Here is a 288,358-nt window from a genome sequence, read left to right as displayed (position 1 = left end):
ACTAGCTTTGGATTCCAGTACTGATGTCCAGGCACTTAGTGTTTAGGGGAAGACTATCAGAGAACTTCTGTGGGTAGCTAGCTCGCATTTTTCATTTTAAATCAGTGATCAATCCCTCTTCATATAGGAAAGGGTCTGGGTCCAGAGGGCATCACTGAGAATTCCAGGTTCTCATGTCTTGGAGCAAAGAAATGGATGGGAAGCATGTCGATAGTGGTAGAAAGGAAGTTTGTTAAGAAAGAAAAAGGTACTCCTGAGATTGGAAGTAAGCCAGAGAGCTTGGAAAAGAGGAAGGAAGGGAGGGATTGAAATACTTAAGATAATTACAAGGCTTAAAAAAAAAAAATCAAAACAGCGCCAGGCGGTGGTGGCACACGCCTTTAATCCCAGCACTCGGGAGGCAGAGGCAGGCGGATCTCTGTGAGTTTGAGGCCAGCCTGGGCTACAGAGTGAGTTCCAGGAAAGGTGCAAAGCTACACAGGGAAACCCTGTCTCAAAAAAACAAAAACAAAAAACAAAAAAAAGAAAAAAATCAAAACAATACAAAAAAGCACACACACACACACACACACACACACACACACACACACACACAGAATCTGTTATGTGTTGGCCAACTGCTCCTTGGCATGCAGCCTGCCCTGGACTGTGGTTCATGCACCCAGTGCCATTTCACTGCAGAAAACTGATTCTCCCTTTCCCAGCAGGTATCAACTGCAAACAACTTCGTGGTTAGGGGTAGGACTTTGTGTCCATTTCCCCTACAGGGAGTTGGGGGAGGGGAAAATATAATCAGAATATGCTGTATGAAAAAAAAATTAAATAAAAAACGATAATCTCAGGTGACATTCAAACATTGGACTGAGGGAAGGATGATAAAAATTCTCAAGTAGCAAAAAATTTTCTCTCCATCTCAGAGACAAATGTGTCAGGCAGGTCATTTTTATTCAGCTTTGCAATTCCAAGAACCCAGAGTGGATGTGATATCAGCTGAGGAGCTGCAGTATTTATATAATATCCAGTAATGTCTTTTTCTCTCTTTGTTTACTCTTGCTCCCTCCCCCACACAATAAAGAAAAATACTTCATCTAGAAATGCCAAGGAATCAGTCATGTATCTAGAGGGCAGTTTGGTTGCTTGGCATGAAGCTGTGAATATTTGAATTGTATGAGACATGGTTCCCGCCAGGTGGACTGTTCTTGTTGTCTACGCAGCTGTCTACCCCTCCCCAGGTTGTTTGTGGGAAACATGAAGTATGGGAGTCCTTGGCACACAGAGAAAACCAACAACATTGTTTAGATAGGAAGGTCTCCAGTGCCTCAGATATGAAGCATTTTGCCAAGTGGAAATGGTCCTAAGCCTAGAGCTGAATTTCTTTTGCAGGTGTTCCAGCACACATTCGTGAGAGGAGAACTCACCCAGGGAAGGGCCTGGACATGAATGTGTGGGATGGGAAGAAGCTGGGGTGAAGGCTGCTCCTTCCTCATTTCAGGGACCTGCAGCGTTTCTGACAGAGTGAGGGGCGGCAAGATGTGAGCGCTCACTACCATCAGTCTTCGCTTCCTGCTAATGTTTAGTGTGACCTCAGGTGTCATCAGCTGGAAGCGGTTCCCCAAAGCTGCCCTAAGAATGAGTTTGTCTGAGCTAGAGAGTGCAATGGCTAGATGAGACCGGATGGAACAATTCAGCGGGCTGAATTATACATCAGGGGCTTAAGTAGCAAAACCTTATTGCCACACAGGTCTTCTCATAAAGCCACCAGGGTCAGGCACTGCGGAGATAGCTCAGTGGGTAAAACACTTGCAGCTCAAGCACCCATGGTGTGTGGGGGGAGCAGCTTGCCATCCCAGTGCTGTGGAGGCAGAGATAGGAGAATCTTCAGGGCTGTGCTAGCCCACTTGTGAGATCCCCATTCGGCGAGAGCCTCTGCCTCAAACTAAGATGGATGGAGAAGCAACCGAGGAGGTACCTGGTGTTGATCTCTACCACCCCACAGCCACCTCTCCACCACGGAGTGCGTTGGGCTCCACCCTAAAGACCTTGTTTTGTTGACTCAGTCACCTCTTTAAAGGCTCTGTCTCCTAAATAAAAACATGTCATCGGTGGTGCACATTGAAATGGTTGCCGTGTTCATTTCTGTGTGGTCCTTGTCATCTGTGTGAAGTGACGGGAGAAATGCCTGACCAGTGCATCGCTTAATTGCATGCTTGAGCACCAGGGGCTGTGCAACTAGCACCACTTTCTTCAATCATATGACCTAGGAGGGGATGCTGACTCCCTCCCAACACCTGAACTGTAAATAGAAAGGGGACACCCCCCAAGGCTGTTGTCTAGTGGAGAAAGCCCTGGACAGTGGTGTATAGCGGTCAGGATCCCAGGGGCCAAGCGAGCCAAATCTGACTGTTCCCACTTTGAAAAGGGACCCTGGCAGAGAAGGACAGCTGTACCTGCTCCATGAGCATTGCTGCGTCTGAAGCAGTTTAAGTGAGGCCTGGGACACAGCTGGGATGGTGGTGGAAGCTGGGAGTTGTGGGAGTCTCTTGTCTGGTTCTGCTGCAGCCGTTGTATCACTCAAGAGGAGGAGACAGAGGGCATGGGTAAAGAGGTCCAGGGGGTAGCTTTCCTCGGGGTGTGCAGCTTTCCCAGTGCCACTCTCAAACAATTTCCTTCCACCTGCCTGACACCGATGGATGGCTGAGGAGCTCAGGACTCCAGCCTGTTTCTGAAAGATGGTTTGCTTGTTTCTAAACAAACCCAAGAATGATCACCAAGTAACCGCTCTCGTTCTTTGGGCTCAGTGCCCCAGAAGGCAGCACCTTCTGTAAGAAAACTGTGTCGGAAGGTTGTAGAATCTTCAGGAGGTGGAGACTCTCTGGAGGAAGTAGGTCACAGAGGATGGGCCTGAGGTCTTCTAACCAGCCCCATTTCCTGTCTGCTCTCTGCTTCTTGACTGCAGACTCAATATGACCAGCCTCTCCCCCCAGACCCCCGCTTCCCTGCCTTCCCCCACATATCCCTTTGAAAAATATTTATTTTTAAAGTGTGCGTGTGTATGTGTGTGTGTGTGTGTGTGTGTGTGTGTGTGTGTGTGTGTTTGCATATTGTATAAGTTTCCGCTGGGATGAAACATTCAGGGAATCTCCTTAAACAGGAAGGCCAACAACTCAAAACAGCTTCAGGAAGTCCCTGAAATTGATCAGACTCACTAGGCCCCTCCCTGACAGAGTAAGCAATAAAAGCAGAGAGTCTCTCACAGACCAAAAGAGCTAAGCTGCAAAGGACATTCAAGACCAGACAAACTGACTGGAAGAAGCAGAAAGAAACCAGCCTAGCTGCCTGGAAGGTTTAGAATAAAGTCACATGGAAAGGACACTCTCCAATCTGTTGAAGTGCCCACAGGCTGTGCAGTGTGCTCTAGGTTTCCTAACTTTTATGAGCTGTCATTCATCCTGGGATGGGCCTTGGTGATACAGCTGTCTGTGAGTCATCTCTGGTCCTGTAAGTAGCCCCCTCACCCATGTTTCTGTTAGTAACCTCAAAACTCATTGGTTCACCAAATTGGGCATTGGTGTGTTGTGGGTTCCTTATCTGGGGTGAGTAGATGTATATGCAGTGGAAAAGGAAAAGTCTTGCCACACAACAGTACACATGAGTGCGGGTGCCAGTGGAGACCAGAAGATAGCACCAGATCCTCTGGAGCTAGAGTGACAAGTGGTTGTGAGTCGCCCGACATGGGAGATGGGAACTGAACTCAGGTCCTCTGCAGTTCATGCTCTTCACTGCCGATCTCTTCAGTTCCATTTCCCTCTTACATTATGAGCCAAGTAGTGTACTTCCTCAAGTTGCTTCTGTTGGGCATTTTACCACAGCAATGAGCAACATAATAGTGTAGGTTCATTTACTCCAGGGATGTCAGCCCTTGGTGTGCACCAGAATTCCAAAGGAAACTTTAAATGCTGTGGACTTGCCTGAGACATACCTTGGAAGATTTCATTCACATCCAGGTGATTCTCAGATTCAGCTAGGTTTAAGAATGCGGTACCAGGGGCTGGCAAGGTGGCTCAGAATGTAAAATGCCTGCCACTAAGACTGATGATGACCTGAGTTTCATTCCTGGGATCTACATGATGGAAGGAAAGAACCAACTTTCACTAAGTTGTCCCCTGATCTCTCCTTATATGTACTGTGACACACACACACTAAAATGAAAAAAAAAATATTGTTATTTTTAAAGGAACACATTAGATCCCCAGTCTGAATTTCACTTTTAGTGATTATTGTCTCTTCTAAAGCTTATGTCTCCATAGAAACAGCAGAAAATAAGTCACTATTTGATTGAGGCTCTGATGACTCATTTGTGATTTATTTCTCATTTATTTTGGGTTAGGTTTACCATACTCATTTCCATAGTGAAAGTAATCGGGACTAGAAAGTTTGATACTCCCTCGGGACTATTTACTGAGTACCTACTGTGTGCCAGATACTGTGGTAGATGCAGGGGATACACAACCCTACTCTCATGGAACCTACATCCCAGTCTAGGAGATGGATGATTAGAGCTGCTATGAGTCCCTGGATCATTAACCCCTGTTATTTTTAGCACACCCTTTCACCCAAAGAACCTTCAGATTTGGGTGATAAATTATAGTTTATCCTACGGACCAAAAATATGATCAAATAGAGGGTGAGTTAGGCAATCAATAAAACAACCCAAGCATTGTCTTCTAAGAATAACACAATGTATAAATGTGTACCTCTGACATCTTAGCCATCAAAACACAGCCCTTGTCTTGTTTGAGAGTGGCTGTTAGAACAATGGACTTTTGGGTGGCAATGATGGAAGCAGGTATACTACGATCTAGTTGTCACAGTAATCTAAAGTTGGAAGCTTGGAGGTGGTGAATGGCAAGGAGGTGCTGCTGGCCATGCAGAGACCTGACGTAGTGTTCCAAGAAATGGGGACAGTAAGTAAAAAGTCTAAGATGGAAGGAAACCTTTGTGTCTGAGGGAGAAATGACTGTTACCATGTCCAGTGTCCAGTGAGTCCCTGGTGGATGGATGGAGATGAAATCTACGAAGTGGGTAGGTGGGCTGTATTAGCCAGGGTCCTCTACAGGAACAGAACTTGAGTGAATGTGAGATTGTGTGGGCCGCAGCACATAGCTGGAGGTCAGAAGACAACTCCCAGGAGATGGTTCTTTCTTGCCGCTTCCTGGGATCCAGGAATTGAACTTAGGTTGTCAGGTCTGCGCAAATGCCTCTCCCAGTGCTATCTCCACCCCTGCCCGGGTGGTGGTTTGGATGTGGGAAGATATGCCCAAGGTCACTCTGTAAATAGCCAGGTTGGTCCTTGAATGCCGGGTTGACTCCAAACACCAAGTGTCGCCATCGTGGGTCACAGTTGGCAGTTTGCTCCATCTCACATGACCAGGAAAATGGCAGCCACTTGACACCGTTGGCCTCTAAAAATGGTACTATTCCCAAACCTTGAAGTTCACGAATCACTGGTTTTATTTCTGATTATACATGCTGAGCTGGTGCTCCTGCCAGAGGCTCGGTTACACATTTAACTGTGGCTTCTTGTGGTTTTCTTTGTGCTGGGGACAAGGCTGTCATTTGCCTGTGGTTTTGTGGACTGCTGTGGATGGGATCACAGACTTTTTTTTTTAATGCAGCAACTGAGACTCCTCTAAGACAGAGAGAGCCCTTTCAACAACACCCGGTGGGGGCAACCAGCAGGTGTGCACCTAGGTCCATAATGTTTGGGTTGCTAGGAAACCAAGCAACAGCGAAAAGGGCTGTTTGAGGTCACAGGAGGCCCAGTTTGTGTTAATGGCATAAATTGAAATCATGCTCTAGTGCAGTGATTCTTAACCTTCCCAATGCTGCGACCCTTTAATACAGACCCTCGTGCTGACCCAAACCATAAAATTATTTTCGTTGCTACTTCATAGCTGTAATTTCACTACTGTTAGGAATCATAATATGAATTTCTGATATGCAGGATATCTGACTGGTGACCCTGTGGAGGTGGAGACCCACATGTTGAGAATCACTGCTTTAGTGTTTACTCAGGTAGGATCGGTTTTCAGCAGAGCAGACACTTCATGTCCTCTCCACAGAGCATATCTAAAGAGCATATCTGCTCAGTGAAAGGAGGTGCTAGCAGCTGTGTGTGTGTGTGTGTGTGTGTGTGTGTGTGTGTGTGTCTGTTTGTCTCTGTGCAAGAAATGTTAGTGGGTGGGAATGCCCAACAGCATTCAAAGAATGTTGTCTCTACGGCCTCTCTTTCCATCATGGCTGTGTTTTATGAGACCAAACCTGGGCCTTGAGGGTGTTTTCAGACTCTGTCCTGCATCACTGGGTAGCCTTGTGGAACTGCAATACCTCGAACACACTGACTTTGAAATCTAGATGGGGAACCTGGCAAGCCGTTTCAACAAAGCTGTGTGTGTGTGTGTGTGTGTGTGTGTGTGTGTGTGTGTAGTGTTCTGATGTGTGTGTTAATTTGAGACCCAAAGGGAAATGATGGTCTGTCTCTCAAACTCAGGCTTCCTGCAATTGATGTCTCCTTGGGCGTCAGCTTTACACGATAAGGCAGTGCACCCCAAACGCCCAGCCTATGTCAGGGAGGCTGAATTGACAGGCCTCTTCTAGGGAAACCCTCAGTTCTGTGGCCTATGGTTTGTTACCAGGTCATCACAACTAGGAGAGGTGCTCGAGGAGAAGGATTCCTAAGGAAGCATGAGATGACTGTTTTCTTGTGATCTTTCATATCTGAGCACGATATCTGAATCACAGCACTTTTATTGTGATTCAGAACCTTCTCAGAAAAGAGGAAGCTGGGGCCAGGGTGCCAGGGCCCATCTTTCTGGTTGCTCAGGGTACCAACTGAATTGTGCTCATGGTTACTTTGCGTATGTAAGAGCAAGAATTGAAAGACTCCTCACCCCTAAACCCTTCCTGACAGCCCACCAGTCACAGAAAACCCAGATCCTGAGGGAGATGCCCTCCCGAGCCCAGGGAGTAGCAGAAGTGACTGAAATGTCCAGGACCCAAGGCACTGCTTCCAGAGACAGCTCCTTCTCTGCCACCCAGACGCACTGTCCTTTGCCCTTGGGGACACAGTCTTTAAGGCCAGTTTATAGATAGGATGGGTTTATAAGCTTTCTTGATGACCCACCCTAATTCTTTTTTGTTTTGTTTTGTTTTTTGAGACAGGGTTTCTCTGTGTAATTTTTGGTGCCTGTCCTGGATCTCACTCTAAACCAGGCTGGCCTCGAACTCACAGAGATCCACCTAGCTCTGCCTCCCAAGTGCTGGGGGTTAAAAGCGTATGCCACCACTGCCCAGCTTCCCACCCTAATTGTTAAAACAAGCCAGAGGAATGAGAAATGACTCACCCCTCCCAGACCATCAGGGACTGTTTGCCCCACCTTCAAACTCAGGCGGAATGCTGGAATTTTAGAAATGATACTGGAGGAGCTGGGGATGTGACTCAGTTAGTTGGTAGAGTGCTTTCCTAGCATGGGTGAAGCCCTGGGTTTGATCCCCGGCATGGCATAGATTGAGCATAGTGACACATGCCTGTAATCCCAGTACTTGGGAGATAGAGGCAGGAGGATCAGAAGTTCAAGGCCATCCTCAGCTACAGAGCAAGTTAGAGGTCAGGCTAGGATACATGAGACTGTCTTAGGGAGGAGGAGAAGAAGAAGGAGGAAGAAGAGAAAGAAAAGAAGGAGAAGGCTAGAAGGAGATGGAGGAAGAGACAGAAGAGGGAATGGAGGAGGAGGGGTGTGATGGAGGAAGAGAACATGAGAAAAGAGGCCTCAGTAAGATGACTCTAGTTGCATTATGAGCTAAGCAGAGGTAAGTAGGTTGGTCTTTAGCATGAGGCTGGAGGGGAAGTTCCGGCTCATCGGTCACTAACTGAGGCTTATTACTCAGCCGATGCCTCAGTGTTGGCATCTGTGAAGTGGATAGGAACACCTGCTTCTCAAGACGACTCCAGAATTGATGCCCAGAGCCACCTTGCACACAACCGACAGTCTAAGATGGGAACTGATATGATGTAATTATAACATTGTCTGTTCGACTCTTGGGAGATTCTGTTAAAGAAGCGCAGACCCAAACCAAGTGAAACCTTTGGGCCCTGATGTTTGACACCCACACTCATTCAAAGAGCTCACAAATGTCCACTGAGCAGTCGCTCAGCTCTGGGCCTTTTCTAGGTCCAAGTGGGAGGAGATCAAGGTCAAGCGCAATCCTGTTGCAGATGCTCACACACTTGCACTGGAGTTGATGGAGGCAGGCAGATGAGGTCTCTCCTGCAGGATTAGACCTGTAGAGGGGCAAAAGCCCTTTAGTGAGCAAATTGTAGCCAGGCCATCCTCTGCCATAGGACTCCAAACCTTAGGAGAAGGGAGGCTGCTGCCTGTAAACCCTGTGCATGGATCTTAGTCTCTTCTCTATTAATTTGACATAGAGTATTTACTTTCACTGGAGGGCTGCATGGGCAGGAGACAGACACAGAAGCATCTAGGCAGCTTTTCTTTTGAACTGTCACAAGACCCATCTTTTCTGTTGACAATCTGGCAGATGTTTCCTCTCACCAGCCTGATGAGTCATGCCCAGAAGCAATGGATTGAGTAGAAAAACAAACACATAAATGAGCAGAAGGAAGAAACACCAACAATTTTATCTCCTTTGAAGGTGTCTCCTTTATGTCCTCTAGGGTGCCTTGTCCTTAGTGTAAACAAAGATCCCGTGAGGTCTTCTTCACGAACCCACTTCCTAAGAGGCAGAAACTGGGCACAGATGTTAGCAGGCTATCAATGACAGAGCAGGAGGCAGGTTCTGGAAGGCTAGGAGCCTGGCTGGTGACCTTAGGAACGACTGACAGGGTGGCCATTGTGGTCCTGTCTGTGGTTTTCTGGTCACTGCTCAGATCTGTACTATGCTGAAATGTCCAGTTGTCTTGGTTCTGCTTTCTGATAGAATTCCTAGCCACTCCTCCATGACCGTGCATGCGCTGGCAAGATGGTTAGTCATTCCGGGGTCTTACGCCCTATGTAATCCGTGCACTGCGTGGTCATGTAATTTGCATGCAGCGTGATCACATAATCTATGTGCGCGCGTGACATAGCTATGTAAGCCCATATGTGCATGTGCGGGTGAATCCATAAAAGCGGTTCCCCGCATATCCCTCCCCTGTCTTTCTGCCCAGTCTTTCAATAGGTCTATGCACATCTCTCCTGTCCCGCTCCCCCTAATAAACTCTTATGGTGGGTTTTGTTGTGCCTCCTGACTTTCTCACGTGGTAAAAAGCACCGCTTAATAACTGACACTTTCAGGACTGAAGAGCTGGTCCAGCTGGGACCGGTTTTAAGGGGGATGACTGCAGGCCGTCATATTCGAGTGGTAACAAGGAGAACCAGGAGAAAGGACACTGAGAAGCAACTTGTGTCCACTCGGGAGAGAGCCTTCTTTGGCTTTACTCCGGGGGAGTGGCAGGCTTTCCACTGCCCTTGCTAGAGGATTCTTCCTATTCTCTCTCAGACAAACCCCCAGCCCACGCAGAAGAGAATGGTGAGCCAACACTTCAGTGTTCTGGATCCAGCACAGTCACTTGAAGTGGGGTTGGCTCTTGCCAAACTGGTCCTCTTCATACTTCTTGGAGACCGCTTTCCTTGAGCTTGTGGGAAGAAGAGGAAATAGGACCTGGCTTCTACTTTGGTCTCCCCTTCCAGAGGGATAAAGGACATGGAAGTTCCTCCACTCAGAAGGTTCCTGAAGAAAAGTCTGTAGGCCTGAGTTTGAGACCTTGCTCTGCCTGTTGTCGATCTCAAGCTAACCTACAGCTGTGACACATCAGTGTTCTCATTTTTTTTTTTTTCAAGCTGAGGACCGAACCCAGGGCCTTGCACTTGCTAGGCAAGTGCTCTACCACTGAGCTAAATCCCCAACCCCTGTGTTCTCACTCTTAAGTGAGCCTTGTTACCCTGACCTGTTCCTAATATGAGACTCCAGGAGAGCCATGGAGGCTGAGCAAGCAAGATGCCAGTCAGGGCTGCCTCCCTTTGCATCTTGGGTCTCATTCTATGAATGAACAGAGTAAAACCTCCGCTGTGTCTGTCTTCCCACAGTGACAGTGCCACAGTTTGAGCCGGGGTTGAGCCTGTCGCATCTGAGCGCCCCCAGCTGGGCGGGGCATTCTTCTGTGACTTAGGCCATATTCATGCAGTAACAATCTTGGTCTCTCTACATCTCCCCCATGACAATCTCTACTCACAGCATCTGGCACTGGTGGTAACCCTTCAGAGTGGTCCCTCAGGGCCTCAAGGTGGCACACAATGGTTGAGGAGCTCCCTCTCTCCTCATAGTGTACATTCTGAGAGTCACTGTGGTGGACACTCACCGCCTCTCCCTCCTTCCGACCCGCACTGGGAGAAGTCTTAGGCTGTCTCAGCTGTGACTTGATGTTCTGCTCAAATGTGTGACTAATCCCAAGGGTGACACATGGCTTTCCTTCCTCTTCTTCTTAAAATGACTCATCTGGATAAAGAGGAAAACAATTCCAAGTCTGTAAGAGTTGGAAGTTCTCCTTCTTCCCCAGAGAAGCCAAGTGAGGGAGAGGGGTTGCCACCCACATGCAGGGTTTGATGGAACCTGTGCAGGTCGCATGCCCTGGGGTGTCTCTTGAATCCCACTGCCGAGGCTTATCATGGCCAGAGTGGGAGGAAGAGGCTAGAACTGTCATAAAACCAGTAGCTTGTGACACCCAGTTGAAGCTATTGTCTTTACAAAAAGATTTTTTTTTATGTTTAATTATGCCTACATCTATGTGTGGTATGTGCACACGAGGGTAGGTGCCTGCAGAGGTCAGAAGCACCTGGTCCCCGTGGAGCTGGAGTTACAAGCAGTTGTGAGCTTGGGATGTGGGGGAGGGGAAGAGCAGCAAGGGCTCATAACCCAGCATCCAACCCCCCGAAACTGTAGTCTTGTTTCTACAACAGGGGTACTGATATGGATGGTTCCTGAGGTAGTTTTGGTTCAAGGTAGTTTAGTTAAATTTCTGTAACTCTAAGAGAAGGAGACATATAAATTTTACCAATGAATTTCTGATCCTCTTATGTCTTATATCTAATAAGATCAATGTACAAATCTTAAGAAATGCTTATTTATTTGTTTGTTTTTTTGTGACAGGGTTTCTCTGTGTAACAGCCTTGGCTGTCCTAGAACTTGCTCTGTAGACCAGGCTGGCCTTGAACTTACAGAGATCTGCCTCCAGAGTGCTTGGATTAAAGGCATGGGCCACCATTACCTGGCATTAAGGAACTTTTAAAAAGCACCCCGTTTGGGCACCCCGGCAGGGGGATCAGGATCTGTCCCTGGTGCATGGACAGGCTTTTTGGAGCCCAGTGTCTAGGGTGTAACACCTTGCACAGCCTTGGTGCAGGGGGTAGGGGCTTGGACTTGCCTCAGCTGAGTGTGCCAGGCTCTGCTGACTCCCTATGGGAGACCTTGATTTGGAAAATGTGGGGATGGGGGATGGGTTGGGGGGAAGGCTGGGGGAGTGGGAAGAAGGAAGAGGGAATCTGTGGTTGGTATGTAAAGTGAATAGAAAATTTCTTAATAAAAACAAAAGCACCCCATTCTATACTTCTACTTGATACTCCTAATCCAACTCAGTCCCATTTTGACAACCCAACCACAATCGTATAACTGTTACCGGGAAACTGAGTACTGGTACTATCTACATGGTATTATGAACTTTTCATATAGGCAGAGAAGTTGGAAGAAGAACTTCATACTCAAGAGAAAACCAATGCATGGGAAATGTATTAAATGCCAAGCACTAAGAATCAAGTCACAAGACCCCTCGAGGAACGAACGGAAGCATTTGCCTTGTGAGAATGGGAAAGCTGACTCAGAACGGGCCTCTCGAGGACGGAGGCATTGCGCCTCTGTTAAGAGAAATTACATTGGATTACATGCTTGCATGAAAATGGCCTTCTATTACCCAGACTGAGGAGGGGAGGGAGGGACTGTGGGAGGAAGAAAGAGAGAAAGAGAAAGAGGAGAGGGAGAGAGAGGAAATGATTCCAGGCAGAGGGGTCATGTGAGCAAAGGCCCGAGGCCTCGAGTCCCCTGGCTTTTGTAAGAAACACATCCCAGTGAAGCTTCAGCCGAGTGAGGCCAAGGCTGATCAGAATGTTGGCTGAGAGAAGTTTGCGTCAGAATAAGGAGGACCTCGAAGAAAAGCTGACACAGACATACGATAGGGGAGCTGTTAATATGAGTCAACTATTTTCAAGCGGAATTGATGTGAATGAATGTGGAAGCGAAGGGGCAGAGAGGAAGACAGGTCACCTCTAAGAGTTAGTGGCAGGACCAAGCTTAAGAGGCGTGCACCAAGGCCAGAGGGCTTCAGCATCTACCTGGGGGTCCACTGATCTGTCATACCTGATACAGCCAATCCTGGCAGTGGAGAAAGCCGTGTAAATACGTCTATTTACAGGTGTGGAAAGTGAGGCTGACTGGTTAGCCGGCTAATCCTAGGTCATCTAAGAATGAGCCCCTTGGCCATGTATGTTGTCTGTCAATGGGAAGCAGAGAAAGGCACATCTACACCATCACTCACCTTGTCCCAGCCCTCTCCAGGCTGAATGACGGAGTCCCCCAGGAGCCTGTCACATGTTCTCTACCCATCTTCCCATCGCCGCTCGGTCCCTGCTCATCAGAACCTCGAATACAGCCAGGATGTGTTCTTCAAAGTCAACCCGAGCCACGGTTGCTGAAACTCCTTTGTGAGTCACTGTTGCTCTTACAACACAGGTGCACTTCCTCAGTGTCCTTCAAGACTCTGTTGGTGTCTCTGATGATGACCTTGTGCCGGGCAGATCGGAGGGACTCCCGAGACCTGCTCTTCTGGCCATTTTTCACAGAGCAAAGGGAGGGAAGGAAAGTCCATCTGGGTTTGACATCTCAGACACCCATGGCATTAATGACATGACACTCTGGTACATGGGACCATCTACCCACCCTCTTTGTATCCTGTCTTTGTTTGACTGAGGACTTGGCTAGATCAGACTGGCTTGTGGGAATGTCTATGAGTAGTTATCATGATTATTGATGGATACAGAAGGACCCAGCCCACTGTGGAGTGTACTCTTCCTAGGCAAGTGCTTCTGAGTTATACAGGAAAGCTGGCTAAGCATAAGCCTGTGAATGACCCAGCAAGCAATGGTCCTCCATGGTTCCTGCCTTGAGTTCCTGTCCCAGTTTCCCTCAATGACAGAATGTGACCTGAAGTATAAGCCAATGAAACCTTCCTTCTCCATGTTCCTTTTGGTCAGAGTGCTTTATTCCAGCAACAGAAAGGAAACTAGAACACCATGGCTATTGAGAACATGATCTACCAAAGCTCCCAGACCTGGAGTTAGTATCTGAGACTCTGATGCCTGTCCGCGCGCACACACACACACACACACACACACACACACACACACACACACACCTGTGCCAATCAGCCTAGGCATTTCACCTCACTTGGTCTCTGGGCCCTGTAGAACCAGTGTCCTTGGGAACTAGAGGCGGAGAGGACAGATGCAGCCAGAAACAGGTCCCTGGTTGCTTGTTTGAGAATCCTAGGAGGGACTGTTTCATCAAGGGACAGGATAAGCATCCATGGGAAGGTATGTCTGGGGAGTTATATGATTTCTTCATTAAGAAGCTCTAGATTTTACAGCACCCCAATGTAAGGGGTAAATGCAGCTGCGGGCTCATGGCGCCTTCTGTATCAGTTTCCTGCCGAGTCAAACAAGGTCAAGCAGGCACAAACCGGAGTCTGGCACTTTCTAATGATTTTAGTGAGTAGCAGACATTGTTACTATTAGTCCCTGGTGATAGTTTCATGGGAGGTGACCGCCTGGTTCGTAATGACAGTTCTGGAATAGGGAGATGAGGATTACATGCCAACTCTGCCCCTTCAGTCTCCGTGTCCTTTACTGAGTCTCTCTGTAGAACAGAACACCCCGGAGTCCTTGGTGAGGACTCAGTGAGGGGCTGGATGTAAATTGGGTAGAGCAGAGGCACAGTCATTGCTCCCATGGGGCTGATTTATGGCCTCAAGATCACTCCCTGGGCATTGGACACAGCCTGGCAGGTACTCGCTTGTGATTTTAAGGTACTTACTTACCCTTGAGTGTCTTAATCTCACGGCTATAAAATGGAAGTGATATTGTTACCCGATTCATAAATTCTTGGAACTGAATAATGACAGATGTTACCCCATGTTAGGTGATGTACTGCTGTTCATTTACTGATGGTGGATTGATAGCTCAGGGCAGGTATCTGGAGCCTGTCTTGGGGACAAATCCTCACCTCAGTAGAGTGACTTTCTCAGCCTATGGATCTGCCTTCCTATCACTATGGCCCCCTTCTTATCTCAGAAAGTGCTTGCTACTGGCCATGTCTGTGTCAGTGGTAACCTGGTCCCCACAGGTCATTGGTGCAGACTGAGTGGCCCCAGCTCTGAGCTAGTGGATGGACTTTCCTGAGAGTGAATTCAGGGGCACATCTTGTGTTGAAAGCTCTCTTGATCCTTCATCAGTCCCTTTGCCTCAGGGCTCACTGTACAAAAGGAGCTGACAGGAAGTGGACTGAGGGATCGGGTCATGGGGCTTAAGCATTGGCTTGGGCTCTAAGCTGGGTGCTTCCTTGAATGACCTGCATCCAGAGATCAGCCTGAAGCCTGAGCAAGTTCTTCCTAGGGGTTCAGGCCCTCTGTGTGTTCCAGTGAATAGATTGCCATTAGAAATAAGGGGTAGTGTCAAATTCATCACGGTATAATCCTGATGGACCACTTGAGGCATCCACTATGTGTGACTGGCAGTCCTAATTCATAGGAGGTGAACACCATTTCCATCTCCACTGTGTCGGTAAGACATGGTGGATCTGGACTCGGCTCCCAGTCAAACTGCTTCTCTGTTTTGGCTGGGCCTCCAGAAGCAGCTCCCAAGACTTTACTGTGCAGTCTACTCTTCGTTGTGATGGGTGCACTCATGATAGAAGACTTCTAGCCACCCTTCCTGGTTCTACGGCTTTCATCAGCAGTGGTTACCCATGACAGGAGAAAGTTCTCGATCTCTTCTTCCTACCCTTTGCCCCAAGGAAGAAAGAAACGGCATAAGAAGTGAGATCTCCCTCAGGCTCACTTATTATGGGAACTACCCAGGAGTCAACATGATCAGCAAAAGTCTTAACAGTTTCCAACGAGTCCAGAAGTCCAAAGGAGCCACCTCAGTTAGAAGTTAACGCCCTCTGGCCCATCGTTTACCTGGAACCTGAGGTATGTAGGACCCTGTCTGTAAATGTCACTGGGATGAACCTATGCACATTTGTTTAATATGCCCTCCAGGTTAGTTTAATAATCAAATTTTGGATCTTTCATTTGGATTATAATGATATGACATGTGAACAGGAAAATACAATTTGAGACCATTAATCAATTTGAATTCATTCTGCCAACATTATTAGTCACCGTCTCTGTCAGTCAGAGCCCTGGAATTTCTTATTAGTTTGATGAATGTTTAATTGTTTTTGAAATGTAGGATGGGGATTTTTTTTTATTATTATTTTTAATCAGCCAAAGGGTAAGTGCCACCACTCAGAGCTCAGTACCAGCCAGCAGCTGTCACTATTTCTAGGCCTGGACAAGCAACAGAAAAGAACACGTCCTGGAGTTGATAGAGTGAGGTGTCAGAAGAGGCCTTTGCACAGTCTCCATTGGGTCTCCGTCAACCCACCGCCACCCGTACCGGGAGATGCCTATGCCTCACTGTTGGTGAAGACCAACCAGAAGCTGGGGGGTAAGGGGCTACTAGTGGTGGGACAACAGAGGGCAGCCTGAAAGGGCCCAGGGCAGGGTGGAGTGTCATGGGGGGCAGTAGAAGATCCCCAGGACATCCACACTGCTCCCCACACTGACACTGGTTGTTGGGGCCTAATGAGTATCACAAACTGTCTCTACCCCAGGGAGCTGTCTGCCTGGAGCAAACTGGCCAAAAGACCACTCCACATCCTTCTTCCATGGCTCTCGGGATGCTGTTGGCAATAGCTTTGGAACGGAACTTTCCTCCCTGCTGTTGGGTCATGGTCACACAGCCTTCCTTCCATGGGGTAGGGCTTTTCACTGAAAAATATTTTGTGACCAGACTGGGCAGCACTTTTGTTTTCCCATTGCAGACTTCGAATCTGGTGATCTTGTTGCAAGGTAGATGTCCCAGCTTTGGTTCCAGTGTTCACGACTGTCCGGGTCCCAAGTTCAAGCACCCACACCTAAGTTATTTATGTTCTGCTTTACCATACTTTCATTCCTCATGCCAGGAAGTCTTGGAGGTGTTTGGACCACTGAATTCAATGAGAATGCATCAGAGATGGAGTAGTGTGCGAAAATCATCTCTACCGCTGTTCTCCAAAGGAGTGCTTGCTTTGCCAGGGTGTTGACTGACCGAGACTAGACAGATTGTCTCCTGACTTTTCTCTAGTAGAGAATCACGGGGTCTGAGACACACCCCCATTTTCTTTCATGCAGATTATGCCTGTGAACATGGCTTTGAAGGAGTTGGGGTCGCTATTAGCATAAACACAGCACATTTCTTTCAGGTCCTATCTTGTTCAAATGCTTTGCTCACATGAAAGGCCATCTGCTTTCCTTGATACTCACCAACTTTCTCCACTCTAGGAGGACAGGGCTGTAAACATTTGCTTTGCTCACTGTCATGACGCCAACAGCTGGAACAGTGCAGACACATCATAGCCACCCGATAAACTCTGAATAACTTTGTGAGTTATCTCCCCTACTCGCCATGAGGACTCAGGAGTGGACTCACAAATGGGGGAACTGAGACTGTGTATACTTTTGAAGATAGTCTAATTTATGGACCACCATCTGAGGTTCAGATGAAGGAAGTGGGCCTAAAGACAATCATCTCACTGGGAGCATTTCTTTTACTATTCTTGTTTTTAAAATTTCCATTCAAGTATATAATATATTCTTAGCGTATTTCTTCCCTAGCTTCCCTTCCCTCACCCTGCCCCTCACTGTGAGTTATCTTTGTAACCTAGACAGTTCACTGATAATTTCATACCACGTGTTTCTACATGATTTTATGTGTCTATTATAAAATCTAGGAACCACAAGTGAAAGAAAACAGCATATCTGTTCTTCTGAGACTGGCTTAGTCTGCTTAATATGATTAATTATTTCTAATTGCATCCATTTCCCTTCAAGCCTGATTTATGGCTGAAAAAAATTGCCATTGTGTATATAAGCCATAAGCCATAATTTTGGAAAAAATCTAATTATCAGGTTTTTAATTTAAAAAATTTAATTGAAATATCATTTCATCATTTCCTCCTTTTTTTCTTCCCTCCTACCTCTCTCGTGTTTTTCCTTCATGGCCTCCTCTTCCTTAACCATCTCTGTTACATATACATATAAGTAAATAAACATAAATACTACCTGCTGAGTGCACTCACTCTTGCCTGCACATGTGTGTTTCTAGGATTGACCACTTGGTATGGGAGAACCAATCAGGGCCTCCTCTCCAGGAAAGACTAATTCTCCTTCCCTTAGTGGTTCATTGCTTGAAGCTCTTCATCTAGGTTGGAATGCCAGCTGATGCTGGACTCATTCAGGTTGTACATAGGAAGCCATCATAGTCCACAGTTTTTGTCCTTTCTTCTCGTTGAACACTCAGGTTGGTTCCATAGCAGCTGGTCTGAATAGAGCTACAGTAAACATCAGTGCGCAAGTGTCTTTGGGATGTGTTGACTTGGAGTAAATATCTAGCAGCAGCACACTGGAGGTATGGTAGATTTATGTTGAGACACCAGGAGCATTTCTTGAGCTCAGTTCTGGTTCCTGGAGGCAGTTCCATGACCTCCCTCCATGAACCTGATCCCCCACACTGAATTATTTGTTCTTCTTATTCCACTAGCATTGTTTGGAGAATTTTACCCATGGAGCTGTTAAGGAGGAAGCACCAGTTGGCCAGGTCTTTATGTAAATGTTATCTTGCTTCCTCCTTATGTAACCATAACCTGCTTCTCACCACATGCAAGAGCTGAACACAGGCCAAGTCAAAGCTGTCCATCTTGTTTCTGTCCATCTCTTCCTGAGCCCATGCATATGCACAGCTCTCTAACAGAGAACCTCGTCCTCTCTGCTTCTCTGGTGACTAGCCAGCAGCTGTTATACAGCAGGTGCCTGATAAGTGTCAGCTGAGTTGATTTCATTCCATCAACTCTTCCATATCTCAGGGTCCATCTTGAGTCCTAAAGGCTCTCACATCTGACTTCAGGCCTTTTTCTTAGGTGTTCATTGTGCCTGGTGAGCAGCCAGAAGTGGGATGAGTGTAACTGTGGGCTCTACTACTGATAGCTAGGCACAGATGATGATTAATTTGGCAATTATTTATTTTGGTCTCAGGAAGCCTTTTTGTCGTTCTTTAGTCCTTGATTGATGGGGTGGCTCTCAATAGCATGTGGGTACATTTTATGCTTCCCTGGTGAGTCCCACAAAGACCCACTACATCAATTAAGTTGAGGGGCTTGAGAGGAGCCAGGATGAGAATTTGTCATTTGTGTGGCAGACAAAGCCACCTGAGTCATGGGGCTGCAGGCCAGACAGGCTTCTGTCCCACAGTTCCCAAGACTGAGTGCTGAGGGAAGTCCTGGCACATGGTATGTGGACCCTATGTAGATGCTTTCTCTAAGAAACCTGGAGAGGCAGCACCTCTGTGTCCCTAACTTAAATGCCAGGGATGAAGTGTAAAGTGTAGTAGGAATGTGGAGAAAATACTCTGGAAGCCAGAAGGAAACATGCTAATTGTAGGGAGGGTTCAAAGGTGGTGGCTTTGGGATCACAAAAGATTTTCTGGAAGATGACATTTTGAATCTGGGGGATGGCAATATTGGATGTGCCGAGAGGGTGAGAAAAGCATCTGGACCTCAAGCATATCCTGAGCAGCTAAGAGGGGCAGAAATTATGCACTAAGTTCCTCCTGGCTAGACAAAAGGGACGGGGTCAGAAACATGTAGCAGGCAGTGAGATCTTTAGGATGGATCCCAGAAGTCCACTTTCTAGCCTTTGAGTACTTGGGTGTAGTAGCAGAGATTCTTAGCTTTGGAGTCTGACCTTAGGGATTTGAACTTGGATTCATTAGCTGACTAACCCTGAGCAGCTGCCCCAGTGGACACCAGAGCACATCCAACACCTTTTCTCTGACTCTGTCAGGAAACTACAACGAAGACTCAACAAACTCCCATAATGCTCTTTTTACAGTGTGTGGAAATAATCAGTACACGAGAACAGATAAGAACTCTTCTGTTATTCTAGTTACTGTTACACAGTGGCATCCATGAAAGGTGACCTTGAGATGTGTAGGAAAGGAAAGCAGATGGCACCAGAATCTACTTTGGAAATACCTAGGTCATGACTTCCCTTATGAGCATATTTTATTAATGATGAGCCGTTGATACTGACAGACACTTTTCTTGGTGCTTACAAGGTATGACAGCATTCATCTATAGTCAACCATGTGGTACATTGTGTATTGTGTGTATTGGAGTAGAGTTGAGCTGATTGTTATAATTGATTAGAGACTTTAGGTAGGAAGAACAGCTCAACTCTAACCATACTTTAGCTTTATTTTATTTTATTTTATTTTTTTGAGACAGGGTCTCATGTATCCCAGGCTGTCCTCAAACTCTCCATGAAGCTGAGGATGACCTTGAACACCTTGACTCCACCTCTAGAATCATGGGATTACAGGTGTGAAATTCCTTAGGTTATATGATGCTGAGAACTGAATCCAGGGCTTTGTGCTTGTAGGCAAGCACTCTAATAGCTAGGCTACATTCCCAGTCCCCAACACATTTTCAAAAGACTTAGTGGGGTTGTGGATAAAGCTCAGTGGTATAATACTTGCCTAGCACCACCAAGACCCTAGGTTTGATCCTCAGACCCTTATCTAGCAATGCCTAGGCATTAAATACTAAATTAAGAACTAGAATACACAGATCAGTAATCCATGGTCCTCTTCATCAACCATCTCAACTGGAGCCACTGACATGAAAATAACCACAAATGTAGCAACTTCAGCAAAAAAAATATACATAAGGTTCTGAATTTAGGGAACTAATTAACTAGCTCTGGACCAAGTCCACTGCTCCCTGAGACAGCACACCTTTTAAAAGAATTTTTTAAAAGTCATGAGTGATCCTTTCATTATTAAAACGATAAATCCCAAACTGAAATTATGGCACAACACACACGTACCAAACCGAAATTATGGCACAACACACACGTAAACATTACAAAGCAAGACCCCAAAGTCATGCTGTGTTTGAAGTCACTCTGGACCAATTCTGTGAACTTTGAAGACACTTGGGAGGGATGGTGTGGACAGCTGACCAGCCATGAGAAGCTCTGTGCTGAGAACATAGTGTTGGATAACCAACGGATGTGCTCTTCCCTGGAGAAGACTGATTCTTCCTATCTCCTCATACCTTAGTTCTTTGTGTAAGGTTGAGTGTGGCCTTACCCCTCACCCCTGATCATATTAGCCTGTCTATTGTTGTTCTTGTTTGGATAATGCTTAGGAAGCCATGTTGGTAAGACTTTTGTGGGTGTTTCTTCTGCCGTTCCTAGAAGACACAATCTCACAAGCAAACTCCCAGGTCCTCTGGCTCTTACAGTCTCTTCACACACTCTTCCTCAGTGATCTCTGAACCTTTGGTATGGGATTTGTTTCTAGATTTATCCATTTGTCCACTGGGCTCCACAACTCTGCATTTTAGTTGGCTATGGTTTCCTGTGATGGTCTTTGTGTATCTGTTGCAAAGGACGTTTCCTTAGTGAGCAGTGAGGACTACACTTATCTGTGGGTAAGGAGAAATATTTAGAAGGTATTTAGGGATTATGTTGGTTTAGTAAACATATACAGATAAGTAACTTTATACAGATTGAGCAAATTGTATTTATGTATTTAGGAATATACATGCATACATATAAATATATATACACATTCGTACGTGTGTGTATATACACACATATACATGTATGTAACAATTAATGAAAAAAGAGGTCGTGAATCTGAAATAGACCATGGAGGGGCATGTGGGGGGGGTGTTGAAGGGAGAAAGGGGAAGGGAGAAATGTGTAATTATTATCCCCCCAAATAAGAGAAATAGCAACAACAAAGACTGTGTGCTTCCAGACATAGTAAGTTGTCACCAAGGAAGGGAAGGGACCGACTTCTGGTCACTGTCTTGTCTGCTTCCTCTCAGTGTGCCACAACGTGCACAGCAGTGCACATGGCAACGTCTCATTTGACACTCAACGGTGGCCGGCCGAGTGAAAACCATTATCTCCGTGGATAGACAAGGTCACAGAGCTAGAGAAGCAAGCGACTTTCCCAAGGTCACAGAGGTAGTGAGAGGCAGAGCCGGGGCAGGGACACTGGGTGTCAGTTTCCACAACATCTCAGCTGTGGCGGTCCAGGCTCTCTAACTTCGTGCTCATTAAGTTGACAAGGAACGATTTTTAATCTCCCTAATGCAGATGCATTGCACCCTGGTAAAGAAAGCCTGTTTCCTCTGAGATGAGTCATTGATCACTCTCCATGCATGGGGAGGGATAGTGGAGGTGTAAATATTTCTCTGCTGCTGCAGGGAGTGCTGGAAGGCTTTCTTGGACCACTTGTTTCCCTCTGTTTCCTGTGTCTGCCTGCCCTAAACCCAGGGTTTTTCTTTAATCCCACAGTGTACAAGGCATCCTTCCTCCACTCAGCCCTGGGGTAGGGCTTCAGCTCATCACCTCACAGTCAGCATTGGAAGGGTGTCTGGCCCAGCGCTGTGCAAAGGCTGACTCACCCAGTGCTGAACAGCCCAGTTCTTCATCTCCAAGAGCAACATAAGCAAGGGCGGACTCAGAAAACATTAAGTGTGGTAGGAGTACACAGTTTCAGCGTCTCATGTGATGTGCTTTCCAGTGCTCTCACACTGGTAGCCAGGTACTCACTGTCTTCACCCTCATGACCCATGACTGTGTTGGTTATCCTCTCCCAGAGAGACTATTTCTGTTTAATTAAGAAAGGGCAACAACGAACCAAAGAAACCATTTCACCCCAGTCTAGTGGGTTTATTGGGGTGACTTACAGAAGCCTGGGTGACTTGATCAGCTCCATCCCCATAAAGCCGAGCCCAGCATGGGTGAACACTCACAAAAGCTGCACCGGAGGAGTCCCCGAAACTTGCAGCCAGCCAGCCACTCTGCCAGAGTCTTGTGTCCCCCAGCAACTGTTTCTGTACCTCAGGACAGAGCATCATGATTTTTACACATCTTTTTCTTGTTGTTGTTTTTTTTTCTTTTTCCCCGAGACAGGGTTTCCCTGTGTAGCTTTGCGCCTTTCCTGGAACTCACTCTGTAGCCCAGGCTGGCCTTGAACTCACAGAGATCTGCCTGCCTCTGCCTCCTGAGTGCTGGAATTAAAGGTGTGCGCCACCACCGCCACCTGGCGATTTTTACACATCTTACAACTTCCTGCTGAACTTCTGAGAGTCTCCTTCCTCCCCTGAGAGGGAATATTTAGATCCTGAAGGAAACCACACACAACGAGGCTCTATCATGCAAATTCTTGGCCTGGTTTTTTGGAAGATGGAGTGAATCTGAGTGTCTATGTGACTTATCCAAAGTCACACAGATAACATGTATTAAAATTACTAACTGAATGTGGTCAGTCCGGCTCTAGTGGTCAACACAGTTACCTACACATACCACATGACCCTCATGGTGTTGGGTGGAACCACAGGAATTCTTCAGAGTCATGACTTTAGAGGTTGGTGAGGTACCACACTAGTTTGGATGTGTCTACACAAGCTGGGAACTGACTGAATGCTTCTTGGAAGGGGAAAGTCCGCATGAGTGTGGACATTCCTCCTTGGAATGTGGGAGTGAGATGAGCTGGTGTCAGGAGGAAGGAAAGTGCTCTCCACTCTGGTGGAGAAATGAAGATACCATGTGCCTGCTGTAGTCAAGATGTTCAGGTGTCAAAATGGTCAGGTGGACGGACACCCTGGTAGCTTTTCATCAAAGGCCGAGGACACCGAGACACAGGGCAGCGCAAATTTGATTTCCTGTAGATCTGAAGCCTGTTCCCTTAGGCTCACCGGCATCTCTGATGTCATGGTGTGACCTTAACATCAGGAGAGTTAGAGGAAAAGCACCAGCCCACATGTGAGCTCTTTTCTTCACACATAGGTTAGGATCCCTGACATTACATCCTTTTGTTTCCTGAGTTGTGACCTGAGGCTGCATGCACCCAACACCTTTGCTGGTCAGTGTAAATAATCTGACAGGAAGATGGAGGGGAGGATTCTGCTAAATTAGCACCTTCTGGCCCTTTGGCTGAGGACCCTCCAAATCTGCCAACCTTGACCCACCTTCTGTCAAACACATGACTTTGAGGTTTTCTGAACTATTCCCAACCTTACGATGTACGGGCAACTGACTGTAGGCTGCATGTAAAGAATGGTTCTGGATCTTTTTAAACAAGAAAGACTCACAGGTCACACTTAAATATTAGGACCCAATGGCTTGTCCTGTATTCTCAAATCATGCAACCATCCTCCCTATTCAGTTCTGAAGGAAGGACGATTTGGGAAAACCAAGGCCCCAGGATGAGATGGAAATGAAGTGAGTGGGAAAGCCAAGGGCCTTTCACCATCAGATTTCCAAACAGGGAGGACAGGACCCAAGAGACCAGGTATCTACAGGAATGTCCAGCTGTCACCACTGTGTCTCCCTGGCCCCCTTTTTAGAGCTCACAGCATACAGCGCAGCAGACACACTTGAGAGAAGAAACAGGTTCTGGTCCAGAGGTGCTGAGACGTGTCCAGACTCACAGACAGCTGATTGCTGCAGCTCCGCCTGGCCTCCAGCCCAAGCACTCCTCACTGGCCACACCCTCTCTAGAGCAGAGATGTCTGTGGATGCCATCTTAGGTGAGGCAGACACACGTGTTAGCCAGACTTTCAATGGTAAGGAGGCTATTTCCCTTTGAAACGTTCCTCCAGCATGGGCCAGTCCAATCTTAAGCTTGACTCCTTGAGTTCTGCTATTTACCAGTCACGTGATCATGAGCACATTATTGGATGTCTCTGAGGTTGGATTTGTCTCACCTGTAAAGCTGAAACAATCATACTTAATGCATGTGAAGACAGGGTCAGATGACATATGCTTTGTGCTACGGAAACTGCCCAGCATCGGGCTAATCGAGGCTGTTTGGATTTTTTCTTTACTGGTACTGGATTCTTTAGATGTGGTCACAGAGCTGCGTGGGCTGCCCTGAGCTATGGGGACCTTCACTCACTTATCTATTCAGCAAATATTTATCAAATGCAAATGACAGGAGGGACAGATAAGCTGGGGAAGAATTTGGATCAAGTCCTTTGCTTCCTGGAGTTCATATATTCATATGGGGAAGACAAACTGTGACAAGGAATAAATCATCTTAAGCCGTGATAAGCACTATGAGAGAATTAAACCTGGTAGGGGGATAAGAATGATACAGATGGTGGCTTTTTTTTTTTTTTTTTAAATTGAGTGGCATTCAGTAAAACTAGATAAGACCCCACGTTTTTCTGTGTTTTCTTACTTGGAATTCTTCCTGTAAAATTCTGGAGAATGTGTTCGTGTAGACTGAGCATCTCACAGAGAGGTTGGAAGGACCATAAAGTTCCGTCCTCCACTCTGCCACTTTTCTAACGTAACACTTTATTTCGATGGCTACAGAACTCGGGGGTAGTGAGCTAATGGAGCGTGCACACATGGGCCAATCCGGCTCAGGCTGCATTGATTGCTCTGTCCATATTCACCGACATCATCTTCTCTTGCATTCCAGTGAGCACTGAACTCCACCAGCTGGGACCAGTTCCTGAGTCATCACTTTTTGCCCCTCTGGGTTTTGTGAGTGCTCAGCTCTGAACCAAATCCCAGCCTAGTCCTTCTGAGTATGATTGGCAGGAGGCACAAGGGGTGAGACTTCAGAGATCCCCTTTAATTTAGAAATTATTGGGCATGTCAGAAATTTGTAATGGGATGATGATGATGATGTGTGTGTGTGTGTGGGGGGGGGGGGTGATGTAGCTCAGTGGCAGAGCACTTGATTTGCGTGGGCAGGGACCTCCCAGCACCAGGAAAACAACAACAACAACAAAAAAAACAAAGCAGCATACCAAATAAAAACACCCCCCACCCCGAGATGGAAGCACAAACCTACTGTTCACTGCTTTCCCATGTAATTACGTAAATCTGTCTAACAGATCTCTGCTTGGCCGGCAGATGAGAGCCCTCCATCTCCCATCCGTGGGCTGTCTTCCCATCAGAGCTCAGCTCAGTGGCATCCAGCCCTGTCTGAATCGAGCAGATTAAACAGCCATACCTACATGTCTGTCCTCTGTGTGCTGTGGGACTTCACCACCGGGCTGCATCTCAGGCCCAAGGGCTCTTTAGATGCTTTGGTTTTCTAGTTAGTTGATTTGTTTTTAACTCAAGAGTGGCCAAATGCCGGGACAGTCTTAAACAGTAGGGAGGGAGAGGAAGGTTAAAACCATGTTTGCGTCTTACCTGGATGAGGCCATCACTGTCTATCTTCCTGCAATATTCCTGTCATTTCTTCCTAAATGAAAGTTTATTCAAAGTAATAAAACCCACTATAGACAGGTAGGTGTCTAAGTGTGTTACACACATTAACTCCCTTTATCATAAAATAACAGTGTGAGGAAGATACCTTAGCTCATTATCTGCAAGATTTTTACAGCAGAGCAAACTGACATGTGGAAAAGCTAAGCAATTTGCCCAAGATCACACCACCAACAAACAGCAAAACTGGAATTTCAACCCAGGCACTTTGGCCCTGAAGTCCATGCTCTTAAATTTAGGCTTAGTGTTTCTCCCTGTTCTGAAGAGGAAACAGGCGGTGAGGGTTTTTGTTGACTGAATCCTGACTAGGTGCCAAACACTGCTGGGTCACCTCATTGAAGGGTGGAAATGGGACATTATCCCAGTTTTATAATTATTGTGAAACTATAACTCAGAGATTAAGTAACTTGCCTGCGGGCAAAGATGGCCAGTGGCAGAGCTGTGTGATTGCAGCTCAGAGGTCTGGTTGTAAAGTCAATATATGCCCTTTTCTTTGCACCAAAAAATGGCTGATAAAAACACCCCAGAGTTAGAATCCCAGCCTCCCTTCTAGAAGCAGTATGGATGTTTCGAAAGACTACATTACAGTCTCTGTAAATTTGCTGGCTTAGAGAAGCAGCTTCTCCTCCTGGCCTGTGAGTCCCTCCATTACATCAGGTCACGTGACAGATAGAGTTGAGCCCTCCCTGACTCTCATCCTCCCTGTCTGCAAAGTGAGGAGGACACTAATCATGATTTTAGCCTTGCAAAGCTACTGTAAACATCTGATGCTGTATTCATGGGAAGGGTTTGAAGAATAAAATCCTGTGAAGGAAATCCATAAAGCATGGTGCCTGAAGATCAAACCCTGGGGAACCAAGGACAAAAATCTGGCAGAACCCAACGCTGCAGAAGTTTTGAGCGATTTCTCTGCAGGTGTGTCCTTGACACCCTTCTGCTTCAAAGTCATGCTCTCCAGGTCCGTTTTCCCCTCCACTGGCCCTTCTGTTCTGGAGACCATCTGCTGATTCATCCATCTATCCATCCACCCATTTAGGTTTTCACTGTGTGTTAAACATGTATGTTATCCTGGTTTCTGGCTAAAATCAATACCCCCAATAATGGCCTCTAGTGGGAAAGGCACACACAGCTCTTCAATATGTGTATTTGTGCGTGCACACATATACATATATTTGGTATGTTATTAAGTGCTTAAAAACCACTAGAGAAAATACTGTATATATATTCTCTTATTTGATTTTACAGAAACCAAAGAATAAAGGGATTATCCTTTCATTTTATTGAGGAGAAAACAGACTTGCAAGAGTTAATATCGTGATTAAAGCCATGTGAGGAGAATGCAGGGGGCCAGGGTCCATTCTCGATTATGACTCCAATGCCAACACTTCACCCTCTGATTGTACTAAACCATACAAATATAATCACTGCAAACTTTTACCGTTTTTTCTACCAAATCTCATGTGCTTGTCAATAATAAGAGGGTTGTCAAATGGCTGCCTGAGCCTGGTTGAGGGAGACACTTTGGGAATTGATATGAACTAAGATGAAAAAATTGGCCTGAAACAAAAATCCACCCCACAGCATGGATAAGCAAAGTTTGGAAAGTAGCATTAGAAACTGTTTACAAGTCAATGGCTGACAAATCCAATCTTCTAAAGGAACCCAGAACCTTCCTTTTGCTTGACTATGGCCAATCCATTCTCTACCAGATGTAGCTCTATGAAGGAAGTGTGAATGGCATGCCTAAGGGGTGCCACATGGAGGCTGGGCCTTGTGCAGTGGCTGGAGGTGGTGAAGAAGTCCATGCAAATCTGTTGCTTCTACTGCTGCCGCTGGGCCTGAGGTTGCCCCGGGGAAGTGTGGGTCGATGCCGAGAAGAAGAGGTAGTTGTGGAACAGAGGAAGAGTAAGGATGATGTGGGCCCTCCAAAGATGAGTTAGAACTACATGGGCAGACTGGAGATGGCACCTTTCTCTCGTCACCTCCAGCTGTGAGGGGCCTCACTGTAAGGCTATTGCTGCAGGGCTGTGCAGGCATTTCTTCCAAGACTCACATGCAGAGGGTGGGGCTTAGTGGGAAGTCATTATATCATGGGAGGTATGTCCTTGTTTCTTAGAAATTCATTATCTTAATTTGTTGTCTCCACCCTCACTTTGCTTAGCTTTCTCACTGTGTGTGTGTGTGTGTGTGTGTGTGTGTGTGTGTGTGTATGTGCTTTTTTGTGCGTATACTTTGCTATTGTTGCTGAAGGTAGGCCATGGTATGTCAAGGGACAGAGACTGGAGTGAAAGATGCCGATGTCTAGGAATGGACGCATGTCTTCTGTCAGCCTGTCGATGTGGAGCGTAGGGCCAATCTGGCGGGTCACTGAGGTGATTTAGGGATTTTGGTGCCGTCAGCCCTACAGGTTTCCACACGCTCTGCTTCCTCCACAGCAGCCACCCTTGCTCAATATTCAGGGAAGGGCTAAGTGCTGAACAGATTTTCTTGGATCGCTGCTGCAGGGAGAGCACCTCCACCACAGAGGATGCTTCTCTGCATGCCTTTGCCTCTGTCCTACACCTGATCCCTGTTGCTTGTTGGAGCCAGGCTCTGGGAAGGGACCTCTTGGTTCTCCCACTTCAGCCTGTCCTCAGCAGACCCTGAGTACCCAAGCCTTCCTGCATTCCTGATGCTCCCCACCTTGGCAGCCAGCCTGCCTCACCCTTCTGAGCGTCAGGTTCCCTGATTGGTTAAGTTGAGACTCATGCTCTCTGGTAACAGAGAGGATGGAAAGCCCTACTTTAGGAAACCCCCCAAATAAGCCTTACTATAATAGGTTTAGATGCTCTGAATGCAGCGTATGTACTTGGTATGACCTCGTTTTATTTATTGTCCAAAGCAAGCCTGTGGGAGCAGGGCTAGGACCATCCCTACCTTATAGGGGGAAACTGAGGCTTAGAAACTAGGAACAACTTTTCTAATGTCACACAGGAAGTGAAAGAGCCCTGTTCTCAATCATCACTTTTACTGATCATGTAGCTATTGTTGTTATTAAGCTGATATGATTCTCATATCCCTCAAAAAAGTGGAAAATTGTGGACATAGCTTTATACTGATAATTGCTGTTTTACTCCCAATTTCTTATAAAACAAGCCCAGCTTAAAGTTAAAACAAGAAAACTCGCTAAGGGGTGAATTGGGAACATTATAATTTGTGCAGAGACTGGTTACACGGCTCTCTTTGTGGGGGGAACCTTTCTGTACCCTTTCTATAGATTTGATTCGGTCTTCAGGGTCACAGGGAAGGCTGTCCTGGTGACTCTTGAGGCTCAGGCAGCTGCTGACGTTGATTGTGTTTACCTATTTTCACTGTGGTGAAATTGTATCAATTTCAACCTGACAGCAGACCTGGAACAGTCTCTTCCCTAGGTTCATTTCAGACTCTTTAAGATCTTTTTTGAAACATCACTGTGGGCTCTGCCACCACTCTGCCAGCCCCATGGGGACACTTTAGATTGATACGCCAGGAACCTTGTGTCCTGATGCAAATCTCATCCCCCTCCTGCTTTCCCCAGCTCTCTGAATTTTGATGATTCTTAAGAGCCACTAATCAGTCATGAGGGTTGAGGGATAAAGGCTGTTACATGCCTGAAGAGCTCAGGGCAAGAGAAAATAATTATTTATCGAGTTACTCTGTTCCCAAACCACCTTTTGAAATTTTGTTTCTATGAACTTCCGTAATTAGCTTTGAAAGAAATAAGTCATCTTGAAATGAAAAAGTAATGAAGTCTTGAAGGGTTATAAATAGTCACTGCATGGCTGCCCTAGACTATTGCTGCTTATGTGCCTAGTGGTAGACGATAGGAGGAATTAATTGGGAAGAGAGAAAAACAACCCCACAGGAAGGAAGCTGTTTTCTGAAAACTCTGTCTTGGAAAACCTTGTATGTGCCTGAGGGTACTGTGGGAACCTGGATCAGGGGTGGGGGGCTCTTCCCCTGTTTTCCCAATCGAGGTTAGCATGAGATGTAGGGCCAGTGTTGGGTGGATGGATGCTCACTTTTTCCCAAGTATGATCTCAGCCCACCCCAGTTCTTCACTAGGAGTCTTAGTGGAGTCGTGGTAACAGGAAGCTGAGGCTGCTCTTACTTCTTTTGAGAGACCGGTTATGGTTTGAAGTCATCCAGATTTTTATTTAATTTTGTTTTCACAACAGTAGGACTTATTTTTCTTCCCATTTAACTTATTATTTTCCAGGTTAACATCAGCATAGGGATACAAGAGTGGGACCATTGTCACCTCAGCACAAGTCAGTGATGCCAACCTGCCTGGTAGCTTGTGTCCTCATCACACAAATAATTCCTGTGTCACTTAAGAGAGTCCTATCGAAGCTTTAAAATGTATGAATTTCTCCTCAAATGAGGGTAGCTGAGCATTTTTCTTTCATATCTATATCTATATCTATATCTAATCTATATCTATATCTATATCTATATCTATATCTATATCTATATCTATATATATATATATATCTGAAATGTGCAGTTACAATCTCATCAAAAATAACATTTTTGCCTCCAAAGGAAAAAGAATACTATGAATTTCATTAAATCTTGACCTTTGACCTCTTTGTGGCATTTCAAAATGTGATGAAATGGAGAGCACGAGGCCATAAAATACCTCCTTCTGATGCACAGTAAACACAGCAATTGTGGAGAAGAGCCATTGTGGTGTGGTGTGACCTATGGCTGCACTGGCTGGCTGTGGTGTGGTGTGATTTATGGCTGCACTGGCTGGCTGTGGTGTGGTGTGATTTATGGCTGCACTGGCTGGCTGTGGTGTGGTGTGAGTCCTGGCTGCACTTGCTGGCTGTGGTGTGGTGTGAGTCCTGGCTGCACTTGCTGGCTGTGGTGTGGTGTGATTCATGGCTGCACTGGCTGGCTGTGGTGTGGTGTGACCTATGGCTGCACTGGCTGGCTGTAGTGTGGTGTGAGCCATACTGCACTGGCTGGCTGTGGTGTGGTGTGATTCATGGCTGCACTAGCTAGCGTTCTCAGGGAACAGTAGTCGTACATTAAGAAAATGACTGGCACACTGTGGTTACCCAGTCTCCAGTATTTGGCAGACAGCCTCTCAGACGTGAAGTGAAGCTATTACTTCAAGGAAGCTTACTGACAGTGTCTGTTGTAATGACAAAACTGCAATTTCCAGTGGAAATTACAACCTAGAAGCTGTTATCTGTCACTTGCTGGTGGCCATGTCAGAGCAGCAGCAGGTGGCACTTGAACATGGGAGTTTGGCCCACCAGAATACAAGGCACCGATTGGTGAATCTTGAATGGACAAGGCCCTGAGGGCTTAGGCTCCAAAATGTCTCTTGCTACTGCTGTGCCTTTACATGTTTGCTGCTGCCATTTTTCTCTGGTATCTGGCCTGGTGTGAATGAGCGTGGTGGGGAGATCTCCACTGCCTTTAATGTAGTGTGATTATCTCACAGAAATATTCCATTCTCCTGGGCATTTTTACCTGTGGACTATTATGAAGATGACTTCCTCTTAAGCTGTACTGTTGAAAGTGTTGCCCCATCCCCTGATAAAGCAGGAGCTGCAGAGGATAGAAAATAAGAACAAGGAAGTATCCCACATCTAGGACTTATGAGTTTCTTTTTTTTTTAATTTTAAGATTTACTTATTCTTTATGTACACGGGGGTTTTGTCTGTATGTATGTCTGAGGGTGCCAGATCCCCTGGAACTGGAGTTATAGACAGTTGTGAACTGCCACAAAGCTTTAAACAATTGACTTCATGTAACTGAAAAAAAAAAAGAATTCAATGGTTAGTTAAGATAATTGGACAGGCTTCTGAAATACAAAAAGTAGATCAAGTAAGCTGCTTTTCTGGCAATTCTAAAAACGACTGCCTGTGTAAACGGTTCTGGCTGGAAGGTTTCTGAGCTATGAGAAGTCTAAAAGATAAATGTTTAACTGTATGTGGATTCTTGGGGGTAATTTTTCACCCGTAATACACAAATGTTTAATTATGTAAGGGATATGGAAGAATGTTATTTTTTAGTTGTATTCATTGTAATCATTGACTTAAAAATAGAATGCAACCATATTGTAATTTTTATGTTGCTTAAAGATCCTGCTGGGGTATATACACTGTAAGGGAAAAAATAAAGATGCAGTTAAAGGGAAACACCAGGAAAGATGTAGAAGAAAGACATCAGGAGACAATGGAGAAGGAAGTCACCAGGAAAGAGAGAGAAGGGAAGCATCAGGGTGGAAGACAGAACAGGGAAATAACAGAGTAGAACAAGCAACAGAAAGAATAATGAAATGAGGAAGTCTACGTGTTTTCTTGCTGACTCTGCATCTTGTTCACAGTCTCACTGAGCTGCAGAAGGTTGGACCCTCTGCAGTCACTGAGCCTGGACAGCCTCCAGATAGGAGCACTTTCCTGAGATTGATGGGAGTATTTACAAACGCGAGAATCTTTGCCTCCTAAAAGAATTTTCAATCTTTCAATAATTGAACTTAATTCATATAGTAAATGGTAGATATTTGAAGCTAATGTGTATTAATCCCAAAGGAGTTTCACTGGGCTGTTTCCATTCATTCCTATAACAGACTTTGACCACACCCATCCTTCTATTACACTTTCTTACCTCATTGTCCTGTTCCCTTCCCTTCCCACATCCCTAGTAGGCCCCCTTTTAATTTCATAACCAATTTCCCCCATCTCAACTTCCACATATGAGGAAAGCTTGAGATTGCTTATCTTTGTGTTCCAGACATTTTTCTACAAAGGAAAAAAAATCATTTTATTCTTCTGTATAGATGAGTAAAACTCAACTCTCTTTCTCTCTCTGTTGGTCTATCTACACATACATGTATGACACACACAGATTCTGTCTGTCTGTCTGTCTGTCTCTCTCTGTTGGTCTATCTACACATATATGTATGACACACACAGACACACAGACTCTCTCTCTCTCTCTCTCTCTCTCACACACACACACACACACACACACACACACACACACACACACACACACACACACACACACCACCCCACATCACATTGTCTTTAACCATTTCTATATTGATGGGAGTCTGGTCAGGTTCTGTAACTAGCGGCATAGGCAATGAGTGTGGACATGGAAGTATCTCTATAGTAAGTTGCTTTGATTATTTGGGGTAGGTACCCAGAAGTGGAGTCTATGACTGAGTCATATAGAAGTTCTAAAAAAACAATGTGACTGTCTTCATCACCGTGTGAACTGTTGCTAACATAGGGAGGACCTGCAGAACTAAATGAATGAGAATTTCCCGAGTGATCACTAATATGATGGCACAGCAATCTACCTGTAGTAAAAGATTCATCAGCAATGTGAAATGAATCAACAGCCCACAGTGTAACAGAGATTGTGAAGTTCATTCTCTGAGTCTGAACAGTGTTAGATTCCATGCTAATGTTTCAGAAGCTACTACTTGTCCATCCAGTTAGATGCAGTATCAAAGAAGATCTATATGTCTCTGGAAAGGCTATTATTAATGTCCACCCTTTGCAAACTATGTATCTGAGTAAGGCAGGTTTTCCCTCACATACTCCAGAAACATACACAAGAAGCTAGCTGTCTTCTGTTGAACCCACATTTCAGAAATTTGCAAAAGGCATAAAGTAATGCTCCTCTTCTTACCTAGATGTTCTGTACAATTAAGTGCATGTGTATTTTCAGTTTCCATTGTTGCTTTAGATGAATTAAATTACATTTTGATTATTTTTTAGTTTTCATTTCTGGTATGGGTCAATATCAATAAATATATCTATGTTGTTGAAAGGACTGCAAGATCTTCACGAATTTTTAAAAATATCCCGAGACCAAAATTTTGTGGACCAAGAAAATTAAACCATCCCTGAGTGGTCTGCCAAGCAGTACTTTATTACGTTTTTGAAGGGACATTCTGTATTGTCCTTTGTTATATTTTCAAAATTTTGGTACATTTTAATGCTTTTACTTTTTAATTTTATATTACTATTATTTTGGGCTTTTGAGACAGAGTCTTTCTGTATAGTTTCATCTGTCCTCGAGCTTGCTATGTTGACCAGGCCTTGAACTCACAGAGATTTGCCCACCTCTGCTGTCTCCTGAGTGTTAGGACTAAAGGTGTGTGCCACCACACCTGGAAATGCTTTTACTTTTATTAAATATCATGGACAAGTGTTGGTTATCTATTGAATGAATCATGTTTTGCTAAAATTGGATCTTCATGAATTAAAAGTAACAAACTCAATTGAGAAATCTAAGTGTTAGGATAGGCTTGCGCATAGGACTATGTACTCAGGTACTGAGGCAGGAAGATGTCTTGAGCTCAGTTGAGGAACTTAAGGAGACCCCCAACTCTTGAAGGAAGAGAGGACAAAGTAAAAAAAAAAACAGAATAAAAACACAATATAACACCTCTGCTAATACTGAGCTTGCACCCTCCTGGGTCTTAGGGAAACTGGGCCGGGGATTTTTCAGCTCTGCACTTACTGTTCAATCACATGAAAGTTAATTAACCTCTCCAACTCCCATTCTCTGAACCTGTAGTACTTACCTCTCCAGGTAGAAGTCAGAACTCAAGAGTGAGTGGATAGGATGCCCGCTTCAGAATGGCGGGGGCATTAATAAAGTTGTCATCACTGCATGTACACAGCCTAACCCTTACATTAGCTTCCCGCTGCTGCTGGAACACAGTACCACAAGGGTGGGAGCTCCAGAGCAGCAGGATTTTCTTTTCTTTCTTTTTAAAAAAATCTTCCTTTCATTCACTTTTTTTTAAATTACAGTTTTGGTGGCCAGAGGGCCTGAGATGTTGCTCACAGTTAACATTGATGTGTTGTCAGGACTGGGTTCCTTTTGGTGGCTCCAGGAGAGAACTTCTTCCTTCACACGCCACACTTCTGCTAGCTGCTGGCCTTCCTCAGCTGTGGCCACATCCCCCAATCCCTGCTTCAGCCACCACACTGATTACTTTTCTGACCAATATCTCCACCTCCTCTCCCTCCTCCTCCCTCTCCTGTCCCTTCTCCCCTTCTCCTGTTCCTCCTCCTTACGAGAACACTATGATTATACTCCCAGCCATGCAGTTAATTCAGAATAGTTTATCACCTCAAGAACCTTGATTTTTCTCATGCCTGCAAAGTTTTTGTGCCTTCTCAGGCTCCAGGTTTCAGGCATGGATGCCTTTGGGAGAGTTATTAAATTACTCTTCATTTTATCTTCCCATAAGAGGAGACAATATTTACAGAGAAGGTATCAGGGTTGATCAAGCGCGAGGAAAGACAGGCTCCTCACTCAGCTCCCACCAGCCCATAGTTTGGAACTACAGAGGCCTCTGACCTGGGCAGGGTCTTTTCTTCTGTAGATTTGTAACAAAATTGCCACTGTATACAAGTACAGCATTCTCTGTACTCAAGACATTGTTATCTCTGATTCTACACAGTATTCATGAATTATGTGATATGGCTTCTTGCTCTTCTAGTGACTAGGTATTGATAATAATAGTTCTGTTTCTGTAGTTTTTGAAGGCATCAAAGCCCTTAGTGGAAAGACTAATTATTAATAATGGTTGAGTTCACAAACAGATCCATAACATATGACCAGACGGGCCACAGCTTTGCCTCCCTGTTGCATTCCCACAACTACACATCATGGCTCCAGATGAGCCAACATTTGATACTCTGCTCTTCCGAGAGTTCCAAGTGCATCTTTCTTGCCACTGTGGCCTATTTGATTCCATCATGCTAACTTTCAAGCTCACTCCTAGACTGGGTATGTAACATGGCTCCACAAAGACTTTGACTTTGAGGGGGCTGTCTGCTGAGCTCTGGCAGGATGGACCAGAAATAGCCCTTGGAAGAATAAAAAAGCAAAGAGAGTTTTGTATGTACTAAATGAAATGCTGCTCTGGCTTTGAGGGTAAGTGAAATGCTGCTCTGGCTTTGAGGGTAAGTGAAATGCTGCTCTGGCTTTGAGGCTAAATGAAATGCTGCTCTGACTTTGAGACAGGGTCTCCCCCATTCAGTGAAAGCTTTCAGGAAATGCCTTCACAGGCCTGTCCAGAGGCGTGCCTTTACCTGATTCCTCATCAAGGTGACAGTTGAGATTAACCATTACCTTACTATTCTCCAAACTAAACTTCTCAAGAAAGAATGTCATCTACAGTGGGTTTAATGGTGGCCTCCAAAATCATAGACCACATCCCCATCCTCAGAACCAGAGAATATTACCTTAATGACAATGGAGCGGATGTTTGTGTGTATATATATGTATATGTATAGTGACAGACGTGAATGAATTAAGGGTCCCAGGATACTATGATTATCCAGGTGGATCCAAAATGCCTCCACAAATGTTCTTACATGAGGGAGAGAATGTGAGACAGAAAAGCAGAGGACAGAGAAATATGGAAAAGATGGACATCAAGTCAGAGGCATGGATTTGAGTTAATGATGCTACAAACCAAGGGATGCCAAGGAGTGTCAACAGTTAAGAACCATCCTTCTAGGAGCCTTTGGAGGAAGAGAGGCCATACTGACATTTGACTTTAGACTTCTGGCCTCTGGGACTGTCAAAGAAAAAAATCACAGCGGGAAGCCATCCAGTCGTTAACAATGTTACATCCAGGGAATAAATTTGCCTTTGATGGGTTGAGATGGGCATAGCAGCCACTTGTTAATAATAACATAACAACTGCTGTAATAAAAGCTGGTACTTACGGAACATGCACTCTGTGCTAAGCGTCACACTAATCCGTTATCTTAACCAACCGCATGGAAACTTCATTAGACTGGCATTGCCGTAGGGGAGGGAGCTGAGGCTTCGAGCCTGGGCTGTACAGCCAGTGATGGGAGGAACTGAGCTGAGACCCTAGGTATTTATGATTCTTCCCACATCAAAGTTCCATGATAAGGTGCTGGGATCAGATGTAATAACCTTTTCCCTGCTGGAGGCTCAGTTTCCCTTCAATCGTATACATCCGCTAAGGTCTATAAACTAAATTCTGGTAGCTAACACAAGGTCAAAGGAAGGGCCAAGGAGAAGTCACTTCTACACTAAGCTTAATTTATGCACTGCAGCAGGCAACTGGAAGCTTCAACAGATTTCAGAGCTTTGATTCTATGACACCAATTGCACCAGGCCTGGGCTCCAGGGGAGGTGAAGTGTTTGCAAGTAAGTTCAAAGGATGAAGAGATGAAGGACTTGTGTTAGATGTGGAAGAAACAGGTTGACAGACAACCTTTTATTATCATTATCATTATCATCATTATTATTATTGGCTTTTTGAGACGGAGTTTCTCTGTGTAGCCCTGGCCATCCTGGAACTTGCTCTGCAAACCAGGCTGCCCTCAAACTCACAGAGATCTACCTGCGTCTGCCTCCTGAGTGTCAACCTTTAGTTCTTATTCTGAGTATCGAAAGAGCAGTCAATGACAGCCACTGTTTCCTGTAGACCGTGGCTTACTGATAAGGGACAAAATGACAGAAGTGTTGGGCCAACACTTGCTGAGTGTTTTCTACATGCTGGGTGTCTCACACAAGGTATTTAAAATAACCTTGGAACGGGATTTTATTTCTTGGTCTTTTCTTTAGAGCTCCTAGAAGTTGCTCAGTCATTGTACCCACCAAATGGGGCTGGTAAAATGACGAAACCGAGGGACCATAGCTAGTGCTTTTTCTAAACCAAACACAACAAGCTAACACCGCTGTTAAACGACAATATGACCTTCAAGTATATCAAAAGGATGTGTTGAAACTATCTGAATGAAACACAATCTGTACAACTGGGTGTGTAAATCTAAGAAATATTTTTCTGTGTTATTTTAAGTAGGTGAAGAGCTCCAAGCCACTGGGCGGTGGTGGTGCATGCCTATAATCCCAGCACTCGGGAGGCAGGGGCAGGTGGCTCTGTGAGTTCGAGGCCAGCCTGGTCTACAGAGCTAGTCCAGAACAGGCTCCAAAGCCACAGAGAAACCCTGTCTCGAACCCCGTCCCCCCCAAAAAAAAAGAGCTCCAAGCCTAATATTAGCAAAGTAACATTCGTTCATGTATTGGAGGGTTAACTGGCAGAGGGAGAACAGCACATGTTTCTGCAGAGACCCTCCTCAGGGAGTAGCCAACCCCAGTCAAACACATGAGTTTTCAGTGAGTTTGTTGATAACTCCACATGCTTGTGGCAGAAGGGTCATACGGAAGTAGAGGCCTGCAGTGGGCAGGAAGGCCTTAGTGGAGAATAATGGGGAGTAACAATACGGCTGTCTAGATGCTCACAGACACTCTTGCACAACCCCCACCCCTGCCCGTCCTGTGGCTTTTAGCGCAGTCAAGTTCACAGTGTGGGTTCTAAGTTGAGGCTCATCCGCTAGATGGTTCTTACAAGGCTGGGGAGAAGGGGAGCTGGAAACCAATAGTAAGTATTTGCGAACCTCTACAGCAAGATGCAATGACTGTGGCAGTTTTCATTACAGTGTATGAAATAGCAGTTGCAGCAGACTGGAGATGAAAGTGTCCGTGACAGACAGTTTGAGAAGATCACATTAGCATCAGAATGAGCATTAGGATGCAGGTCATCCATGCAGCCTACAGACCTTTAACCTGTGCTCTGTGATGTGGGTTCCATTTAGACCTCTTCAGGGTCCCAGATTCATCTTAACTGTACCTGTAAACTGTTCAGTATTGTGTTGATGTATCTATTTTCTACATTTTCTTAGGAAACAAACGCAGTCAAGTCAGGCCCCAGATGGTCTAGTCCTGACATTTCCCTCCAGCCTCCTCTTCCTATTTTTCTTCTGCAACTCCGTCTTGCCTGGAATGTTTGTGATGCTAAAATGCCTCTTGTCTTTGCCCGGTGCACTCTTTCGTTGGCCTTCAAGCCTCAGCTCAAGTGCCATTTCCTGTTGAAGGCTTCCATCCCCCATACTGTTCTCATAGCACTTCACACACATGGCTTTGGTGGGAGCACCATGTATCCACTCTCATCCTGGGTACCTGACCTGAAAGCATCATGCTTTAAGACTCAACGGCTTCAAGGCTTGCCTGCGCTGCATGCCCACACCATAGTTTGCTACTTCCTCCGCGGCATTTTTCTCGTTATACATTGACCATATGCAATGCATTTGTAACACCAAATTACTGATCACCCTGCTAAGGCTGGGAGTGTAGTTCAGCTGACACAGTGCTTGCCTAGCATGTCTGAAGCCCTGTGTTTGATCCCCAGCACCATATTAAAACTAAGCAGAGTGGTAACCACAATGCTAGGGAGGTAGAAACAGGATGATCAGAAGTTCATGGTCACCTTTGGCAGCATATCAAGTTCGAAACTAGCTCCTGTGCTAGGCACTGGAGAAGGCCAGGACCTAAAACACCAAATGAGCCCACATTTCAAAGAAAGAGATTAAAACTAACCAACCAACAGATGATCATTCCAGGTGGTGGTGAACACCGGGAAGGAAAGAGATCAGAGATGTGGGGGGAAGCCTGCATGGACTGGAGAGAGCTGATGAAGTGGACCGATCAAGGATGCCACATGTGCTTGAAGGGCGAGAAGCCAGACATTGTAAAAACAGGGACAACTGTGTCCTTGGCAGAGGAAGGGCAAGAGAGCCAAGGCTCAGGTAGGAGCCCGTAAGCCTGTTTCAGAGGTGGTCAGTAGGCTGAAGAACAAGAGCTGGATAAATAAGAGTGAATGGAAATAAAGCCGGAGAGGGAGACCCAAGGCAGGGGGGGATTTTGTAGGCCATTGCAACATGAGTTTTAATTTTAAACACAGTGGGAATGTACAGGAAGATTTAAGCAAAGGAGCAATACAGTCTGGCTTATATGCTCCCAACACCATTCTGGTCAATAGGATGGGGCAAAACTGAAGCACCATGTGAGAGGTCATGACAGTGCCCCAGGTGAGAGTGGACTGGGCTGGGGGTGTGTGTGGCAGCACCAGAGGAGAGAAAGGCAAGTGTTTGGGTTATGTTCTAGAACTTTCGCAGAAGTGGGGATGACTTGAAAGACATTGATCCTGTAATATGCAATAACATGTACACCACATGATATTGTACCATGTTGAGATGTTGGGGTTCTTCTCAACTTTCAATCTGAGGTTTATCAAATGGTCCATATAAAAAATGTCTTCTCCAGTGGGCAATCTCCACTAGGAAATAGCGCAGTCTGTTCCTGGGCCAGCAAGAGTAGAGGCACTGGAAACTTTATCTCCAGACAAATTTTGATTCAGCACAGTCCCTTGGTCAGAGAAGGCCAATGCTGGACAGTCTTGGTAGAAGCAGATCCTGATTATAAATGCAAGATAACCCCCCATGTCCAATTCCAGATTCTGCTACTTGTATAGCATTTTCTCTCAAGAGAAACACATCCCATCCTGGAGCGGGGGGGGGGGGGGGGGGGGGGGAGGGGGGTTAAGACTCAGGAAACAAGCTTCATATGTTTCAGGAAGCTCCTGGAACTTAGGTTCACAAGGTCCCTCCTCAAGGTTATATAAGCAGTAAGGACTTCTGCAGAAGGAATCTCTCTTATCTGCCTATCTGCCTGCAAGTCATGTGGAGAGCTCCATGGTTGCAGCTTTCATGAGTCATCACCCATGCTGGGGTGAGTTTTTCAGTAACCGCTTTTGAGTCACCCATGTTCCTATAAGTAACCCTTTACCCACACTCCTGTAAGTAACCTCAGCAAATACATTGGTTTTTCAAATTGGAATCCGGGAGACTAACTGCTTCTGTCTGTCACTGGTGCCTTGTCTGGTCTGAGTAGATATGTATTCGTATCTCTTGAGGAAAAATGAGCACATTTTATCCTTATATTCTGTTGGCTGCTGCGCTAACAGGAAACCCTATGGCACTTTACTGTTCTATACTTCTTGGACCAAACAGAGCCCCACAGAAGACAAAGTAGCAGGTCTCTGCATAGAAAGGGCATGCAGCCAGGGGCCCCACTTCTCTGCTCCTGTGTTCCACCCAGTGTTCCGGAACTTCTTGGAGTCTAGGGAAGTCTAGATTTGAATGAGCAGGGCTCCAGAGCTGACACAATGAACTTTCCTGGTCCGCATTCCACGCCACTGTGATGGATTCACTCACTAACGAGCAGGCCTTCCTCAGGGGAACCTGGGTCCCACTCACACTCTGCCTCCCTGGGCTTCATTTGTCCACAGCTCTAGCAGTAGCGACTTCAAAACCGTCCGCCACTCCAGAAGGTCAGGCTTTACTGTTTAAATTGGAGCAGGCTCAGCTGATGATACTTAGAAAGGACAGCATGACAGATGCCGATTTTACCTCCTAAATCGGTGTTTATAAGAGCTTATCTTATCAGAATTCATTAGCATCACATTCAGCGCAGAGGACGTGTGAAGAATGCTGATGAATGCTGATCACCTCACATATATCACACACCCTTTAGTATCTAGTTCTGGACGAGAAGGGGACAGAGATAAGTGAGATATGGTAAGTGCCTGGGAAAAGGTCAGGTATTTAATTGACAAGTCATTAGTTGAGGCAGACCTAGAGAAAAGCAATATGATATAGGGAGTAGATAGTGGAACCTCAAAAAACTAATGTGAATAAAAGACCATCAAACTTCATATATCACATAGTAGAGGGAGACAGATTTCAGCTTTGGAGTCAAGTGGACTGGCTATATCATCCACTAGTGTGCTCATCTTGGAAAAGGCAGCATAACTTCTCTATGCCTCAGTTTCCCCATCTGTGACCCAGAGAATCATATGTTATCACCAGAACCTTCCAGTGAAAAATAAATGAGATGAAGTGTCCAGTAACATAATATATAATGGATGCTCAAAGTACTAGAAAATATTAATATAGGATCTTAGTGTATGTATTGCTTTTCTATAATTTCTTCCCCACTTTTGATGAAAATACTATTCTCTGGAGTATCCCTAGGAAGCAGGAAGTTCTGGTTTATCTGTGCTTAAATATGGTAGAGAAATATATTATGCACTGTGTTGGAAATGGCTAACTAGCTAAGATACTGAACTTGAGAAAGAATATTATGATTTTAACAAAGTAACAGAAGGAAAACAGCTTATTAGAACATGACATGCAGGAGAATCAGGCTGCACACAGGAGAATCAGGCTGCACACAGGAGAATCAGGATGTACACAGGAGAATCAGGATGCACACAGGAGAATCAGGATGTACACAGGAGAATCAGGATGCACACGGGAGAATCAGGATGCACACAGGAGAATCAGGATGTACACAGGAGAATCAGGCTGCACACGGGAGAATCAGGATGCACACAGGAGAATCAGGATGTACACAGGAGAATCAGGCTGCAATAGGAGAATCAGAATGTACACAGGAGAATCAGGCTGCACACAGGAGAATCAGGATGCACATGGGAGAATCAGGATATACACAGGAGAATCAGGCTGCAATAGGAGAATCAGGATGCACACAGGAGAATCAGGATGCACACGGGAGAATTAGGATGTACACAGGAGAATCAGGCTGAAATGTGCATTTTTTTTAAACAGTTGGAAGGATCTTTAGAAAGCAGCTAATTTATTCTCTGGTTAGTACAGTTGAGGCTGCTGAAACTGCAGGTTGAGTAACTATCCTGAGACTTCTCTCAGAACCCAAAGAAACAGAGCAGGGGCTGTATCTGAGTCCAGAGTCTCTATGTCCTTCTGTTTCCTGTTGTTTGTTTCCTGGGACAGCAATGGCAGTACGCCAGTCAGAAACACTGGCCTGGAAAACCAGACAGTTACATTTCTGAGATAGAGGGTTTTAAGTGTGGAAAAGCATTGATCATAGTCTATAAGGAATATTATGTAGCAACCAAAGTCCATATGTGCTAGGAACCAAAGAAGAAAGTAAGAAGTGTGGTCAGTGGTCTTGATTCAGTGTGCCGTGAACTGATGCTGATTGGTCAGTTGGGTGGTGGACTGGAACCTGTGTTGAAGGCAGTCCATAGGAAACAAAGGTCAGACACTAGCAATTTCATGTTACAACTGAGAGAAAAATTGAAATTTCGGAAGTACAGATGTTGGGGTACAGTTAATATTTGAAAGGGAACTATTTCTTAAGCATTCTCCAGGTGAGCCAAAGAGAACCCTTCTACTAAGTCTTGACCTACATGGCAAAGAGAGAATCAGATCCTCTGAAAACTGCTTGAGTACCATTTGTAAAGAGTCAGGGCAGAGATAGGTGGTCCTGAAATAGACTGCTCTTCCTGAAGCCTTTGAGGATTTGGGTGGCCTGGATCCTGAGTGTCACTTAACCCCTGGAGGAGATGGATGTGGCCACCAGAGTCTACTCCTTTGTAAGGATGGTGGCCTCCAGGATGTCTTTGATGGTGATTCATGGATCATAGAGGTCCAAGGGTCCAACAGATAGACCGATAACTAAGAAGTTGCTTTGATTTTTTTTTCATAGAAGGTCTCTTTATACAGCCCTGGCTGTCCTGGAACTGGCCATGTAGAATAGGTTGGCCTCAAACTCCCAGAGATCTGCCTGCCTCTACCTCCCAAGTGCTAGGATTAAAGAAAGACATATGCCACCACACCTGGCTACTAGGAAACTGTTTGATTTGTGAAACTGAAATAAAAGTCTACTTTCCAAGGAGACATGCATACTTTAAGTCATTCCCACAGCAGAGAACAAACAGCTCCCAGAGCTTGAGAACCCCCAGTTCTTTGGCTAAATAGGAGCTTAGGTGCCCCAGGAAGAGCCTGTGATACCGTCATAAATATGTAAGAGAACCTTGCTTCTCTTTCTACAGTTGTTCGCAGAGGTCAGCTTATTCTGAGAGGGAAAATTTCACCCCAGGTTTTAGGGCTTTGACATTGCCTTTGAGGTTGTCAGCAATTCCCCAGGGGCAAAACACACTACTGTGGGCCAACCAATTCCATTTTTACTGAAGGTTGACTCCCTGTGGCTCCCACTTACCCTCCATTATTTCCTTAGCACTGTAGTATATAATGGAATAGATGGGCTCAGCCCCCTGGAGAACCCCATCTGAGGATTCAGAACACAAGGATGTTATTGGAGGAAAAACCAAATGGAAGCTCCCAGAGCTGAAGAGTCCATCAAAAGCAGAAACACACTCCGGTGTGTGTGTGTGTGTGTGTGTGTGTGTGTGTGTGTGTGTGTGTGTGTGATACAAGGATTTGTGGCATTATCAGAGACTGAAAATACACAAAGGATGGTTATACTTCTATCACCGTTTCAGCACAGACTATCACAAGTTTAATCAGGAAAAGGTTCCTATTGCACTGATTTGATTTACTTACTGAAACAGATCAGCACAGACTCTGGTCTCACAGGGCAGCTAATTATTGGGAAAATGCATGTTAATCTACCCCAGTGAATAGACTGATCACAAAGCAGTTTGCTTTGACCGACAAGACACAACTGGCTGTCCACCCTCACCGCGGCATGAAAAAGTTATGTCCGATGCTCTTCCTCTGCCAGGACTTAGCACATCAGAGACTTGACCATCTTATCTCACCATCTCAAGGGATTTAGTTTTGGTTGGATAGTCTGGAGAGTAGAGGAATCTACACACTTGTGCCTTGATAAGCAGCATCAGAGGGTCCTGACACCTAAGGCAAGTTCTCGAGTGTCAGTGGGAGATCCCTTTCCAAACGATACCTTAGTCTACAATAATCTGCTTACACAGCAAGAGCCTGTATGACCCAAGCTTCTCCTATGGCCCGGGGACAAACCAAAGGCTGTTGTTTGCCTAAAACACATGGCTTAAGCTGAAGCCTGTGTGTCCCTGGTATGATTGTCCTACCAGATTTGGTGTTGTTTCTAAGAGCTTTCTAGCATTAGTTGACTACATGGGAGTGTGTAGGAACTGGTTAGAAGAGCTGACAGCCAGAGCTGCTTAAGCCATGCTGGGCCATCTTTTCTAAGTATCATCTAATCTGGGTGGACTTTTAGACCACCAGATGAATAAATTTGGGGCTCAAACATCATAATCCAAAGCCACTTTCTCTATTGGTGTTAACTTGCCTTCAGTATTCCTAGCAAAGAGAAGAAGCCATTTTGGTGTGTTGGTTAGGAGCTCATATTTACAGCAAGAGGGATTCAAGTTCAAATCAGGATAGGGCACTATATTAGATCTCTATTGGCACCATAATAAGCTACTAACCAATTTGGCTTAAGACAATACAAATCTATTATTATTATCATTGTTATTGTTATTAACACTCTATAGCTTAACAGTACATAATTGATCTCATTGGGCTGGACTCCAAGTGTTGGCAGGGCAGTGTTCCTTGTGGAGACTGCAGGGGAGCTTCATTTTTGGCCTCACCAGCTTCAAGATGCTGTCCACTGTGCAAACTGACACCACGACCACTCCATGGTGTGGTTAAGGGATGGTTTTTATTGTAGATCTAGGGAGAATACATCCAGAGACATCTGGAAGAGTCCAGAGAAGAGAGAGAAAGCAGTGGACTGAAGGTGGCCAGCAGACTGGGCCTGGCCAGGAGAGACGGAGGGGATGCTGGTGGTCGGAGATAAAGATGGAGAAAGGGACAAGAGAACAAACACAGAGAGAGTGTAGCTGAAGCAGCAGGGCTATGAGGAGAAATGAGTTGCTGGTGGGAGGGAATTTCCTCCTGTGCTGGAGGAAATTTGGGGATGTGAGGAGAAGAGCTGAGAAGCTACAGGATGCCAGCATGGACTCTGGAGTATGTAGCAGGTACTTGTGATACTGAGGGACTCTGGAGGCCAGCATGTGCTTTGGTGTCTAATAGACACCTCAGATGGCCATGTGTCCCTCTGCCAGTGACAAGGGAAATGGCTCCTTTGGTAGAGGGGACCAGCTTCACAAGGTCCTTGGGAATGCTGGCTTTTGTCTTAACAGTCCAAACTTGGAAAAATGGAGTTTCCTTTGTACCTGACACCCACTTCTCTGGCATCACAGCCCTTTCTCACCATCAAAGGCAGCATCACTGCATCTACTGGACTGTTCCTTCACATCTACAGCTCCCTCTTCTTCCTGTAAGGACACTGTGGCTTACCCTGGATGCACTAAGACTGTCTGGAACATTCTCCTGATTATGTGGTCAGGTGATTAGCAGCTTTCTTCCTCTCTGCAATATTCTCCTTTGCCACAGAATCGAACACAGGTTCATAGGTTCTAGGGACTTGGATCATCTGAGGTTGGCATTATCTTGCTTATCACGTGCACCAAATAGGTGTCTTACTTTAGGCAAATTGCTTAACTCCCTAATCCTTAAGCACTTCTTTTGTAAAGTAGGAACAAGAGAGGTCAGCTCATGAAGTGAGACAGGAATTACTTGAAGCAGATAGACCTCCCACATTTAGCTCAGTATCTGACACATACTGAACAATTCCTCTAGTGTTCTCTCTTTATTCTTATAAACAAGCAATTACCGATGCAGAACTCCCACACTTGTGCTCTAGACCGTGGTGCCCTTAAATGATGCTTCCAGACACCCCAGCCAGCAACAGAGGCAGCAAAGCCTCAAGAGTCTGGTTTCTATACCTCTGCCTGCCTTAAGCTGGCTGACACATGCCCTCCTCGTGATAGACGCCTCAATTACCACTGTCAAGGATTTGGGCACTTGGCAGAGACTGTCCTGGGAAGGAAGGGCTTTTGTTGTCTTAAGGACAAACGACTCAGTGGACATGAGCCTGGCAAACAGTTCCTGCTTCTATGAATGGCCACAACATCCCAAAGAAACCAGTCAGTCAATGCCAACTCTGGCTTGAGACACAAACAAGCATACAGTGTGACATGTACTGTTTCAGGTACCCTCACCTTCTTGGAGTCTGTTGCTTTGACTTTAGCTACTGGGAGTATCACACTGTCTCCTGGGACAACTGAGGGCAAATGCCTGTATCATGGAGACGTAGCTCGTCTTGGCCTGACACCCTGATTTCTGTTCCCGAATCCCTCTCTTAGGCTACACTTTTGCCGTAGGCTTCTCAGCTAACAGAATGGCTTCATGGGCGTGAGGTGGACCATTTGGGGTTCACTTCCTCCTCTAACTAGCCTCCTCTTCTGGTCCAGACTCATCACAGAGCAGGCCCTGCCACACTCGTAGGCAGGGACCTCCTTCTCCTAGGCTTCCCGTCACTCCTGCTAATTTGGACCTTTGCTGTTTGTCCTTACGCAGCTGTCTGTCCTTGGTTCTGGTTTCTCTTAATCCTTGGGCAGAAGTGGGATAGCAAAAAGAAAGGATAAAGGCATTGATAGATGTCTGTTTCTAAAGTCCTCTGGGGCTGATCTTTCCATCTCCCGAGAAAGCACTGGTAAGTCACTCTGGTGTCTTCCAGTGTGATAAGGGAGCCTCTGGCATTCCATAGGTGGGGGACAGTCCTCCTGATAACTGCCACCAGAGCCGTCCCATTGAAAATGCCAATAGCTTCCACTGAAGGACACTGTTCTAACTGGATCATCAGTCTTTGCATAGAGGTACACATTTGATGATCCTTGGAAAACAAAAAACAGGCAGGTTATCTTTTATGTGCTTTTGCTATTTTGAGTGTATGTGGTGTATATGTGTGTATGTATAGTATGTGTAGTATATACTTGTTCAGTATAAGAGCTGAACACCTTTCAACAAGATGTCTAACCTCACTGAGTCTTATTTGCTTCTGTAAAGTAGGAGTGATTACCACCCCACGCCCCATTCACTGAGTAATGAAGGTATCAGGGGTTTTCCACAGTGCTTGTCTCACAGTAACTGCTAATAAACAGTAGCTATTATTAGTGGTGATGATGAGTCTCTAGTGCCTGGCCATGATGGAGATCCTGGAGGGGACTTAAAATCTCTCATTCCTCACCCTCTCTCATTTACTATGAAAATATGAGACTATGTGTCATTTTAAACCCAACTAGTATGCTGCAGGTCACAGGGGGGGTGTCACAGGAAAGGCCCAGTCCTAAAGCTTTATCCCATCATGCCTGCTTGCCGGGAAAGAGGACCAGAGTGCTGACTGGATTATCCTGGGATTGGCTGGAGTGGAATGGCCCACAAGGGTCTCATCTCGTTCAGCTGAGAAGGCCAGTCTTAAACTTTGGCCTGCGTCAGAGCGACCTGGAAGGCAGGTGAGGATCTGTGTTATTGGGCTCACTATAGCATTTCTGCTTCAGGTGTATGGGATAGGGCATTTGCAACATTCTCCTGAGGCTCCGAGGACCCAATAAGAGTGGAAACACACCTGGTCAACATTCACGCATGGGATGGCATGGGAGAAAATACTGATGCTGTCAGCCTGAGGGATGTATTTTGAGAACCATTGAGATGGAGAAATGAGAAGGATATAACTGGACCTATCTGGATCCTGCTAGTGAATCTCCTTTTAAAGAGAGTGTTTGTTATTTCCGTCCTATAAGTGCTTTGTGGCCTTTGCGGCTGAACCTTACTGCTAAGTGTTATGAGTCGAAGATGGCTGGAAGATACACTCAGCAACAGTTCCAGCTTTGTTGAGGAAGCAGACACTGATCCACGGCCGTCACCTTCCACCCTCTCAGGATCAGGCAGAGTCACTTCGTAGTTCTGCTCAAATACCTTCCAAGGAAGTCAAGGCTACAGCACTTGCTGACATTCTGGGGTAACTTGACCCTAATCTCAAGTTGACACTTGGAAGAATAGACCTGTCTCCCATGGTGGCTACTGGCAGGACAAAGTGGCCTTTGCTTATCGTGTGAAGGGCCAGGCACTGCTAAGGTCCAGGCCTCCAGCAGTGTGGCCACTGACAGGTCCTCAGTTCCCTCTGGGTGACAGTCTTCCTTGTACAGCATTTGACAGCCGCCTGTCAGCTCAGCATCAGATTACAATGCTGTTATGATTTTCCATGCCTTTGTGACCTCTGGTCCCAGGCTGATCACAGGCTAGCTTGTCATTTCTGGGTCTTCCCCATCGAGATAACAGAGACTATCTGGCTAGCACACCCCTCCCTGATCTACCCACCCTTTGGGCCTGTGAGCTAATCAGCTTTGAAGAGCTGTGGTGTTTTTCCATAAACCTCTTCTGTGCCTCATTGTCCATATTAATGCACTTTGGAGACAGCTGAAGAAGAGCTGTGTGATGTGCCAGTCATGCCAGGGACGAGGGAGATTTCTATCCGTATGAAGCAGAGCTGTGGGAGAAAATACCCTCTAACTTAAGGCAGACCCCCTGGAATCCTGCACAGGCAGAGGGCTGCACATCTGGCAGGATTCTGTTCTGTACAACCACAGATAAGCTGCTCTCATTTTTCTTAAGAGCTGCAGATTGGTGCCAAAAAATGGGGCCAGAGTCTGCAAGGACTAAACAGCATAGGGGACAAATAAGTTTGAGTTCGTGTCAATTGCTATGGATCAGGGCAGCTACGTGAAGTTCCAGGCTCAAAAGCACACTTTGAAGTCAGGGAAAGTAAACCAGGCCTGATCTTGGAATTGTGTCTGTTGGGCATAGGCTGGCAGAGTGGCCTTTGGTGGCCACTGTCATGTCACTTGCTTCTGTTTACAGTCTGGGAAATTCAGTCCTGGTGAAACAAAAGGCCCTTGTCAGCTGAAACAACCCGTTGGTAGTAAATGTAAGAACAGAACTCAGATGATCCAACATTGTTACTTCAATACATTTCCAACCTCTTCGGAAGAGAAGCTGTGGAAGCTGATGAGTTCAAATCCCCAAATCCATTGTTACCTGCTGTGAGGTTTTGGGCACCCCTTAGAATTTTTGTGGTTCAGTTTCCTTACATGTAAAATGGAATGGAAACATCCTTGGCATTGTTGGGAGGTTGCATGTGGTCATGGCATGTGGCTCAATATCTTTCCTATTCCCGACAGCAAATCCTGTGGGTTATTTGGATGGCCAGTTTTGGAGGCACTTTGAATATCACAGAGGTGATTTGGCTGTACAGATCTGTTTTCTTTCCCTAGGAGTTAAAGGTTTGGCATTAGATGACCTTCAAGGTTTCTCCAGCTCTAAAGTTTTGTCTGTTTGTTTGCATGGCTAGGAATAAAACCCAGGGCCTTGTGCAGGCAATGAAAGTGCTCAGTCACTAAGCTACATTCCCAGGCCTCAGCTCAAAAATTTCTGTGATTGCAAATGACTCCCGGGACCCTTCTTTAGTTGCTTCTATGAGCAAGTACTTTGGAAATTAGCCCTGGAAGGACTTCTGGAGTCCAACCAAGGTCATTCCAGGTATAATGCATTCTGATCTCCATGTAGTAATTCATAGCATGAGACACCAGTGCACCGCTGTTGCATGGTGGGATAGATTTTTTTAACCTTTCAAGGGCAGGCACTGACCAGAGTCACCACTGTGTCCCAGCACCCTGTAGAGGGCCTCCCATGTGAAGGTGGTGGACTCTACTCCCAAGGTTTGAGGGAAGATGTCCAGGGTTTATCCACAGCTCAGAGAATTAAATTTTGCAGGGGGTGCACAACTGGGTTAGCTTGTGAGTCTGAGGCTCTGGCTCTGCCACTTCCTCTGGTGGCCACTTGACTTCTAGGCATTAAATGGAGACACAGTGAAATGACCCTCTGTCCTTGAGGCGGTAGCCAAATGGACAAGCAGGAAAGGCTGCCATCTATCTGGTGGGGCTGGACTGAACTGGAACACATCAGCGTGAATAGCTCTGTCTCCTCTGAAAGCTGTTCCAGGCACAGGTTAACGAGAACATTCTGCCCCTAGGAGGGAGGGAGGAGTTGGGGTAGGCAGGACCCGGGAGCGTGACATATGAGAGATTTATAAATAGGAACGTGGAAACTTGGGGGAGAAGCCAAGCAAGGCAAAGGAGAATGGGGAAGTCTCAGAGAGACCATTCTGAGATGCAAACAGCTAAGGAAAGAGAAGCCAGATTTCTTGGAGGGTCATTATGTAACCGCTTCTCCAGATTAGGCTGGGAGAGTCAGACAGATGGAATCTACAGAGAGAAGCGTCAAGACGAGGGAGACAAGCTTTGCTGCCCACTTTGGTTCAGTCTCTATCCAGCCAGCATGCTAACGCCATGCCCCTCATGCACCTGACTCTGGACTAAGTGTTGGGGACACAACCATAATTAAGGCTCCGTCTCTCTAACCAGGGAGGAAGCCACACATTGCTCACAGTATTATGCACCATATCACAAGCTGTTTTGTATTGTATCATGCTTTTCCCCCCACATGAATGCACACCATTTCTCCACCCAAGACAACTTCCATTCCTCCTTGAGAACTTATCATCCTTCTTTTGGATGTATTGTTTTCCATCCAAATTCCACTCTGGATATGAAATGTCTGTTTCCCTAATGGGCCATCTCCAAAGGCACAGCCATTGAAGTGTCTCCTTGGGATTCCTCCACGGGAGCTCATGAAGGAAAGACCGTTTTTTTGACTCAGAAAGACAGGCAGTTGAGAGGGATGAGTGGCAGCTAGTGAGAGGAAGAACACACAGACACACACACACACACACACACACACATACACACACACATACACACATGCACACACACATACACACACACACACACACACACACACATACACACACACATACACACACACACATACACACACACATACACACACACACGCACACACACACACACACACACATACACACACACATACACACACACACATACACACACATACACACACACATACACACACATACACACACACACACACACACACTCACACACACACACGCACATGCACACACACACACACACACACACACACACACACTCCATTGAGAGCTACAGAGTCCCTATTGTCCACCTCTGCTCTCTCCTGGTGTGCCTGGACTCCCATGCTGTCCTCTTCCAGGGTATAAAGGGGATGAAACTTGCGTTGAATTCCTACTGTGGGTGTGGGTCAAACAGTATTCTGGGCACCTTGCATGTAACTCGACTTCATTCTCAAAATAACCTGTGAGGCAGGGTCGGGAAGCACCTTTTCTACGTAAAAAGTGAGTGAAGGTGCATACACTGCTTAAGGTCACAGAGCTAGCAAGTGACACACGCTGTCACTGAGGTATAGAGACCATTGAGAGAGAGGTCATCCTAGCCTTCAAGTTGGGCCTTGGATACACAAAATGTAAAAACACAAAGAAATATTTTCTTCTTCTTCTTCTTTTTTTTTTTATCTTAGAGACTTTAATTTATTCAGCTTGAAAGCTTAGTTGAATCAAAAAATGAGGGAAAGTAAGCTGTGAGATTGCTTTTCCTGATTCTAAATGTAGCTTAAACATATTTCTTTTTTAAAAAAATATTTTAACAAAATAAAATACAGTAAGATAAAACGAAAACCATCATACCAAAGTTGGCTAAGGCAAACCAACAAAAAAATAAATAAGAAAGCCCCAAGAGAAGGTACGAGAATCAGAAACCCACTCGTTCATACTTGGAAGTCCCATAAAAGTACCCAACTGATGGCTATATGTATGTATGCAGAGGACCTGGTGCGGACTCACACAGGCCCTGTGACTGTGGCTTCAGTCTCTGTGAATTCATATGAGCTTTTCTCAGTTGTTTTAGGGGAACTTGTTCTCCTGGTGTCCTCTATCTCCTGTATTCCCCACCCTTTCTGCCTTCTCTTCTGAAGTTCCCTGAGCTCCAGGGGGAGGGATTTAATGGAGACATCTCATTTAGAATTGTGTGTCCCAAGATCTCTCTCTTCATGTAATATGTGGCTGTAGATCTCTGTATTTGTTTCCATCTGCTGCAGGAGGAAGACTTTCTGGTCATGACTGAATAAGGCACCAATATATAAGTGTAGCAAACTATTATTTGGAGTCATTTTATTGTTACTTTTTTTTTTTTTTTTGACTAGTAGTATTTGGTTTTACCCTATATCTCTGGGCTATCTGGTCTCTGGTTCTTGGTCACCAAGCAATGTCAGGTCTGGGTTCCATCTCACGGAGTAGGCCATAAATGAAATCAGAAATAGGTTGGTTGCTCCCATAAGGTTTGTGCCACCATTGCCCTAGCATGGTTTGCGGGCACGACAGATTGTAGACCAGAGGCTTAACACAAAGAAATATCAAGTTAGGGCAACAGCCTTAAGGAAGGAGGGAGAGGAGGGGACTGACCTGAGCTAAAAGCTGATGGACAAGAAAGTAGGGCATGTCTGAGTGGCAGGTGGAGAGCACCGAGACTTTTTCATTCGTGCTAGAAACAGGGGGAAAGGTCAGGAAGAGGCTGTGGTACAATGGTTGACAATGAAGTTGGGGTACAGGAGACCACAAATGACAGAGGGACTGGACAGAAATGTCAGAGTTGTGCCCCATAGGACTCCAGGGACCGATGAGGTAGGGAAAGAATCAAAGGAGGATTATTGGCTTTGAGAAGCGATGACAGGCATCCCCACAGCTGGACTGACTGGTGGGACAAGGAGCCTGTGTGGCAGAGGAAGAAGAAATGGAAATGGACTGACAGATTTCTGTTTAGGGGATGGTCTCCTGTGGTGCAATCTTTCCAGTTTTATTTAGAAAAAGAAGGCCGTGGGTACAGGAGCCTCAGCAAACAGCTCTTGCTAATTAGAACTTGAAAGTATTGCTCCATTTTCATAATAATCAGATTCCTTTCAGTGGCTGTGAGATTTGCAGGGACAGGAAAAATTCTCTCTACTACCGGCTTTCCATCTGTGGTAGTCTGTGGGCAAAGTTCCTTTCAAACAGATCCAATTTGTATAGGGGACTATACTATAAATTAGATACAATATACTAATTCGGTACACAAATATGTCAAACATCTTGGATATGTGAACAGAGTGATGCAAGAGGAGAGGAATGGGTAAATTTGACAGACTGAGGCACAAACCCTGAGAAACTGAATGCTTACTGCTGAGAAATGCTGCTTTTTGCTATCCTTGGCCTCCCAAACTGGTTTATCAAGAAGATAATGATGTTTGTTGGGGTAAGCTTTCACTGCCTGAAGAGGGAAAGAGGCCACTAATCTGTAGTTCTCTGGCAGTCTGGAAACAGAGAGGAGAATCTGCGGCAGTGAGAGGGATTACCTACCCACAGTGCACCTCTGCAGAGACTCTGGGGAGCCCCAGTCTAGCCAGCACGCCTGCACTGGCGTGTTGTGTTTATTTCCTTTCTGGGAGGAGGCAGAATAGGTTAGTGATGTGTTCTGCTCTGGAATTTATTATGGGTAAAATTGCAGGTCTAGCCGGGTGGTGGTGGCACACGCCTTTAATCCCGGCACTCCAGAGGCAGAGCCAGGCGGATCTCTGTGAGTTCGAGGCCAGCCTGGTCTACAGAGCGAGATCCAGGAAAGACACCACCAAAACTACACAGAGAAACCCTGTCTCAAAAAACGAAACCAAACCAAACAAAAAATTGCAGGTCTCTATGTCCAAGTATTGAAGAATGGGAGTCAGGGACCCTCCTAATTTGTATTGAGCGACAGTCATGGTCTCTTGCTGGAACCTTTGCTGTTGTTCAGGAAGACAGGCGATCCTGCAGAACCTAAGTTTTGCTAGAAGAACTGAGTATGCAGGCTCCCCTGTAAACACAGCCTCAGAAAAGTGGAGCAGCCAGCCATGGCCTATAGCCTTTTAGTTAGGTTATAAAAGCTTGAGGTTAATACAAACCCTTTGCTGGCTTTTTTTTTTTTTTTTTTTTTTTTTTTTTTTTTTTTGTGACATTAGCTCACATTTATGAAAAGCACTTAGAATAGGGCCCAAGGCATATGGAGCATTACGTAAATGCTAATTTCTTACTGTTCCTTTTTTAAAAAATTATTATTCTTTTTGTCCTCACCCTGGGAGGCAGACAAGGCAGGCAGTGGTCGAAGTTAGTTATTTTATGGATAATGGAAAGAAACTAGGGAGATTAACTTGCTTAATGCATGCAGAAAAACCAATAGCAGAGGCCGGCGTCAGCCAGATATTGTAACACCTGTTCTCACGCATGACTTGGCTTGGCACCTAATAACCCTGCTGCTCGCACAGACAAGGACAGTGTTCATGACCAAAGCTCTTTGTGTGTGGGCTGGGAGGGGTTGGTGAGTAGGGTCTCAAGGATGCCTTGAAGTTTTGATCCTCCTGCCTTCTCTGCCTGAGCACTAGGACTTTAGGAGTGCACCATCATGCTTAATTTATACAGTGCTCAGGGCTGAACCCAGGGCTCTTTGCACATGCAAACACTCCACCAACTGAGCTACACTCTCAGCCCCAATAAAGCTATTTACCTTGAGCGAGAAGTGGGTCTGAATCCTGATCCAAGCATTGGCTGGAGCTGGTTTTAAAAGGGGCACTTTGTAGTATATGTTACAGGAGCACATTTGCACTACGTTCCATGGGAAGGAGTCTGTACGTAGGCACAAGCAATGATTTGTTTGTTATGAGTTACATTAAACTAAATGTTCTCCAGAGGGCAGCTCAGGAGGAAAGCAAGATTCAGTGGCCTTGGTGTATGGGAGTCCTACTCCTGCTACAATAACAGTAATAGTAATAATAATAATAATAATAATAATAATAATAATAATAATAAACAATAAGGGAAGGAGGAATCTCAGAGACAAAACTTGGACAGATACACATACCTTTTCTCCCAAAAGCTGTTAGCTCGTAAAAGTCAATATTCCATAGACCTTCTCCATCTCAAAATGCTTATGTACATGTCTGTTTGCCCAACCCCTAGGTATTTCTGAGACTTGACTCACACCTGCCCTTTCATACCAGTTGTGAATTAGTGTCAGATCATGAAGTTGGCCTCCCACCAATGGGATGAGACACAGTTACCACCCATGTTACAATAAAAACTAAATACACCCTGCCTGCTAGCTCAATTCCAGTAGTGGCATACCCTTTTTGTAAAAGGAAATCGCCTTTCCAAGTTAATTTCACTTTGTTTGTGCATTCCTGTTTTTTTTTTTTAATTTTATTTATTTTCATTTTATGTACATTGGTGTTTTGCCTGCATTTCTGTGGGGAGGGGGTGTCAGAACACCTGGAACTGGAGTTACAGACAGTTGTGAGCTGCCCTGTGGGTGCTGGGAATTGAACCTGATCCTCTGGAAGAGCAGTCAGTGCTTTTATCTATTGAGCCATCTCTCCAGCCCCTTGTGCCTTTTTTTTTGACACCAAGAGCATCCTTTCCAACAAGAAGGACTACATTTTGAATTGTTATGCTGCATTTGTTGCCTGGGAGGCCTTTTGGACCACTGTCTAATTTTTCATCATAAGAACGCACAGCACTTTGTGTAACCAAAGTGTTATTCTTGGAAATCATTTTGTTTCAGCATCTTAAATGTTCTTTTAGTCAAATAATTGAAAATATTTTTACTAGGACACACTGAATTAGAATTGCTGGGTCAAAAACTGTATAATTGCTTTCTGAAGCTATATGGTATTTGTAAACAAATTATTTTTTGTTTACCTCTTAGTGAAAACTTGTACAAATTTCTTGGCATCAAGGATCATTTTTTAAAAGTTTAGTTTATGTGTATGTGAATGTTTGCCTGCATGTCTGTATGTATGTGTGGGTGCCTGTAGAGGCCACAAGACAGCTTTGGATCCCCTGGAACTGGGGTTCTGAAGGTTGTAAGCTGCCTTGTGGATGCCAGGATCTGAAGCCAGGTCCTCAGCAAGAGCAGTAGGTGATCTTAGTTTCTGAGCCATCTCTCCAGCTCCCATCATTTTCATCCATGCACACACATTATTTTATTTCTAAAAAGTTTAAGAATAAATTGTAGAAACCATGCTCTCTTACCCCACACCTTTCAGCATATACTTTCTAAGACAAAGACAATTCTCTTACAGAATCACTGCATGTTATTAATCTGTGGAAATTAAAATGAAGTTATTTATATGCTTTTGTATTTATCTTCTATCAAGTGTCATCTATCTGTCTATCATCTATCTAGTCTGTCACCTATCATATTTTCACAAATTCCATTCACACTTCCTTAATAGAAAGAATAAAATCTTGGGCCATTTGTTGAGTTCAGTTGTCTCATGTCAGATTCCTTGTATTTTTAATGTGCTATTTTTGAAACAGAGTTTCTCTGTGTATCCCTGGCTATCCTGGAACTTGCTCTGTAGACCAGGTTGGCCTTGAAATCAAAGATCCACCTGCCTCTGCCTCCCGAGTGCTGACCTTAAAGGCATGTGCCACCACCACCACTCCTTGAATATTGAATAGCCCTAGTCTTTTGCCATTCATGACATTGACATTTTTGAAGAGTATGGGTCATTTAGCATAATGCCTCATTGTGAAATTGGTTTGGCTGGCATTTCCCCATGATTAGATTCAGGTTATAGATTTCTGGCAGAAATACAATAGAAGTACTTTGTGTTCTCTCTGGTGAATGAGCTTGTGAGGTACATCATGTCTCTCTGTGTTTCTGTGATGCTAACCTTGGTCAAGGTAGACCACTCTGCCTATTAGAAAGTACATTTCCCTTTGTAATTCATATTTTTCCCCCAGTGGGGAACTCTTTGAGACTATATCAGAACCCTGTTATTTTTTTTTTTTTGAGCTGAGGATCGAACCCAGGGCCTTGCACTTGCTAAGCAAGCGCTCTACCACTGAGCTAAATCCCCAACCTCTATCAGAACCTTCTTACTCATCATTTTTTATTTTTTATTTTTTGCTCACTAGGTTTAACATTCAAATCAGTAGATGTTTAGGGCAGTTATGAGAGTTGCAGATGGTAGTTTTATAGTTCCAGCATTCATTAGTTGATTTTGCAATTTAAGAATTATTTTTTTCTGCTCAATTTTTTTGTATCAGCACATTAGTGCCATGTCTGTCACTCAGTATTGTGATGCCCACACTGTCCCAGATTTGGCCAGCGCTAACACCTTCAAGCTGGCTTCTGGGTCCCTTGTTCTTTGAGGATTTTCTTACTTTCTGGATCATTGGGTTGTAAGCTGACAACACAGCTACATGATGGGAGTATCAGAGAAGCCACAGCTCTCCTCAGTCTCTTCTTGGCCTTTTCATTTCTTCCCAATTCCCCCTCATCTTCATCCCAAGGCAGGGTGTTTTAGAACATTTGAACGAAGTGTCCACGATGGGGCTTAAGTCTTCTGAATTTCCCATCAGTGGGCCTTCATCCAGCTCTCTGGATCAGGCAGACCCCTGGATCCACAGAGCAGGGAGCTTCTCTAGCTCTCACACCCTCTGCTGGACTTTCAAGGCCTACCCTTTGCTTTGCTGTGAGTCTCCTTCCTATGAGAGTATCACATCCCTCAGACAAATGTGTGTGGGCAGGGAACTGGTAAGCAGCCACCCTGTACAAGATGGCCCTCGCCACACAGAACATCCTAGCTCTAAAAGTCAATACTGTTAGTGTTGAGAAGTTCTTCTTTCTACTGATTTTTGGCCAAACTCTACATTTTCCCATTAAAATGTGGAGCGAGAGAAGTGGGAAGATGGCATGAATCAACCCTAGACAATCCTCTAGGGCCATACACCAGGGAGTGAATACCCAAGGACATCCTTTTTCCACTTGATAACCTCCCACAGGCACACTTAAGTAAATGCTCAAGGACAGACAGCTACCTAAAGCAGCATTTAGGGGTCAGTTTCCTGGGGTACAGAATGAGCAAAAGAAGCAGGCCAGCGAATTAGAAGGAAGACATGGGTTATCCAGTACCCCCTTCTCTCTTCACCATCAAGGACAATCCTGTTGGTGAACTGATAGCCTCATTCATTTCTTTATCAGTTGCTTGGCTTAAAAGTTACCTTTTCTTAGAAGCCTTCCCCATATCCTTGGCCTGAGTTTCCCTCTCTTTAACCCTTCCTTCATTTAGCATTCCTGTGAATTAGTGCTCACACATCAGCCATCTTCATGAGGGTCCTGAGCAATTGTTGAGCAGGGCTGACCATTACTCAGCTGGTATCTCCAGGGTTTGGTACAGGAGGCTGCCCTGCAGTGCTCAGAATCTGCTCAGAAAACAAGTCTATGGGGCTGTGTCACTGAACTGAATTGCTGAAGACCTTCCTTGAATTGCAGTAGCCAGTCAGTGGCAAGTGGGTTGGGCCATGTTCTTGGCTTAGAGAACACAGGCATTTAGGTATTATAAGATGTAATGGAGAGATCGTGAGAATGACTGTAGCCGACCTTGATAATTCTTTATTTATCTATCTATCTATCTATCTATCTATCTATCTATCTATCTATCTATCTATCTATTTACTATGTATACAGAAGAGGGTACCAGATCTCATTACAGATGGTTGTGAGCCACCATGTGGTTGCTGGGAATTGGATTTAGGACCTCTGGAGGAGCAGTCGGTGCTCTTAACCTCTGAGCCATCTCCCCAGCCCTGACCTTGATAAATCTTGACAGAGGGTCTTAAAGTTCTTGTTGGGAGTTAGCAGGCTGCCCTCACAGTTCTAGCATGTGCATGTGAAAGATGTACTGAGTCATGGTCTTTGGAGCTAAGCTATCTTCAGTCCTGGCTTTGACACGGTTAGCCATGTGATCTGGGGCAAGGGCGGAATGGTCTTCCTTTAACCAATGAGCAAAATGGGGCCACAAAGCAATCTTTTAGGGTTGCTATAAATACTTTCTGAACTCAGCCTTCATGCCTTTGTCCTCAGCATCATTCCTGCCCAACCCCCACCCCCCCACACACACACGACTGGGGGAGGGGGAGGGTGTGGTGGAGGAGGGAGAGAGAGAGTGTCTTAGTGTTTCTGTTGCTGTGAAGAGACATCATGACCACGCAACTCTTATAAAGGAAAACATTTAATTGGTTGGCTTACAGTTTCAAGGTTTAGTCCATTATCATCATGGTGAGACTTGATGACATGCAGGCAGACATGATGCTGGAGAAGGAGCTGAGCGTGGAGAAGGAGCTTGATCCACAGGCAGCAGGAAGTGATCTGAGACACTGGGTGTAGCTTGAGCATAGGAGACCCTAAAACCCACCACAATAGCAACACACATGCTCCAACAAGACCACACCTCCTAATAATGTTATTCCCATGTACTTATGGGGGCCAAATATGTTCAAACTACCACAGAGAGGGGGTGGGGAACCAGAATTCAGAAATCTGTATATTCTGTTCCATCCCCACTGACATCACCTTAGTGAAGCCTGCCATCCTTACACCCCTTCCAAGGAACCATGATTGCTTCCCTTCCTTCAGTTCATCTCCCACACAGTACCCAGGCGACCCTTTGAAAATGCAAATCAGATCAGGTTCAGTTTTCTCCTTTTAAGGAGAGCGTCTCTACAGAGTAAAGCTCCAACTTTTGATCTGCCTTGGTCTCTAGGTCCTGGGTGATTTGACCCTGAATGTTTGGTATTTGTGTGAATCACCTCCCTTCTCTTCTATGCTCTGGGTCCCCATACACAGCCACATGCAATTCCTCAATCCCGTTCGCCTTTTGCATAGACTGTTTCCACTGCCTGGACTGCTTCCTTCTGCCGTCTGCATAACTCTAACTCCAGAACGTTTCTCAGGATTCTGATTGGATACTCCCCATTGTGAGATTTTCCATAGCCTTGCTTTTTTTTTCTCCTTGCACTCGATTTTGGGCACCTTCTATTTTATCTGCTTACTGCTTTCTGTCCTCTGATGATGGACTATGAACCCTAGGAAGATAGCCCCTGCCCTATCATGGCATACACAGGGCTGTGTTTCTGCTGAGATCAGTTCATATGGTTTGGGTGGGATATCAGAGAATGATGGACTGTTAGTGTCATGTGACCTGTTGACTTGGCTTCAGAGACTCTTGCGGCCCCCAACTTTAGGGAGTGAAGAAGAGAAATGATGAGTAAGAAGAGAAGAAACAAGAGAGAAAATTACAGCCACATTAACCATCAGGGGTTCCTGTACTCCAGCCTTGGCAGTCTACTGCTGCATTCAATGAAGTGTTCCTGGTCCAGTCATCCTTAGGCCACCAGGCACTGTCCTGTAGCAGGCAGAGGGTTTACCAAATGGAGACGGGGTAGCACAGGGTTAGTGGGAGAGTATGGAGCTCAGCTGGCATTAACAAAAGCAGAGTTTTGATGATCTGTGTACAATGGAACCTGTATCAGCTCTAGATGGCAAGTAGATGCAGACAACAGTTTCCGTGGAAACCACAGATTGAGGTAGATGAAGAATGTTGTGTCTAGGAGTCCTTTGTCTGGAACTATCACTAGGCTGGACATCCAGATTGCCTCTTTGAAGTCAACATGATTTAGAGCTCTCATGTGAGAGACATTTCAGTCTTCCTGGTCTTGTTTCAGACGGTTGTTCTTGAGTCTCTCAGTAAGTGGGAAAGCAGCCTTCATGAAGGGTGTGTGTGGTCCTATGACTCACCTCAGCCTCCTGCCCCGAGAGTCTGCAGTCCTCCATGCCGGCCATCTGTCTTATTTACTTGTCTGAATGGCATGATGAAGGGCCAGGAAAACTTTTGCTTTCTCTGAATTTAAGATGAAGTTTCATTTTCTTGGGGTTCATGAGTGTTCTACCCGTCTGTGATTTCTGTAACAAGCCACCTCAAAATGGATGCCTGAAGAAGGGGAAATGGAGAGTTTTACAGTTCTAGAAGCCAGGATCCAAAACCTGCTGAGGGTTCTGAGGAAGGGTCTAGGTCTGACTCTCTTTTAGCTTTTGCTTACTGCCCATGGCTCTTGATGTTGCTTGGCTTGTAGACACATTACTTAGGTTGGCCATCACCATCATCATCACCTTCACCACCATCAACATCATAGTCATCATCATCACCATCACCATCATCACCATCATAGTCATCATCATAACCATCATCATCACCATCATCACCATCATAGTCATCATCATCACCATCACCATCACCACCATCATAGTCATCACCATCATCATCATCACCATCACCATCACCACCATCATCATCTTTTTTTTTTTTTTTTTTTTTTTTTTTTTTTTGAGATGGGGTCTGGTGACATTCAGGCTGGCCTGGCACTCACTCTGTAGTCAGGTCCAACTTGACTTTCTGACCTTTCTGCTTCTGCATCCTGAGTGTGTGTGTGTGGGGGGGGGAGGATTTAGGCATTTTTTCTCATGCTGGTTTTTGCTGTGGTGGGGATTGAACCCAGAGCTTTGTGCCTGCTAGGCAAGCGCCTTGCCACTGAGCTCAGTCTGCAGCCCCTTGGTCTCTCTATCTTGACATGCTCTTTCTGTGCTTGTCTCTTTATATGAAGGTATTCCTGTAAGGACATGGTTCTTTTGAACTAATGACACACACTGTTCCAGGATGGACTCAGATCAGTTTAGCCAATTATACCTCTAACGATTGTATTGCCAAGTAAGAGCAAGTGACTTCAGGCAGGTTAGGACCTCAACCTGCCTTTTATGGGAGTCACGATTCAACAATGATGAACAGAACAAATTTGTCCCTAAGCTCTAGCCATATGAGGACAAATTTGAGGGTATCAGGGCCTCCATGCTACCCAGATTGGGAGGGAGACTTGTTTGGGAGCATCTCAGGAGTGTATTGGGATCTATTTCAACATTGTCTTCATGTGACTTTGCATGGTAAACTATACGGCACAGAGCACAAGCCTACTGCACTCAGGAAGTCCTGGGTCTGCAAGATGATGCTTAAACTGCCAGATCTGGATTTGTTTGATGCAAAAATTAGAATCCCAAGTGACAGCTATTCCCTAAAGAATGCGCCCAAAGCAGCAGCAGCAGCAGCTCTAACGATGGGAAGGAGTCAACCTGGAGGAATGGGTGTGCGGAGCTGAGGAGTTGACGGTTTGGTTTTGGCTGGTGTGGAAGCAAGAGCAGAGTGCTGGATCCATCATCCACCGCAGCTGTGTTCATTAAGCACCGTGCTCAGGGTGCACAACACATCAGCCCTGTCGGCCTTTCTTCTCATCTGTGGAGTGGAGCTGATGTCTCCTACACCATTGACTGGCGTGAGAATTAAAGTAGAAACTGGGCCTAAGGGAACGAGGAAAGCACGATCAATGAAAAATGAACAGTGACCAGAGAAGACACGGGCCCGACCTCCAAGAAGGAAGCTATGAAGGGAAGACAGCCCTCCTGTCATCGATTCTCTTCAGGATGGAGTCTCTATCACGTAGGAGTACACACAGGAGTAGGTGCTCAATGGCTCATGAACAAGTGGAGGAGACATTGAGGCCGGTTTCAAGGTGCTGCCAATCTTGTCTAGATCAGGAGCTGGTCTTAGTGTGGACCCAGGTACCGAGTGGGGCAGTCCAGACCCCCAGCTTGCTCTAGGCATGCTAAGTCCAGCCCCCACCACATGATGTCACACTGCAGCATCTTTCTTTACAGCATTTGGTTGGAAAGAAAGGGGACAAGAGCCAACCTGTCCCAATCACCACTAGGTACCTTCTGTTCTAGAGAACTTAGCAGTTTGTGAAGGGCTGTGTTAAATACCATGCACAGATGACCACATTTCAGCTTGGGGGCAAACCCTTGAGGGTTAAGCCAACTCTGACACAAGCAAATCCAGAACACTAGGCTGTTCAGTGAAGTCACTTAGCAGCTTAACCTACCTTCCTTTTGTAGACATGATGATGATGGTGGCTACCACAGTGCCCAGCTCGTCAATGACATGAGCCTTCTGAAGAACCAAATATTCACAGTGCCAGCAGCCAAGAGACCTTCAGATGTTTTTCCTTTTGGGGGGGGGGGGTGGGGAGATATCCAGTGTGACCCTAGCTTTGAAAGAGACACCTCCAGTACTACAGTACCACACACATGGTCATTTTTTAACATTATTCCTAAGCCACTTTGAATGGCGCAGTAACCTGTGCTGATGAAGAGAAATGATGCCACACTGTAAACAACACTAGGCATCAGCTTTTGGCTCATCCTGATCTCGGGCTTTGGGAACGATCAAATGCCCAAAACCGTTTGCCCCCCTTTTCTTTCCAACTCCCACATGCTCTCCAGTGTGCAGCCTAGGAAAGGATAGGAGGCGAGGAAGAGGAAGGCTCACGCTGTGATAAGAGCAGCTGAAAGTCTTTCTATGATCTCACTTTAGATTTCATCATAGAACTTCTTCCTGGATAATTACAGCTTGTTTTCTGCCTTTCCCCCGCCCCACACCATAATCCAAGCTCCTGAACAGCAATTTGTTTGGTTTGCTGCTGAGTCTTTGGCACCCTGCACAGTGCCTGGCACTCGGGAGCACATGGTAAGAAATGGAATTGAGCGAATGACTGATGGACTACTGTGGTTGTTTAAATCTTGACAGCACCAAGGCTTAATAGCCATGCTTCTAGATTCTCTCCTGGAATTTCTTTTCAGAAGGTTTGGCTTAGGGCCCAAGAAGGGCATCTAAAAATCTCCATACATCTGGAAGGATCCATAAGAAATGAGTCACTTTGGTTGGGGGGGGGGGAGTTGGCAATTAGTGACCACAAATGAGATGGGGACTTTTAACAGAGTACCACTTTTCATGGTTTTTATTGTGAGTGGGGCATTACATGCCCATAAAGGAAGTGCAATTTAAATTGAATATTAAAAAAATTAAAGCTCAGTAATTCTGATATGAGCCAGGGTTGAAATCATCCCTGGAGACCATTTATTTCAAAAGAGTCTAAGTCTTAGGCAATCTCCTGGCTTCACAGTGGTCTTGGGATGGCTTCTTATTTAGCCAGTGGAGGGAAGGAGGTCTTCTGAGACACTTGGATGTGGGGTTTTCTGCTCTTCTTGGGCCAATAGGAACTGGTTTTGTCTGGGTCATTGAAGAGTGATGAGTTCCTCCCAGGCGGTAGTGCCAGCACACTAGGCTAGAATTGTTCCGCCATGGTGTCTTTCCATCCATGTTGTTATGCTCTGGACTGTGTGGACAGAAACAGCCACATGCTCATTGATGTTTCACAAGTGCATACGCATGTACCTCGTGTTGGAAAGCAGACCAAGGGGGCCCACACAGCTGAAGGTATTCAGGTTAGAGCTTGGTTCCAGTTTCATTATGGGACTTGAAAGCTACCAAGTCTTTTCTGTCCTCTAAAGCCATTGGAAAAGAGTCTGACCTTTGCAAAGCTCCATAGATGCCCGGCGCTTCCATAGCCCATGTGATGACCCAGGGTAAGGGCAGGGTGGGTAGTGTGCTGTTCCATCATGTATCTTAGTATTTTGTCTGGCTGGGCTCAGATCCTGGCCTTACTACCTGTTGTGTGAACCGAGTAAACTCAGACCTCTGACCTCTCACAGCCTCATCTTCTTAAACAGAAAAATGGTGATTGTAACAGTATATACCATTTAGGAATGCAAAAATATCATTGATAAAGTATTTGCTCTTTTCTTACGGGTAATATTTACAACAAACAAACAAACATATTTATACACCATGGTTTGAATCTTCTCCATCTCCCCCCCCCCAAAAAAAAACAAAAAAAAACCAAAAAACTAGGGCTGGTGAGATGACTCAGTGGTTAAAGGTGCATGCCTTCAAGCCTGACAACCCCAGTTCAATCCCTGGGACCCACATGGTGGAAGGAAAAAACTGACTTGTACAAGCTGTCCTTTGATCTCTACTCATGTGATACAGCCAGGGCATGCTCTCTCTCACACACAAATACATAAAATGTAAGAAGAAAAGAAAATGCATGTTAAAAATCTTAATCCTCACTGTGGGTGTTGAGAGCACAAAGACTTCATCTAACCACAGTGTTTGGAGGTAGGACCTCTGGGGAGGGAAGTTAGGAGGAGACGTGAGCCAGGCCATTCTGTCTTGGTGTGTGATGCCCCCTGCCACCTTGGCATGTGATGCCACCTTGAGTCCCATAGAATCTTTATCTGACCTTGAATTTTCCTTCCTTCAGAACCATGAGCCAAATGAACCTTCCTTCTTTATAAATGGATAAATGTGTTATCAATGTATAAATATTAATATGTCAATTGCAGTGGTGGGGAATGCAGTATGATGCCATATCAAAATTCTTGATGAAATCTGTTAGATTTCCTGAAGCCCCTTGAAGAAGAATCCAGGGGGACAACAGGATTAAGCCAGGCAGTGTGAGGAAGGTTTTGAACCCTCTAAATTATACCTTCCTGAAGTCCTTCTCATCCTGGGATCACCCCTCTTTCAGCCCCTAAAGCCTTCCTTCTGAGTACCTGTCTATACTCTATTTCCACCTCCAGATCCCATCTCCCTCCTACAGCCAGGTTCTAGCCATGAAAGCGCAGTCCAAGAACCAGACAAGGATCCAGAACTATCCGCTGGCCACTGATCTAGCCCCCAGTGTAAAGCTCTCCCTGGGAACTGGTGGGTTTGAGAGTGTGGTGAAGCCGAACACCTCTCTTCTGGAAATGACCGTTCCAGGGCTGGGCAGCTTCAGGACCCACAAGCCACAGGGGGAGCAGCTAAGTGGCTGGCCTTGCCAAAGCAGGAAGCAGGAACTCTCTCCATAACCGGACACCTGATGTGGTCAGCAAATGGTGCTAATGTCTGGAAACCCTCGCTGTCCACTGTGATAGCAACATGAAGAGCTGATGGAGGTCATCATCATGTGATCACATTTTCTCCAGGGTGGCACTGAAGGCTTGTGAACAGTGGAGCAGAGTTAGGATTTGAAACAGCCGGAAGCTGCTGTGTGTAAGGCTGCTGCAGACGCCAGCATTACAGCATTTGGAAACATGTGCTGCTTTTGTTACACCCAAACACAATGGAAGAACTCTCCTGTCAGGACTCAGTCCTTTAGTTCACGTTTAAAATTACAAATGCAAAGCTGTCCCTTTTTATGAAAATCGGACAAATCACAATTCATGAAAGTTTGTGTTTTTCAAAGCTGAGGGAGTAGTACCTGTGATAGCTCATGGTTTATGCATCTCAGGGGATGCGACTGGCCCTCAGTGTCTGTGACACAGCATATTCTGATGAAATCTAAGGACTCCAGATGTCATAGCCTGGAGAAAACAGTGCACACCAAAGACACGGGGCCCTAGCTATCCTGAGATGTCCCCTGTCTACAGCACAGGTATCCCCTTTACTCCAAAGTCTAGGTAGCTGAAGTTAATAAAATAGAAGGTAGTATACATCAGTCAGCAAGGTGAGACACAGCAGCAGAGTGAAATGGTCACTATAAAGGTCGGATTTAAGGGGTTGGCTGTCTGGAGAGACTCTGACTTAAGGACTGGAGTAAAATATGCTTTGGAGATGAATGCAAATCAGTAGTATTGTTGTGACCTTGCCAGTAGTCATGAAGAAAATGTCCAAAGCCAAGGGTTATAGATAAGAGGGAGGATAAAGTGCTGGGAAGAATTCTCTCTCTCTCTCTCTCTCTCTCTCTCTCTCTCTCTCTCTCTCTCTCTCTCTCTCTCCCTCCCTCCCTCTCATCATCATGCACTCACCCTACATGACTGTCCCTAGGACCCAACTGCAATGCGAGCTAATTATAATTTCCTAGTGACTAATTATAGCAAGGAACGGAAGACCGGAGTGAAAACAGACCAGAGCTCTGTGTGAGTGTGCATGTCTGTGCCTGTTTGCACGTGCAGGTGCACTTGATTTTGTGTTTAAGGATATTAGTTAGAGGGCAACTATAATAGTGCTTTTGTAATCACTGTGGTGACCGGTATCCATTCTTGATGACTTAGAGACACTTTGTTAGTAAAAAGCCCCCATGAATCCAGAAAAATGAGAAGGCTTTGTGAATAGTCGCAGAACCGTGGTAGCAGAGAGACCTGAGACATGCTCACCTCCTGCCCCACCTCTGCCTGTGTCTGTCAGACCTGGCACTCCAAGCCCCCGTCACTGTCACATGGAGTGAAGTCCCACCACATCTCTAGCTCACCTAAGGTGCTCCTCCCAGCCTTTGCTGTCTTCCTTCTTCCTCTGTGACACTCTGGACCATAATAAAGTCAATCACTTCACAATGATGACTCTTACAAGTAACCACACAAAGGTAATTTTTGAAAATGATACACTAGACTATCAACTGGAAAAAAAATCCCACTGTTATTGAAGGTACGGATTGCTGCTAGTATTGCATAACATTTCAGGATCTCTGGGAAGCAGCTGGCTTAATTTTTAGAAGCTTTAATATACCTTCCCTTTATAGTAGCTGTGTATGTCTGGAAACTGAGCCTAAAGAAATAAGCAGACGACAGAGCCTGGGGGAGATGGCTCAGTGGGTAAAGGTGTTTGTGTGCGAGCAGGCAGATCTCAGTGTGACTTCCCAGAACCCACAGAAAACTGCACATGGTCATGTGTCTGTAATCCCATTGTTTGCTCAGCAAGATGGGAACCAGAGACGGGAGGCTCCCTGGAAGCTCATGGCTTAGGCAGCCTGGTATAGGCAGGTCAAAAAACAGTCTCAGACAAGGGCGAGGGAATGTGAGGCTTGACATCTGAAGTTGCCTTCTAAGCTCTACTCATGTGTTCACACACAGATTACACAAAGACTATAGCAGGGATGGTGTTAGTTACTTAGCGGTGGTCTTACCCTGCGAGGAACACGTCCCGAACACGACAAATCCACAGAAGAGCTGTTTATTAATATAGGATAGAAAGAGAATGTGACAGGCCTGTGTGAAGCACACACGTGAGTGAGGAGACAAGACAGAGAGGAGAGAGACCTGTGCAAAATGGCACCGGCTTTTTAAAGAGTGGGCCGCGCATGCGTACAGGACCGAATGTGGCTACTCCACGCATGCGCGTAGGTTACATGGCCATGCTTGCTTTACGCAACCATGTAAAGCCACGGAGTCCTAGCCACACAAGATGTTCTGACCTGGAAATGGCTATTTTGAACCAGAAATAATTAGGTGGTCCGCCGGGCAAGCGCAACCGTGTGGACATGTTGTGATTTCCTATCATTCCAGACTCATTTCTTCTTAAACAAAGAAAAAAATGTGGGTGGGTGGGTGTGGGGCACTGTTTCTCTCAAAGACTGCTTCAGGCTGAATGGTGGGCATCAGTTAGCACTTGTGGGAAATGGGGAAGCTGGCTCCTGAAGTCCTGGGATGAAGTCCTGCAGCTGTGTTCATCCTTCATGGTGTGGCTGGTCCTGGGATGAAGTTCTGTCATGCCTTGTTCTGCAGCTGTCCTTCATGGTGTGGCTGGGAACCTTCTGTCTGACAGGACACTGGTGACATAAAAAGCTTAGAGAAAAGACTCATTATTATTTTGTTTTTGGAGTTGACATTTATCTGAGGTAGATCTGGCCTGTCTGGATGGAGACATGTTAAAAAGGTGGCTGTGATGTTATAGTACTCTGCTTAATTTTTATCTGAGACAAGCCTTATTTAGGGTAGTTTATTTAAGGCACCTGTTTGTTTTGTTAATTTAGCATTTAGGAAACACAGGTGATCAGTTGCTGAGTATTGAACAGTGATAGATTGTTATATCCTTACCGCCTGGATATTTTGATGGTCCCTTTTGCCTCCGGCCCTGTGTGGCCCTAGTTGGGAAAGGAAGGGGTGATACCTTATTCCTCTGGAATTGGTGACAAGGCAGTGGATCCTGGTGTCCTCTGGAGCTTGAGAGTGCAAAAGAACTTATTTTTTTTTTCAAATTAGGGACAAGGCAAAGATCACGGCCCTGTCTGTATGCACATGAGAAACACAGGCGGTAACTTTAAAGTGAGACAATGAGCTCTTATCTTAGTTGGAAATCTTTCTCATTAAGTAACTCTGAAGGTACAATTAAATCTGGTGAGGTAAGGCTGTCCTCTGTTCCCGACAATAGAAAGAAGGAGTGACATCCTAAAACTCCCAGGACTGAGTCAATGGCTCTGGTGTCCAAAAGAAAGAAACTGATCACTTCCCTGCTGAGTTCTGGGTTCCCTGCTGTGTCTATAGCCAAGCCTAGGTTTGCTGGAGGTCTTAGCATGATGTACCCATGCATCTTGGTGCCTGGGGGCAGTCAGCTGACTGGTTGTCTTTCTAGGCGGCACCTTTAACAAGCCTATTGATGGGCAGGGCATTTGCTAGCCTGTGTCCTGAATTTTTTCCTGACGATTGGTGGCTTAGGGACAGCTTTTGGAAGATCTGCCAGTAGACAGACTGTAAACCAATCCTTTTGGAAGACTTGCCTGAGGCTATAGGCTGATTTTTTTGGCCCAGGAGCCATCTGATTATTGTAAACTTAATTGTTTAGATCTCAGCTGCTTTTAGACCTGTCTGTGCTTCTCAAGGCAGTTTGAGAATGAGTGGGTGGAATTAAGGTGAGTTAGGGCGAATCTCAGAAACCGCCCAAGCCCGCACATTTGAGCCAGCCCACCGCCGGCACGGAAGTCAGACAGAAAAGGTTACATGTGGCAGATGTCGAAGTGGGAAAGGAAAGAAAGGGTTCAGAGCTTAGGAAAAGCTTGGAGATGAAGAAACTCTTATTTTCCTGTTTGCTGGCTGAAGTACCTGCCACACTGTTATGCAGTCAGGTTTACGGGTACCGCAAAGCTGTTAAGCGGCCAGATCTACTGGTACCTGCCCCATCCGCCAGTGTAAGTGGGTGGTATCCGCCCTCTGTCCCATGGCTGTAGTTGAGCGAAAAAAATAAAAAATGAAAAAAACAAACGAACAAACAAACTGGGATCAGACTTCAACTCAGGCTTCCTGAGAATGAAGTAAGCCCTCAAGGGATGGGAAGAGCTGCGACTATGTTGCCATTGGTCCACCTGGTAGACCCCAGACGCCATTTTTGCTCCTTCTCGTTGGGAGCAAAAATGTGCCTGCCATTGCCAGCACAGCCTGAGGACAACCCCTGGGATTGTCCATCGCAAACATATAGCTCAGATTTCAGCCATTAGAACAGGAGACTCACTGTGAAAAATTGTGGCAGTATCAATAGTGGAAAGCTGCACTTCTCGTGGCTGGCCTCCACCCGCGGTGGCCAGCTGGAGGTGCGTGCTGGTTGGCGGAAGAATCACAAGCCATGGTTACCTTTCTAGAGCTTTATTGAGAGAGAGATAGGGACAGAGAATCTTCCGGTTTAGGCATAGCTAGCAGCACATGAGCAGGAGAGAATGAAGAGACAGTTAAACATTGAGAGAAAGAAAGCTAAGATAAAGAGCAACTCTTTCCATTTGCCTGTTCGCTGGCCAGAATTAGATAACTCCCATAAAAGATTGGGATTTTTTGTTATTTTTTTAAAGCATACTTGGGCCATCTCTCAGTACAGAGAAGGATAAGCTTAGGAATCTTTAAGCAAGAAGACAGCCTAAGGGAGAGGAAGGACTGATCGGGTTGGAAGCCTTATTTCCCATGTCTGCAGTGGAGAGGCAGAAAAAAAAAAAAACAAACATGATCCAGATCCAAGACCTCCCGGAGGCCGGACGGATCTCGGGCACAAGCTGCCTTATCAGCTTGTCAGCTGATAAACAGGGGTGGGGGGGGGGGGGGGGGGGGGGCGCTGTGTGAAGCAAGGACTCTCCGGGAGCCCTTAAACGTCCAGCTGCCCCATCGGGCGTGAAGAATGTGCCGGCTTCCTTCACACAGCCCCAGGATGCACCTGATGGTGGTGGTCCTATCACAAAAAATATCTCAAACTGCAGACAGGGGAGGTGGCTGGAAATTTGGGCCTGCGATAGGGGCCGACCATAGCCAGTGAAGACCGTGGTCGGGGGTTCCCCAGGTTTCAAGAATAACCAGTGAGGCGCCGGACGCTCAACGGTCGTTCTCACGGATTCAGGAAACCGTTTACGCTAGCCGAAAAGGGGAAAACTCACCAATCAGAGGAGCGGTGTTGCATGCGGATTTGTGCGACCAGGCTAATGGACAATGATCTGTCGCGAACGGAGCAGAGCTCCCATCCCCGGTTCCTGAGTTTCCCGGTGCAGGGCCTTGGATTGGCTCCTCTGCACTGGAAAAGGAGACTGTGATAAATATTGAGCTACTTAGCAAGCTAATTCCATGTATTCATCAGAGAAATCTGTAGGAAGGTACTGGGAGGCTTTTGTTTTATCCTCACTATCTACACAGGCATTCCAGCAAGCCAGAGCACTTTTCACACCATGACTGCCCTCTCCAAGGCCAAGCTTCACAGCATAAATTGTAAAAGCAAGGGGGGAGCCTGGAGCCACACCCTCCAGTTCTGTTCAGTTGCCCAACAACCCCCCAAGGACAGTGACAGAAAAAGTCGAGGAGATTTTTGTTGCTCGAATCTTAAAATGGTCTTATTAATAAAAAAAACAAAGAAAACAAAAGAAAAACAAACAAACAAACAAAACAAACCTGGAGCCGGATGTTGTAAATGCTGAAACAGAGAGACAAGGAACAAGCCATTGCCACATCTCACCTCGCCAACTCCACGAATCCTCTGACTGAATGCCTCTGAGTCCTCAGCCGAAAGCTCTCCACCTGAAACGCTTTAGTTCCTGTCTCCTCACACCTTATATACCTTTCTCTGCCCAGTCATAGCACTTCTTTCTTAGTGCTGGGATTAAAGGTGTGTGCCACCACTGCCTGGCATCTATGTTTAATCTAGTGACTTTTTTTTTTTTTCCCCCAAGACAGAGTTTCTCTGTGTAGCTTTGCACCTTTCCTGGATCTCGCTCTGTAGCCCAGGCTGGCCTCAGACTCACAGAGATCCACCTGCCTCTGCCTCCCGAGTGCTGGGATTAAAGGCGTGCACCACTGTCTGGTCTCTATGTTTAATCTAGTGACTTGTTTTATCTCTGATCTTCAGGCAGATTTTAATAGGGCACACAATATATCACCACAAGATTTCGTTCCCATTTTATACTTGAGGATGCTGAAACCCCCAGAACGTGAAGGAGTTCCCTGTAACCTTGTGGCTAGTACAGTGTCTGTGCTGCTCAACTGCTTGATTCAGTACACTCCAGAGACACCTCCATTATTGCTACTAGTCTTATTCAGAGTTATTTAGGGGGGAGGGGGAAAGTCCTCAGTACTGGCCACAAGGTGGGGCTGGAGAAAGGCCTTCCATGTATCCATAGCTCCCTGGCAGCATAAACAGAGGGCCCCTTCACATTCGCAGAGTTCTTCTCCACTAGAAGGGACTGCTGTCAGCCATCCATCATCAGTCCTCTACCCTTGCTATGTATTTACCACTGGGCTCACTCATCTATGGCCTTTGCAAATGGGGCCCTAGGTATTCTCTTGTGTTAGAGATGGCTATGCATCCATCTATCGAGAGACAGGCAGAAGGAGGTGGTGCCTCTTGAACTTGTAGAAGCTCTTGTTTCTAGGCTGTCTGGGTCCAAGAGACTAGCTGCCAATTGAATACAGAAGGTTATCATGTTGGGCGGAAAGAGAGCTGGTCCAGACTGAGCCAGGAGGAAATCATACTCCCTTCAGGGAGAGACTGACTATGTTGGTAATTCCTGCTAAACTTACAGGTGTAACTCCTTGCCAAACAAGAATCTTAATTCTTTTTAAGCTCATTCACCTAAGAGCTAAAGATAGACACCTATGAGAGATAACTCCATTAAAAAGGTTTTTATTTCAGTGGATACAATAAAACTCTTCATTAAAATTAAACAGTATATTCCCAACATACTAAATTAGAAATGTCATATCTTAGAAGTCATAACTCAAACTCTGACAATCAAATAGCCAAACTGAGCATCAGTGTTTTTTATTAGAATTACCAGAAATAAATGTCACAAAGTATTAAAAATTTGGAAGGTTCTGATCCCCACAGTGACAAATACTAATCATTAGGCCAATTCCTAATTAAAACACACAAAACATCACACTGAAGGTCCTACTACTCAATGCACCATGTTTAGCCTTCAGCAAATCGCTGTGAGATGTGTCAAAAGTCAAGAAAAAAGCAGCCTGATGAGATGAACATTAGAACCAGACTCAGCTATGGTTCAGATGCTGGACCAATCAGGCCAACAGCTGAAGGGTAAGGATGAGTAATGCTGTGGATGCTGATGGGAGAGTAAAGCAGCACAGGAGAATTAACAGATGTTGTAGATAAGACGACTTGATCAGGAATGAAAGGGGTACATGGGAAGGAGGGAAGGGAAGGGAGAAATTATGTAAGTATGCTGTAATTTCAAAAAAAAAAAGAGAAAAAATGAAATGTAAGAAAACTCCACTCTAATAGAAATGAAGAGTTGCTTTGATGGACTCATCTGTAGATTGGACATGGTGTGGGGCAAAAAAATCAGTGAAGATGGGTCAATTAAAACTTTCAAGCTTAAATACAATAAGGAAAAATGAGAAACTAAAGAACAGAGCAGAACAGATAATTAGGATTAAATCGTTAGAAAATCAGAATTAGACAATCGAACAGTAGGAATAACTGAACCAGTGATAGCAGGGTTTTCCAGTGCTGCTGACAGACACCAAATCTCAGCTCCAGGAAGTTTCGAGAACAGCAAGCTGAGTAGAGCATGACAGCTTCATGTAGCTTATCACCCTCAAGCTACAGAGAATTAGAGACCAAAAGACATCTTTGGGCCAATCCTGAGGATATAAAAATATACCTTGTATATAAAGTATTAGGAAATAAATATTAAAATATTTACATAAATAAAAATTGCAGCAAAGTTCCCTTCAGAACCCTTGCAGACCAGAAAAGAACAGAGTTATACACTGAAAGTGCTATAAGACAAACCCCCACCAATGCAGAATCCTTACCCAGCAGAAGAGTTTGGGGGTGCAGAGAGTTTCTCAGCAAATCAAACAAAAATTTATGAAATTCAATAAAACTTTCCTACATGAAACACTAAAACAGATTTTACAAAAAGTTGAAAAGATGATGGGTCACTAACTAAAAAGGAAGAGCACCAGAAAAAGAAAAAGTAAAGGTAAAAGGAAATAATTACTGGCATTTAAATTTTAGTCTTAGTTATGTGGATATGTGTATGTCTGTGTGTGGGTATGTGCACTTGAGTGCAGTGCTGGAGGAGGCCAGAAGAGGGCACTGGATCCCGCAGAGCTGCAGTTACAGGTAGTTGTGAGGCACCTGATGTAAGTCCTGGGAACCAAGTTTGAGTCCTCTTGGAAGAGCAGTACATGCTCTTTTTTTTTTTTTTTAAACCACTAAGGCATCTCTCAAGCTCCTCCAAAGAAAGCATTTTATTTTCCTTATTTTTAATTTATCTCAAAATAACTGCTTGTTTAAAGAAGTAACAGCAATAGTATATAGGACGATTATAGTATATGGATAAGAGAAATGAATAACAACTGTATAATGAGGAATGGGGAAATAAAATGGAAAAAAAAATCCTTTATAATAAGTTATCTGTGCGGGGCCAGTGAGGTGACTCAGTAGGTAAAGTCCTTGGCACACAAGCCTCAGAGCCCGAATTCAATCCCAAAAACCCACGTAAAGTGGAAGGAGAGCATCGACCTCACGGAGCTGTCTTCTGACCTCTGCGCATGTGTGGTGGCACAAACATACCCCTCCACACAAGTTTAACATTTTTAAAGGGTGCCTATAATACCTAGGAGGTGACAGAGTGTAAGCTGAAAGGGGAGGCAGAGAATAGGCTCACTTTGAAAACTGTGGGGTCATTGTAAATGTTGAACAATAGACCGGCACAAAGTGAGAGCTGAGCAGCATCTCCCTTGCATCTCACAGCACTGCTTCTGGAGGGCAGCCATTGTTAGGGATCCCCTGCGCATCTGCAGCCAGGTTGGAGCAGGCTCACTGCACGCATATTTTTCTGTGCCTTACTTTTCTTCATTCAACGTTTTTAGGGACATTCTTCTCTGCATACTTAGTAGAAGGATTTAGGGACACCAAGTCATGCTGGGAAATCTCACCGCAGTAATGGATGATACAGCCAGAGAGAAAGAGCTCACGGGCAACACATCCACCAGGAGTGGGGTTACACTTGGCTTCAGAGCTTTCAGACTTGGTGAGGCTGTGAGTGAAGGAGGCTGGGGTTGGAGAGATGTTCCTAAACACTTGCGTTAGGACATTAATTCACCTCTCTTACCTCATTGAGCTGGCATTCTTCTCTCAAACCACAAAGGCTTTGTGATGCCCTTTGTGTGTGGCTCTGGACTTAGAGTTAGAGGCAGTACAGAACTCCTCCACAGGAGTTCCCCGAGGGAGCTCTAATATTGTTGGTGGTCTGAGTCCCTGGACAGAACGTGGGATCAACGGAGGATAGAAAGTCTCTCACTAGCAAAGCGAGGAGCAGTGATCACCCTTGGAGCTCAGTGACAGGGACTGGGGGGGTGGGGGGGCTGAAGTTGAACTAACAACCAAAAAAGTGGGTGTCTTGGGCAAATAAAGGAGTCACCCAAGCCCTTAGGAGTGGTTGTACAGAAACATCTGCTCTGTGGGGCCCTCTGATGTCCTAAAGCCACCTCCGGTTTTAGAGAGGTGTTGTTTTCCATGGGCGTCAGCCAAATTACAACGGGGTTGACAACAGCTGTGCTTCCATGACGTTTCCAGGAACAAAACAAAACGTTCAGCTCTCAGTGCAGGGAAACCTCAACGCCCCCGACGTCACAGAGGGGTAGGAGATGCGCATACCACACGTACAAGGCATATATGCAAACACAGTCTGGGTAATTAGTAGTTTCAGGTTTCCTGGAAAGCACATGCTTTTCGATTTAGTGGGTTGACAGGAAGTAGTCTAAATCATTCTTTGCCAAGCCAAGGGGTGGTAGAACAGAATTAGCCAGCTAATTCTGTTTTTTTCCAAAGAACTGGTATAAACAGATTTTCAGGGGGCATTTCCAAACCAACTTTCAATTTGTGTTTTAGACTTTTCACAGGATCTGCATAACAGTTGTGTTCACTTTTGGGAAAGTAAAGGAATCCTAACCCCACAATGGACTCTCTTGTTTTAATTTTCACATTGGAACATCACCAAACCAACCCTGGGATATTTTTGAAGAGTCATTGGTCCTACAGCCTGTGGTTTTAGGTGTGACATCATTAAAAATGTTGAATAATGAACAAGAGTTGGGTTTTGGGAAATCTAAATGGGTTGACTGCAGAGCATCTGTAGGAAAGAATTCTAATGCCTTTTTGAACAGGGGTCTGCTGGGACTTCCTGTAGTGTCCTCTCCCCTGCCAGGTGGGAAAAGAGAGGGAATGATAGTGTGATACGGCAGCAATTTATTGAACACCTAAAGGATGCCACACACTTGAGATTGGCCATTCTGTCTTCTGTGGTTTTAGAGGAGGCCTTTTGTGACTAGGTTTTACTAAGGTACTTGTGTGCTGGCTATTGGAAGAGGCCCCCACAAGCATGGTATAACCATAATGAAGAAGAGCTTGCCCTGTGTGTGGCTCTCCTTACCTGGTTTGAAATCTAAAAAGCTGAGACTAAACTAATTACAGAGAATGGGTCTGCTCCCTTTTAGCCTCTTCCCCAGTGGAATGTTTTTTTGTGCAGCCTTACACTCACTGATGCGGTTCAGGGAGCACAGTCATGGGCTAAGCAAGGACTGGCCTTCCCTTTCCCTTCCCCCAGCTCTCCTACTGTGACTCTGATCCAGCTGACCTAACAGGGTGGTAGGGGCTGTAGATCAGAAGGCACACAGAGTGAGAAGACCAGCGTCTCCAGCGTCTGTTCAGCAAACACACCTGAGCTCAGAGGGGGATGACTTAATTTAGAGTCTCATTTTTAATCTTGGTTTTGGTTTCACTGTTTGTTGGATTGACACATAATAGATGCATTTATTCATGGGATGCGGCATGATTTTTGACTACACACATGCATTATAATGGTCAAAGCAGGTCAGAGCAGTTAGCATATTAATCACCTTTAATATGTTATGGTTTGGATGTGAAATGTCTCCCACCGCTTAATGTGTTTGAACATTTGGTCCTTGGCTAGTGGACCTGTTTTTTGAGGTTGTAGACCTTTTGGGAAGTAGGGCCTATCCATGGAAGAGGAAGAAATGGAACAATGGGCATAAAAGGTTGGGAGAGATCTCATCTCTCTGAGCTCCACTAATGCCAACATGAGCAACAGGACACATGGCTCTACTGTCCCCTTTTAAGACATGTAGTCCAGACGGCTTCCCTCTCCCCCACACTCCAAACTGAAATGTTATTGTACTAAAATGCAAATTGGGCTAAAATTAATGTAACTTCACTCCCCCACAGGCACCTAACCCAATTCTTGAAGCAAACGAATTTGCATGATTTTATTCTAAGAGGAAATAATCTTTCAACTAAAAAAAACCAAAAACCAAAAAAACCCAAAAACCCTGAGCCTCCTAAGTACATGTTCCTGCCCTTCTCTATCGTCTGTGAGCTGAGTAGCAGTTCAGCAGTTCTGCATTGTGAAGTTTGCTCTTATTTCAATGTGGTAGACATTGAAATAATTTCAGCAAAAGAAAAGGCAGATACAACAGTGTGGGCTAAGGCAGAGGAGCTGGGGCAAGCCAGAGGAAATAGGAACCCCTTTACAGATGACAACACCCCACTGCCTCCTCATCCACTGTTCAAAATGATATTTTAAAGTAGTATAACCATACAGGCTGAACTCACACATCCCAAGACATCACAATCTTTTTTCTTTTCTCTTCTCTTCTCTTCTCTTCTCTTCTCTTCTCTTCTCTTCTCTTCTCTTCTCTTCTCTTCTTTTCTTTCTTTCTCTCTCTCTTTCTTTCTTTCTTCCTTCCTTCCTTCCTTCCTTCCTTCCTTCCTTTCTTTCTTTCTTTTTTTTTTTTTACAGTTATCAGAGTTTTACTAAACTGACAGGTAAACAGATGGAGTGTTACAGTCACCATCTAGTCTTTACTTCTTGGATGGGAGAGAAACTGATGCTGTGCAGAAATCTTCCTTCCATATATGTTAAAGATAATTATCTGATTACAGAAAGTTTTTTTAAACAAATTTTTATTTTATATTGGTAAAGGATTTTATTTTTACAGTGTGGTTTTTCCCAACGTGATATTTTTATTAATTATTTGGGGATGGCTCAGGTGCCTGTCCCTTAATAACTGAACTTTTCCATGTGGAAATGAGATGAGTAACACACTGGACTCTGATGTTGCCATGATTATTTTGTTCGTTCATTTTGTGTGCAGCTGGTCTGTGTTGGGACTGTGTGACGCTGGGGACATGGTTATGACAGTATGATGGTGTTCCAGCCAAATTGACCAAGGACCAAGGACCTGTGTTCTCTAGGCTTGGTATTTATTTGACCTTCATGTGTCACTAGGCCACCATGTCACCATGACCTCTTTCATTGTTCCTTAAACTTCATGGAGACGGGGGCCAGTTGTCCCTGTGACTGTCTATGTGTGAAGAATGTGCTTTCTAGTTTTTCCTTCCTGGATCACATGTATCCAGTTGCAAGGGCTGCATGCTTCCCTGTTGAGTTTCCTGGGGGCTGCAGCAGGTTCTCTTGTGGACTTGCATGGGAATGATTCTCTAAGAACGATGCCTATGCCCACGTTTCCTCTCCAACTTATTACTTCAGTTTTTCCGGACCTGAATGCTGAGATCATTGGCCTAACCTTCTGTAATCTGGAATTTGGAAGAGAGGAGCAGAGGGCAAGGCTCACTCACATGGTGAACTGACTATGAAGGTCCTGAACCTCCCTAAGCCACACAGTGGCTGTTCAGTAAAATATACCTTGCCCTCCTCCTCCTCCTCTCACCTCTCTCCTCTTTCTACTCTGCTTTCTCTACCTTTCTCCTCCCTCTCCTTCTTCCTTCTCTTCCTTTTCCATAGTCTCCGTCTTCCTCTCTCTCTCCTCTCCATCCTCCTTCTCCTTTTCTTCTCATAGTCTCATGTAGTCCAGGTCTCCCTAGAGCAGTGGTTCTTCTGTGCATGGTGACCCCTTTGGCAAACCTCTATCTCCAAAAGACATTTACATTATGATTTATAACAGTAGCAAAACTATAGTTAGGAAGTAGCAACAAAATAATTTTATGGTTGGGGGTCACCACACTATGAGGAACTGTATTATAGGGTCACAGCATTAAGAAGGTTGAGAACCACTGCCCTAGAGCTTGCTGTGTAGGCAAAGCTAACCTTGGACTCATGGACCTTCTCACTTCTACCTTCCAAGTTCTGGGATTGTACCATGTCAAACATAGCTGTCCTGTTAGTGAGATTATTTATAATATTTCCAATACTGAGGTCAGAGAGGTTCAAAATCTATTCCAAGACCAGGAGAGCTAAGACTCAGGCCCTGCTCAATCAGTGTGCAAAGCCCCTGATCTTTGCATTGCCCCTGAGGCTTGTTGGATGATGACGTAATGATAGTGTTGATGGCAGTACTGAAGACAGGAATCAAGCCCATGGGCACGGTGTTGAGTGAAAGACCACAAAGGAGCATGGAATGTATGGATCGAGTTTTCAAACCAATAAAACTTAACTGTGGTGATAGATGTTAGATTAGTCATCTTTGACAAGGGAGTACAGGGAGATGGAAAGAGGTGTGAAGAGAAGTTTCTGGGGGTGCTGATAATGTTCAGAACCTTCTCTTCAGTGCTAGTTATACAGGTATATTTGGATTATAAAACTCCAGCAAGCTGTGTGCTTGAAAGTTGTGCACATTGGCCAGACCTGATGATACAGGAATGTACTCACAGCTCTTCGGTAGTTAAAGCAGGAGGTGTGCAAGTTCAGTGTGTGGACAGCTCAGTAAGACTGTCTCAAAACAACAAGGAAAAAGGGGCCAGGGATACAGTTCAGAAGTGGTAGCACTTGCCTAACATGTATGATGCCCTCAGTTCAATTCCTGGCAAAAAAGATTTGTGTTTGTGAATGTTATTATATTATACATCAATTCAAAATTACTTAGTCAGGAAAGACAAATATAAATAAAGGAAATGAATTTAGAGTAAATACTATCATATCCTCTCCCTCTAGAGTAAATTATTGTTTTAATACATGAAAACCATTGTATTATATAGTTGCAGGACAGGAGCCAATTTTTATCTCACTGTCTTCATTCAATAGCAATCACAGTTTTTTAGTATCATGCAATCATCAACTAAATGGCTTGATAACCCATCCTCATATTTTCAATGACTCACTTTATGTTCTTTTCCTCAGAAACCAGGCAAAAGTCCCTATAAGGACCCTGAGCACTGTAGGAATCATAGCTAATGTTACTGTTAATTGTTGATGCTTTGTACATTGATGAGATCTTAGTGTTGTATGCACATGAAGAAAGCTGTTGTGATTTGAATAAGAAATATTCCCCACAGACTCATTTATTTTAACTCTTGTCCCCCAGCTTCTGGCAATATTTGGGGAGGTTATGGAACCTTAGGACACTGGTTCTCAACCCTCCTAGTGCTGTGACCCTTTAATACAGCTCCTCATGTTGTGGTGAGCCCAACCATAAAGTTATTTTCGTTGCTACTTCATAACTGTAATTTTGCTACTGCTATGAATCATAATGCAAATGTTTTGGGAGATAGAGGTTTGCCAAAAGGGTTATGACCCACAGGTTGAGAATCACTCCTTTAGGAGGTGGAGCCTTGCTGGAGGAAGGGAGGGGGAGGTTTATAGCCTGGACCCATTTCCTGTTCTCTCTCTGTCTCTTTGTCTCTCTCTGTCTCTGTCTCTCTCTTTCCTGACTGCCAGACCAGCCTCATGCCCCTGCTGCTCTGCCTTCCCTGTCATATTAGACTGCATGTTCTCTGGACCTGTGAGCCAAATTAAACCTTTCTCTCCTCTGACTTGCTTTTTGTCAGGGTATTCTGTTCCAGCAACAGAAATGCAACTAACACGCAGGCCACACAGCACACATCATATGTGAGAGATGAATAAAGTTTCACCAAACATACTGCACAATCAGGGTCAAGGAAGAGGCTATCTGCAGATCCCAGTAACCCCTCTTCATGTCCCTTATCAAGCACTGCACGCTCCTTCTCCCCATAGGCAACCACCAGAGATGTGTTCAAGTTGGAAGAACTTTCCATTAGGACTAAATCTCCTGATAAAGGTGGTTTATCATTGGAGGAATTCTTCCCCAGGGAGACACAGTTGTGAGCAATGTTATTGTTTGTTTCACATTCTTCTCCCAGAATCCAGGTACATAATTAAAAGGTCACTTTTCTTGAAGTCACAACCCTCTTTTGGGATAAACACAGGATTATCATGTGAAGGAGGTGTGTAGAGACTGCTGCTACTCTTTCATTAGTCTGATGGACTTCACTGTGAACGCACTAGTTCACAGTGTGCTGTCTGGTGATGATGAATTTGATTTATTTGGCAGACAGGCTGTCTGAGTCACCTGTTTTTTTCTTCTTGTGGGCTTTGATCAGTTGTGTTTTCAGAACATTGTATGGTTGATTGTTGTGGGATATTCAAGTATGTCAAATGTGTTGCTCTGATTGGTTAAAATAAAACACTGATTGGACAGTAGCCAGGCAGGAAGTATAGGTGGGACAAGCAGAGAAGAGAATTCTGGGAAGTGGAAGGTAAAGGAGAGAGAGATACTGCCAGCCTCTGCTATGACAAGTGAGATGTAAGGTACTGGTAAGCCATGAGCCATGTGGCAACTTACAGACTAACAGAAATAGGTTAATTTAAGATATAAGAACTAGATAGCAAGAAGCCTGCCATGGCCATACAGTTTGTAAGCAATATAAGTTTTTTACTTGGTTGGGTCTGAGCGTCTATGGGCCTGATGGGTGAGAGAGATTTGTCCTGACTGTGGGCCAGGCAGGAAAACTCTAGCAATAAATGGCGCCCAACATGGGGCACGAACCACGATCCTGAGATTAAGAGTCCCTGTGTATTTCATTGCTTTTCCTCTTGCCACATGTCAAGTTTGAAACACACCTGCTATTTTCTGACAGGTTTATGCCCTTTTTGTCATTCAACTAAAGGATTTTCTAATTTAGCTATGAACAAATGGATTTAGAAGCATGTTGTTTTTTGCCCAATACTCGTGGAATTAAAAAAAAGGCTTATCACTAATTCCAATTTTTCCAAGAGCATTTTCTGTAAGATTTAGATCTTTCAATACATATTTGGACTTACTTTATTGTTATTTCTTGAACATTTTCAAAGAACATGTAGTCTGCTACTGTCAGTTGGGTTTGAGGTATATGAACATCAATTAGTTCAAATTGGCTTGACAGTGCTAAATTCTTCTCTTAGCTGCTGAAAGAAGATTGTTAAAATATCTAACTATGAATGTCACCTTCTACTCATTTTGGACAATATTTCCTCACAAATATTATATATATATGCTTATTATGCTTTCTTGGTTAATTAACCCTCTTGTCAGTATTTAGGATATGTGCATGTGTGTGTGTGCTCGTGTGCATGTGTGCGTGTACCCACGTACTCATGCAGAGAACAGAGGCGGACATCAAGTGTTGTGTTATCATTCTCCATCTTATTTCCAGGGCTGGTAGTGAGTAAACCCTGCTGATCCCTGTCCCTGTTTGCTCCAGAGGTGACAGGATCATGTGCAATCCACACCCAATTTTCTTATGTGGACTAAAGTTTGGGGCTCAAGTACACATGCTTGTGCAGCAAGTACTCTTAACCCTTGAGCTGTCTCTCCACTCCTACTCTGAGCATTTGATGTTTAGAAATGGCCCACTTTATCTCTAGAAATGCTATGTATTTTGGTACTTTGACTTACAATCATACCAGTTCTTCTATTCTGATGTTTCCTATAGTTCTATAGTTCTGCTTTCAACACACACATTTGTAGAGAAAACATAATTGGACTTTTGGTTTGTTTAAAATACAATTTGACATCTCTGTCTTTTGATTGGAGTATGTAGTCTATGTAATTTAATATAATTATATGTAGAGCTGAGTTTAAGTCTATTATTTTGCTATTTCTTTTTTCTTTTTGTTTTTTCAAGACAGGGTTTCTCTGTTTAACAGCCTTGGCTATCCTGGAACTCACTTGTAGACCAGGCTGGCCTCGAACTCACTGAGATCCACCTGCCTCTGCCTATATTTTGCTATTTATATTCCATCTGTCACATTTGTTTTTGGTCTCTTTGGGTCTTTCCAAAACTAAGCTAAAGGCAGGCCAACTGAGTCAAATCAGGACTTTTTTTTTTTTTTTTTTTTACATTTTATCAGGATTTTCTTTTGTTATTTAGCAGGACGGTTGGTCCAACACAGTCCAGTCAACAACCACTGAGAATAAAACTTACCATTGTCACAGAAAAAGACCAATCCACACATGGCATGCCTGCAGCTCCCCCACGAAACCCAGTCAGAGTAACTCACCGTTATACAGCATGGCTAAGTTCCTGGCTCACCCTAAGACTCGAGCTCTTTTATTGGTCTGAAAGTCAGAAATATTTTTTCCTTTATGTGTTTGGGAGTGCATTGCAAGAATGAACCCTATAAACACTGAAGTGGGGAGGCTGAGTCTCATCTTGCCCAGAATGCCCTTGAAATCTCCATTACTCTGGTTCCCACTTACAAGTGCTGGGATTACAGGTCAGTACCAGCACATCAGCTAGGGCTTAAATAGTTTTCTTCTGATATTATTTATATTATATTATTCTGATATTAACTCTGTGGGATAAATCTCCTTCCTCAGTCATTCTGTAAGAAGGCTTCTGAATCCATCAACCATTTTTATTAACAAAGAGTTCAACTGGTCTGGTTTAATCACAACGTGTAATCAACAACAAACTTAATTCAGCTCTGCCTCGCTCTCTTTAAACATCATCTGTTAGTACTTTAATTTAGTTTAGCATAATATAAATTTACAAAAGCCCCCGTGACGTTTTAAGGATAGGATCTGAATCATCACCTGCCATCCAGGCTCATCAGCTTGTCTTATTTATGTTGTTGTTGTTGTTTCAGAGTTGGAAGGAGAGGTATGTGGTGAGTTATTTATTGATCTTAAATCCAGTTGGCTTTGGGAACATGTGGAAATATAGAAGCAAATTAAGTTTTATGCATCTGCAACCAACTGTTTATCACTCTGTAGACTGAAATTCTGACTCACTTTTAGTTGAAAAGAGAGAATATAATTCAAAAAAGTATCTAATGGGAACTAAACCTAGAAGGAGGTACAGGAAGCAAGACGCTGGTGGGGAGGGCAGAAGAAGAAGGTGAGAGACTTTGGGAGACCAGATTGACAGGAAAAGTCACAGGGGCTGGAGTTTAGGAGAGCTGGTTTGAACCTCAGGATTTCACTCTGCTGGGAGCTTGTGGACAGGTTTTACCTACCAGTCAGAGGTGCCACAAGAAAAGAGCAGAAAAGGGAATGAGTCTGAGTGAGGCCATGGCCAGGGGAGGTAGGTGGGAGATCTCTTTCCCAGGTGACTTGGGGTGTGGAAAGTGGCAGCTGTCCCATGCTGCCTTTAAATGGACTCTCGGGCCACTGTACACCTGCAGCCTTCTGTCTTGGTATTTCTAAAATGAAGAAATTAAAACCAACCATCTAAGCCCCAAATTTCAAGATTTTGGAAGGGATTTTTAAGGTTTAACTTGGCATTAGGCATTTAAAAATTCCTTTGATGTTGATACAGGATGGTCTGCTGCATGTGTGTATGCCAGTGCACATTTCTCTGGGGAAATGTTCCTTCATGCTTTGTTGCATTCTATGACACTCTAAGACTGAAAAAAATTATCAAGAGAGAGTGAATAATTAATTTAATCATAGTAACAAATGTGATTATGTTAATTTAACAGCATCTTATTTGATCTTTCTGTGTGTTACATGAACATATGGAAGAGTAAGACGTAGTCTGTGCCTTTGAAAAATGGACAAATCAGTCAACTGTAAGCCTAAGGGAAGTTGAGTCTCTCGGGATGGGTTGAATTGAGTCAACATGGGATCCTGGTTATAGTTCTGGCAGTACCTGTGTGACACTCACCCCCAGTTTCTTCAACTCCCAAACAGAAGACACACTAAGTAAATGTATCTTCTTAGTGCTTGGGATGGTTCATTCAAATCACACACAGCTGTGTTGGATATGAGAGAGCCATCCATGAATGATCTTAGTCTGCCCCTGTGGAACATATAGACTAGTTGGTATTTGTGACTGTTAATCTTGTGGGTCAACATGACAGGATGGAGAGACGCCTGGGAGATTAGTAAAACACATCCCTGTGTGTGTGTGTGTGTGTGTGTGTGTGTGTGTGTGTGTGTGTGTGTGTGAAGTTTCAGATTGTGAGGCTCTGACACATGAATGATTCATCCACTGAGGAGTCAACATTGGAGAGACTATTGGGAGCTGATGGACCTGATGCAGTTGACGGAGTTGCTAACTCACTGTTGGAGTGAGACTCGCTAGAGAAAGCAGGTCACTGAGGGCACGTCCTTGGTGGTCTAATTGCCTTGTTCTCTTCCTGCTGCTACTTCATTCCACTTCTTGGCCACCATGAAGTGAGCTACTCTACTCAGGGAGGCCCACAATGATGAATGGAAACCTCTTAATTGTCTCCTCTTGATTTGTTTCGTCTAGAATTGATGATAACAGGGAGGAAACATGATAAGCTATAGGACTGATGTTTTTCCCATGGTAAATGTGCTATGGTGGAATTGGAAAGTGAACAACACTGTCTTAGCTAGGGTTTCTATCACTGTGACTGAAAACAAGGTGAGGAGGAAAAGGCTTACTCTGTTTACACTTCCATACCACAGTTCATCTTTGAAGGCAGTCAGGGAAGGAGCTTGGAGACAGGAGCTGATGCATAAGTCATGGAGGAGTGCTGCTTATTGGCTTGTTTCTCAAGGCTTGCTCAGCCTGACTTCTTATAGCACCCAGGATCAAAAGCCTGGTGGTGGGTGAAGCATGGCCCACAGTGAGATGGGTCCTCCCATATCAATTATCAACCAAGAAATTGCACCACACACTTGCCCACAGGCCAAAATTGTGGGACATTTTCTCAGTTGAGAGTCTACCTTCCCAAATGACTAGCTTGTGTCAAGTTGACATAAAAACTAGCCAGCACAGACACATACAATTATTCATCTCTGATGGGAGCCTGAATAAATGGAAATGGCTTTACTCTCTCCTCCTCTCCTTTATAGATGGATGGACCCAGGGAATCAGGAAGCATCTAGACAGCCCAGGTGTGCACAGTACTTTATGAATATTGAACAACTATAGAAAATGCAACTATGAGATTTCTCTGAAGGAGGTCTGTGTGTGCATTCTGTGAATTGCTCCCTGGGAGATGGAGATGCTTATGTCAGTATCCTGGAGGCAGCTGCTTGGAAATGAAAAGAAGTGAGACATCCACTCTGACTTCTGACTCGAGATAATGGCTTGAGTGTGGGATAAAATGACATAATTTCAAAACACATAGAAATATAGCTACATCGCTCATGTATACCAGCATTCTAAAGTAAGACAGGACATCTCTATAGGCCAAAGTTGAACAGCAACAACAAAAAGATCTCAAGAAGAATGGTGATCCATTAGCATTGTGTGTGAGTTGGAGGCATGTGGATGAATTTCGTTAATATTCCAAAAGAATGAGTAAAAATGCATTGATTGGGGTGTAAGATCCGTGATTACAAAGAAGGGACAAGCAGTTCATCTTTCTAGTGATGCAGCACTTTGGAGACTGAACACAGGCAGAGCAGTGGCCTTTGTGGTTAAAAATGAAAAGGTAGGGAAGATGGAAGAATGAATTGACAAGCACCAGAGAAGAACCAGAAGATGCAATGTATTGCTAAGGCGACAACAGGGTAAAATTAGGGACCTGAAAGGTGACATCTGAAGATTTATTGCCTGAGAAATTCCTGGGAATCTACTAGGACATGAGCATTCAGAACTTGCCCCTCCCATCCCTCAAATCTACCACCAGAATCAAGAACAAACAACATGAGACTGAATGAAACCCGGATACTCACAATGCTGCTATGGAGCAGTAAGTTAACCGAATAGCACAACGGTTAATCTTCGTTGTTAACTCACTGCACTTAAAATCACCTAGGAGACACACCTCTGTACATGCCTTTGAGAGCATTTCCAGGGAGTTTTAACTGATACTGGAGGACACAAACTGTATGTGTCCATCCCTTGAGCTGGAGTCCTGGATTGAACACAAATGGAGAAAGTGAGTAGGGCATCAGCATTTGTCTCTATGCTTTCCGACTGCAGTTGCAATGTGAGCATGTGCCCCATGTCCCTGCTGCTAGGACTTCCCACTGTGATGGATTTCACACTGCAATCATGAGCCGAATAAATGTCAATGTTAGGTACTTTGTCACGGCAATGAGAAAATAACTCATGTAGATCGTAAAACTTAGCAAAATCCACAGAGGAAAATCAGACTGCCTCCAATAAGGTAGACACTGTGGCATCAACTTTTCATGAAAAAAAAATGCAATGTGTGGTACCTGGGGATGATGGAGGGCTGGCCTCAAAGTGCTATGGACATGTACCTTTGACCTTAAAATTCCAGATCTAGTCAAGCTTGTGTCTAAGAAGCTCTCTAGGTGACGCTGGGACACTGAGTTTGGAGATCTCTGGGCTACATCATTCTTTGGCTGGGCATTGCAGAGAGTACTTTTGTGTTCTGAATTCTGGAGCTTTCTTTGCTCCTGCAAATGACTGGAGCGTGGCTCAGCTGCACCTGCCTGCAAGAGAGTGGTTTTTGGATGAATGCTTATTTTGTAGTTGAGTTGCTTTCTCCAGAGGCACCAAAGACAAAATGATCAATCCTTCAACAGTAACTTCTGTTGAGTCTTTGGCTGGTACTTCCTGGTGTGTAGAGCACTCCCTCCCGCACGTACTAGTCTTTGTTTTGTGGTATTGAAGAGTGAACCTATGGCCTCCCACGTACCAGGTAAGTGCTCTGCAGCCCCGTGCTCACTGTGTTTGACTGAAGCTTTATGAACACACACTGAGACTCAGAGGGAAAAAATGCCACTGGCTTCAGCTTTTGGGTCTAGAACGGGAGTCTTTGGAACACTTAGAACTGTACATCCAAGGAGTAGCCACATTGAGGCACCAAGTCCACTACAGTAGATTCTCCCAGGTCCTGCAAGTAATAGAACAATTATGTCCACAGTTTGCTCCAAATTTGTGACATAATACTTCAATTGAGGCAAAGAATTAAATCATAACTACAATGCAGTGAAGGTATTTTTTTTTGAGGGGGGGGGAATAGGATAATATAACCCAGATTTGGAGAAAGTCTATATGAAATACCAGCAATTGGTTGTGACAGAGAAGGGACAAGCCGAATAGACACTTCTAAAAGATGTTGCTGTTACCACTGGGTAATCTGTGTAAAGGTAACAGGCATTCCGAAAACATTTCTTATTCTCCTTATGAATTTTTTCTGTACTTGTTAATAAATATAACATTGCTTCTCACTCTACCTGTGGCATAGGAAAACGATCAAAGGATCACATTTCAAAAGTGGTTTAATTATTTAAATTTGTGATCCATTTTATTATCACTATTAGTCAAATATAGCCATTCCTTTTTATGATTACTATGAAAGAGATGTTTATCGAAGAAAGTTTGGAAAGTGTAGAGGACATGAAATTACTAGTAGGCCACACACTTCGGTGCTTGCTGTTAACGTTGTGGTATACTTGCCCCTGCTTCATCCCTTTTCCGTGTCCCGCCCTGTAAGCACCCCAGCTGTTACGCATTTACAGTGCTGCTGAAGCCCTGAGTGTGTGTGTGTGTGTGTGTGTGTGTGTGTGTGTGTGCATGCGCACTAGCGCGTGCACGCACGTGTGTGTATGTAAGCCTTCTGTCCTCTCCTGTAAGCTGTCTCTGTCTTTACAGGAGACACATTGCCGAGACTTGGGGCTGATGGTGGCCACTTCACTGTGTTCTGTCAGAGACTTTCTGGTTTTAACACTGCGCATTCTCCATCTCAGGCAGCCTGGGACAATGGGCTTAATCCTGTCTCCTCTTGCTGCCCACAACAGAGAAGGACAAAGGTCCTGTTTGTCTTTAGGAACCCCAGTTCCCACACTCTGAGAGGAATTTCCTCTGTCTCCCATCTCTACATGAGCTCTTCTGTTTCTTCCTAGTCCTCACATATACCATCCTGCTTGGTTCCTTCTCTGGAAACTTTAAGTCAGGGTCGAATTGGACAGTATCCTTACATTGAGTTTAGTCTCTTTTCATATTTCAGTGAGGGTTTTGTTTTCCGCTCTCTACTTTTACCCACTCTGCCGTTATGGCCAATAGCACCTGGTACCACAGGACCCAGAACAATTCCATCCTGGTTGCCTTACCAGCAGATTTATCTTCAGAGCAGAGAGCAAAGAGTTTGCTTTGTTCCCAAGGCAACCAGCCAGGTCCAGAGGGGGGAAGCTCTCCCACTCAGGATGGTGTGGGTTGAGAGATAGGTACTGAAGGCAGCAGAGGACAAGCCAACGTGTGAAAGAAATAAGAACCACCACCCAGCATGCCTCTCTGTGGTGCAGACAGCCACCTCACACCTAGAGTCCCTGTTCACACCAGTCTGGACTATTCACCATGCCTCTCTGCAGTGCAGACATCAATCTCATACCTAGAGTGTCTGTTCACACCATCCTGGACCATTCAGCATGCCTCTCTGTGGTGCAGACATCAATCTCACACCCAGAGTATTTGTTCACACTTAGCCTGGTGGGAGGAAGGTGATTGGAGGGAAGGAGCATCAACTTTGAAGCCCCAAAGCTCAAGGTTCAAGTTTTGCCTCAGCCATTCACTGAATAAACTTTGTGATCTCTAAGTTAGGAATTCTGCGTTTTCACAGGGCTAAGAAGAATGTATTATACCAAGTAGCAATACACACTGGAAGACTATGCGAGGCTTTCAATAATAGCTACTTGTGTTATTTTCCAGATGAAATAATTTTCGATCTCAGAAGAAATGTAAATGTTTGAACCTAGATTAAGTTGGGCCTCAGGGATGTCAGCGGCTTGAACTGCATCACCATGTTGGACACCTTAGTTCTGGTCCTCAGAATGTGACTATATTTGAATATAGGGTCTTTAGAGAAGTTGCCCAGCTACCGTGGGCTAATCCACTCTGACTGCTGCTCTTATACAAAGAGGAAAGTGGAAAGATATACACAGACAGAAGATCACACCAGCACCCACCACAGCCCAGACCTGATTATTAGCTCCTGAGGATGCTGTATTATATGACCTGGAGACTGTGAACACAGAGCTAGCTGAAAGCCTTTGTTTGCACATGGAGCCCTGGCCATTTCCAAGTCACTGGGCCTCCAGGGGTAGCTAAGCCTCCTTTGTCCTAAAAAATCAATTTTCTGAAAGCTAATTTAGTAAAAAGCCATTCTCCAAATGACCACACTGAATTATTGAGAAGCTGAGATGAGTTTCAGTTTCGTTCTTGTGCCTGTCTTAGCTCATGGGTCTGTGTACGGCAGGCTATACATGGGGACTTCAGGGGTGTGTGTGTGTGTGTGTGTGTGTGTGTGTGTGTGTGTGTGTGTGTGTATGTTTCTTAAATGGGGGCTCTACAGTCTATGTTTTTCTGGACTGCTGTTCTGTCTCCCACTACTAAATCTGACTAATTCTTCTTCCTTGCTCTGTCCTTCTTCTGCCATTTTGACAAAAACTGGCATTTTTTCCTTAAAAGCATTCTGTCTGTCAACTGTACATCTACAGACATGCATTTGCCAATCTGTAGCTGTTAGGGTCATGGTTAGCTGCAAGCCACAGGAAACCCCACTAACAGCTGGGGGTCTGAGGAGGGCAGTCCAAGCTAGGGCTTTGTCACCTTGCGACATGCTCTTATCAGCCTTGATTTTATACTCATGCTGAGAAGTGGCTGCTGTACCTCCAATCATCACATCAACATTTCAACTAGGATTCAGGGAGAAAGACAAAGGGTTATTTATTTTATCAGAAAAACTATAAGGGCTCAAACTTCACACCTTGCAGAGTTCTGAATCTGTCCTTAGCAGCTGGCCACTGGCCACATTGCTACTCCACACAGCTACTCACATACCTGTTGCTGCCTGTGTCAGAGGGGAAATTATGGTGGGTAAACCATCCTTGGCCCGATTCAAGGTTTTATATAAAGCTAAAGCTTTTTTCCTGGGTGAGGAAATAAAGGTTTTTCAGAGGCTAAACTTCTATAGATAAGATGGGGGTCGTGAACAGGACATTGTGACTGCAGCCCCATTTTTTACTCATCAGTTGATCTGATCTGTAGAAATACAGTATGAAGGAATAAGCTATAGACCATAGAAAGCATGAAATCTAGAGTGTTCTGGAGCACAGGAGGGATGTGAGCAAGTTGTGTTGGGGCCAGAAGTAAGATCAAAAAGGAAGCCCCAGTGGGTAAAAGATCACAGAGCAGCCATGTACCTTCTGTAATGCCTCTCCCCTTTTCTGTACCATCCCCCCATCTTCCATGAGGGAAGCATACTCACACAGCCATGATGGCTTGCCACCCTGGACCCAGAATCCAGACTGATATCTCTGAAACTGTGGGCCAAGGAATCTTTTCTCTTTTACATTGTTCTGTTGTGATGTTGTTGCCTTCATTTAAAAGTAACTAATATGTGTCTATGATGCCAACATCTCAGACAAACTTGAAACATTCAAAGGTGAAGGCCAGTTATGAATGGGATTCTAACTGCTGTACTTGCTCACAGTACAGAGGATCGCAACACATGAGGTCTCATGGCTTCCAACCCCACCTGTGAGAGGAGCAGAGCAGGTATCTCCACAGTGTGTTATCTGGTGCTCTATTGGTTCAAGTGAAGAGACTCCAATCTGGTACTGAAAGAAAATGACTCCACATCTGTCAGGCCAGAGTGTGGTAGTTTGAATGTATTTGGCCCCCATAATCTCACAGTGGGTGGCACTATTAGGAGGCATGACTTTGTTGAAGTGTGTATGGCCTTGTTAAAGGAAGTTGGTTTTGAGGTTTCTTATGTTCAGAATACTGCCCAGTGAGTCAGTCAACTTCCTGTTGCCTGCAAGATGTAGGACACTCTGCTATTTCTCCAGCACCATGCCTGTCTGCACGCCACCATGCTTCCTTACCATGAGGGACTGAGCCTCTGAAACTGTAAGCGAGCCTCCTCAATGAAATGTTTTCTTTACGAGAATTGTCATGGTCATGGCGTCTCTTCACAGCAATAAAAACCCAAAGTAAGACACAGAGAGCACACTAGTTTGGACTCGACACAGCTGCACACAACCACCATCCCTGACAACTCTGTTTTTAGAAAGGCGGGTGCTTGGTAATTTTGCTTCCATGACAAAAGATTCAGAGACCACATATCTAGAAATGTCTTGGTGGCTTCCCAGTCAAGAGGGATTGCTGTCCCTCTGTCTTTCCATCCTTCCATACTGCAGGCTCGTTTCTACAGCTGGGGTAGAAACCCTCATGACCCAAGGAAGCAGCAGGGGCCTCAGTCATTTCGTCCACAGTTCAGGTGGGTTAAAAGATGACAAGGCATGAGAAGTCTGTCAGCTGAGGGAGCACTAAAGAGATTGCCTGAAAGTCTTTTCCACAGTGTCTGCTTCCACAGCCTTGGCTACCCCGATAGAAAGAAGGAATAGGTCCTCTTGGCTCAGTACACTGTGCTCCCAGACACCTGGGGTTCTGCTCCTGAAGGAGGAAGAAGAGATGTTTGTGCATCACTACTATTTCCAGACTGGCTGCATGCCTTCCTCTTTGCCTGTTTCTTCCCATGCCTCATTTCTACCAATGCCTACCTATGAGGCACTCAACAAATGCCTGCACCCAGGGTTTTTATTTTATTTTTTTTCTGTACCAAGAATAACAGGAATTGAGGAGAGAGTGCTCCAGGACAGTGAAGAATTGCAAAGAAGAGTTTAAAAGTTCTGGGGTCACATGCATGAGAGAGTCACTCTACTATGTTCAACCTGTGGATGCAGCCGTCAGGCAAAAAACAAGAGGCTTGCAAGTTACAAATGCATGCTGTTGGATAAAGGGTACTTAAAATACTCCGGGAACCAGAATGAGCCCCTGACTCATGATTGGAACTTAAAATTAAACACAAGAATTTTCCAGTAGAGGCAGCCCTGTTTGCCAGAAGTGAGTGGTTAAATAGCTTGAGCCGTTTCTTGGTATACAAAATAGGATTGTAGGAGAATTTTGGCAAAAACGTGTGCACTGCTCTGTCATTTGTGACCATGGTCATTTGAGACTGGTGTGTGATTTCTATAGTAACTGAGCAATATGTGAAACACCCCCCCCCCCGGAGAAATAGAAGACACTGTGCTAATGAAACCTTAGTCTCCACCTCTCTCCTTAGTCACCACGGAGACTCACTGTTCCATAGTGAGGCCGCGGTCCCCATTGTCTATGTAGTAAGAACACATCCTTCAGAACTGTTGTTGAGTTAGCTGCTGAAGGCCACACTGTGAAAAAGCACCTGTGCCCAAGTTCCCATGCTACTCTCTCCGTTTGCAAAGTCCATTTTCTTTCCTCTCAAAGACCCACGGACTGTGAGGCTTCAGAAAAACAGAGTGCTTTTCTCAACTGCTCATCATGAACCCGGTGTGCAGAGACCCATCTCTCTCTTGATTGCAAAGGAGCCACTGCTGAGATGGAAGGCATTTACAGCTCCTGGAGTGGCTGTGCTGGATCTGGGTAGCAGAGGGGCGGGAGGCCGGGCAGAGTCCCATCTGCTCAGCTCCTGAGGATTTGAATCAGGCAGGGAGATGAGATGGCTCCACTTTTTTTTTTTTTAAGCTAATTGCACTTGAGTCTGAAGAGAGAGGGAAACATCTCATTCCAGAAAGAAAAATGTCTGTGGCAGCGAGCTCCACTGTCCTGTTTAGTTAGTTTGTTTTTTAATCACTTTAACAGAAACTAGACTCATTTGGGGAAAATGTTACCACCAGATTGGCCTGTGAGCAGCCTTGTGGGGGCTTTTTCTTGATTAACAACTGATGTGGGCAGACCCAGGCCACTGTGGGTGGTGCCACCCCTAGGCAGGTGTTCCTGAGTGTGTAAGAAAGCAGGCTAAGCACATCATGAGGATCAAGCAAGCTGGTGTTCCTTCAGGGCTTCTGCTTCAGTTTCTGCCTCCAGATGCCTGACCTGAGTTCCTGTCCTCCGAGATAGAATGTAACCTGAAGATTGTAAGCTGAAAAAAAAAACAAAACAAAACAAACAAAGAAACAAACAAAAAAAACCCCTTTCATCCTCAAGTTTTTCCTTTTGGTGATAGTGTTTTATCACAGCAATAGAAACCCTAACTAAGACAACCATCCTGCTCCATTTCACACACAGAACCACCCAGCTGGCATCCAGATCTCTGCTGAAATGATTTCCTCACGGCAATAAATTACAGTGTCAGGTGACAGTGGGCGTGGCCGATGATGTGATGCCTCCCTCTACCCCAAACAGCCCAGGTCCTACGCTCCAGTTCCTGGACTGTGTGGCTTCACATGACAAAGGGTCTTTGTGTCTGTAGATGTGATTAGCAGAGACCCTGGAATAAGAAGGTTGTCCTGGATTACGTGTGTGACGTCACCTAAGGCCATAAAGCCAGAACTTTCCAGCAGTGGATGGCAGAGATCTGAGAACAGGAGAAAGGGACAGAGAGATGCCCTCTATACAGGAGCCAGGGAGGGGCCACAAGCCAAGGCATGTCAGACACTCCCAGAGCTTCCAGAAAGAGCTCTTAGGGTTCAGCTTCCCGGCATCCATGCTGGGTACATCTGCGTTGTCTCCTCAGCCGAGGTCACTGAGGTTTGTTTCTGCAGTGACAGACAGCAACAAGTGAAGAGTGTTAATGGGTTGAAAGCTTTGTTAGCTTCTCTGTCAAAACTCAGTCTTCTTTCCTCAGTCCCCATGTGTAAGCAGACTCTGCACCCCAAATCCATCCTTAGAAATCCTACCAGGCATACTGGCTGTCTTCTTCCTAGGCCTGGCTTCATGCCAGCACTGTTGGATGCTCACAGCCTCTCTCCCTCTTCACAGTGATTTTTACCCACTAGGCATTGGCTGCCGACTATTAGAGGGAGAGATTAAGGCTCAGAAATATGAAGGGACCAGTAGAAATGGAGGCGTTAGGATTCCAACCTCCATGCCCTCCTTTCCAGGGCCTCTAGGATGAGTTTACCAGCCCCTCTGGAATCAGGCTTATGGTCTCATCCCACAGTCCTGACCCAACACAGCTTCTGATGTGCAGGCTGCTGCCCTGGGTCACAGGGCAGTCAACAAGGCAACACCAGATCCTACGTTCTCCCTCGGAGCACTCGAATCTTAGAGATCCAATCTCTGTGGTTTATTGCTCACCTCTGCTACTGCTACCAAGTGAAGTCAGGCTCCTAGGGAAGAACTACAGTGGCTGCCATCTGTTCTCCATATACACTGTAAGACTTATCACATTTCTCTGTCGGTTACTCTTCGAATGCAGACGAGAGCCTGTAGCAGATACCTGTTTTACCGACCTTGAAGTACTAGCCCCTGGGGCGTGGCCTCCGGGCTACCCTTAAGACCTGAGATGCTCATAGGTTGCCTTCTTTGCTCCCTTGTGGGCTTGTATGTGGTCTGGCTCAAGCAGCGGGAGCAGCGTGGGACAGGACCTCAGCCTTCCAGAACCCTGCGGCGATTCGCCTCTTCTGTTTAGTGAGTTGTCTTTTCCGATTTATCTTAATAAATTCCTTATAACCCCCTCAGATTAAGCAGACTCCCTTGGATTTCTCGCTATAAGAACCCATAAGGATGTGGCCCCAACTTGATGCTGCAGCCCCACCTTAGACCCTCTGCCCCTCACTCTCACCTTAGGCTCCTTCATTCTCCTCCACGGCCGGCCTCACGTACTCCTTCCACAGGACCTTTGCATGTGCTGTCTTCCGTCTGGAATGCTCTTTTTTCCTGATCACATCCTCCTTGGCTACTGCTTCCCTGGCATGTCTACCTGGTGTCTGGGTGGAGGTCCCTCTGCGAGGCTCTGTCTCTGTCCTCAATACTTTGCCCTTGTTTAGTACGTCCATCCGTAACTTGGAAGATATGATTATTTGGTTTGTCTCCTTTCCATGCCCCATGTGTTTGCCCAGGGACTTTATTTGTGTACATTGGAGTCCCCAATGCTGTCATGCAGCTAGCATGAGGACAAGACTCAGTAATTATCTGCTGAGTGAAGGAAGTCAGGTGGCCCCCACTGTGAGGTGGACCTTACTATGTCTATTTGTCATGGATTACTGGAGTTGTTAGGGTCAAAACCCGGGCCCTGGCAGCTTTAACTAGCTAAGGTTGGCCATCCACCCTCAACCTGCCAATTAAAGTGATATGTAATAGTGGAAAGTAGAGGAAGGAGTCTTACTCAACATGATCATGTTGGGGAGAAGAACAAATAAAAATGTCTAGTAACTTCACATCTGGTTTCACAGTCTTGACAGAGGTTTAACCAGAGAGCAAGAGGTGTGCGTGACTCACAGTCCCAGCCAGTGTACGGTCCTGCCTTCCACCATTGCCAGCTCTCTTCCACAAGGTGGTCTGACAAGCTATCAGAACCGTGTCTCCTCTCTCTCTCTCTCTCTCTCTCTCTCTCTCTCTCTCTCTCTCTCTCTCTTCTTTGAGATAGGGTTTCTCTGTATAGCTTTGAAACCTGTCCTGGAACTCACTCTGTAGCCCAGGTTGGCCTCGAACTCACAGAGATCCGTCTGTCTCTGCCTCCCGAGTGCTGGGCCACCACCACCTGGCCCATGTTGTTTCTTGCTGGGAAGCAAGATCTCCCTCTGGCTGGCACCAGGCTTCCATTTCCCCCCATAGCCCCAACTGGAGATTCCTGGAAAAATTCTAGCTCTTTGGGGACCATTGTTTTAATAGTCAGAGATCACACGTATCTCTTTTTTTCTCTAGACTGAGGAGTTGGATTCTTTGGGTCAGTGGTGCACATCTGTAATCCCAGTCCTTGGGGAGCAGAGACAGGCAGATCTCCAGAGCTCATTCACTGGTTAGCCATCCTAATGTAATTGGTGAGCTTTGGGTTTAGAAAGAGACCTTGTTTCAAAAAATAAAAATGGAAACAGATAGTGTAAAACATCAGAGACCTACCTTTAGCATTTGTGATACACACATACACACCTGCATGGACATGATCACACACACACACACACACACACACACACACACACACACATACTCTCCAAACACACCAATTTTAAAAAGTAAACGAAATGTTTTCTCTCTGCCCAGGGTGTCTATGACAGAAGAGAAGAACAAAGGACCAAATGGTTCCAGGGTGTGATGCCATATTAGCTATCCAATGTCTGTGATTGTTACTGGGACTAATTTTGTCTTGCATTACTTGGGGTGGGGAAAGAATTGAAATGTTGTTTAAAAAGATAAAAAGCATTCTGAAATGTATTTAAGCCATAAGAAAACAACAAAGGTGAGGACTCATGACAACTTGGGAAATGGGTATTCTTTTTTTAAAAACTGCTTATCTTTAGGACCAGGACTGCATAATTAGGCAGAACATTATTTTGTTTAATTTTTCTTTGCAGGACAGGCCATATGTGATATCCTATGTATAGAACACCAGCCATGGCTGATGCCAAAATTATCCTTGCTTACCAACTCCATCTCACACATTTCTAAAATGTTTCTAAGGCTCCTGCCACCAGGCTTTTTAGCATCTGGACATCTTTTGATCTCAAGGGGAAGTTGATGGACTCTGTTTCACTTAGAAGGATTTCCAGATAATTTTCTTGTCTGCTTTTATTAGCTATTTCAACAATTTTCATTGTTTTGTCAAGAGTTTACCTTCCAGAATTCACCAGAAAACACCTGCCCTTCCATACAAATTTATCTAAAAATATTAGTCCTCTTTCCAACCACACTAGAAATGTATGCATTTTTTAAAGCTTCATTTGGGAAACACATTTTTTGTTCACTGCCTTTTTTGGAAGAATCACTATCTGAAGATAAAACAATAATTTGGGGGGAGCTTTTGGAGTGCAAATCCTGGGGTAATCTGACCATGCACACTTCTTTACACTGTATCTCCACTACCCAGTTTATGGGAGACAATAATTGTTTTTAAATGAATAGAGTTAAGTTTATGTTTATTAATTTTTTTACATTAAAATACTACATGTTTATTACAGAAGTTTTGGGAGAAATAGAAAAATAAGAAGGCAAAGAAAAGCTTATACTGCTTAGATAACTACTGTTCATGTTGGTATATTTCTCTATCATTTTCCATCATTGTAAATATATATTTATTTTTACAGCATGCTGTACATAATTTTCTAATACATATACAAATACTTACTTATAATGAATTTAATACATATGCCTCATCAAACATTCTGATCTTCTCATTAAGGATGGATTACATTACTGCACAGTGAGAATGAGCCACCACTGATGTAGCCAATCTCACTAGGAAACATTGCCAAAGCAGAAGCTTCCATTTCTCAGCATTTCAGGAAAATGTGATGGTACGGTTGCCAGAGACAGAGAATCCACATCCAGAACTGAGCAAACAGTGCTTAAGTATAAAAATCACAGAGCCTATAAATCAATAGTGGGATGCTTGTCCAGGTGTGCCAGGCTTTGGGTTCCAATATGAGCACTGTAAGTTTGTATTTTTTAATATTTCTGTTTTTGATGGATCATAGAAATCCTAGAATGATTTTCTGTGTAGACATAAGCACCTTTGCCTTTAGAAAAGGTACAACTATGCAATGGTATTAAAATATACATGAGAAGCCAAGCATGGGGGGTATGCCTGTAATCCTAACATTTAGGGAATGGAAGCAGGGAGATCAGGAATCAAAGGTATTCTTGGCTATATGGGAAGTTTGAGATCCAAATGGACTATACCAGACCCCATCTCACAAAACAAAACAAACAAACAAACAAAAACAGATAAAATAAAATCTGTGGTCTTGATGCTTCTAGGGTCAAGAAGGGAACCCCAACTTAGTTTCCCCATTACGACCCTAAATGACCTTTGGTGACAGGAAGAAGAAAAATTTATGGGGCCAAAAGTCCTGCAAGGGGATTGAAGTCAAACATCCCATTTCCTCACTGTGTCTGAGAAAAGAGGGGCCTCAATTCAACCCCCACTGTAGAGAGCATGGGATGCAGGGACTATGCTTTGGCGAGCAGAAGTTTCCTTTCAAGACACACTGGTGCATTTGTCAAGTGAATAAGCCGTTGTTTCTGAGACTGCTGTTTACATTCTGTACTTGTGACTCACATTAGAACCCGGCTTTCCTGCTGGTCGGGTAAGGGATGAGCAGAAGCAGTGCTGGCCATTCATATCACAGTCAAATGACCCGTGGGGACGCAACACTGGGTGGGAGGCTGTCTATCTAGCAAATGAGAATGCCCACTGGGTGGCAGGGAGCCTGCCCTGACCCCCCACATACACAGAGTTATAGCTCATATGTCTTATGACAAATTGTGAACACTCCATTTGGAAATTGCCACAGAGCAAATTAAAGTCAATTTCTCGTTGCTCACTACTGCTACTGCCCATGTTCAGTTGACTTTCAGGGTAACCTGGCTGCATTGTTTCTTTCTAGGGGAACTTCAACAATAAAGTATTTTAGATCATCTATACACGTCGAACCGATTTGACAGCCTGAAAGTGAATGTGTCCTGTGAAGATTAAACCAAGTGATATTTAGGACATGTTAAACAGCTAGTAATTTGCTAACTACTTCCAGTCTATTTACTAATACAATGCTTCTAATAAAATCATAGACTCAGAGTTTAATCTTTTTGAAGAGAATCTATTCCACCAAGAAAAGTTTCACTGAGGTCCATGTGAGGTCACTGTTGATTAGCCTGGAGTGAAAGAGTCCTTGCTGCAGGTTACTCATGGGCAATAATAAGATCTGGGACTTAGGAGTTTGAAGGATGGTAGCAGAGATTGGCTCAGAGAGAGATTGCCAGAGTGCGGTCTTCCTGGAGAAAACCTGATTTGTGCTGAGACCCAGGGATGGTTATTGGGTCCTTTGAGTCCATTCCTTTAGCAATCACCATAGCACCCCCACAGCACATGATATTAGAGGTTCACACACGAAACAGAGGAGAACATTCTCAAAAAGAGGTCTGTGTTCTCCACTTAGGAGCTTCCCACGACAATCCTCCGGCTGATGGCTCCTGGCAGGGTGTAGATGAAGAGGACCAGGAAGATGATGAGGATGATCAGAATGAAGGCGATGATGATGTACTTCTTGTAGTTCTTCCAGATGAGGTGGTACAGGCACTTGAAGGGGCTCACGAACCACGAGAAGGAGGTGTCTGGGCGGCTAGGAAAGAAATGAGGGAGAAGGGTCATGTTCAATATCCAGGATCCCCAAACATGCAGGAAGCACTTCTAATACTGTCTTTCTGGGGACCCATAGGTAACATCTAAGAATAGGGGTGAAAGGCCATTCTGCCTGAAGCAACAGGAGTAGAACAGTTTACCAAGTGGTCTGTAACGACTCCTTTCTGGTGTCAAAGGTTACTCTGAATAGAACCAGAACCCTGTAAGAACCCAGCCGGAAGCCCATACCCTCCGTCCCTCCATCTGTCCCTCTATGACCAGCTCAAGCACACCTTCTGCATGAAATATGTGCTGACGACCTTGGTCCGTCAGGAATCCTGCTCTCTCCGAATTCCTGCCTCACCTCGACTGCCCCTTTCTGACTACAGCACGTTTGTCCTCTGTACTCATTGCTCTGTTATGAGTCTCCATGCTAAATAAATGGAAAGCTTCTGGGAGGCAGAGCTTTGGTCTTATATTTCTTTTGTGCCCTCCAAAGTATTTTTATATTGAAAAAGCTTTTTCATACCAATAGTATGATCACAGTTTTGCCTCCCCAACTTCTCCCAGATCCTCCCCACCTCCCCATCCACCTAACTCCATGCCTTTTCTTTCTCTATTTAGAAAACAAAAAAGTAAACCAGAATAAAAACAGAGAGAGAAATAAATAAATGAAGAAAGAAAGAAAGAAAGAAAGAAGGAAGGAAGGAAGGAAGGAAGGAAGGAAGGAAGGAAGGAAGGAAGGGAGAAAGAAAGAAAGACGGGCACACACAGAAAGACAGACAGACAGACATAAAATCCATAAAAACACAAAACTAGAAACTGTAATATACAACAAAAGACCAGTAAGACAAAAAAAATGTCCAAACAAAGCATTATGGAACAAAAAATCTATAAACATCCATTGAGGTTGTTTTGAGTTAGTCATCTACTACCCTTAAGTGTGGCTTTATACCCAGTGAGACTCCATTGGAGAAAACGACTTTTTCTTCTGCAAGAAGCCATCAATTGTAGATAGCGTCTTAGTTTGGGATGGGAGCACATGTCCACTGCCCCCTCTCAGCACTGGAACCCCATTTTACTTGAACTTGTGCAGACCCTGTGTATCCTGTCATAGTCTCTGTGAGCAAAGTTTGTTTGAATGGATGCTTTAATAAACAGCTTTGAGCTAATGAGTAACTAAGTACCCATTATGCTTCTAACATTATAAGAGGTGGAACATGGGTAGAGAAAATACCATGCACCCTGGGTCTGGGGAGAGATAGGGCAAACATAACTCCAAAAGTCATTTCTATACATATTTCATGTACATTCCATTTTTAATGACTATGTAACCAAGAATCAAGTGCAATCAGGCACCATTATTTCCCTAATAATGGTGATTCTGTGGATTTAGTTTTTAAAGTAAAGGTGTATCAAAAAGAGAATGTTTTCATCATGTCAAAAAAAAAAAGAAAGAAACAAAAATGGCAAAATGAAGTTGATTATCTGACCGTGGGGTGGTGACCAAATTGATGATGGGCACAAGTTAATATGGAATATTGTGCTGAATAGCACAACTAGGACAATGAAGCAAAACTTTACAACAAAGTGTGAAAGGGTTAAGTCAGTCCTGTAAGTTTGGCTAGAGACTGCAAAAGCAATTCACATGCATATAACATGGGTGAAGCGCTTCCAAGAAGGCTGGTGAGGCACACTACAGGTACACATTATTGCTCCATCTGCAGACAGTCGGAGATCTTCAAGGCATTTCTTCAGTTATAAAAACAATCAACTACACAGGTTGGATGGCACTAACCTCCTGACCCCTGACTCCTGACTTCTCTGTGAGGTAACAGGAATGCCAGGACCTCAGAAACCCCTGGGGGCTGCAGAGGCCCTGCCCTTGCCCCAGGTTCCCAACTACAGCCCAGCCATACTCACTTGGGCTTGGCCAAGGGCTCAGGCTCCTTTCGGGCTTTCCCAACTGGGTTTTTCTCAGCTTCTTCTGCTGTGACCAAGTGGAACTCAGCTTCAACCTTGCCCTGCATCAGACAGAAATGTCAGTCCCTAATCACACAGACCTGTTGGGGGAAAACCCAACTCTCTAAATATGCCATCATCTCAGAGATTACTAGGAAATATTTTGAGTAGTCTGTTGGTTTCTTTTGAGAAGGATCAATTTTTTTTTGGGGGGGGGGTCCTGAGAGAAACCATCTTGTGGGGAATCAAAAAATCCCCAGGATGGGGCTGGAGAGAGGGCTCAGTGGGTAGAGAGCTTGTGAAAATGTGAAGACTTGAGTTCAGATCCTTATCACCCACATAGAAGCCTGAGGTGACCACATATATAACTCCAATAGTGAGGAGGCAGAGGCAAGTGACGGGGGAGTTCCGGGGCACTGGACAGCCAATCTAGCTGAAACAGTGAGTTTCAGGCTGAGTGAAGAGACCTTGTCTAAGGTAGAAAGTAATGGATGCAGATACTCCAACATCAACTTCTGGTTGCTACACATGCATACCTGGGCACACACACCTGTGCACACATATGCACACACCTGCATTAGCCATAAGAGGTCTATAATGATGCTACTGCTGAGTTTTGTATGTGGAAAGGGTTCCACATGGGCAAATAGGCACAGATATCCACTCTGGCATCATTAATATGGGAATAAATAAGACTAATGATAGACACTGAGTAGTCATTAGAAAGGGACTAAGGACTTGAGGGGCAGGCCTCTTTATGTCAACTACTTTCTTTTCCGTCAGTTCTCAAGAAGAAACTGGTGGCTGTGACCCTGAATTTTCAGGATAGCTTCTCTGTCACCCATCATTTATTGTGTGTGTGTGTGTGTGTGTGTGTGTGTGTGTGTGTGTGTTCACTAATGATATCAGAACTAACCTTTTATTTAAGAGATACCTCTGCCTTCTCTATGGCAAACAGTCCCTCTGATTTGTAAGCTGTGAGTGCCAAGTAATTCTTTCAAGCACCATGCCAAAGTTATGGGCAGTGATATAACTCCTGGACTGGCAAACTACAGTGCAGAAACCAAATCATTTTTTTTTTGTTGTTGTTCAATCATTCATTCACTACATGACAGGCCCTCTGTAAGCCAGCAAATGCTGGTCCAGGCTCTGCGGACTCTGATTTGCTGAAACACCTGTTCTTAATGGAAGAGATTTTTTTCTCCTCCTCCCTCCTTAGGTCTCCTGGGCTGAGATCCAAGGTGATGTGACAGGGAGGGGGCAGCAGAGCTGGCATGGGACTAAAGCATCATAGAAGCATTTTAACAAATGCAATCACTGTCACAGCTTCAACCTTTGGGTCACCTGTGAAATAGACATGTGGTTATGTCTATTATGACTGTGTGGTTGATTTCCTATTCCACTCAACCATGTCCTGTGATTTAGAAATGTCTCTTAAATACATGAATATGTGTAGTCTCTCATTCCCATTGAGAAATTATGGCAGTCAATGACCTACCTGTGAAATGCTCAGAAAATATTTTAAAACTGTAAGAAGTAAGTAATATATAGTATCTGTAGTTTACAGTTACTCTTCCACACAATTATCAGCATATAATAATAAGACTGAATGATTCAAATTGCAGTTATACATCTTATCTCTGGCTCATATATCTATTAGCTCTTGGTCTGTCTCAAAATCAAGCAAGGTAGCTAGCTATTCTTTTTGTAGATGGAAAACTGAGGCCAGAGATCAGTGTTTCTAAGGATATACACACAATAAGCCATCCAACTAGAATTTGAATCCAGGTCTGGAAGACACAAAGGTTCCTGATATTTCCATGGTAACAAACTGTCTGGAAACTTATCCATTGATTTGTTGGATATTGGATAAGAAGGTTTAAAATGTTCTTCTCAGATGATTCCATAATGCCTTCATGATACCACCTAATGGCGAGTGTCTCCTTGAGTCTTGATGTCCCCATCTGTCAGCTGCTCTAGAATGAGCTGACTGTAACATCTAGGTTGTGCTAATGACATGTTAGAGCTCCAGGGAGCTCCTTAAGACTAGGTGATTGGAAGAAAGCTAAGAAAGCAGTTTTAAATTCATGGCAAAGGGAGTAGTCTCACTACATAAGCAGAGCTTTCTTCCAGGGCTCTTTCATAGGTGGCCGAAACTGCTGAGCAGTGATCTGCTCTAAGAATTTCATTCAGGTGCTCTACTTTGGTAGAGAGTCAGCTTGAGATGTGCTAGCCAATTACCAAGTTCTGGAATTCTTAGAACAGGGTAGAAATTAACAGGGAACACTCAGGATGATATAGAAGCAAAGCAGCTCTTTATACTCTACTGCTTGATAATAATAAGCTCAGTTACAAGGCTGGGTAGCCTGAACGGTGCTTCATATGCTGATGAGCCATTTCAAGTACCCAGCAAAGAAGACAGCATTCCCATGTCGCAGCCAAAGAAACCGAGGCCTGGAGATGCTTGCTAATCTCTGTTATGAAATTATCGTGTGAATCCTGAGGTCCACTTACACCAAAGCTCATTATTTTGCTACTTTATATGTTCCAATGACTCCTTGCTGAGGAAAACAGAGTACCTGGAACAAAGTTCCTGGCAGGAGGAAGGGAGGGAGGGAAGGAGAGAGAGAGAGAGAGAGAAAGAGAGAGAGAGACAGAGAGAGACAGAGAGAGACAGAGAGAGATAGAGGGAGAGAAACAGAGAGAGAGACAGAGGCAGAGAATAATATGGCTGTCTGAATAAGTAGAGATGTGAGGTAGACTTATATTATAAATTATCAATTCAAATCTTGATGCTGCCAATCATTCTTTGTTTAAAATGCTGGACAACCCAAAGCAGCATTAAATGTCCTAGGATTCAAAAATGTTATTTGTATTTAGTGTGCGTGTGTGTGTGTGTGTGTGTGTGTGTGTGTGTGTGTGTGAGAGAGAGAGAGAGAGAGAGAGAGAGAGAGAGAGAGAGAGAGAGAGTTACAGAACCTCAGCATAGAAGTCGTCAGTTGTAATTATGAAGATGTGACTGTCCAATGCTGATAAACACTGCTCCTCATTGCCTATCTCTGTACCCAGAGGGCTTCACTTCCCACTCTATCATCAGTATTCAGCCTCACACCAAACAGAGGTCTTAGGCTAATAATATCCTCCAAATGTAATTTAAAATCAGGGCTAGAAGGAAAAAAATCCCACACAGACAGTTTGAGAGACTACCCATTAACCTCATGACATCTGTGGATGGGGAAAATTGATAAGGAAAGGTCTGTGAAGAGAGTGTGGATGTTCTCTACCATAGTTACTGTTTATGAACTGCAAATTTCAACACCCCAGGAATGGCTATCAGGTAAGCGGAGAAAAGACTGATAGACACACCTTTTTCATCAATAATTAATTATTATTGCTCATTAAAATGCGACCTCACTGGTATTAAAAGAGTCATCTGCAAAAAAAATTCATGATGGAGTGTACATTGGTAAAATAATTTAAGGAGAAAAATATACATGGAGAGTTGTGGTTTGAATCTATGGGCCCATGTTTTCATGCTTGTCCCCTAGCTGGTTATGTTATTTTTCAGGGACTGTGGAAGCTTCAGAAGGTGAGATCCAGATGATTGAAAGAAGGTCACTAGGGATGGGTCTTTGAAAGTTGCATGAGGCTCCATTGGCCTCATTCTCAACTTTCTGGCCCACTGTGAAGGGAATGGCCTTTGCCACACACTTTCGCCTCCATGTCTTCCCTGAAGATGGACTGAAACCTTCTGAAACTGTGAGGCAAATCCTTCCTCCTCATACTGTTTGTCACAGCCATGTCAAAGGATCTGATTCATCTAGATGTCCATACATGTGTGTCCATTGTATATACCCGTGTTCTCAACCTAGGGACTTCATTTCTGAGTATCTGACTAACATAATGATTCGGAACTTAGAAAAGGCTTTTGTGCTAAGCACGGCCATTCTTGAACCATCAAGTTGTCCGGTGTGCTTTAACTGGGTGTCTCAGACTCACTCTTCCTGGATTATTTTGGTGACAGGTCTGAGGTCACTGCTTTTGGCAGAAAATGATATCTAGAAAATGCAATTCATGCACTAAAAGTTTTATTTGCTACCGGGTGATTTTGACCCTAGGTTCTTCCAGAGGGTACAGTTAGACACGTGTTTCCCAAAAATTCTATTATTAGCCGGTAGTGACACAGTTGAGGATAAGTCAAGGAGGACAAGTTTCATAATGATTCTTACAATAACCCTTGATTCTAATTATTTGGTAATTAGCAGATATGATTAAATATTTATTCCACCATTTTGGGGGCAGGAAAGTAGAGTGATCATATTTCTGCCTTATGAAGGAAAGCTCTTAGATGGATGCTGAGAGAGAGGGAGAGAGACAGAGAGACAGAGAGAGAAAGAGAGAGAGAGAGACAGAGACAGAGAGACAGAGAGACAGAGAGACAGAGAGAACAAGATCTTTGGTGGTTATAAAAACAGTAGGTAAAAGGTGGTAGCAGCAGAGAGAGCTCAAAATGCCAGTGTTGTCCGATCAGTGACCTGCTCATAGACAGGGGAAAACTTTGCATAGCTTTGCAAGGGAGAGATCTTACACCTGCCAACCTAACCAGCCTAGCAACCCAGCATCACCTACAGCAGGACCATTGGTTCTTTAGGAAGTAAACAGTACCCTGTATCAAATAGACTGACTTCAAATTCTCAAATAGAACATGGTAACTTTTGTACCTAACCTCACCCAGAGAAAATATAGGAAATAGAGATTAAGATAAGCAACACCATGAGAAAGCAACCAGAAAATTCAGGCCTAGTCTTATCAATAGTCAATGTCACAGATTCGGGGGTAGGGTGAGGGTAGAGGGTGTCTGTGCTAAAATTAAACAAGACAAAAGATAAAGAGCCACCAAGAGCAACACATGGACCAGGATTGGATTTTTCATGAAAAAAAGAAACAGCTATAAAACACACTTGGGGGGCGCAGATCAGTAATGGCAGAATATAGGTAGAAAAAATAATATAGTGTGGATATCTGTTTACATTAGGCTATCACTATTGAGAATATGACTTCCTTTCTGAGGTACTGGGTATTGACCCTCATGCAAGTTGGGGAAGTACTCTGTCCCTGAGCTACACTTCCAGCTCTGACTCAACAGTTACTAACTCTTTAATGCGATGGTAACACTGTAGGGGGATGTCCATGTTCTCAAGAGATAGACTAAGTACTTAGGGTTGGTGTGTCTTAAATGTTTCAGTTAAGAAGTCTGTGTCTCACATTCATACACTCACCATATAGAGCCAAAAACAAATATGGCAACACAGTGGTGTCAAATCCTGGTAGTGTATGTGGGGCTGATCACTGTTCCCCATTCTTTCAATTTGTCCGCTAATGTAAGACTTTAAAATAAATGGCGGTTGGAGAAGAACACGTGCTTCAGCTGGCATTTGCAAGTTGAGAGTATAAAGAGTTAATACTATAGGCAACACGGTGAACAGAAATGCTCATTGCAACACAGAGAAAAACGAGACCAAAATGCAGTTGGAAATATGAGTGATAAATGCTATCAGAGTCTGTACAAAAAGCGCCATGGTTAATCTTGTTGACTTGGAGGGATTTAGAACCACCTAAGAGCTGCGCTCCTGGGAATGTCTATGAGAGGGTGTTTCCAAGGAGGTTTAATTGGGAGAGAAGCTTTCCTCTGGCTCTGGGTGGCTCCCCACCATGGGCTGGAGTCCTGTGCTGAATGAGGGAGGGGAGAAGTCGAGCAGCAGACTCCCCTCTCTGCTTCATGACTGTGGATGCCGTGTGACCGGCTACGGCCACTGTGCCTTCTGTGCTACACTGAGCGGCGTACCTCAGACCCTCAGTGAAATAAAGCTTTCTCTCCTTAAACTGCTTGCCAGGTATTCTGGTTCAGTGAAAGGTGACTCAGATGCACAGAAACCATGGGCATACTGGTGCCTGAGCCACAGTTTTCATGAGATGATATGCACGTGAGGGTGTGTGAGTTCTCTCCACCCATTGGGCTTTTCCTGTGAACATATACTACACACATTCAACCTTACAGCCTTTATGTACAAACACTCCCCCTCTGGTCTTAGAGAATGGGAATCTGCCCATGCAGCCTCCTCAGCCAAGCTGGGAACTCAGAGAATCCAGGAATTCACCCTCCTCATCACTGAACCCTTAGCTCTTAGCTGCTGTCGGCTGATCTCTCAACCTGAATGAAGTACAACCGCCTCCTTTTTAACTTAGGGCTTGACCACCCTGGGACCTAACATAGGGTGTATGTTAATTTGTGGGATTTGCCTGGAGAAGAAACTCTCTGACCTCCATATCTTAAAGGAGTGATTTATTTAAAGATGGTCTTTTCCCCTTAGTTGATATTTTATTGTGATAGTCTTTATATATTTTGCAGTTAATATATTATCCTTTAGCATGATTTCAACGTTCTTGGCCATATCCATTTATGTCCATGCACAGTTAGAGTTACTAGGGGTTAATTTTCAGAGCCACCAGATGTAAATTTATCTATCTATCTATCTATCTATCTATCTATCATCTATCTATGTTTTTCCAAGATAGGGTTTCTCTGTGTAACAGCCCTGGCTATCCTGGAACTCACTTTGTAGCCCAGGCTGGCCTTGAATCCACAGAGATCTGCCTGCCTCTGCCTCCCGAGTGTTGGGATTAAAGGTGTGCATAACCATGTGCCCCTTCCCTCCTCCCCTCAGGATTTAAATTTACTAAAGTCTGGGAAAAGCTGTCAGCTTTACAAAATTATACAACTGAAACCTATAAGTTCACTTTGCTTCATATACTTAGCAATAATTACTATTTATTTGTTTTGAATTTTTTTATTCTTTCTCATACATTACACCCCAACTTCAGACACCCCCCCACTCCTCCCAGGTTCTCCCTGCCGCCTCCCCTTTCCCCGAGATTTACTCCTCCTTCATTTCCCTTTAAAAAAAAGATCATGCTTTCCAGGGATATTCACTGAACGTGGCCTAACAAGTCTCCGTAAGACTGGGCACAAGCTCTCATATCAAGGCTGAAAGAGGGAGCCCAGTAGGAGGAAAAAAGTCCCAAGTGCAGGCCAAAGAGTCAGAGACAGCCCCACTCCCACTAGTGGGAGTCCTGCAAGAACACCAAGCTACACAACCACAACATTATGCAGAGGACCTAGCTCAGACCCGTAGAGGGTCCGTGTTTGCTGCTTCAGTCTCTGTGAGCCCCTGTGAGCCCTGCTTGGCTTTCAGGAGGACTATTTGGTGCAAGAAGTATATAATACAGGGTGCAATGTGTGCATATGCCCTTCTGCTCCGCCAAGGGCACCCACCCTGAGCCCTCCCTGCAGCCAGTTTGCTCAGACGCCAAGGACGGCGCACTGCACACAAGGAGCTGTGTGAACCCAAGTGTCTAAATTATACAGCTTGAGCTACTGATAAGCAGCTTTAAAAATAAGTCTGGCAGATGTTGGAGACTGTAAACAAATCCCGTCACCCCTGTCAGTGACCGGGCACAAAAAACATCAAACATTCCCCACATTTTGTGGGTGATAAATACATACATACATATACATATACATATACATATACATATACATATACATATACATATACATATACATACACATATACATACACATATATACATATACATATACATACATACATATATATACATATATATATATACTTTTGAGATGGGGTGCAATGGGGGAGTCCTTGCTGTAACTCAAAGTAGCCTGCAACTTACAATGTAGTCTATGTCAGTTTCAAATTCAGAGCAGTCCTCCTGCCTCAGCTTCTCAAGTGCTGGGAGAACAGGTCGAGCCATCATTCCCAACTCTATGAGTAATATCAAATCACAAGACCCAAGCAGAGGTGGAATTTGAGAGTGAGCCACAAAAACATTCCTCAGGCATCTAGTTCAGCACTTGCACCTTATAGACTTGGAAGTTGAGACTCAAGAGATAGAAGAAGGTGACCTGAGGGGGTTGCTCTGGGATAATCCAACTTCCTGTTACTCTAGGAGAAAAGCGCTGGGTGGCCTGCCTTCCTGGATATGTGCGTTGATTGGTTACAGAGCAAAGAGGACAAGCGATGGTCTACTTCCTTCTGCAATCACTGCAGGACTTTCAGGACCGACCCGACTCAGCAGGAATTCATAAGGACGTCTTTCACAAGCTCCCTTTAGGATGCGTAGAGATTTTAAAAAGACTTAATTCTTTCTGTTGATGACAAGGGAAGAAGACCAGGCATAGAACTGTAAGCCTAGAGGGACAGGAGTTCAGGGCCTGCCTGGGCCACATAGAGAGACCCTGTCAACAACAAACAAACCATATAAACCCATAAACAGGATTCCCTCTCTTCCTTTCTCTTAGAGTGATTTACTTTGGAAGAGCTATAATAACAAGCACTTTCTCTTCTCTTTGAAATGTATATAAATGCCTTTGAAAACTAGGTAGGCTTTATCCTTTAAAATATCCAGGCTTGTCTTGGTCAGGAGCTTAGGAACCACTCCTTTTTTGCAATGCAAACATCAAGAAAGTTAGCATCCTAGCCTGGGACTGCATACAGGCAAGTCCAGCTCCCTCGGAAGTTAAAGGACAGGGAAGCCAGCATGGACTATTTAGGGAGACTGGAGACTTTGTGTGTATATAAATAAAACAGAGAAAGAGGAGTGGGGGGGCGGGTATAAATAAATCTGCTGCTACTTCTGAGGGGAGGTGGCCCAACTCTGGCATTTACCTCATTCCAAGTCACAAAACGTCTCTTGTCATGAAAATGTACCAGTATCTCCCCAGCCCCAACCCCACTCATCACAACAAAACAGTTCTCTGACTCAGTTGGTCATTCCAACCACTGGATTGATCTAGAATGAATTTGGACTAGTTATCATTTACCTGGAAACTATGTATGGAGTGGGTTGTAACTGCTTGGCCCTGTAACAAGGGTGGGGTGGGGAGTGTTTCTGTCTTTGTAACCTCTTACTTGTAACACGTCACATCCCCGGTTAACTATTACTTAGCATGTTGGCTAGTTTTATGTCAACTTGATACAAGCTAGAGGCATTTTGAAAAAGGGATCATGAACTGAGAAAATACACCCCCACCAAGACTGGCCTGTGGGCAAGCCTATGGTACATTTTCTTACTGATTACTGATGTGGAAGGACCCAGTTCACTGGGTGGTGCCAGTTCCTGGGCTGAATGTTGTAAGAAAGCAGGCTGAACAAGCCGGTAAGCAGCAGTCCTTCATGACTCTGCTCCAGTTCCTGCCTCCAGGTTCCCGCCCTGAGTTCCTGCCATGGCTTCTCTCAGTGATGGATTTATAAGCCAGAAGGTGAAATAAACCCTTTCCTCCCAAAGTTCTTTTGGTCATGGTGTTTTTTTGTTTGTTTGTTTATTTGTTTGTTTTGCTGTTTTTTTTCCCCCATAGCAATAGAAACCCTATCTAAGACAGTGACCAAACTTTTCATCTCTATTTTCTTTGTAGATAGGTTTTATAGTTCAGGAATAGGTTTTCTTTTACAGATATCATCTTCCAGGGAGAAGATGGCTAACAATTGCAAGACTAGGTTGGGTAAGACCAGGGTTTATGTCCCTCCATTTGCATGGGTTTCTTCCAGAAAGGGAAATGTACAATAGTTAAAACCAAGACATTTAGGAGTGGACTGCTTGGGCTTAAACCATGTCCTTCCTTGATCTGCCATGTTGGAGCTATGTGATGACCACACTATGCCTATCTTCCTTATCTACAAAATAATAAACTAGGGATTGATTTTATATATATATATATATATATATGTGTGTGTGTGTGTGTGTGTGTGTGTGTGTGTGTGTGTGTGTGTATAATATATATCATGGGGCTTTAGCAGATGAATGAATTCATAACCATTAATTGCTGAGTGCTGTGGGAAACACTGAGGCCCACACAAGCGACACCAAACAGAGACTAATGACCCAGAGCTCCATCATTTGTCAGTTTCATCACTTGTACGTGACAGAGACTCCAAGACAGGCAGACCATGGAAAAAGGAGCATGGTCAGAGAGAAGTTCTTGTGGTTAAAGTGTGCTGGCCTGGGGAAAGAAGAAGCAGAACCTGGCACCCTTGACCAAATATGACCATTTGAGGCTGGTCTCTGCAGAGGCTGGGGTTTGGTTTTCAGAGACTGGTGCTGCAGAGGTCGGAGAGCAGAGGTTGAGACTCAGGCTCCCACAGTGGCATGTGGGACAGTGACATCCCACCACTGTCAGTTTGCGCTTTCAGCCTTCACAACCTGCCGGGCTCAGTCAACTGCTGATAGCAATGCTGGTCATTGCCGCAGACAGCTCACACTCCACTGTGTCAGCTGGAAGTGAGAGGCTGCTCTTGTGGGGCCCCCAAAAAACTTGACCACACAGCTGCCATGGCAGGATTAGAGGCCCAGACACATTTTCTGGCAGGCAACACCTGGACCCAGAAAAAGCCATAAGCTGACCCCCACCCAGGGGGACCTGGTATTTCAAACATTCCCTATACCCCTAGACAAATGTCAGCCAATCAGGGTCTTGAACCCTGGAAATCCCCTCATCCCAACCTCTGCTGTGATAAAAACCCCACCCTGCCTGGGCTCTGGGCTCTGGGCTCTCTCACTGCTGTGACGGACAGAGAGCCCAAGCTATGAGCTTGAAAATAAAGACTCTTTGCTTTTACGTATGGGATTCGGTCTCTGTGGTGGTCTTTTGGGGGGTCCCCGTGATCTGGGCATAACACTTTTCTAGTTTGTCTTCCCAAGAGACAGCAAGCCCTTTGGGACTGGAGTCTGCTTCCTACTCAACAGTTAGGGATACCCCTAGGAGAGCCCTGTCTGGAGGACCTTCCCTGTGACTACTGAGATAAAATGAATAGGTGATAGAGCAGCTAGGTGACCTATACTCAAGATAGAAACCTCACAGCAAACAGAAATGAGCCACATTTAATTAATAGCTCCTAGACTTAATAAATAGCCTTGATGATTGCCGAAGTCCATTATCTTAGTTCACCAGAAGTATTGTTGATAAGTGCTTTAGCATAATGAAAATGGCTATATTTCCCCCTCTAGTTTCTTGACCCATTAGGAGAGGACATCGTTGTTTATAGACACAGATATGTAGCTCTTTATGATGGCAGAAAGAGGAAGAAGTGGGGGATGGTGAGAACACTTATTACCATGCCATGACGCACAGATTCTGACATGCATTGAATACCGAGAATATTCCAGACACAGATTCTGTGCCCTTCCAGTGTCACCACAGCTTCATGAGGTGCTCATGATCATCTCTGTTTTTGCAGGTACAGATGCTGAGCCTGGGGGATGAAGTTGCCCGAGATCGCACTGTGGGTTAATAATGGAGCCAGACTCTGCACAGGAGTCGGCCGTGAACCTCCTGCTTGAAGCTCTGGCAGCCGGTTAGCAGGCAATCCTCTTCCCTCCGCTCTCTGTCAACCACCGACGTATTTTGGTGAATTGCCTCTTCTGTACATTTATAGAGAAAGAATCAGGTACCATTTGGTACCTCTGTTCCTGACTCTTTCCCCTTGTCATGATGTTTTTAAGGTCAGTTTGTGCTCATTACCCCACTTCTCTCCATGGCTGGATAATAATTTTCAGTTGGGTATGTGCATCATTTTTTATTTATTCACTCAGTAATCATGGACGTCAGGTGTTTCTACTTTTAGGCCATTATGACTAACGCTGTCAAAAACCTTCACAATTCCATTTTTAAAAGATGGCTGGGACCCTCTCTGCTGCTAAATCTAATGGACACATCTAAATAATGTACCAGGCGCAGGCTCCACAGACCAGGCCCCACTGCCATCTTTTCAGGCTTGAGGCTGGCTGGAACATATAAGAATGGCCTCACCTGGATCTTGCTGTTGAAAGTGCAAGGATGCTGGACCTCCTGATATACTGAATAAGGATCTTCCATTTAACAGCTTCCTAGGGAATTCTTACATACATTAAACCTCCTTAATAGGGCTCAGAGAGACTCAATGGTTGATCTTAAGTTCCATATGCAAATTCCTGACTTGAGAGCATGTATTTAGATTTGTAAAGCAATTCTCTTTCTGTGGGATTGTGGTGGTTTTGAATGAGAAATGTCCTCTATAGGCTCTGGCATTGGAGCACTTGGTCTCCAGTAGGTGGCGCTGTTTAGGGAGGTGGTCCAGCCATGCTGGAGGAAGTATGTCACTGGGGGCGGGCTTTGAGAGTGTATAGGCTTGCTTCACTTCCAGTGCACGCTCTATTTCATGTCTGTGGTCGAAGGTGTGGTCTCTTAGCTTCCTGCACCAGCTGCCATGCCTACCACTTGCTTCCATGCCTACCCCACCATGGTCGACCCCTATCCCTCTGGAACTGTAAGCCAAAACTAAACTCTTTATTCCTTGAATTTCTTTCAGTCACAGTGTTTTAACCTAGCAACAGAACAGTAACTGAGATGAGGAAAATCCCAGCGGTCCTTCTTAAAGAATTTCCTCTCTTGCCTTCTGAGGTAGCCCATGTTCTCATCTTCTTCCTCCATTGCTGCCTTCCCCTCCTTAGCCTCTTTGCCTGGGATTGATCCTCTCAAACCACCGTCTTAACTCCTCGCCCTACACCCAGAACCATTCAGCTCTCAGTAAGTCCCCCAGGGACCCGGAAGACTGAGGATGGCTGGTGCCTCAGTTTCCCCACCAATATCATTAGGTCACAGAGCAATAAACTAAGAATGGAAGAGAGGAGAAAGGTTGCAGAAACGTAGTAAGAGTAGATACTAGGGCATCTGACCGGCAGCGTTCAGGGGCTTCCTCACCTCATACCCACTCAATCCAGAGCAGAGAAAGGCTAATAGGAGGGAGTCCTGCTGCCTGCCTCAGTACCTTTGTACAACCTACTGACTTACACAGGCCCTCTGTCCCTACAGAGGAGCAATGGGGTGGGGGTGGAGGAAAGGGGGGCTCAAAGAATGTGAAAAAGAAACACCCTGCCCAATAGCTCTAAAAGATCAGGAACTCCAGTCACAGGTGGTCCAATATGGAGCAACATAGATCACCCTGGCAATGCAGAAGAAAGAGAAAATGTCCCTACCAGCTATCACCCTCTTCAGGAAGTTGGGAAAGGATGGGCTGTCATTAAAATTGGGTCCCAGGTTTGGAGGTTAAGGAATGAGAGAATTACACTCAACTTGTGCATTAGCCACGATTTTATGTCTAATTTCAAGAAATGTTTAAAATTTTCATGCCAGAGGCATGAGTTCAGGTGAAATAAGGGAAAATCACCCCAATGGAGACAGCTTATAAACCAAGTAGGCTGAAATACGAAAGGATTATTAATGCATTTATAATGCTTTAGAAAGTCTAGTTCTTGGCAGGACCTGTGCTTCGAGGGCTCTAAAGAGCTACTTCAAAGCACTTAACCTGAAGCTCACAAAACGACTCACTGAGAGAGCATGATGTCCCCTGATGCAACGCCCCCACCCCCAGCCCACCTCCTACAGCTGCCACTCACTGTGAGCTCTTTGCTCTTGGCAAAAGGCCACCAGCCACGCACGCGCTTTTGCTGGAATATGGAGATCTTGTTCTCCTCGCTTGCATTTTCAAACTTGGACAGATCACAGGCTTTTGCAGATTTGGCTGCCCGAGGGAAGCTGTTAAGATTCATTTCCAGGGAGCCTGTGAAGAGATGCCCCTAACAGTTATGGTGGGCTTTTCAGTCACTGTGGGTCAGCGGAGACTCCTATACTTGCTGGCCAGTCCCTCTGTCAGCGTTATATTGCATGTGAAATGTGCTGGCTATGTGTGCAGGTATACATGGGATGGAGACAGGTGGTCCCATCAAGAATTAATAACATGGTAGCAGGTGAGAGGCAGAGCAGAGTGTTATATGAATCTCCAGGTTTCAGTTTGGAGTAATGATACCACAGGGTATCTTCCTGGCTCCACATGCTGTTCCCTGGATGATGGGCCAGGTTGGTCGTACTTCAGTACTGATCCCTCATAAGAGTCCCCCATACATCCTGTTGCAGGCCACAGTCCAAATCCTTCTGCCTTTGCATCTACCCTCTAGGACAGAAGAGGGTCACCCAGTTCACTGCAACGTTGCTTCAGGGTAAGATACTGTCATGAAGGAGTTGTGTGTCTCATTTTGACAGCTTTCCTATTATAAAGTAATGTTTGTTAAATGTGAAACTTTAGAGCAAGTACATCAGCGATATCTATCTACTTATCTTTCTATCTATTCATATATATGTATTTTTATCTATCTATCTATCTATCTATCTATCTATCTATTCTATTCTATTCTATTCTATTCTATTCTATTCTATTCTATTCTATTCTATTATCCAGTCTTACCAAACTGGCCGTGGTTCTGTATAGTAGCACATAGCCCCAGCCTGCTGCCCTTACTGTACATATAAATGTGTATCTTAAAGAAATGAGATTTCCCTCTCACATTCTGTTTCGCTTAGCACATCTCCTCCAACTTTCCGGATCACTGACTGATTCAGTATTGTCATGGCTGCAGGGTTGTTGTTTACAGAGTGCTCCCCATGTGTGAGGGCTTGTGGTGGGCTCTTTTTCTTAAAGGTTTATTCTTATTCTATTATTTTATTTTACATGTTTGTATGTGGACCTGAATGTATGTATGTATGTATGTATATATGTATGTATGTATGTATGTATGTGTACCACGGTGATGCAGGTGCCTGTACAAGGGCATCCAGTCCCCTGGAACTGGAGTTTCAGGTGGCTGTGAGCCTCTTAATGTGGGTGCTGGGAACTAAACACAGGGTCCTCTGTAAGAGCAGCATGTGCCCTTGACTGCTGAGCACCTCTCCAGCCCCTCTGGTTACTTATAACAAATCAGTAATGAACTCAAAGTTTAACTGTTTCTTAGTGTTAAATAGAACAAATACCGACTTGCCGGAATGTGTTAGGCACCTATCATATGCACAGACTATGGTTTTGCCAGTTACCTAGTAATGGCTGGTTGGACGGTTGATATTTTTGTGTGTGTGTGTGTATCACAAATAGCACTAAAATTATTGCTCATAACAAAATCACACTCAGCTCTCCAAAAGCTAGAGTGACATTCTTAGCATTAATATGTGCTTGAGAAGGCCGCTGGCTTACCCAGGAAGTCATCTGAGGACAGTCTTTCAAAGTCCCAGACCTGCAGTACCAAGACGGCTGGAGTCTTGCACTCCATCTTCTCTAGGGAAAAGATGTGCTCCCTTTTGGTGATGACCATTTGCTTTTCAGCAGGCAGATACTGGAACGGAAACAGGAAACGCCAGTTGAAGTTCCCTTCTCCAGTCAGGGAGTTGTAGTGCACATCTGTCTCCTGCCTGTCGTCCTCCAAACCCTTGATCCACCTGCACAAAGACAAGGATGCTATTCAAGCATCAGCAGAATCAAGAGCAACACGACCAGCTTCAGGTGCCCGAGCCCTAGCTTCCATTATACATAGCTGGGTTCAGAAGGAAGTTTCCATTTTAAATGAGAAAGAGAAAAATGGATCAAAAAGAAGACATCCCAAAGCAGGCTGTGTAAATGTCTTCGACTGTTTATAGATCAGACACTCTGTGCAATTAAGACAGAGAGTAGGAAGTGAACACGTGACTGGAGCCCCTGTCGTGCTGGGAGTCTTCTGTGGAAGGGCGGTCATCTCCACTCCAGAGTATTGGAACAAGATTATAGTGAAGCCTCTAAAGTTGGGTGGTTGGACCCGTGTTTGTGCAGTGCTGGGGAGGGAGCCAGGCAGATGAGAGGTGAGGGAGAAGACTTTGAACATGAGCATCTTTCTGCACATCTTAATGACCAGGACTTGGAAGTTGCTGAACTCTTCCAGAAACCTTCCATACTGTGAGTCACGACAAAAATACCATTTTGCAGAACACATTAATGTTTCCTGAATGTGACTGGAAAGCAATTTCAGATGATTTTAATTCTGTCCTTCAAACGTTATTTTGCTACTTTGATTCCTCCTTCTTTGTCATAATTCATTCCTCTATTCTCATTCTGGGGGAAAAAATGAGAATTTTGAACCACTGGGCTTCGACTGTCCAGTGTATTTTGAGCACAAGGCGCTTCTTGCTCAGGAGCAGCAGAGGACGGTCACCATGAGGCTGTGATGAATTTAGACCTGATTCTCTCTGCCCTCACCCGTTCCCTGACTGGGGCCTGAATAGAAGCTGGACTGAGATATAAGAGAGATATTGAATGCTTCACCCCAGGGTCTTAGGCGGGAATCTCTTTTCAGTAAGTAGCGCTAGCAAATGGGAAGACCTCAGTTCCAGCCTTTGCACTAGCATTATAGTCTGCTAAACTCGTGGCTCTTCCCTCCATAACACTCTTGTTGCCCTGCCTGTTGCAGTGGAAAGGCAGACGTACTTTTAAGGATGCCTACAAGGTTGGTTATCCAACATTTAACTGAGAGACAGTTATATAAGATTTGCTCACTGAAAATGTTTTCATAAAATAATCCTTAGCAAAATGAATGAACAAGACAAAGTTATGCAAAAAGCGACCTTACCTAACTCAGAGCAGGACAGGTCCTTCTGTGGAATTGTGGGTAGCAGCTCCCACGAGGCACAGACTGGCTAGAGACTGAAAAGGGGTGATGGGAAAGGGAGAATGGCGCTTGTGGAGGACCTTACCCTTTGACGTAAATATCACTTGATTTCTGACCCGTGAAGATATTTTCGTCCTCTAAAATGACATCTTCAGTATTCCAGATGGTCACCCTCAGCTCATATCTGGGGTGAAGGAACACAGTGTTAGGTAAACGACCTTGAAAGGGGTCCCCAAAACATTGCACTCTGTCTGTAAGCCTCGAGTCTGTCAAGGCCATTGGCATCAGCACTGGAAGTGGGTCTGTCGGAACCATGTAGCTCAACCGGAGATCTCAGATTCACTAGACTATGGGTGGGCCAGAGTAGCTTCTCCTTCTATGAACCAGCTTGTCCAAATGAAGAGCTTGAAGCGCAGAAGCCACCACGTCAACCACCTCTGTCACCACAACCCACACACCACCATCACCGGCCCGGGGGAAAGCGTGGTGTGAATGCTTGCTAACCTGTCATCTCTCACCTCAAACCCTGTAATCTTTTCTTCTAGGACCATGGTCTCCTCCCTCCTCAGGATGAGCAGACTTACCCTTTGGGTTTCCTTGGTGAAATGTCAACAGGAGGTCCAAGCTGAGGTGTATCTTTGGGGAACATGTCCACCCACATTTGTAGACGGCCCTTGTCAACAAAAGAAGATTTCCTTTAGCTTTGAGAAAGGGCAGGGCATGAAAATTGACTATTCATTGTGTTAAAACATCCATTTAAAAGAAATGGATGTTAGATATGATTTGGTGTCTCTACATACATGTGGCCTATTTGTTAACAATGGTAGAGGTGTCCCCCTCTCCCTTCCTTCCTTCCTTCCTTCCTTCCTTCCTTCCTTCCTTCCTTCCTTCCTTCCTTTTCTTCCTTCTGCCCTTCTTTCTTTGAGCTAGACTCTCATATAGATTAGGCTGGCTTTGAACACATCATGTACTTAAAGCTGGCCTTGAACACCTGATACAGCTGCTTCTACCTCCCAAATTCTGGAATTACAGGCATGTACTACCATGCCAGGGATAACTTACATTTTTATTAAGAATTTACTAATGCATAAGTTAAAGCTGAGGAAAGGCAAGAAAACCTTCATTGAGCCTCTACTTTGCAATGGACATGGCATTATGCACTTGATGTATACTGTCTCTTGAATTCTTGCATATCAGTTAAGTTTCAAAGTTTCTCAAATGTTGAAGTTCTTCTAAAGGACTTTGATAATTCAAATTATAAAAATGAAAATAAAACAAAACAAAAACAGTACTGCCCAGTTAGGTATACAGACCTCTTGAGCTCTACTAAACCAAAATGTCATGCCAGGGTCCTTAATATAGATTTGAGTGTTCAGTCGACCCTTTATCATTTTCTCAATGTAGATACATTTAATAAATCTTTCTTTGCTTTTCACTATGACTTTGAGCTGCCTGCTGAGGGTGAATGGAGACTTTGAGTTGCCTACTGAGGATGAATGGCCAACCCTAACTCCCTTAAGCTCTGGCCTTAATAATGCTGGCAATACTACCTGCTCCATTCCTGGCTTATCCTTGTGGTACAATGGCCGTGTTTCTATGTGCTCTGGAACCAGCTTACACCCAACCTCAGGGATGTCTTCCCAAGAGTGTAACACCTTGAGGGCCAAGTGTTCGTAAGACTCCACCATCTCCTCTGCAGGGAAAGAAAGAGAAGGAAAGAGACTTGTTAGGTGCTGCCCCTCCAAAGAGTGAGGGCTGTCGATGCTTCTTAAGTTCTTCCTGTAATGATCCATTCTAAAGATACTAGTGGGTAGGAACAAAAGAAAATAGAAAATGGAGGTAGCATGGTATGAAAGAGAAAGAGACCAGATGCAGAGACAGTGACCTGAGATGAGTCAACTGATAAGAAGACAGAGATGGCAATCAAATCCTAGAGTGGGGATTCAGCACTCCCCCCCCACACCCCCCCCCCCCCCAGATTCCTGGAGATCCCACAGATTGGAAAAGATGGATACCAGACACTAAAAAGGGTATGTTGGCTAACACCATGGTGTGAAGGCCTAGGAATCAGGGTGGCCCAAGGTGTGTTTGTGGACATCTTTGCTTCCCCAGGGATCTCCCAACTATAAACACCTATACTTCATTCCACCGAAGGAGGTGATTCATGATTTAAAAGATAAAAACAAAAACAATAATAAAAATACCAGGGAAAAGAATATCACAAAACAAGACAAAATTGTTGAAAGAATAAAATCTTTTTTGACAAAGCTTATAATGGTAAAAAATTGATATAAGATAATCAAACCTGACTTTATAGAAAGGGACCACAGAAATAATTGTTTGTTGGCAATAATTACATTGGTAAGAGCTCATAGAGCTAGACAATCCATGAACAAAATCTCTTAGAGTTTAATCACTTGGGAACTGACCTCATGAATGTAATTTCAGATTTTTAGTGGGCAAAATGGTAACTATTTAATCATTATTTAATCAAATGTAGACTTTTGACCAAATAATTACATCACTGTAAGAGTATACGGTGAAGAAGAAATGTTTTCAACAGAAATCCGCATCAACATGTCACCAATACACTGTCTAAATATCAATAATTCTGCATGCAAGAACTTTCAGTATGTTCTTGGGTCCAAAACAATGAAGCAAAAAGTAATGAAACTGGTGGAAGTCAATAGTGTGAAACAGTCTCTACCACCTTAGTTTGACTCTGTAGCAAAAGTGTGGAAAATTTATACCAGGATTGTGTTGTGTCATTAAAAATGGCTTTCACCCCCTTACCCCAAATTTATGGAAGTTTCTTCGGGATCTCCAGGGTGTGTCTTGTGACACTCGTGGGAAAACAGCCATCTTTTGGTGCTAAAATAAGACAGTTTGGCACAGCACTTTTGGGGCAGCACTGTATGATATTCACTTAAAGCTGTTGCTTGCTTTGCGCATTGGCAAGTCCTTAATCACGCACACAAGGCGTAGTTAGCAGACCTTGGTGATTGTGAGTGCTTGTCATTACCCTATTTGATTCTCTGTCTTTTCTTCTGGGAGCATGATGGCTTTGGTAATCAGATGACCCAATGTCCCCAAGCCTCAAACACTACTGGATACAGCCTTTTAAAAAAGAACAGCGCATCAGCAGAATGCTGTGCTGAGGGTTACCAGAGTCTTCCTTGGCAAAGGCCGTTTTTCCAGAAAAGACCTTGTTTCCGATCTGAATCTTCCCGGGACGGAAGTGCGGCCCGTCAAGCTTGTTGTCTTTGCAGAGCTTGGTCAGGATCTCCGTGGGTTTGGACGTGTCCCTCCAGGCATTGTACCCTTCTCTGAGAAGTGGAGGAAGGACAGACAGACAAGGTGAGGCTGGCTGCCCTCTAGGGGAACACCCTCCAGGATCCCCAGTGAAAGCTCAGCTTGAGCGTGGCTTGTGTGGTTGCCTTCACACCCACAACCCCGTCTCTACACCTGGGCTACTGCTTTTGGCTTTGTTTCCTTTTCTCCTCTTTCTAGTCAACCAGCCAAGCCCCTTTGCCTATGTACAGGTTGCAATTCATATCACAAAATTCATCATTTTGGAATTGACGCGTACAGTGATGTATATAGTCACAGTAACGTGCAATCACTCCTTGCCCTCACCCTGAGAGAAGACCCTGTATCCAAACTGCACTCACTCTCCATTCCCACCTTCCAGCTCCATTAGCTTGGGCCAGTCTGTTTTTCTGCTGCTCTGGGGTCCAGGCAAGTTTAGCCAGCGTTTGGTCATGTGTGTGCTACCTCAGAGGAAAGCCCCACTTATGACCTCACTGTCTCTCCTGCCTTCCTCTCCCTTCCCTCACACAACTCATAGACTCGTGTCTCAGGCAGAAGGTTCTGACATGCTTTTCTAACCAGTGACTTTCCTGCTGAGCTCTTCCAGGTCTCCCCAACCCTTTTATCCTTTAAGGAATAGCTAATTCGGAGAAAGTGGATCACAGGATGGGGTGGACTATGGTTCCTACTCAGCCCTGGCATCCTGGCCTACCACAGTAGGAGCTGCCACTATCAACCGTCCTACAGATCAAAAGTCAATTGGCTATACCACTTTATAACACGTTCATATGGTGGAGGACTATAGAGGCCCAGTAAAGCAAAGACTCAAGCAATATTAAATGATAGATATAAATCCATAAGGGGCAACGTAAGGACAATAAACAAGTTACAAAGTGTGGAAAGTGTAATCCAAGTTCAGAAGTAAATAGTATGGAAAAATACTAAAAGGAAATAAGCAAAAACCTTTATATAAATACTTAATTTTTATTAATTATGCAAAATAGTGATTTATGCGATGTATTTATTTATATTACAAACTATGTAAATTAGTTTCCATTTCCCATTTAGAAAAGTATTTTTTGAATTACAGAATGGAACTAGAATGAATGTCTATATTTTCCTAGCTGTAATTTGTAAGATTTTGTTAAAAAAATATATATATAATAAGATTCAACATACTTTAAAAGAAAATCAAGCTGGTAGCCTACATTTAAAAATAAAATTGAATTGCAAATCTTTATAAAGAATGTTGGATCCATTCTTCCTTCACGTATAAAGTGGGGATAATAATACCCCAGCGAGTTCTGGGGGAGCTGATGAGCTATTCCATGCAAAGCTCTTAAAACAGCAGGTCCTAAGCACATGCAGCTGTTGGTTATAGAATGCCGAGACACTGACGTTTGCATTGTATTAACCATTCTTCCCCTAGCATCATCCGCCAGGGAATCCGGACCACCAGAAACAGGTGAACACATAAGCATACCACAGCCTGGCTCTTTACTCTTGAAAAACCTGCCCTGGGTTTTAAACCAGAGCTGCTTACCCCGCACCATTGGCCCTCAAACACCTGGAACTGTCTCCCCCCTGCCCCCCATCCAGCTCTGCTGATAGGAGGGATAAACACATGCGCAGTCCAGATCCCCTTAAGACTCTGGCCCTGGGACACCAACAGGGAGGGTCTCCACAGTAGAACAACTTACATCTCATATTGGCTCTGCAAACCGCAGATGGCTCTGTGTTTGCTGTAGAAACGGTTCTCCAAGTCAATCTTGGTCTCCCCAATGAGGTCATCTGACCCAATCATGTCATGGTCGTAGATCAGGACCGAGAGCAGAGACTCCTTTGGGAAAGTGGCCTGGATCTCAAATGACCTGAGTGCAAGCAGAGGGCTGGGAGTCAGCAGTGTTTGGCAGTATGGAGCTTCACCAGCTTGTTTTCAGTTAGCTTCCTACCCAGGTGGATGGCCTAACGGGCTCAGCAATTCAGTCAGCACTGACAGGAATCTGTGTAGTACAACGGACTTCTGATTCCTTTGTCAAATTTCAATAGACAATGATCTGCCTTTTCACAGGCCATATCTTAAAGTTGCTTCCTGGGAACTTTGGCCTGATTTTCAATCTGATTTTGGACCTGGACTTTCTGGTTGTTAAACATTGGGGATGTGACTTAATCTCTTTCACCCTCCTTGTATGAAAATGAGATCAGGACTCCTTTAAACATAGTGTGGCAGTTAGATGCAAGGTTGATCATATAAAACACACATTTTCACTTCCAGCTTTTCAGCTCAGACCCGGTAAGAACATTATCATTCTTTTCAGTCACTGCTTTATTGAGGAACACCAGCTGGAGTTTTCAAAAAGAAAATCTTGCTGATGGAAACAAAGACTTGCAGGCTGTCTCCACAAGACTAAGGGCTCTGAGAACAGAATACCATTCTCGGATTTCCACATCGTTGGAGCCTGTACTTGGCCTGCAGAGAATAGATATTTAATGGCTATGTATTTGAGCTGCAAAGCATGTCAGAAATTTATATCCAGTACCTCTATTTTGTAGATAAGGAAGCCAAACTCTGGAGAACCTAAGTGAAGAAACATAAATCCATCCTTCCTGGACTATGTGATGGGATCCTAAGTCTCATGTGGCAGAGACGGCCACACATTCAGGAGACAATTACCACCTCCACCCGCCTCCCAGTGAGAAAAGCAGACAATTTACAGCATAAGGGATTCTACTTGATGGGGTAGGCTCTAAATGGCCCAGATGGGGCTCCATAGGGATGAAATCCATGTGCGCTTCATCTGTTAAGCATGGTAGTACCTTCTTGACTTCAAATCCTGGCTTCTAGGTTGCCATGGCTCTTCTGGAGATTCATCAGAAGTAAGCACCCAACATCCATCCCTGAGTTTTGCTATCACCATGGTAACCATCAAGGAAGGGCTTAACAGGAAGGATGGTTCACTGATTCTGGCAATGATTCTCATCAAGCTGTACTCATAGTTTAACCTTGCCTGAATTGACTGGAGTTGCTATCCAAAGAGTTTGCAAAACCACCATCCCAAGATAGGATTCCTGGTCTCCCCGGGAACTCCTAAGCTTACATCAGGTCATATGTCAGCGATAATAGCATTAGATGTCATTGCTTGAGCAAATGCCGAGACAGCGTAAGTGTGCAGAGGTTCAGAAGCTCAAAGCAAAGATCCCCACAGTTCCTTTGTACATTCATTCATTGCGTAACTTATTCTTCTGGCGTTTACAACACAGCCACTGTGTGACAAGTCCTGAGAGTAGAATAATTTCTAAGTGAGGCGTACACAAGAGTGGCAGGAGATGGCAGGAGCTGAGATGGAGTCGTAGGCCAAAGAGAAGTTCCTTCACCTGGACCTAGACAGCAGAGAGTTCTCTGGGCTCTAGACCTGGAACTCAGAGCTGCCCGTCTCCTGTTTCTACAGGACTTGCCACAGTGTCTTAATCCCCCATTCATTTTTCTCTCAGTAGTCACAGGATCCCTGAAAAGCACAGGTTGCAGAGAACCTGATACAAGATGGATTCCAATAACTGTGAGTTGTGTGTGTGTGTGTGTATGTGTGTATAGGGAACCAAGGAAAGTGGGCAGATGAGAGCCCAGCTGGGACCAAGGCCTTCAGAGGTGAGTGAACCATCAGAGTCAGTGAGCTATTTTAGCCATCCAAGTTCAGTAATTTGGGGTCCCATTGTTTTCAAGGCAATAAAGATTATGGGACACTTGGAAAGCTGTGAAAAGAGCCCCCAAAGACTATGGTCATACTCAACTTCAGAACGATGCGGAGTAGCAGAGTCCCAGCAGATGTCAGCACCAAATGAAGGAGGTTTGGTCTGTGCACCTATTCTTTCACTTGCTCATTCATTCCTTCACAATAAGACACATACTCAGTACTTAGTGTGTGCCGGGCGCTATCCGCAGGGCTGGGGAAGCAGTGCCGGCCTATGTGAGTTTATGTACCAACAGATCTGATCTTCTAGTAGAGAGAAGAAGATGGTGAATAAACACACAGACAAGTAAACCTATGCCAGAAGCTGTGAAGGCGAAAGGAAGGCAGCTCAAAGCGTCAGGGTGTTAGCAGAAGGGGCTGTGACAGCCTCACATGAACACCCTAGCAGGTGTTCCCCTCAGGAGGGGGGTCCCTAAGTCACAGGTTAGGCACACATCCTTCTGGAACACAGTAGGACTGAACCAGGATTGTGCATTCTGGAGTAACAATGAAAGATGTATCCCACCCACCATCTACCCCTGGAGAGAGACTGTGGGAGAAGCCCTGGGAAGCTGTGTGTAGGTGGGGAGGGGGTACAGCCATCACACCGGCCTCCTACATCCCAGAGCCCTAAAATAAGGCTGATAAAGCAAGTCTAACTCATGTCTGGGGAACTGTAATGGCAAAATGTGGCAGTGGTTACATAAGTGGCAGACCACAGTAAAGGTCATCTCTGGATCAGAGAAACAAGGGTAAGCTTCCCTGGTATGTCATTTTAATCGTTCCCATTAATCCAGACAGGCCAGGTCATTTATTGCCTCATTTCCTTGGCAGCAATAAAATCTAAGAAGCTGATGCTGGACAAATGCCATGGGGTCTAAAGCCAATACAGATTTCATCCTGTGCCCTTAGTTCCTCAAGAGAAACAAATTAAACATACTTCAGATATTGCTGAAGTCACCAAGGAGGAAGGAAAGGTGGCAGATGTGGATTGAACCCTGACGGTGCTATAGATGTCTCGCATGTTCTTCCAAAGGAGTCTATCTAGGGTTGGGTATCAGGACTGCTTTATAGATAAGGAAAGCACCAAGACAGGTGGAGTCAGCTTCATGAGGTTGCAGAGTGCAACATGACAGTGAAACCCCAGATCCAATTCCAAGGGCAGTGGTAGTCAGAGCACAAACTCTAACAGGAAACATGTATGATACACCATTATAAGGTCAATGGCATGCAGCTGGAGTGATGGCTCAGTGGTTAAGAGTACTTGTTGCTCTTGCAGAGGACCTGGGCTTGGTTCCTAGCACCTACGGTAGCTCATAACCATCCATACGTCCAATTCTAGGGCAGCTGATGCCATGAGCACTGTACACACATAATACATGTACATACATGCAAGCAAAACATATATACACATAAGTAAAATAAATAAATCTTTTAAAAACTTGTTGCCATGTAGCAGAAAATTCCTGTGTCTAGTTCTACTGCACAGCCACACATACAGTGTATTTTAACAATTTGCAGGAAAATAAAACACAGCTATGAAGTGTCAGTTCAACTTTTGGACATCAATGCAAGTGGTTGGCAAGATGATATGGTGGAAAAACTCTCTCTAGTAGGAGACCAAAAACTCAATCATCTGGTTCAGTCCCCTCTAATTCTGAGTTGAGTGAATTTGTGTGTATTTCTTAACCTCTTTGGATCTCAGATGTCTTGATTGTAAGAAGAAAACTCTCTATGCAGACATGACAGTGAAACCCCGGATCCAATTCCAAGGGCAGTGGTAGTCAGAGCACAAACTCAAACAGGAAACATGTATGATACACCATATCCAGATGGTATCCATGACCCTTCAAGGTACTTTTAAGGTCTAGGAAATAGCTGTTTCAAAACTATGTGTCTGAAGATCACTACATGCCAAATACCAAACAAGAAAACTTTCCACATTTCATGGATGTTTAGTTGGCTGTTATCAAGAACACAAGTCAATATTTAATCCCCAGCTACCATTTTATTTAAGACACCCCCTGCACATACATACCATTTCCACCAACCCTCCAGGAAGACAGAGGCAGCCAATGCAGGAAAGATGATCCAACCCAATTGGGATGGCCACTGACCTTCCAAATACCGGATTCAGTTGTTTGGGGATGTATTTGTCCCGGTCTTTGATTTCTGTTTTGCCAAGTCTGAGGACAATGTAGGGGTCTGATTTGCCATCTGGATCAGCTGGGCTAAGATTAAATGCCTGGGGCGGAAAAAAGGAAAAATATTAGTGGAAGATGTGTTACATTTGTTTATGCTGCGGAACATTCGTTTAATGATGCAAAGATGTGTTGCATTCTTTTAAGTTGCATTTGTTTAACTCTGTGAAGCTACATTACTGTGCCTGTCTGAAACACCTGATTGGTCAAATCAAGAGCTGAATGGTTACTAGCCAGGCAGGAGAGAGGCTGGGTAGGGCTGGCAGACAGAGAGAATAAATAGGAGGAGAAATCTGGGAAGAAGACGGAGGAGGGAGAAAAGGAGGAGAGGAGAACACCAGAAGCCAGCCACCCAGCTATACAGCAAGCCACGGAGTAAGAAGTAAAGAAAGGTATACAGAAATAGAGAAAGGTAAAGGCCCAGAGGCAAAAGATAGATGGGATAATTTAAATTAAGAAAATGTGGCTAGAAACAAGCCAAGCTAAGGCAAGGCTTTCATAAGTAATATATGTGTGTGTGTGTGTGTGTGTGTGTGTGTGTGTGTGTGTGTGTGTGTGTGTATTTATATGGAAGTTGGGTGGAGAGCCTCCAAAGAGCAAAGAATGAAAAATAGCAACTGCATCTGACCCAGCGGCCTCAACCCTGGCTGCACATGGGGACACTTGGGTGCCAGCTTCTATCTTGAGATGTTCGGGTTCTCTGGAGCCTGAGCTTTGGTACTTCTTAAAGTGTCTTAGATTTGTAGAGTGCAGCTAAAGCAAAGAACCACTGCTTTAGCATCCTATCTTGGTGTTAAAAAGAACCATACTGGCCTCATCTTTCTCTGCTATCATCTACCCAGAGGAAACCAGTCCTTGGCACACAGCAGTGGGGAACACACCAGAAAAGGATGCAGAAGACATAAGCCCATGCTCCAGCTCTAAGTAATTGTGTCGATGTGGACAAGTCACAGTGTTTCTGGATCTACCTGTAAAACTGTGGGGGTGGCCCTAAAGACCCTGACCAGCACCAGTGGTGGTGCCCAAGGGCATTACCCTGTGAGTCTTGCCTTTAGCCATGGCTCCCTGAATGGTGATGTTTCAGATCACGAAGCCTGATTCCAGACTGGCTGGACCCCAGGCTGTCAAAAGTGAACCTGGCGAAAGGAAAGGCAAGGCCCTGGTAGGAGACCAGTAAGACACGACATCAAAATTGAGAAACTCGGCCGTGAAGAAAGCGGAGAAACATATTTGAGACTGTCTCCTGCAGACAGAACAGAATAGGCAGATGAAGCTACATATTCAGGAATGTTCTCTAGAGATTGCTTAATAGTCAAAATTTGTAAGCAGATCACATACCAAAGTGCAATCCAAATCAGCCACTCCTCTGTTTCTCCTTGTCGAATCACTGATATTTAATTCTCTATACAGCAATGAACTCTGATGCAACCTGTGCACATAGCTGTTCCCTTGTTCATTTTTATATTTCCTAGTTCTTATGCCACTCAGAACCAGCATGTGATCTCTACAAGAGTACTGTCCTATTCATTACTTTATCTTAATGACATGGAATAGGATCTTCTTAATATTTGTTGTGTGAACAAGTTATATTATATCCACTCAAGAAAATACCATACGGCTGCTAGAAGGAATGAAGTCATATACTGATTTGGGAAAATGTCTGTGCTAACTTCTGACGTGACAGAAACATAGTAAAGAACTTTGCTTTCTTTCTGTTTGCATTTTTTAGTTACTTTTAAAACAACTTTTTAGTAATTCTTAAGTTATTTTAAAATCAGTGTATTATATAACCAGCTAATTGTGTATTACTAAGTAATAGAGTGTGGTGGCACACGCCTTTAATTCCAGCACTTAGGAGCCAGAGGAAGGTGGATCTCTGTGAGCTCAAGGCCAGCCTGGTCTACACAGAGAGAGTTCCAGGACAGGCTCCAAAGCTTCACAGAGAAACCCTGTCTTGAAACAAAACTAACTAACTAACTAACTAACTAACTAACTAACTAACTACCTACATACATACATACATACATAAATAAATAAATAATAGAAAAAAGAAAAGTAATAGAAAAACACACGCAATCACCACCGCTAACAAGGTCCATGCCAAACACTGGCTTTCCATCTTGCAATGACTTGGTTGCTAATGAAATATGGCACAGTCATTTTTCATTCAAGTTCTTCCTGTTGTCAACTACAGCCCACGCCAGACTTCTCCACGCTGCCCGCCCCATGCAGGAACCTGGTCCACAGCAGCCATGACCTTTGTATAGAGAGTCCTAGAGAAGAGTAGTGTGGAAGGGTTGTGTTTCATAGCACTGTGATTTAGTGAGAGGAAAAGGTAGGGGCCGGAAGTAGAGACAGCACAAATGACAGTTCAATAGGTTGTTTCCTGAATTCTCTGGGCCTTTAGTACTCATATGAACTTCGAGAGCCTCCCGAGTTGGAGAAGAAAAATCAATTACTGAACACAATATTTCTCAAATTTACTTGAACACACACTCTGTCTCTTGAGGAATGTATATGAATTCTCTCCCAGGACTCCAGGAGCTTCCTGAATACCATTTGGAAAAGGCTACTGTAGAGCACCTTGTAGGCAGCCATTCATGATATGCTACCCAGCATGTCTGAGGTTTATCAGAAGCACTGCCACCCTTTCCAGCTTGCCTGCTCTTTTGAGGACAAAGACTCCACCACAACCTGCACCCCCCACCCCCTGCAGCTGTCTGATGGTACTAGGGAGAGAAGGACACTCAAGAAGTGCTTAATGCAAGGACGGTTCATTTTCCCTCCTCATTAATTTTTTTTCTTGAGACAGGGTCTCACTGTGTGCTTGGTTAGCCTAGAACTCTCTACATAGGCCAGGTTGGCCTGGAACTCTGCCTCCTGAGGGCTGGTACTTACTGAAGGCTTGTGCCACCACATCTGGCAATTTGCTTTTCTTTTGTGCTTTGTTAATGCTCCTTATAAGTTATATAAAGTGCATGAGGAGAGGTAACGCTGACTAAGAATCCTGAAATCAAAGAGGATCACAGATATGAAATCCGACCCATAAGGATGTGTACAATTGAACATCACGTTTGCTTTTCCGCTTTCCATTTAAGTTAAAAAGTTTCATAATTAAAGTTTTGTGACCCATTATCACAAAGGGAAGCCTAGAGAACATAATGTTTTTGAGGGTTTTTTTTTTAATGCATTCAAAATGAAACTTTTAACGGCAGTAGTGCATCAGCAAAACCATTGGGGAAGTTTTATTGCCCTGTTGGGTCCCAGGTGCCTTTCCTGAGCTCTACCTCCACTGTCTTCCCTCTGAGTGTTCTACTTCTGATTTGGTGTCCTTTCCTGCAAGTAGGTAACCTAACAGAGCTGATAAAGCTGTCAGAAAAGTCCTGTATGCCAGGAAGTGAAAAGCCAGGAGGTGTCCGTGTTCCTGAACGACCTTCATTCCCTATAGCAGACCGATCTGGGTGATCCTAATGGTGTATGTTGAAGCCTAATTGTATTGGAGCTATGGATGGCTATAGGCAGGTGACTAAAATCAATAGTGTTACAGGAGTGGAGCTGTAGATTTCAGACGTTGCTCTTTTGCTCTCCACATTCATATCCCCAGAGGAATGGCCACACCCCAGAGCAAGGCAGACACCGAGAGAGGTTCCACCAGACGCCGACACCACCAAGTAATCATGGACTTACAGTAACCAGAACTGTGAGAAATACATTTACATGGCGTAAGCCCATTTGTGGTGTAGGAAGCCAGCTGGGAGTCTGGCTCCCACGTTTTACCCCAGAGTACTCTTGAGGAGTGGGGGATAAGAGATTTAGATAGAAGGCTAGAGGGAGAGAAACAGATAGAAACACTAGATAATCGCAGGAGAGGCTGGATCCTCATCCATCCGCCCTGTCTCTTCTAAAGGGTATTTATAGGAATGCCAAGGGGTGGGGCAAAATACCTCCCCCTAGCTCAGCCAAGTGTAGACTCTTCCAATCACCTAGAAACCACACACTTGGTCAAGCAATAATCTAATGCAGCTCTGCTGGGTAAAGCAAGTTCAGATCTCACTAGGAAACCTTTGTGGGCCTCCACATTGTGGTATTTTGTTCCGGCAGCGTGGATAAGCTAACCTACCCACTTAGCTTAAAGGAGGATGGCTTACCGCGACAATGTACACCCTGATCAGTACTTGAATGGGATGATTGGGTGGAATTCCTTGCTGGATTCTCAGCTGCCCACTGTCCTCTGAGGTAGAATCCTCTGGGCTTTTGTAGATGCAGAAGGAGCCCTGGAACCACAGAACATAAGCCAGAAAGCAGAGCGATCATGTGACCCATGAGAAACCACAGTAAGCCCAGTGGTGGGAAAATGAACATAGCCCAAGTGTCTGAAGGACATAGGCTGGTGCCACCCTTTGTCACATTATGTCCTTGGGCAATTGATACAAGCTGCTTACTTCAGTACTCATTTGTGGTACTAGTGGATGGGGTCAGTATGTTAATGGTCTCATCACAGGGCCATTGCTTGGGGAGTATGACAGAGGGGATCTGAGTGCTCTTTATGTGTGGAGTGCTGTGCCCAGGCTTCCCTGCTGGTTCCTTCTGTCCCGAGTACAGTATTCCTCTTTCCAGACACAGCCTGAAGCTTAGAGAGGTGAAGTGTATTGTTCAAGTTACTAGCTACTGTAACAAACAGGATTTAAATCCAGATTGGCAAACCAACTCACTCAGGTTCTTTCAGTACACCATGCAGCATATTAAAGGCCCATCATGCAGCAGTGAACTACAGATATTAGCAACTGCTTTGTGATACTGAAAACCCAAGTCTGCCCCCAAAAGTGTTTGTACTGTTTGATTTATCTTGCTTTTCCAACTGGTAAGTCTACATAGATCACATATTTAATGTGTTATGGATGGGACAGCAAAGGACAGTGGTCCTTATGGGTAGTGACTATGTCTTCTTATATTATATAGAGTAAGTTTAACCCACTGGTCATAAAACAAAAATAACTCCCAAGACTGTGGCTGGGCCTTGTGTGGTTCAGAGAAGGTGCTGGGTGGGCACTGAGGAGCCTTTACCCCCATGTCCCACATCACAACCCCATTGTTAGAACTGAGTTATGGCTGACATTTATGGACAGAGACGAAGAATGAGATCCACAGGGGAACCTGCCTTGAACTTTCCTATGACTCGGTCTCCATCTAGACCATGATCATCTTCTGTAGATTTGCCTCTGAAGAGTTCGAAGGTCTTCACCCAGTCCTCAAAGTTGTTAAATTCACTCTCAAGCTCACCGTCGTATATCTTTAGAGAGAAGAAAAATTATGCCAGGAAGGCAGAAGGTTAATCACTCTATCCCCTTTCAATTCATTCCCACTCAAAGTTTGAAAACAGCCAAATCCTTCACCAGAGTATATCAGGAATGGCCTCTGGCTCGGTCCCCAGTAGAGTCCTTGTTCCCATCTGAAACCTTATGAGGACAGCCTTTATTGACGACATTTCAGCATTCTGGCCTTCCAAGCTTCACCAGAACCATCCATTTCTGTTTCCTGTTAGCCATGAAGGGAATAGCTCTCCTCTACCACATGCTCTGGACACCATGATGGCCTGTCCAAGCACACAGGCTGGGCACGCATGGCCTGATCCCTCTGAAGCCATGAGCCTTACAAGCCCCCCCCAGTTGTTCCCTGGGGTATGCATATCAGGGTGATGCAAAAAGACCTCATAGAAAAGGGTCAGCATTCGTTTAATGAGGAAGATCAGAATTCTCAAAAATTGGCCTTGAAATATGCCCCAGGGAAAAGGTAAGCGACTGCTTGTTGATTTATCCTTAACAAGATAAGGAAAACATTTGGCTAAACACTCCTAAAGCTAACTATCATGAATTTTATAAAACCCTTTTCATAAAAATTTGAATTCCAAGAAGTATAGCCAACTGAAAACATTTCAAAGAGTTATTTATTTTTATGTGTGTGAATGTTTTACCATCATCTATGTATGTGTACTACATGTATACCTAGTGCCTGATGCCAGAAGAGGGCATCAGCACCCCTAGACTGGTGGTTGTGAGCTCCCAAGTAGGTTCTGGGAAGCAAGTCTAGATCCTCTCTCCGCAAGAGCAGCAAGTGCTCTGAACCACACAACTGTCTTTCCAGCCCACAAAACATTTTTAAATATACAGGCATAAACACAACAACCCTTTTTATGTTTAATTGATGTTATTGGCCATTAAATATAGACTGTAGTACTTTCAGGACGTTGAAATCATTAATATTTATTGATTCTTAACACATTTAAAATGGGAGAATGTTTACTTTTGTTATAATGCATGCAGACATGCATTTTCCAAGTGGGAAATAATATACAGACTTTAGAAAGGCAAAGTAGAATTCAATTTGAGGTTTAGGAATATAATTAAAATACTTATTCAAATTTCTTCTCAAAATTACTCAACTTAATCATCTACATGAGTAATTGTTGGATTTCAAATTTTCACATCCGTACATACATCTCTAGCTAAAGCCCTCTCACTAATAGGAAAATTGGTCTGATGGAGCTGATTTTAGTTAAAACTCCTGTTATTTTGAGTGTGCACACAATAGAGTGCTCCAAGAAGGGCTGAAGGGAACTTTTACACTGTCAGTTACCTCCCAGGTTGAAGCTAAACGATGTACATTACACCCTTTCTGAATATAGGGCTGTGGAGAAAGAAAGCGGACAAGCTTTCTTGTCTTGGCTCACCTGCATGTTAGACTTTATTTCCTCACATCAGTGACTGTAATGAAGACAGTGTGAGTCAGTTCAAAGAAAGGAATCACTACAGTTGACCAAATCACCAAGAGAAGCCTTCTTCTGAGCTCTGCACCCCACCCACAGAGGCCCTTGGGCCCACAGACCTTTAAGACGGCCAGGTTTGGGATCCCATCATTCCCATCATCTTTCTGTTTCTTCTTGAGCATTTTGTCTTTCTTCTTTTTGGGACCATCCTCTATATCCAACACCACCTCGTCTGGCTTTGCCTCTGTGGATATTCAGCAGAAATCGTTTTAGAGTTGTTGACCATAGGGTTACTACATCAGCCTTGGAATCTGTATCATATGTAAATACAGTGTTCATGGCTGCCCTAGGGCCAGGCAAAGTGTTTAGTGGGTTAGGTCTGTGCATAGATGCATTAAGCCAGGCCCAGAGAAGGTACATTATTTGTTCTTTCCCCCAACTAGCAGAGAAAAGACCCTGATTTTGGATAATTCTAAAGCTTCTTGTTACCTTTCTTCTCAAATGTTTTCAGGGTCTCGAGAGTCATCTAGTTCAACATAAGGCTCAAATATGTTAAGAGTCTTATACAAGGTCATGCTAATAACATTTTTTAGTATATTTTTAGCAGCATCATGTGAAGAAAAAATGACTAGAGATGGATGTTGAGCTCTGCTATTTCTAGCTGTGTGACCTTGGATGAGTAACTTGACCTCTGTATCTATGTCTCATCATGTATATGATTAAAATTCTATTGGAGATGGATGGACATAGGAAGAATGTGAAATGGAAACACATTAGTTAGGAGCCAGGCTTTTGGGTGTGTGTGTGTGTGTGTGTGTGTGTGTGTGTGTGTGTGTGTGTGTGCATGAATGTCCATGCCATCTGAACCATTCTTGTGTGAACATCCTTGCCGTCTGAACCATTCTTGTGGGAATGTCTATGTCATCTGAACCATTCTTGGCTGCTTGCTGTTTCTGCTGTAGGTAGGCTATGACTGGAATTGAGCTCTTGGTCATCCCCCAAGCTTCTTTTGTTGGACTTCTGCCAAATCAGTTCTAACCAATCCTTGCAAAGTAAATTTTAGCTCCCGAATCCAGATCATCTTTCCACTCAGCACTATTCATGTTTATCTTGTTGGCTTGGGCCTGTGCTTCCAGCTTGATCCTATTTTTATCCTGCTGCTTCTAAATGAAAGCTCTGCATGGGGCATGTGCCTGTCAATTCCAGAAATTAATTTGAATTAATAGCTCCAATAACTATGAGACTTTCTTTTCTGGTACTGTGGGACTGATTCAAAGCATGCCAGGCAGGTTCTATTCTCTAGCCCTCTGGATGACCTGTGATGTGTGTTACCATCTTCTTTATGTGGACAAGGGAGCTGAGCTATAACATACCTGTCATGACTTCCACTCATAATTCTTACTCGAATGGCCCTGTTCTACATCCAAGAAGCCCCCAAATAGCCACTCACCTGTGGCCTTTTTCTCCTTCGAGTTGTTCTCCTTTTCCTCAAAAAGAAAAAAGAGGAAATAAGAAGATGAAATAAGATTATTGATACTGCTATATTTAATTTACTAATCCCAAGTGCTAACAGCTTTAATTGGATTATCCCAACTCTCTGCATTCCCAGGAGTGCCATTTTAAGAATGTTAAAATAGTCCCCAAGGAGTCTCCAGAATGAAGCCTCGCTATGAAGATGTGACCCTGTAGCTGCAGTGGGGATGTCCTAACCCTAGAAAATAGGTTTCTGCACACCCAACAATGGTGTCACCAAGGAGAAGACTATTGTTCTCTGTGACAGGCTTTTCTCAGCTATAGAGAGGACAGATCGATTTTACACTTTCCTGGAGCAACCCACAGCCTGCCCTATGAGTTTTTCCTGCTGGCATGTTGGGCCTTTGGGTGGGTACCAGGGGTTAAGGAGGGTAGTAGAGAAACAGTAAAGAGTTAATTATTCATAGGAAGTGGAAGCATCCATCCAGCGAAAGGAAGTGGAGTGAAGGCAGGGGCTAGTGTTTGATTGGTTAATTCACTGGACACTAGTGTTTTTGAGTAGTCCTGGATGAAAGTGTAGTCTCTCTAAACTAGAGTCCGAACAGGCTCAACTATGGTAGCATGTGACCAATTCTTACTTTCTTTTTCAGTTGGTGTTGATAAATCTTAATAAAATTGGTCCCCGAGCTTTAAACCTGAATTTCCAGGCCCCTGGCTCTCCAGTATTGTGACTTGATCCTTGTCTTAGTCCATGTACATGGGGCTCTGTGGTTTCTCTGGCAACCTACCAATTACTGCTATTTGCTATGCCAAGATCATCTGTCGCTTGGATCATTCCCCCTACAAATGTAGAATCCCGCTGAAGCCCTGATGCTCTGTGGCCTGGGGCTCCCCTGCCCCTGCTGCTCACTGTTGAGACTCTCTTCTCTTTGCCGAACTCCCTAAGTCTCCCAGGGTCAGAGCCTGTGTGTACTGACTACACTGAATATCCTTCGAGGGTCTCCAACAGAGCTTACATACTACACCAGCTCCAGCCACAGACTGGGGATCTCGTAATCAGGGGACCCAGTCTTCTGGGATTTTCCCTAATGCATTTGACAGAACCATAGTTTTTAAAGTTAATCTTTTTTAAACTTAGTTATTTGATAATTCATACAATGAGTTTTGATTCACACCCCCCCCCCTGCGACTCTGTCCAAATCTACCCCTCCTTCCCTTCCCACCCAGCATTGTGTCTTTTTCCCGTCAAGGTCAATGTGTGATGCCCAAATGTTCTAGGATGCTCAGCTCTACAGGGGCCATTTACACTGCACCCATCCTTTAAAGGATCATTGTGGAAGAGAGAGCCGAGAGAGTGTAACAGCCAGACGTGGTAGATGACTACCACAAGAAAAGTACATCTTCTGGACACAACAGCTGCACATATGGACTCCCATCAGCTGTGACAGCATCCACAAGACCCGTGCAAGCCTAAGTCAGATCAATTCTAGCGTGGAGAGAGGAGTTGGGTCTGAAGTTCTGCCCCTAACTGAGAAGCAATTGTTAGCGGTTCGGAGAGGAAGGATCATCTTTTCTCTAAGAGTTTAGCCCCTGATAAGTTGGCCAGACCACAATGGAATACCAGCCAGGGTCATTTTTAAGCCCTCAGGCTCTTTATACTGAAATTTAATGGGGGGATATATGGCCTTGAGGGAGGAAGGAAAATATGCCACGTTCTCCCTGACCCCTTGACAGTCACAAGCAGGAGTCTCTACCTTCTGTGCTTTCTTCAGGGAGGCATCGTACTTAGACCACCAATCAATGACATTCTCAGCGGATTCATCTGCTATGGTCCTCTTCCTCCTTTTGGTGGATCTCCGAGAAGGCTTCCTGGGATCTGGCTAAGGGACGAGAGGTAGGTTACTAAACTTGTCACATGTAGAAGCCAACTGGTTAGCTGAGAAAGATGCCCAGTGAGAGGTGGGCAGAAGTATCTGTTGCTTTTGTGGTAGCAGTTTTCCATGCTGCTTCAATATACAAACATTTAATCATGTTTTCAACCATCTTTTAATTAATTCAGCCAACAGTTACAAAGATTCTGTGTAGACTGTGTCCAACTTTGAAGATGCAGTGGGGCTTCCACACAAACCCAGAGAGCTCCAAGTGCAGTGGAGGAGACAGGGTCCCAGACCATGTGGCACAATGTCATGGAACAGAAGGGGTGTTGGCTGCAGACAGACTTGGGTCAACAATCACTAAGCAAATAATATGGTATGTGTGATTCTCGGTTTTCTCAATAAAGATGATGACACTGCCTACTTCCCTGTGGGAAAGTTCTAGTGACATCAAGTAGGAACTCCACAGTTAGCTTCACTTCTCATTTAAGAAGTGCAAGTAAGTGCCATCTAAAACGTTAGCAGTGGGTGGTAGAAGAGATTTAGTTACATGTAATAACTATCAATACATAGCTCAGAAAGGAGGCATTTGAGGAAGACAGCTATCTTCAGAAGACTCATCATGCATCCACCATCCCTTCTCTTCCCAGCATCTCTAGTGGACCTATTGTGTGCCAAATATTCTCTCAAGGACAGGAAATACAGAGACACAATGTTAACAAATCATATTCAACCTGGGCTAACAGGTTTATGATATGAACAAACTCTAAGACTGAGGTTATGTGTCTGGTTCAAAGCTGGGACAATGGAGAGAACCTGGTGAGGGGACACTGAGGAAGGTTGTGATTGGTACAGCCTGATAAACATCCCCATCATCATGTCATACTTGCTTTTGCATTCCAGTTTTTACTGTTTACCAGGCAAGAAACTCCTTAGGATTTTTTTTTTTGAGATAGGATCTCACTACATAGCCCAGGATGGCTTTGCATTTGTGATCCTCATGCCTTGGTCTTCTGAGTGCTGGGATTACAAATGTGTACCATAGTAGTTGGCAAGGAAAAGTTAAAAATGATCTTGGGGTTTGAAGTTAAATCTGTGACTTCAGAAGACCAACAGCATCTTCGTCCTGTGGCCTTTGGTCCTCCCCACCCTCAGAAACTCACACCCACATTCTAACCAGGACCGACCCTGTTCAGTTCTGAGCTCAGTGACTGGGTGTGTTCCGACTGCTCTGGCAGTAGACACCTTCCCGAAGCCCACTTAATTGAGGGTGAAAAGTCTTCCTCCTCTTTAGAATTCAAAGGACACATCTTGGTCAAGTCTGACCTTGTACAAAGGAGGCTCCAAGTATCCGTGCAGTAGTCCTGGGTGAAGGAAGCCTTGCCTTTCCAAGCTAATGAATTTAGAAGAGTTTCTATCCTGTTAAATATTACTGTCACATCTGACTAGCACTTTAATTTCATACACAGTGACTTTCCAACCCTCCAACAGTCCTTTGAGGGGGACATCAGTATCTTCATTGTGAATGAGGAAACTGATACCCAGAAATGTGAAGTTGCTGCCACAAGGTCACATAGCTAATGGCTGGCTCTATTTTCCAGTGCAAATTCCAACAAGCCTGGCAAATAGGGAGCAGATTGCATTGGCTGACCTTGACTTTTCCATCTTTTGGTGGTTCCTGGGATACAGGTTTGTGTTCGGGCTCCAGCATCGGAGAGGAGTCAGGGATGTCGACCAGAGTGGCTGTCTGGGCCTGGGCAGAGTCAGGTACCGCTGTGGGAGGTGGCTCAACATCCACATAGATGTGATCTGTTGGGGGATCCTGGGAGGAGCTGAGTTCGGAAGACTCGATTGCTACTAGTGAATCTGAAACGACTGAATGAAAGCTCATTCAGTTAGTCAGGGATCACAGCTGTTATAACTAGCTTCTGAAGTGACAAATTCTTGACATTTCTGAAGCCCATTTTCCTTATTTCTAGGAATACAGTAACTATTTTTCTGGGGGATAAAATGAAACCAAATCATGTATGACATCTGATGTACAATAGGCAATCCATAAATGGCAGTATTAATTATTTATCCCTTAGAGAAACTGTGGACACTAGAATCATGAAAGCCAAGGTTTAGGGTACAGGTCCCCTGTATTGATGGTCTCTCCCAGTGTGTAAATCTGCAGAGGTTTCAGAAGTCGGCGAGCCCCCAAGAGTTACAGCCTTGGACTCTATGACATTCTAACTGGGCTGCTGATGTCATTAAGGGTCATAACACTTGTCCAGAGTTGCCAAATGCCCTCTGCATCTCATATTGTACATCTCAGCATTGATGTTTCAGGGTGTGTTTCAGCCTGGAGTTTCCACAGTTGCTGAGGCCTTCAGAAGTTCTCATTCCTCTGGGTATGGCTCACAACAGCAAAGTTCATCCAACACACTCCTGCACGTATCTACTCTGTGTTAGACACAGATACCAAAGCGGAAGTAGACACCCACCGAATAGCAAACCCCTGATAACCAAACAAAGAAAAACTTAACCCTCCAAAACTGGATAGTAGGACGTGGAGAGGAGGAAGCTGGAGAGCGGGGTGCAAGAAGAGACAGAGGGGGCTCCAATGCAGTAATGGGAGAGATGGAGAGCTGTGTAAAGCAGCACAGTGCTCCAGAGCGCCCTCTGTCTGCATTCCATACAATTTCATGTGCACATTCCCTGAGACCAGTAGTCTCACTCCTGGATAAGTAGGCTGGAGAATCTTCCACAGCATCTTCCGGTGGGAAACACACACAGGTACCTTTATCACAGGATGATTGGCAAAAGTAGAGAGTTGTGAGCAACTTAAGAGTCCAGTCCCACTCAAAAGGAAAGGAAAAGAGGAATACAGTAGATGCAATGGGTAGTCATAATAAGCTAATGAGCACACGACAGTGTGGATGGATATTAGAATGTAGCCCTGAGTGAAAAGAACCAAAAAATGTTATAACACCCTGTCATATATGTAGATCAAATGTGCTTAAATTTACAAGAGGAGCTGGAGAAAATGGTTTGGTAGCTCAGAGTGCATACTGTGTTTGCAGAGGACCTGAGTTAGGTTCCTAGCACCCACGTCAAGTGGCTCACAATCACCTGTAACTCCAGCTCTGGGGCATATGATGTCTTTTTCTGACCTCCATGGGTGTTATACTTGTATGGGTATGCGTGTGTGTGTGTGTGTGCTTAAATCTTTAATTTTAGAGCAGTGTTGGTGAGAAGTCTACACTGGGGAGGGGTCTGGCAGATAGGCACAGGAGGAAAGTGGCTATGACAGAGAAGACTTGACTAGCTCAATGATGCTGCTGTAGCAGGGAGCTGAGTGGTGTAATTAACTCTGAAACCCGAGAACCAAAAGTGGAACAAATTAAAATAACACCAAGCATAAAGCCAAGAGAAATGGCAGAGAATGAAAGTTGGGGAGAGGAGTTTAAGGAATACTCAAAGATGCCTCAATAGAGGATTTGATTCTGACATGAGAGAATGAAAGTGTAAATTCATTAGAAAGGCCCAGGCAGCCACGTGAGCATTCTTTGAGGCAGAGAGCATTGGACATACCCACAGCCACCCGGACTCTACAGTCCTTTCTAGTCTAGAATCTAGGATGCTCGTCCTACCTCCATCCGTCTGTGAAGTCAGGGTGAGGGGCTCTCTGGATTTACACAGAAACTGTTTCAAGCAGTTGATGGTGTAGGTGCCCACGAGGGTGCTTCTCCCGAAAGCTCTCCAGTCGACCACACAGATGCTGAGCGGTGGGTGCAGGAGCTCATTCTCAGGCAACTCCTGCAGAAGAGGTGGAGAGGAAATGCCACTACCTGGGTAGCTTTGTCTGCTGTAGCCATGTGGACTCATCTATAGGCTGGTCAGACCGGATGTCTGCCTTTTTCTCCTTGCCTTAACATTCTAGTCTTCAGACCAGCTCAGCAGCTTGCCCAAACTCTGCAGGACTGTCTTCCCAAGCCCGGAAATAAGCACTAAAACTATGATGGATATGTTCTAATAACAAGTCATCCCAGGTACAAATCCCTGAAAGATTTCAGTTGCAAAATATCCCCCTCTCCTGTATTTCCATGGCAATGTTTTCAGCCCTCCCATTTGCTGTTACTGACCACAAGAACCCTCATGTCAAAAGACAGTTTGGCCAGTCCCCATATGTGAAACAGATGGAGATCAAGCCATGAGACACAGAACTAAGGGGATAATGCTCTATACACTTGTCCCCTCTAGTGCCCCCAGAGGATCCAAGGTGTCCACTGTGAAGAGCTGTACACACTTCAGCGGCCCCTTTGATCATTAGAACACGTATCTGTGGAACTGAGTGGGTTGGAAAAAGAAAACTTTCCCTAGTTCTAAACCAGAGCAAAAAAACATGCATGCTGACATATTGAAATAAATAACAGCGCAGGTGTAAAGACTTAACTTTACACACAACAAACACTGACATTCTCAACACTAGGGACATTATTTAACTGTGGCCATCAAAGTAAGTTTCTATAGAGCATCTTGTTCTCAGAAGCAACTGGAGGGCTTGTCAAACCAGGGAGGTCTGTGGCCCACTCTAAACACTTCTTTATTTGGTAGACTGGGCTAGACCTGATGTTATGTATTTCTTTCTCTTTTGGTGTGTGTGGGAATGGGCACAGGGTACTGAACTCAAAGCATCACACATGCTAGGCAAGCACCCTGCCACTGAGCCACATCTCCAGCTTTCTCTTTACTGTTTTCATTTTTAAGATAAGGCCTCATTAAGTTGCCCAGGCTAGCCTGAAACTCTTTGTAGTTTGTCCAGGCCTTGAACTTGTGTTCCTCCAGCCTCAGTTTCCTGAGTAGCTAGGATGACAGGCCTACGTCATGATGCCTAGCTGGGAATGTGCAACAGGTGAAGCTGGTAGGGATGAGTTGGGGGCTGTGCTTCAAAGAAGCCTGTCTAGGCAAAAGTTTTCGAGCTCTCTTTGATTTATTGTAGGATCTAGGCCTGAACATTTGAACAACAAGTATCTACTTTTTCTCATTCTGAAAGCCTGGCTTTCCATAATTAGGCTACTCATGCAGCCTGTATACACGTGGAATCCCAAAGCATCTCCCCAGACCACGTGGGTGAAGGCGAGGAGCCCAGCTGTGGAAAGGGGGATAAGTAGATGAGGGAGGAGAAGCCCATACCACTTCAAAGGCCTCTGCCTGAACGCTGAAGTTGGGGTTGTTCTTATAACTCTGGATCACACAAGACTTCACGCCTCGTCCCCCGCATTCAATGAGAACCTGTGGCCGGTCCACAGAGAGGAGCTGTACCTTCTTCATTTCTCGGACACCCCAGAAGAGGACCTGAGGAGAGGGTGGGCAGAGCCAGAGAGAAGCCTGGTACATAACCAATGGAAAAGCCACATGTGACTCCTGGGAGCAAGAGTGTGGTCTTCCAACTGCAAACTAGGCAGCTAGTGGTAGACCCTGTCTTGTCCAGTTCAGCTAGTGGGGTCTTCCTTGGGTCACCTGCCCATCCTGCCACACTTCTCCAACTATGCAGTTGGGACTTCCCTGCCTCCCCACCCCCATGAGTCCTATGGGGCAAGCCTCTCCACTTGCTGAGCCATACCTCGACTCGGTATTTACTCAGCACTGGCCGGATGTTGGAGGGAACAGGATAGATCTGTGTGATGTCTGGTGGGTCAATGGGAGGGAGGCCCTGTAGTCCAGAAGAAGGAACCTGCCATACAAAACAGCCATTAGTGAGAGGCTGGAGAGCAGTGAGGACAGGTAACCAAGCTATGCAGCACCAAGACATCTTTATTTCTTCTGGACCTTGCAGCATACCACCTTCAACAAAGCATTAATGATAAGAACATTGATTGGCAAGCATTTAGTGAGCACTCAGGGTGTGCCATGATGTTGGTAAGACATAACTTTCAGTAAACTCACAGTAGATAATAGAGAGGGGAAACCCCCTTAAGTGTATAGATGTTCACAGCTTGATAAAATAACACACAGAATTGCAGCAATGGATGGAAAGGAGACTGTGATCACACCCTGAGCTTCTGATACTTAAGTACCCGCTGTCTTCAGAGAGTTAAAAGCTCCAGGCAGTCCATAGTGCACAGCTACGGAATGAGATCATATTTCACGGAATAGAGACTTACTGCTAATCACTGAAGCAGAAAGTAAAACCTTGTGAGTGTGGAGCTCGGGAGAAAATGGGTCACTTTTGTGCCCTTGAGCACAGAGAAAGTACAGGACAGCCAGCAAGCTTTGCAGAAATATCCCACAAAGAACCTAGAGAATTCCACTAGAGAACGGGAATTTCTCACATGTAGGCCATGCTGCCATCTCTTCAAGACCTAATCTCACTGCCCACATCTGTCAAGGAGCCTTTCCAGACTGGGTCCCAGTTATTGTGCCCATTTTCCTGCCATTGACTGCCCTGCATCTTCTGTATAGGCACAGTAAGCGGGTGACCGAGAGCAGGAACCAGGCTTTTGTGAGTGACCCTGTACAAGTCACTTTCTTTCTCTGAGCCTCAGATACCGAGCTTCAGTCCTCCAGGATCACATGCTCCGTTAAATACTGCCTTGTGTCTGTGATTCACCTCTGTACGGCTCTTGTCTGCCTGCAAAATCTACAGAGCTGGGCCAAGAGGACGTCTTTCCTTACTTCATCTCCTCCTTCAAACCCTCAAGCAGTACTGCACACACAGTGGCTTCTTGACAAATGTTTACTAGCTGACTGTCACATTAGCCCCATCTGCTAGAAAGTGCCTGATTGCTCATCGGAACCGGCAAAGCACAGACATTCCCCATTTCATCATTACAGGCATATTCTAGGTGGCCATGGCAGATGTGGTTAAGCTAATTACATGAAAGACCAGGAAAAAAAAAAAAAGACAAGCAGATGCTACAAATACCAAATAGGCCAGAGATAACGAAGCTGCAGAGTGAGCCAGAGAAAGAAGCTCATACCAGGAGGCCAAGTGCCCAGCTGCCTGGGAGCCAAAAGGTGAGTGGTGCTGTCTGCCGACATCGCCTCACCTGGGAGGCCAGCCGCTCCTCTGACTTCAGTCACAGAACCATGAAAGACTAAGAGGCACAAAGACAGATACTGTGTGCTTTTTCACACTTGTATTTCTTAGAGCTTATATAGTTATATAAAGTCTTGTGTGTATATGAGACTTGAAAGTAGATGTGAGAACTGTCTAGGTGAACAAAGGGGACTAACAGGAAGGGGAGCAGGGAGAAAGGGAGGGCACGTGGTCTACTGGTATGAAAGCATCCTTATATAACCCAGTACTGAGCATAAGGAATAGGGAAACAACAACAACAACAACAATAACAACAACAACAACAAACAGCTGAGATCGTGGTGGGGAAGGAGCTGCCTATGGACATGCTTCCGTTTCTATTTTAATTTGACAAATAACAACTATGCATATTTATAATGTATAAAGTAGAATGGCTTTTTGAATGGCGTGGAAGGATCAGATGGGGGCGCTTGGCATACCTGTCACTTCAGGTGGCTATCGTTTCTTTGTGTGTGTGGGGGGGTGGATGTTCAAAACACTCAATTTCTGCTAATCGTGTTTTTCCTACTGCTACAGGTCACTAGAAATTATCCCTCTCACCCAAAAAAAGCATCAATCATCTTTTCTCCAGCCTCCACCCCCACTCTCACACTTCCCAGGCTCTAAGAACATCATTGGATATGCTTTTTAAAAGGCATCGTGCATGGGGCTGCAGAGATGGTTCAGCAGTTAAAGGCACTCGCTTCTCTTGCAGGGGACCCAACTTTGGTTCCTAGTGCCCACCCGGGAACTTACAACTATGTGTAACTCCAGTTCCAGGGGATCGAATGCTCTCCTTTGGCCTCTAAAAGTGCCAAGCATGCACATCCGTGGATGCAGACAAACACTCATACATATACAATAAAAATAAAATCTTCTTTTATAAAAAAAAAAGGGCATATTTTAAACATCCTTTTAAAAAGCGGAAGTGTGTTTCCTTACCCTGGGAGTACTGAGATACCAGCCTGGGCAATCCTCCAAAAAGGTACACATTTATGACCTTAAATATTCACCCCCAGCTCTGAAGGGATCCTATAGTACGGTGGAGATGGAATGGCTGACCATCACGGTTAGATTGTTTCATAATGAAATGGGCCAGTGTGGCCTGGAGAAATGGTGTGTACTTCCTCAGTGCACGGGGCCCTGGGAACATGAGGGACTGTTATGAAGGTGAAATAATTCAACTCTGGGGCAAATGGAGTAACTTGTGGTGAAGGACAAATTGCTCTAATATGCCAGAGAAGATGAAACATGAGAAACTCAAAAGCTAGGGCAAAGGTGAGGTAAGTGGGTACCTGGCAGGAGAATCAAAGAGCTGTTTACTCTCAAGGCCATGTATGACCCTCATCCCAGCCCTGCACATCTGGGCAATCACAGATGTTCAGAAGCCTTTCTCCTTTCTCTGCTATCCCCGACTCATCATCTAGCCTTCAACAGGTTCTCCTACTCAGCACAGCGGTGAGGGACCGGGCTTCAGCTCCCCAGCTGCAGGAACTGGGGAAAGTTACTTTGGATCTCTGACTCTCAGTCCTATCACTGGCGAAATGGGGACAATGATATCTTGAGTCCAGAGTCTCTGTGAAGATGTGTTGAGAGGCATGTCCAGCACTCACATGCTTTCTGCCACAGAGAATTAATTCCCTATGAGCGAAGGCAACCTGCATCAGCCCTGTAAAGACCAAAGTTCGACTTCAGGTTGTCTCTATTTGAATGGAGCTGATTCTGGACTGCTGCTGTGTAGGGTGGGCGAAGTTCTGAGTGAGTGTGTGTAGTCAACATGACCACCACCCGGTCAAGGACTTCAATGCCTCAGACCCATGGGAATGGCCAGGCCTTCCTCTGGTCTGATGTTGACAGTGTATGCACAAAGTTCCAAACACAGACGCCTCCTCCTGAGGGTCTAGAGCCTGAAACTGCTGCCTACGGAGAACCCTACTGAGATTAGCTCACCCACATCCTCACTCAGCAGTACACAACAAACACACTGGCCTCCTAGGCTGCTGTTGGGTCTCCATCAGAGTGCATGGCTGCTAGCGGCCATGTCAGAGGAGCGGCAGATGGCAATTGACTTCAGGAGATTGTCCCATCACCATACAAGGTACCAATCGATGGGCGAGTCTCAGATAGGCAAGGCCCCAAGAACCTTGGCCCCAGAATGTCTCTTGCTACTTCTGTGTCTTTGAGTGTTTGCCACTGCCATTTTTCTCTGGTATCTGGCATGGTGTGAATGGGTGTGTGGAGAACCCCACTGCCTTTAACTGTAATGTGTTTATCTCCTGGAAACACCCCATTCTACCTGTGGATTCTTGTGAAGATGATTTCCTCTTCTGCTGTACTGTTTAAAGTGTTGCCCCTTTGCCCCTAATAAAACAGGGGCTGCAGAAGATAGAAAATAAAAACAAGGAAATGTCACATAGCTAGTTTCTCTAGCTGAGGAGCTATATATCCTGTAGCTTAGGTTAGTGATTAATAAAAACAATTGTGTCCCAGAAAGCCAGGCTAGCTCAAGTTCTTTTTATCTTAACGTTGAGAGATGTGTTCACAGGTTTCAGTGTGTATCATGACTGAAACAAAGCTTTAAATATGACTCAAGTTTGGGTTAAGATGCTCTTGTCTATAGCTTTGAGGTTAAAAAAAAACAGGGAAACAATCTAAAGTTTAGAAAGGCACATAGTTGAGTGAGGGACTCATTAAGGTCAGGGAACAAGAACAAAGCGGCCCAGTTATTATCAGCCAATGTGCCTTTCTTTCTAGGATGGGTTGGTGACCAAAGATGATGGTTAATTCCTTGTACCCATTTCTGCCCTCAGCTTCCCGGCACTAAACAAATAACTGTTGATGAATGGGTATACACCCTGAGGATTTAAAGTAGAGATGACTGATTCCTTTTCATATATAAAAGTTTAGATTTGTGATTCTTCTGAGATTTCTTATAAGATTACCTTTTGAGATAAATAATAAAATATTTGGTCCTTTGTAACCTGCAAAATGCAGCCTGGTTGTAAAAGAACTGGCTGAGGAAAATGTCTTGCTTGCTCATACTCTATTAACCTGTAACAAGTTGCTTGGGTATGAGTGTATGTAGGTTCTTCGGACAACTTGTTTTTCACCTGTAATATGTAAAATGTTTAATCATGTAAGGGATATGGAAAACATGTTGTTTTTTGCTTGTATTCATTATAATCATTCACTTAAAAATAGAATATAACCACATTGTAATTTTTATACTGCTTAAGAGATTTTGCTGGGGTATATAAGCTTTAAGGGGGAAAAATAAAAGTTAGTTAGAAGGAAGACATCAAGAGAGACAGAAGGGACACATCTGGATAGAGGTAAGAAAAGAAGTAGAGCGAAATGAGAGAGAACAGTGAGAGACCCTAAAAGTGTGTGTGTGTGTGTGTGTCCCAGCAAGACACAAACCTTTGTCACATGTATGACACTGCATGATAATCCTCCCCAGGAGGAAAATGTGAGAGCAACACTGTCAATGTCCTGACATGTTAGCCCCCAGAGGAGGCAAGTGTCATCTCTGTGATTAAGCTGATAATGAAGTCTCCGGGGGCCTGAGCAGAGTATTCTGGAAGGCCTTAATACAACGCCAGAATCTTCCTTCTTGTTCCCCCGACCCCATCACTAGCTAATTTCAGGTGAGTGACTTCTACAAAATCCAGATCAGTAGATCACTAATTGAAAACGTTAAAACAGAACTTACACAGATGCTATGTAAGACTAATCCATTCACTTAATTTGGACCACTAGTGAGATGCTTTAATGAGCAGCAAGCATGAAGGAGGGGACTCTTACTTTGCTCAAGTGGGACTTAAGAGAAAGGCAAGAACAATATCGCTTTTTCTTGATCTGTACCAAAGAGACAAAGATTAAAAATAAATGATCGCTACTCATGGCATTAGATAGAAATGGCCCTTTCTTGGGGTATGTAGTGAGCCTACTCGGTAGTAAGATAAGAGAGCATTTCTAGAATTTGGAGAGTGTGGTAGACAGATAATGGCAGCAAGATCTGTGTTTTGTCTACTTAGGAACATTCCTTGGGAACACACCCACACATAGCAGACACTGAATAAATCCATGTTTGAATGTGTAGATCAATGATAAAGCAATCCTTGTCTTCAGCAAGCTGACACAGTGACAAAGGAGGCATGGGCCGTTTCAGTTGCCTACAAACAATGAGCATGAGTTGACTAGACAGAGAGGCCAAGAACAGGATGGGATCAGAGAGAACATTTGAAATAGGGTGGGCGAGCTTCCTGGAACAGACACTCATTGCTCTGAATTGTGATGATTCTCACAGACAGGGAAATGGCTCTGCAGGAGTTGAGGTCACAGAGTGGGGAGGCATTTCAGAATGGGTTACTGAGTTATTTCACCATGCCTAAGAGCAGAAGAGTAAATCTGTGAGATCCAAGATCTTGCAGTGGGCAGCCATAAAGAGGCCATAGTGGCTGCAGGGTAGGTAAAGCTAATATGTGACCCTGAGAAAGTAGTGTGAGAACAACTTTTGAGACAGCTTAAAAGCAAGGCTGAGAGTTTGATATTCACATACAATCTAGATTTTTTTTCCTTTCATGGAATGTTAGCCATTATAATAAAACCAAAATGGTTTTGTGGTTACATTTGGAAATACTAGGTTTTGAAAAAAAAGAGATATTTTAAAATGTTCTTCAGAGAGCCTTTACCATGGTAGCAAGTATTTCAAATCCCCAAGAGAAACGTTATGAGAAGTACTTCTCAAACTCTATTCACTGCATTTGGAGGAACTGGTGTTTTAAAAAAGCAATGTTTGGTAAGTAGTTTCCTACTTAAGGAGTGGGGAGCAGCTGAAGGTGCAGAAGACAGAACACCCTCACCTCATGTTCTGGAAGGAACATGGAGAATGATGCAAACAGGAGAATGATTGACATGAGATCCAGAGGAGCCCATGGAACAGCGAAGATGGGAAACAGGCATGGGAGCAGCTATGGGGCTAGCACATAGAAGAACCATGCCACCAATTCCTGAGTCAGGGGAGTGTCTCAGCCTTGGAAGCAGGGGAGTGAGAGTAAGTCATCCACAGACACAAAGAGGCAGCAGCTGCGACAAATGAAGGCATCTCCAGCCCCAGTGTGCTCAGCATGTCTGAGCTCCACCTGCTAAGGCAGGCATGCTGATGATCAAATCACTTTCTGAACAACTGATCGAATGAGAAGTCCTAATGAAAGCCAGGCGGATCACATCTCCTGAGCTTACCTCTGACAAAGCTCCTCTACAGGTCACCTGCTGGGAAGCAGCAAGTGTCTCATCAGTGTGCCCAGTTCTGAGAGAGGGGGTAGGTAGGATCATGGGTGCCAAATGGAGGAACTCTCGGGTCATTTTTAGGGGTCAGCTTGTTCAGCCCCTTGTGGAAAGACTTCTGGAGAGTCTTGGAGACTTGGACCAGGAACACTTATTAAGACAGTTGTGAGTTGGGAAGAGCAGCTGCCTAGATTCAGCTCAGCTAATCTGGAGCTCAGCATTCTTGTGTGCAGGGTGGCAGACCAGGTCTAGTTCTCCCAAGCCAGCCACCACAGTCCTCAATGGTCCCATGCTCTAGTAGCCTTAAAAGAAACTGGACACAACTTTGCTTGTTAAGAGGAAACTTTATGTGGCTAGGTAGAATAAGTCAATGGAAAGTAAATTTAAAACAGAGTGGGGCAACATGGCACAGTCATTAAAGTGCCTGCCATGCAAGCATGAGGACCTGGGGTTGACTTCCAGCACCCACAGAAAAAAAGAGTCAGCCGTACCTGTAACCCTAGAGCCGGGGAGTTGGGGATAAGGAGCTTGCTGGATAGCTAGTCTAGCTGAATTAGCTATAGGCTCAGTGAAAGGCCCTGTCTTCAAATAAATAAACAAATAAATGTAAGTAAATAAGTAAATAAATAAATAAAGTGGAGCATGAGCGTGATTGATGAAAACATCTGACATTCCCCTCAGGGCTCTACATGCACTTGCACACCCACATACAAATATGGATGCACACAAATATGTATGCATACACACAGCAACATATACACACAAAACTCTAGTGAAAACCAAAGTCTTATTGGAATATGTAATGTGAAACAATTACTAAATTTCCCCACTCACTAGATTTGGAGGGACTGAAGTCCCAAGAAGACACGGGAAATGCTTTTCTGGAGCTACTGGGTCTGAAGCCTGCTGTCTCTTGGGAAAGGAAGCTGTCAGGTGATGTGATATTATAGAGGAACAGAACACAAAGCCTTCCTCTAGAAGAGGGGCCGCAGGGCGATTAGCACAGAGCTCCTTTAGTATGGGTTCAGCGTTGTTTGGCGTCTGCCTGGGCTTGAACCTGAGCAACGTGCTGACTGCTCACGATTCTCATTTTAGGAAAGACTGGACACTGGTTGGAAGGCTGCCTTCCGTGCCGATACCCACACAGTGATCGGGCTACAGACGGTTTTTTGGGGACCACGCTAACATCCTAGAATTAGTGTCTGTCTTTCTACTTCTATTTCCTGCTCTGCCTGACTCCAACTGCCTGGAGCTGGATGGAGCCAGTCCTTGAATTCCCATTACCTCACTCCTACTTATGTAGACTCGGCTTCCCTGGCAGTTTGCTATTTCTCCAAAGCTGCCATTTTCTCCATAAAAAGTTTTTCCTTGGGTCACTCAAAACACAAGAGATAAAGTCTCTGATAGGATGGACTTAAGAATGCATCACTGCAGCCAACTACAGCTTCCAGGCTACAGACAGAAAGAAAATTTGAATGCAAGTACATCTAACCTAAATCTGTCCCCTTAATAATTAACACTGCCTAGCCCTCCACTTGGGTTAGAAATCTGTCTACCCAGAGTCTAGATTCTGACCTGCCACGCTGACCACATTATTGCCTTTCTATCCATTTAGATTTCTAAAATCAGTAGTTGGGACCAAAGATCTTACTTCAATAGCCTATAGTATAGCAATATTATTAATAATAAAATAGTATGCATGGATTGCTCTGTACAAGACACTTTGGGTAGAGTGATTTAACAGCCTATATTTTTAAACAGAAAAAGGCACATTATAACAAGTGGTAGGTCTGAGATTTATCTCCATGGGATCTAGTCCCCCTACCTTGGTGTTCATTCTTGCTGTGTGTGTTAGAAATGTGTGCCTTCCATTTTCTTTTCCAAGTGAGTTAAGTTTTGTTTTATTTTGGATTGGGATTTCTGAAAATCAGGATTTCCTATAAAAGATGTTATTAATCCAAGATCAAATTTGTATGTTCAAATTGTAACCCCACCACTATGACATTTGGAGGTTCGGCCTCAAAGAAGAATCCAGAGTCCCTCTGAATGTAATGAGTCTCTTATAACATTATTTTTCCCAGCCATGCGCAGTACAATGAGGAGGCGGCTGTCTACAAAGCAGGGGGTGGACCTCCATCTAATACCAGATCTATCAGTGCCTTTTTGGAATCCAGCCTCAACTGTGAGAATATCTAACAAACAATGTTTGTGATTTAGGTTGTTCAATCGATGGCATTCTGTTACAGTATCCTGTATGGACTAAGATGAAAGACCGACCTGATCCAAAGGCAAAGAGCCACCAGCACCTGGTGCCTCAGAGTGTGTAGGTCCAGGAGAGGAACCTTTGGAGAGCCCATGCTCCATTTTTCTTTGTCCTCGTCAAGTCCTGCTTGTTCTCTACTGGGAAGCCAAACTTCAGAAACTCAGCTTCCTTTCCTACACACACACACACACACACACACACACACACACACACACACACATACACACACTCCCTCTAAGACTGCAGGGAAGGACTAGGAGTTTGTTGACCTTGGAGGACAATGTGATATGGTATAAGAAGTAGAAGCTTTAACGGCCCAGGTTCAGAGCTCAGCTTAATTGTCTATCTACAGGAGATGAGGCTGGCTAAGCACACCAGTCCTCAGTTCACTGTCTCTCAAATGCAAATGGTAATATGTGTCTCCAGAGGCTTGAGCAAGGGGTTTAGTATGTTCAAAGATAAGAGGTGTCACAACCATAACTTCAGGCACATGGCAAGTACCCCACAAATGCCCGATGCCTTCTTTTTTCATATCCTTATATGGTCTGATGGGATTGAGGGATTCCGCTGTAGCTCAAACACTGATGACCCAACCCTTAAGGATCTTTCATTCTAGGATTCTGATTTGTGGTACAGCAATTCTGGGACCAACTCATTCTGTCAAAGTTCTTGAATGTCAGTTTCTTGAGCCCCCAAAAGAAGACATTTACAGACACAGGACAAATATGGACCAGACATTGCTCCTCTAAATAACACATCCAGGGGAGCTACATCTCTGGCCAACCAGAGCAAAAAGACATCTGGTACAGATGCTCTGAACCTCTTACCTGCAATAGCTCAAACACAGCAAGAAGGTCCCCTCCAGAGAGGTTTCCACAGAAGATGGGGTGATAGCACAGCTTGGGGGGCTCATATTCCTGGTCAGCTAGGGTCACAACTGGAGCAGCCACTGTGGCACCCAAATATTCTGGCTTCCCCTAGAGAGGAAATGAGTTTTTAATTGGCATCTACTTAGTTCTGACAAGCAACAGTGCAATTTTGCAAATCATTTTTACAAAGTTGACAGCATTGGCTTTCTCCTCTTGTCCTCTACCAACCACCTCTTGCCCAGTCTCACCCATGACTTGGGGGACAGAGGGTGCTCTCAGGCCCCCAGTGAAATGCTAAGAGCCTCACTGATCCAAGACTCCTTCTATAGAGAGCTTAATTAAAGTAATCAACCAGGACTGGAAGGAGAAAAGAAAACACAAGATAACAACAGATGTTCAAGGCTACTGTGGACAGGATCATGAGCTTTAGACATAAGTAAACCTGAGTCTGTGGTCTCTAATCTGCCTCTTTTTAGCTTTGTGACCTAAGCTAGGCACTCAACCTTTTTGAGGCTCATAAGTAGGGCTAAAGCTTATTTCTGCTCATAACATCATAAGAAGTAACGTAATCTTATGTAACATTTGTATTATGTGCCTAATCCATAGTAATGGAATATTGATGATTATGGTAATGGTGATGACTGAGGTCAGTATGTTTAAGTGAGGGTAGTAAAAAGGGGAAATGACCTTTGTATGTATGTACATGTATGGGTTTTGAGTTTCTTTAAGAACTATTTATGGCACCTGGCTCTTCCCCAAGCTAGCTCTCAGGCCCATGCTCCTCGAGGAGAGGCAGGAGCTACAGCAGCTGATCTACTTTGCTCTTTATCTCCAGAATCATGATAATATATGTTCCATATGGGTAGGACTACCACTTCATTCACACTGCATCCTCCAGCCTGGGAACCCGCTGAGCGTGTATCTGCTGAGTGACAGCTGGTAGACATGATCCGCATAGTCCAAGGACAGCGCCCATCTTCTGTTTCGTTTGAAGTCAGGCTTTTGCAGTCATGCTACACCACTGTCTTTGGGTTCATGAATCAGCACTTGCACCACCACCAGGGAAGGAGGTGGAAACAAGGCTTTAGCTCAGCCACACTTGAAAACAAACAAAAGTGCCTGCTGGGTCCCATTGGCATCCTCCGGGAGGACGGGTGAAGTCATGACAGCTTGGTATAATATGCCTGTTCTGCTTAACAATTAGTTGCTTAATCATTTTTATTGGGCATGGTTAACTCCAATGAGCCCTGGAAATGTAAGAGTGAGCGTAAACCCGAGCAAACAATTTGCCAAATGTAAATGTGTTTTTTACAGTGCCCGTCAACCCTCATGGACCACAAGCCACGGGAGAATGAGAGAAAGTTCTAGACTGGAAACATAGGCCAGAAGAGTTCAGTTCTAATCATCTGATTATCACAGTTTAGGTTCGTTTTAGCTGCAGCCCAGGAACATGATCTTATGCATGTCTTTCCATATTTCTCCAGGAGGAAAGCACAAACTTTCTATATTGTCTGTCCTTTGCACAACCCTTTTCCTTTATATCTGAAAGCAGTAGCTTGATTTTTTTCCTGTGAAGAAATGGGCATCATTGAGTGGGGATCTGGAAAGGAAAGAGAATGTAGCAGAGTAGCGGTGGGTAGTACAACAACTAGCAGGCTAGGGTAGCAAAAGACTCCAAAGATGTGAGATTCCCTTTCAAATAGAAAACAGACACTTATGATGGAACACATATTCCAAGGAAGAAGAATGAAAAGGTATTTACATTGTGGGTCTTCCTCCAGAAAATCTGTACTGCATGCTGAACAGGGACATTAAATACATTCAACCCCAATATACAGTAGCTACGTAGGGGCCGAGGGAGGGGATGCCACGCTTACAACCACCAACTGTACATGAAAGAGTAGACTCAGGAGTTGTATGTTCGTACCCTGACTGTGTCTCTCACTAGCTGTGACTTTAACTGTGAAGGCACTTGAACTTTCTAGAACTGTCCTCCTTTCTAGAGAGCAAGAAGGGTGGGACAAACATTGTTCACGTTCCTCATGGTCCCTAAAACCTTTGTGAATCTCACATCTTGTTTCCTCCCTGAGCTTGGCCCACCCCAGAGCTATTGTGAGCACACCAGGAGTGAGGCAGCTTTGGAAATCTTTTCAGAACAGCTTTTATACTTTATAGATTTGGGCTTCCTGAGGAGATAGAGATGTCAAAGAAAATAGATAAATCTTTGTCATTCATTGTAGATTTCTTAACTTAGAGAAGAAAGCTTGTCATAGTCAAACTCACCAGTCAGCTTTGGGAGTTACCTAAGGTTTCAGAGCACAAATGTCTTTGGAGAGGTTTGGTTCATCACCGAAGGCGGTCGTGATGAACAATATGCTGTTGCAGGGCCAAGCAACAGACAGGTAAAAGAAGTGACCCAGTTGTAAGTCTGAGTCAGCGAAGATACCCATGCATTTCCCTCCTGCTAGGTAAGAGCAGCACAGACCTGTTTGCCAAAGGCTTGGAGAAGTTTTATAAACATCAGTAACATGGGACCAGCTAGGAGGGTGTGGTGGTTGTGGGTTGGGTTAAGCAAGCATCACATCCCTACAGAAGTGGGCACTGACTGAATTTTGCTAATTTGATGCAATTTTGATTATAATGTAAAGGGAATTGTGAAGAACAAACCCTAAATAAAGCAGTGGCTATCACCAACGTGGTTCTGTATAGCACAGCATGCTAAGGTGAAAGCCACCACCGGCTCCTGACCACTCACAGTGTCAGGACTTCCTTGACTTTTGAGTCAGTTCCTGCAGTAGAGGTTTGGGAAGAAGGTGCGGTCACTGTTGCCTAGCGACACTTACCACTGCATCACTGTCATAGAGTTCCACCACCACTAGGGGCGGGGACTCCACCAGCTCCCTCTCCTCGCCATGCAAAACCAATTCATTGAAGAGCAGCATCTGGTTCCAGGTCGGAGAGAGAGTCTGGGAAATGATCTGGAAGAAAACCACCAAGGAACCATTTAGCTGAATTGTTCAACAGAAACATGGAGGCCAAGGAGAACCCACATGGCAACTGTTTATTCAATGCCAGGGAATGCAAACTCACAGTCTCTGGAAAACTTGGTATTCATAATGTCTTATTAGTGGAGTACTACTTAGTGTCCTATTTGCATAAACAATTTTAATTACCATGGTGCTATGATGGTGTCAGCTGCCACTTATTGAGTGCTTATTATATGCTACCTCTAGCGCTGTGCATGCACTGTCTCATTCAAACCCCCAAATTGTTCTGGGTAGAGTTATTTGCATGCATGCTGAAGATGAAGAAACAGATTCACATGTCCAGAGTCTTCAGATGACAAACTGAAATTTCATCTGGATCATCCACTTTTACCAGGTAAATACCCCTGACATCTCCTCTTTAGGGTTCCTCTCCAGTGAGAAAGGTGGGGGGGATCAAATATAATCTTGTTAACAAAGGCTTTAATGTTGACTTTCAAATCTCATATACTTTCTGTAGAAGTCTACAGCTGTGTGGCTGTTCATTGATTACTCTGAACAGACCAGAATCATCCCTCACCATTTGACATGACATCTTTCCTTCACAGGAGTTGCCATGGCAGCAAATAGTGACATTGGTAATGGACTATACCCATCATACAGATGGAGAAACTAAAAATCAAGGCAGGATGATAGTATGAAGAATTGGTCTAGAACCGTGAGGCCCTCATCAGAACTGGCCCAGAGCTTCCTTCCCAGGCTGCTTGAGAGGAATTCAGTTATTTAAATTTGAATTCCCTTCTCTGCTATTTAGACATTTGGAAAGAGGCCAGTTTCGCAGACGAAAGGCTAAATTGTTCACCGAGTAGGTGGTCCCACACCTGCGCAGACACTGCCCATCACTATGTGGAGCCTGTACTGGAAAGAGTCCATGGTCACAGCTGTCTTCCAAGCTGTGCAATCAAATGGGTCTCGTAAGTGAATGTGTGCAGCAGCTGCTGGATCCTGGGGAAATTTCCACAGCACCTCAGAACTGTACCTGACCCACCACTATCAACTCCAGGAGGGCTGGGAGGAAGAACTGCCTGCACTAACCCTCAGACTTACATAAAACAGCCAGCTCAGTTATAGCACCAGCCAGCTCCAGTTAAATTGTTTGCACTGGGTTACAGAAGAATAGCTTTATGGCTTTTTATGTAAGCCGTGAAAGTATCGTGTGCCTGCAGCTTACCTCCTTTCTTGAGTTTTTATTTTAGACTATTTCATGTCTCAGATACAATGCGGTTTTAAAATGCTTCTGAAAAATCTAGCTTTTCTGACATAGGAAGACAAAAGTCCAGCCAACCGATAAACAGGAGCGACACCATCGCAATGCAAACTTGTGTGCTCTGTGTCACTTTTGAGGAGACGGGTGAGCTCCCTGCAGCACACACCTGACTGACAGTGTAATGTCAAAACAGTCAATGATCTTCACAGCATCTTCCCTACAGGCGTGTTTGAATCACTTCCTCCTTATGTGGCTGGAAATGCCGTTGCCTGAGATTCCAGAGGCCAGCATTGACTCTTCATTCATCCATCATGTACCTACAGTGTGCTAGGCTGTATCCTCTGCAAAGTGGGTGCTTGATAGCCATTTGCATGGATGGATGAGAGGGCACTCACCTGTTCTCCAAGTAGCCACCATGTGTAAAATGTCACCTGGTCACTTTAGAGCAGTTCTGAACGACTCACCCAAGCAAAAGTCTCCCACTTTGCTCAACTACCTGTGATTAGCCTTGTTCCTTAAGTGCTTCCTTAAGGAGCCATGCACTGAATTGAGGTTTGAGCATCATTTGGAAGTTCAGGGTAAGACTTAGTTAGCACGGTGAATAGTTAGTCAGATGTCCTGGATAGAATATGTTAGTAGGAGTAAAGACTCTAAACGGAATCTGGACTTAAGTAACTACCTATGACCAACTTGAATGGGTGACTTAATGGTCGGTGTTTCCCTTCTTTAAATGGGATAAAGAATAGTAACTGCCTGACATACAGTAGGCGCTCAGTAAATGCTTGCTACCCTCCCTAAATATACTCCATATTGGTCCATGTTTGTTTATAAGTGAGTAAACATTGAGGGCTAGGAAGTAGCTCAGGACTAGAGTACCTGTCTAGCATCTGTCAAGCCTGGGGGCCAGTACCTTGCATCTCTCCATCTCTCTCTCTCTCTCTCTCTCTCTCTCTCTCTCTCTCTCTCTCTCTCTCTCCTGAATGCCTACTCTATGACAGTCTTGGTACACTGGGTGATCTTGTCTAACCATCAATGTCTTCAGGACCAAGCATCAGTCTCTTGGTTGGGAACCTCAGGCTTAATCATCTCTGCCATCTAAGATGCCCCGCCTGCTCTCTCTTTCTGTCGCGTCTCCTTACACACATCTGGCTCCTCTCCTCATCAGCTCTCAAACCCTTTCTCTGTAGCTTTCTCCTCTTTTCCTTTATCCTTCAATTCCTGTTTCTCCATAGTGTCTGCAATAACTGGACATCCCCGGCTAGCAAGTCACTTTTTTAAGGACTGATGTGCAGAGTGTCCTTTCGAGGCTGGCTCTTCCGCATGCCAGGTGCTCAGTTCTCCTGGGAACCAGTGCCAGCTCACGTGGGTGCTACCTTGTGAATGCTGGGCTTATCTGGGCTTACAGGGCCTCAGACTCAGCTTTCCCCAGTAGAAATATGAAGAAGGCCTGTCAGCCATAGACCAGGCCCTCAGTCACAGACCAGGCCCTCTGATGTAGCCCAACACCCAGACAGGAGAAGAAAAACCTGGGGCTTTCTGAATAAAACCAAGACATAATGGCTAGGCAATGGTGACCTCGGAATTGGAGAGACCTGGGTTCTTCATCTTGGTCCACTGTCTCCAAACTGTACAGTCCTCAACCCTTTTTTTTTTAATCTCCAAACTGGGGAGTTACAGTGAGGGCTGGTAAACAATGTACACAAAATGCTGATTGTTGTGTCTGGCATGTGAGAGCTTTGAATAAGTGGCAGCTGTTATTATTAGCAAAAATTGGGCACTTGATTCAAAATCAGAGGCAGGTCCAGGGTTCTGCAGAACCTCTTTTCCCTTTCAGATGGTTATTTGATAAACAAAGTCCGTCTGTGCCTTTGAGATATGAACCTCAATTAGACCAGCATGCTGTATGGATGAAAACCAGCAGGAGAGTTATGTGGCAGTCTGGTGAGCTCACTCAGACTCCCCCAGGGTCACTTCAGAGGGCCTGGAATTGCACGGTTGAAGCAAGTGGATGGCCCTTGGATCTACCTTCCCACTGCTCTTGTCTGGAGATGGCAGTTGCAAGAGCAGCCATCATGAGCCGCCAGGCAGAAGCCGTTTTAAGCTGTTGGCATTCTGTTTCATTTCATCTCTTTATTAGGGAGGTGTATATGTGGCCATCATGCCTACCACAGATGAAGAAACTGAGCCCTAAAGGAAATTCTGCTTAATGTCATATATCTAGTAAGTATGAGATATTGGATTTGCACCAGAGCAACAGAACTCTACAGTTGTGTATTGATGTGTGTGTGTGTGTGTGTGTGTGTGTGTGTGTGTGTATACATGTTTGTAGGGAGTGCACATGTGTGCAGGTGCATGTATATGGAGGCCAGAAGGTAACCTCTGGTTTCGTTCCTCAGAAGCCATCTACCTTGTTTTTTGAGACAAGTACTTTCACTGACCTAGGGATTGGCTGGCTCTCCAGTGAGCCCAGCAATCTGACCATCTCCATTCAACTCCCCAGGGATAGGATTAAAGTGTACACCACCACACTTGGCTTTTTACCTAAGTTCTAGCAATAAAATCAGATCCTCATGCTTGCCTGGCAAGCACTTTACAGGTAGTGTTCTCTCTCTCTCTCTCTCTCTCTCTCTCTCTCTCTCTCTCTCTCCCTCTCTCCCTCTTTCCCTCTCTCTCCTGGCCCCTCTCCAGGACCTACGAGGACAATCACTGCTGTGTGTCCTCTCAAAAACCTGTTGCACGAATCCTAAATGGTCTTCTAATAAAAATCCGGAGTCAGATATCAGGGTGAAAGCTGAAAGATTAGAGAAGCAGAGCAAGCCACAGCCACCACCTCTTACTTCACCAACTCCTTAGGCTGAAAAAGAGCATGAGTTTCTGTCTCCTCCTGCCTTATACTCCTTTCTCTGCCCAGCCATATCATTCCCTATCTAAACCTTCCTAGAGCTGGGATTAAAGGTGTGTGACTCTCAAGTACTGTAATTAAAGGTATGTGCCACCACTGCCTGCCTCTGTTTCTTTTTAAGCCTGGATTAATCTTATGTAGTCCAGGGTGGCCTTGAACTCAGAGATCCAGACAGATCTCTGCCTCCCGAGTGCTAGGATTAAAGGTGTGTGCCAACACTGCCTGACCTCTATGTTTAATCTACTGGCTTGTTCTGTCCTTTTCTTGTTCAGGCAAGCTTTATTTCCTAGGTTACAATCAATATATCACCACAAAGACCAGCCAAGAGGAAGTTCTTCTGCCTTCTTGTCTCCATTAGAGAATGGGTAAGGATGGGGACACCTTCCTTCCAAGGTCTCTCTACACTCCTCTGAGACAGAATGGACCCATCTCTCCAAGTGGCTCCTGGAGGCCTTTGCACAGCCAGGCACATAGGGCTTCGCACAGTACAACCAGCCTTTCTGTGTGGAGGGCCACGTCCATGTCTGCATCATGCGTTATGCAGGAGGAGGGTCTGCCCCACCCACCATCTCCTAGAGCCCATGCAGAACTCATCAGACACTGGCTAAATGGATGTCATGCTGGTTCCTATCACCTTCTCATGTGATAAATCAAAATACAGTGAATCCATCAACTGGGCCATGGGGTCTGTCCTGAAGAAAATGCGTGCCCTCTTGACCCCAGCCAGTGTAGTGGCCGCCGTTCATCAGTCGATTATGCACTTAACTTTTCACGTCTTCACAAAAGCTCTGCTTTGGAATGACTGAACTGGGGTCTAGGGAGCTCTTTGTCTGGAGACAGCTGCAGAGCAGATGAACCAGAGGGTGACCTTATGGCTCTTTGTTTCCTACCTCTCTGAGATGGCCAACTCTGTATGATCTGACCCTTCCCCAGCCAACAACTAGAGAACAAGTAAAGCTTTGGTGAGTGAGAGGATCTCCTCCTGCAGGACTTGTGCTGACTAGGAACCCTTTTCCGAGCTAGTGCTTGGTGTGTGAGGCAGGAAGGAAGCAGAGGAGGCCACCATCTGCCCATCTACTGTGACAAAGCACCTGTCACCAAGTGTTATTCTCCAGGGGACAGGACTTGAAGCACAGTATCAGTAAAAAGCACCCTAGCTGCTAAGTGCAAAGTTTAGAATTTTCTGATGGGAAGCTGGACCGCCCCCCCCCCCCCCCCCAGCAGATCCCCTGAGGTAATGACAGACTGACTCTGCGTCTCAGGACGGCTGGCTGTCTATGCTGGCTTCTCCTTTCTCATTCCCTCGCTACTTTCCACACCTGGTACTCCTGCTGGTGATCAGGAACGACAGGCTCTTCTTCCCATTTTTCTTTCCTGCCCTTGTCTTAGCTTTAAGACTTGTCCATCTGCTTTAGGACAGTGGTTCAAGAGGGCCAGTATACCTTCTGTGTGCATCTTTCCTGGCCCACATTGGCTTCTGAGTCTGAAAGATGGCCTACCGGGAGATGCAGTGGGCAGTGTGAGCCTTGTCTTTCTTTCCCAGCTCCGCTGAGCATCCGCTGCAGCAGCAGGGAGAAGGCTGTGGGCTCTCTGGTTACCTTTGTGGTCTGGCACTGGGACAGGAATGTGACTTTAGCGAAGGGATCTGAAAGTCCATTGCTGTCAGCTGCGATGAGGCCCCGGGCTTGGTACATGTGTGCTCTCAGCTGGAAGACATGCTGGGCTGTGGAGAAATTATGGAAAGGGAAAAACATAAATAGGCTTTTAGGAGTAGTATGTGTGAATGTGTGTCCGCAAGTGACAGGTGGCTGTGCATCCACGGAAAGACCACGGCGACACAAGTCCTGCCCTCCTCCGTGACCAGGTGGTGAGGTACTGGAGCAGAGTCCCTTAGAAGCACACGATCCCCTGAGGTTTTGCCACACTGTGTTTCTTAATCACCATCACAACCATGTGAAATATACCATTCTCTCCCTATTAATATATGAGGAAAATGACCCCAAAATGGATGACATACTTTCCCAAGTGTGCAGAGACCAGATTTTTCTTCTGCCTAGTTCCAAAATCCACTCCCCCCACCTCCACAACAAAATGTCATATTTTAGCAAGCTTAAATGAGCAGCATAAATCCCTAGGAATCTCTTTTTCTGTGGAGTGTGTGTGTGTGTGTTTGTGTACAGACTCATACACATGTATATAAGGCTGTTTTACAAATAGCTTTTACTTCCATAAACTCAATAAATATATTGAGTTATCCATCCATCTATTCTTCTACTTTGCTAGCCAATGGCATTTTGTGTGCCTACTATGTAGAATTTTGGTATTAGTCTCTAAGGCACAATTGATTGTATTGAGACAGTCCTTGCCCTTGGAAGCTCCCAGAGAAGACCAAAGATTAGGTGAGAACCCAGATCACAGTGTCGGGAGGGTATGGTTGAATGGTTGTGAGAGGTGTGGCCTAAGGGCCTGGAAGACAAGGAGCAGGAGTGAGCACGGTTGTATAGGATGGAACACAAAGAGAGAGACAGGTTGGAGGAGGTCAGTATTCAGTGGAGGACAGTGCAGCTGTTTACATTCTTAGGTCTGTGGGACCTCATCTCCACTGGCTCTTCCAACTCACTCCTTGTTTTCCTGTTCCCTTATTCCCTTTTGCCTTCTTACCCATCCATTTCCACATCTCTGAAAGGCACTGTATTAGTATAACCCATGTCTTTGTGTTGCATGGGAATCTCTATGAAGGAACCCTTTGTGTACTCATTGAAATAGGTCAGCTTACTTAAAAAAAGGGCACACAAACCCTATGAGCATTCCCTCCCCAACCTTTATCAATCCACTCCAGCAACTTCTAGGCATAAGTCCCACATGTCCACACAGGAACATGAACACAGTCATCTGTAAAGAGGAGGCTAATCATAACAATATAAGGCTGTTATAAGAGGCTGAGAGCTGAGGCCAGTGCCTGACACTGGGAAGTAGCAAAAAAAGGTGCTGGTGTGCTGTTCTTATTGATTGGGCCAATGTTGCCCAAGATGGGGAGCATCTGGAAGCAACCTGGGTATCACCTTAGCAGAAATGAGTATGGAAGTAAGGGTCATGGACAGGAGATAAACGGACAGGAGAAATGTCAGGCAGCTTTTAAGCATTTAAAAATAACACGTTCGGGCTTGGCGGTGGTGGCACATGCCTTTAATCCCAGCACTCGGGAGGAAGAGCCAGGCTAATCTCTGTGAGTTCGAGGCCAGCCTGGGCTACCAAGTGAGTCACAGGAAAGGCGCAAAGCTACACAGAGAAACACTGTCTCGAAAAAACAAAAAAACATGTTTGAAGTGTACATAGCAAAACAGGAGGATCTCGAGAATCTAGTACATAGTGGAAAAGGCAAAATAACACAAAACGTAACAAATTGTTCCTGTGAAATAAGATGATGTACACATAAGAGAAAGGGTCATAGTCACCAAAGCACATTCAAATACAAGGGGGCTGATTGAACAAAGACCTACAGGATGGTAGTGTTTGGTAGACAAGGATGCAAACCTCAAGTCACTGTAACAAGGATGTAGGATGAGCCAATTTAAAAAATAAGTAACAGTAGGTCATTTGGAAGCAGAAGTCTTGGCTACTTTGTGTGGAAGTAAGGGTCACAGACAGTGGTAGTCACGTGACCTCAGACCTTGGAGATGTGCATGAAACACATGGGACTCTTGAGGAGGTAGGTGTGTGTGTGTGTGTGTGTGTACACACACTCAGGAGCAGATGATATCAGAGTAAGCTATCAGGAGAATAGCATTGTAGGTCAAGCTATCAATGGACAGAAGAGATGTAAGGGGTAGATCTAAGAAGACAACAGCGTCCCCTGTGGGTGAAAGTTTGAAGGGCCAGATCACCACACACTGAGGGGTGGGGAAAACCTTGCTGCCTTCTTGAGATGATAGAGAACTTGACTCTGACAGACAGGGTGTGGAGGGACAGGGGAGGCAAGATGTCAAAGGTAATTCCTTAGGTGACTTATGAAACCTGAACATTTCTGTTTCTACACCCCGTGACACCATCTGTCTTACATGAGGACCAGCATGGGGCCTAAAAATGCAGCAACCTTCTCAATCCCCATTCTAATCCTAGAGGCAATTAGGAAACTCGAGCTGTGCACATTGCCCAATTAAGTCTTCGTCGGTTCTTACAGTGCAAGGCTCTGCAAACTCTGGGCAAGTCAGTGGAACGAGAGAAGCGATTTTTGGGGGACTCAGTTCTAAAGCCTTTCCTGTCTCTATAGACACCAATTACCTCTAACGTTGACAGGCTGAGCTCTGTCGACAAGAGTCCCTTGAAATGACAGCAGTAAGCAGAGCAGCAGCACACAGCAGGTGTCACAGGGACACAGTGACAGGAGCCAGCTGGGAGGCAGCCATGTGTTACTTTACATACTACCGAGGTCAGCAGATTTCTCAGTAAGACTTGGGAAGGTCCGATCTCTTGAGAGAATGCCCACCAGCTGCCCATGAGATGACTAACCCTGAGATCTTTAGCAACTCTTCCAACTGATGCTACAAGAATATTGCACAACTCTAGGGGGGCCACTTACTTAGCCTACATTTGGGGTTTCTTTAGGAACTTTGAATCTTACCAGTTCTGATTGTTGGAGTAATCTAGCCAGATTCCTCATGCTGTGGGGGCCCCCTGTGGTTATTAAGGCCACATCTGGATGCCCTACTTGAAGTTAGGATCACCTCTTGCTCATCTCCACACCCCCTGCCAGGTTTTCCACCAGGCCTTCCATATATAGATGCAAGGTAATTATTTGCTGAATGGATATCCTCTGGAGCATAAAATTCACCAGTCGGTGTGGATAGCAGCCAATGCCACCAATGTCAGTGCTCAGCAGAAGGTCATTAGGTAACTCCATGAAAAGGACATGCTGCATGGCATCTCAAAGCACCAGAAAAGCTCCCCCCCCCATTGTTAGTAGCTGAAACAGTGAACACGTCTGGGCCTTTGGATCTGTAGAGATGTTTGTATCTACAGAACAGGAGATAACTTGATGTGGGTGGTATTTGTCCAAAGATAAGCGCTCTCAATGGCTTAATGAAAAGCAGATAAGAAAGTGGAGTTTGGAGATGGTTTGCTCAACCTTTCAGCAGCTGAGTGAACTTGGGCAATTTCTGGGTGCCTCAGAAATGTACTCTCCCCATCTGTGAATTAAAGGATCTTCCCCAGGGTTGAACGAGCTATTATGTGTAATGTATACAGCATGGTACTTGGCACTCCGAATTATGTATTTTACCCAAAGATAACACACATGTGTGTTGACATTGAGTACAGAATCTATGAACTGAACCACTGTACACAAATCTCCAGAACCCTGTCTTCTCTGACTATGGAGCCACTTGGAGCACACTGGCAGTCAAGGTCAACCAAGACCGAAGGATGTCTCACAACAGTGGAGACATGGGCAGCTTTGGCTCAGCTCTAAACTCAACTTCAGTAGAAGTGAAGGCCAACTACAATCTGCTTTGTCTGAACTCGGCAGCTAAAAAAGCACAAAAGTTAAAGAGACTTGAAAACAGAGCAGAAGGCAAAAGTAAGGCATTAATATTAATAATATAATTTATATGTGTGTTGATATGTAAACTTAGTGACACTGATAAAGGTGACTCCATGGAATAAATAACTTCATAAAATATGCTGCCTTTCTATGAAGAAGCAGCCAAGCCAGCCAGGAACTGGGCTAGAGGAACGTAAGTAACCTCACCAATACCAGCGTGCACTGGGTCACTCACTGTAAGGACCAAACCTCAACACTGCAAAAAGAAAAAAAAAAAAATCTTGCTTTCATGAGTCATATCAACACAAGAACTTTCTGCTCAAAACCCAAACTCATCTGAGTGAAGCCCATCTATGAAGAAAGTCCACACTGCTCTTGCTCTATTCACAGAAATGCATAAATAAATGGGACATCGCTTTCCATTTAGGAAGGAAGTCCGTTTGGAATGGCACTAAAGAAGGAAGGAAGGAAGGAAGGAAGGAAGGAAGGAAGGAAGGAAGGAAGGAAGGAAGGAAGAGAAAGAGAATACTTGGCAATTGTACTAAAGAAGGCAATGGAGTTGGTCCCAACTAAAACACCGCAAATGCATGAATGCTGTCCCCACCACTGTTTACACAAAAGCGCATTAGAGGTGTCTCCTGCTGCTCTTTGTCCTGTGAGTACCATACCTTGGTATAGCAGGGCTGATGGAGGGTGATGGGTGCCAGATGCCTTGGAGGGTATTTCTGCTTCATAACCCACAGGCAAGTTGTCCAAAATGGTGTTGGAGTATTTGATGGAGCCCAGCCACAGATATATATCAACTTTTGCCTGTACAGTCCAGCCAGCCGGCCGTTTCCCAGGAAGCTGGGGAGAGGGGACAAGGAAGGCTGTTTTAGCACCAGAAAGCAAGCGTGGGCTCTATTCTGACAAAAAGGATCCTTCCTGTACACATTACAGAGGGCCACCCTCTAGGCTCTGTTTATATCATAAAACTGAAAAGAAAAAAAAAATAGCCCCAATTACCATAATGCACAACTCCGGATGATGACCCAGGTTTGGAGGCCCTAGCCTTAAGCAAGCACTCTGCTAATCACTGCCAGGTCCTGGATCACTTAGGTCTAACAAGTAAGTGTGCTTATTGCCCTGTTTCACAGAACAGGAGAGTTAGGCTCATATAGACAAGTGTCTGTGTCCTGTAGTCTTTAACTGACACACCCAAGACTGGAGGTCGGGACTGATGAGTCCAAATGTAGACTCTTGGCTGAGCCCACAGCCTGCCTCTTCCCCATGTTTTCCAATTCGCCTTACCTTCCTAGAACTCTGTCTACTAGGCTTACCACCAGAGTTTCTGTCCCCTCATTTTATTCAGGATTGCCTGTCCTACTCTCCTGTCCCACGCCTCTGCATGAGGGAGTCCTGCCTGCTCTCCCAGGCCCTTTTGCCTGGCAGACATTTTCAGATCTTTCATCCTCCTCAGGCAGTGTGGCTTTATGCTGCCCTATGTTCTCTGCTTCTTCTCTTGTGATGGCCTCAGATGTACTATGGATGGGGGATGGGTACTTGTGTGTGTGGTGTTGAGATGGGAGCAGCGGAGTGGTGTGTGGGTGCAAATGCATGTGTGGGGGTTCATAGACCCCGAGACCACAAGGACACAGATGGGTGAATTCAGTGTGCCTCTTTTGCTTCTTAGTCACCAGGTTTGGGATCTCCCTGTCCCCCCCACTCCCTGCAAAGTTCCAGACACCAGCTCCGGCTGTGTTCAGGACTTCTGAGGAGCAGAGCCAATGGCACTCAAGCCGATGACACTCGAGACATGGCTACTTCTCAGGATTCTATTGACTCTTCTAAGTGCCTCTTCATGACGGGTTTTGAAATTGCCTGTCAGTAACTTCTCTCCTACACTGAGTTCTTTCCACGGAGGATCACAAAGTCCTATTACCACAGTCATAACTTGTTCTGACAACTTCTAAAGCACCCACAGAGAGGCTTTGACTCCAAATTGAGCATGGCTGTTTGCCTTTGTCGCTTGCTCTGAAGGTTCCAAAAGCAGACCTGGAACCACTCTCTCAAACCATGACCGCAAGTGCCCCTGGGCTCCGGCCAATGGGCTAGTGCCAGGGAACATCACAGATTCTGGGACTCAGCCCTGTCCTCCAAGAGCTCAAACCTGGACACCAGCACTCACTCAAGTGATGGATGGGTAACTTTTAGTATCATCTTGATTGGCTTAATAAACATCTAACGTATCAGTGAGGTACACCCTTGGGTGTGTCTGTGAGAGTGTTGACGTAGGACTAAGTGGAAGGAGGAAGGGTAAGGCACACACTGAAAGCCGGCTTCACCATCTCCTGAGCTGGAATCCCAGTGTGAATAAAGAGGAAACGGAGGAAGTGAGCTGAACAGAAGTGCTCATCTTTCTTCTTCCTGCCTGTGGACAGAATGTGACTAGCCACATCATGCTCCCCCGACCCACCCACCCAGACTTCCCAGCAGACTGTGGCAGACTGTGCGGCTTCAAACTGGGAGCCAAAAACAAATCCTCCCTCTCAAGTTGTTTCTTGTCGGGTACTCGGTTACAGACACAAGGGAAGTAGCTAGTACAAGTGAGAAAAGAGAGGGAGGGAAAACAAACAAAACCCCAAGGCAGTGCTTCTCAACCTGTGGGTCATGACCCCCGTGGAGGTCACGTATCAGAAATCCTGCTGACCAGATATTTACATCGTGATTCCAAACAGTAGCGAAGTTACAGTTATGAAGTAGGCGAGGAAAATAATTTTATGGTTGGGGGTCATCACAACATGAGGAACTGTATTAAAAGGGTCTTAGCATCAGAAGGGTTGAGAACCACTAGTCTTTGGGAAAGGGAAGGAACCTCTGTGTTCCACCCTTCCTTTAAGATTCAAATGCACGGCTCCCCGCACTTCTCTCTCTCCTTCTGCATGTTCAATGTCTCGTGGTCTGAAAGCATTAAATGTGAAAATGCAGAAACAAGTCATTGATGAAGTTTATCACAGTGCACCGTTATAACTGTTCCATTTTACTATTAGTTATTGTTATAAACCTCCATTTGTCGATTAAACTTTATTATAGGTTTGTGAAATACAGGGGAAATAGTATGTGTGTTGTAATTGCATGCCAGCCCCTCACTGGGTGTCTGGAACACTCTCTCAGTGGATAGGAGGGCACTAAGGTCCTTAGCTGAGCTTTAGACAGTACCTTAGAGTAGGACCAGTCAAGAAAGCATCCCAGAAGGAGGAAGGGATGCAAACATAGATTTGTTAGTCGGAGCCCACATTTAGTGAGTGTCTATGCTGCGCCGAGAATGGTACAGAAAGCTTCCCGACCTGAAGAGCTCACGCCAGTGAACGTGAGACCAGTGCAGAAGAGTCAGGATTTAATCCTTAGGAAGAAGGACACTGTTATTTACTCAGCTGAAAAATAAAACAATCCTACTTTGTTCTGGGTAAAAGCCACAACTCTACAACCTATAATTTTTAAAATTGTAATAAGATAAATGGCCTTCCTTCATTTCTCTGATGATTTGAAAACTTGTTCAAGCAAATAAATATTTATTGAGAAGGCTGATAATCTAATTCAGCTCTATACTGTTTGAATCACATCTGGAAGGCCCTGGGTTTGATTTACAGCATGGAATGAAAGTGAGGAAGGAAGAGAGAGAGGGAGAGAGGGAGGGAGGAAGGGAAAAAGAGAGGAAGAGAGGGAAAGAGAGAGGGAGGGAGAGAAGGATGGAACCAAAGAAAACAGAGTAAGTGTCAGCTTAGGGTTATTTTGTGGTAGTAACAGCATTTCTTATGCTATTTGTAGCCATCCCTGGGACATCAATTCACAAAGGCAGGGATTTGTTTCTGGTGTGTCACAGTGCTGTTTCCAAGTCTTGAGTGCTCGGTGTCAGAAGAATGCAGCAAATATTTGTTGAATAAATATTATGATTTGCCAAGATAACAATGCCTGACACGCATTGAGAACTTACACGGGTCTAGGCCCTGGCTTAATGTTTCTTCTTGTGGAATGTTCTATCACCTGCATGTCATAACATGCACTGTTTCATTCAGTCTCCCAATGCAATACTTTTTTTGAGGGGGTGGGGGTGGGTTTTGAGACAGGGATTCTCTGTGTAGTTTTGGTGCCTGTCCTGGATCTCGCTCTGTAGAACAGGCTGGCCTCAAACTCACAGAGATCTGTCTGGCTTTGCCCCTTGAGTGCTGGGATTAAAGGTATGCACCACCACCACCTGGCTCTGCAATACTTTTAATGAGTATGTTTTAGAAAGAAAGAATGGGAATGTCAGGGGAAAAAACACAGTTATCTCATGTCACAGAGCAAGACAGCATTAGAGTGAACGCACATTCAGCTCTGTGCAGAAGCCCACTTGGCTCCTCACACATGCTGTGCGTGTGTCTGTGCACATACATGGCCTGAGCATCTAGTTGAAGTGCAGATTCTGGCTCTGCAGTTCCAGGGTGGACTTGTTTCTGTCGGTGTGGGCCTGTGGGTCTGTGGGTCAGACCTTAGTTTTAAGTTTTTAAGTTGCATGGTTCTTAACATACTATGCTGTGTTTCTCCCAAGTAATGAAAAACAAAACAAAACATCATTTTTGTCTAATGATGGTAAACAAACTGTGTGTGTGCCTGTGTGTGTGAACTGCAAACAAATTCCACAGGATCACTGCTACATTCCTAAAGTCATAATATGCGAATTTTCCAAAAAAACAAAAACAAAAACAAACCCATAGCATTCACAAATCAAAATTGCTCTCACACATCCACGTTTGATTTATTCAACTTTTTGAGACTAGAATGGAGATAAACTAAAAACAGTAAAGAATAGAGAGGCATAGAAACAGTCTGATAACCAACATCAAAATCCTGCATGAGATGAAATGCTCAAGTCTTAGCCTTTCCCAGGCCATATCTATCTCCCACCTTCCAAACTGGGCCCTGGACTAGAAGGTCCGCCCATTAGAGTCCTTGTTAGAGTCGGAAGGAAAACGCCTCTCCTGGACATCTGAGTACTTGTTTCCCAGCTCCTGGCACTGCTTGGGAGGTTGTAGAACCTTTGGTTCTGTTGTCTAATTGGCAGAAAGGGCGGGGGCCGTGAAGACGATCTCCTCCCTTGTGTTGACCCATTAGCTCTGCTTCTGATCTCTAGCCCAAAGGAAGCCTCTCCTACCAAGCTCTTGTCACAGATCCACTCTGTTGCCATTCCTTCCCCACCAGGAAGGACTGTGCCACCTAACACTGTGCGTCCAAGTACAAAGACTCAACCCTGCCGCTGAGCCTGCCAGGCATTCTGACGCAGCAACAGGCAGAATGACTAACGGGGCCGTCAGTAGATATTCTGGAGTGATAACTGACAAAATCTGGGTATTTCCTGACTGTAGACCTTTTGTGGGCACCGTGAAACTCCATGACTTTCCAGTGTGACAACCACCACCTCCTACAGGTCTTTGAACAGGGGCTGCCTACAAAAGCCACCCAGCAGACATCTGGGCCATAGAATAAACTCTGAGGAATTTCTGGCTTAGAGATTGTAGAGATTTATAGTCTAGGCTCTTTATTTCCACTTCTGAATTCTCCACTAAGGACCCAGCGTGAGACTGGGTTTCCCTGACACAGCCTTGGATTTTTTTTTTCTTCTCCTCTTCAGGCTTACTATTTAAGGAAGGAGAAAATTAAAATAAATAAGTAGAAAGAAGTGGGAGGGAGTTGAAATGGAAGGTGACAGTCAAAACAGGAAGGAGAAACACTTCTGCTGAATCGTCCTTTCAAGATGTCTCCCCTGTGGAAGTAACTGAATTCAAGGAGGCTTAGAAAGTTAGTATTCATGGCAATGCCAGTGGCAAAGGAAAATGCAGACGAAGAAAGCCATGAACACACTGATAAAGATAACACACAGTCCAAAGCCCCGGGAAGAACGTGTCTCCTGTCTCAACTGCATCTCTGCCCTGGCTGGATGTGACAGATGCTCTTTGCTCTGATTTTATACAGTGCCAGGATACATCACGATATTTAGCAGAGGGTAACTTCATACTGTTTTCTAGTATTTTTAGCACGGGTCCTTTGGAAACGATTTGCTATTTTTAAGACAAATCTTTATGGCATCTGCAGCACTCTTTGAATGGAGAAGGTTAAATATAGTCTCTCATATTTGGGAATGAATGACTCAGGTTAAAAAAAATTGGCCTTTTTTTTTACTTACAGTTTTATAGGAGCAAATTTTAAAAGTTAATTTACATACAGGACAGAAAGAGATAAGCAAAGCCACTGGGTTAATACGAAAGAAATAAGCAAAACCTGCCTTCACTGCTGCGTCAAATTCTGACAAGGGTGACTTCAGGAAAGAAGGGTTCACTTTGGGTGGTGGTTTAAGGGAAGCTACAGTCAACCGTTGGGGGAAGGCATAGAGGTGGGAGGGTGAAGTGGTTGTCCTTTAGGTCCATTTCAAGGCCAATCAGAAATCAGAGACCAATGGATGCTGGTGCTCAACTCTTTCCCCATTTTCTCCTTTCTATTCAGTCTGAGACCCCAGGCTGTGGGATGGTGCCACCCACACATAGGGTGGTCCTTCCCACATCACAAGTACACCTGGACCAAGTCTCATATTCATTCTAAATCCAGTCAGATCAAGCACCACAGCCACCAACAACCGACCAGTTCTGAAGGGGTTAACAGCGTCCTCTGGGGCGCTGCATGCCCATTTGTCTGAACACAGGCATTTATTGAGTGATTGCTCTGCAGGAAGCACAAGTTTGTGTTCTTTGCTTGAAGTTACTCACTTAAGCCTCACAATCGCATCATGTAGTGGATGAAAAGTAGAACAAACAATCTCCAAACCGATGGAGAATATTAAGCAACTTGTCCGAGATCACACAGCCGTAAATATTTGCCCAGAATTCTGTTATGGGTTGAATTACGTTCCTCCCAGATTCATCTGCTTTAGTTCTTAATCTCCAGCACTCAGACTGTTACCATATTTGGAAGGAGGGTCATTGCAGATGTGATTAGTTAAATGACTGTACTGGAATAGGATGGTCCCTGAATCTAGTATGACTAGATTCTTACAAAAAGAATTCTCTCTCTCTCTCTCTCTCTCTCTCTCTCTCTCTCTCTCTCTCTCTCTCCCCTCACTCCCCCACTCCCTCTCCTTTCTTTCTTTCTTTCTTTCTTTCTTTCTTTCTTTCTTTCTTTCTTTCTTTCTTTCACTCATCCATTTTTTTTCTTTTCAGCACTGGGGGTTGACCCTAGGACCCTGCATGTGTTCGGCAAGTCATTACACTGAACTACATCTTCCCTATGTGTCCATTCCTCTTTTTCTTTTTTAAGGAAAAAATAAGATTATATTTCACTAAGTTCTTTAAGCTGGCCTTAAACCCACTCCGTAGCCAAGGCTGACCTTGAAATGCCTCAGATTCCCAAGTATTTGGGATTGAAGGCCTTCATCACCAGGACAGGCTTGAATTGAAACTGACATATTAATTGTTTGTATGATGAGGTTAATTTAAAAAATACATTAAAAATAGAGATTAACTCCCGTGAAGAGATGCCTTGGAAAAAATAATACAGGAGAAAATGACAGAAGAACCAGATAGAGAAAATGTCCAGTCTCACTAGTAATCAAAGGAGTGAAAATCTAAGCTAGAAGGTTGGTCATTAGATTGAAAGAGAAATCTACATGTCTCTGAAGACATAATGATTGGAAAGCTACAAGAAATCACAGAACTGGAATTTAGATCAAGAAGCCTGAGGTCTTCCAGCTGTCCTCTGTTTCTGCAAAAACACTGGAAGGAGTTCTAGACATGGACATATGCTAAAAATTCTAAGCCACTCGGGATCAAAAGAAACCTGTCTTCTATTTTTTTAGCTGAGGATCGAACCCAGGGCCTTGCACTTGCTAGGCAAGCGCTCTACCATTGAGCTAAATCCCCAACCCTGAAATTGGTCTTCTTTTGGTCTCAAACTTACCTTGAGAAAGTGGGTTTTGATCTTCCCACAGTGCTTGCCCATCTGCTCTCTGATGGGGGAGTAAAGCAGGTCTTTGGCAGCAATGCGGGCGTAGGCTACTCTCTTGTTGTTACTGAGCATCCAAATGAAGACATCTGGGAGAGTGTGCTGTGGCTGTGTGGAGGAGGGATATTATCGGAGAGGTTGGTATTTGATGGATGTGCTTCTAGAGTCTACCTATCCCCAAAGAACCCTTTTTCTGCAAGCAGAAGATAGAAGAAGAAGATAGAATTTAAACACCTGTACAAACAAGCCAGTGAGCTGCCACTTCCTTGAGAAGGAAACATCTTGGTCATGAGGTAGGAATACATGTGACTTCCACTGTACTTGCTGGACCTGCATTGGGGCATCTTTGATTGCCTACATTTCTTGATGTATCAAACAAATACTTTTCTACAGATTTCCATTGATTTTTTTTCAATGTAGATACTGACTTAGCTCCAACGCATTAGATTTCCTCAGAATCATGTATCATTTCCAGAAAGTTCAAATGAAAAGACAAGAACAAAAGTGTGCTAATGCCCTTGAATCATTTCCCAGTTGCTTTTAGGAAAGAGAAAACAAATCGAGAGAAGCCTTGTGCCTAAGATCTAGTTGCCAAATAGCCAACTTCCATTTCAGCCATGTGGAGAAACTCCACTAAACATTTTAGAAATTTCAAATTTTAAAAATTGAGCAATTGAACAAGGAAATGCAGGTTTCCATTTCAAGTGTTCTGTGATTTTGTGTTTGAAATGTACATTTCTGGACCAATAAAACTATAAAAATAGGAGGCATAGTGCTTTGAGCTGGAAGTAGGTACCCTGTCTTGCTTGTTTTTGACATACATATTTGATACTTAAAAGGGGATCCATCCCTCTATCTGATATGGAGCCAAAGGCAAAGGTAAGGGATTCTAGCCAGCTCACCAAAATAGCTCTGGCAGGTCTTGCCTTCTCCTCCATTCTCTCTGCCTTGCTTAAAACTATTAGATTATATCGCTAAAGCTAGCCACCAAGGGCTATTCCCTTATTTGGTCACTTCCTCCTTCTGAGGTTGACTACCGAAGCAGCTATCAAAATATTGAAGTCCAGCAATCAAAAGCTCCCTTTGACTCACCCGATAAAGATGCCCAATTAAAATTAAACCACCTCATCCTAATACAGAGTTTCCCCTTTTACCTTTATAAACTGCCATTTGCCTATGGGCCACATCTTTCTCCTCTCTATCCAGAGGCAGTCCTTTGTGCTCTGGGACAAACATTCCTGTCCTCTCTCCCTTGTTCCCTTCCCCTTCTCCCTCATCCTCATCCTCTACCTCTTTGTTTCTTATTCCCCATTCTTTGTACCTCTGGGGCAAATAGATCTCTCTGTGCTGAGAACTTGTTCTTGGAGGTCCTGAGATGATACTTTTTCTTTCAAGTGGATAGTCTGCTTAGTTGCAGACAGGAAAACCTAATCCCTATGCCCTTGAACCTTCCATGTTCTTCATAAAAATTCTCTTGTCTACTGTTTAGCATTACCTGTCTCACTATTAATACGCTTCCAGAGAACAAATAATAGGAGAAAGAATCATGATGTCCAAGAGCCAATGGTACAGGAAGTTCAAGTATCTCCCACAAAGTCCAATGTAGGAAATGTGCCCACAGCTGTAGGCTTCAAGAAAGATTCAGTATTCAACAGAAGCAAATACGATGCCTTTTAAAAGACCATTCTAGAAGATTCCAGAAAACATTCCTTACAACTAACTTTAAAATGGGATGCTGTTTAATCTTTATTGAACCTGAGTTTAAATTCTCTTATAGTTGAAAACCTATCAAAGCCCCCACCCTCAGTGTTCTTATTTGGACTTTTCTTGTGCTAGGGGACATGTATTTTATTTTGTGGAACACTCTGGCTTAATGAAAAATCAATATAGCGATCTATGTTTGACTTAATTTTTAAAATTTCTCCTACCATCACTAAGCAAATGTTCAGCTCATTCATCCCCCCTCTCTGGGAAGATTTCTTCCCCATCTTTCCAATTAGCTTTGTCTGTAGGGTTGATTACCTCATCCACAAGAAAGCGGATCTTCTCCACAAAGCTCTGGGCTTCACCAATCATCTCATCAAGAGATAACTTTTTCTTCTGTTGTTGAATGGCACCTTTGGCCTCTTTGGCCATTACCTCCTAAAAAAGACAAGAGTTAGTGTAGATGTTTCTAGAAGTCTAGGGAACAAACATTGCCCCATGGCTGGAATGTCCTAAAGGTGTTTATAAGCTCCATACAAGGACTGTATTGAGTCCCACATTGTGCACCTTGACCATTGACTAGAAATTGCATAGGAATGTAGATATAGTAGGTACCATTTCCTTTGGTAGACAGATGGGATGCTGAGACCTAGAAAGTGCAGAAACTTGTCGAGGCCACAGGAGTATGAGACAGTATCTGAACTAAGCTTCCCAGTGCTTAATAACAACTGTGTGATAATGGCAGCTAAACTTTGTTGAGTTATTACTCTACTCCATGCAATATTCTTTCATTACTCCTCTTAGAGACCTTAGGAGATGGGTACCAATATTTCCATTTTAAGGTGAGAAAAAAGTCACACAGCTCCTGGTCATGATTTGCAGCTCAGTCCAGAATGAGTATCACTTTCTCATCTTAGAAATATGAAGGATGCTTCCAGCCCAAGGTACCATCTGAGAAGCAGGAAGAATCAGGAGAGTGTTCCAAATACCAAACACAATTATTGTATAACCCAGGCATGATAGCACACCTCTGCATCCCAGCACTTGGAATGGAGATGGAAACAGGAGAATCGGTAGTTCAAGGTCATCCTGAACTACATAGCATGTTTGACCTCAGCCTGGGCTACTTGAGACCATGTCAAGAAAGGAAGAGAGAGTGGATGGGAAAGAGGAAGAAGGATGAGGAGATCGCAGGGAGGGGCAGGGGAAGGGAGGAAAAAAGCAAAGAAAATATTTATTTTTATTCACCATATCCAGCTATACTTATAGTATTTGTTAAGAAGAAAAAGAAAAAGTCTCTTCCAGTGCCTTCCAAGGCCCTGTGAATTGGCAGTGCTCACTCCTTCTTCTCCTAGCATCCCCTCCTCACCCACTGGGCCCCACGCTCGTGGCTCCTCAGGAGGTCCTGAACCATGCCAAGTTTGGTCTATCCTAAGGCTGTAACACTAGGACATTCTTATTGCTCACATGTTCTACCTGGCCTCCACATGGCTTCAATGTAAACATCACCATTTATTATATTTTCCTGGTCACTGTGGCTTTGGTGAGTTTTCCTTCATAATCATAACCTGTGATTATTTTTACGTGCAGGTTGTTTACCTGTCTGCATTTTGACTTCTAGTTGGACAGGGAGCCCCTGTCTGGTTCTTGTCTTGCACCATCCATGTTGTCATAGATACCGCCACACAACAGTGACATACAGCACATCCTTGCCACACAGAGTATGATAAGTATATTTGGAATGAGTAAGTCAGTCTGTTTATGGACTCCCCAAGGATAAACTTTCAGTTTTGTGTTCCTAGCACTTTGTCCATGCCTGACACACAAGAAGCCTTCTGGTAATGCTGACTACAAAAATTAATACCTGCTGTCTGTCGGGTACCAAGACTGTAGTTGGACATGATGCTTCCTTGGACATTTTTGTGAAATGTAAGCAAGAGCAATACATGCAAATAAATGTACAAAGCATCATAATTTCAGACAGGGGTGAAGCCAGGCTTCCTGGAGGCTCTGAATCTGAGCTGAGCTATAAGTGAATAGAATTCATCAGTCAGGAAGAAAACAAAAGGCAGTCCCCACAGAGGGAACAATCACACGTGCAGATGCACAATCAGCAAGAGTCCAGCCAGTTGGAGCACAGATTCAGGGTAAAGGTGTACTGCAGGACAAGGCCAGGATGCTAGGTCTACAGCTCTGTAGAGCATGCAAAGGGAATTTAGACTCTGTCCTATCAATTATTGATAGACTCCAATGATGTGCTGAGAACAAGTGATCACGTTGAATTTTGTTTCCAAAGGCGTTTCGGTTGTGGTATGGAAGATAGGCTAGAGGAAGTCTACTGCAAAGTCTGGGCCAGAGGTTCTAAGCGACTGGTTCAGGTAGTAATTCGGGGGCTAGCGAAGTGGTGTAAGTTCTAGAATGCTTAAGGGACATAGTCAAGAGGATCTGGGCTGGCACTGACTGTTTGAAGTGAGAGATTAAAAGTCAGCATAGATACAGAGGCTACTGGCTGGATCAGTAAGTACTGCTGGGTGTGCCAATGCAGGATGATGGAGGAGAAAGCTAGAAGAGGCGGAGGTGAGTAGAAGATACTGACTTCCATTAGGAGGTAAGATACACTGATCCAGAGATGAGAGACATGAGTCTGCAACAGTGAATTTTTACAGCTAACTTGATTAAAGAATTCCTTGGGCATTAAAGAGATACAACTTTGAATGTGTGATGTGAGGGTGCTTCTATAGAGGTTTACCGAGGAGAAAAGACCCATCCTGAATTGGATAGCATCATCTGTTGAGCTGTGATCCTAGACTGAATGAAAAGGAGGAAATCCAGTCTGAATGAAAAGGAGGAAGTCCACTGGACACCGCCATCCCTTTCTCTCTCTGCTTCATCATCTGTGGAGATGTGAAGAGCCCCAGCTACATGCTCCCACAACCACAAACACCTGCTGCACCTGCCCTGCATGATTGAGTGTTACCTTTCAAACCCTGAGCCTATGTAAATCCTTCCTCTCACAAGTCTGTTCACAGTAGTGAGAAAAGAACAAATATGAGGCACCATTAAGATGCTGCCACTGAAGGTTTGATCCAGTCAGGACTGATGGACAACGAGCAGACAGAACTCTAAGGAGAATATGCAATGGAGAGAAGGCACAGACAGCATGACACTAGAGGATCAGAGGAAGGACCAGACAGAAAGATCTTACAGATGCTGGAAGCCAGCTCCCTGGGACATCCTGGGGGACAGAAAAGAAGTATTCTGGAAAGGAAGATGAAGGAAGAGTTTAGGCACCCGTGTTTAGTCTCTGGAATTGGATTATCTAGTTATGAGCTCTTAAAAAATTATCTTCCTGAATCCTGCTCATACCTTTAAAATGCTCCCCCCCCCAGTCAAATATGGAGAGATTTTTTTGGGCAGATTATCACAGCATCACCCAAATGTCCCTTGGTGCTATTGCTGGAATTGAAAGTTCAAGGTCAGGTATTTCAGGATCTGACTTGGGCTGACATTTCTCAGCCATCACTCATTCTACAAGGACTGAGCATCTGTAAGATCACTTTAAACATCTACAAGCACAGTGCTAGTGGTCAGGACACAGAAGGTCATCATTAGCTTCCTGTCCTCAAAAAGTTCTGGCAACCCTTAACGCGATTCTCAATAGGGATCTGAGGAGGGGAGAATTGCTACTTCTTTTTAACTTCTTGATTTGTGAGAGGGACATCAAGGTGGAAGAGTCTAAGAACATAGCCTTAAAAAAAAAATGTATGGGCATTTTGGCTTCCTATGTCTGTGCGCCATGTGCAATGCATGCTGAGGCCAGAAGAGGGCATCAGGCCTTCTGGAACTGGAGTTAGGAGCAGTTGTGAGCTTCCACGTGGGTGCTGAGACTCAACCTTGGGTCCTCTGGAAGAGCAGCTGTTTTTCCTAACTATCCAGCCATTTCTCTATCCTGAGCCTAACAGCTTTAAGAAAATGCAGATTTCAGAAGAAATAAGGGGAGGTTCCATCTGAATAAGAAGTGGAACTGTGGGGCTTCCAGCTCAACCTTGTGAACGTCAATAGATGTGAGCACCTTTCCTACCCAGCACACGTTCTTTCCCACTGCTCTCTCTACCTCACAGAAAAGTGTGTTCTTTAAACCTTGTCCTTGTCTGGCCTGTGACCTATGTGTCATCTGTGAGGTTTATTTTTAAAGCACATGCTTTAACTCCGTTCAAAATATAAATAGGTTTTCACATACCAGCTCTTGGCAGCAGAGCGTGAGTCGTTTCTTATCTAACGCAGTTTGGTTCAACATCTTCGGTTTCTTTTCTGCTTCAGAGATAAAGGAGCTGAAAGAGAATATCTGTTTTGCAGCCTACTGAGTGAAAATCCACTTGTATGAGTCCAGAGATCTGCAAAAAATATCTACTTTCTGTGGCACAGTTGAAAGCTAATAGAGCCACAGAACCAAGGTTTTTCATTTAGGATCAAATAATGGTGTGCTAACATTTCTAATAGACAAAAGAAAAAAGAAGATTGGACATGATCCCCAGATCTCGTGCCTGTGTTCATCTGGGGAATTTATGAATTTCATTTTCTTTCAGTACATACCCATTGTAACTGCTATCAAATTCTATAGCAATTTTGCATGAAATAATACAGCTCTCTGTCTTACATATTTAAGACATATCAAGATTTTTCTAAAATGTTACATATCAAGCAAGTATTTTAGAATCAAGACTGAAATATGTGCCCATCTTTTTGAAGAGGAATATTTTTGGAGATGAAATTTTAAGTGTGTCAAAAAGGAAAATAATAAAGGCTATGAATGCAATTCAAGAAGAAATGTAAATGACCCGAAAATCTTAAGGAAGTAACATATTGTCTTTAGTGATGACTTAAATGATATTGAAACCAATGCTACTTCATTTACAAAATTAATATTATGCAAAATTAGTGGTGATACAGGAGAGGATGGGAAAATGTATGCTGCAGTAGAAGTAAGTAACTGGTTATTTCTTACAAACTTCTTGATAGCACATATGGACATTTTAACATGTGCATAATTTGATTAAAAAATTACACTAGAATTCTTGTCCTTTGGAAATAGTAGAATGATTTTGCAAGAATATATTTGTAGAGTATTTGCTTTAGTAATAAAATAAGTGGAGCAATAAAATATTGTTAAAGACAAATTAAATTTATTTTGGTATATCTATGTATGAAGATGCCTGTGCTATATGGCTGAGTGTAGAAGCAACCTGCTGGACAAATATTGCTATGGATATCGCTCTGTATAAATAAAATGCTGTTTGGCCAGTGGCCAGGCAGGAAGTATAGGCAGGACAAGAGAAAAGAGAATTGTGGGAAGCGGAAGGCTGGGGAGACACTGCCAGCCACTGCCATGACAAGCAACATGTAAAGACACCGGTAAGCCACAATCCACATGGCAAAGTATAGATTAATAGAAATGGGTTAATTTAAGATAGAAGAAGTAGATAACAAGAAGCCTGCCATGGCCATACAGTTTGTAAGCAATATAAGTTTCTGTGTGTTTACTTGGTTGGGTCTGAGTGTCTATGGGCCTGGCAGGTGAGAGAGATTTGTCTTGACTGTGGGCCAGGCAGGAAAACTCTACCTACAAAATATCTGCTATTATTGTGAAGAAACAAAGTATTTTATGAGTGTGTGTGTGCGTGTGCGTGTGCGTGTGCGTGTGCGTGTGCGTGTGCGTGTGTGTGTGTGTGTGTGTGTGTGTCTTCAAAGTCAGGAAACCCAGTCCAGGAGGACAAATTATCTCTTTTCTCTGAAAGTAGGAATGTAGAGAAAATTGAAAATGTATCTTTTAATATCATGTCCATAATAGAACTATGGAATATGGAATGTAAATGTAAAAACTACCACAAAGGAAACTTCCAAAGGGAAGCATAGGATGAGAGACCCCACACCCACACTGTCTGGTGCCAATAGGAAACCCTACCAGGTTCTCTTTGAAGATACTACTAAAGCCACATTTTTTTTTTGTTCCTTTCTACAAAGAATACAAGGACTATATTTGGGGATAGACATATTCTTGCTGCAGTCATGCATTTATTAGAAATACAGGAAATCCTATCCTACTCTCCAGGATGGATCAGCCCAAATAGACATGTTACTGCCCCAGGATCTCTCCTATCACACAGAGGCCAGTGGACACACATTTCTCTGTATCAGAATTTGGGTGAGTGTTAAGGTATGTGTTCCATTCAGTCTCTATCTTTCAGACCCAGCCTGCTCTTTGACTGTGCATGACCTCGTCACCCCTACATGATGAGCGGCTCATCCTTGCTGTGGAGGAGACCTCAAAAGACCAACTACTCTACCAAGAAAGGAGCAGGAATCAGGAATTCCAATCTGACCTTGGGTCCAACCTGCTCTCTCAGATCTTCACTTACCAACTCTAAAACTACCATTTTAATCATCAGCACACATGGATGGTTTTCTAGCTTACTGAAAACTCGAAGAAAAGAGGGATTGTTAGTTACCATCCTCAAGTAACCCCCTCATGTAGAAGAGTTATTGAGCTATTACTTGCTTGCCAATACTTTCCGAGATGAGAGATGGGGTGATGGAGCTTTGTAAAAGATGTTTCAAGGGAATTACAGGTGGTACTTGACTCCAGCAGGACTAGTATTTAATATTGTTTTGTGTTGAAAAATGAAAGCAAATAAAGAGAGCAAAACAACACATTTATTTCTTTGTCTGCATGTGTGAATATATATGAGGACAGATATATACATATGAATGAACACACACAGCAGACTATCTGGCATATCTACTGCCTGTCTACTGGTTTTTACCTTTGATATAATTTAATCTCCACCTGCTTTTTAGTAGTTCTACTTTTTAGCAAGTTCTCATTTTTCTTGTCTTGAATGAGTTAATTTTAAGAGATGGTCCAAGTTGCTTCCACTTGGGACAAGTTGCCTCTACAGGCCCTGAGAGAGTTCCGCCTACCATCTGTGTTGCTACAGATCCCCGCCCCCCCATTACTACAGGCTGTACCAGTGACTTGGTTCAAATAGGATGTGTCAAGAGCAATCAGATGAGGTTTTGGTCAAGGCCCACTGTGTTTTCCACCTGATTGACATTCTCTCCGACTCTACTTGTCTCTTCATCATGATAAGAGCATCTTAGACAGACTTATGAGGCAAAGGATTGAGGATGGATGGCCTCAAACTAGTAAGAAACTGAAGTCCTCAACCCAACTACCCATGAAGAACTGAATCCCGTAGGTAACCAAATGAGTGATTTGGGAAGTGGATCCTAGTTGGGCCTACAGATGACTTTAGTCCCAATAACCCAGGGAGTCCTGTGCTCAAAAGCCACTCCTGCATTCCTGATAGACACAAACTGTGATGTGAAAAAACTGTGACAAGCCACTAGGTTTGAGGGTAAATTGTTACTCAGTAATAGGTCAGTATACCCTGCTTTCAAAGTCTCTTGTTATATTGTCTGGCCCCTAAAATAAAAGTCCCTAACTGGGTTTTTTAATCAATTAAGCAGCACTGATATAGCCTTATGTACCTAAGGGCCACATAGTTATTGAGTATCTACCGAACATGAAGTGGCTTGCTGGGTGCTGATGCTATGAGGACTTTTTCTTGTTCCATAAAGAATCCTAGCAGTTGGTCTGTGTAGTTTCATCTTCTCCCCTTTGACTTACACTGGAGTTCTTTAAGTATCAGGAAGGGATACAATACTGTCAAGTGCCCATCCGAATGTGTGTGAGAGCAGCTGATTTCTCAAGGTCATTGAGTCCATCTGAGCTGTCTGATGCTGCCACTCACCTGCTTTGACTGATGAAGTCACTGAGCACGGTCTTCATCTTCTCTTCTGGTGCCTCCTCTGAAACCTTGACCAGCTCCCTCACTTCTTCTATGCCTTCTTCCTGAAGACAAACCACAGAGTGTGGGACTTGTGGTAGAGATCACTGATTGTCACATTCCAGAAACAACAGTGGCCTCTCTTTGTCGCTGTGGTTTTGGTGAGGCAGGAAGAGCCTCTTCTTTCTTGAGCTTAGCCTGGAAGTACTGCTACATTCCCACTTCGAACTCCCCTTTCCTTAGGTCCAGATGAGCATCCTCTCCTGTGTTACTCAGAGCCATTGTGTCCCAGATCGATTCCTATCTAACTAAGCATCATTCTGTGTCACCCACCTTGTGGGAAACCTAAAATAATGAGAAATATTTCCTAATTTTAAAATGTATATATTATTATAAAAAATGTCAAAGTCAATATTTAAGTCAATTTTACAAAGTAATGTAACCCTACTGGCATTGAAGAGCAATTCTGAGGGTATCAGGTTTGGGGGCTGGGAACAGGGTAGATTGGGTGTAGCAGTGACTATATGCTGATAGACTTAATAATTTTACATTTCCCTTTGGGCCTCAATTCCAGGATTCTACTCAGCATCCCAGAGGAAAATGGGGTCTAAAGGGAAATGCCAATATTCCTACTGCTATGCTAGAATTTACAAAAGCCGCCTTTCCAACCACCTGCCAAAATCTGGTGCCAAGGACTCAAGCTCTGTTCTTTGCATCTCCAATATACAAAGAAGAGGCATCACAATGGAGGGGATTTGGGCTCTGGCTTGGGCTACCTGGGTTCAAATCCAGGCTGCCGCTTACTGGTAAACTAATCTCATTATACACAGTTTCTCACTTATAAAATAGGAAATTAATAGGAACCATCTGCCTCACCGCCATAGGGGGAATGAACTTAATCATGGAAGTCATGAAGGGCTGTTGACACTGAGCAAGGTATTAGACAAGAGTGCTAAAGACTATTGCAGCCTCTACGGGATATTCTGGTTTGTTTTGTCATTGCTGTTAGTGATGAACTATATCTATTCTGTCTGAAGAATAAATAAGGCCCGTCTTGCAAAGCCTGTGGCCTCCACATTGTGTAAACCTAGTGCTGTGGGATGTTCTGTATGTCAAATGTGTTGCTCTGATTGGGTAAAATAAAGTGCTGATTGGTCAGTAGCCAGGCAGGAAGGATAGGGTAGGCAGGACAAGGAGGAGGAGAATTAGGGGAACTGGAAGGCTGAGGTGGAAGACACTGCCAGCCGCCGCCATGACAACCAACATGTAAAAACACTGGTAAGCCACAAGCCACGTGGCAAAGTATAGATTAATAGAAATGGGTTAATTTAAGATAGAAGTAGATAACAAGAAGCCTGCCACAGCCATACAGTTTGTAAACAATGTAAGTTTCTGTGTGTTTACTTGGTTGGTTCTGAGTGTCTGTGTGCCTGGCGGGTGAGAGAGATTTGTCCTGACTGTGGGCCAGGCAGGAAAACTCTAACTACAACCTAGTCTAGGCCTCTCTGGCTATTTTCAGAGTCTAGCTCCCCAACGCCTAAATTCCCACAGCTGAAGACACTACTTTGCTTTACAGAAGTTAGGTTGTGAAGTAAAGTGGAGGGAGATACACATCCTCTCCTCAGTGTGGCTTCTAGTGGACTAGGAAGGTGAACCAAGAGTCACCTGATGAGGCCCATGGACAGTGAGTGGAGGATTAGAGGATGTCCCTCCCCATGAGACCTTTGGATAGGAAGAAATGCGAGGGTAAGGAAGGGGCCAGTTGAAGCCAGGATTTGTCAACTTTGTGAGATATCTTCTCCTCCTGCATTTGGGAGATGGAGATCCAGCCACTTGTTAGGTCCTGAAAGAGCAAAAGGCAGAGCAGGGGTTCTGATTTGGATAGTTTGATTTGAATTTGGAAATTTTACAAAGCATTCTCATTCCTCTGGGTTCCCATGATCGAAGTCTTGAAATACAGCAGCCTCGATCCAGTGACCTTTGACCTGAGGTTAAAGAGAAAAGCAGATATTTATTCTAGTTTCCCATATGCCAGGGAAGCCACCTACCAAGAGGTCAGCCATTTTCCCCAGCATGTTTGACCAGTGGAGTCTGAATGTCTGGTCTCCCCAGGAGCTGATGAAGGAGACACATGGCTTCTTGGCACCAAAAGGCAGGTAGTTGTAATTTCTGTAAAGGCACATTAGGTGTGGAAGTCAGTTGGCACTCAGTGGTTTTTCAAGCAACCCCAGATGTTTGTTTATGTTTTATGTGTTCAGTAGGGATGCAGGAGGGTGGAGACATAACTACTAATGCCATCCTATAATTGGAGATCTGTGATCAGTGAATGGTGAGTTATGGCTACTATGAAAGGCATTAAGAGTTACTCCCAGACCAGTGTGGTGCACATCAGATCCCAGCACTTGGAATGTGGAGCCAGGAGGAGGGATAGTTCAAAACCATCCTCAGCAACAGAGTGAGTTCAAGCACAGCCTGGGCTACATGAAACTCTCAAAATCAAGGCAAACACACAAAAGAAGTTACTCTCAGACATAGAGTAAAGCTTAGAAATTATCACCAGTGTGCAGAGTATGTAGAGTATGTTGGGCAAACCTCCCTCAAAGAAGGCTTAAATTGATAAAGGAAAAGAGCAATGTTGCTTTTTAAATGTATGTTCTGAACACATTGTATTGATCCATTGATAGGAATGAAATTTCTGGAGAAAAGTAAATCAAATTACTAATGGAAATAAACTCATACATCCCAATCTGAACCAGTACTCGGTAGCTCAGCATCATTCTATCATTCTTTCACTTGTTTGTCCATCCGTCCATCCATCCATCCACCCATCCATCCATCCATCCATCCATCCATCCGTGCATCCATCTCATACAAATTGTTACCAGGCCCTGGTGTCAATAATATAGGTGACTTGCTTGGCTAGGAATAGATAAGATGCATAGTCAACCAGCAAAGATATGGAGCCCCAAGGATTGCCTGACAGTGGCAGAGGAATAAATATTCCCTACTGCTGATAGGAAAAGGTCATTAACAGAATGAAATGGAAGTCAAAAAAGACAGAACTAATGTGTAGATTTGGTTCCCAAGGCGGGAGATGGGGGGTAGTTTGGGTGGGTGTGGAGGCAGGGCAGGCAGAAGAGGCATAGCCAACCTGTGAAGTGCCCTGGCTAAAGACAACTGTTTTAGGTTTTCCCCAGCCCCCCTATAATTTTTCTCACAAGACCTAAAGAGAAGTGTGGATGGGAGGCAGGAGCAAATGCTTGGGATGGGTATGGTGCTGACTTTGGAGAATGTGGACATTGTTGGGAGAAATATGTTTATGGTGGTTTGGAAAGAAAGAGGCAGAGATGGGGTAGACAAAGGCGTAAAAAGAGGAGAGAGGGGAGGAGAAGGAAGGGAGGGGCAGGGGTAGGAGAGGGGAGGAAGGGAGGTGAGATAGAGGGAAGGAAAGCACCACACCAAACAGTGGAGTTGAGAAGGGAGGAGGAAAGGGGAGGGAGGAAGGGAGGGAACATGATTTCCTTTCCTACAAAAGCTCTTCAGCCTGGAAGATCGGATGTTCTTTTTTTAGCCCTCCAACCTAAATTTCTCCGGAAGTGTGGCAGAATTAGCAAAGGCTCCCTGATGTACTCTGTAAAAAATAAACAAACCAGCAGGTGTCCATTCCGGGGGGGGGGGGGGGAAGTAAGTCAAAGAGGTTCTTGGCTGGCAGGGGGGGCGGGGCGGCAGGTGATGGGGGGCGGGGGGACTGAAGTTGTCATTTCAGCAAGAGCACGAAGACAAAGGTCAGAAACCAGACTATTCCCTGTTTTATCTCTACAATCATTTCACCGAGAATCCCACATCTAAACAAGCGCACACACACTGTTGTACTTCCTCTTGGGGGTCCTTTGCTTTGGGTTAGCTTGTGCTAATGGCACTCTGGGCCTTAGTCTCTGCAGTTTTCAGAGTTTTGTGACTGTGTCTTCCAAGACCAGGCAGTTGAGGCTCATTGGGTAAGCCGTATCGCAAATGGAAAAGCCGCAGATGAGAAGGCACCTGGTTGCCCCTGGAAAGTGAAGGCTGCCAGTATGAAGGGCTGGCCAACAGAACAGCAAGCAGCTTGTGACGTGGGGCAAGAATAAGCCTGCAATCCTCGGGATATAACAGTAAGCCTCCATTGGATGTCACCTGCTCTGATTTTATTCCTCATCTCTACCCAGCACAGATTGTGCGCAAGTGCACATACTTTGTAAAACCAGAAATCCCAGAACACATGCACAGTGGGATGTTATTAGGAGTAATAGACATACATCGTTTGCGCATTCATGTTTGTGTGTGCCCATGTGTGCCTGTGTCTCTCTGTGTGTGCATACATAGGAGTACTGCAGATATAAATCTTCCAATGCATCAATGTCCTCTCTGGCTCACTACCATATGGATAAAGCATCAATATAGGAACTGGGAAGTAAAAAGAAAGCTCAATTGCATGAAATACTCAAATATCCCAGCATAACGTATTGGTCAGCTTCAGACAGTTGCCCAACACTAGCACAGAACCCATCTAAGGGCACCTGGAGACTGTGCTCTCTAAATCCTTCACATACAACAGCCCTGGAATCCCACTATCAGTCTACAGTGGGACAGCCCGTCCAGACGGAGGACATCTGGGGATGCCGAGACCCGTTGAATAGTCCCAGAAAGTCTTCCGGAGCTGCTGACCCCAGTGCAGGGATACTTCACTGACAGTCTCAAGCTGTAAATTGGGGTTAAGGCACAGAAGCTTTGGGTTCTTTCTGGTGTATGTGAAGTAGGATGGGGAACCAGGTATGGCTGCCTTGGAGCTAAAAAGAACTCCCCGAAGGTGACCCATGAAGAAGGGACAAGGTTCAGAAAATTCAGAGAACACTAAAAATTGAGAAGGTAAATAACTAAAATTATTTTCATTTTACCCTATTTTGTCCCAAGTGGTCTTCTTTATCTCTGAAATCCCCTCTTATCCTGTAAGATTTCATCTTCTCTATGACTGTCCCAACTCTTTATGTCCTCCCAGGACATTACAGTTAGCCACCCACTCCTTCTCTCTGTTCCCATAGCACCCCATGTCTACAGCAACTCCTTAACTCTCTGGAAACCAGATAGAGTGTGTCAAGTACAGAGATGGGCAAAGATGAGGTCCCTGCCCTCCGAGTGCCAGTCTTACAGCAAGAGAGACAAATGAAGCCACTGCAGTCCATTATGATTAGGGCTCGCTAAATCCCTAATGAGTACAGAAAGCTCAATCAGACTTGGGACAGGGAAAGGATCCTGAAGGACAAGGGAAGCCAATAGCCAAGGTGTGGGCTTATTGCCAGGCAGAGTGGAGAGTGTGTTCCAAATCAGGGAGCAGCAAAGAACTATATACAGCTGGGTATCTTCCAGGAACATTGAGCAGCTGGATGAAAGGGGTGCGTGAGGGAATGACTCACCCAAGCTAGGTAGACGTGTGTGTGTGTGTGTGCGTGTGTGTGTGTGTGTGTGTGTGTGTGTGTGTGTGTGTCTGTCTGTCTGTCTCTCTGTGTGTCTCTCTCTGTGTGTGCATGTGTCTATCTGTCTTTGTGTGTGTGTGTGTGTGTGTGTGTGTGTGTGTGTGTGTGTATTTGAGCACTTAGTGCTCACCAGATGTTGTGCTATTTTGGAAGGTTAAAGATCTTATTGGAAGTAGAACTTCACTGGAGGAAGTGATCACCGGATGTATTTCCTGGCCGCACTTCCTGTCCACTCTCTACTTCCCGATAGTAAACATAATGTGGCCAGCTGTCAATCCTTCTTCATCATGGTGGACTATATCTCCGTGAAGTAGAAGACAAAATAAACTTTTGCTTCAGTTACTTTTGGTGGGTATTTTTGTCACAGCAATGACCAATACATGGCCAGAATTAAGGACACAAAGAACCCTAGGATTTATACTGACCAGACCTTGTCATTTACTGGCCTTGGAGAGAAAGGCAAAGCAGAGCTGGGGCTAGAGCAATGGCTCAGTTAGGCGGGTGTACTGCTCTTACAGAGAACCTCACAACCTTCACTCTGGATCCAGGGGAATGGATACCTTATTCTGGACTCAGGAAGCACCTGCACTCACATGTGCTCACACCCACACACAGACACACACAGGCACGTAATTTAATAAAATAAATCTTTAAAATGTGGAAAAGAAAAACAACCGACTGTGGGTTGGAAGACTCTGAGTAGAGGGATCTGTCTAGAGATGGGAAAAGAAAGATGTCTTGGGAGCAGTGTATAAACCACCCAAACGGGGGCATCTGATCGGCCTTTTAGGAACAGGACCATCTGAGGAAACAGACCGGGAAGCCGGTTCCTCGGGAAGTGTCCAGGCTGAAAAGAGCAGAGGGCTGAAAAGCAGTGGCATGGCCTTGATGTCGCTGTGCAACGTCTCTAGATTCCAGTCTCCTCACACGTCAAACGAGGACAGCAATGTGCTACCATGAGCACAAGACTAGGCAAGACTACTGCTTTCATTTCTTCTCATAAATCTCCCGAGCATTGCTTGATGGGGCTTTCTTTAAACCAACTCTATGATTGGCTGAACATTTGCATGAACTAAAGAGCTGTGAGGGTGAGTATGGATGCCCAGCTGTTTTCTAAGATGGTCATTTCAAGTGCTTCACCATCATTCTTTAGTTTCTCAATTACTGTGGCAACCTTAAGGTCAGAAATTACACATTCAATAATCCCACCAAGTTGTGTCTATTTGGTGGTGCCCTGACAAGAAGGATAATCATCACCTGGGGGTTGGGCTGAATCTTAAAATCCTCTTCCTAGCTTACCATGCTTCTAAGTTAAGAGTAAAGGGGGGCTTCATGTATGGAAACCATCATGGCTGCTCTGCCTTTAGATGGATTCCCTGGGTGTGTCATGGAGGGCTGTGGGTTTAATAGGGTGACAGTTATCATGCTTTTCCTGTTCCCAACTTCTTCCTGGCACTGAGATAAAACCTGTGTTTCTTATTTTACTGAAAAGCTGAATGAAACAGTCCCAGGAACTGGCGAAATTCTCACCCAGCAGAAACTTTGTTTTCACTTGCCCGTTCTCCTCCTACCTGTTCCCTTCCGTCACCAGGGGCTTCTCTGGCTGTGTGGTGGAGGCCATGGAAATGACACTGTCGTGGGCCACGTCTTTTTCTCCTTCATGCAACAGAGGAAGGACATCTTCTTCCATCAGCTCAGCCGATTTCTTCTTACTCCCATGATGAGACCCTCCATCAATCAGGTTCCCAAAGTTACCTTCCGAAACGATAGCAAGCGGGGAGGGGCTGGGTGTCAGCAAGTGGGATCCGTCAGCTTGGCATACCCACGCCCTCCCCCAACCAGCAAATAAGATTTCAGGATAAAGGCAGAAAGAACTAATGATGGAGAGCCAGAAAACTCGATTGACAAAGTCAACAAATCTTACTTTCTTCTTTGTAAAATCTACACAAGCTGCAAACTAAGTCAGACAGTTGAGAAAAAGAAAATCCACTGGAGATTTTAAGTTTTTATAGCCATGTTATTTTATCCATTATAATTTTATTACATTATTTTGCGTATGTACATACACTCATGAGCAAGTGTGGAGGTCAGAGGACAACATGCAGGAATTGGGTTCTCTCTGTCCAGCTGCCCATCAGGCTTAGCATCAAGTGCCTTTGCTCTCTGGGCTATTGGCACTTTTAACATCTTAGTGTGTATAGCCTACTAAAACCCATCATGGAGACTTGATAAACTACCATTGTGGATATGTTATTTTGTAATCAAGTTTTTTCACTCGAAATATTGGGAACCTTCTCAAAACTGTTTCTTCTCTAAAAGACTTTTCATCTGAGTACCCAAAAGCAACACCATGTTTTAAAAAGTAAGAGTGAGGGCTGGGGATTTAGCTCAGTGATAGAGCGCTTGCCTAGCAAGCACAAGGCTCTGGGTTCGATCCTCAGCTCAAAAAAAAAAAAAAAAAAAGTAAGAGTGAGTTGGTATTGAAAGAGATAGAGAAGGAGGCGGGGAGGGTTTCAAATAGGGTAGGTATTGTGCTATACACGTCTTCATGTAAGATAAGGTCTCTCCAGCATTCACAGGGACTGCACAGATCTGCTCCAGTTGGGGGTCCTAGAACTGAAAGAAGTGGACACAGGCCCCCATTACTAACCCAGAAGCAATCTCAAATTGATAACCACTTTCACATGAAAAATTCATTTCCTCCAAGGAAGTCTTTGTGGTTTTTATTTATATAGTTTTCTTCTTTCTTTTTGCTCTACAGGTCCTTTGTGTGTATATAATGACTTCCAGTTTAGTATTTTTAGAGATTCTTGAGTGTGAGAATGGATGGGTCTCTGTTTCTTTGTGCCTTCTCTTGGGCTCTTTTCCTTCTGTTTGCTTTGACCAATTCTGATGTGTTCATTTTTGTTTTATCACATTATATCATATTATACTATATTACATTATTAATCCCTTAGAAGCCTGTTTGTTTTCTAACAAGAGACAAAAAGAGAGTAGATACATATGGGAGAAGAGGCTGGGGAACTGGGAGGAGAGGAGGAAGAGGAAATCATAATCAGGATATACTATGTGAGAAAAAAATCTATTTTCAATAAATCAATAAAAGGGAAGACCAGACAAAGGCTCTGTTGTCAGAGCTAACTTTCACAGTTCTGACTGACAGCTGCACCCTGTGGATATGCAGTCACGGGGGTTCTGTGCCCAGTCTCCAGCTGTGTGGCTCAGAAGGACTATTCCCTTCTCAGTCCCCCACCATTCTCTATCTCTTTCAATACCAACTCACTCTTACTTTTAAAGACATGATGTTGCCTTTGGGTACTCAGAAGGGTATTCCCTCTCTACTTCCTTCTGCCCTGTCGCAACAGAATTGCCTGAGCGTGAATCTGCTCTTCTCTGATGGAATGAGTCCTCTCAGTTGAGCTTCACCTTAGCTGAGGGAGACAACAGGGAATCACAGCCATAGCAGCTACTGAATGTGTGATGCTTTGTATCAATCCATCAAACCTTCCCATTCTGTCAGGAGTTACCATCTTTCCCATTTTATACATGGGGGGAACAAGACCCAGAGAAATTAAGTCAGCCCAAAATAATAGAACCAAGATTAGGAATCCAAGTCCCTGAACCCAAATCTATAGTGATTACTGTTAAACAGACAGACAAACAACAACTAGATCTGTAGGAATAACTCTACTCTTTATGTGACATTGGGTAGACAAGGAACTATCATTTCTTATTGAGGTGCCACCTGCCATCTTCATCAGAGCATAATCACACCTTCATGTAAGGCATTAATTCATTTATTCAAGAAATAAACTTGCCCCAAACACTGCATGTGTCTGCCCTTACCAATAGAAACTTCAAAGCTGATGGGTTTGTCTCCAATCTTCCGGTCAATCATGGTAGCTTCAAAAAAGGCTCCAAAGAGTAAAAATTCCTCATATTTTTCTGGTGTAATCTACAGAGAGAAAAAATTGCTAGACAGAGCTGACTTCCTTTTCTCACTAGAAAGCCAAGTTAGTGGAACTCATTTGGTCTAGTGTAGTTCATAGACACCTGAGTCTCTGTTACAGCTGGAAATGTCACGTCTTGCCACTGAGCAGACCAGCAGCAATTGTGGCCAACAAATTCAAGTCCAAACCCAGCTAGCTGCTGGTCTAAAATGGCACAGAATTACCTTATTAATTGCTAAGTTATCATACAAAAAAGTCTCCTTTCATAGCCAGAGATGAGCTTATGTGTCTTCCAAAAATGCTGGGAAGGACCCAGCACGGAACAGGTTTGTAGACCCAGAAAATCATAGATGAGCTGCTGAGATTCACCGCACTAAATGCTTGCAAATCAACATAACTGTTTGGGGGTGCTCACATACGTTTATTATTTGTTCCTTATAACAACTTTGGGAGCTGGGACTCAAACCATTTCCATTTTATAGAAAAAGAAACTGAAGGAATGGAAGCTTGTGTTGTTGAGTAACTTTCTCAGGCATTCTTATCACAGACCCTGGATTCTTTGAGCTTTGCATATGCTAACCTTGTTGCCTTGGTTCTGACCCATAGTCAAAGTTTACTTCCTCAAATAATTAGGAAACTCAGATAAAAAAAAGTGAAGTGTTACACATAGGCAGATGCACTAATCAATCCTGTGTTTCTGGGGTAATATACACACTAAATGCTGTTTCAAGGATATGAATCACTTGTATGAGAATCACAAATTCTTTTATATTGAAAAGAACATTAGAGTTATTTACTCCAACCTCTACCATTACAAAATAAGGCCTATAGACCTTAACTTGGGAAATGTGGGGATGGAGGGGGTGGGTTGTGGGGGAATGCTGGGGGTTGGGAAAAGGGAAGGGGGGTATCTGTGGTTGGTATGTAAAGTGAATAGAAACTTTCTTTATAATGAGAAAAAGGAAAACACACACACACACACACACACACACACACACACACACACACACAAAAAGGCCCAGAAAAATTAAGGGGCTTCCAAGCCCACCAGCAAGTTAAAGTCAGCTAAGGCTTTTGAGACATGGTCAAGGAGCCCACAGCTGGTCTGGAAGACTGGATTATGGCAGACCATAAGGCAAGAACCATTGTGCATTGGTTCTCAACCTGTGGGTCACAACCCCTTTGGCAAACCTTCATCTCCAGAAATATTTACATTATGATTCATACTACAGTTATGAAGTAGCAATGAAAATAATTTTATAGTTGGGGTTTACCACAGCATGAGGAACTGTATTAAAGGGTCGCAGCATTAGGAAGGTTGAGAACCACTGCACTGAGGTAATACAAGGTTCTTTGCAAGTAGCTCTTCCTAATATTGAATGTGTAGAAAACTTGGGCAACAGATGTCACTAAGACACAGTGATCCAGCATCACATTTCTGAGTAAAGATTCTAAAGTAACGTGAAGTCAGACAGATGGGGTTCCCAAGCCTTGCAGCTAGATTTACTAAACTCCATGGAAAGAACAAAAAGGCAGTGCTAAGGAAACTGAAGAACTGTGGCCTCACAGATGTAGGGTTCCATTGAACAAGAGTCCTGAACCAGGCCCCTCAGAGGACAAAGGATTTACAGTAATTGAGTAAGAGGTGACCTTTCCTATAGCATTGGAATCCAGGAAATATTTCTTTTGACCAGAAACACAGGGCAGGGTGAGGCATAGTGCTGGGTCTCAGTCACTCTCCATCTACCAGCCTCTTATCTTGGAGTCCAGGTGTTGAGTTTACTCTCTGGGAGGAGGGTGAAAACCACAAGGACTAGAGGCAAAGCAGACCATGTGACCTCCAGAATGGCAGATGTCACAGCCAATCAGCCAACTGGGCAAGTGGCATCCATTTTATGGCTGTTGCTTTCTTTGTTTGTGATGAAAGTATCCCAACAGAGCCTGAAACACTTGGTAAAAAACAGACATATAAACCCTACAAACAGTAACTACAATAAGTAGTTCAATAGTTCAAATTATCTTCTAATTCTCCACGTTCTTCAAGCTCCAATTTAAAGGGCCCTCCCTTCCGGAAGCATGCCTTAAACTGGAGAAAAGATGATATATAATGTTCACTGAGCTCACAAAGTGAGTTGAGCACCAGCATTCATCTCTCTCTCTGTTTCCTGACCGTGGATGCAGTGTGACCAGCTGCCTCAGGCTCCCAAGCCATGGCGTCCTGACCTGACCATGGTGGGCTGTATTTTCAAACTGTGAGCCATAAAACTCATTTGAAGTTGTTTTTTGTCAGTTGTTTTCTCACAGAAAAGAGAAAAGCAGCCAGGAAAGAGGTTATGTCCTCTGCCCAAAGAGACAAACAGAGGTGAGCATGTCACCAGTGGTTGCCCAGTGGGTGACCACCACACCGTACTGACACAATTTAAACCCAGCTGTCTTACTTAGAGGCCTAAAATTTTAATCACTGAGATTTCTTGTTGGGGAATAGTATTTTAAGGTGTGTTACCTTTGTTTATGTTGCATTTGTTTAACTCTGTGAAGCTGTGTTACTGTGCCCTTGAAAACATCTGATGGTCTAATAAAGAGCAGAAGAAAGGATAGGCAGGGCTGGCAGTCAGAGAGAATACATAGGAGAAACCTGAGAGAAGAAGTAACTAGAGAAGGAGGAGGACTCCAGGGGCCAGCCACACAGCTACACAGCAAACCACAGAGTAAGAAACCAAGAAAGGTATACAAGAATAGAGAAAGATAAAAGCCCCAAGGCCAAAGATAAGTGGGATTATTTAGGTTAAGGAAAGCTGGCAAGAAACAAGCCAAGCTAAGGCCGGGCATTTATAATTAAGAATAAGCCTCTATGTGTGACTTATTTGAGAGCTGGGTGTCAGGCCTCTCAAAAGAGTTAAAACAAACAACAACACTTTCTAACTCCATACATGATGGCAATTTATAGTTCCTAATGCACTCATCACTTCCTGCTTCCTGTTGTATATAGTTTGCATGAGTCCTCTCCCCTTTTACAACATAAGCTCTATGGAGTTAGGCTCTGGATTTACTCTTGCCCATGTTGAGCAAGGTGTTTGTTATGAAGCTGTTCAATCAGCATTCACAGAGTTTAGAAATGGTCACATTCCCAGGATGGCTACAGTCTTTGAGAGGCTGTGGCAGAGGAGAGAGAAGCTTCCATAGTAATGAGGGACACTAGGAAAAGGTAACATCAGAGGGTCTCTTGGTGTCCAGATGTGCAGTGAGGATGCTGCAGCCAGTGACAGTGGGGCTCTGTGACCCTGGGAAGCTGAAAAGGAAAAAAGACACAGCAAGAAAGGATTGATGGGGACAGGTTGATCTTCTTAGGCTGTGAGAAACATAGAGGCCCTGGGTAGCAGCTTTAAAATGTGTCCACAAAATCCCTAACTCTTTTCTGGAGTTCTGCATAAAGGCTGGATAAAATGGTTTGTTCCCGGCAAGAAGAAGAAATGCAGCAGAAATGTCAGTCTGTGACATCATGGCTTGGTCATGACCTTGCTCCCTCTTACATCACCACTCTAGGAGGAAGGAAATGAACTACCATGTTGTAACGATACTCAGAATTTATGGGAGGCTCCCTATAGTAAGGAATTGCATTCTCATGCCATCAGCTAACAAGGTACCAAGGCCTCCTGAGTGTCATGCAGCCATCTTGAGATGGGTCCTCCAGTCCTGTGACACCTTCAAAGGATCATAGCTTCTACCAAGATCTTAATGAAACTTTCCTCCAAGGAACATCGGGACCAGACCATTGTAGTAAGGTATTCCCAAACTCCTCCCTCACAGAGAAAACAAGCATCGGATGTCAATCCACTAAGCTTTGGGGTGACTTGTACAGCAACAGAGGGCTAATGAGTCTGACAAGAAACTACCACCACCAAGACACCAAGACAAGGAGAGGGTGGAGGCAGAGAAGCACCTGTATTGTCCTGTGTCTACCCCTTTCTCCACAATAGCCCAGTAGCCTTCTCTATACCTTGACTTATAGAAAAGTCCACTCCCTACCCACCTCCCTTGCTTTCTGCTAGAGTATCTTCCTTCAGGAACCCTCTTAGATTATGAAAATCTCCTCATAGCTTCTTTCTTCTTGGATATCCCTATCCAACATGGTTCACAGCAAGAATGGTTACCAGACAGGCAGATGAAGAACATATATGCTTGAATGACTACAACATGCCATGCAGGATGCCCACCACATGCAAAGTCAAGTTTCCAATGTTGGCTTATATTCTGAACATGCTTGCATGCATGCACACGTACACATGTGCGTACACACACACACACACACACACACACACACACACACACGCTCACATGCTCACTGCCCCATGCAGACCATGCCAATTCCAACCCCAACAAACTAATGATACACATTTCCAGAGAACATTTCCCAGATGAGCATCCAAGGAGAGATGTGGAAAAAGCCAAGACACAAACAGCAGGCGGCAAGCTCCAAATAGCCGCTCCTTGGTGGAGGGAGCAAGCCATGGGTAGCAGCCATAATGACACTGCAAGCAAAACCATGTGCATGCTAAAAGATCTGATGACTATTTATATACACTTTCTCATCAGCCCCCAGGAGTTGTCTATGATAGAGCGACCTATAAGACCTCATTTAGCTGAAGAATAAACGGGAACCTAGGGCAGTGTAGCATTAGAGCCATGAGTAAAACTAATGCCAGGGTTTCCAACCCATGCTCTGAGTTCTCCCCAGTGGTTTCTTAAGATCCCAGTTGGAAAAATAAATAGCTCTTCCAAGGTAAGGATGACTCTCATACTGCAGTCCTGGGATCTGCCCAGCCTCCCTAGGAGCAGACAGCTCTGGGCAAGCAGTTATCACCTCCCTTATGTTGACCTGAGAGACATTCCCAGAGACAGAATTAGCCAGGCTCTGCTAGAATCAACAACCCTCCTCTGCTGCTGATATGCAGAACTCATTCACTTGCTTGACTACAAACCATACAATTAGGATAAAAAATAAGAGGATAGTCACAGTTGATGTTCATCTTGACACCCCAGTCTCTTGCCCATACTACAGCGTTGGGCTGGGGCAACACTGATGTTTTAATGGTGGGAACTCACTGAAGATGTGTGTTCTGTGGGGCTGTGATTTCATCCTGGGTTTATGAGGTTTCTCATGTTCTCATCCCCCAGCTTGTTGCCTGTTCTTCTCTCCTTTCTTTCCTCTTCCTACATGGTCCCACATCCCCCCCCCCCCAATGCTCCAACATAATTCAACCAAACAAAACTCGACAGCAGAGTTTCTTCATCCATCCTACCACCCACACCCATCAAGTTCTCTGACCATTTTATGTCTCCTTCTTTGAGTTCCCATGGGATCTACTCTTGAGAGAGTCTGAAGAAGTCTAGCATGAGCAAATGGCCACACTGCTTGCAAGAACAGAGGACATACCCTAGGAGTCAGCTCTAGGCCAGCATAATTTTGCCAGGAAGCTGAGACCTGTACAGGAAAAGGTCTTCTGGAGCCATGGCCAGTGTTGTCTCCCTCGGCTCTGGGCCCACCCTGCCGTCAGACCCAGAGGAGCCATGCTCACACCTACCTCTGGGGGGACAGCAAATGATTCCACCTCTACCTCTGTGGAGTTGGTCTTGTCAGCTGCCTGCTGGGCTTTGCCATCCTCGGTTTTGTCTCCCTTGTCCTTACCCGAGCCTTTAGAAGATTTGGAGTCTTTGTCTTTGGAAGACAGCTTCAGCTCCTTCAGAGCTTTGGAGAACTTAGACTCCTGGGTGCCCCCGGAGAGGATTTCCACAGCAATTTCCACCAAGATCCGGCCCCTGAAGGCCACGCCTTCCCCAAAGCCCTCATTCAACTCCTGGTAGTCATCCATGAGACTCTGGTTCCTGGGGGAGCCGTACAGGTTAATCCAGGCAGGTCCAAAGGTGGGAAGAAAGCCTGGGGAAAACCCAAGTGTTAGGGATCTCAATGAACTTTCACCCTTACCATGTTTGCCTTACAGAAGTTGCATGTAAAAATATACGATATACAGATAAAAGAAAATATTTAGAAGGCATCATCTCCAAAGACACCATTTTGCTCAGTTTCCATCTTACACATTTACACTTTTCACCCATGTGATGTTACAGAGGGCACTGTGTACCATTTCTCACCATTTAGTATTGAATGTTTATTTATTCCTAACACGAGCTAGGCAACATGTTAGAAGTTTACATTAATATTTACATTATAAACACTGTTTATGCCTGGTGTTGCAAGAACAAGCATGATGGAGCATAGAGGAACGGAGTGAAGGGGCCGTGAACCAGCTGGAAAGAGCATGGAGAAGGGTATGTGAGCAGAGTTTGGACAGGTGAGAGGCCTTAAGGCCTTGTTATGGATTTTGCTCACTATCTTAGTATCCTTAAAAATATGTTAAAGGGATTTTCACCAAATTGGTAATGTAACCATGTCTCTTAAGACCATTGTGGCTACCATGTGAAGGCCTGCAAGAATGGCTGTGGGCAAACTGCTTTAGGAACCATTTCACCATGAAAGCTAAGGCCACTGTAGCTTGGACTAGTAGGGTAGGGTGGTAGAGACAGTGTGAAATGAATGTTCTAAAATATTTCCTAAACATAGAACTGAAAAGACCTGGTGATTTTTAACTGATTCCTGTCATAAGGGGTTTCTCTCCTTAATATAGACCATCTGAGAAAACATACGACGTCCATGAGAACATATGTGACCACAATGTCCCTTTATTTTTCAGTATTGGGAATCAAACCCAAGGCCTTTCACCATGTAGGCAAAGTGCTCTTAACACTGACCTCCACCTTCAATTCCATGCATGCTCCTTTGTGAAAGGCAAAACAGCATGTTTCTGAAGATTCAACTGGGTGAGTTCAAATCCCAGCTTTGGGACTTTGCAGCTGTGTGAACTTGGACAAATTTCTTCACTTCCTTGTACCTCAGTTTCTTCATCTTGAGGAAAAGCTAATGGTGCCTACCTCACCTATCAAGATTAACAGGATAGTATCTATCAAGTGTTTCATATGGACCCTTGGGACATGCCCTACTATTATGAATAAAGAGGGAGGCATCATTTCTTTATCAATTTGCCCATAGTTGCCAAGTAAATGTTTACACACACACACACACACACACACACACACACACACGTCTCTTTTCTCCCACCCTGACTTCTCTAGACTAGATTCTATCCCTCAGATTCTGTTCTCCTTTGAGTAAACTTAAAGAAGCAGCAATATTATTGTTTAAAAGGATAGAAAGATTTTATGGTTCTCTGGTGTCTACTTCTAAGACATAAACATATATCTTTCTGAAAACCATCAAGAGGCTCCTAAAATGCTGTGAATAAAACATGTTAACATCTAGTTGAGAAAGTGTATATGGATGAGTGTGTGTGTGTGTGTGTGTGTGTGTGTGTGTGTGTGTGTGTGTGTGTATGTTTATATATAAAGTGGTAAGTGCTGCTGCAATATCAAGAAATAGACAACATACATTCATTGAGGGCTTTCTGTAATGCCAATCTGTGAAGGACATAAAAATACACAAGTCTCTGCTCTTGGAAAATACTCATCTAGGTAAGAAAAAAATAAAGCAGTTAAACTAATGTAATCTCTACATGACATCTGATTAGATCTACTTAACATATACATATATGTGTGTGTTTGTATTTGACCATTTAATTGTATATATTTGTGATTTATGTATGTAGGTATGTATGTGTGTGTGTGTGTGTGTGTGTGTGCGTGTGTGTGTGTGTGTGTATTGGTCAGCTGACATACATTTGCATTGCAGAGAAAGATTGCTATGAATTTAAATGGGGGTTAATTTAGGAATTCTTACATACCAATGTGATTTTGGAAATAGAATCATATACCGAGTAGGGGCTCTTCCCCTGCCTGCCTCCTTTAGCACTCTGTGGATTACCTGAGGCTGCCCTGGCTCACTTAGTTCACAATTACCCTGCCACCCTCACTCTGTCCTGTCCCCATCAGATGACTGGGGACATAATTCTTATGTAGGAGGGAAAATCAACCACTGAAATATGCAAAAACTGTTTGCATAGAACCATACAAAGACATGTAGGAGGACAGATTTGGCCTATAGATCTTAACTTACCAACCTCTGGTTTTATCGGAACTCTATTTTGTGACACACCCCAGGTAGGTAGCAATGGTCACGGAAGACCTGAGACCAGAGCTTGGTTCCATCCACTAGCTTAATCGAGCCAGGCCACAGACCACAGAACCATGGAAGGTGTTAGCACATGCCTACGTGGCCCACTCTCTTTAAAGGTAACTATGGCTTTGAGATCTCCTTCCAAGTCAGACGTGGATAAACTCTACCTTTATCTCCATCCTGCTCATTGGAGATTTTCTTCAGGTCAATGAAGTGGGTTGCCAGGGCGACGTCATTCATGCTGCCTTCATCCCACACCTGAATTTTTACCCTCCGGCACAAGGGAGGGAACATTTCCTTGAAGACCACCTGCTCATGCCACACAGGGTCGGCACAGTTCTTTTGCACTGAGGTTCTCCCCTAAAAGTACAGCCAGGAAGAAGTGAGCCATGGAAATAAATGGCTAAAGAAAACACCTCAAACCACCTGGGATATAAAGGGAATTACCAAAGACGGGCTTGCTTCCCAGGACACCTATGAAAACCAGCTACACCTCATTAACATTATTGGTGACCTAGATGCTATGTGGAGCATTGGGGCAAATCATTGTTCTTGGAAATTTCCACTCGACAGATAAGTGTTGAGGTGAAAGCCTATGTTATGAATATGAGCTGTTCTATATAGCTCCAGGAGACCACCAGACATAGTTAGACCCTGAGCTCATGCCTATGTAAAGACCTGAATGCATGTTATAAATGACCTTCAGTGAATCAGGGCTGCAGCCTGGGCCTCAGTTTCCTTGGTATACATGGGAATGATGGCCTATATGCCCTCCAAATTCAACCCGAGTTAGAAACACATCAGCATTCCTACTGATGGGAAGGGACAGGGACATATTTTGAAAGTATAAAATGTATTCGAAGTTTCAAAGTCCCATAAGTCAGAATCCAGCTTTGGCCGCGAGCCTAGGCCTTGATTCTTTCCATGGCACTTGAGAAAGGAACCGTGGTATCTAGAGATAGGAGGACTACCTGGGACACTGGGAAATGGGTCAGGAGACAGCAGTGATTCTACAGGGCCTGGGGCCTGGTACTTGCTTAGAGAAATAGCCAGAGGTGAGGAATGGGCAAGCCTCCTCTACACTTCCCCTTCTTGTGACAAGGTTTTCTCTGGGATGATTTTAACCTAACTGCATCTGATTAAAAATGTTCTGGATGCAGAGCAGGACGTAACTGTCACCACTGGTGACAGAGCTTCCTCACCGTCTGCCCAGCGAAGGACACCTCCACGAAGGGATCCACAAGGTCCTTACTGTCACCTACAAATGCTTTGGTGACGTTCGCCATGATGCTGGAGTTCATTTTGGGTAACCCTTCTGCTCTATAGAGCCTCACGTAGAATCTGGCCCAAGGCCTCTCCGATGGAAATCCTTGAGGAATCAGAATGTTCCTAGAGGGGAAAAAAGATTTTTAAAATGAGGAGGTCTGTTACCCAAGAGTAGAGAGAAAGGGCAGGCACAGGTTGGAGGCAGAAAGCAAAACCTGGCTATAGAGAAATGCTGGAATTCATCACTAAGCCAAGTTTTCTTTCCAGTTCCTTCTAGAATTTAACTTTTTTTTTTTTTGCCATAAACCAGTGGTTGAAAGTATGATTCTCTTGAAGAAAAAACAGTTACATATAGATAAATCATACAATCTCAAGAATGGCTTATTCACATAACGTGTACACTTACGGCTCAGGAAACATGGAAAGGGAGGTGGGAAGACAGTAGGAGCACAGGAAAACTGCTGCAACAGTCTTTTCTTTAAACAACAACAAAAGGATACAAAGGGGGGCATTGGGAAGAGGGGTTTGATCTGGGAGGGCTGGGAGTGAGGAGTCGGCGATGAATATGAACAAGATGCAGTCTATGGAATTCTCGACGAATTAATGATAGCAATAACGATAACAACAGAATGGTGTATCTAAAATAAGCTGTTACAGGGAAACAGTGTTCTTGTCCCAGAATCTGAGCTCCTGAAAGAGCCGCAGCTTTGAGAAGATATGTTCAGGGGTTGCTGACAGAGCAGGGTCTCTGGCGGACAAGCCATGAGCTTGGCAACACTCGCACACCCATACGGAAAGGAGTGGAGAGAGGAAAAGAGACAAAGTGGACAAATAAGTTCTCTTTTAGGGCTCTCGGTGGGTCGGCCTCACTTCTCTATTTGCTCCTCAGCATCGAAGGTTTTGGGGTTGGTCTTTAAGACGTCGCCTTTCCCGGTCACACTGATGTCACACTTCAGGTAGCCCTTGGTACCAGTCCTGATGTCACCAGGGTCTGTAAGCAGTGCCCACTTGTCGCAGAATTGGTGACCTACAAACACACCTGGTAAGTGTATCCTTTGCAGATGGGCCAGTGGCTCCCCCATCCCTTCCCACACCCGCAGGCTCCTGGTTTCCTCCTTCTGCTGCTTGGCATAGGAGCCGTTCCCAGATATCCCCAGTCCCCAGGCTACCCACTCTCTTCTCTTCCCCGCTCCTCCCTTCCTTCCAACCCTCTTGTGTGACTTTCTTCTCCAAATGACCATGGGTATTTGGGAGACCTTCAGTCTAGAGAACCACCCAGAAGACTCCCAGCTTTGCAGATCATGGAGTAAACCGAAGAAGAGTAAGAAGCAAGATGGGGAGGAGGGGCTTGCTCACCAGGCTGGTTGTACACCGTCCCCACGTCCACTCGGAAAGAACCAATCAGGATGCTTCCTATCAGCTTGTGATGTAAGACCTACAAAAGATGGAGCACCAAGCCTGACTCATTGGTCCTTGAAGATAAATCTGTGAAACGGACTCAGAATTCACCAAAGAGACTCCTAGGACTTGACCCTTGTCTGGGTTTGACCTTGTCTGGAGCATAGTGGAACTGGTCATTGACCTATAGGGTCCTAAGTGTCTCATCTATGCCTCTTTCTCTGGAAGCTTTTCTGTTCCTCTGCTGAAGGATGCACAACACTCTAAGTGCCCAAAACGTTTCTTTAATCAAATGAACCATGGTAAGCCACCCTTCAATACCCACCTCTTCCTGCACAAACTTGACCCATCCTTCAATGGTTGGAGCAAATGTCACCTCCTATAAGCTTTTGTCCTTGATCTCCTAGGCTGCCACTGTTCTTTCTTTCCTCGGCCTCCAAAAACATTTTTCACAACTTTCTTGAGAGCTTATCATGTGTTGCCAGATGTTTTGGTACTGAACAACAGAGTAAGTTCTGTACAGTATAGTGTGTGGGGGTGTGTGTGTGGGGGGGGGTGTTCTCATTGGCAGTGAGCAGAGTGCCTAGCCTGGGTACAGCAGCATGCTGAAAGGCTGGTGTCATCAGGAGGAAGGTGGCATAGTTGGTGCTGTATCTAGAAGTCACAGTGGATGAGCAGCTGAAGGAAAAGTTGGAATAGTTTAATCTTTAATCCAGAAAAGGGGAGCTGTCAGGAAGAGGACAGTGTGACTGAAGTGCCCTCAAATCTTGGGAATGTTGCATCCAGAAAAGGGGCCAGGTTCCCTGTGTGGTTCTTAGGTAACAGGTTGAGGTTTCAACTCAATTGAAGATGTTATTTCTTTTGCTGGTTAGAATCTCTCGGCAATAAAGGGGGTTCATTCTCCAGAAGTAGTGACGTTACTGCCATTGGAACCCAAGGGCCTCAAGAACTCCACGTTATCCTGGAGGTACCCCCAAGATTCCTACTAACTATAAATACTATGATTTCCTTGATCAAGGGTAGTGTTCCTTTGATTCTATCCACCATGTGCCTCATTCATAATGAATTTCAATGAATATCCAGTGAGTTAATGAATGGTTGGAAGAAGGGTGAATGGTAGGTTCTTGGAGCTTCTGAGTGGCTCTTTTTGTCAGAGGCAGTAAGAAAAGGTAGTCAGCTGACCTCAAGAAATGACAACCATCCCTGTTTTCTTCCTTCTCTCTCTCTCTCTCTCTCTCTCTCTCTCTCTCTCTCTCTCTCTCTCTGTGATTTTTTTAGTGTTGACAGAGGGGAAGCAAGGACAGCTTAGCTTCAGTGGAGGAGCTATTTAGGACCACACACAAAAAGCTGCCTCTGTTCTCCACCTCGTTTTCTGTGGCTAACATGACTCCCTGAGGTCTGAGGAGGATCAGACACCTGTCTCAAGTCCCTTTCACAATGTAAATGTCTCTGTGAAAGATAGAATGCAAGACCCTCAACTGATTCTTCCAGCCACACAGGAGACCTCTTTAAGGCATCTGCCTACTGGCTGAATGCCAGCCAAGCCTATTGAAGTCTATGAGACTACTAGGCTCCTGGGGATATGTCACACACAGTGTGCTGAGGTCCTGGGTTCCTCGGGCCACTGCTAAAGGAAAATTGTCTATGGTATCACCAGGGCATATTATTATACCATGGTTATTCCAAGAGCATCTAATTATAGTTACCCCCACCCCACCCCTTTCTGATAATATTTTTAATTTGTTATTTGAGAATTTCACAAAATACAATGTAATTTTGATCATATTCAGCCCCATTTCCACACCCCCCATTCTTTCTGGAACTCTCTAACATGTCTACCTCCTAAATTCATGTGTTTCCTCACTTTTTTTTTATATCCCAGTGAGTCAAATTAATGCTGCCTATACATGCTTGGATTGGGGGCCATCCACTAGAACATAGGCAACCTATTAGTGACCATACTCCCAAAGAATAAGGACACTGCCTACTCCAGAAGCCACCAACTGCCAGTAGTTCCTCAGCTGGAGATGGAGTCTCATGAGTCCTTCTCCCATTCACACTGGAATTTTGTCTGGCTTGCCCTTACATACACAGCAGTTTCATGGCCATGATGGGAGTAGACAAAACATTTTCTGATTGAATTTGAGGACTGCTCCCCAGGAGAGACTTTATGTCTAGGAATATAAATCTGATCAAAAGGCCATGGATAGGGAGTGACAGGCCCTAGAGGGCAACCTACTATTATCATTTTGCTAGGTGGCCAGGCTGTCAAACTATCTTCTAAATACCTACATGTATATACATCTAAATCCGTGCTGCTCTCTGCCTTGGTCAGGTAATCTGCAGTGGGCAGGGGTTAAACAAGGACTCATGGGCTAGAGAGATGGCTCAGTGGTTAAGAGCACTGACTGCTCTTCCAGAGGTCCTGAGTTCAATTCCCAGCAACCACATGGTGGCTCACAACCATCTGTAGTGAGATCTGGCACCCTCTTCTGTATACATAATAAATAAATAAATCTAAAAAAACAAAAACAAAACAAAACAAAAAACCAAGGACTCATAACCGTCCAAGCGCTAGGAACACATGACTGAGTCATCTTCCTTTCCTTAACACTGAACTCATTCTGGGCACACTGGCTTTCAGTTTATGAACTAGCAGGAAAAATGTGTTAAGCAGAAGAGGGAGGGTTTTCCATTAAAACCTTTGGTCTTTCTTCCTAGGAGTCATTTAAGAACAAGACTGTCTTCTCCCAAAGAAGAAATAAGTCAGGCAAATCAGCTTTGGTCCTATGTCTGAAATTCCAGGCGTCCCTCACACAGTCATGACTCTTGTCTATGATAGGACTTAGAGGCCTGGTGATGAACTTCATCTGCAACCTAGCACGTCCCTTAGCTGACACAGGGCCAGTGTCATCGGGTGACTTCTGGAGTGATGGCACAAAGCCCTGGGAGCCAACCCAGCTCCCAAAATATCTTCTGTATCCTTGTCATCACACCTGAAACTCAAATACCAAGAATGTTTGGCTCTCGGTGACTTTTCATTCCTCAAGAGTCGCATTCTTCAAGTGCTCCTGGGCAGGACGGTATCATACCACTGGAACCCACGCCTTAGGAGGGGACTTTGTTGATATTCAGCTGCAGTTAAAAGGTCATATCACCTATGCATTGATCTAGTGTGTGAGTGAGTGATAAAAAGCAATTCCCACCAGAGTCAGTTTGACTGTTAAGGGAACCATTCCCTCATTCTCCACACACTTTTACTGGCATATAAAGCAGGAGTTCTGTTCTTTGAGAAGTCTTGGGAAGATAGCACCTGTTCACTCTTCAGCCCTCACCCTATCACCCTCAGGCACACCCAGCCAGCCTCATACCCCTTTCTGTGGAAGAAGTGGCTGTTTTCTGAGATTGAAGGAGACATGCCATCACCTGCCACCCACTGTCTTCTGTTCCTTTGCTGAATAGTGTGCTGTTGGTAATGGGCCCTTTCTGCTCTCATTTGGGACAAGATGACTTCAGCATCCATACTTTGCTTTCCTGTTCCTGCCATCCATGGAAGCCTGTATAAAGCCCCCAGCAAGCCCAGAGAGCACTCACTCTTTCTACTCTTCGGTCTGGATTTGTGGACACACTTCCTCTCCCTGGAGGGGCTAAGGAAGATCTGTCCAGCAGATCCAACTCCCCCTGCAAAGATCCTGAGGTCCACACTCAGCGGCAACTTTCAAGAATGCCAGAATGCTGCAAATAATTTCCCTGCTCATCAGGCATTATCAGAGAGGAGACACACATATGCAGTCCTTCCCTGGTTTCTATTCCTGTTTCTCTATTTATCACTGACTAGGAGAAGAGATGGTTGTGATTAATTAGTGTAGCTATCATCCCAATAGAAAAACATAACATTAACTTGATTTTTAAAAAATAACTGAAAAATGGCAGTCAATTAAGATGTCATTTGCAGCATATGCTTCATATCCCTACATCCAATTAGCAAAAGTTTACTGTAGTTTACTGTTTGCTTCCAAGAAGCAAAGATTCTCTTGAGATGGTTTTCCTTCGTAAAATCCCCCATACTGGTGATTTTGAGCTTAAGTCTGCTACTTCCCCAGTCACCGACCCATATTTATCCCCCTGAACCCAGGCATCCCTAACCATGCTGAGCTGCCCCAAAATGTCCCCCGTGCCTAGAGTCTCTCCTGCTGGCCCCAAGTACCACCACCTGCAATGGTATACTTACTGAGATCTTGATGATCTTGTCAAAAAGATGCACTTGGGGTCCAATGAAGTCAAACACGAAGTACTGTAAAACATGAAGTCCATCTTGGTCATCAAACCCCGAGTTTACATCTAAGAACCTTGTTCCTAGAGTGGGTTAGATCTGTATCACTCTAACCCACTGCTGCATAGTCCTTATTGGCAACAGTAGATCAGCGTTTGGTTGGCTTGTCCCCCACTGACAATCATCTAGGTTGCCTTCCATTGTTTTATATATTATGTTTAAAATGCCACCAACCACATTCTTGCACAGGATAACTACAATTATTCCTCTAACATAAACGTAAGAAGTTTTAGATCATGGATTGTATGAAGTTTCAGTAGTATTCTAATAACACTATTAAAATTTTATATACACCTAATCCATTATCCAAAACTTCTACTTATGTCTATTAGTTACTTTTCCATTGTTACGGTAAAATACCATGAGCAAGGCATGAAAAAAAAAGAGTCTATTTTGGCTTATAGTTTCAGGGGACAAGATCTGTCCTTGTGGAGAGGTTGGCTCTAGAGCAGAGAGCTGAGAGCTCCTATGCCAACCACAAACACAAAACAGAAGAAAAAAACTGGCAGTGGCACCAGGCTTTTCATCTCAAAGCCCGCCTCCAGGGACATACTTCCTGCAGCAAGGGTGCATCTCCTAAACCTCCTCAGACAATGACATCAACGGAGGACCAATGTTCAAACATCTGAGCCTATGGGGGACATTCTCATTCAAAACACCATAAAAGGCATTCATTTTATATTCTGGCTTTTGCTATGTCTTTTCCAACCCTTGATATTGCTAGTTCTTTGCCTGTTTGGTTTCTTACAATAGCTGAAAATGGTATCTTGGGGTAGTTTTAACTTTGAGTGAACACATTTAAAATCTTTCTCAGGATTTTTCTATTTCAAACATTCTTGTAAAATTATCAAGACTAATCAAGGAAGGAATGAAAAGAAGATGAATGATAGATCATACTTTTAGGATGGGAAAAGTTATTAAATTTCAGAGTTAAGGAATTACCTTGGGGCTGGCAATATGGCTCTGTGGGTAAAGGTACTTCTCCAGAATCTACATGGTGGAAGGCGAGAATTGATTCCTGCAAGCTGTCCTCTGACCTCCATATGTAAACCATGATACATGCACACATGTGTGCACATGCTCACACACAGATAACTGAAGTGTAAGAATTATCTATATGGATCCCCAAATTTGCATATAGGGAGACTGATGATTAAAGAGATTTACATGTGATGGATGACCAGATACATAATTCTAGTTACTTCTGGCTCTTGAACCACACTTTGATTCTCCTAAAGAAGGGACTAGGCAGTGGAAGTTTTGTAGAGGTTGAGTCAATTTCCTCTCAATTGAGGCTGTAGAATTTAAAGGTACAGAAGACCTTACAGGGAGGTGTCTACATGAGTTGGCTGTATGGAGGAGGAACAATGGGTGGGCTAGGAAGGATTGGGATACTGTTGTGTCCTGGGTTCTTCCCTATGCTTTGGGGCAAAGATATAAAAGAAAAATAAATTGTGGAAAGACATACCAGTGGGGAGAAAAACAATGGCAATGAACACCTTTCTTTCCTGGAGTAAAATAGAAAAACCAAAATAAACTATCATGTGCTATACTAGGAGATACTCAAAATGGTGGTCTCTGGGGCTGAGGTGTGGCCCCACAATAGAACTCCTGCCTAGCTTATGGGTTTGATCCCCAGTGCTACCATAAATAAATAAATTTAAAGATGATGATTATGTGTTCTTTAATAAGAAAACAGGTATGACCTTTACAGAAATTTTTCATATGTAATGTCCATATACATATACTTTGTACACATTTTACTATATTTTTTAAATGTTTGGAGCTCAAAATATACATAGAAATTTCACTTTAGTGAAATTCTTCACTCTACTAAGGATGGCTATGTGAGCGATCCTTTGGACTGATGAATCAGTTCTAATATTCGTTGCCTTCAGCTAAGTTTCAATGTTGTACTCTTATAGACTTCTGGACCTGCACCCATTGTTCTAGCTAGCAAGCAAATATTCGCCAATCCCTACTTCCTCCTCCAACACCTGATGACCTCGGCCTTCAAGGTGAGAATTTGTGACAAATGTCCTTGGCTTGCCTTCCGTTCTTTTTCTTGGTTTCCTCCTTGATGCACTCAGGCTCAATTTAACGTCATTTAGAGCCAAGACTTGCAGGCATAATCATAACATTTGACAAGTAAATGGGGCTTTGAGGTTTCAGAGCATTTGCATACACACTCTTTAATATCACATCCGTGCCAAAAAGATGGAGGGAAGAGGGGGGCCAGAGACGGGGGAGTAACTTCTGGGAGGCTCGGGGACAGTAATGACAAAGAGGAAAGTGATTGGGGATTTCCAGTTAATGTCATTATCCACACCGTCCCTGCCTTCCTTGTAGATTACCACAGGGTAGTAATGACGACTCCACAGCACTTTTCTGGCAATTCATGTTGTCAAGCAATTTGGCAATATCCAAGTTTAAATCCCTCAGTCAGACCACGTAAGAATATTTTAAGTACTAGCCAAAGGCTAAAAGTTTTAGTATCCATATATGAGAGACTAAACAGTAAATTATGACATATGAAAGCAATGGAAAATTCTCCAGCCATGAAGCCAAAGTGAGCTTGACCTATGTGAGCAGCTGTGCCCTACCCCAAAGCCCACTGTTTTGTAAAAAGAACAAGGCCTACAACCATGTTATTGAGTCTGCCATTGGGGCATAGACTTGTATAGGAATACATGCTTGGGATCTCGCTGGAAGATCCTTGAGGATGATGAGAATGGATCTTTCCAGGGATGAAATCTAGGTTACTAAGGCCCAAACATTAGTGGGAAATGAGGTTTTCCACCATATATTATTGTCTACTCTGCCATGTTTTTACTGAATAACATTTTATTTACAAAGAGACAATTTAGAAACTTTCCTCTTTGGGGTCTTCCTTTAAAATTTCTATGTATTGCCAGACGGTGGTAGCACACGCCCTTAATCCCAGCACTTGGGAGGCAGAGGCAGGCAGATCTCTGTGAGTTTGTGGCCAGCCTGGGCTACAGAGTGAGTTCCAGGAAAGGTAAAAAGCTACACAGAGAAACCCTGTCTTGAAAAACAAAAACAAAAACAAACAAAAAAATTTCTATGCATCTTAGAAAAACACAAGTGTTTCGCTTTCCAACAAAGTATGCTTATTTCAAATTCAGTCATTACATCTTCAGTGTTGCTCCAGTACCATGTGTCTAACCAACACTCAAGGTTCATGGAACGCAACCCCAAGGCTTAGAAGCAGGGCAAAGAGCTCGTGAGAAGTAAGAAAGCTGGCCTTGGTTCACTGGCTTGTTCTCAGCGCTTCAGGGCTGTTTGTGGAAAGAGCTCAGACTGTGCTGTGAACTTAGTTGGGAGACAGAGGAGGAGTCCTGAGGGGCTCCGCTTTCCTACTTGGCTGAGGAACCCTTTGTACGTCACTGAAGGGGATGTGGGCCCAGAGGATGCTCTGGAACTTACCTCATTATAAAACGGGCTGTTGGTTCCCTCCTTCACTGTGCTCTGCTTCTTCTCCTCCCCGATCTCAATGGTCACAACTGGGTCGATGTTCTCACCCACCAGCTGGCGGGCCTCAGTGATGGTTATGGCGATCTGTAACACAAAACAGTGCTCCTGCCTCTCTGGCCATTGCTCTTCATTCTCACGAGGGGGATGCTGGGTAGGATGAGCCAATCACTTACTTGATAGTTTTGAGATTTGACCTCCCCATCATGGATCTTAGTCAGCAGTTTTGCTCTATTGAAGTAAAATTTAATATAATGTTTTATATTTGCTAATTATACTGTACATGAGTATAAAATAAAAAAATAAACAATGTAACAGCAAATTAATATATCTCAAGTAAGAACATACTTCAGATGTGTAAGCCATGGTAACATTTTTTCCAAGAGTTTCTAAATGCCTTCATTTACACTCTGTCACAGAGTCTCTCTACATCTCCTAGGAAATAAATATATGCAGACAAGTAGCTTCCTATGACTCAGTTTCCCTGTCCTAGTTAATGAGGTTAATAATATCATTTATACCACAAGGCAATTGCTAGAATTAAATAATAGAACCCATCCAGGCATTTAACCAAGTGTCTAGCAAGAATAAACACTAGCATTTTTATATGTAAGGTTTCCCATGTTGTTTGTTTATAACCTTACAGAAATAACAGTTCCTCAGAAAATCGGAGGCAAGGATGGATCGAAGTAAAGATCTGCCCTTTGCCTGACTAGTTTTAGACCCAGGAACTCTTTATCCTTTCTAGAAGGTATAAAAATTTTGAGTGCTGTGATTGCTTTTGAAAGGATTGTTAAAGGAGGAAATTGGAAGGGAAGACCAAAACATCATCTCACTGAGTTTCACAATCCCAGGGAATTCACTTATCTAGACTGGCTCAGGTAATTGAAAATAGATGTGCAACACCTGGGCACTTAGACATTGGCTAATCATGAGCGGAGAAGGATCCTTTTTCCCACCAAAGTGGCAATGTGTGGAAAATGAACTGAGAGTGAGTTGGATTGAATTTTGTTCATCTGGCTTCTAACAGTGACATCGTGTACCTGCCTTCATCCTGTATCTGCTGACTGTAATTCAGCCCAATAGAAAATGCTGTAAGTCACAAAAATAATTCCCAAGGCTTTTGGATCAGACTGATCTGAGTTAGAATATTTTTCTCCTCAATTTTAGGCTTTCTATTTAATTTCCTTATCTGAAATAACAATTCCTATCTCAAGCGGTTAACTCTGAGGGCTGAAGGTGAAGAAAATGTAAACATCATTCACATGCTCATCAATCAAATGGCAAATTCAGTACAATTACTCATAATTTGAAACCTAGTGCTCGGCTTAGTTAAAAGTAAAATAAAGATGAATAGGCCATCATCTCTGCCCTTGTAGAGTTAGCAATCTATCCAGGGGAAAGAGGGCCAAGGCGTCTAAGGAAAGATCTAGGTTGTAAGTGTGAAATGTCCCGTGGGGGTATGTGTGTGATGGAAGAGCTGTAGAGAAGAAATTCCCTGGTCTCAGTGAGCAAAATAGACCTAATTACAGAGGTGGGGTCTGAACCAGTATTGGTGGAAGGGCAGACTTTCAGTCTGTGGGGAATGTTCTGACCAAGGAGGAAGAACAGGCTATCGTTCCTTACTTCTCCTCCTGTGCTCTCCTCCCTTCTGTAAATGACCTGGGACACCACAAAAGATGCTTAGGAATAATTGAAGTGCCTAGTCAGAAGCCACGGGGAGGGGATGGTAGTTGTCAAGGTGCAGTGGAGACAGAGAGAGATGTGACAGTGTGCACCCAAAAATGTCATGTCTGCTTTCAAGTGTCACCCCTGTGTTTGTTCTCAATGACTTCTACCCATCTCCCACTTCCTTCTAGCCTTCCCCTACATCTACCATGATGTCACAGCTTAGAAAGACCAGCTGAGGATCCACCACCCAGCGAGGTACCAATTTGTATCCCTGTTAGTAAGAGAATGGAAGGGCCTGATAAACGACCACTCATCAGATACTGACATAAACAAATGCAATAGACAGAAAACACCAGTGACCCCGATTACTGCTTCTCCCCTGGATCTGCATCTAATCTCCCCTTCCCACTTGTAGTGGTCAACTTGATGCGTCAGAAATGGCCTCTGCTGGTTCTGAGCCTAAGTCTCAATAGACTTCACGTGCCTCCACTCTCCCCAACCCTGCCATGGCCAACATTGGAGCACACTCTCGTCTGCCCTGTGATGAGTACAGTGGTCCTGGCACTAGATCAGCTGCCCACCAAGCCCGGGCTAAAACCACTAAGCTGCCAAGTGACTACACACATGTGAATAATTATTTGATAACTGTTTGGGATCACTAAAACCATCTAACCGATACACAGACTCAAGGATAACAGTAAAGGTTTATATTAAGCCACTGAATTGGGTGGCTTTGTTTTGGTTTGGTTTCGCAATCACAGCCAACTGGTACAGCACGTGGAAGCCAGTTTCTTCTGAATCTCCTCTGGTCGTTTAAGAAGCCCCTTCTCATCTGGGAGAAACAGAAAACTAAAGTAATTGGGATCCCGACGAATTAAAGAGCAAGTTAAGGGACAGCTCCTAAAGCTGCCTTCTGCTCTTGGGCTCATCCCTGAACTCCCAGGAATGCAATCAGAGTCATTTAAAGTCTGAAGCTAGTGGGACCAGAATTCTGCTGCAGGTTAACCAGCATCTGGAGGCTGGCGCTCAGAGAGAAGCTGAGTGGACACAGAACTCTCTTCCTTTCTTAGATCTTTGGCTCCTGATAGTGACTATATCTTCTCTCCAATTCTCTGAGAGCCTGGCACACTCACGGTGCAAAGTGGGTACACGGACTACCTGCAAAAACACCATACCTCCTCTTTGGAGGAGCCGCGGGACCAGGAGTGATGGAAGCATTGTGATGAATCACGTCTCCTTCTGGTCCTTCTTGGTGAGAAGACCCTTCCTGTGGTGCTTCCGAGTCACTCTGCCCATCTGTAGAAACAAATGAAGAATGAGAATCTTGTTAAAGCAAGGTAAGGTGGTAAGCAAGCCTCCGCTTTGTGTCCACTACCATAGGAGGCTCTGTAGCCTCTGCAACTATTGAATTTGATGTTGTATTGACAGAAAAGCCAGGTAAGCAGACACATAATTGTTGTTGTTGTTGTTGTTGTTGTTGTTGTTGTTGGTGGTGGTGGTGGTGGTGGTGTGTGTGTGTGTGTGTGCGCGCGCGCATGCGCGCGCGCTCATATATTAGAACAAACAGAAGGTTCAAACAAACAGAGTCACAAATTAAGGAAATCCATTCAAGACCTTGACAAGACAATCTCCCAAGAAAATGAAACATTCAGGAAACTGGAGGCAAAATCCCAAGTGAGTGCCATTCTTGTACGTGCTGGCCGGCCTCACATGACAAAATGTGCTGTGAAAAGAGAGGGCCTGTACGAGACACCACTTGCAGGGTCCAAGGCCAGTGAGAACAAAACAAGGCGGGCCAGGACCATGGCAGACGCCACGGCAGACGCCACGCAGACACAGCTAAGTCGGTTAAAACAGGGCGATTCTTCTGGATTAGCAGGTGGGTCCTAACTGCAGTTACGTGTATCCTCACAAGAGGGCACAGAGGGCTATTTTAAACAGGACCTAAGACAGCTATGGGACCCTGGAGGCAAAGGTTTGACTAACCAATATCACAAAGCAAGGAACAGCCCAGCTTCATCCACTTTGTTATGCTTTAGATCTTAGATGTCTCGGAGGCCAAGTGTTGACAGTCTGGTGGTCCAATTATGTCACAACTGGGAGGAGGTAGACCTGTAAGGTGTAGGGCCTAGTGAAAGGGAGTTATGTCGCCAGGGGTATGTCTGTGCAGTGGAGATTGGGACCCTGGCATGAGTCTACCCCCATCTCTCCCAGCTTTGCTCTGTCATGAATTCCCTCTCATGCTGTTTGGTCCAGCTACTGGCCCAAAACAGCAGAACCCAGCAACCATGAACTGAAGCCATGAACTAAAATACACCTTTCCTCCCTATTGCTAGGTCTAAAACCCAGACAAAGGGCTAACTGAAGTGCCTAGCTAACATATTAAAGCAGACCCGACTGCCATGCTCTCCTAGCATCCCTCAGTCTCTGGCTATTACAGGGTATGGCTGGCATACCCAGCTCCCTACCCTGAACTCTCCAGCCCAGGGCCTGGGCTGCCCTATATAATCCAGCTGTTTTGGCTAGGCTGGTTTTTCTTACATTTTACCCTCCTGACCTTCTGGCTCTCCCCTCCCCCACTCTTCTCACATGGCCTGGTTCAGGGTCATGCCCACTCTGGACCCTCCCAGATGTTTCTGCCTCTGGCTTTGCTCTCCCTCACATCTACAAAAAACCAAAACAAAACAAACAAAAACAACAACAACAACAAAAACACTTCTCCTCCACCATACCTAGGAGCAGTCTTTTCTCCCTTTTATTATTTTTTTATTATTATTCACTTATCAGATGATCGCCTCAGGTGTTCTGCCATAGTGATGGAACACTGACTAAATGCACCAGAGGTTGGAGGGAGGAAGAAAGGTTCTTGAGATCTTTGACCCAGGGATGCTGAGTTCAGGCATCCGGGCTTCATAACTGTGAGAGAATAAATGTGTGCTGTTTTAAGTTACCAAATGACCTACCCTAGAAAGGACAGCACACTAGGAAGCCTGAGGAAACAAAGTTAGAAGTGCTTAGCAAACCCAAGTGAGTGGGTTGCAGACATATCCCCAGGTTCTTCCTTTCTAACCCAGATTCCAGCTTAATTCATGGCGGCATTGCCCGGATGTCAAGATGGTTTCAGTTCCCCAGATGATGATCAAAGGCACTGCACATATACATGTTACTTACTCTCTCTTGGTTCTATAATTTTCTTATCTCTATTTAAGGCAGAGCTGAAGCCTGCTATCCCAGAGTCATTAGGAAAATAAACAGTGTTCCAGCCCTGTGCCTGTCACAGCCTAAGAAGGGTGGCTTAAATGAGTCATAAAAAACTCCTGATTTTTTTCCTTCTATAAAATGAGAACTGAGTAAGGAGAGTCCCCAAAATGTTTTAAAGCAATCAGCATCATTTTTTACAGATGTAATTGTATTTTGAAACTCTCTCTTCCTCTTTCTCACCCTCTTTGTGTGTGTGTGTGTGTGTGTGTGTGTGTGTGTGTGTGTGCGTGTGTGTGTGTGCGTGTGTGTGTAATTGAAATAATCTTGTCATCTAGATACCCTCTCCATGAATCAGAGCAGTAGAGATTATGAAGGAAAAGGTCTCAAAATGACACAAGTATACCAAAGGCTCATTTGTTCCAAGTTTTTTGGGTGTCATTTTGTGGGGTGGAAATGAAGTTCTCCACAGGGCTTATGAGACTCAACTATAAATACATCAACTGAATTATTTCTAATGTACTTTCCAGCTTTGGCATGTTTGGGTTCTGGTTTTAACCGGACAACCATGCTCAGCAACCTTGAATCAGAAGACAGATGGGCTCTAGCAGCCCACTGCCCGGGAGCTGGTGTCCCTGGGCATGGTCTCATTAGATTCTCAGAAGCTACAGAGAGGAAAGCTGATGAAGAGGAACTGAATTTACTGCAGTCTCAGTTGGGAAAGTCGGGCCAAAGCCAGACAAAAGGGTTCTCAGAATTAACACTGGTGTCTGGCCGAGCACCTTGCAGCCTTGTAGCAACAATATAAAAAACATTCTCTGCAGACTACAGAGTTTTATGGGTGCAGAACTGCTGGCATGGGTGCAAATGTGCAGTGAGCATCCTTAGGTACCTCACAAAAGCTAGACAGTGTGCAAGGTTAGATGCTGGAGAGGCATCTAACAGATCATGTGCCCCTTCCTCCAGAGCTTATACTTGGGAGGGTGGAGACAGAAAACCCCCAGAGATCTCAAGGTTGGAAAGTCACCAGCTGCAGCTTCTCTATGGCAACCACTCATTCACCGATTGATTCATGACGCTCTCTCACTCACGGTATGTGCAGGATGACCTTCACAAAACACAAATGAAGGATAGCACGTGACTTCTCTTGACACCTCCCAGTGGCTTCCTGTCCTACTCTGAAAACCATCCGAAGTCCACACAACTCAGTGCTGATGCCTTCCTCCATCCGGCTTCCTGACAACCTAGCCCTATCACCCTTCACTGCTCTTTGCCCACCCAGGCCTTTCTCGGTTCCTTCTGACTTAACTCTGACCCAACCTGCTCTTCACCCATTAGTTTTTTCTACACACACACACACACACACACACACACACACACACACACACACACACACGCACACCCCAAACCCTAGCTTCCCAAGCAAAACCAAGAGGGAAGGACCAAAGATTCTGCTCTGACACCCATGTTTATCTTTTCCCTATAGGGCCAGCCCCTCCCAGCAGGATGGATGCCATTTACTTTCTAGGAGGAGCTGATAGGCACCTGCCCTGTTTGTTTTGTGGGCTGAAGACTTAACAAGAACTAGTCACAGGGCTTGCTCCCCTGGCGTGCCTGTTGGGTAGTAAGGGAGATCTGCCTATCTCTGCCACCCCAGGACTGGAATTGCACACCACTCTACTGGCTTTTTCAAGTGGGTTCTTAGGATCAAACTCAAGTCCTCATGCTTGGATAGCAAGTTTAATGACAGAGCCATCATCCTAGACTTCCTACTAAGCTTTCAGCCTTGTAGCCACTGAAAACACTGAATCACCCTTTCCATCTAAGGGTAACTTTTAGTCATGACTACCAACGTCTCAGTATGAATGAGTGTCCCATTGCTTTCTCTCTAAGACTGAATTTTACTCAGAGCATAGAATGGTTTGAGGTGGGGCGTAAGGCTACAGTGCAGCTATAGTGAATGATACCTCAAGATATGTGAAGATGGATTCTACCCATTGCACCATTTGGGTCTAGAAACGGTCCAGAATGTCAGCCTTTCACTGGTTGTTATCAAAGCCACTAGGCAGATGTCTCCAGGCGACTACCCCAGACCTGTGCAATGCTGAGTGTCTACCCAGTGCAAGCCTTGGTCCTCACAAAGAAGCTGCTTCCCAGCAGGCTCCCTGAGGCTCAGGGCCAGCTGACTGACAGGCATTCTATGCAGACAGACAGAGCCTTCTTAGAAGGACCTGGTCCCACTTGGTCTAGGCACTACTGTTGCCATCTTGAAATCCCTCTTACCATCTTAACAGTGGCTCTACATTTTCACCCCCCCCCACACACACACCCGCCTTACAAATTCTGCAGCTAGCCTTTGCCATGCATGATTTGTATTCTCTCTGTGTCTCTGTAATCTTGTCAGGAAAACTGGGGTAACAATCCCTGCTGGTAAAAGGGGTTAAATGAGATAATGCATAGAAAGCCCCCTCCCATCTTACTTTGAGAATCCTGACTTTTACTTTGAAAAATGTCCTTGATCCTCTCCAGGGCTATGTAAGGTCAGCTTGGTGACCCATGCCATGTCCATTTGATAATAGGAGGCTCCTGAGCCACTTACCCAGTGAAAACAAAGGCAGATGGACCATTCCATGGCCCAGCAGGTATGTACCCCACCCCTGTTTGTCGATGATGTTGAGCCTTGGGGTGATTTCCCTGAGGCCCACACCTGTGTTCAGAAGAACCTGAGAGTCATCAGGCAGATTACTGCACCCTGTACCACAGACAGCCACATTCACAAATAAGGAGAGTCCCCTCTGTGAGGCCCTTTGGCCTGGGTAGTGGGCAGCGCCCCACCTCACACCTCACCTTGTGCACCCTTGTTGGTGAGGACCAATCCCTTCTCTGCTTTATTTTTCTTCTTCTTTTTCAGCTTCAGCCCAAACATTCCTTTCCTGCAAAGAAGAAGAACTCATCAATCCAATCATGGAAATGAATCATCGCCCCTGCTGGGAAGAAGCAAGCTAACAGAGATGGTAGGTTCTACTGGCTGGCCAGCCCCCTCATCTACCCAGAGTGGGAGTCAAAAGAAGGTGTTGGGAGAGCCTCACCAATCCCCTAGATTGTCCTTCTTGTCCAGAAACTACTGCACATGATGGGAGACAGGCTGGGGGTTCTAATGGTGCTAGCCTGGAATCTCTAATGTCTTCTGGCTTGCCCATGCCAGGTGCTTTATTGACTCTTAAAGAATGACATCCTTTGCTAATGACAGCAATTGTCTCCTGCCCAACTTACCAATGAGGAGCCAGAGAGGGTGGCAACAGTTTCTCAGGCCACACAGCTCCTGGATATCTGCTAAGTCTCACAAGCCACTACCACCACTGTGAAAGCTGAATCCCCCAATCCTCTTGGAAGTCATCCCTTCAGCCAGCTCTCACACTGCTTCTAAGGTCAAGAGGCTCTGGTACCTGCTGAGCCCATGCCATCAGCACACTGCTCAACTGGTCCATGGTGTGTGCCCCAAATGTGAGCACAGTGGAGGACTTTGATTGCCTTTCATTTCACACAGGTTGCTTGGGGCTGCAGAGTGCCCCCCGAACAGGGTACCAGCCCCACTACTCCCTCCTCCAAATGCACACTTCCTGGACCCTGGGCCTGTGCTTCTGAATGTGGGACTGTTGAGGTGGTGAGTTTCACGGTCAAGGTCATCTACCCCATAGTCACCCTGCCCGTCTCTCATCCCAGGAGTGTCTTCACAGCCTAGAGCAGCCCCTGAGCTCCCCCAACTTCAGGATCCCCACATGGGTCACAATGTAATAAATGGGAAAAAAAAAAGCCCTCATGGTACAATCAGTCACTCAATAAGCCTTTGTTAGTATTAGTTATTATTATTGTTGTTGTCGTTCTAAGGGATAGTATTAAGACTATCAAATAGAAGAAACAAATGTCCATTTTATTGATTTACTTATTTCTCAGGCTTTTGTCTTTCTTTGACTTAGATGAGGAGTTAAGTTACTAATGCTGAGCAATAGAGGGAGAGAGTTCGCTTCCCCAAAGGTCTATAAGCCAAGGATGCTGTAAAAGATGGTGTATCGAGGACAAGCATCACAATGGAACTCTAACCTAGGGGATTTGGGGGTTGTTGAGACTGAGATGCAAAGAATGGGCTTCGGTAGCACCCAGACATGGACTGGACTCCTCTGTCCTCGGGGAAGTCACAGGGCCTCTCAGAGCCCCCACGTCCCTCACTTGTGTAGTGGAGATGGACCAGAGTGGCTGCTGCATGGCCCAAGTGGGAATGAATAAAATGTAGCAAAGTAAACATAGGGCTTAAGCAGTGCCTGGTACACAGGACAGGGCATATGAGTGTCTTGAGAGGGAGTGTCATCTCCCTAAATCCTCTTAGGATTGCTCTAGAGAGCAAATACATGGGGGACTCCCCTTTCTGAATTTTAAGAGAGCACTCTCAGTATTAGCCTCTTTTTAAAGGGTAGCTACCAAGCAGGGGATCCACTGGCACTTTACAAACCCTCAAACCATACATATGCTCCCCAAGAGCTCATTGCCATGATTGGTTCATAAAGACAGAACCTCATATCCCCAGGAACTTGGCCAGTATCTGCTGGCTGCTTATCAAGGCTGAGCTATTTCCATCTGCAAAAGGGGAGTTGCTACTAGTCAATGATAGTGGTGCTGGAAAGAGCCCCAGCATACACAACATGAATGGCCTGGCATCCTGGCTTCTCCCAGAGACGCCCATGACTACGCTATTGGTACACAGCTGAGAATGCTACCAAGGTAGAGGAAGAGAGAGATTCCCATCCCTTAAGACAGGAACCTCTTCCCTTTTGAAACAAAGAGCGCTTGACCCTGATGTCCATTGGAGTCTCCTAAGGGTTTGTGTCTTTAAAAAATATTGATGTCTTGAACTACCTGTAGAAAGTTTTACTTAATCCAGGGCAGGGCTGGAGTTCAAAACCTCTTGTCTACAACTCAAATCCCTGCAGATTAACTAAATAAACCTTTCAGGAATGCTCCAGACCCTTCAATCAGTTTGCCCCACCACTGGCGTGATAATGTCAGTTTGATGAGCACGGGAGTGGAGGGTTGGGGGGCATCAGTTGTGCAGGGTACTCCTGGTGTGAGTTTCTCAGTGAAAATTGCTTTCTCCTCCACCTCCCTGTGCCATGCAGTGGCAGAGAGGAAGTGTGTCATGCCGGTCTCCACTGGCCATGGCACTGGAGGACAGGGCAGAAGAAGCAGAGTCAGTGCTGGAAGATGAAGCTTCAGAGGAAGCTGCGTGACTCTGGCTCTGAAGTTGGGGACTGGGTACTTAGATGAGCTTTTATCCCCCAGATGACACAGAGACATTTCTTACTCAATTAAAAATGACTTTAAAGTAGGAGGTATGTTTGCGAAGTGTAAGGCTTGCTATAAATCACTACACTATCAATGAAAAGATGATAGAAATCTTAATTTTTGCAGCCATGTGACTGAAATACCATTATACATGTGATCTCCTAGAATCCCCACAGTCTAACATGGTGTTGGGGTTACTGTCACCATTTCTCATAAAGTAGAATTGGGGCTTCTAGCCAATACATGGGAGCCAACTACCAAATCAGGAAGACTGAGAAGGTGAGTCTCCATCGTTTCTTCCCTCACACCTGCCCTCTCCTGCTTGGGGATTAGTCTTACATAAAACTCTGAGAAGATGAGGCTTTCCAGAGCAGGATCTATGATATCTCCTCCCCGGCCACCCCAGGGAAAGTTAAGAGACACACAGACACACCCATACCAACCTGGTCTCCTCAGGCTGAAAGCTACCGTGACTCCGATATCTGTGTCCAAACAAGAAGAATGTTAAACACGGCCTGGATTAGACTGGCTTCTGCCCATTTGCTTGTGGCATTGGTGCAAAGCACCTGGAATGCCAGGCACAGCTAGTGTGGCACTGAGGAGGGAGGGCTGGATTGGTGTGAAGGCTTTTTCTACCCTCTTTCTAATTATTTCATTGATGGTGGTCATGGAACTCCTCTTTCTTCAGAGGGCAGTCCTAAATTACCTCCGCTTCCCAAACTAAGTCATTGTGCAGACAACCTTCCTGGTTCTCCCGATGAACTGTTCATAGAGAGCTATACCCATATCTATAGGTAGCTAATTTCATGTCTTTTCTTTGGATCCAGAATTAGAAAATCGCCTGAAAACTAGAGTTGTGTGGTTTCTTAATTGAGTCTCCAGATTCCCTTCCAGCATGAGCTTTTCCAGCTTTGATGTAGAATAGAAACAACTTGGGCCAAATGGCCAAGCACTGAGCTAACTGTGCAGGTCTATGCTGCTTTCTCTCTACCTAAGAGGCCATAGGATGCAGGTTGCTTAGGTATCCCACCTTCCAAACTCTCAACTACAGCATCAGTATAGGAAAAGAACACACACACCCCCAGCTAAACACCGAATTTATCTCCAACACCTTTAAAAGTTAAATTAAATGTCATCATATTTTTATTAGAATTTTGTTATCAAGAGAATGAATTTGTATGCAATCAGGTCTGTCTTAAAAACGAGTGTCAGTGTGTTGGTATACAGATCTGTAATCACAGCGCTGAGGCAGGAGGACACCAAGTTCTGAGTCAGCCTGGGCTACATAATGAGACCCCTGCTCCAAAAACAAAACAGACAACAACAGTGAAAATGGGAGTGTTTCCACCATTCTAAGATTATCCAAAATCTTAAATAGAGTCCTAGTTGCTGGAAATGTTAATCCAGCCTCAGAATGACTACTGCATGCTTTCTTTCCCTTCTGAGTCCTGGACTTTTATATCGATAATGCACACAGGTCTGCATCTATAACATGAATGTAGAATCTAAACTGTCGAGTGGAACAAAGGAGACTAACAGGAGGGCTCGGGTGACAAAGGGGACTTGGGAAGGATGGGGAAACATGCTATATAAAATGCATGCCATGGACAATGAGCACATGTTATTTAAGGGCTGGAGAGCTGGCTCAGTCAAGCAAAGTTCTTGTGTTACAAGAATAAAGAGCAGTGTTTAGTCCCCAGAGCCCGAGCAGGAACAAAATAAGGCCAAACATAGCGGCACACACTTGTAATCCCAGTACTGGAGAGACAGAGACACACCCATGAGTGTGTGTGTGTGTGTGTGTGTGTGTGTGTGTGTGTGTGTGTGTGTGTAGGCCAGAGGCTAGCCTTGGGTGTCATTCCTCAAGAGCTGTTCATTTTTTTCATTTTGTTTTTTGACTCAGGATCTCCCTGGGTGCTGAGGCTCTGGGATTAGACCAGGCTGGCTGACCAATGAAGCCCAGAGGCCCATCTGCCTTCACCTCCTCAGCCCAGGGATTAGAAGCACATGTCACCACCTCCACCTTTTCACATGAGTGCCCAGGATCTAACTCAGGTCCTCATGTTGGCATAGCAGGGGCTTTTTGACTCAGTTTTCTATTTCTTCTAGGGAAATTTAAAGAACGTTCTTAACCAAAAGGAGAAATGATAACATATTGCATTCAGAAACCTTAGTGGACACACTTGGTTGGGATGCATTGTTAGTTCACTTCCCCTCCCCTTTCCACTCATGACAGTCACTTTAATGGGCCACAGCATTGAACCATGGGATCAGTCCAGCCATGGAAGGACACAATCTCCTGTTTAAGAAAATAGCCAGTCTGCCGTGCAGTCACAAAAGGTCCCTGGTCAAGTTATGGCCTGAATGGGTTGAATACCAACTCTTGGCTCAGTGAGAACCAATTAATGCTGGTCTATCATGATGCGTAATCCCACACTCACAATCGAGGCAAATGGACGTGCCTTTAGCACAGCCCTAACGGCCCTTGTTTTAGACATTCCAGTCTAACACCCATCATAACGAGAGTAGAATGTTACAACTTGACCAACAGTCATTGAGAACCTGGATGTTTCAACTATGAGAAGTCAGCTGAGTCTATCACACACCTCCAAGGACTTGTGCCTCCTCTTCTTGTGACTTCTCAGAACCCAAGACAATCCAGGAATAATATGGAGCTAGGCCAGGTGAAGCCAGCCTCCCATAATCCATCAGAAGTATTTGCCAAATGTTCAGTTGCAAAGTGACAGGGAGGTGTAGTTTTTTGGTTTTTTTTTTTTGGGGGGGTGCCCTGGGGAAAGGAGGGCTTCCTTCTTACGTGCTTCTCACTCATGCCGCTGCATAGCAGCAATGGTTCCTATGGATGCCCTCTTCCTAGGGCTGAGAGCTCCTTCCAGGCCTGGGTTTGTGCCTCGCTCCCTCACAACTCCTCTAAGGAACGTCCTCCCTCCGCATGAGCATCGGCATGTCAAACATGGCTGAGCTGGTTGGAATACGAGGAAGCCAGAGAAACAAAAGACTTTAGTCTTTCCATCCTAACTAATGCCTTCCCTTGCATGGGCCCCTGAGAAATGGTGCATCTTCCCCATCTGCCATCTTTACAAGCCAGCTCATCAGAGCTCTAGTCCCTACTCTGCTAAGCACCAAGGAACCAGTCATCTTTCAGCCAAACTACACTACAGGTAGCTTCTCAACACTAGGAACAAGCCACTTTCTCCCTTTGTCGCAGCACCGATACCTTCAGACTTCTACCCACTCTAGCTCTCTGTGTCCTAAGCCTTTCCATTTCTTTCCATCCTAAGCCTTCTGCCTCCAGCATATCCTTTAGTTATATTTCTGTGGAATGAAGAGTGTGGTGGTTGGCTCCCATTCCTTTTTTGGGATCATTCTTTGGAAGTGGCAGGTTGTCTGCTTATCCATGAAATAATCTACACTCCGTCTGATCCTAATGTTAAAGTGGAGGTAAGCTGTCAAGGCACTGGACCTCCCCTTTCCTATATCTACATTAGGCGAGCCTACCTGGTTCAGAAGAAAGCGTTTGAAAGCCAATCTGGACTCCAGTCCAAACTGTATGTAGATCCAATCTTCCTCCAATCCAGCTAACCAACACCAGAGACTATATTTTGATACCCACTTGATGCCCAGGTCTAGTTCTCAATGGGCTTTGACCTGTTGTTTGTGGGGGGTGGGTGGGGGGCAGGGTATGGTTAGAATGAACCCTGGAACACTATGAAGAACACCAATGTACCAACTTATAACAGAGCTATAAAAAGTGTCAGTCACAAAGCTTTATCCTATGTAAAAAGGAGCTTATGGCTTAAATGTGAAATGTTCTCCATAAGGTCATATGTTTGAAGACTTAATTCCTAGCTATGGCACTGTCTTGGGAGGCTGTGGGACATTTATGAAGTGAAGCCTAGCTGGTGACAGTAGGTCACTGGCTGGGTGCAGGGTCTAAGTGCTGGTTTTTGTGAGCTTGACACCGGCTAGAGCAACCTGAGAAGAGGGAACTGAGGGTTGTCTCCATCATTGGCCTTGAGCATATCTATGGGCATTTTCTTGACTGACGGTTGATACAGGCGAGTCCAGCCACTATGAGCAGTGCCATCCTTGGACAGGTGGTCCTGGGTTGTATAAGAAAGGTCCTTGAGCAAGCCACAGGAAACAAGCCCGGGAGCAGCTTCCTCTGTGGTTCCTGCCTGTTTTCCCCCAGTGATGGACTGTGATTGATATGCATAAGCTAGGCCCAAGTTGCTTCTGGTCATGATGTTTATGACAGTGATAGAACCCAAATTAGAGCAGGAGGACTTCTACTCTGTTTCCTGTTTCCTCTCTACCTCCTGCCTGCCCCGTGACATGACCAGTCATCTCACTCACCACAGACAAGAGCTGATAATGCCAACATGAGAAATGGTGCACTCTGAACTATGATTCAAAATAAACCTTAGGCAGTTGCTTCCAAGAAAAGTAAGTAATAGAAATGGGACCTATGGAATCCTGGCAAACAACACTCTTGGTTTTTGTGGGCATCAGATGCAGGAAAATGCATGCCTCTAAATAACTGCCTGGACTGGGAGATACTCAGAGCCTTATGTGCCAGTGTGGATTGTGACGTTCCAGGTGGATGATGTACTCAGCCTTTTCTAATGGGATTGATCACACATTTATCATAACTATGTTTACTACTGACCTAAAGAACGTCATTGGTGACTCCAGAGCAAAAGAATGCTGGCAATATTAGGGTTCTGTCCACACCCATGCATTCCCTCCTCTACCTCCACACAGCTCCTGGCCTAGGACAGGACTTAGTCTGATTTCTGCCCCTGTCTCTATCCTTACTGCAGTGTAGTCCATTCTGAAGCCATATTTGAAAACTGGAAGAGCAAAGAACCTTCTTCATCCAATAAATTTTAGCTACAAAACCCCTTAAAGATAACATCTTACCATAAGTACACTTTAGAGACACCCCCCCCCGATATCTTGGAATAAAGTGAGACTGAATGCTGGCTCTCACCTTTTCAATGCACTTCATTCAATTTCTCAGAGCCATAAAATCTGAGAAATTTAATTACTAACTGAATTTAGCAGGATATCTATAAACAAGGACAATTAAAAAAAATCAATGCACCTCTTTGTACCAAAGGAAAAAAATAAAGTTAAAATCATAAATAAAACATTGCTTATAAGAATTTAAAAATTATAAAACTAAAAAATAAATCTAAGAAACACATGTGAGACTGCTACACTGGAAATTATAAAATAAAATGAATGGAGGAATGTTAGATGCTTATGGATTGAAAAATACAATATTAAAAAGATACCCAATTTCTTTAGCTTAATTTGGAAATTATTTGCCATGCTCATTTTACCAAGAAAAAAAATGGTTTTGCAGAAATTTATAAGAATACACTAATGATTAGTGGGCCTGTGTGTGTGTATGTGTGTGTGTCTGTGTGTGTGTGTGTGTGTGTGTGTGTGTGTGTGTGTGTGTGAGAGAGAGAGAGAGAGAGAGAGAGAGAGAGAGAGAGAGAGAGAGAGAGAGAGAGGAGAAAGAGAGAGAGAGGTCTACAAAACACTTAGTTTTAAAGAGAGTTACATTTTGGAGTCGAAAACATGTTCTATCCCACACACATTAGTTAAGTCAGAAAACAGATTCCATGTCCTGAGCTTCCTTCCAGACTCTCTGCTGTGTGGTCTCAGCGTGTCAGTGAGCACCTGGCCCTCAGATCCTGCGCTTCATCTCAACGGACAGCTTCTCCTGAACTTGTCCCACACTTCTGCCCTGACCCTTCCTCACTCTGGGCCTTCTGTTATGGTGACTTCCTCCACCTTTGCCTGTCAAGATTCAAATCTTTCCTCCAGGCTTAAATCAACCACTTGCTTTGATGTGATGTGTTCTTCACTTTTGCGGGGGGGGGAACAAGTCACGCACCCCTTGGCCTCTATCAGCACTTTGGTTTTTTTCTTTGTTATAGCATTTGTCATGTTAACATACTAGCTTTTGAAAAGACATCACTCACCTTCGCTATATGCTGAGCATGTGTAGGCAGCAGCCGTGCCTGGTTTCTGTTTGAACCCCAGCTATCAATCACAGTATTTGGTATGTCTAAAGGTCCCAGAAGGTTGGATTATGGACAGATGGAGGTGGATAGAACATGCAGATAGAAAAGCGTTACTAAGCCCCAGAACTTCTTTGTCGCCATTTTAAAGTGTGTTCTGTGAGTCACAGAAGAGTTACAGGCAGTCTGAGACTAAGAGAAGAAGAGAGCCATATAAAATGTCAATGGCCGTCGGAGCCTTGCCCCAGTGCTTACCCTGGAACTGTGGAAAGAAAGTGAACTGTCCACTCTGGGACCCGGGGAGCCATGAGTACTCTGTTAAATGGGACATCAGTTCTGGCCGTCATCAATCCTCCATCCATTTCCTGCAATCACCCCCTTCACTAACGCATCCTTCCCTTTCATTCTCTTTATCGCAGTTAAATGTCTTCTATTGGCTGGGAATTTTTCTCCTGTGTGGTCACTCAGGAAGACTGGATGAGGTTGTTTGTTTGTTTGTTTGTTTGTTTGGTGTACTTTGCTACACCTAGGTTTACAAAACTAAACACTGCAGAGTTCCTTAGCTGGGGCGTTCATGATGCGGGTAGAGACACAGAAACCCATGTGATTAAAAGCACAATGCAAGAAGTGCTCTCTCACATATAGACGAAGTGCTTTCATAGAATGAAGAATGACCTACACGGACCTGGAAGGCACTAAAAGAAGGTGGCACTCTAATTGCATCCTGGGAGCGGAATAAGGCACACAAAGAAGTGACTGGGAAGGATGAACATGCACTAGATTCCTACTATGTGTCAGAATCCTTTGCGTGATATTGTTCATGTAATGAGCACAACATTGGAGTAAGAAATAGCACTCTCAAAACATTCAAAACCTAGATAGTACTTAAAGAGGCTAAGCCACTTGACCAAAGTCACGGGTGCAGACAGGGTTCAGATCCCCAAACCAGACAAAAGGAAGGGTATACACATTGGTGCCACCAGGACCCTCCAGTGACTCCTGTAGGAGGCTGGAGTGGTCAGAGAGGCCCTTTCTTCTTGACTAGCTGTGAGTCAAGCTGTTCCCTTTGGCTGGTCCTCAGGAAGGTCTATATCTCTCAGAAAAGCATCTTGTACCAGCCTCCAATATTATCCAGGCTATAAACAGGAGTCAAAAGAAAGCCTTCCTCTAAGCCCTGTCTCTTTGTTCAGAATATAAGGCCTTCCTTAGGGGGAGTCCCCAGAATAAAAGTCTCCCCTCCAAACTTCTATTAAAATAGTCAATGTCAGATCTGAAGAAACAGCTCCTCCAGTTGTGATAGATATCAGCATTCCACATGTTTCTTTCCATATACTCTCAGACAAGATATCACATTAAAGGGCCAGAACTTCACAGCCAGTCCCTGGTAATCCACAGCATCTCAGAGCTGTGGCACTCTTAAAGAACCCTTTTGGTGTCCCCATTAACTACAATTGACCATATTTCTTACATATCTCTGGGGATGAAGGATTCACTGTCTTCCAAACCACCTGATAATCTGGATCAGTACTTTCTTCAATGTATACGGGATGGTTAGTACCAATTGTCAAGTTGACAGGATTCAAAAATCACCTAGGAAACAAATCTTTGGGCTTATCTAGGAAGGAGTTCTAGATTAGGTTAATTAAGGAGAGAAGGCTCACTCAAACTGTAGACAGCTCCATTCCATGGACTCAGTCAGAGAAAGAGCTGAATACTGGCATTCGCTTCTCTCTGTTTCCTGGCTGTAGATGTAGTGTGACCAGATGCTCCAAGTTTCTGCCTCCATCCCCTTCTGAACATGATGGACTGTACACCTAAACTCTGAGATGAAATAAGCCTTCCCTCCCTTGGGTTGGGTTTGCTAGATATTTTGTCAAAACAAGACAAGTGACTAATGCAGTAGAGAAAGGACCAAGTTGGATGCTTGTCAACCTCTGCCATTTCAGCAGCTGCCTGAAGCTCTTGAAGACAGCACCGGGGTTCCTTTGGCAAAGGGTGGTGGTGGGGAGTCAAGGGATGGGCAATTTGGAACACCAGCAGCTGGCAGGCTTAAAAGGGCCTCAGTGACTCTCAGGGTTAATGCCATTCTAAACGATGCCAGTCTTCCCTATTCTGGAAGGTCTTAACTCCGATACCATGTTCAGACAGAGGATGCATCCCAGCCTTCAGCCAGTCTGTTCTTCTTTCCACAGGCCCTGGACAATGCCATTCCCTGGGCCCAGCCTGAGCTAGCATGTAAAGAGATTCCTTTCTATGATGCTGGAGTTCTTTGTAAAAACATAGGCCATACAAGAAAATTCCCCCTTCACATGCCTAGAGTGTAGAGTGGAGGGATTCCATGCCACCCTGTTCAGAAGAACCATTACATTTTTTTTAAGTACAAGCTGGAAGAGTTGGTACACAGCCATGGATCTAAACACTTAGGAATCTGGGACAGGAAGATGATGAATTCAAGGCCAACCAGGACTACCTAGTGAAACATTTTCCCAGAAACACAATCACACACACACACACACACACACACACACACACACACACACACACACACACCAATAGAAAAAGTAACCTCCCAAAATACTAGCAAAGATAGGGATAAGGGAAATTCTTGGGTCCCATTGATGAGAGTAATAGTGTAGCCCCTAATTAAAAAAATAAAAAATACCACATGATCCAGCTATTCCACTACCAGGCATGTACCTGAAGGATTCTGTCAGCACAGCATCAAGGTACACATCCATGTCTATTGCAACACGCTCCACAATAAGCAAGTCATGGAATCAGCGTAAGTGTCCATGTAGTGATGAGTGGACAAAGAAAATGTGGTCTACACACAGAATAGAGTGTTATTTGGGCATAAAGAAGATCAAAATCATGTCATTTGCCAGAAAGTAGACAGAACTGGGTAGCCAATTGAGCAAAGTCAGCCAAGTTCAGAGAGAAAATGTATGTGTTTTATATGTAAATGCTCCAATTTTTAAAAGACACGACTAGAGGGACTACCAGGGAAGCAGACTGTGTAGGGGGAGAGGAAAGAGGTTAACATAAGGTGACTGGAAGTATGGATAGATCCAAAGCATATTATATATGTGTTTATGGAAATGTCACAGCGAACCCCATTAATATGTGCAATCAACATGCATTAATAATGATAGTAAAAATAAAACTTTAAAAATAGAGAGTGAAGGGAAAGACGAAAAGGCTGTGAACCAGTGAGATGGGAAAAAATGAGAACAGGCAGAAGAGACGGGATTTAGCTTTTAAGAACAGGAAGGAGCTATCAATGAGTGGTGGCAGGGACCCATTGTTCTCACCAGCATCTGCCTTCACTCCACTCCATAGCCATCACACCTTTTGGTACTCCAGTACTCCTCACTGAGCCCTCGGCCAGGTGAACACTGCTAAAGTCCCTGTTAGAACTTGTCAGGGTCTTGTCTACCTAGCAGCACCTGCATTGCCAAGGTGTCCTCAACATTTGCAAAGAAAAGGTCTTGTGCAGGCCAAAGAGCTCATGCTTGACAGACATCATGAGCAGGCTTCTCTCTGGCAGGACATTTAGAATTGGTCCTGGATCTCCTTGTTTGGGATTGTTTCATTAATTCCTTTTCATATAATTGAGAGTTAGATTCCCTTATAAAAACATTTAGTTAGTGTGGTGGTTTGAATGAGATTGGCTCCCATAGGCTCACAGATTTGAATACTTGGGCATCAGAGAGTGGCGCTATTGGAAAGAATTAGGAGTGGAGCTAAGGGGAAGAGGTCTTTTTTGTCTCAACTCAAATCCTCCTTTCTCATGTCTAGGGTACACAGGTCTCAGAGGCTGGCTGGGAAAGAAGATGCACATTTGCACAGGGACCTCAGGTTACCCTGAGGAAACGTCAAGGAATCTACACACCTGTGTTCTTCTACCAGGATGCTAAGACCCCAGCAAATATGGCTGCCATAGGCTTTTTCTCTGAGTTCAGGCCAGCTCTGCTCCTTACAACTCCATGCCACTCACTCAAAACCCAACTTTTTCCTCCCCCAGAGCTTTGCTTTGTGATCCTGTGCCTGACATAAAATGCTCCAATGGGTAAAAATTAGAGTCTAGTTACTTTTTCCTATATCATTTGAAAAGCAGAAAAGAAGTTCCCATCCTTTCCAAGCACAATGTTGTTCAAGTTCAGTGCTGAAAGCCAACAGTCAAGGTGTCTCCCCAACGACCTCCCTTCCTTTGCATATCTGGGCTGCCTCATTACTTCTGTGGCCAGAAGGAGCTGATTAGATCCAAGAGTAAAACGTTAATTAGTGCAGTCAAGTATGGCTCTCTAAATCCCTCAGACAGAGTCTGCTCAAAGCAATTACGCACAAACAGTGCCCCATCATCCATTCCCCAGACATGACTCAGAAGGAGAAAAAATCCCAACTAGAAATTCGGTGCTCCAGCTTTCACAGATGGACAGACTGCCAGGATGAAGACAGCTGGAAACTCACCTGTTCCATCACATGGCCCTCTGCAGGTGCATGGAGGATATTTAGGACCATGTCTCCTGAGTGGGACTTCTGTGAAATTCACGGGGTCCCATAAACAGGACCCTGCCATACCTCTTCCCCCAGTGCAGCCTAGTTCTGGAGGGTTCTGCTCAGGTTACTGTTAACTGAGTTGAGCAGAAGCTGCGGGTTGAGCCCTGTGCCCAGGAGGAGGCCTGTCCACTTCTTCAAGAGTGGCTGTCTTTGGAATTTCAGCCACAGTTTGGGGTCAAAACATAACAAGTCCCAAAGTCCCAGATAGCCCTTCCCAGACTCATCCTAAAAACATCAAAGAGAAAGGTCTAAAGCCATGCACACTCCCAGGCTATGAGCTCAGGAGGCTCAGAAAAGATCTATGGTTGACATTGACTTTCAACTCCAGAACTGTACAATGACAAAGTCCTCACTGGTTCCCAACGCAAGATGGGAGTGAAATCATAAAGGAGGACTCCAATGTGTATGTATACAAAAACATACACAACTTTCTATAGCTGCCTGAAACCTCAATTTACACAGTGACATACATTAATTAGTGCCATACATTAAGCAATGAGAAGGGCGGAGCTAAGACCCTGAGTATGTAAAGAGGAACTGCACATCCTATTTGTCCTATTTGTATGATGCTCTGTCCTCTCTCGGGAACATGACCATGTGTAGGATCCTAGGAGGCAGGAAGACTGGTAGGATTTCACAGCCCACAGGGTAAGACTGGGTAAGACTCAGGCTCTGATCTAACTTTGGCCTCATTCACTGTGTGACCTGGAGCAAACTGCATAACCTCTACATACCTTGATTTTGTTACGGATATCAAGTACCAGTACCAATGGGTATGTACATCTCAGAGTGCTGAGGACTAAGTGAGTTTCTGTGTGGAGAGCACTTGAGGGCTGAGGCAGGAGGATCAGAAATTTGAGGCCAGCCTAGGCTACATAATGAAACCCTGTCACACACACACACACACACACACACACACACACACACACACACACACACAGAGAGAGAGAGAGAGAGAGAGAGAGAGAGAGAGAGAGAGAGAGAGAGAGAAATAAGTAAGCAAATATTTAAAAGAAAATACAAAGCCAGCCATCTGCCTAATTTCCTATCATGACAAGAGCAGAAAGCACCCACCCCACCCATCCTGTCTAACCCCCACTGCCATCTACTCCCAAATGTCAATCAGAGCCACCATTTTTTTCAAGCACCCACTAAGAGTTAGATACCATGCGATCCTCACCAAACTCAGAGCACTTCAGCTCAGAGAGGTTAAGGAACCTGTAGCATAGCCACACAGCAATCTAACACTGAAGATCTGCCTCTACTCCATTTGCAGCCCCACCCTCCATGGCCCAGGTCCCCAAGGACAAACATAGGAACAGCGTCTATCTGCCACGACCTGCAGCAGTGCAGCCTGAAGAGAGCAGAGCTCTGTTAAGAGAAGCAGAACATTGGGTCTCACCTTGACCTCCAGGCCCTTGAACAGGCAAAGAAGCCCACACTCACTGACTCCCTGAACCAGGTGTGCCTGAGGAGGGACCATACACAGCACTCATCCTGGAAAGAAGACCTCTCCTCTTGGGAACTGAGAGGCTTAGCAGTCAGGTGTGTGGTACCAGCTGCCCCTCCCCCTGGGTAGGTCTCAGCCCAGGAAGTGCCCTTCTGTGTGTCCTCGTCTGGCAGTGCCCTATCTCTGTTTAGAACTGCTGTGTTTGGGTTGGCTGCCAAGCCCAAGAGCTCTGATCAGCAAATACTGAAACCCAGGACAGGTCCAGAGAGCAGAGGCTGCCTGTGTGTTCTCATTGGGGATCAGGGAACCACAGGTAGGTCAGGGCTTGAAAGAGAGCTGGGGATGTAGCTCAGTGGAAGAATGCTAGCTAGCATGTATGAGGCCCTACATCCTACCCCCAACACCAAACAGCAAACTCAAGAGAGCCTCACTCCAGACAGTGACAGAGCCTTGAGTCCTGTCTCCATCAACCATCATGCTGGGTCCTTTAACCATGCTTGCCATCCCCTGTTCAGTTGTAAGTTTTCATCATCATCATTATCATCATCATCATCATCATCATCATAGGAAATGTTTCCTCCCCAACTCCTCTTCCTACCTCCTTTGGGGCACAGATGTCAGAGCTGAGGCTTGGTTTGAATGTTCTCCTGGCCATCTATTCTTTCCAGTCTGTCCTTCCTAAGCATTTCCCAAACTGATCTCCTCAACACACTGATTCTTCTTCTTGGAAGACCCAAACTACCAGTATCTGATCTAGACCTTGCTAGTCACAAATGCATCTTTCATCCAAAAAGATTCCATTTTGAAATGCATATGGAGAGAACTGGGGAAAAGCCAATATCATCAGCTCGGTGGATTCCATTTAATCAGCTAATGTATAAGAGTCTCCAAAAACACCCTAGAAGGTAGTGATCCCTTCGCTGACATAACAACAAAACAATATTATTCAGGCTGTTCATTCAGTAGTAGCATCAAAACAATTGAGTGTCAGTTCTGCATGGATCACAGTTGCAGACCACTTGATAGTATACACACACACACCCATCCTATCCTTAGCTTGGCTAAGGGGCCTCAAAAGAGATGGCTTAGTGTGTTCCTTTCTCATGCAATACAGTTGTTGAAAAGCAATACAATTGCTGAAATCTAAGCTACCATCTGGCAATACAATTTTCTCTCAAAGAAGAAGAAATTAATTATTCTTTACATTGAAGCTGCTTTCCTCATTTTAGGAAATGGCTTTGGATTATGTGAAGCTTATTTGATTTATCTGCTTCCTGCAAATGACACTGATACAAACAATAAATTTAGACTGCCTGCAAATTTTAATCCTGGGCTTATTATAATGGGCATGCTCAGAGAATTCATCTTAGAAACATTTGCGTTCAATGTCAAGAGTCAGTGACTGGACCTCAACTCCTAGTCACAACTCAGCAGCTGAATGAAAGGAGGCTAAATGCCATGAGGCAAGGCATTCTGGAGCCTCTCAGTAAACAACCCAAGGATGCAAATGCTAAGCCTGCAGGAAGCCTGATGAGAAAACACACTTCTACAAGGCAGTGTCCCTGGATAAACACAGCTAAGTAAGAGTCACCTGATGGAGTGAGCACCTGGGCACCTCTGAAAACCAGGGACCAAAAATGCACCTCTTCAGAGATTTGGGTGTTTTGAATCCCATGAGGTTTTTGCCTCTTTCTTCCTGGGGGCGCAGGGATGGAACAAGGTTACCCTTCCTCTGGTAGAGTAAGGAGACTAATTGCAGTTTGCCACTTAGAATGCCATCACTGTTTGCTTACTGGAGCAGACATCTTACATAGACAGTATTCAGCCTCCATGATCTTCAAAGTAATCAAAACTATTATCCTCCCTTTTTAGATGAAGAAATTCAGGCCTCAGGTAATAACGTTGCTGGTAGACGGTCATGGAATTTGCTGTTGACATTTCTTTCTTGTGCCTTATAACTTTTCAATGAATCCTGTTACTTTGGAAATTATGAAAAACACCATAGTAGAAAACTTAAGCTTATTACTAAATAAAGAGCCAGAAAGAATTAAGTTTCTCTCTTCAAGTTGCTTATATTCCAAATGGGAAAATGAAAAGCAATTAATGAAGATGTGTGATACATAAAAGTGCTTCTACCTAATAGGCTATAGCTGCCCAAGACTGCTTCTGGATCTGGAGTTAAAGGCCTCTAGAGGTTCATCCCTGTACCCACAGGACTGAACGGCCAGGTTGAGGTTGTCTGTGACCCCCAAAGTTCTCTTTTCAGGGTCAGGACATTCCAAAAACATATTACCCCATCCATGGGCCATAGCTGACTGGACCACAGGCGAACTAACTTTCTGGGAAAAACCATGACAGCATTTAGCCAGGTGGGCGAGAGAATTCACGTTCAAGTTGGAGAGACTTTGGAAGCTGGTAATGAGACAGAACCTTAAAATTCACGCAGGGAAATGCAGTCGACTGAGACCACAGTGGGAAAACGGAAAGAGGACTACTTCCTCTTCTGATTATGGGTTGACGGAAGTCGCAGGAAGTCAGTGGTATTGGCAGCAGGAAGCAAAGCTCGGATGGAGTAGCTGGATCTTCATAAGTACCAAGCAACAACGTGCCAGGGGAAGCTGATGCCCCAGGGGACCCCAGGATAATCAGAAACTCTTGTGTGAACCCCAAACAGCACAGTAGTTCCTGAGAGGTGTTCTCGCCCCTAAGGTGCACACTATGATGAGGTTTCTGGCCTCCCAAAGCTACTGGTGTAGAGGCTGCATTAATAGTGAAAACAATAGTAACAATGGCAGTTATGCATTTGAGCTCTTATGCCCAAAACTACAGCAAACTCTTTTATGTACTTACTTCATATGTCTCCAAAGCTACTCTACGAAGCAGGAGCAAGTGTCTCTATTTTCCAGAAGAGGAAACAGATAGACAGAGGGCTCAGGGTACTGGCCAAGACTCAATTAGCCTTAGATGATGGGGTTAAGACATGACTCCAAATCCTTCTCTCTGAGCCTCTGTATTTTACTGCTAATATTTAGTATATCCATTGAGCAAACTTCCCCCATGGACAGTGACTTGTGTGTTGTTTTTCTGTGCAATCTAAACCCAAAGCACACTTATGCTGCACAACGCAGGGAAATTATCACTGAAATTGGCAGGAAGGTGAGTCTTTTTCTATAAAATAATGTAGTGTTTGTAATCCTCACTCAATTATTGGTATACAGTGAATGGTGGAGATTGCTTGGGCTGGCACATTCTGATCAACTGAGAAGGTATTCAAATCCATCACTACCATCACCCTTGGTGCCTTCTCAAGCATACCAAAAGCTTCTAGAAGACAAACACAAACACAGTGTATTCCATTCTTCTTGCCTTCAGCTTCATAACATCCAATAAATATTATACAACCAATGTTCAGGCTTTTAATAATGAAGAACATGCTGGAGAAAGCTTAGTAATTCAATTCAGCTATATCACTTAGCAGACCATGAACCAGATTAGCCCCAAGACAAACTTGGAATGAAACCCAAGAGCCCTATCTATCATTCTAGTGTTGCTGTGACGTCAGCACGTGGATTTTCTTGATGGATGGAATAGCGTTGTGGGGGAGGTTCAAGTGAAAGGAATTCTCGTGTTTTCCTGCCCCCCCCCCCCGCAGTATGGGCTGCCTTTTGGGGACAGTCTAGAGTAATTGTAAAACTTCCGTGGACAGCACACGTAGGGACAACCTGTCAGCATTCACCCCTGTGTAGTACCAACTCCCTGGGCACATGGTCAATGGCCATTTTCACGTATTATCTAGCTCCCATTCTAATAGATCGCTTTTGTCACTTCCATCCACACACTCAGCTGTTTGAAGGACTCTTGACAAGTAAATGTAAACCATGGAGATGTCACCAGCCCTGGGAGTGTGTGTGTGTGTGTGTGTGTGTGTGTGTGTGTGTGTGTGTGTGTTCTACTTTGAGAATTTTTTTTAAAACCTCATCATCGTCTCTGTTTTCCTTTTGTGGGTTCCCTCTCCTGTAACTTCTCATCTCTACAGACTTGAAAACAGCAGAAATTAAAATTAGTGCGGACAGATAGTTTTCTAATTGGTTTGTTACTGCTGTCATATTCTTCATGGAGCAGAGCAGGGATGACTGAGACAAATCATTTGCCATCCTATAGTAATTACAATGCACTTTCTGTCTCCTGTCACCATGGATACCTGTCAGGGTGGTGCTATGCAGGCATTTATGAGCATCACCTAGACTATGCCCATGTATTTTTTTCTTTATCAACAGTGTTTGCACCCCAGAAGCCTCTCAAAGACAACAATAACTAACCCAACATCCGTTTCTAGAAATATTAGTGGTTAGTAAGTATAATCTGGAACCCACTGTAGACATTGATTTCCATGCCTCTGGAGTGGTGTGTGTGTGTGTGTGTGTGTGTGTGTGTGTGTGTGTGTGAGAGAGAGAATGATGATGATGATGATGATACTGTTAATGCACGTACTCACATAATATAAAATTATAAAGCATCTTTCTAGACACCAAAGAGACATGATATAAAAAGAGAGGATGAGGTTGTAAAAACACGACAATGTAACACCAGAGGCCTGGGCCTGAGATGAGGAGTGGTTTGGTTGTACGCAGACATACCCTGCCCTCTAGATCACAGCATCCGTAAGGGTGGAGGCCAGATTGTTGTGCATTCCATTGCCCTAGGCAACAGAGGCTGAGTCAATGTCCCTGCCACATCTGCTCTCCCTGCCCCTCGTTCTCACACTTGACTGTATTCCATGACATCCGCCCTTCATGCTAAAGACTATTATATTCCAAGGGTAAGTTAAAGCCAACTTAAACAGTAGAATTGTGGTGTAGTAGAAAAGCCATTAGGCCTGGGTAAAGGACACTTCCTTCTATATTCACTTATCTAATCCATCCTTGATTCAGAATTCTTCCTATAAAAAGTAAGATACTGTAATCCTTTATTAGTTAATTTTATTTTGTGTGCATGAACATATGCATGTATACCATATGTGTGCAGGAGCCCTCAGAGGCCATAATATGGCATTAGACCCCCTAAAACCGGAGTTACAGGTAGTTGTGAACAGCCATGGGGATACTGGGAACCAAACCCTGGTCCTCAGCAAGAGCAGCCAGTGCTCTTAACCATTGATTCACTTCCCAGCCCTGAGGCAGGAATATTTTTAACAACTTTCAGTTGGCATTGGCATGAGCTCTATCAGGTAAGGACTAGTGCCCTGGAAAGTAGATAGGATTTTGGAAGCAGAATTAAGTTCACTTCTCAGTTTTACTGACAGTATTGTTGTAGATAAACCATACAACCGCTCCAATTTTCACTGACTAGAAACATTGAGAACCTGTTATCCTGACTGTACATGTGAATGAAATGCTTTAGAGTCTCAGAGCATACAGCACTGCTTGGATTCTCTCTCTGTCTGTCTGTCTGTCTCTCTTCTCCCTTCCCTTCACTCTCCTGCTCCCTTCCCCCCTCAGTGTCTATCATCCCTATCATATATATTTCTTTTCTCTTTCTCTTCTTTTATCCCTTTCCCTCCCTGGTCCTCAGAGCAGGAGGACACCTCCTCCCTCCCTCCCCCTTCCCCTCTCTTCCCTCCCCACCTCTCTCATGTATTGCACAATGGGCAAGAATAAACAGGTGATCCATGAGTGACTAAAAGAGTCAAATCATGTGTGTCTAGTGAGATTGTTTTCTGTGCTTCAACCAGCTTTTAATATTGTTCAAATCAAGAACCTGGAGAATTCCAGAGAGAATTCCTGGAACCAGGTCCTCTTTATAGCTCACCTTTCAATTGCTGGGAGATCCTGTCCCCAGGTTATAGGTGAATTCCTAACTCCTAGCCATTTATTGCACCAGTGTTAAATCACTTTCCATTTCCCTTGGAAATGTCTGCCTGGCTGTGCATCACTCTCTCCAGGAGACGTTGTCAACAATGAGTCACTCTAAGTAAACAGTGAATCCTTTAAGAATCATCTGGTAGACAGTCTTGTCTTACTGATATCTCAACGGCTGACAGGGGATGCATATGAAACAATTCTGTCCCCTTGTCAATACCCTCCCACTCCAGTTATAGCCTCTGGATTTCTTAATGCTAACATACAGAAACTCTCTCTGGCTTGATTAAGTAGGAAAATGGGTGAGTTTCAGGTTCCCAAGGAGTCCCAGAAGACCAGGCTCAAATCCTCCAACTTTAGAAGCAACTGTACCTACCTCCCCACAGCTAGCCCCTTGGTAGACCCTGCCACTGGGCACAGAAGCTTCTCTACCACCTTGGAAGCCAGAGGGTAGGGGGCAGGGTGGTTAAGAAGAGCCAAGATGCCAGCATGGACTCTGTAACAGGAAGGTATTTGTGAAGCTGAAAAAGCCCAGAAGCCAGCATGTGATAGTAGGTAGGTACTACAATTAATCATTTGTCCTTAATTTTTTGTGGATCTGACACCCAAGTGTCCTATTTGGTCCCCAAAACAAGCATATTGGAACCTTCATCTGTTACTTCCCTATGCAAAAGTAAGCATCCAGATTTTGTAGAAAAAAAATTAGAAAAACTTTTCTCCAAATTCCATTAAAAGATAATTCACACATCAATGCAACCCTTGATTTATATTCAAGTATTTGGAGAAAATAAATATCAGAATTTTCCAAGGAGCCTGCCCTAAGAAGATTCCTTCCCAGAGTCCTGGGGAAAATGCTACATCCAGTGTGGAGTTATTTTTTTTTCCTGAGGATATTTTTCTTTTTTATTAAATATGTTTATTTATTAAAATCTTTTTCCATTTTACATACCAACCCCAGTTCCCCCTCCCTCCCTTTCTCCTGCCTCCTCACCTCCCTCCCACTCTACCCCCATCCACTCCTCAGAGTGGGTAAGGCCTCCCATGGTAGTCAACAAAGTCTGGCATACCAAGTTGAAGGAGAGCCTAGCCCCTCCCCATTGTATCAAGGCTGAGCAAGGTATCCCACCACAGGGAATGGGCTCCAAAAAGCCAGTTCATGCACGTGGGATAAGTCCTGGTTCTGCTGCCAGGGACCCCACAAACAGATCAAGCCACACAACTGTCACCCACATTCAGAGGGTCTAGTTCAGTCCCATGCAGGTTCCTGGGCTGTGAGTCCAGAGTCAGTGAGCTCCAACTAGCACTGGTCAGCTGTCTCTGTGGGTTTCCCCATCATGTTCTTGACCCCCTCTTCTTCTTCTTCTTCTTTTTTTTTTGAATGTCAAATGTCATTTATTGAAGGAGGGAGGAGGTCTTAAATACAGACTTACAGCACAATGGGGGAACCCCAGATGGCAGAAGTTCGCTTCTGATTTTTTTTTTTTTTTTTTGAGCTGAGGACCGAACACTGAGCTAAATCCCAGTGTGGGGTTATTTGAGAGAAAAGAATCCATGTACACCATGCTCTTTCATCTGTATACTTTATTTCTCTCAGACAATTCTGTCTATACAGTTTCGGCTCCTTCCTCACATTCAGCTCCTCTTTGCCCCTTCTTTTTCTGTCCCTTCATAGTCCTAGTAATAACTAAGCCCTTGTGCCATCAATCTCATCTTCGTCCCCTGTTCCTTCATCCTCCATTTTTCCTCCCTCTTCTCCTGTCCTGACCTGATTCTTACTCTCTACAAAGATCTGCCTTGTACCTTTCTCTCTGGCCACACCACTCTGCCTGGCCAGGGATTCTATTCCAGTCTTTTCTGCACCTGTTATACAAAAAGCCCTATTGTCCTGAGTCAATAGCTCTGCAATGCTACTAGTCCTGAAGGAAGGGGATGGTCTGAGCTTCATTTGCACAAGAAACAAAGCTGTGCATCTACAGTCCACCTGTCTCCTAGGTCCTGCAGGGATGTTACCTAGTGGATCAGCAGTAGGTCTGAGCTGTTTATGCTGTTTGCCATATGGCCTATTAGTATATGAGTGCACAAAAATTTCATAGCAGAAAACAGCTGATATATATTAAAAGCTGGATAACACCAAATATTCTATGATAAATGGCTTCCTTCTTGAAGGACTCCTTGGTTGATCAAGGTATAGCTTATTATATACTGCTGAATCTCTATAGTATATTCTTATGGCTCACCACAAATAAATATTCCTGTCTAACCCTTATAAGCCTTTGTAACAATTATATAAATAATTCTTATTATTATTCATGATATACACAAGATATCCATTTCCAAAATGGAAAAAAAAAAAAAAAGCTGTGAGGAAAGCAATCTGACTGGAAGTCCTGTGATGGATGGATGCAGAAAAGTAGCTTGCGTGGCTTCACAAAGCACCCATCCTGTCAGAGGAAACTAAGCCAGCTCTCTAACCAAGATGGGTGAAGAACACTGAGGAGCAGCAATAAATGTGATCTATTTTCCTTTTGTTGGGGTTTAGGATTCTTCTCTCTGATAATGTGGCCATAAATAAAGCCAGACAATAGCAGTCATCCCACCCAGCCGTTAACCAGAGCACAACTTCTGGGGGGGAAGAAGCATTAAAGAAAAATCACTACTCTGACAAATGGTGTTGTCACAAAGCCTGCTGTGAAGGTTTTCCGAAGTTAGTACATTTATTACAGAGTGCAGAAAGCCAAAATTCCAGTTTAGTACAAGAAAGACTGAGCCATCCCTTGGACATTTAGACAAGGGAGTGTAATTATTGTCAATGAATCTTTTCCCCTCAGCAGTCACAAGTTTTCCCCCAACAGGTAAGTAAAGGTTCTGCTGGTGGTGAACGTTTACATTAGAGTCCCAGAGAGGAGAAAATAAAGGCCCTGTAGCCCACCCAACAACTGGATTCACTGTAACCACTCACCTGCTAATGGCTTTAGTCAAGCCAAATATTAAAGTTTTTGTCCCAAAATGAGATTGACCATTGACCTCTTGAGCAACTTGACTCTCTACTATGCCCCCAAACTCTACCTTTTTTCACTGCCTATTGTGTCTTCAACCCTAGGAAAACTACAAAACTCCTCCAGGTTCTTGTTTTATATTCAGTCAAATGGGACTAATGTGGGCATCTATGTTAGAAGTATCACAAACACCAAACAAATACATTAATGTAAAGTAGTGACATTAGTGGTTGCCATAGAATAATGGGATATAGCGAGAACAGCATCTCTTCATTTTTTAATCATTTGTTTTCATTTTTCAGTGTGTGTGTGTGTGTGTGTGTGTGTGTGTGTGTGTGTGTGCACGTGCACATATGTGCCTGCCTATGAAGGCCAGAAGAGGGTACTGGATCCTCTAGAGATACAGGTGGTTGCAAACTGCCAAATGTGGGCCCTGGGAGTCAAACTCTTGTCCTCTCTGAAAGTAGAAAAGTATTCTCTGCCATTGAGCCATCACTCCAGGCCCCAAACCCATGTCTTACCTAGAGTCTTTGGAGAGAATGCATTAGGAAGTTCAAAATTGCCTTATTTTACAAAGATAAAGAACCAAATTACCCCCTACTAGAGTTCAAGACAGCATTTTATAACCAAATATGTTAGTGTTTCTATAGTAAAATACACAAATAGTCACATTATCTGTACTTAAAGAAAACTCACTTTTTAAAAAAAAAAATTATTTTTTGGTTTTTCAAGACAGGGTTTCTCTGTGTAGCTTTGCACCTTTCCTGGAACTTGCTTTGGAGACCAGGCTGGCCTCAAACTCACAGAAATCCACCTGCCTCTGCCTCCCACGTGCTGGGATTAAAGGCGTGTGCCACCACCACCTGGCTCAGAAAACTCACTTTTTTTAGTTTTTAGAGATTTATGGATTTAGAAATTGGGGGGGGGGGCGTGGTTGTGAGCCCAGGCAGTGGCTAAGTCAAGCTCATATTCTGTAACACTTGCCTTGCCCCAAGTCTATCCTGCTCCCAGAGTCTTCCACACCTGATGAGTTTCCTTCTTTATTATTTATTTTCCCCCTTTTTAGATGTGTTTGTAGGGTGCATGAGTGTGTATATTCACACTTTCTTATGTGTATGGGCACATGGGTGTGGAGGGCCATGTAAGGGCTGAGGGTTTTTGATGGGAGTCTTCCTCCACACCTCCTTCTTTACTGAGTTCAAGCTTTACTGTGGTTAGTCTTGCTGGCCAGCTTGCTCTGCACTCTGAGGCCGAAGTTGTAGGTGGGATACCACATTTGCCTGGCACATATGTGGTTTCCTGGGAATTTGAACTCTGGTCCTGACGCTTTACAACAAATGCTTTAACTCCTGAGCCATTTTCTCAGCACACCCACTGGGTTTCTGATTCATTCCAGTGTTGTCTGTTGACAACCATGACTTCTTGTTACTTAAATGTCCCCTCCTTAACCACAAAACAAATTATCCTACTCCATGTAGCAATCTCTGCAGTGACCCCACCCCCTGAGCTGCCCTGTTCCTCTTTTGCACACTCCTGTCTCTAATGAAGTCTTTGAGCAAGTTTAGGCAGAAAGTTGATGCACCAGCAGTGTTTACTGCATCTGCAGGATCCTTCTTCGAGGGATTTTCTACTTTCTCCTGCTTCCTCCATGTCCCTGTGGCCTCCCTGTGACTCAGACAGAAACCCTGCTTATCTCTCTAGCCACAGATGTCACCTTCTGTCATGCAGAACAAATGTCCCTGCCCTCAAATGGCAATCAGCCTGAGAACCAGAATCTCAAGACTTCCTATACTCATAGGTGATATCACATGAGCCACCAGTCATTGTACCCAGGTGGCAATTGCTGAGGGCAAGGGCCACAGAGAGCATATGACAGGTGGGAGGAAGGAATTGGCTTCTTTCAGGCTGGCCACAAGAAAGCCTGTATGCAAAGGATGTGGAACCCAGTCCTTAAGGGTTTACAGAACACCCCCTGACCTCACCCACCAGTAGAAGTGGCTCCTCCCAATGCCATGGCAGGTCCCCTGAAAGGCAAGTGTCTACACCCTAGCTCTGCATGTAGAGATCCCCCTCTACTGACAACCGCCCACTATTGATTACAACTCCAATTGATCCCATGTGGACCCCCTGGACTAAGGACCCCTCAATAACAAACCAAGGGCTAATGTGTTAGCAGTATTCCACTTCCAATGTCAAAGGAGAGATCTCAAAGCCTGGGTCTTATTGATGAGAATCTGACCCCACTCTCTGCCTTGCACAAGGCCCTCCCACAGATGCCTCTTTAACATGATTAAAGCTATTTTTAAGGACTCCAAAGCAAGATTATTCATCTACTCCCAAACTGCACACCGTTCTGTGTCCCTTTTCATCAAAAGCAATGGTTCTCCACCTGTGGGTTGCTGCCCCTTTGGGGGTCGAATGAAGCTTTCACAGGGGTTGCCTAAGACTACCAGAAAACAGATATTTACATTACAATTCATAACAGAAACAAAATTACAGTTACGATGTAGCAACGAAAATAATTTTATGGTTGGGGTCACCGTAGCGTGAGGAACTGTATTAAAGGGTCAAAGCATTAGAAAGGTTGAGAACCACTGATCTAAAGATATCCACTCTTAACCCTCTACCAAACACAGTCCACATTGCACAACTGGGCAGATAAGCAAATCTGAGCACACAAGGATATTTATTATATAATTGTTACATAAGAAATAACTCAAACATCCAACAACAAGATCTAAATAAAGTAATGTTATATGTGGACTGAAAAACTAAGCAGTCATTGGTGACAGCTGTACAATTATGTGTTTGTTGAATTGAAAAGGTACCTATCACTTTATTGGTTCAAGAAGAAAACATAAGAAGCTTTAACACTCACGGTGTCCTAGAATGCTGAGATGGAAGGAACCAGAGAGATCACAGACTCTTTTAATGTTAAATACTTTTCATTCATCCCCCCAGTAATAAGACATTCAGTATGTGTTGAAGAAAAATGGGTTACAGAACAGTGTGAAAAATGTGATGCAGTTTCTGTAAAAAATAATGAATATATGCATGGAAGGGTACCTAGAGGGATGTTTCATCAAAAGCATTTCTCTCTGGTATATAGTACTAGATTTATTTTTATCTTTGTCTTTATGTCTTTTCCTGTGTTCTTTTTCATATTTATAAAGATTGTGCATTACTTTTGCATTCTGAAAATATTGTGTAAGTTTGTGTTTTGGCAAAAGGGGTAATACCTGAAGCAAAGAAATTTTCATCAAATACTTGTTAAGTGGAAACTTCCCAGAGTCCTTTTTGTGCTGTGCATGATTTGCATACATCTCATGAATAAATGACGATCTGAAGAGCCATGCTAAATGTCATAGCACATAAAAAATGCCTTTGCCTGTTTTCTAAGTCAATGCTGAAGACCACTCCAGCTTCAACTCACTACTTTGCAGTTTAAATAGAATTTTACTCTCAATGTCTCATCTGATCTTCAAGAGAGCTAGTTTCCCAGACTGCTTCCCATGTTTTTTGGTCACCACCAGTCAACATTTCCAGGTTGATACCACTGTTTACTGGATTCATGGATAGATGGAGGGAAGGAGGGAGAGATGGATGGATGGATGGATGGATGGATGGATGGATGGATGGATGGATGGGTGAGTAGGTTGGTGGGTGGGTGGATGGATGGATAAATGAGTGAGAGTGAACAAAAGAATGAATTAACACACCTCTTTTACTGACAAGAAAACTGAGAAGCAGAGTTGAAACAATATTCTTAAGGGAATATAACCAGCAAACCATAAAACCACCAGATTGGACTCATTATCCTTTTTTACACAAAAGGCTACCCCCAACCCATTACTTTCAAAATGAAATACCTCAATGTTGAAGATCTTATTGATTAAACAAGATCCATAGTCAAAACACCTATGGTACAGGTATTGACCTACTAAAGCACTATCAGCCCCAGCAACTGTACACGCTCTCAAAGGCTTCCTCCTAGGCCAAGTCTTAACTCACAACTATTGTATACAAGTGGGCCTTAGGTGTCAGAAGGGCACTTTAAGGGCTTAATGAAGGAGCCACTTGCTTCATGATACAGAAGTATTTCATTAAGTTAGCAGACAAGAGCCATGCATGTGCATGCACTGTACTGAAATCCTTCCACACAATGGACAGATTGCAAAGTTTTTACAAAGCCACTAAGAACATCTACATCCTGGTGGATCCCCTGTGTATGAGTAAGTGAATCAAATGCCATTACCCTCTTCTAATCATTATCTTGAGATGTGGTAGGGGCACATTTTAGGAAATGAAACAAAATACAATCAATCCTTAAGAAATATGCAAAATGCTGCAAGACCAGGCCTCATCAGGAGCCCAGCATTCTTTGAACACATGTTCCCGAAAGCAATCAGAATGCCCCTGATTCTTGGTGCACTACAATCCAAGAAGGCAGGGAATCTATCCTTGAGTGATAGATACTAGGTTATAACAAGTGGAAAGTTTCAAGAAGACAAAATCACTGGGAAGTCTGAGGGAAACGTGTTCCCACAAGACTTCGTTTGAATAAAGTATCCTTGGCCTGGAGCTTCAGGTGGTGCTTGTAGCATGGAAGGAAAATGGACCCTTAGCCGTCAATACAGGCTAGCCTTCACAGAAACACTGTTATTAAAGGTATCCACTGAGAAAAAGTACAGGGTGGACATATGGACATACTGACCTCGTTGTGTCTCATCTCTACATGTTTTGCTATCTAGATCTTCCTTCTGAAACATTCACCTTCATTCCAATCTCTATCTCCATGCTCAAGGACATTCTGCTAGTCATCCTTCCAGCTTACAAGTGTGTTCTCTAAGAATATTTTCTTCATTCCCCTAAATAGAGTCGTCCCTGCCCAGGCTCCAACATTATTCTTTGTATAACTCTACCATATTATTCATAATGCATAAGCTTTCACTATTTATCAGCACCACCAATCTGTAAATATTCTGAGAGAAGGACTTCTGGGGGCCCAGTAAAGCACTATACTCATGATATGATCAATAATAATTCAATAAGGAACTGGTTACATTTTTTAAATCATTCATCACCTCAATTCCATACCAGAATTCAGATCCTGTCCCTGATTTAAGCTTTCATATACCTTTATATTTCTTCAATATCATGTTGCAGATGAAAATACACAAATCAACTCCTTTCATCCAGCCCCAACAAGGCCTCCTCTGAACCACAAGACTAATATGCTCTGCCCCATGAGGCCATTATCATCACCAGACCAACGTTTTAGCCTCTTCACAGCCCTATAAACAAGTCTGTGAGAGAAACCAGTGAACAATATACCCGAGGAACGGTTGGAAAGACCTCAGCCCCCACTGAGAGACCCAGAGAAGAAATTTGGCAGCAGAGAATGATTTCATGGGGAGAAAGGAAGAGACGTGCTGAGTAAGCCAGCAGTTCAGTCCAGTAAAAAGAAAAGTCCCTGCTTTCTGGTCATTTAATAACTTCTACAGTCCAGGGCAAGGGATGAGAAGAACTGTTTTCAACATTCACAATGGTTCTCTCAGGTGATTAGTGATTACTAAAATGCTATTTATTTTCTCATCATGTGAGGAGAAGTGTATCATTTAAGTGCATGATTGGTCTCAATTGTTCCTCTGGCTCATGGCCTTTGCCTGCTAAGCTTTAAATCTAAGTTACTTAGAGAGGAAACCCTTATTCCCTGCTCCCCTGGCTATGACCACACCCAGAAACCATCCATTAAGAGAAAGCAGTACGTTACTTGGCTTTAGATGGCTTCTCCATTCTTCCCTTTCTTAGAGCCTCCTCTGGTCAGGAACTAGCAAAATCCTGGTGTCTGGTTTTATCTAGGTCCTGGACACAGGCTTTTGAGTTCCAGAGTAATCTAGTGGGTGAGGCTATTTGGGGGTGTGGCTGAGTCAACACGGCTGGCTGTGCATTGCTGTTTGCATGCATCATGTTACCCAGTGCAATCAAAGGTACAAAGATAAACGGTTCCCTAAGAAAAGACCAATCTGTCAGGCTTCTCAGCCACTCTTGATGTCTGGAGTGCTCCTTGGGTCCCTTCGGGCACAAAACCAAAAAGTAAATGCCTTCAATCCTCAAATATTCTTCTCAGAATTGTGCTAAGACCATCTCTTCTCAATGAGAGTATTGGCTATAACAAGATCACCCAGTACTCCCAGTATAAGGATGTTGACATGAACCTTTTGTGGTGATGTAATGTTCTATCACCTGTTGGATGTTTAAAATGTGGCTGGTACAACAGGATAAATTTGTATAATTTAATGACTATGGGTTACTGTTTTAAAGATCATAGTTGAAAAAAATCTCAAAAAGTTATTCCCAGAAAAAAAACTAATAAATTGCTGGGATCTGTGATTCTCAACCTTTGCAGCTGTGAGATCTTCATATTTTTCGAGTGCTGTTGTTAAACCAAAGGCCTCATGCATCTAAGTAAACTCTCTTCCATGGAACCCTGTGAAACTCATTCTGGACATCAAAGATGTATGCAGCCTTTGCTCATTCTAATAGAACACTTAGCATGCATTAAGAACATTATAATGTCTAAAATTAACAAAAGTTCTATTGCATTTTAGTTATTAAAATTAAAGAGATCAGAACTAAAAATTCCATAACACTTTTAATTAGGAAAAGCATGATGATAAAAGTACTAAAAAATCCCATACTTTTAATTGCAGTGTATTAACTACTACAGCATCCTGAAGCATATACATTAGTAGATGCAAATACTGTGTGATTTTGCTCTGACTTTATATATCTCTAATACACAGATTCCCAGAGCCTCCAGAATAACTGCACAGCCACCAATGACCATTCCCAAAGGAAGAGCCCAATATGGAAGTCGGGGGGCCTCCAACCTCTGGTTTTAGGAAGGGTAAGGGAGGGAGGGAAGAAAGGAGGGATGGGGGGGACAGAGAGAAATTCCAACAAAAGAGGAGTCTTCCCAAGTCACATCAAGAACATCAACAGTAGTACCTGTTAGTTATTTTGGCGCTCTTACCCCGTGAGGAACACGTCCCAAACACAAGACCACAGAAGAGCTTTTATTAAAAGAGGATAGAGAATGTGACAGATGTGACAGGCCTGTGTGAAACACACATGTGAGTGAGAAGAGGAGAGAGAGAAGAGAGACCTGTGCAAAATGGTGCCGGCTTTTTAAAGAGTGGGCCGTGCATGCGTACAGGACCACATGTGGCTACTCCACGCATGCACATAGATTACATGGCCGCGCGCACGCGCTTTACGCAGCCATGTAAAACCACGGAGTCCTAGCCGCATGAAATGTTTGACCCGGAAATGGCTATTTTGAACTGGAAATTACTAGGCGGTCCACCAGGCAAGCCCAACCATGTGGACATGTTGTGATTTCCTATCAGTACCAGCCTGGCACCCCAACTCCAAGAGCCAAAGAAAAGAAACAGCTGCAAATCTACAGAGGGTAGGCATATGACTATACTGAAAAGCATTTCCTTTTCTTTCATTCTGTTGGATCTAGGGAGAAATAAAAGGAGCAGAGTTTCTACATATGAAAGTGCATAATGAGCCATTAGCATAAACATGCCTGTGTTCCGGTGGGAGGGGGGCAGGGGGCAGGGAGGGGGTGGCTTTGACAAACTGAACCAGCTCTATTGATGTTCTAGTGAAATTCAATAACTTGAGATTTTTATGTTAAAGCTTTCATTATTTCCCAGGTCTTTATGGGTTTTATTCATATCCATGGGTATTGTCCCAGAAATAAGCAATAGAACAAAGATCATTTCTTTAAAATGAGCCAGCTTAAACTTTAAAAAACAAATCAGTTCTTTGAGAGTTTTGTATGTGTTTCCCATACACTCTCTGAGTCTTGTGGAGACAAAACTCTATAGGTACAGTGCATGGGCATGGTGATAGTCATCAGCTTGACATCAAAATACACCAGGACATAAAGGCTGGGATCTGGCCCCAGGAATTATCAGGTTTATTTTTAAACATTGACAAGTTTCTTGATGTGCGTGGGTCTCAGATTTCTATTCTATTTAATGGCTTTAATCCATCATCTTGCAGTTTGTGAGAAACCAGAACATTTTCACCTTCAACTTTTAGGACGAAAGAAATAATAATAATAAAGAATAAAAAGCGTGACATATTCACTCTACAAAGACCAGCTACTGTGAGTGTGTCAATGTGTCCTCCCAGCTCTCACCTTGGTGAGCACTGTGTAATATTTATGCTGGAAGCTACTAATAAACAGGAAGTTAGGAGCTGAGGTTCAGTGAACTCCCTTATTTGTTCACTCCAATGTCAAACAGCTTTTCAACTGCCAATAGAAGCCAGAGACAAGCCCACCATAAACCTAGGGTGTGTGGTAAAAGCAGAGTTCCCAGTGTACATGCCAGCTGTTCTTTCTACCAGGGTAAATTTGCCCTGTGGCCCTCCGGAATGAAACCAACAGTCTGTTTGCAGAAGACCATGAGAATTCAAAACAACTGTACTCCACAGAAGCAGCCTGGCACAGGGCAACAGCTACTGTTCTCAGCAGCAGGAGCCAGGAGCCCTGAGTTGGAGGGTTCGATCTCAGTGTTCATAGCTCTGTGTCCCTAAGCAGGCCATTGCCTTGCCCTGGGCTTCTAGAGTCCCTTTCTCCTTTAAAAAACAAAAGTAGATTAGGTAATGTTCAGTGATGGTTGGAGCTGTTTCTGTTACGGCATCCCAGCAAGCCCTGATTAAACCAGCAGAAAAATGTGCACAGAACACAGAGCTCCAGAGATGCCTGGGCTGCTTGGCTTCAGTCACTTCTCATCTCTGAGCCTTGGTTTTCATGTTGATAAGGAGCGTGGCTGTTGGAGGATTTGCAATAGCTAATGCCAAGTACAACACTGTGCCTGAGCCACTGCAGATGCTCAGTAAGTGGTGGCTGCAGCTGTTATTATCATCCTCGTCATTATTATTATTACTGTTGTCCTGAAAGGTGAAGTCTAAAAGACATTTTTAATCTCATAGCAAGTGCAAAGCATCCAATAACAATATCAACTCTTTCTAACAATTTTTTTCTGAAACTGGTCAACCTTGTCCTCCCATACACTGATTGTTATTGCTCTTCAATTTTCTACCAGAAGTCATTGGTTTCTATCACTTTAACTATTTAACACTAATAACAAACAATGGATTATGAGGAATGTCACACGCACTGCCACATTGGCTTTATCAGGAGCAGCATCAGCATCAGTATCATCATCAACACCATCGTAGTCATCAGCATCTCTGTTTCTCATTTTATCGCACCCAAGGCCAGCCATACTGAGCCACTTACCTAGCCCTCACTGCCCATCCAACCAGGAAGTCAAGTTAAACCTTCAGACTCTGAAGTTCATGATTCTTACAGCTTGTCATTAACTTTACAAATTAATTCACCTTTTCTCTTGCTGCTGCTGCTGCCCTAACTAGTCTTAGAATACAGTCCTTTTGAAAGCAATTCATTTCCTCCATATGTAAAACTTGAAACACATACTCCTAACTCATCTCTCTGCCTTACACGGCAATATTTGTTCCTCCCATCAGTGCCAGAGAAATCTTTCCAGCACCCTTTTCAATGAGTCCCCTCCATGATTACAACCCTCATTTCCTGCAAAATAGTGTCCTCGGTGTCCTGAAAGATCCAACTCCATCTACTTCCTGTGTGACCACTATGAGATAGTGGGATAGTGGGATAATGCTTTTGTACACTGGTTTAATAAAATGCTGATTGGCCAGTAGCCAGGCAGGAATTATAGGCAGGATAAGCAGACAAGAATACTGGGAAGAGGAATTGAGTCAGGAGACGTCAGGAAGCAGCATGTAATGGCACACAGGTAAAGCCACAGAAAATGTGGCAACATATAGATTAACAGAAATGAGCTGAGTTTAAGTGTAAGAGCAAGTCAGTAGCAAGCCTGAGCTAATGGCCGAGCAGTTTTAATTAATATAAGCCTCTGTGTGTTTACTTGAGTCTGAGCAGCTGTGGATCAGGTGGGACACAGGAAAACCTTCAGCTACAAGTCCCAGTCACTCATCTCCACAAGAACTCCCATAAGGCTAGTCCCCAAGTATGGCTTTCATCTTTCTTCCTCTGAACCTTTACCTGAATCACTGCCTGCACACTAGAGTTATATGCAGGTATATTTTGATCACATTGGTTATCATAGTTTTGTTTCTTCTAACCTACTGAAAATGTTTTAAAAGATCTCTAGCCTGGTGTGGTGATGCTCGCCTGCTGGATGAGGCCAGCCTGGGCTACAAAACAAGACAACAAATGAAGAACTCTCTAGCCTTTCCTGAAGAATTTATACAGTTGAATTATATAGTCAACTGAGCTGAGAAATGAATCATCCCTTTCCCATGGGCACAGATTCCTCTCTGCCCACAATTTTCATTGTCTTATATCCAATTAGACTCATTCATAACTGTGATAGGCATGGTTCATTCCTCAGAAACTTGAGCTTGTAGCCTTTGTCTTGTGTTCTCATCCCCAGCAATGTTCTATCACAAAGACTTCTTTTAAATTCACAGATGGTCTCAAATCATGTCTTCTCCATGAAGTTTATATTGGTTCCAAGTTAGAATAAATTTTGTCATCCTCTGCCCTCCTTTAGACTTATTAGTTGGTGCCTCTGCCTGTATCAATTTAAAGGCTTTACCGACTCTATCCCTCTCACTAGATCATAAACTAGGACTAATTCTAACTCAACTTTGTGTCTCCCATATTGCCGAAGACTACACTTTACCCCTAATATCAAAAGAAAATCTTGGCTTAAGTTTGATTTATTTTAGTTCAATCAACAGTTAAATTTGCTAGTAAATTCCAACTCAGTTCATCTCTGATAGTATTCTCCAGCTCCACTTCTAGGCTGAGCTGTATTAGTGCCAACAGCACCTGCTTCTCACAAAGGGCCTTACCTAGTTAGGAAACAAATGACTTTTCTAAGTTCTATTGATGCAAGATTTAAGCTCTTAAATAAATCATCACCCAAGGAGAAGCAAGAGCAGTGTATTGTCTTTGGCTATGAAACAACACCAGACTCAGAGTATCCCACAAAGCCTTCCTGAGTAGAGAGAGATGGGGAAAGGAAGGGAAGGAGAGAAAGAGGGAGAGAGGGAGGGAGGGAGGGAGAGAGAAAGAGCATTCTCCATCTTCAGATGGGATTAAATTGCCCTGCAGGGAGGTCTGTTCACAAATTCCAGTCTGTTTAAATAGTGGCTGCTCTTCCACACACAGTACTTACTCCTAAGAACCTATTGTGTTCACATCACATCCGGGTCCCATTTTTCGTGAGTTACTTCCTCGTCACTTTGCATTTTCTCTTCTGTTATAACACAAAGCCTGGATCTGATTTATGCACATAGTGCTTTATCAGGATCTAGGATAAGTTCCAGGATAGAAAAAAATGCATTTCGTTCTCATCATGGGATGATTCCAGCCTCCTGTGGGAACAAATTAAATATTTGGAGAATTGGTGTCAAATGCTACACATAAACAGAAAAAAACAAACAAACAAAAAACTTCACCACCACACTTTCTGCACAGGCGTGTGTGCACTATGGAACCTTCTTTGTCCCCCTGTATTCAGTTTAGGGAATGGTCATTTGTGACACCACGCCAACATCTGAGCCTCCTTTCAATGAGCCAAGTGTAGAAGACAATTCTGGATTAGTCCTCCTCTGAGTAAGAACATGATTGAGATGTGAGGGAGGCCCCCTAAGACACAACTATGCCCTGTGAGACAGTTATTAGGTGACCACTCCAACCAATACTGGAAGAATTAGCAGAAGAAAAGTTGGGTTGCCTACTCAAATATTGAGCCGTAACAAGTTGAAGTACTGACTGAGACACACACACACACACACACACAGAGAGAGAGAGAGAGAGAGAGAGAGAGAGAGAGAGAGAGAGAGAGAGAGAGAGAGACTAGCACACAGGCCACGAGTAAGGACAATGGCAGAAGCAGCAGCTTTGACCATGTGAAATGAAGCCCAGAGCCCCTATACCCATGGCTCTTCCTTTATTCTGTAATATTTGTGTTATCCACAATAACTTCCCTTCTTCCCATTTATGTCACCTGATTATTTTGCAGAGGTGTGTCAGTGGCAGCAAGATTTATAACTTAACCCAAGAGTTGACAATCTGTGGGCTACAGTCCTTAATGTAGCCCCTTATGGACTTTTATAAATAAAGCTTTATTTGAATACAGCCACACACATGGATTTACATACCATCTCTGGGTGCTTTCATGCTACAATGGCAAAATCAAAGAGTCTAGACAAACACTATATGGATTGGAAAGCCTAGAATGCTCATTACATGGCCCTTTGCCAACCTTCCTCTAATCCAAGGAGATCCACAATATCAATTGGTGTCTCTAAATACTAAAGGAGGAATGAGCATCAATCTTAGACCCAAGACTTGGAACTGAACATTTACTCAGTAGAAGGCATTGGTTTCTCTTTGGAGGAGGGGTTAAGACGTGAAGAATTGTTTCATCATTTAAATGGGAGTGTGTTTTATCTTCTTTTCATATTGTCATTGAACACTAAACATAGGGGAAAGATGTAGTTTCTAAATGAACAAGGGAGACTGGACCTGTCACACAGACAGACTTATCCTATATTAGGAACCATGATGTGGTTTTTGATGGGAGGTAGAGACCATCTTCTACAACAGATCCTAAAAATACTAGATGCTTGTTTTTACCCATATTCTAGGAATTTAAGGTTCTGGCACCTATCAAGGGTTGGCCAACTGGGCACATTTGCCCAAGGCTTTGAATCTGAAGCTTGTGATTCACAAAGAGAGAAAATTCATCCTATGATTGTGTCTGGGGTGGCTTCTTTGTTTCTCTTGGTTTCTGTTTCCTTTCTGATTCTAATTTTTCTGTGTTCCCACCAACCTTATCAAACATGCAAAATCCTCTTTAAATTTTTTACTTAATTTTTCAATATACTATTTTATTGATTCTAATATGCATAGGACAGTAAGCATATTAAATGAAGAAAACCATAATTATATAGCTCTATAAGTTTTCCCAGAGTCAATACAGTCACAACTTCAGTCCCTGACTATGATGAAATGGATATTTATTTATTTATTTGTTTGTTTGTTTGTTTATTTGCTTTGGGTGCTGGGAATTGAAGTTAGGACCTTCCATTTGAGACAAACTCTCTACCACTGGCAACATCTTCTTAGGGAGTTCTCAGTCCTTTCATGTGATAAGAAGTTGTTTTCCTTATTTAAACCCAAGATTCTTCTGCTTTTAATAATGTACAAGGAAGAAAATTACCATGATTGCTTCATGTATTAAAAGATTACCATGTAACATTCACAACAGCACTACTAATCAGGTTCCAACAGTGGAGTAGTCATCATGCTCACCCAACAAAACTACTATTAAGTTTCCCATTTTATCGACTTAGAAAGGTCAAGTGCTGTGTTGAAGGCCACACAGGTCGGAAGCAGTACCAGGTCTGTCTACATACATAACTGGGAGCCTAACTTCTAGCAAACTTCTTCTAGAATCTGTATACTCCTGCTGTAAGTGACATTGAGTTAATTTTATGAATTCTAGCTAAGATGAAATTCAGCGGCTAAACCAACTAGGTATTTAAGGATGTGTGGGTAAACCAGCTTTCTTGGAAGAAGAAAAAAAAAAAGCAAAACACAACTGTTCTTAGTTACAATGTTTGCCAATTTCCATTGTGTAAATATCCTAACTGTATCAGATTTTAAGCTACTAATGATTTATTCATACGTTCACAGGTTTCCTAAATGCCTTACAATTTGTTCTTGCAAATCCTGTGACCCTGCTCCAGCATGCCCCTCTGCCTATGTGCTATTCTATTGTCTTTCTGTATTGTTTGCTGCCTTGTTTTATCTCATATTCTAGAAATCTGAGTTGAAAGAGATCTTAGAGTCTATTTAATCTCTCTGTAGGTCAACAGGAGATTCCTTTCCTGATCACCTTGAATTTTATGTCTACCTTCTGCTTGGTACTGACAGTAGGAAAGAGCCTGCTGCTTCCACAGTTTTTGTTTGTGTGAAATCATCATTGATGTTCCAAGTAACCGGCATAGTTTGGGAATGGGTTGCTCCACTTGGTGTTTCAGCAGTAGACTGATTGTCCCCTTGCCCCGGGAATACTCCACCGTCATCTCCCTGTGGTTGGTGTTTCTCACAAACAGCAGCTTTTCCCAGGACCCGCCTTCCTATGCCATGTTCCGGAGAGGGTTCTCTCACGGCTGTGTGGTGTGGGCCGGCTTTGCTGTGCAGTCATTGTGTGTGGAGCCAGAGCTAAGAGCTTTCTGAGTCTTCCGTGCTTGCCCTGGCAGCCTCAAAGGAGGCCACTGCTTTGCAGAGTGAGATAGATCTGAGTGGCAGAAGTGCTTAGGAAGGGGAAAAGCTAGGTTCATTAAGTTGTCAGATCTCTCCTCTCAGAGAACGTCAGATTCTTACATAATAACTAAGCATCACTTCCCAGCAGTGCCCAGAACCACCGTCTTCAATCCTTTTTCTGCAACTTGCCATCCCAGGGGTGTTGAGAATCAGCACAGCATCACCAACAGAGGCGATGGTTCATAGAGAATATTCTACAATGCTGAAGGACTCCACTGGACCCTTTGCTTTGCATATAGGTCAACAGACACTTCACATGCCTGGTTTATTTATTATGCTCATTTTTGTTGGCAGTTAGAGGGACAGCAGGTGCTAACTCCCCTGACAAGTCCCTTCTATTCATATTTTAGATACCACAGGAAATAAGTTTCACTGTGACATCTCCATATGCACATCTTTGTCCTTATTTACACCCCCGCTGCCCTCCCCCCTTGACAGATCTTCTTCTTACCCCCACAAATAGACCCTTCTTTTTTGCAAATGCTTGATTTGACATAATTATATATTTTTAAAAAACCCTAAATTTATATTTTCAACTTTTAGTCCATTTTTAGTAAAAACTAGAATAGTTGTTATTTCTGTGTACTAATTAAACTATCTTGAATATTTTATAAGAAAACATATTAAATGTGTAAAAAGCTGGGCGGTGGTGGCGCACGCCTGTAATCCCAGCACTCAGGAGGCAGAGGCAGGTGGATCTCTGTGAGTTCAAGGTCAGCCTGGTCTACAAAGCGAGTTCCAGGACAGCCTCCAAAGCTACAGAGAAACCCTGTCTCAAAAAACCAAAAAAAAAAAAAAAAAAAAAAAAGTAAAAAATAGATTTTTACACTTTTAACTTGACTTTAGATTATGTTTCTATTGAGATACATTTAAATGTCAGTATCTTGAATGTATCATATTCTATTTTTTTTATCCTTTACATATCTGAGGTACAGTGTGCAGAACCAATGCAGCGTCTTGCTTGTTCTTGTCAGGAAAATGATACTGGAATGGATTCAAGCCATTCTCTCACACTTTGTCTAGAGCTCTCTTCCGTTTCCATAGCCGAGTTGAATATTCACATCAGAGAGGAATGGTCCATAAAGCTTAAAATATTTATCGTCTGGCCCTTTCCAACTCTGCCAACTCCTACCTCCCTGCCAATGTAATATAAATTATGTGAAAAGTCTACTTCTTCAATAGTTAGTAACTCTGCAGGAAAGAAGTCAGGAAATAGAAATGCTACCAAGTAAATAAATAGTCTGCTATGAACATATACTCTTACCACCGCCCCTTAGTCACTGAAATGGGACCGGGCTGTCAACAGAACATCTGGGCAGGCAAAACTGTCATTAACTTCGGCCACCTGGACACTGTGTCAGCTTCCAGTCTATTAAAAAAAGGATTATTTTAACCTGTTTTGCTGCTGTTGTCATGAAGGCAAACTTGTCAAGACATATGTCACTAAGCAATAGCTCAGCTTGTACCTTTCCCATCTTTTCCATTACATTTTGGCTTATTTACCTTGTGTACAGGTGTGCATGTATGAACTGACTTCTGGGAGTCAGTTCTCTCCTTCCATTCAGTGGTGACTGGGGGATTGAATTTGGCCTCGGTGGGCTTGGCAGTAGGGGACCACGGGGAGACTGCACCGCCTCGATACTTCTCTTCTGAAAGAACTGAATTTCTACTAAGCATGAACAGCCATAAAGGTGAGGGCACGCTTAGTGCTGGGTCAGGAAGCCTGTGAACCGAGTGTGGCTCCTCTGTTGCCTGTAGCCCTCCAACTCTCCTTTTTCCCTTGATTGGTGTCATCCATGTACCACATTTTGGGACTATACCATGGGATATGTCTTACTGTCTCTCTCCCAGGCTATTGTCCCTACAACAAGCCATTTACTTATTTGATCCCAAGACCTTGACTCAATGAGCTCGGCCTGAAGACAGTCTGGTGGTGTGTGTGTGTGACATCCTGTCCCCAGTCTTGAAGCAGGATCACTGAGGACAAGACTCACCCTTCCCAGCCATTGTGCTTGCCCTGACCACCTCGTTTCTAATGGTCAGCACAGAATAGCATGCTCTTCCTCTGTGGCTCTGACACTGCATGTCTTATTAACACCAATTGCTCAATGAGCAGGGCCAACAGGAGTCCATTCCGCCGTTCTCCTAAGGGTGATTCATAAGTGAGACAAATGATGTTGGGCCCTTCCTCCAGCCCCTTCCTGCCTAGTAATCACGCCAGAGGGTGCTTCATTGGACACTACTGTACTTTAATCTCAAACATTTAGTCATCCCAGTTTTCAGCAAAGAAGGGTCCCCGGCTTTGGGGGTCTCACACAGCCTCAGAGTACTCCTGGGATTCAGAAACATTGCTTTGTTATCAGAGTTCTTGTTTTTAATTATCTTCTCCTACAATAAGAAGGACTAGAGTCCCATTTTCAGAAGAAGTTTTCTTTCACGTCTGGTTTCATTTTTAAAAGCAAAAGCATAAGTAAAATGAAAATTTTGGGGTACAATGTTCTGGAGAAAGTTCTGGTGTCTTATGGCACAGCAAGTCGAATATTGTTAACAATTATGTATTATATGTTTTAAAATAGTCAGCAGAGAGGAAATTGAATGCAGTCATTACAAAAATGATAAGTCTAAGGCAGTGGATAAGCCAAGTATCCTGAGTTGAGCTCTACCCACTGAGAACATGAATTAAAACAGATTTAATGTGTTGATCAAAAATCTTTTAGAGGCCGGGCGGTGGTGGCGCACGCCTTTAATCCCAGCACTTGGGAGGCAGAGCCAGGAGGATCTCTGTGAGTTCGAGGCCAGCCTGGACTACCAAGTGAGTTCCAGGAAAGGTGCAAAGCTACACAGAGAAACCCTGTCTCAAAAAACAAAACAAAACAAAAATCTTTTAGATCTATAGTGAACAAAAACAAAAAAGAGGTTAACAATAATGTCACATACCTCTAATCCAAGATGTAGAGGCAGGAGGATAAGCTGTAAGTTTGAGGCTAGCTTGGTCTACATAGCAAGTTCCAGGCCAGCCATGGCTGCCTAAGAAGATCTAGTTTCAAAAAACCAAAATTCAAAAACTAAATACTAAGAAGTAAAATAAACAGCGCTTGGATGATGCCTTCTAAAAGTATTTTATTTAAACACACACATAGTTCTTGTTCTGTACCAGGCACTATTCCAAACAACTCACCAGCTCATTTATTCTCAGAATAAGTTTCGTTGATGAGGACACCTGCCTACTCCATGTTTCACAGCAAGGTCCTACATGGAGCACTCAGGGTCTTCTGGCTCCTGAGACATAGCTCTTACCCCTGCCTGGCACAGGAGTCCAGTCCAAACAACAGAAGCGCTAAAGTGGAGGGTGGTGGCTGCTCTGGGAGATAGTGGGTAGGTCAGTAGACTGGACTTCAGTGATGGAATGGAATTTTAATCAGTTGCCCAATATTTTAACTTCGTCCTCTCCAAAGCCTGCTCTAGGCTTCACCATTGACTTTGATGTTTATTGTTCCTTTATATTTGGCCATGAAAGAGTTAACACTTGGGAGCAGAGTGTCTCAAATGAGTCCCTTCCAATTCTCTTGTCCTGGTTCTTCTAGAGCAGGCCTCTTGTCTTCCCTGTATCTTTTTCGGGACACTCTATAGTTGGAATATACAGTGTCGCTGTGCCAGCCTTCCCGTCTCCCAGCTGTCTGTAATTCTTTCTAAGACATGCTGTCTTTGAGAGAGACACAGTGTGACTCAACAATTTTAAGCCATGTTTCTTAAAGGAACCCGTCTGTTCATCTGAAAAACAAATAAAAGCCGTGTTAAAACAATTAGAACAACGGATTTCTCACAATAGCAAGATTTCCTCTGAGCTGTCTTGCCTCACATTCACATTCTCTTTTTATAGACTTACAGTGATAAATCTGCCCCCAAAAGGACCAAACTAATTAGCCAACCTCAAACTCAGCTGGGTTTTTGTTGTTGTTGTCTCTGTTTGCTTTTCCATTAGAACTGAAGCCTTTTTAGGCAAGTGGACTGGCTGATTTCGTGTGTTAACTAACACAAGCTAGAGCCATCAGAAAGGAAGAGCATCAGTTGAGGACATGCCTCCCTGAGATCCAGCTGTAAGGCATTTTCTCAATTAGTGATGAATGGGGGAGGGCCCGGCCCATGCTGGGTGGCGCCATCCCTGGGCTGGTCTTCCTGGGTTCTATAAGAAAGCAGGCTGAGCAAGCCATGGGGAGCAAGCCAGTAAGCAGCACCCCTCCATGGCCTCTGCATCAGTTCCTGCCTCCAGGATCCTGTCCTGTTTGAGTTCCTGTCCTGGCTTCCTTCATTGATGAACAACAATGCTGAAGTGTAAGTCAAATGAACCCTTTCCTCCCCAACTTGCCTCTTGGTCATGGTGCTTTGTCGCAGCAATAGAAACCCTAAGACAGCAAAGGAAAACTCCAATTCATTGAGATACAAATTTTGTTTTCTTTACGAGGGCAGGTAGAGAAATCAAAATCAAAGGTCATTTGTTTCTCTACATATATGTTTCAGGGATTTTTTTTTTTTAAGGCATTGTTATAGACTTTTAGGGGAGCGGGTATTTTGACACAGTTTCTCTGTGTAGCCCTCACTGTCCTGGAATTCACTCTGTAGACCAGGCTGGCCTTGTTGAACTCAGAGATCTGCCTGTCTCTGCCTCCTAAGTGCTAGGATTAAAGATGTGAGTCACCACTGCCTGGCTAAACATTCCTATCATTTGAGAACTTCGAAGAAAATGCTGGTGCAGCATCCTTGGTGCAGTGGGAAGGGGCTTGGATCTGCCTAGGCTCAGTGTGCTGGGCTCTGCTGAATCCCAATGGGAGACCTCGATTTGGGGGATGTGGGGATGCAGGGTAGCTTGGGAAAGAGGGTTGGGGGGATAGGAGGAGGGAGGGGAGGGATCTGTGGATGGTATGTGGAGTGAGTAGAAAATTCTTAATAAAGAAAAAAAATTAAAGAGATTTTAAAATTAAAAGAAAAGAAAATGCTGGTGCAGATCCTGGGTGATGCAGGTTCAGAGGGAAGAGGACAGCTCCACGTACTGTCCATCACAGCCACAGAAACAGTGACCCTTGACACACCTGCCTTTGTAGCCCTTTGCCTCCCCCCCCCCTCCCCTCTTCATCTCATTTGGGGCCAAGCACACCAGCTGCTGGTGACTGAAGAGCCCTCCTGAGCCCACCTGAGCCCTGAGAATTCAGTGGATGAGCCCACGGACTTCATTGTTTCTTGCCAAGAAACAACACCAGGCAGAAAAAGATCATATCGCTATTTTGGGAGTACAGAAGAAATAGGACATGGGAAAATATGTTTAACAGATGAGGGCTGGATAGAACTGAATGGTAAATGGGGGAAAAAAGCTAGTAGTTACAGGCAAGTCCAAAGCACTGATCACAGTTACAAAGAAGAGAAACTAAGCCTCCTGGATAGGTGAGCTTGCTAAATGTTTTCGAATACATTGTGTCACTCAGTCCCCATCAGTGAGAGTTTCTGTGTGTATAGTGCTGTGATGGGCACCAGGAATATCGGGTAGCCCGTGCCTACAAAGGACCAGTGGGGTAAAGAAGCGGGGTGGGGTGGGGTGTCTACTGGACAGAGACCAGCACATAGTTACAAGGCTCTGAGTGCAAGCAGCTGAGGAGCAGAGAGTCAGGGACTGTCAGCTCCCTGTGGGGACAGTGGAGAGTCAATGCATAGGACAGACAACAGTGCCTTGGCCTGCAAGGGGGTGATGGTGCTTAGATTGGGTATAGGCTCATAGATGGGATAGAAGGTGCAAGCATTTGTTTTGGTTTTTTTATTGTTATTGTTTTGGTTTTTGTTTGGTTTGGTTGTAGTTGGTGGTGGTGGTGGTAGTGTGTGTGTGTGTGTGTGTGTGTGTGTGTGTGTGTGTGTGTGTGTGTGTTTCTGTGTCTGTGTGTGTGTCTTTTGTTTTTCATTTTGCAACAGAGTTTCTCTGTGTAACCCTGGCTATCCTGGAACTTGCTCTGTAGACCAGGGTGGACTAGAACTCAGGAATCTACTGCCTCTGCCTCCCAAGTGCTAGGATTAAAGGCATGCGCCACCACCCCCAGCTTCCTAGTTTTCTAAGTTTTCATATGAATGAGTGTTGGATCTTTCCCAATGCTTTTTCTGTATCGATTGACATGACCGTTTGATGTGGTAAGGCCCAGTGATTGAGGTCTGAATCTTCTGCCAGCCTCACCAACCTGAAATGTCACTTGGTGATTTAAGATCCCCTTTGTAGACATTGTCAGACTCGCATCTTTTGATCTGGAGCACAGGGCCACACTCTGCAGATCAGAATGATGAGATGGGACACAGAAGAACAGATGTCTGTTTGGGAGGCCACTAGCCTAATTAGATGGAGAAGTAGAAACCAGGATGTTCTAATGGGCAACATGAACTGAAAGGAAGCACAGGAATGAGGATCCATTTGGAAGATGACTAGTCGTGATTTGGCAATACAAGGGTATGGGAAAAGAAAGGAAGAAGGCAGAGGTGCCTCTACATCTGGAGTCTAAGCTGGAGGCAGTGGGCTGCATCCCTCATCAAGTTAGGTTATTCAGAATGAAAGGCATTTGGTACCAAAGAGGCAGAAATGATGAGCTCAGGGCCAAACATATTACCCAAGAAGTGGTGACGGGACACCCACATGATGCCCAGCCATGTCTGGAAATACAAGTGTATGAATATAATATAAATATATATGTAAGTATATGATAAATATAATATAAAATAGGATGTAAATGTAAATGTAAGAATATGCTAGAGAAAGACTTGGAGGTTACCTAGAGAGTATGATGACTGGAGCCATGTGTGTTAACCCAGAAACAAAGAAGACCACATTTGGGCAGTAATAAGAATACTGGAAATGTCTAATACTACATTGAGAGAGGCCAGTTAAAAAAGTTACCTTCTACAAAGGTGAAAAGGAAGCTGGACTAGCCATTTGCTTTGAAGCTGACCCAGAAGCGCTTCTTTCATGTGTCTTTAAGGCAAAGGTCCCTTCCTGTTGTTTCCTGGGTCACCTTGAACAATCAGTCTCACTTGATGTCAGCCCTACATTCACATGCTGGATTCCGATACACCACAGGCTAATGTTTCCTTCCTCTCTGAGCTATTGTTAAAATCATTTATAAAGTGCTCACAAAGTATGTGTAGGGTACCCTTCATTTTCTTTAGTTAGGCCTCCCTTAAAATGTCTGGAAACTCTCTGATGACTTCTTGCCTGGCTGGACCATTAACTCAGAATGTGTCTTTGCTTCTCCAGTGGAAGTCAAAGAAAAATTATTACCGCTGTGTCCCAAAATTAAGCAGACAACGACTCCCCCTGGAACATAAGACTAAAGATGAAAATCGATTCAAGTCACCAGATTTTTATTTATGTTTTTTCACAGATTTACCAACAGTTCTGCAGGGAGACATGTTGGAGGACTGGGGTGAGGGGTGGGGGGTCGTATGGTCACTTGGGGAAACCTCACGGTGTACGGGCAGCAGAGAATCATTTTTCTGGGAATGGAGAACAACTTGTCCCTTAGCGTGTATTTTCATTACATAAAGAAATGAGCCTGGGTGATGATAAACAAAGTGACCAGGGAGAAGGCGCAGAGCAAGATGAAAAGCTGCATTGAACTCAGCCAGCCAGCAACAAGCCTGCTCTGAGTCAATGCCCCAGAAAAGAAGCCGTGTTTTCCAAGTTTTATTTATTATTATTCCCTTTCTTTGATCTGTTCTGGAAAGCCCAAATCACTAATTCAAAACTCCCTACCACAACCAGACGCCGATTTTAGAGAGGATTTTAATAAGGTGGCATCAAAAGTTTACCGAATCCTTTTAATTGGCATGTTTTCCTTTTAAAATACCTTACTAGGTCACCGGCCCAGGTATTTGCCTCTATCTGGGCACTTGCTGATTATAATAGTGAAAGGGAGATGGGGAAAGAGGACCAGAATAAGGAGAGAGCTCACAGAAGATCACTCAATGGAAGAAAACACAGGAAAGCATCTGTTATGTAATTCCATGGATGTCAAACAAAAAGAGGCAAAAGAGGCCCATGGTGTCAGTCTGTTCTTTGGGGGCATAGTGTCTTGTAGTGGTGGGAGTGGGCCTCATGTGTGCTCAGGCCATTCTGTGCCTTGGGGTGGGGGGGGGAATGATGATGAGAGACGGTGCCCACGTAAGGTATGTGGCCTTTAATATATACCTGTGTTATATCTCAGTAAGACCTTTAAAATAAGGGAAAATGCCGTCCCTCCTACAAACAGCTACATGCAAATATCGAGAGGAAGGACATCATTAGTGAGTATTCCCCATGGGATAGGTGCTATTTTGAGTGCTTACCAGGTAAATTAACTCATTCTTTTATTCTCAAAGCAACCTTTCAAGGTAAATACTAATGGGCTTTTGAAGACAAAGATATGAAGACAAAAGAATACTTTGGAGTCAGGTTTTGAACCCAGGTTCTCTGGCTCCGGAACCTGTGCTCCTAACCACTACATCATGGGTGGCTGAAGTGAGACACTGGAGTCAAAGGTGGCCATTTCCCTTCTTACCCCGCCCCCCAGGTGACTGTGTGTCTGCAGAACATCATCCCCGCTTGCATTTCCTCTTTGTACCAGGCCTTCTTTGTGGTGTCTGACCAGCTGGCACTGTTTATCCTTGTGTGGAACTGAACATGTGTCATGGCGTATTTAGCAGTCCTGGCCCCTGGCCAGTCATGCCAGGAAGTGACCCAGTGATTGTCACAATTTAATACAATACCCCAGAGTGGGAAAATAACTCTGTGGTTGAGCATTTACCTGGCATGACAGGCCTGGGTTTGATCCTCATAGTCACAAAAAGGAATTTGTTTTCAGGTCATCTATAAACAGCTTCACACTGCTCCAAATGTATGGTTCTTACCCAGGGCATTGAAATGATCTGTCATCACCACCCCCAAGAGCCAGCACTCTCCCATTCTAACTCTTCAGATTTTTTTCCTGGAAGCCCCAGAGACAACACCAATCAGCTGTTTGGTGAACCATTTTCCCTTCTTCCTGGATGTCTTCTATGCTGCATTTCCCAGCCTTCCTTAGCTGTCATTCTGTGACTGGAGTGTGGCCAAAGTATATGAGAGAAGTGATACTCTAGACCTGCCTATGAGGCCTCAGTCTTCCTCTTCTAGTGGTATTGAAACGACATGGTCCTCATCAAAGCCGGTCCCATCCTCACTCCACTGATGACTGAACTCCTAACAAGAAATAACACATCAAGTCATTGCACATCCAGGGTGTATCTGTCACAGCAACTAGCCTTGCCCTGAGACGTCTTAGAAACTACTTGTGACCTATGAGGATGTTGAGATTTATCTTGTCTCAAATGTTTACCTAAAGCCACAAAGCTTAAGACAATACATAATATGTCTCCAAATTCCAAAATAGAGCATCAAGCAGCTCCCAAGAACTAACTCTAGAATGTTCTAGATGGCACCAAACTGGCCTTGAGAAACTCGGCCCCACTGTCCCCAGCGGCCATCTAATCTTTAAAAGTAACTTCAAGGAAATGAGGCAGAAGAGGTCAGCCTAGAATATGTACCAAAGTCAGTCTCTTTGGTTTGACAAACACCTCATGGTACTAGAAGATGTTACCATTAAAAGAAACTAAGTGACGGATATATGAGAAGCCTGTCATTTTTGTGACTTTTATGTAAAATAAACTGTTACTTTGGAAATGTTTTTATGGGAAGTTCATATTTTCTGTAAGTTTCTGGGACAATTTCCTCATTCTGCCTCCCTAATCTTCTGTCCTTTTACCAGTCTCTCCCTCCTCACCCTTACACACACACACACACATACACACACTCACACACACACACACACTCAAGCTTGGTAATATCAACTTCCAGTCTCCAAGGCCAACCTGTCTACTCTGCCAACAACAGGGGCTCACAACGAGTCTTCAGTGTGGCACTGTCCCCAAAAGTGGACAGTCAGCAGCCAAGATGGCAGGTTAGTTCCACCGGACCACTTCCATCATGGAAGGGGCATGGTTTCCTTCTTTTAGGAATACATAGTTACTCTGGATGCAGATTATCCCTTCCTAAATATGAAATTTCTACTAAGACTAACATGCATGGGCTTACAAAGTCCTATCCAGCATCCTTGTATTATATTCAGTGTTGTTTCTGATCTAGGAACTTACCTCACAGCCAAAGACAAATAGCAATGGGCTCAAGCTTGCAGAACCCACTGGTCTCACAAGTTCCCCACCATCCTAAAGAAGCCACCTTCAAAGAACCTTGGAATGGCCTTTTGAAGACAGAGCTACAATGCCAACTAGGTAACAAGACCTCATGGGCTAGAGCCAGGTTCTCCAGAAGGTTAGTTACAGACACTTTTAATTAGAGCCAATGTACACTTCTGGTTCTCCCACAGCCAGGATTCCATGGGGTGGCATTGAGAATGGCACCACTCACCATCACCTACCAGCAAAAATGTTGCTGCCTCTTCCTCTAGCCTCAAGCTCTGCTGTCCTGAGGATCTTAGTTCCCAAGGAAAGAATGCTCCTGTGAAGGGAAGGCCATTAACAAGAAATAGAAAATGGAGAGGCTCCATTCCAGGTTGCTGGGGGTGGGAGTGGGGGGGGTTGGCCTGACACTATAGGACCATAGTAACACAGCACTTTGACCAGCACTGTCTGTCTGACCCCGATTTCATGTTTCCTATTCACACAGCAGAGATCGCACAACTGAAGATCATGAGCACCACATCTGACACACCCTCTGAGAACTGTACACTGGCCCATCTGGACCATCCTTGGTGTAGATTACACATGGGACTTACACACAAGGAAACTCACCCCAACTGTAAAAGTACTTTTCCCAAACGTATCCCCTGTATCCCACTACCAATTGCCCTGACCCTTCGTGAATGAACTTTTCAATCATGCCAGATGAGTGCCCTTATCCACCTGAAGTGTTTGCAGAGTACAAGGGGAATGTAGATGGGAAGTGGCAGAAGGTGGTTAAAAAATACCAAGTATGACCATGTGACCAATTACAGACATGAAGGACTACTCATTGTGGATGTCTTCTTTGTTTTGTTTTGTTTTCACTATTGTTGTGGGGAGGGCAGGGTCTCACTATGTAGCCTAGCTGGCCTGGAACTCACTACGTAGACCTGGATGGCTTCAAATTCAGAGATCTATAGAAAGATTGTAAGTGCTAGAAAATGTTGATGACTCCTGTGAGATAGTGTCTTCTAAATACTGTCTTCACCCATGGACCCTCCACAATCTGGTTGCTTGCACGATGACATACCAGCCAATAAGCCAATATAGATGAGAGAGAACTTTTCAAGGCCCCACCCCTAAATGAGTAACTGTCAATGGCTGCTTTAAGGGAGGGAGATTCAGTTTTCTCTAGAGACAAGCTCCTTGATAGGTTTCCCAACCCTAAATACATGTACATATAGGCAATACTAATTGGACTCAAAGAAGATACACACACACACACACACACACACACACACACACACACACACACACAAGGAGTTGGGGAGAGACAGAGACAGACAGAGCAGAGGCTAACAAGGATGAGGTCATGAATTTGAGATAGAAGGCACATAGGAGGAGTTGGTAGGTGAAGAGGAAGAAATAGGAATAATATAGACACTGGGTACTCATAAAATTCTCAAAAAATTAAAGTTAAAAGATTAAAAATAAAGCACATTTTATCTTGGATGTTAAGAGGAACTCAAGCTATTTTATCATTTTTCTGTGCCTTCCAAATGGATCGAGTGATTGTGGTCCTATAAGTTAATTCAGAGGGCTACAGTAGAAGGGATGCAATTGTCTGACCGAGTCCTCCCAGCTCCAATTGAGGGCTTCCCAGGAGTCCCCTGGGTGTCCTCAGACATAATCAAACAGGGAAGCTGGTGGGATCTTCCTGGGCTGTGATCACTTCATGTCCCCTACAGGATTCATTAGGTCTGGAAATTTAATTACTACTCTGTCTCTAGAGAGACAGGATGCATGACTGAAGGGCTGTAACTCTTATTCCTGATCTGGGTTGGTTGGTTCTTCACAGAGGGGAGCATTTGGTAGGTGTCTGTGCACTGCACAGCAATGTTAGTGAATTCATCAGGACTCACTGAGAGTGAAGCTCCTTGCCTCCCTTCTGTGCCAGGATGTGTGCTCCCGTACCTGCCTCAGTCCTTGCACCACTGGATGGGTTACATCTTCTGAGATGTAACCAGTGTTCCTGAGAAAGAGCACAGAGCCCAAATGACTAAAACAACCTTCTCAAAACCTTTCAGCCAGGACCCTCCACAGAGCAGTCCCTGTGTCATCTCTTGAGAACATGACCCTGAGACCTGAACGCTGTGCCTCTGGCAGGGGCACTCTCCCAGTGCGATTGTCACTCAAGTGTGAAGACTCAAGATGAGTGACTTGGATTGAACTCAAAGATCTGTAGTGACCCCAGAAGAACTCTGGTGCTGGGACATCAGTGTGATGGATTCTGACAGAATGTAGAGCTCATTGGATTGACCTGAGCTGTGTGAATTCAGATGGATAATACAGCACTTGAGAGTAGAGGAAACATCCGAGCAGATTTGCATTCATGAAATTGTTGTGGTGCAGCTGTTTCCTCCATGACCATCGTTAGAGTTGTGGTGATCTACAGAATGCCCTGGTCCACAGTTAGGGCTGCAGAATAAGCAGACAATAGAGACAGCTCCATCTGTAGTAACGAGGCTGGTAAATGAGCGGGGAGGTCATCAGAACCTCACCCAAGATACACAAGTTCTCATTACTCCTAAACTGCATGTAATCCTGTCCCACCTGACTCAAAAGGAAGACACAGATGATTGACTAGGGTTGGGACTTTTTGTGTGAATTGTCACCCATGCTACAGTGGGGTGGGACTTCTCAAGGACTCTGCTGCCTGTAAGTCACCCATTCACCTCTAAGTAACCCCTCCCACATGCCTCTGTAAGTAACCCCAGTACACTCGTTGGTTCACCAAGCTAGACTTGGATAGAATCCTTTCTTTGATCTGTGGGTACTCTGTGGGGTGAATGGAGATTTATTTACACATCCCTGAGTAAAAACCTATGACAAAAATCCTCACAATATGCTGGGCTTTCATAAAACGGGAGAGCTATTCATCACCTCCCACAATTAGGAGGAAGTAAAGATTCCTAAGAACAGAAACACAAAGAGGGTGAGGAAGAGGTCTGTTCAAGTTCCCTTAGGTCCCTAGTGTAAGGATTCTGTCCTTAATTATGTCATCAGCCTGGGACGCCCCCCCCTAAAAGGTGGGCAGGCCCTCTGTGTGCCTCCCCTTTCTCTTTCCCCTCTCTTCCCTCCGCGCAGTCTCTCTGTCTCTGTTTCAATGGTTCTCTCTCTCTCTCTCTCTCTCTCTCTCTCTCTCCCTCTCTCTCCCTCTCTCTCTCTCTCTCTCTCTCTCTTTCTCTCTCCCTCTCTCTCCCTCTCTCCCAATAAAGCTCTAGAAAGGTAACTATGGCTCGTGACTCTCCTCCAGCACTCTCCTCTGTTGGCATGGCTGTCTCGGGTGGCAGCCAGCCCATCCAGCCATAAGCAGCACCGATTTAACCAACACCTAGCACATCCTGGTGACAGGCAAATAAGGAAGTGGCAGAATTGCTCCAAGCTGCACTGCATGAAAACAGTTGAATGAGTACACTGGAGAGACATTGACGTTGCCTAATTCCTTGTTTGGTGACACCGGGGGATTCAGTTTGCCTATTTGCACTTCAGTTTTCCAACCTAATACATGCTTTAATCACTTAGAGTGATTTTAGCTACATGTGCTGAAATGCAATAAAAATTGCTTAAGCAATAAGGACACATCTTTATCTCATAAAGTAAGCCTGCAGCATCAGGTATCTCCAGGCTTATTGAGTTGAATGGATCAATAACATCACTAGAGATCAGGTCATTCCCAACTCTCTGCTGTACCATCCTCAGAACACCAGCTCTGTCTTACAATACATCTGCCCTAATAATCCCAAGATAACAACAACAGGAAGGAGCCTATGGAATGGAAAGGGAAGGAAAGAAGGTGTCAGGTCCATAGAAAACTCCATTTCCCTAAATTCTGCCTGCTAGACATTCCCAAGGACCTTGTGAAGCTGGTCCCCTCTACCAAAGGAGCCATTTCCCTTGTCACTGGCAGAAGGGACAAATGGCCATCTGAGGTGTCTATTAGACACCAAAGCACATGCTGGCCTCCAGGGTCTCTCAGTATCACAAGTACCTGTTACACACTTCAGAGTCCATGCTGCCATCCTGGAGTTTCTCGGCTCTTCTCACCCAACCCCTACCCTAAACCTCTCCAGCTCAAGAGCCCCACCACCACCTCTGCCAGCTACTCATTTCTCCTTATAACCCTGCTATTTCTGTTCTCTCTCTCCCTCTCTTCTCTCTCTCTCTCCCTCTCTCTCTCTCTCTCTTCCTTCTCTCTCTCTCTCTCTCTCTCTCTCTCTCTCTCTCTCTCTCCTTCTCTCTCTCTCTCTTTCTGTTCTCTCTCTCTCTCTCTCTCTCTCTCTCTCTCTCTCTCCCTCTCTCTCCCTCCCCTCTCTTGGTCCTTTCTTTGTCTCCCTCATATGCTCTTCCCCTCTTTCTCCCCTTCTTTCTCCTCTCATAGCCAAGTCTACTCTGCTAGCCATTTCACCCTACTACTTTCTCTCTCTGCTCTGGATTCTTTCAGATGCCTCTGGCTGTTCTCTCTCCAATATCTACAATTTCAACAACAACAACAACAACAACAACAACAACAAAACCTCCACTCAACCACACCTTGGAGTGGTCATGACATCAGTTTATACATCTGGTAGCAAAACCCTCAGTTTATACAGAGAGAAGTATGGAGTGAAGGAATGATGAATGAAGAAAGAATAGAAAGGAAGGAGCAAGGGAGGGAAGGAAGAAGGATGGGAGGAAGAAAGGAAGAAATTATTGGTAGGGTTGTTCATACCTGTAATCCCACCACACAGGAGTTAGACTCAAGAGCATAATAACTCATGGCCAGCCTGGGATACATAACAAGACATATGATCAAGCTCTACCAACCCTGGGTATGAGCCCAAAGAAATCAAAGTTAGCACACATTAAAGATACCTGCACATGAATGTTTATTGTAGAACTTTTCATGATAGCCAAGTTGTGGAATCAGCCGGTGCGTTCACAAACAGATACACAGATAAAATCAACATGGTTATATATGCAATGAAGTGCTATCCAGCCATAAGGATGACAGACATCATGTCATTTACCATAAAGTATGTGGAACTGTAGGTTGTGTTAAGCCAGGAACAGAAAGACACATATTGAATGTTTCCCTCATGTGCAGGATCTAGACCTTAGTTCCCAAGAGAAGAATGCATCTGTGATGGGAAGGCCATTATAAGAGACCAGAAATAGACCCCATCCAAACTGCTAGTGGCAGGATGCTGGAATCTGAGACTACAGAACTACAGGAGGGACACTGGGTAACTGTTCTCCAAATGGGTTCTAAAAGGTTATTCATTGGGGATTTTATTTTTCCTTTTGCTCCTAATGTTAGACAATAAAGTAATTATTTTAAAAATTCTCCTTAATACATAAAGCATCAAAGTGCTGCTGTTTGGGATAAAGTGAGCAAGCAATACAGTAAGTAGAGATCAGATGTGTTCATGACTCAATGTCTTCTTATTCAACTGAACACTGCTAATCACCATTTGGTTTTATCATAATCATTTTAAATTATTTTTCTTCTTAGTCATAGACTGTGTCATTTCTGCTCTTGTGGACTGATGACTACAAGCACAAAGAATGAGGAACACTCATTTGAGAACACAAGACAGTTAATGAGCATAAAATAATCAGAGTTCTGAGTACTGGCCCTGAAAATGATCTGCATGCATTTTGTAACTCCTAATCTTCTCATCAGAACACTTATTTTATAAATGTAACAGACTCCAGGACAACAAGAGGCAGCTATTTAAAAAGCAAACTTCTAAACTCTGTGGTAGAGTGCTCAACTTTCAGAAGACCCTGGGTTCCATCCCCAGGACAGATCTAGACAGATGACAGATCAGCAGATGGATAAAAGATAGATAGAATAATCAACTTGGCTTTTCATTCTATCTATACTTCACACATACCATGCAGAGAATTGTAATGATTTTACAATTCAGAAGGTAGTTCTTGATTTTACATATAATTGTGAAAGCAGAGTAGGCCAGAATAGGTAAGGAAATACCACACCGAACAGAAAATGCCCCTGTGTTAAGTTTCCATTCTCTTCTTTGTGTTAATAAAGAGAACTCCAATCTTTGAATAGTCTTAACCAAAAACCCACTTTGCAGTTTCCAACCCCAAGTGCCGAGAGAGTCACCTATGAGCCTTTGAAAAGTACCTATAGCTGAGTTCTGAGAACCCTAATCTAGTTCCTCCGGGGTGGGGTCTTCTCCAAGGCAATTCTAGCACACCCACCTAACTGAGCAACTGCACCTTCCTTTTGACAGTAGAATTACATAACAGTAAACAACAACAACAAAAGTATTTAAATCCAAGTTTATCCTGAGAGTATTTAGGAGAAAGGAACATGGGCTCAAGAGCTGAGAGCCCCAGCTGCACCTTCTGGCTGCCAGCGTTTGAACATTGGCACCTCCCTGTCTTTAACGCCTGCACCGAGTTCTGTCCTGTAACACCAGAGCACCTTTTCGCTTCTGTTCGCTCCATTAGTAGACACTAGCAAGAGTCTCTTACCCAGAGCTTCTGAGAGTGCAGCATCCAGGAAAACAGCCTAACACTGTGCAAAAAAAAGTGAGTAAGCAGGAAGAGTGGATGGAGGAAGAATGCGGTCTTTGCTATGAAATTAAAGACATAAGGTGAGGCCCAGGGATAAAGAAGACTCAAGCCACACGCAGGGGAACGTTTCCACACGCCATCTTTCCCCCAGCTCATGTCTAGAAGTATCAGTCACAGCTGGGGCAGCATTTCTGCACGAATTTGGAGACTGCATGTCCCATCACAAACACAGCCTCATTCATTCAAGGCCAAGAAGGGAAGTATTCCATCAGGCACATGGATCATTTTCTTAGACAGAAAGGTCGGTTTTGTTTTGTTTTAGGCCATCTCAAAATGTTCCTTGCTCTAGACAGACTATTGAAGATTTCATTTAAACTCACGCCTGTCAGTTGATGCGTGGCTGTTCTATAAGTCCTTCGAGGTGGAGAGAACAGTTCTAGATTCTCAAGGTCAAGTCAGAAATGTCTGGCTTTCACTGAATTGGTCAGAGGTTTCAGAAAAGAAAAAAAAAAAAACACATGGAAGGACTGGTTTCATGGTTTTTCTTTTTTCTGTAAACTGGCTGGGCCCTCTCTTAATTGCTTTAGACACAATGCTTCCCCAGACCTGCAGGCTGCCCTATAGTCATGGCAGGTATGTGAAGTTTCTGACTCTCTGCAGAGGTCGTACCTGATACAGTGATGACTCCAGTGTTGTGTTCCCTCCTACTCACTCCCAAGATTGGTCAAGCTTGGGGCTTGGGAGATGAGTCTGTTTGCAAAGTGTCTGCTGTGCAAACATGAGGACCTGAGTTCAGATGTTCACCACTCCAGTAAAAGCTGGGATGGTGTTGCATGCTTGTAATCCTAGTACTGGGGAGGTAGAGATAGGAGGATCCTCTGAGCTCACAGGACAGCTAATCATGCCAATTAAGTGAGTTCCAGGTTCAGGGAGAGAATCCAAAAATAAGGTGGAGAGCAATAAAGAGAGACACCTGATGTCAGCTCTGGCTTGCCTGCCCATGTACACATACACACACATTAAAAAATAATAATAATAAATTAGGCTCAATTCAGACCAGGCCTATGGCTAGCATCTAATAAATATCACCTATGCTTTTGATTAGCACAACTGCTTTCTGGAGAATCATTAGAGTCTGTGAATTAGATAATTTCAGACAGTTTGCATTTTCTCTCATTTCTGCCCTGTCAGCACCTACTATGGTTCTGGGCTCACATCCAGTACCATTCAACCCAGATAATTATGTATCTTTCATGTGCCACATGCCCAGATGAGTCCTGGGACTCAGTGATGAATAAATCCTTAGTTCTTGTTGAAGACCTTAGAGTTCAGTAGAGGCTCCTTAAAGATCAGTAGAAAGAAGGAAGGAAAAGAGAATGAATGGGGAAGGAACCGAAGGGAGGAAAGGGCAGGCTTGGAGTCGGATCCTAACTGCAGAGACTCTCACAGGCATTGTCTGAGTTAGGGTTTTTCTATTTCTGTGATAAAACACCATTGATGAAAATCACCTTGAGGAGGAAAAGATTCATTTCAGCTTCCAAGTCTCAGGTCAAACTCCCATCACTGAGGGAAGCCGGGGCAGGAACTCAAACAAGGCAGGAAACTATAGGCAGGGGCTGATGTAGACGTCCTGGAGGGGTGCTGCTTACTGGCTTGCTCATCCTAGCCTCCTCAGTGTGTTTTCTTATACATTCCAGGATCATCTACCCACAATGGGCTGGGCTCTCCCACATCAATTATCACTCAAGAAAATGCCCTAAGGGGCTCGAGAGATGACTCAGTGGTTAAGAGAACTGGCTGCTCCTCCAAAGGTCTTGAGTTCAATTCCCAGCAAACACAGAGTGGCTCACAACCATCTATAGTGGGATCTGATGCCTTCTTCTGGCATAAAGTCGTACATGCAGATAGAGCACTCATATATATAAAATAAATAAATAAATAAATCTTTAAAAAAGAAAAGAAAATGCTCTATTCAGAGACAGCATGCACAAGACCTGCACAGATCAAACCAGACCAAATTCCAGCATGGAGAAGAAGAAGTTAACACAAAGTCCCAACCTAACCAAGAAGCTATTTGCAATTGATACCTTTTGGGAAAGGGAGAATCAGTTTTCTGCAAGAGAAGGCCCCATACCCAAGAGTAGTTAGTTGGCCAACACAAAATATCCTCCATGTTTTTCCTGTACTTTTTGTTTTTGTTTGTAGGGGTTTTTGTTGTTATTGTTGTTGTTATTTTGTTATTTGTTTTGTGTTATTGGTTTCTGTTTGTTTGCTTTGATTTAGGATTTCTTATTGTTGAGAGAGAGAGGAAGAGAGGGAGGGAAAGAAAGAGAATATGAAGTTAGGTGGGTAGGGAAGTGGGATGGGTTGATGTGGGAGGAGCTGGAAGAGGGGGAAGAATATGATCAAAATATATTGTATGAAAAAGAGGTTAAGAGCACTGGCTGTTCTTCCAGAGGTTCTGAGTTCAATTCCCAGCCACCACACAGTGGCTCACAACCATCTATAATGAGATCTGGTGCCCTCTTCTGGCCATGCAGACACAGCACTGTATACATAATAAATAAATAGATAGATAGATAGATAGATAGATAGATAGATAGATAGATATTTTAAAAATTCATAAAAAAGAGATGTTTTAAAAAGAAAATTAAATTAAAAAGAAAAGAAAATACCTACAGAATCCAATCATGTAGAGGCATCTTCTCAATTAAGATTTTCTTCTTCCAACTGGGAAAAAAAAACTAGCTGTCTGTCAGTGGATGAATGGATAAAGAAAATGTGGTACATTTATACAATGGGCTATTTCTCAGCCATTAAAAAAATTAAATCATGAAGTTTTCAGACAAATGGATGGAACTAGAAAAAAAATCATCCTGGGCGGGATAACTCAGACCCCAAAAAACAAATATGGTATATATTTGCTTATATGTGGATGTTACTGTTAAGTCGTTGATAGTCTAGTCCATATAGCATAGAGGTTAGGTAGAGTAAGGGACAGGGGGAGGAGTGAGTCTTCCTTGGAAGGACAAATAGAATACATAGTTATGGATGTATGAGATGAGGGACTGGAATGGGAGGATCAAACGGAGTGGGAGAGAACAGAGGGGCTAGGGAGGGAATATGGGGAGGGACAGCCAAAACTAAGGGCCATTTGAGGGGTCATGTGGAAACCTAATATAGCAGAAGCGTCATATAATACACATATATGAAGATTAAATGAAATCAACAAATAATGGGGGGAGACAGAACCCCAACTGGACATCTCTCATTAAATGAAGTGTCCAGTACTGGAGATGGGTTACATCAAATTGAGTTGTTGGCCAAAGAAGCCCACAACTCAGACAAACTTTCAGTCCTATGGACTACTGTTCATGGTGCTGGAAGGTATTCTGCATGCTGCCAAAGGAGAAACAAACAGCAACCCAGCTACAAATCCTTTGATCTGCAAGAATGACCTGCCTGCAAGATTCACCACTGCAATAGTGGCACAAAGCTTATGGGAGTAACCATTGAATCACCCACACCATGAAATGGAGCCCATACTCAATACTGCTTGGGTGGCCAAGAACCTGAAACTAGATAGCCCAGGGGCCTACTGGAAAATCAAATGCTACTGCTCTGCTAAAGAAATGTAGCAATAAAATAACTCCTAACAACATTCTGGTATATTCCCTAGATCTGTGCCTCACTCAGCCATCATCAGAGAAGATTCCTCCTGCAGCAAATGGGAACAAAAACATAGACCCACAGCAGGACACTCATCCCTAAAAGAAATGTCTCCTTCAAATCTCTCCCCTCAGAGCTCAGGGAACTCTGCAGGAAGAGGAGGCAGAAGAGTATAAGAGCCAGAGGGGATGGAGGACACCAAGGAATCAAGGCCTTCTAGACACAACAGGACTGGCACACATGAACTCAGGGAGACTGTGGCAGCATGCACAGGACCTGCATGAGTCTGCACCATATAGGGTCCTTGAAAGGAGAGGTACACACACCCTCATCCCTAACCAAGAAACTATCTCCAATCAATACCTATTTGCAAATGAAAAATAAGTTTTCTCCAAGGGAGTCTCACTGGGGGAACAAAACACTCTTAAGGGCAGGCCCTATGCCCAGCAGTAGCTGGCCAACAGAAAACAAACTCAATAGCATCTTTGGATGTTCTTTGTCTCATAATGCTAAATCAGGTCATTTTATTCTCTTCTATTTTACAGGACCTTTTTGTATATAGCATGGCTTCTGGGTTGGGGTTTTTATGGGATTCCTGAGTGTATGACCATGTGTGTCTCTGCATCTATATGCATTTCTTGTGCATTTTCTTATTTGGTTGTTTTATCATATTTTGATGTGTTTGTTTTTTATTTATCTTATTTTATTATTATTCCGTGGATGCTTATTTGTTCTCTACTGAGAGACAAGGGGTGTGGACCTGGATGAGAAGGGAGGTGGGGAGGAATTAGGAGGAGTAGGGGGAGGAGAAACCATAAATCATATGTTGTATGGAAAAATATCTATTATCAATAAGAGAAAAAGTTTCTTCTTCCCAGATGACCCTACCTTGTGTCAAATTGATGTAAAAACTAGCTAGCACAGGCCTTGAATAAAAGCCCAGACTTCAGGGGTGAAAAAAAAAAGATGCATGTTAGCCCCAGGTAATATTGGATGCAATTCTCAGAGAGGCCATCTCTGCTCGCCATTCAGCAATAAAGTCTTAGCAGTAATCTGCTGAACACTTTACTGGGAGCTTAGATGGTATCAGCTGAAGCAAAAGTACCAGCATAAAGATTGGGCAGCACTCTGCAGAACACCTCAGCCAAACACTAGTTTATTACTCTAAGAACGGGTCTCCAGCCCTCTGGTGTCATCAAAATGAAGCAAAGTCAAGAGAATATAGATATGCAGAGTTCTACAGCAATAAAGAAATAAAATCTAAAACTCAGTGACAGTGACAGAGAGCAGGTTGTGGGGGGTGTATACTGAATAGGATAGGCTATTGTGACAATCTCAAACTTAGGGTCATGGTCCCAGCCCCAGGCAAGGATGCCCTGTGATTTTCAATGACTCAGGTACTTCATCTGTCTCTCCGGTCCCTCACATCTTGCAGCTCTTACTATATCTCACTGGTAGTCAGGAAAGGGAAAAGAATATGGAGAAGGCTTTCCTGTCCTTTGCTTTTTTAGCTAGTGCCAAACCTTTGCTACTCACGTTTCATAGCAACGGGACTACATCCAGAGGCAAGAGGGTTGGAAAACTAGTTTATCAGTTGTTTTGAAGCGGTGGGTTTGGGAAACATTGAATGAGCTCCTGCCAAAGAGGGTCTGAATTGCTTTTAGTATAGCCAAAATAAAATGAACTCATGAGCCTGTGGAAAAAAAAAAAGGAGAAAAGGTGCTGTATGTAGGGATAGCTCTGGGTTCCCTAGAACATGAGCTGTAGGTGAGAAAAGTCCCAGTGAGTGGGGCTCATCATTCAACAGAACCTCATTGGGCACCGAACCACATGCTATACTATCTTTGTGAAGACCATTCTGCAGCTAAGACTACAGAGAAGTACATGCACAGTTGGAACTCACTGTGGTAGGTTCCGGTATGAACACGGATCACTTATTAGGTCATGGAGCAGAGCTGTCTGGCTCAGCTGGGTGACTAAGGAAGGTACACAAACACTTGTACACCTGGTCCCACTTCACAGTCCTCCTACCTGACGTGTTTGTGATGGGCATGGCGAAATTATGCAACACTGAGGTGATATAATACCCTTTTCTGAGAATATCAGAATTAGGATGGAGTCCAGGTTCCCTCAGGGTGGTTGAGTCTACAATGTGTAAACACTGGAGTGGTTGGAGGGCAGGTTTTCCACATTCCAGACTGGAAAAGTAAAAGAACCAAGTCTGAGAAGATGTCAGTGTGAAGCAGGCTTGCTAAATGTGGGGCTGTAGAGTCCTGATGTTCATTGTGTTGCCTCTGAAGCTAATTCAGTCTCTTCTTTGAGCTCCATCAATGTTGTAGGACCCTTCATAGCAAACAATTCCCTTAAAAAAAACCTTGATTTATGTATTGGTTACTTTGCACAGTGCTGCAGTAAAATATCTAATAAAAGCATCTTGAGGAGAGAACGGTTTAGTTTTGGCTCACAGTTTTATGGTACAATCCATCATGGTAGGGAAGTCATTGGGGCAGAGACTCAAGCCAATCAGGAAACAGAGAGATGCTATGCTCAGCTTGCCATTTCCTTTTCACACAGTCTGGGACCCCAGCCCATGGGATGGTACCACCCATACCAGGATGGGTCTGCCTACCTCAACTTACCTAATCTAGAAACTCCACAGACATTCCCAGAAGTTTGTTTTCATCATGGTTCTCAGGTTAACAGTGGGATTAACCTTCACAACTTAGTTGTTTCTCTCACCTCCAAGCAACCAAGAGTCCTAATAATAATGGATGGCATCTTCCCCAGACAGGGTGGGAGGATCGGCAGGAAAGGGAATCGAGTTACAGGGGACATGAGGCTGAAGAATGTGGTTATACAGAAAAATGGGTGAGATGTGCCTTTAAGAGGAAAGGAAAGCCAGATATATACAGAAACAACATTTGTAAAGCAAACATACCAATTCATGTCTTCAGGAAATGTTTGGAGGGGACCCGCAGGACTGCCTACAATGTGGGTCTAGGGAATGGAGCTGAGCATTTTGTGGTAATTTCCAACTCATATTTTTTAACCTTCTAGATTTCTTCATGCTAAGCATGCACATTACTTTGAGGGGTATGGAGGGCAGAAGATCCTACCAGCAAGAAGAGTAGCATAAAGAATGGAGTCCAGACCGGGCAGTGGTGGTACAAGCCTTTGATCCCAGCACTCAGGAGGCAGAAGCAGGTTGATCTCTGTGAGTTCAAGGCTAGCCTGGTCTATAGTGCAAGTTTCAGGACAGGCTACAAAGCTACACACAGAAACCCTGTCTTGGAAAAACAAAACAGACAAAAAAAAAAAAAAAAAAAAGACTGAAGTCCAGTTCATTAGAAATCCCTGGTGGATTTGAACAAGTGGCAGCCCCCAGTACCTCCTCTGTAAACCCTACATTACCAGTGGTGTCTAGCCCAGAACGTAGCTATAGCTCATCCCCTTTCCACCTATCCTCATGGGCAATAGAAGGTGATTATTCTTCTTAAAAGCTGCAGGCTATTTTTGCTATGAATTTTGCTTCAAGGCACAAAGTCAAGTTCTAGGGGTAGAGGAGTACAGACACCAGACAGTGCTTGGTCAATAACGCGCAGTGGGGGAGGCAGGATTTTCGGAGAGCAGTAAAACGTGGCAGGAGAGAGACCAGACTGTGGTTGGATGTCTACGCAGAAGCAGTAGTGGAGACAGCCAGGACAAAAAGAAACCTGCTCAAGGCAGGCTGGGCTGGCAGGATGGGATGCTATCTGAGGGCCCAGGAGTCCATCCAACGTCACCCAAGCAATTAATCAAGTCCTACCCAGTCACACCCTCCTTTGTGTCCCCACTGCCCTTGTGTGGTCCAGATCTTCAGCACCTCACATTACCCTGCTATGTCCTCCAGCTCGCTCTCTTCTTCTTGCCTTCACTTACCCTGGAAAAACAACTTAGCTGTTCTCCATCCTTACAAACCAATCATTTCAAAAGCTCATGACATAAATAAAACTGTGTAGTAGTCCATTTCATGGATGGCCCAGAGTTTGTTTAGCCATTGAGCCACTGAAGGTCATTTGGGGTGTTTGACATTTAGGGCTGTTACAAATACAGCTGCTGTATTAGTGGGGGGAGGTCTCTCTAGGAACACAATCCACAGAATGAGTACATACTAAAGGGGATTCATTAGATTGACTTACATGATATGATTGGAATGATCTGACAATGACTGTCTTCTCACCAGAGAGGTAGAGGACCTGGCAGTTGCTCAGCCCAAGAGGTTTGGTACCTCAGCAATGCCAATGTGGCACCAAAAGCCTGCAGGATTCCTGGAGAGCAGCTGTTCTTCAGTACATGTCGGAAGCCTGAAAAAGTCGGTTCTAACATGAGCGAGAGAATCAGCAGCAAAGCAACAGGATAGATAGATGAACTCACCAACCAAAGCAAAGGCCTCGTGGGGAGGGGGACCTTTCTTTCTACCATGTCCTTTTATCTGGGCTACTACCGGGAGGTGGCTCCCACAGTTAGAGAAGGCCTTCCCATACCAATGAAGACAAACAAGAAAACACACACACACACACACACACACACACACACACCCCTTGTTCTAGCTTGCTCTCTGTTGTGATGAAATATTGCTGAAAACCCACTTTGGAAACAAAGGGTTGACTGGACTGACAAGCTCAAGTCCATCATTTGAAGGAAGTCAGAATAAGAACGTGAGGCAGGAACCTGGAGGCAGGAACTGAGGCAGAGACCACAAAATGTCTCTGCTTACCGGCTTGCTTACAGGCTCATGTCGAGCTCCTTTTCTTAAACAGTATAGGCCCACCCATCTAAGGATTGTACTGCCCACAGTGGGCCGGGCCTTTCTCCATCAGTTTACAGTCAAGGAAATGTCCCCATAGATGTGCCCACTGGCCAAGGCAATGGAAGCAACTCCTCAAGTGAGGTTCCCTGTCCCCAGGCATGTCAAATTGACAAATGAATCTAACGATGACACCCACAGACCAACATGATGTAGACAATTCCTCACGAAGGCCCGCTTCCCAAGTGATTGTAGGTCAGGTCCAGTTAAAATGAGCCATCACAATTGCAGTGGACAAGGGTGTGACAGTCCCCCAGAAAAAATGCCCAGGAGTGCCAATGCTGGGTCACATGTTAAGTGTGTCTTTAGTGTTGGCCAACTCTCCAAAGCGGCTGTCCTAGATGTCCCCAAGTAACAGGGAAATGGTGGTTTTTCATCCTCCCCAGCACTTAGTGTAGCCTCTAATTTTCATGTGAGCGCTCCGAAAGGTATGTAGTGCCATCCCCTAGTGGGTTTAATTTGTGCTTCCTTAGTGGCCGGTTATGTTGGATGTGTTCCCACGCAGGTGCTCCCTATGTGTGTGATGGAGCATGCTGCTAGGTCAGACCTGAGCTAAGTGAGCATCCACCAAGCCCTGCCAGGTTTTCTGAGCTTCAAGATTGATGATGGGAGTCAGGGAGCAAATGCATGCCTAGAGGCTGCCACACACTGGGGCCTTGATCATCCCTTTCTCGTCTTGGTGAGCCCTCCCCACTTTGAAAACAATGTCTGCTACTCAAGACTGATTGGCAACCTGATTGATTGGTTGATTGGTTCCCGAAGTTGTTAATTCCAGCCAGAAAATGGCTGTAATTTTAGGCTCAGAACATTCTGATTTACATATCTAAAAACGAAGTCTCTTTTTTCCCCTTTTTGTTTTCTTTTTAAGCTTTGTTTCTATAAGGAAGTGCTGATGGGATTACATCATCAAGTAGACAAACTACTGTTTACTAAAAACCTGCAAAACATTGGGCAGGACATTGGGCAGGTGATGTCCTGCATTGGACCAACATGAGAACTAAAGATGAGGACATTTTTCAGTGGCACCAAAGGGTTAAGCCTCCTTTGGCTAAGACCTCAGAGCACCCTGCTTTCATGCTATTGTTCTCTCTGCTAGTAAAGTTCTGCACAGCCAGCTGATTAACAGTTTCTGCAAAGCTTTTGTTGAAAAAATCACAGGCCTTGCAGAATTGCCGTCCTGCTTGAGGCCACAGCTCAGAGGCCCTCTAGAGTCTGCTGCCAACAACAGATCCATGACTTTATTAACACCCAAGGATGGGCTCTGGGTTCTGGACTTAAGGGAGATTTCTCTCAGCAGCTTTATGCTTCTGCGTCTTTCAAGTTATCTGCAATTGTTTTCATGATCTCCCAAGATATCTGGGGTTATTTTTTAATCACGCTCACTTTGCTTCGTTAACTAGGATGTGATGTGAACTAATAAAAGCTGCTGCCCTTTCTAACGACTGGAGGTTGAGGCATAAGCATCCAAAGCTAATACTCCTGGCATTTGGGAATGGGAAACACAGAACTCTCCTAAAGAGAAAGGAATCTGCTTTTCTAATGAAATGTTTTTGCATTTCCTCTCAAAGTAGCAAACCCAGGCATTTTCTGAGAAGTGGATTGTTTTAAGTTTTCTGGGCTGTTTGTTTTTAATGGTAAAATGTGAGAGTATTAGTTCCCTGTCTCATTCCTGTGACAAAACACCCAGACAAAAGTAACTTAACAGAGAAAATTGTTTGGGTGTTGTTATTGTTGCTGTTGTTGCTGCTGTTGTTGTTGTTGTTGTTGCTGCTGCTGTTGTTGTTGCTGTTGTTGTTGCTGCTGTTGTTGTTGTTGTTGCTGTTGTTGTTGTTGTTGCTGTTGTTGCTGCTGTTGCTGCTGTTGTTGCTGTTGCTGTTGTTGCTGTTGTTGTTGTTGCTGTTGTTGTTGCTGTTGTTGTTGTTGCTGTTGTTGTTGCTGCTGTTGTTGTTGCTGCTGTTGTTGCTGTTGTTGCTGTTGCTGCTGTTGTTGTTGCTGTGTTGTTGTTGTTGCTGTTGTTGTTGATGTTGTTGCTGTTGCTGCTGCTGTTGTTGTTGCTGCTGTGGTTGTTGTTGTTGCTATTGTTGTTGTTGTTGCTGCTGCTGCTGTTGTTGTTGGTTTGGCCCACAGTTAAAGGATACAGACCATCATGGCAGCAGGAACTAGAGGGAGCTGCTCACATTGCATCCACCACAGTCAGGAAGCATTTTTACACAGTCCAGGACCCCAGCTCATGAAACGGTGCTACCCACAGTTAGGTTGGGTCTACCCACCGCAAGGAACCTAATCAAGGAAATCCCCACAGGCTCCTTTCCTTGGTAATTCTGGGTCCTGTCAGGTCGACAATGTAAACCATCACACCAAGCAATTCTCGATTTTCAAGGAATGTTGGCTTCCAGCAAAGCAGATGTTCACTGGATGAGCAGCGACAGGGTATCAAGCCTGCAGTGAAGAAGGCAGGAGCAGAAGCGCCTTAAAGGAACGCTACTCAGGCTGCAAACACAATCCACTCAGCGGTGGGAACAAGGTTTAAAGTGAATGTTGTCTTGCAAAGACATGGCCCTATTCACAATAGCCAAATTCTAGAAAAACCAAGAGGTGGATGAAACAAATGAGGTATATGCATGTATAACAGAATGTATATTACACTGATATCATGGCTGAACCTAGAAACAGTAAAAGCGAAAGAAGCCAACCACAGACATACAGTCACATACTGTATGGCTCTGATTATTTGAAATGCCCAGAATGGATGAATCTACTGAGAAAGCAAGCAGATTCACTGTGGCAGGGGGAAGAGAGGAGGAAGAGGAAGAGGGCTGTGGGGACTCCTTTGGGACCGAGGAAAATATTTTAGAAGTAGAGAGATGGTGCTTGCACAGCCTTGTCAATATCCTAAGGCCACTGAGAAGGGTTATGTTGATGTTGACAAAAAGCAGATTCGTTGTTGATATTGACAAAAAGCAGATTCATTTTAGCTTGTATTTAACAAAATATGAATTACATACAGCTATCCTAAAATGAAAAAGCAACAGACAAGATATTGCTTGGGTTTTTTTTTTGTTTTTTGTTTTTTTGTTTGTTTTTTGTTGTTGTTGTTTTGTTTGTTCGTTTTCTGAAAGAAAGAGCCATGAGGCAGAAAAAAGTCCCGTGGTTAGCATCTGACTTTGATGCTACAGACCCAGGCCCTTGGTCTTTTCCCACAATGCAGAAATATGTATTAAAGATGGCTAGAGACTGAATTGTGTAACACAGCAAACTCTTGGGGATATAGATAATCAGGGTTTGACTAAAGTGGTAGGGTTGAATCCTTATAGGACTGGTACCCTTAGAAGGGAAAGCAGATTCTCATCTGCCTGTCTATCTATAATCTATCTATCTATCTATCTATCTATCTATCTATCTATCTATCATAATCCATCACCTATCTATAACCAATCTATCTTTCTATCTATCATCTATCTGTCATCTATACATGTCTGTCTCAAAATTCCTGTGCAGATGTGATAATAACATAGTCCTCTATAAGCCAGTACCATCACCATGATGTTTAAGCTAGGAAGTCTGGGCTCCTGTGTTATGACAGCCCTGGCACACTAATGGAAGTACTGCATTCACTACCCTCCTCCCCGACCCCCACAGCTACTTAGAATCTTCTAGTATTCCAATCATATTCATCTACTGTCTCATTTCATCACTGATTTTTCCTCTCTTAGTAATTGTCCTAATGCCACCAAGTCCTCCTAGGTCAGTGGCTTTGTGTGGCCACATCGGTTCAACAGCACTTGTCATCTGCTTCCTGAAGCCATCCACTCATTCACTCATGTGAGTGTTAAGCACCTACTGCATGCCAGGCAGGATTTGTGTTTACATTCCTCAATAACTTTTCATTGAATTTGTGGTGGTTTTAACTCACGCCAATCCAGCACCCAACACTACGGCCCACTTCCTCACAGTGCTCTCCATCTGCTCTCCCTTCCGGTAAACAGCCCCTCCTGCTCCCACCTGGAGCCTGCATTAGCTCACTGCTTTGCACACTCAAGCGGTGTCCATGTCCCTTCTCAACAGAGAAGTCCCTGGGGTTCTTGGAGCTAATATAGGTTTTAAATTGTATTATTATGTGGCATATTCAATGTTTTGTCTTATTATGATGTTACAGAATCATGAGGATATGAAATTCTCATGCTGACAATTCTTCATCAGTTTTTCAACCAACACATTAAGAAATGGATACCAGCAGGGCTGTAAAAACTGTAAAATCTAATTCATCAGCATTCATTGCCTGTGATAGACAGTGCTGCTGTATGAATAATGCATCCCTGCTCAGTCCATGGGGGCAGGGGCTGCCTGCCCTTCAGGTCATTCAGTTTTGCAGACAGCCGGGTTCCCTGCCATTTACCATGAGCAGATTCCATAGGACCTTTCTGCACAGCCTGGCCCGGATGACCCGCTGCTGCCTGAGGACACATCATTCTGAGTTCACTTGGCTTCTCTTCTCTCCCAATTGCACTCTCAGATTAAAAGAGCTGTAGCTGATGTCAGCAGGCTTACCACTGAAGTTAAGTTCTTATCGATGGTTATAAAACAAAGCCAGCAGGATATAAATTTTTAGATTGACCCCGAAGCAAAAGCAAAAGCAAAAATCAATTCTTATCTTTCATGAACCTCAACATTATGCCTATATCCCCATGGAGACAGGAGCTCTCACACCGAGAGACTGTCTGTCAGTCACTCAACCCCCATGTCTCCATTCTGCTTCCTCAAGAAAGCCCGTCAAAGGGTGTGGTACACGCTAGCCTGTAGCTTGGACAGGAGAAGTAGGAACCCCTGGATTCATCCACAGAAGGTGGTGGTTAAGGCACAAACCCCAGCAGTGACCAGGGCAGGGATCCTGAAGTGTCAAAAGACTATAGCATAATTCAGAATGAGCCCTTGACCATGTGGTCTTCAAGCCTGGCTCTCCCTTCCTGGGTCTCAGTTACCTTTGCAATGCTTTTAAGATTTTACTTTCCTCGGTTTTTGCTGCCTGGGTTAGTCAGGTTTGGCCTCTGCTCCTTGTAGATTAAAAATCCAGATAGATTAGCATCAACCCCA

General features: G+C 44.4%; 1 protein-coding gene across 1 annotated transcript; it reads right to left on the bottom strand.

Moving 5' to 3' along the window:
* Positions 1-100,450: 100,450 nt before the first annotated feature.
* Fer1l6 (fer-1 like family member 6) lies at positions 100,451-220,184 on the bottom strand. Its single transcript, XM_036208371.1, has 40 exons — positions 220,106-220,184; positions 215,236-215,356; positions 212,566-212,620; positions 212,345-212,476; positions 208,796-208,858; positions 204,523-204,601; positions 204,037-204,193; positions 203,103-203,289; positions 202,068-202,260; positions 199,298-199,650; positions 193,612-193,720; positions 191,337-191,520; positions 186,307-186,427; positions 184,223-184,323; positions 180,652-180,742; positions 176,730-176,849; positions 174,663-174,815; positions 167,366-167,543; positions 162,757-162,881; positions 156,849-156,983; positions 153,964-154,113; positions 144,130-144,240; positions 143,700-143,861; positions 142,157-142,322; positions 140,173-140,396; positions 138,402-138,527; positions 136,625-136,661; positions 135,294-135,418; positions 133,570-133,701; positions 132,560-132,685; positions 128,328-128,455; positions 124,183-124,353; positions 122,339-122,499; positions 120,724-120,866; positions 119,758-119,846; positions 119,259-119,357; positions 117,733-117,974; positions 116,108-116,271; positions 102,560-102,660; positions 100,451-100,637 (listed from the first exon to the last, which is right to left on the bottom strand). The coding sequence occupies exons 1-40, from the start codon at positions 220,182-220,184 to the stop codon at positions 100,451-100,453; spliced, it is 5,580 nt and encodes a 1,859-aa protein (XP_036064264.1).
* Positions 220,185-288,358: the final 68,174 nt, after the last annotated feature.

Source organism: Onychomys torridus, chromosome 16 (assembly GCF_903995425.1).
Source record: "Onychomys torridus chromosome 16, mOncTor1.1, whole genome shotgun sequence".
NCBI classification, from domain to species: Eukaryota; Metazoa; Chordata; class Mammalia; order Rodentia; family Cricetidae; genus Onychomys; species Onychomys torridus.
The sequence above is the reverse complement of the archived record's forward strand: the minus strand, read 5'-3'. Positions and strand labels throughout refer to the sequence as shown.

Coding starts and splice junctions, on each gene's coding strand:
- Fer1l6 (XM_036208371.1), bottom strand. CDS start 220,184: ATGTTTGGGCTGAAGCTGAAAAAGAAGAAGAAAAATAAAGCAGAGAAG. Junction 202,261..203,102: donor TGTCCTTCGCTGGGCAGACG/GTGAGGAAGCTC, acceptor CTGTACTTTTAG/GGGAGAACCTCAGTGCAAAA. Junction 102,661..116,107: donor CCAAGAGCAAAGAGCTCACA/GTGAGTGGCAGC, acceptor TGTCTGATGCAG/GGCAAGGTTGAAGCTGAGTT.